A 288,358-nucleotide genomic window follows, 5' to 3' on the forward strand; every position below is an offset into this window, starting at 1 on the left:
TCCAAGTTCCTTTTAAACGTTGTTGATGTGCCTGCCTCAGTCGCTTCCTCTACTGTTTGTTCCATGTACTGACTACTTTCTGTGTTAAAAACATTGCCTTCAGGTTTCAATTAAATCCCCCCTCACCTTATTTTGTGCCCTCATGTACATGATTCCCCAACCCTAGGGGAAAGACTTTGCCGATTGACTCTACCTGGGCCCTTCATTATTTTACTCACTTCTATAAGATTATCACTCATTCTCCTATGTTCCAATGAATAAAATGCCAAGCTCCCAACTCCTCTCCAAAAACTCAGCCCCTGAGTCCGGGCAACATCCTCGTGAATCTCCTCTTCACTCTTTCCAGCTGAATGCCAACTTCCTATAGCAGGGTTACCAGAATTGAACAGAATATTTCAAATGCGGCCTCAGCAAATTTGCAGAACATCATGTAGGATTACAGAAATCAAAAGAACTAGAGGCGCTGAAAGTCTGCATTAATATGGAAAACAATGGAGGTGAAAGAGTTAAAATTTCAGTTTAAATACCATTTATGTGAATGTTCTTTTTGCACTGGGACTATGGCCATTTCCACAGCAGCTGCCCGATCTTCAGTGTTTCCAATATTTTCTGTTTTTGTATAGAAAAGTAGGGACCTTGTACATGGAAACTAGATAATTTCAATGCTCTTTAATGCAACTGATTTGATCTTGGGTCTTTAGAGCACAATTTACCAATCTGCGGATTCACAAAACTTAAAGGTGCAATAGGTGAAAGAAAAATGAAGGGCTAAGTGGGAAGGAAGGGTTAGATTGATCTTGGAGTAGGTTAAAAGGTCAGTAGAACATTGTGGGCCGAATAAAGTTCCCAGTGAGTGTACGTGTGTGGTCCTCTGCTGCTGTAACACATTCACATCAAGGTCCGATGTGTTGTGTGCCACTTACGGGATTTTTTTTTGTCTTTCTCAGCATTTTCTGTAAACTCTTGAGTTCATGTAGCATGGAAATGGGTCCTGTGGCGCCATAAGGCAGCCGATTAGAAGACCATAAGATATAGACCCAGAGGCCACTTTATTAGGCACACCCGTACACTGAACGTTAATGCACATATCTAATCAGTCAACCATATGACAGCAATGCATAACAGTGTGCCGAACATGGTCAGTTGTTGTTTAGACCAAACATCAGAATGGGGAAGAAATATGATCTAAATGATTTTGACTGTGATTGATTGTTGGTGCCACACGGGGTGTTTTGAGTATCTCAGAAACTGCTGATCTCCTAGGATTTTCATGCACAACAGTGTCTAGAGTTATAGAACAGCTCAGCACAGAAATAGGTCCTTTGACCCATCTAGTCCATAGAGCACTATTAATCTGCCCTGTCCCATCGACCTGCACCCAGACCATTGAATTTAAAGAATTTGGGTGTACAAGATGAGGAGAGGCATTGATCGTGTGGATAGTCAGAGGCTTTTTCCCAGGGCTGAAATGGCTAGCACGAGACGGCACAGTTTTAAGGTGCTTGAAAGTAGGTACAGAGGAGATGTCAGGGGTAAGTTTTTTCCGCAGAGAGTGGTGAGTTTGTGGAATGGGCTGCTGGCGGAGGTGGTGGAGGTGGAAACAATAGGGTCTTTTAAGAGACTCCTGGATAGGTACATGGAGCTTAGAAAAATAGAAGGCTATGGGTAAGCCTAGGTAGTTCTAAGGTAGGGACATGTTCGGCACAGCTTTGTGGGCCGAAGGGCCTGTATTGTGCTGTAGGTTTTCTATGTTTCTAAAGAATGATGAGAAAAACAAAAAAAATTAGTGAGCTGAAGTCTTGTGGGCAAAAATATCTTGTTAATGAGAGAGGTCAGAGGAGAAAGGCCAGACTTGTTCAGGAGGTACCTAATAAAATGGCCACTGAGTTTAGGAGCAGAATCTGGCCATTCAGTCCACCAAAGCTAACATATCCGCCTCATCAGTCAAGGAAGCCAGATCTGCAAACTGGTGGAGTTGGAGATGAAAGTCATGTCTTGATTAGGACTACGGACAGGATACAGGGACCCAGCACTGGCATTAAACCAATTGGCAGCCTCCATTTTGTAGTACTTTCATGGTCTCTTCAGTACTGCCCACTTTTTCCAAGACTTAGAATATATTCAGTGAACTTCTGTGGAGCTACAGATTAACAGTCTTTTTTGGGGGGAGGTTCTGTGTCTCCCAATTAGGAAGGGATTCTGGGAACGAAAGGGTTAACACATATGGATTATTTGATGGCTCTATGCCTGTAATCACTGACGTGAAGAAGAATGAAGGGTGCTCTCATTGAAACATATCAAATATTGAAAGGCCTAGGTGGAGTGGATATGGCAAAGATGTTTCGTATAGTGGGGGAGTCTTAGGATCAGAGGGCACAACCTCAGGAAAGAGGGACGCCCATTTGGAACGGAGATGAGGAATTTATTTCGCCAGTGAGAGTGGTTCCGTGGAATTCGTTGCTGCAGATGGCTGTAGAGGCTAGGTCATTGAGTACAGTATACTCAAAGCAGAGGTTGATGGATCAGAGTGTCAAACGTTACGGGTAGGACGTAGGAGAATGGCGCTGAGAGGGACAATCAATCAGCCACGTTGACACGGTAGCGTAGTGGTTAGCACAATGCTTCACAGTACCAGCGACCCGGGTTCAATGCCCGCTGCTGTCTCTAAGGAGTTTGTGCATTCTTCCCGTCCCTATGCCCATTTCCTCCCACCGACATCGAAAATTGTCCCGTGATTGGGCTAGAGTTAAATTGGGGGTTGCCGGATGATTCTTCTCGAAGAGCCTGTTCCGTGCTGTATCTCACTAAATAAAGAAAATGAATGAAGCAGACTCGATGGGCTGAATGGTTTAATTCTGTTCCTGTTGATTATGGTCTTACTTACCCTGGCCATGGCCATCACCTCTCACTTGCTTCTTGGATGAGATGCGGAGAATCGGCGCCTGAATGTATCAGGCGCGATGAGGATTTGTTCGGTAGAGGAGAAGCCGCTTTAAGAAGCGGGGTTGGTCGGAAAGAGCAGACAGCCGCTTTAAGGAGCTGAGGGGCGGGAGCTCTCCGCCGTTCTGGTGCTGAATTTCTCCGGAGCGCCAGCGACCAGCTGGTCCGGATCAGCTTCGGAAGGTGAGCGTGGAGTCGGAGTGGATCAGAGAACGCTCGGTGGGTCGGAGACCCGATGTGAAGCGGCGCTGGGTGGGAGATACTGGGTACAGATAACCAGATCCTGGAACGGTGTGGAGCTGCGACAGAAACTGAGCTTTGGAACGGGCCCAAACCGGGCCTAGTCCGGGCCAGCCCCGGACAGCTCGGGTCCAGAGCCGCAGCCCCCGGTCATTGAGCACAAGAACCCCTTTATCGGTCTTAACCAGGCGCAACTGCTCAAATTCGCTCAATATCAGCGTCTGTCTTTGTGGCTTGGGAGCAGAATGGATTCCGTCTGTGCTGGCGTGAGAATTCACCGATGATCCCGTTCGCACACAACCGGGACCACCCGGGTCTAACACAAGTCTGCATTGGGATCCCCCCTGTGCGACCGCTCTGTCGGAGGGACTCCGGCTTGGATCGATCTGCATCACGGGCTCGGACTTGGACCAATCTGGGTCAGGACGTTTCCGGGTCGGACCCGCCCGTTCTCGCGTTCCAGGTTGGACCCGGTTATCCCGAGATCCTGGTTGGATCCAGATCTAGATCTGGTTGTCACAGGGTCCTGGCTTGGATCCGACTGTCCCGGGAGCCCGGGTCAGGGCTTCTTCCGTTATTCATTGTTGGGTCACACCACACAGATGTTGCGCCAACTCCGGCTGAAGTGCCGCTGCCACATGTTGTTTAGCGACTTGAAGGTTTTGCCGTTCAGGCGACCTGCCCCTCCGCCTCCTGCGATGAACTACGACCAAATCTCACACCCGATCACCCATGGACTCCCGCCCACCAACAACACTATCGCGCCGGCTGTTAAAGAGACCAAGTGGCGGCCAGGCGGCTCGGCACCGGCCGAGGATCGCTGTCAGGAGCAGGATTCCAGCAGCTACGATCAGGCCACTGCTTTGGCGAGTTCTGCGGAAGAGGGGTATTTCCGAAGGAAAGGCGAAGACAGGGTATCCCTGAGCAGTAGCATCGCCAGCGGCTGCAGGTCCCCCCAGTGTCGGATCTGTTTCCAAGGCCCGGAGCAGGTGAGTGGTAACTACCCTTCCCACCTTTGAACAACAATCCACGTCGCTTCAGCTTCCCATACATTATCCACCGAGGAAGTGTTCACACCCGTGGCTGAAAAGGCGTGGAAATGATAATTAAGTTTGATTTGTTGATATCGTTTACTTCTAAGCATTTCTCGTAAGTAGTTCAGGAGGACATCGTCAGTGTCTAAGGTACATTGCACATTTCCCATTGAAAAGATATCGGTCAGCTCTAGGTAGAGCTGATACTCATGGTGAGAGACAGATCAAACCATGTCCACAGACACCAGAAACAAATGTTTGCAACTTAAGACTTGGGAGCAGAATTAGGCCATTCAGCCCATTCTATCATGGCTGATTTATTATCCATCTTAACCCCATTCTCCTGACTTCTCCCTGTAATTTTTGACACCCAGATTCTGCAAGAACCTATCAACCTCTGCTTTAAATGTACCCAATGACTTGGCCTCCATAGTTGTCTGTGGCAATGAATTCCACAAGATTCACTGCCCTCTGGCTAAGGAAATTTCTCATCTCTGCTCTAAATGGACATCCCTCTAATCTGATGCTGTGCCCTATGGTCCTAGACAATCATTAATAACCAGGTACAGTCAACATCCTTTTCCCAAAACAAAACTATCTCAAACACGAAACAGCTGGGAGGCACAGTGACCTGTAGAAGATGAGGGTGGATATGGACCAGCAGACCCTTTGGGTCCCACCTCTAAACACCATCAAGGCTGATCATCCATTTCAATATCCTGTTCCCAGTTTCTCCTAATAACTCCCTATCCCTTTAATGTTAAGCGATTGGCCTACTTTGAAGATAGGCAACACACACAAAATGCCGGAGGAGCTCAACAGGTCAACTTTTTGAGCCGAGACCCTTTATTATGGCTTAAAATGTAGGTTGTTTATTCCCCTCCAGCATTTTGTGTGTGTTGCTCTGGATTTTCAGCATCTGCAGAATCTCTTGTGTTTACTCAAGAAGGTTTCTGGGAAAGTATCAAGAGCTGGGAAAGAAGTTAAAAGCATGGAATTGTAGAAACAGGATTCAGAGACGATGGGAAATTTAAACAGTGTGAAACAACAAAGGGGAGCCAGCACAGAATTGTTGAGGATGATTATTATTTGAGTAAGTTGGTGGAGTTTTTTTTTGAAAATGTAACAGAAAGGGCATTGCATTTCATAGTATAAACATCAGTTTGGAAAATATCTGTAGGTTAAATACAGTGCCACCCACTGGTGAATGATGGAATTGGAGAATCTGGCAAATCGTTGTGTGGCAGGGGCTCCAGGAGTCAATTGGAAGGAGGGGGTGCTTTAGATCAGATAGAGGTAGAATTGGCCCATTCAACCCATTGAATATGTTCCACCATTCTATCATGGCTGATTTTTTTTTCTCAACCCCGATCATGTGTCTTCTCCCCACAAAGGGGAAATCAGGAGAACACACAGTAGCCCTCATTAGGGTCAATGGTGGAAAGGGCAGGTGGCTTCAAGTTCTTAGGTGTCAATATCTCAAGGGACCTATCCTGGCCCAACAGATTGTTTGCATCACAAACAAGTCAGCTGGCAGCTCTATGTTACAAGTTTGAGGAGATTTGGTATAGTGATAGTCATAGTCATACTTTATTGATCCCAGGGGAAATTGGTTTTCATTACAGTTGCACCATAAATAATAAATAGTAATAAAACCATAAATAGTTAAATAGTAATATGTAAATTATGTAAGGAAATAAGTCCAGGACCAGCCTATTGGCTCAGGGTGTCTGACCCTCCAAGGGAGGAGTTGTAAAGTTTGATGGCCACAGGCAGGAATGACTTCCTATGACGCTCTGTGTTGCATCTCCGTGGAATGAGTCTCTGGCTGAATGTACTCTTGTGCCCACCCAGTACATTATGTAGTGGATGGGAGACATTGTCCAAGATGGCATGCAACTTGGACAGCATCCTCTTTTCAGACACCACCATCAGAGAGTCCAGTTCCATCCCGACAACATCACTGGCCTTATGAATGAGTTTTTTGAGTCTGTTGGTGTCTGCTGCCCCAGCACACAACAGCAAACATGATCGCACTGGCCACCACAGACTCATAGAACATCCTCAGCATGTCCGGCAGATGTTAAAGGACCTCAGTCTCCTCAGGAAATAGAGACGGCTCTGACCCTTCTTGCAGACAGCCTCGGTGTTCTTTGACCAGTCCAGTTTATTGTCAATTCGTATCCCCAGGTATTTGTAATCCTCCACCATGTCCACACTGACTCCCTGGATAGAAACAGGGGTCACCGGTACTTTAGCTCTCCTCAGGTCTACCACCTGCTCCTTAGTCTTTTTCACATTAAGCTGCAGATAATTTTGCTCACACTATGTGACAAAGTTTCCTACAGTAGCCCTGTACTCACCCTCATCTCCTTTGCTGATACATCCAACTATGGCAGAGTCATCCGAAAACTTCTGAAGATGACAAGACTGTACAGTAGTTGAAGTCGGAGGTGTAAATGGTGAAGAGAAAGGGAGACAAGACAGTCCCCTGTGGAGCCCCAGTGCTGCTGATCACTCTGTCGGGGACACAGTGTTGCAAGCACACGTCACCAAAGGTGGCATTTGGTATGTTACACATGGACCTTGGAGAGCACTCTGTCTGGTTGCATGGCAGCCTGATATGGAGCCTCCAATGCACAAGATCACAAGAGGCATCAGAGGGTTGTCGGCTCAGCTAGTTCCATCTTGACCGGGTTAGGAGAAATGCCCAAGTGACCAGACCATCTTTGTCTTCATAGAGTTCTGCAGCAAAGAACTAGGACCTTCTGCCAATGTGTTGTTGACAACCAAGTAAAGATTAGCTTTACTTGCCACGTTGAAACATACAGTGAAGTGTATTGTTTATGTTCAACGACCAACACAGTCGGAGGATGTGCTGGGGACAGCCTGCCAGTGTTGCCATGCTTCTGGTGTCATCAGAGCTAACCACAACTTCCTAACCTGTGCATCTTTGGAAAGTGGTTGGAGACCACACATTCATGTGAAGAACATACAAACTCCTCACAGCGAGGGGCTGGCATTGAACCCCTGATTGCTGGCACTGTAAAGGGGTACACCGTGCTGCCATCTATATGTAATCCTATTTGTCTACATTACTGCCCTATCCTTCTACTCCTTGCTTAAAGCGCCTGTCTAAACTTCTCTTCAAGGTTGTGACTGTACCTGATTTCCCCCACCCCCTCTGGCAGTGCCCCTCCATGCAAAACATGTTCTCCTGAAATCCACTTGAAAATTGTTTCCTTATCTTAAACTTATGCCATTTTGTCTTAATGCCCTTACCATGCTAAAACAAAGGTTGTGACCATTTACCCTAATCATTTTAATAGTTTTATATACCTTTATCACACATCCCTCACCCTCTAGAAAATGAATCTCGGAGTAGTATATGGTGACATATATGTACTTTGATAATAAATTTACTTTGAACTTTGATTTTGACTCTCCTTTGCTCCAGGGAAGATAAGCCCAAGAACATAGGGTTAGATCCCCCTACCCTGTGTCAGCTCATCTTATCAATGCCCCACATGATGTTTTGTGCATCTATTAGGTTACTCTTTTGCTCTCAATATTCCTGTAGCCTAGTCCATTCTGGGTAAAGCCTGCCCCACCTCTGAGCAGATATACAAGGAGTGCTGTCGTAGCAAAGCAGCCTCCGTCATCATGGACCCCATGATCTGGACCAGGTTCTCTTCTCTACACTGCCCTCAGGAGCCTCAGGACCCATATGACCAGGTTCAGGATCAGTTATTACACCTCAACCATCAGTTTCCAGAACCAAAAAGGATAACTTGACTCAACTTCACTTGCCCCATCATTGAACAGTTCCAACAACTTATGGGCTCACTGTCAAGGACTTTTCATCTCATATTGTCGGTATTTATTGCTTATTTATTTATTATTTGTTATCTTTTGCATTTGCATAGTTTGTTGTCTTTTGAGCATTGCTTGTCTGTCCATCTTGTGTGTGGTTTTTCATGGATTCTATTGTGTTTCTTTGTATTTACTGTGAATGCCCACAAGAAAGTGAATCTCAGGTTTGTATATGGTAACATGGAGGTACTTTGGTAATAAATTTACTTTGAACTTTGATTTTGAGTCTCCTTTGCTCCAGTGAAAATAAGCCCAAGGACATAGGTTGACGTGTTCTTGATCAGTGAGGGTGTCAAAGGTTACAGGGAGAAGGCAGAATGGGGTTGAGAGAGATAATTCATCAGCCATTATGGAATGGCAGACCAGACTCAATGGGCAGAATGGCCTAATTCTGCACCTAAGATTTATGGTCTGATGGTCTATGATTGAGCTATAAGGAGAGGCTGGACAATCTGGGAGTTCTTTCCCTGGAGTATAGGAGGGTGAGGCATGACTTCATAGGGGTATATAAAATTATGAGGGGAGTAGATGAGGTAGATGGTCACAGTCTTTATCCCAAGTCTAAAACTCAAGGACGTAGCTTTACGATGACAGTAAAGACTTAATGGGGTCCTGAGGGGCAGCTTTTCACCGAGAGGGTAGAGGATGTGTGGAACGAGCTGTAGAGACGAGTGTAGTTACAATATGTAAAAGGCATTCAGCAAGTACTGCATAGAAATGGTTTAGAGGGATATGAGGCAAATGCCTGTATTAATAAGGATGTAGGAAAAGAGAAAGAAGAGAAGAAAGAGGATGATGCCTCAGAAGGACAAACCAAAAATTGAGAACGTTGGATAGATAGATAGATACTTTATTGATGCCAAAGGAAATTACAGTGTCACAGTAGCATTACAAGTGCACAGATATACAACTATTAGAAGAGAAGTAATAAAGAATAAAGAAATAAGTTACCTTAGAGATGTAAAAGATTTACAAGTCAAAGATTACAATATTTACAAGATTTCCATGTTCACACTGAAAAGATAGTGGTCAAGAATTACCATAATGTTATACAGTAATGGGTGCACATTCCCACCATCCAGATAAGAAGTGATGGTAATATTGCACAGTACTGCCTGATAACTGGGCGTGGTAAACAGAGTTTAAACAGAGCTCTGGTAAATAGAGGTTATTTACACTCTAACAGGAGGGGGTCATCATTTCCCCGGCTGTTGGTTGACTCATTATAGAGCCGAATGACCGAGGTTAAGAATGACCTCATACAGTGCTCTTCAGAGTAGCACAGTTGTCTTAGTCTATACTAAAAGTGCTCCTGTTCAGCCAAGGTAGTGTGCAGAGGGTGAGAAACATTGTCCAGAATTGTCAAGATTTTCCGGAGGGTCCTCCAGTGTGTCCACTTTGACTCTGATAACAGAGCCAGCCTTTCTAATCAGTTTATTGAGCCTGTTGACATCACCCATGTTGATGCCATTGCCCCAGCACACCACCGCATCGAAGATTGAATTAAATTGAAGGATCAGATGAAGAAGATAAAAAGAAAAAGGGTGACAAGAAGAAAAAGAAAATCAAGCAAAAATGCATTGATCAAAAGGATTGAACAAAACCCAAAGCAATTTGGACAAGGAATCCTGAAGATGCTACAAATGAAGATTGAAGGGTTTTGGAAGAGTCTGACTAATGACAGTAGCACGACACTGTTACAGCTCGGGGCATTGGGGTTCAGAGTTCAATTCCAGCGCCGTCTGTAAGGAGTTCCTTCCCTGTCAATGTGTGGGTTTCCTCCCACAATCCAAAGACGTACTGGTTTGTAAGTTAATTAATCCTTGTAAATTGTCCTGTGGTTAGGTGAGGGTTAAACAGGTGGGTTTCTGGGCAGTGTGGCTCGTTGGACTGGAAGGGCCTGTTCCACACTATCTCTCTAAATAAAAATAAATAAATAATGCAGGAAATTGAGATTAGTTCAGACAGACACCTTGTGGAGGATTTCTGTCCTCTTCTCCTTAGAGGGATGTCCTGTATCCCTCTAAACCTTTTCTATGTATGTACTGCCACAACACCAAACTCTTCTTCTGTTGCCCCCCGCCCCGCCCGGGTTTCAGAGAGTTCTGCACCCGACATGACACCGAGTTCTTCTTCCATCACCTCCATCTCTGAGCCCACTTCTTTGGCAAGAACTGCACACACCACCCTGGCGACCCCTTCTCCTGTCTCCAGCCTTACTCCTCTTCTTGGACACATCGCTCCGGTGCTCTGCCTGTTCTGGATCTTTTCATTTCAAATTATCAACAAGAAATCAATCGTCTCAACTTCAGTACTCCTCTCTCCTCCTCGAACTTTACTCCCTCTGAATGCACTGCCATCCACTCTCTCTGTACCAATCCCAACCTCACCATCCAACCCGCAGACAAAGATTTTGCTGTTGTAGTGTGGCAGACTGAGTGAGCGTACACCCTGGGGGGGGGTAGTGGAGGTAGGGGTGGGGGCAGGTCTGTCACTGTATAACTCTGGGTTTTAGATAGAGCTCTTAATGATAGTGGAGTCAAGGGATATGGGGAGAAGGCAGGAACGGGGTACTGATTGTGGATGATCAGCCATGATCACAGTGAATGGTGGTGCTGGCTTGAAGGGCCAAATGGCCTGATCCTGCACCTACTGTCTATTGACTGACCTCTACCTTGCTAAGGCCAGGTGGCAACTCTCAGACACCTCATCATACCTGTCCCTTGAAGCTGACCCCACTCTGGACCATCAGAAAACTGTCTCCTATGCCATCACTGACCTCATCAACTATGGAGAACTCCCACCCACTGCCACCAAGCTCATAGTTCCCTTAACCCACACTGCTCACTTCTATCTCCTACCCAAGATCCACAATCTGGACTATCCAGTTAGCCCATTGTCTCTGCTTGTGATGTGAACTATAGGTTGTGATGATGGGAGAAACACATTGCGATCAACCAGACCCATTTTTACCCCATTAGACTTCATTTAATTGTCAGCAAAGTGAAGGAAGGTGACATTAACATTACTGTCAAAGGCCAGTTAACAGTGACCTACTTACCCATCACTTTACCAGGACTGTGAGATGGATCCCTCGAGGTCAGTGATGACTTGCACAAATTGTTAATAGAAGAGCTATTTTACAGAGGCAAGTATTACAGGAAGGACATGGAAGCTTTAGAGAGGCTGTGGAGGATAGGATGCTGCCTGGATTAGAGAGCATGTCTGAAGGATAGGTTGAGTGAGCTAAAGCTTTTCTCTTTGCAGTGAAGGAGGATGAGAGGCAACTTGATGAGGCATAGATTGAGTGGACAGCTGGAGACTTTTCCCAGGGTAGAAATGGCTAATATGAGGAAACATAATTTTAAGGTGATTGGAGGAAAGTGTAGGGAGGATGTCGGAGTTAAGTTTTTTTACACAGAGAGTGGTCGGTGCATGGAATGCCCTTCTGGCAGTGGTGGTAGGGCAGATACATTGGGGGCATTAACAGACTCTGAGATAGGCAGATGGATTATAGGAAAATGGAGGACTATGTGGGAGGGAAGGGTTTGACTGATCTTAGGGTAGGTTGGCACAACATCATTATCCAAAGGGCCTGTACTGAGCTGTAGTGTTCATTGTCCTATGTTCTAAGATTTGAGTCAATGTCCTCAGCATTGAGAGAGCATTTTACCAAATGAAGAGCTGCTGGTGAAATCGAAGTGAACGGGAGTGGGGAGTAAACTCTGCAGTGATGAAAGGGTGTTGTGCCTCTGTTAAGCTGGTTATATTGTCATGCACTCCATTGCTGTCCTCTGGTTTCACCACCATTATGTGTCTTGCTCTATAGGGGGACCTGCTGAGCCCGTGTCGCTGTGCTGGTTCTGTGCGTTGTACCCACCAACCGTGCCTAATAAAATGGATAAGTGAGAGGGGATCCTGGAGTTGTGAGTTATGTTACTATAAATACCACGTCATCGCCATCAGTGCCAAGAACCCTCTCCAGGTAACAGACATCTTCATTATAATTTGCTTTTATTTTCCCCCTTTTTCACAAAATCCCTAACATTCTCAGATGAGCACAGGGAACTCTGGGTGCCCCTTTAAAAGGCGGGATGACCACATATAATGGGGCAGTGGATAGTGCTGCCACCTCGCGTCTCCAGAGACCTGCTTCGATTCTGACCTCTGGTGCTGTCTTGACCTTTCTGTGACCAAGTGGGTTTCGTCCGCGTGCTCGAATTTCTTCCCACATCCCATAAAGGGTTAATTGGCCACTGTGACTTGTCCCTTAGTGCAGGTTACTGGCCAAAAAAAAATCAGAAGATGTGAGATAATGTTATACTCTATAAAACTCGAGTTAGTCCACACTTGGAGCATTGTGTTCAGTTAGGACACAAAATAATCTGCAGATGCTGGGGTCAAAGCAACACTCACAACACGCTGGAGGAACTCAGCAGGTTGGGCACCATCCGTGGAAAAGATCGGTCAATGTTTTGGGCCGGAATCCTTCGTCAGGACTGTAGAGGGAAGGGGCAGAGGCCCTATAAAGAAGGTGGGGGGAGGGTGGGAAGGAGAAGGCTGGTAGGTTCCAGATGAAAAACCAGTAAGGGGAAAGATAAAGGGGTGGGGCAGAGGAGGCAGGGAGGTGATAGGCGGGAAAGGTGAAGAAGGAATAGGGGAAAACACAATGTGTAGTAGAAGGAGGCGGAACCATGAGGGAGGTGGTAGGCAGCTGGTTCATACCAAGGGGCTGGAGACTACCTAGATGGTATATGAGGTGTTGCTCCTCCAACCTGAGAATATCCCACTCCCATTCAGATATGTCCATACATGGCCTCTTCTACTGCCATGATGAGGCTAAGCTCAGGTTGGAGGAGCAACACCTCATATACCGTCTAGGTAGTCTCCAGCCCCTTGGTATGAACATAGAATTCTCCTACTTCCGGTAATTCCCTCCCCGTCCCTTCCTCTATCCCTATTTCACTCTGCCCCCTCCCCCAGCTGCCTATCACCTCCCTCATGGTTCCGCCTCCTTCTACTACCCATTGTGTTTTCCCCTATTCCTTCTTCACCTTTCCTGCCTATCCCCTCCCTGATTCCCCTCCCCCACCCCTTTATCTTTCCCCTGACTGGTTTTTCACCTGGAACCTACCAGCCTTCTCCTTCCCACCCTCCCCCCACCTTCTTTATAGGGCCTCTGCCCCTTCCCTCTACAGTCCTGACGAAGGGTTCCGGCCTGAAACGTCAACCGATCTTTTCCACGGATGTTCCCTGACCTGCTGAGTTCGTCCAGCGTGTTGTGCATGTTCACTTAGGGTCACTTCATTATAGGAAACATGTGGAGGCTTTAGAGAGGGTACAGAGCAGTTTACCAGGATTAGAGAGCGTGCCTTATGAGGACAGATTGAATGAGCTAGAGATTTTCTCTTTGGAGTGAAAGAGGATGAGTGATGACTTGATAGAGGTGTATCAGATGTTAAGAGGGCAAAGATAGAGTGGATTGCCAGAGTGTCTCCCCAGGGCAGAAATGGCTACTATGAATGGTACTAATTGGAGGAAAGTGTGGGGGGGGACATCAGAGGTAAGTTTTTAGAGGGAATGGTGGGCGTGTGGAACACCCTGCCAGGGGTGGTGTTAGAGGCAGATACATTAGGGGCATTTAAGAAGCACTTAGAGAGGCACTTGCTTTGTGGCCAAGTTTGCGGACAAATCAAAGATAGGTGAAGGGGCACGTAGTCTTGAGGAAGCAAAAGGTCTGCAGAATGACTTGAACAGATTAGGAGAATGGGCAAAGAAGTGGTAGATGGAATGTAGTGTAGGGAAGTGTACGGTCATGTACTTTGGTAGAACAAATAAAGGCATTCACTGTTTTTTAAACAAGGAAAAAAGTCAAAATTCAGAGATGCAGAGAGACTTGGGAGTCCTCATACAAGATCCCCTAAAGGTTAACTTGCAGGTTGAGCTGGTGGTAGTATTTATTTTCGGTCCAAGATGGCACCTGTGTACAACACTGTTTTGGTCGACATCTATCTGGATAGATCATGAAACCATATATTTTACTTTTTTAATGTCTTTTACGTTTGTTTTTCATCATAAATGTGATTCTGGAACTGTTGGAGCTTCTGATTTGCAGTTTGGAGATCGTTTGGGTGTTTTAGCGCTCTGCAGTCTCCGAGAGGATTCCGGGAGGCAGAGGCAGTGTGCACGAACCTCATGATGAGTAGGTTGCAGGACCGGGTGTGAGCCGATGTTTGACTCCATTTCGCCAATTGAAGCTTCCATTGTTCGCTGATTAAAATCACAAGGAAGATTGAAACATCGAGGCCAATGTGGAAGGTCACCACCAACTGCCTGCCTTTTGATCACTGGGGGATTGCTCTGCTGTCAGAGAGGAGAGACTGCCTTTTGATGGCCGATGGGATCACTCTGCTACAGGAGAGGGCAGACTGCCTTTTGATGGCCGATGGGATCACTCTGCTGCTGGAGAGGGGAGACTGCCTTTTGATCACTGGTGGGATCGGTCCGTTGCCAGAAAGGGGAGAGGCTGCCGCTGTGCTGGACAATGTCCCAGGTTTTCTACTTTTTGGATATGGACTTGGACTATACTATACTGTGTTTTTTTCAGCTGATCTTTCTCATTTTTCTGTGTGGGAAGAGGGAATTGTGGATTGATGGTCATGCTGTCGTTCTTTTCTTTCTTGGTTTTGTGGTTATCTGGAGAAGAGTTTTGGAATTGTATACTTTGATAATAAATGAACCTTTGAACCCTGTTTTGAATATTTCCAGAGGACTAGAATTTAAAAGCAGAGATATAATGTTGAGGCTTTATAAGGCATTGGTCAGATGGCCCTTGGAGTATTGTGAGCAGTTTTGGGCTCCTTATCTAAGAAAAGATGTACCGGCATTGGAGAGGGTCCACATAGCAGGTTCGTGGGAAAGAGTGTGGAAATGAAGGGGTTAACACATGGTAAGTGTTTGATTGCTCTGGCCTTGTACTCACTGGATTTTAGAAGAATGGGGCGAGGGATTTCATTGAAACCCATTATATACATATACTGAATTGAATTAAACAAGTCGTGCCAAATGAGGGCAAAAGTACTGAAGTTGTTTTATGTGTTGGTTCATTTTGCATTCACCGTTCAGAAATCTGATGGTGGACTGGAAGCATCTGTCCCTAAAATACACCCAGCCCACTGACCTTCATACACCTCCCATCTACACTTCTCTTAAATGTGGCATCGAACCCACATCCACCTCTTCCACTAGCAGCTCGTTCCACATTCTCACCACCCTCAGATCACCTTTCACCCTTAATGTATGACGTCTAGTTCTAGTCCCACTGAAATACAGTGGAAAAAGCCTGTTTGCATTTACCCTTAATAATTTTATATATCTCTATCAAATCTCTGCTCATTCTCCTATGCTCCAGGGCATAATGTCCTAATCTATTGAACCTATCCCTATAACTCAGGTCCTCAAGTCCCAGCAACATCCTTGCAAATTTTCTCTGTACTCTTCGATCTTATTAACAACTTTCCTGTATGCTCCTCCTCCTCCTTAACAAGGGCCTCAATATCTCTCGAAAACCAAGGTTTCCTAAATCTGTTATCCTTGCTTTTTATTCTAACGGAAATATACAAACTCTGTACTCACAATATATCACTTTTGAAGTCTTCCCACTTTCCAAGTATCCCTTTGCCTGAAAACAACCTGTCCCAATCTTCGCTTGCCAGATCCTTTCTGATACCATCAAAATTGGCCTTTCTCCGATTTAGAGTCTCATCCTGAGGACCAGACCCACCCTTTTCCACAATTATCTTGAAACTAATGGCATTATGATCACGAGATGCAAAGTGTTCCCCATCACAAATTTCTGTCTCATTCCCTTATGGGAGATTGAGTATCACACTCTCTCTAGTTGGGACCTCTATGTACTGATTAAGGGAATTTTCCTGGACACATTTAACAAACTCGACCCTACCTAGTCCTTTTACAGCATGGAAGTCCCAGTCAATATTTAGAAGGTTAAATCAGCTATTATCACAACCTTACAGTGCTTGCAACAGTCTGCAATCTCTCTATAGATTTGCTCCTCTAAATCCTGAGGACCGTTGGGTGGTCTAGAATATAATCCTTTACATGTGGTCAGTGCTTTCTTATTCCTCAGTCCCACCCATATAGTCTCAGTAGATGAGCTCTCCAATCTCTCCTGTTGTGACATTTTCCTCGATGAGTAATGGCACTTAACCAAGATACTGCTAACTCTGCCTTGGTTACTGCTTTTCAGACTTTCCCCACCACTGAAGCTAACTGATTGTCCTAAATTATAAATGAGGGTATAACATTTGCAAGTCTCCAATCCTCAGAAAGAACCTTGCCTCTTCAGATATAGTGGTCAATGATGCATCTCACCCAGACAGCAGATTAATGTACAGCTAACCTTTCCTGGACCCCTCTTTGTTAATGTTTATCCCATTCAGAGTCTCAACTTAATCTTTTTTTTTCATTAGACTACAACAGTATTTTCTTCCTTAGTAAAGTAATCAATTTATTTGGAACCTCACCAGCACTTCTGCCTCAGTGAATCTGTCTGCTTTTTGTCTCTGATTGGCCCCATCTCTCCTTTCAGAATCCTTTTCCTGTTTACAAGTCTGCATTCCCCATTATGTTTTGTTGCCAGTGTTATGTTCTCTGTTCTCTTGTTTGCATTTTCACTTCTCCTCTGAGCTTTGGGTAATCAGCCTGGCTCTGATCCATATGATCAACCTGCCATCTATTGTTTCATGGAGCTTTTACTGTCTGTCTGTTTGAGTGATGAGATTCAGCTACAAAAATACTGGGATTGTCACCTGAAAAAAGAATTGAAGCGACCAGAGAGTTACGGTGCAAGACCTGATGAAGGGTCTTAGCCCAAAATCATCCCAGTGATGCTGCCTGACTTGTGGAATTCCTCCAGCATTGTGTGTGTGTTGGGATGGATTTCCTGCATCTGCAGAACCTCTTGTGTTGAGAGAGTCACAGTGACTTGCAATCCCGGGACAGATGGAAAGGAACTCTTCTGTTGAGATGTTCAGCGCTAATCCAGAGTGGGACTGGTCCTGATGAATAAGATAACCAGGTTGTTAGTGAGGAACTGAAAGAAACATAGAAACATAGAAAATAGGTGCAGGAGTAGGCCATTCGGCCCTTCGAGCCTGCACCGCCATTTATTATGATCATGGCTGATCATCCAACTCAGAACCCCGCCCCAGCCTTCCCTCCATACCCCCTGACCCCCGTAGCCACAAGGGCCATATCTAACTCCCTCTTAAACATAGCCAATGAACTGGCCTCAACAGTTTCCTGTGGCAGAGAATTCCACAGATTCACCACTCTCTGTGTGAAGAAGTTTTTCCTAACCTTGGTCCTAAAAGGCTTCCCCTCTATCCTCAAACTGTGACCCCTCGTTCTGGACTTCCACAACATCGGGAACAATCTTCCTGCATCTAGCCTGTCCAATCCCTTTAGGATCTTATACGTTTCAATCAGATCCCCCCTCAATCTTCTAAATTCCAACGAGTACAAGCCCAGTTCATCCAGTCTTTCTTCATATGAAAGTCCTGCCATCCCAGGAATCAATCTGGTGAACCTTCTTTGTACTCCCTCTATGGCAAAGATGTCTTTCCTCAGAAAGAGGTAAAGGAGGTGGTCGCAGGGCTGGAAAAAAGGAAGGATGAAAGTACAGAGCCAAGTAACGGTTTGAGTAACGGCAGCAGAGGAGATATTAAGAGTAGCGTTTAATGGTAATATTGCATCAGTAAACAGAGCAAAGAGAAATGGTTAAAAAAGATAAAATTAACTATGTACAGTAACTACATGTGCAAAATATTTCATAAAAAGAAACAATACTATAATGACAACAAACATAATTATTAGAAGGTCATTCCTGCATTCAGTAGAATCATAGATTATCTTCACCTTGGCACTACCTTCCCGTAGTTACTCTAGATTATTTGATTCCTTTATTATTTGAAATATTACCTATTTAGCATGGTGGCATTAAAAAGGGCAGGACTGCTCAAAACATTTAAAAAGTCTTCAGATGAGCAGTTGAAGTCTCTTTGCAACTGCATCCTTGATTTCCTGACCTCCCAGGCCAAAATCAGTAAGGATAGACAGCAACACCCCCACGGCACTCTCTCTTCCACCACCCCCAATGGGCAAAAGATACAAAAACCTGAAAGCACATAGCACCAGGCTCAAGGGCAATTTTATCCCACTGTCGGACCACTGAATGTTTCGCTTGAATGATAAGATCGACTCTTGACCTCACCGTCTACCTTGTGACTTTGCATCTTCCTACACAATCCTTTCCCTGTAACTGTAGCCTTTTATTCTGCACTTTGTTATTGTTTTACCTTGTACTCCCTCAATCACTGGGTAATGATTTGATCTGTATGAACTACACCTCAGTACATGTGACGATAATAAACTAAATTCACCTGTTTTTAAATCCTCTGGCTTTGAACACTATATTACAGGGTTATTGTAGATCAATACTTGATGGCAGGCATTGAGCGGTGAATTAGAAGATCTGTTTTCAAAACATGATACTATGATCCCAAATGAATAGAGTCATAGAGCGCAGAAAAGGCCCTTCGGCCCATCTAATCCATGCCAAGGTCTTAATGAGACAATGTTATTTAGTTACGGGAAGATCATGTGTGATTAACCTAATGGAATGTTCTGAGCTACAACACGAAGGGCAGAATGTTTGAGGTCAAATTGAAAAGTGTTCACAACAGAAAGCAGAGTGCCAGTGAATGGATGTTTCTATGACTGGACTGCAGTCATGAGAGCTGCAGAAAGTTGCTGATTCAGCCAGCTCCACCGTGAGCACTAGCCTCCTCAGCATCAAGGACATCTTCAAAAGGCAAAGACGGCATCCATCACCAAGTCACCCAGGGCATGCCCTCATCTGATTGCTTCCGTCAAGGAGGTGGTACAGCAGCCTGAAGACTCACACTCAATGTCTCAGGAACAGATTCTTCCCCTCCGCCATCAGATTCCTGAATGCACAATGAACCAACCCGTTAACACTCCCTCATTACTTTTTGGCTCTCTCTTTGCAGTAGTTATTTAATTTAATTCATATTTCTTTTTGTTTTATTGTAATTTATATTTTCATGTGTTGCACCATACTGCTGCAATATAAATTTCATGACGTCTACCAATGATATTAAATCAGATTCTGGAAGGCTGTTTCCTTTTGGACTCCCTGTGACTCACTCCCTTGCATTAATGATTGAGATCAAAATGAAAAAAGGGATGATTAGGGAACTTACAAAGATATAAAATTGACTATGTGTTTTACAGTGATGAGGAAATGTTTATACTTTGGATGGGTTGCATCTAAACTGGAGAGGGATCGATAACCTTGGAAGGTTTAAGCTAAATTGGCTCAAGGACTGTGAAGCATTTTACCAAAGCAGCAGGTGGGGAGAGTAAGGCAGAGGATAAATTGTTAGTCCGTGTGCAGGGCAGACAAAGACAGGTTAGGGTACGGGGCAGACAAGGACAGGTTAGGGTACGGGGCAGACAAAGACAGGTTAGGGTACGGGGCAGACAGGGGCAGGTTAGGATACGGGGCAGACAGGGGCAGGTTAGGATACGGGGCAGACAAAGACAGGTTAGGGTACGGGGCAGACAGGGGCAGGTTAGGATACAGGGCAGACAAAGACAGGTTAGGATATGGGGCAGACAAAGACAGGTTAGGATACGGGGCAGACAGGGGCAGGTTAGGATACGGGGCATTCAGGGGCAGGTTAGGATACGGGGCAGAGAGGGGCAGGTTAGGATACGGGGCAGACAGGGGCAGGTTAGGATACAGGGACAGACAAAGACAGATTAGGGTACAGGGACAGACAAAGACAGGTTAGGATATGGGGCAGACAAAGACAGGTGAGGGCATGGGGCAGACAGGGGCAGGTGAGGGTATGGGGCAGACAGGGGCAGGTTAGGGTACGGGGCAGACTGAGGCAAGTTAGGATACGGGACGGACTAAGACAGACCAGAACATGGATAGGGAAAATTTAGACAGATATGGGCCAAATGTTTGCAAGTGGGACAAATATACTATAGGTAGGAATGTTTACAAATGGGACAAATATACTATAGGTAGGAACTTTATCAGCATGGGCTGACGATCCTGTTCCTGTTCTGTATTACAATGTAACCCTCAGTCGAAGAATGATCCTTATCGTTCATACACATTATCTTCAAGAAGCTGTTTCCCATTCTTTTTTGATAAAACATTTTGTCAGCCCAGTAAAGCTAATCTCCCAATTTAAATGTTTATACCTGTTTCTCTGGTGAATATTAGACAGGCAATATCGGACAGAACTAGACAACATGTCATAGGAGCAGCATTAGGCCATTCAGCCCATCAAGTCTCATCCTCCATTCGATCTCAACCAGATTCTCCTCACTTCTCCATGTAACCTTTGATGTCCTGACTAATCAGGAACCCATGAACCTTACTTTAAATATACCCAATGACTTGACCTCCACAGCCATCTGTGCATTGAATTCCACAGATTCACTACCCACTGGTTAAAGAAATTCCTCCTCAGCTCTGTTCTAAATGGACATCCCTCTATTCCGAGGCTGCTCCCTCTGGTCCTAGATTCCCCTGCTATAGGAAACATCCTTTCCACATCCACTCTATCTTGGCCTTTCAATATTTGATAGGTTTCATTGAGATCTCACGTCATTCTCATAAACTCCAGCGAGTACAGGCCCAGAGCCATCAAACGTTCCTCATACACTAACCCTTTCATTCCCAGAATCATTCTTGTAAACTTCCTGTTGACCCCCTTCAATGCCCCCACATCTTTTCTTAAATAAAAGTCCTAACACTGCTCATAATATTCTAAGTGTGGTCTGACCAGTACCTTGTAAAGCCTCAGCATTACATCCTTGTTTATATATTCTAGTCCTTTGGAAATGAACGTTAATATTGCGTTTGCCTTCCTTACCACTTACTCAAACTGCAAACTAACCTTTAGGGAATCCTGCGCGAGGACTTCCATGTCCCTTTGCACCTCTGATTTCTGAATTTCCTTCCCATTTAGAAAACAGTCTACATCTTTATTCCTTCTACAAACACTAAAGTGCATGATCATACACGTCATCAAGATGGTGCTGATAAGTGGCAACCCCTTATGTGCAACTCCAATGGGAACCATCAAATATTCCCATTTAAGACTGCTACACTGAAATCCACGGTCACAACCATGGGTACTTCAGTAGGCAACATCATTTTGAGATGTTAAGAAATCTAGCAATATTGCCAGAACCTGGCTGACACTCTCAGGTTGTGATTGCAGTTCCCCTTTAAGAAAACAGAAGTGGGGACCGGGCACTAGTCTGCAAGTACAATTGAAGCACAGAGGCTTTAGACTTCCACTCCCAACTGTCCTGCTGGCGAACGTACAGTCTCTGGAAAATAAAACTGAAGACCTCAGAGCAAGATTGCAGTACCAGAGGGACATCAGGAACTGCTGTGTGCTTAGCTTCATGGAAACGTGGCTCAATTCCATCATTTCTGACACAGCGCTGCAGCCCGATGGCTTCACCATTCACCATAAAGACAAGACAGCTCATCTTTTAAAGGTAGAGGAGGTGGAGTATGCATTATGATTAACTCATGGTGCAGAGACACGGCAATTCTGCCACAGTCCTGCTCACCCAACCTGGAACATCTCGTGGTCAAAGGTGATCCATTTAATCTGCAAGGGAGTTTTCTGCCATCATCCTGATAGTGGTGGATGCCTCACCTCAGGGCAACTTCATGCGGGCACTGGATCAGCTCAACATTCAACAAATCATACCTTCGGTTCTAATCAACAAGCTCCAAAACCTGGGCTTCTGTAGCTGTCTCTGCAGCAGGCTTGTTGACTTCTTCACTGGGAGACCCCAGACAGCGCAGATCAGAAATAACATCTCCTCATCGTTGACAATCAACGCTAGTGCACCTCAAGGATGCATGCGTAGCCCACTACTCTACTCTCTCTATACTCATGACTGTGTGGCTGATTTACTAATTACACAACTATTGTTGGCAGAATTTCAGTCGGCACAAAGAAGCATAAAGGAGTGAGATAGATCAGCTGGGTAAGTGGTGTCACAGCAACAACCTTGGACAAGATGGGCCGAAGGGCCTGTTTCTGTGCTCTATTGCTCCAGCACACTTAAATCTACCTCTGCTATTGAAGGAAGTACGGAGAGGGAGCAGATGGAATATAATATGGAAAGTCTGAAAAAAAATTTCTCAAGGTGTACAAATGGATCAGAAAGAGCTGGTTTACTGAAAGTAAAATGGCAAATATACCAGCAATTAGAATGTGAAATGAATACATTGGTTTTAATTGCAGAAGGATTAAAGTACTGCATAAAAATGTAAAATATTTGTCAGAATATCACTGAGATCTCAGCTGGATAACTAAAGAATGAGGTGCTTGTCTTGCAGCTGAGATTTAGTGGTTAGATGCCGAGGATGAGGGGAGACGGAATAAAACTGGTCTGTATTTGCTGGAGCTGGGAAGGATGAGAAACTGTCTCACTGAGGCACAGAAGATTCGGAGACACAAGAGGCTGCAGGGGCTGGAATCTGGAGCAAAATCTGCTGGAGGAACTCAGTGGGTCAGGCAGCATCTATGGAGGGGAATGGACAGTCTATATTTCGGGTCGAGGCCCTTCATCTGGTTTGGACTCCTGAGAGTAGTTGACATAGTGGATGCTGAGAAGATGATTCCCCAGAGGGAGCGTCTGAGAAGTTGGTACAGATTCTAATAAGAGCTGGATGTTTAGGATTGAGTTAAGGAGGAACCTCTGGGTGAAGAGGGTTATACATCTTTAGAATTCTCTGCCTCAGATGGTTATCGAGTATATTCAAAGCTGAGGTCAAATTTTGGACAGTGGGGAGATCAGAAGACTGGGGATTAGGCTTGAAAGTGGAGCTGAGTTACAGAACCAGTCACTATCTTACAGAATGATAGAGCAGGTAAGGCCCTCCCATTTCTGCTACTTAGTTATTAGGAACTCACTTACCACAAACTATGGATAGTTCTGATTCCTACCTGTAGTCCATATTAATCTCCTTTTGCCCAACTCTGGCTGTTGCTTAGGGCAGTAATCTTTTCCTCAGGAATTCCCTCCATAAGCATCTTCACCTCTGTCTCCTTTATCCTTACAAAAACCCTTCCGTATTTATCCTTCTCGGCCTATATTTTGTGAATCCATACTCCTCAGGGTTACAGTCATTATCACTGATTGCTAAATGTATGTTATGTTATGTAAGTGAATATTACATTAATGTATGTTATGTAAACAATCTGTCAACTGTACAATTGAATTAAGGCCCTTGAAACTCTGCATAGACTTTGATCTCTTTCTGCTCCCCCTTCAGTGGCAGGCAATCTCCCTGACAGTGATTGAGAGAGTGCAAATTGCAGCCGCAATCCTCGGCTCCTTGTTCCTCATCGCAAGTATTTCTTGGTTGGTCTGGTCAACAATCAGCCCTTCAGCAAAGTGGCAGAGACAGGACCTCCTCTTCCAGATCTGCTATGGAATGTATGGATTCATGGACATTATCTGCATTGGTAGGTCCTTCTCAATCCATCTCTTGAAACATACAAAATTCTTTTGGGAGTGCTCCAGCTGGGGTCTAGAATTTGGGGTCACAATAAGCACTCAGCCATTCATAACAGAGGCGAGAAGAATTTCCTCTTTGTCATTCTCTATGCAGGAGGGCCATGGTAGCATGGTTGATGGGCATTTTCTGTATTATGGTCTAGAGCAGAGGCTCCCGACTTTTCTTATGCCATTGACTAATACCATTAACCAAGGTGTCCGTGGATCCCAGGATGGGAACTCCTGATCCAGAGGGAAAACAGACCTGAGTTAAAAGCTCTGCCATGATCATATTGGACTCTGGGTTGGTGAATGAACATCCCTTCCGTACAATGTCTTACGTCCTGCATGTAATTCCAACGCTAGACTGCGTTCTGAGAATGAGATGCACTGGACAAGGGAATGTAGAACATAAAACAGTACAGCACAGTACAGGCCCTTCGGCCCACAATGTTGTGCTGACTTTTAACCTACTCTAAGATCATTTTAGGAGGATGAGCGGTGACTTGATAGAGATGTACAAGATGACAAGAGGCATAGATTGAGTGAACAGCCAGCACCTTTTCCCCAGGGTGGAAATGGCTAATACCAGAAGACATACCTTTAAAGTGATTGGTGCAAAGTCCAGGGGGGGATGTCAGAGGTAATTCTTTGACACAGGTGGGCATGTGGAACACACTGCCAGGGGTGGTGGTAGAGGCAGATACGTTAGGGTCATTTTAGAAACTCTCAAGTACCTCACAAACTACCCACCTGCCCATCCTGTCCAGCGATGCCTGCACCATTTGTGGAAGAAACTGCAGTTCCCCAGCTACTGCAGAATGGATAAAACTGCAGTGGAACAGGTCTACTGCCCCAGGAGAAAAAGAAGGGTAGACTAATCAAGTAAGAAGTGTCAAAATATCGTTTATAGAGTACCTGGCACAGCATTACTGAAAATATTGCAAGCATCCAAATGTCATTATCACAATTTGTTCTATGACTGACACACATAAATAATGTGATGGAAAGATTAAATTTGTGGAAGATTGAGGAAAAAGCAGAACATAATTTAAATGGCATGAGACTAACAAATGCTTGTGTTCAGAATATCCACATACGTAGAACAGAGAGAGACAGGATAATAACGAGGGAGACAAATCCAATTTTGGCCTGTGTTGTAAAGCAGATGGAGCAACAGATTGTCAGTAACAGAGTGATTAAAGAGTCGGGAGCGAAGGAGACAGACAGGAGATTCAATGGCCACAGGAAAGACGCCAGGATGGTGTGTTGTGTCCTGGGTGCCAGGGTCAAGGATGTCTCTGAGCAGCTGCAGAAAATTTTCAAGGGGGAAGGATGAACAGTCAGAGGTATGTTGATACAAACGAATCAGGTAGAATAAGCCTGAGGCAACACTTCACCTGAGAATCTGTTGGGGTCACCTATCACATCCAGAGTTCCTGATATGGCCTCCTCTGCATTAGTGATACCTGACGTGAACTGGGGGGGGGGCAGCTTTGTCGAGCACCTCCACTCCTTATACAAAAAGCGTAGTTTCCCAGTGACCAACTATTTTAATTCCCATCCCCATTCCTGTTCCTGTTCCTGTTCCAGCATGTCGATCCTTGGCCTCCTCTTCTGCCGCAATGAGGCCACTCTGGCTGGAGGAGCAACATCTCATATTCCCTCTAGGTCAGTGGTCCCCAACCACCGGGCCGCGAGGAAACGATATGAAACGACATGAGTCAGCTGCACCTTTCCTCATTCCCTGTCATGCACTGTTGAACTTGAACAGTGTCTTTTACCCTTTGCAAATATCAGCTCCCAGCTTCTTACTTCATGCCCCCTCCCTCGCCAGACCTGGCTTCACCGATCACCTTCTAGGTTGTCTTGCTTCCCCTACCCATTGGCTGGTCGTCAAGAATATTGTCAATATTAAACCGGTCCACGGTGCAAAAAAGGCTGGGGAGCCCTGCTCTAGGTAGTCTCCAACCTGACGGTATGAACATTGATTTCTCCAACATCTGGTAATTTTTCCCTCTCCCTCTTCTTCCATTCTCTACTCCGTCCTCCCCCTTACCTCTTGTCCTGACCTGCCTATCACCTCCCTCTGGTGCCCCTCCTCCTTCCCTTTCTTCCACGGTTGACTCTCCTTTTTTTCTTACCCGCCCTGATTTTCTTATCCAGCCCTATACCTCTTACATCTATCAGCTCCCAGCTTCTTACTTCATGCCCCCTCCCTCGCCAAACCTGGCTTCACCTATCACCTTCTAGCTCATCCTTCTTCCCCCCCCCCCACCCCCAACTTCTTATTCTGGAATCATTGCCATTTCTTTCCAGTCCTGATGAAGGGTCTCGACCCGAAACGCCGACTGTTTATTCATCTCCATAGATGCTGCCTGGCCTGCTGAGTTCCTCCAGCACTTTGTGCGTGTGCTCTGGATTCCCAGCGCCTGCAGAACCTCTTGTGTATGCAGGATACTTGCCTTCACTCTCTGGGAAAGCCCGTAAGAGCAGAGAGGTCATGGTGTAGGCTGTGTAAAACACGGTCCGGGTCACAGCAGGAGTGCGGTGTGCAAATAGGACAACCTGAGGTGGAGGACAGGAGGCCAAGGGGTGACCAGTGTAGAAAGTTGTGAGCCGGATCAGTGGGGTAGAAGGTTGGAATCCTTTCCCCATGATGTGGATATCTAAACAAGGCAAAGGTCCAAGGTGAGAGATGGGGGGTGGGGTTAGAGGGGATCTGAATCTCCTGGGGGAGGGGGAATGTCTGAAATATGGAATATGCTGCCTCGGAAGGTGGTGGAGGCAGAGACACTCAGGACATTTTAAGAAGCATCTGGAGGAGAACTTGAGAAGCCGTGGTTTTGTAGCTACAGATGGGGTGTTGGTAAACAGGACGACTACAGATGGGGAGGTGGAGGTCGCCAGGGACAAGGTGAACTGAAGGGCTTGTTTCTGCCTTGCCTGACTAAGGATAAATTGCTTCAAGGCGGCTGGAGTTCAGGTAGATCCTGGTGGCAGTGATAAGCTATGCTCCGACACGAATTCTGATCAGAAATGAACTGAAAGCAAAATAATTACGGGAACTGGAAATCTGAAACGAAACACACAAAAATGATCTGAGTTACTCCGCACACCCAGCAGCTCCTGGGAAGGCTCGGGATCAACATCTCAGCTCCGTGAGGTTCTGCTGAAATTCATCATTAACTCGTATTGATGACGTTCTGAGGAAAAATCTTCAGCCTGAAACTTTTTCCCAGGCGGCGGTGGGCAATACCTGAACATACCCATTTAAGGTGTTTAGAGGGAAGTACTTTGGGTTGGGGGGGGATGTCAGAGATAGATTTTTTAAAACACAGAATGTGGTAAGTGCTTGGAACGCTGGCAGGGATGTAAAAGAGGCTGATTTAAAACAAGCATTTTAAAATACTCTTAAACAGGCACATGGGTAAAAGAACAATGGAAAATTATGGGCTATGTTGGAAGGAAGGGTTGGATTCATCATGGAGTAGGTTTATTTAAAAAAAAGTATCCACCCCCCCTTGGAAGTTTTCATATTTTCTTGTTTTACATTGAATCACAGTGGGTTTAGTTTGGCTGTTTTCAACTCTTTCAGTGTGAAAGTGAAAACAGATCACAACAAAGTGATCTAAATTAATTACAAATATAAAACACAAAATAATTGATTGCATCAGTATATACCCCCTTCAAGTCAGTATTTAGTGGATGTACCTTTGGCAGCAATTACAGCCTTGTGTCTGTGTGGGTAGGTCTGTATTAACTTTGCACATCTGAACACTGCAATTTTTTCCTTATTCTTCTTTACAAAACTGCTCAAGCTCTATCAGATTGCATGGGGATTGTGAGTGAACAGCCCTTTTCAAGTCCAGCCACAAAATCTCAATTGGATTGAGGTCTGGACTCTGACATAGCCACTCCAGGACAATAACTTTGTTGTTTTTAAGCCATTCCTCTGTAGCTTTGGTTTTATGCTTGGGGTCATTGTCTTGCTGGAAAACAAATCTCCCAAGTCACAGTTCTCTTGCGGACTGCATCAGGTTTTCCTCCAGGAATTCCCTGTATTTTGCTGCATTCATTTTACTCTCTACCTTCACAATCCTTCCAGGACCTACTGCAGTGAAGCATCCCCACAGCGTGTTGCAGCCAGCACCATGCTTCATGGTAGGGATGGTATGTTTTTGATGATGTGCAGTGTTTGGCTTATGCCAAATGGCGTTTATTATGATGGCCAAAAAGCTCTGTTTTGGTTTTATTATATCATAGGATTTGACTTCAGAGTCTCCCACATGCTTTCTGGCAAATTCTATCTGAGATTTCATGTGAGTTTTTTTTCAAGCTGTGGCTTTCTCTTTGCTACTCTCCCACAAAGCTGGGAATAGTGAAGCACTCGGGCAACAGTTGTTGTATGTGCAGTCTCTCCCACCTCAACCACCGAAGTTTGTAACTCCTCCAGAGTTGTCATACGTCTCTTGGTGACCCCCTTACTAGACCCCTTCTTGCACGGTCACTCAGTTTTTGAGGATGGCCTGCTCTAGGCAGATTTACAGCTGTGCCATATTCTTTGATGATTGATTTAACTGTACTCCAAGGGATAGTCAGTGGCTTGGAAATTTTCTTGTATCCATCTCCTGACTTGTGCTTTCCAATAACCTTTTCACGGAGTTGCTTGAAGTGTTCTTTTTCCTTCACAATGCAGATTTTGCCAGGATACTGACTCACCAGCAGTTGGAGCTTCCAGATAAAGGTGTATTTTTACTACAATCAATTGAAACACTTTGACTGTACACAGGTCTCCAAAAACAGATCTCCATTTAACTAATTATGTGACTTCTAAAACCAATTGGCCGCACCAGTGATGATTTGGTGTGTCATATTGAAGGGAGAGTGGGTGAATACTTATCCAATCAATTATTTTGAGTTTTATATTTGTAATTAATTCAGACCACTTTGTAGAAATCTGTTTTCACTTGGATGCGAAAGAGTCATTTTCTGCTGATCTGTGTCAAAAAAGCCAATTTAAATCCACTGTGATCCACTGTTGTCAAACAATAAAACATGAAAACTTCCGGGGGAGGGGGTGAATACTTTTTATGCACTGTAGGTTTGCGTAATATCATGGCCCAAAGGGCTTGTAGTGTACTGTACTGTTCTGTTTCCTGATTTTTCAAAGATGTATCTTAAGACCAAAAGACTTAGGCCAGAATTAGGCCATTTGGCCCATCAAGTCTGCTTCATCATTCCAACAAGGCTGATTTATTATCCCTCTCAACCCTATTTTCCTGCATTCTCCCCGTAACCTTTGACATCCTGACGAATCAAGAACCTATCAACCTCTGCTTTAAATACACTAAATGACTTGGCCTCCACAGCAATGAATTCCATAGCTTCACCACCTTCTGGATAAAGAAGTTCTTCCAAGACCATAAGACATCTCAGTTATAAATGGATATCCCTCTATTCTGAGACTGTTCTCTCTGCCTAGACTCACCCACTAGAAGAAACATCCTCCCCACATCCGCTGTATCAGGGCCTTTCAATATCCAAAAGGTTTCAATGAATCTCCCCTCATTCACTAAACTCCAGCAAGCACAGGCCTAGGTTGCATCAAACGCTCCTCATACATTAACCATTTCATTCCTGGAATCATTCTTGCAACCAATACTGCTGACAATACTCCAAGTGTGGTCTGACCAATGCCTTATAATGCTTCATCCTTGCTCTTATATTCTAGTCATCTTAAAATGAATGCTAACATTGCATTTGGCTTCTGTACCACCAAATCAAACTGCAAGTTAACTCCCAAGTCCCTTTGCACCTCTGAATTTTGAATCTTCTCCCCCTTTAGAAAATAGTTCACACCTTTATTCCTTCCGCCACAATAGTCATAGTCATAGTCATACTTTATTGATCCCGGGGGAAATTGGTTTTTGTTACAGTTGCACCATAAATAATTATATAGCAATAAAACCATAAATAATTAAATAGTAATATGTAAATTACACCTGGAAATAAGTCCAGGACCAGCCTATTGGCTCAGGGTGTCTGACCTTCCAAGGGAGGAGTTGTAAAGTTTGATGGCCACAGGCAGGAATGACTTCCTATGACGCTCTGTGCTGCATCTTGGTGGAATGAGTCTCTGGCTGAATGTACTCCTGTGCCCAACCAGTACAATATGTAGTGGATGGGAGACATTGTCCAAGATGGCATGCAACTTGGACAGCATCCTCTTTTCAGACACCAATTCATGACTATATACTTCCCCAAGTCCCTTTGCACCTCTGATCTTTGAAATTTCTTCCTGATTAGAAAATACACTATGCCTTTATTCCTTCTACCAAAGTGCATGACCCCATACTGTATTCCATCTGCCACTTCTTTGCTCATTCTTCCAGTCTGTCTGATCCCTTCTGCGGGCACCCTGCTTCCTCAACACTGTATATTCCTCATCTTCGTATCATCTGCAAAATGGCCACAAAGCCATCAGTTCTGTCATCCACATCTTTAACATATTAACGTGAAAAGAAATGGTTCCAATACCGACCCCTACAGAACACCACTAGTCACCGTTAGCCAACCAGAAAAGGAAATAATTCAGAAAATGTGTAGCTCAGCTGTTTGATGGTTGGGTTGAGTTGTTCTCCAATCTTGGCAATTTACCTACAAATGTATTGTTACCATATGAGGAGGCTCCCTTTATTCCCACTGTTTCCCTCCTCCCAGTCAACTGATCTTCTATCCATGCTAGTATCTTTCCTGTATTATCACGTTTTCTTTTCTTGTTTAGCAGCACTTTGTCAAAGGCCTTCTGAAAGTAAATAATATCTACTGACTCTCCTTTGTCTATCCTGTCTGCTATTTCCTCAAAGATTTCCAACAGATTTGTCAGGCAAGACTTCCACTTAAGGAAACCATGTTGACTTTGCCTATTTTGTCATGTGCCTCCAAGTACCCCAAAACTTCATCGTTAATAATGGACCCCAACATCTTCCCAACCACTAGAGTCAGGCTAACTGGCCTATAATTTCCTTTCTTCTTCTGCCTCGCTCCCTTCTGAAAGAATGGAGTGACATTTTCAATTTTCCAGTCCTCAGGAACCATTCCAGAACCTAGTGATTCTTGAACGATCATTACTCATGCCCCACCATCTCTTCAGCCACCTCTTTTAGAACCCTGGGTCCAAGAGACTTATCTATCTTCAGACCTTTCATCTTCGCAAGCACCTTCTCCTTAGTAATAACAACTACACTCACTTCTGCCCCCGACACTCTTGAATTTCTGGCATACAGCTAGTGAAGACTGACGTTAAATATTTATTAAGTTTGTCCACCACTTTTTGACCCTATTATGAGCATCATTTTCTAGCAGTCCAATATCCACTCTCATCTCTCTTTTACTCTTTATGCAGTATATTTGAAAAAAAACCTTGTGGCCTCACCACCCACAGCCTTCGCACCACGTCACACGCTACCTTGACTAGGGAATACCTAATCTGAAATCCGCCCCCCCAGCAAAACTGAGGGAACACCTTCTCTAGTCCACTTCTCCGGGTCTGCAAATGCTGGCCCTGCCAGAAACAGACGGACACTGAAATCCAATAAAAAGGGTACTGGCTACAGCTCGTTCCAAACAGTAACACAGGTTGGGGTTCGGTTTGCTCTTTGCTAATACTGAATCAGTGAACAATTCGAATCGGAATCAGAGTAATGAAATTTGTTGTTTTGCAGCAGCAGTACAATGCAATACATAATAATAAAACTGTAAATTACAATAAGAAATATATAAATTAAATAAAAGGTGCAGAAAGAGACCAAAAGTAGGAAAAAGTAGTGAGGTAGCGTCCATGCAGAAATCTGATGGTGGAGAAGAAGCTGTTCCTGAAACAGTGAGTGTGTATCTTCAGGCTCCTGTCCCTCTCCCTGGTGGTATCAATGAGAAGAGGACATGTTCTGGACGATGGGGATCCTTAATGTTGGGGGCATTTGGACAGTGACATGGAGAGGAGGTGTTCAGAAGGATATGGACCAAACACAGGTAAACGGGACTGGGTTGGGTGATTAGCTCGGTTGTCCTGGATGCACTGGGCTGATGAGCCAGCCCAGCTCTCCATGCTGTATAACTCCAAGACCCTAATGATGAATTCGTCAGAACACAAAAGGGGACTGTCTGAAAGGAAAAAGCAGCAGGTTGCACTGCACCAGCCTTGGCCAAACCCTGCAAACGCCTTTCAGAGTATCAGATAGTCCTTTGGATCACTGTTGTGGGATCAGCCTCCACTATTACTCATTCCAGACCCTCCTGTGTAAAATATTTTTAGATTATGAGGACACGCAGTCCTCTTTTATTGTCATTTAGTAATGCATGCATTAAGAAATGATACAATCTTTCTCCAGAATGATATCACGGAAACACATGACAAACCGACTGAAAAACTGACAAAAACCACATAATTATAACATATCGTTACAACAGTGCAAAGCAATACTGTAATTTGATAAGAACAGACCACGGGCATGGTAAAAAGTCTCAAAGTCTCTCGAAAGTCCCATCATCTCACGCAGACGGTGAACATCCAGTGCCACCAACTTGCTGATGCAGCATACTTGGAGCATCCGACCACAGTCCGACTCCGAGTCCGTCCGAAAACTCCGAGCCTCCGACCAGCTCTGCGACACCGAGCACCATCTCTGCCGAGCGCTTTGACCCCGCCCCGGCAACAGGCAACAGGCAATAGGCAAAGCCAAGGATTTGGGGCCTTCCCCTCCCGAGATTCTCGATCACACAGTAGCAGCGGCAGCAAAGTGGGCATTTCAGAAGTTTCTCCAGGTGTTCCTCCGTGCTTCTCACGGCTGTCTCCATCAAATCCAGATTGTGCACGGCATCCTAGTAAACACATACGATATCACTTGGAACGGCCGCGCACGCTGTGTCGCGCTGCCATCTTCTCCTCCCTCCTATTTGTTCTTTAGTTACGAGAGCTCGCAACAGTGGCAAGAATTAAGTTGCCTTACGGAGATGCCCGTCATGCCATTTCACAACACACTGAGATGATCCTTGTACGGGCTACTCCTACACTCCTTTTACCCCCCTGCCATTGCCTGCTGACCAGACATGCCAGGGCAGTCTGCTTTACCATCCAGCGGTGGGGAAGGTCCTCAGTGGAAGTCTGTTTATGCAGGGGTCCTTTCTCTGTACATTAGGGACATGAGAAGGAAGGTACTGCGTAGGGCAGAGTCATGCAACAGATTTTTAAGCTAGTTCACCGTCCATTCTGTGGCTGGGAGGAGTCAGCATACCACGTGTATATGGATTGTGAGAGGTCGCAGCCCCTGTTTGCGTATCTGAAGAAGTTGCTCCTCAAGTACTGGCTGTCCTTCAGCCCCAAACTCCTGATATGGTCACCCAGTAAGTCGCTTTGGGAGAGCTACTCGTAGGCTTGCCCCTGTGCGTGCCTCTCTTCTGGGGTTATGTTCGTGCCCAAGTTGCTTTAGAAAGGGAGCATGTGGGGCCGGCTAGTGGCGCAATGACATCGGCGCCAGACTCTGCAACGGAGGTTCCCAGGTTCGAACCCAGTCGGGTCCACTCCCGAGTACGCTTTCCATCCGTGCCGGGTTGAGTGTCGAGATCGCAACTCGACCTCGTAAAATAAAGGGAAAAATACTGAGAAATGTCTGTGTGAGGAATGGCACGTCTGTCTGGCTGTCTGTCTCTCTCTCACCATCACACATGCACGGACGCACGCACGCAGACAGACGCACATGCACGCACGCACACGCCAAAAAAAGTGAAAGGGAGCATGTGGTAACTATGGGTACAGAGGGAGATTTCTGAGAATGGTGGGCCTTCTAAGGAATTAAGTGTAGTATAGATGATAGTAACTTTATATGAATTTGAAATTGTAAATAGTATTCTAAATCCCTGATCATTGTGTGTATTTTGTGTGTGAAGTTTTGTTTAAAAAAAGAATTAAGCTGGTTCGACTACTAATATAGCTATGTCTGAAACAGAAAATTAAAATGCTGGACACAGTAGGTCAGGCGGCCTCTGTGGAAAGACAAACAGCATTAACATTTCAGGTTGAAGTAATTTCTTCAGATCTAGAGTGTACTTCAGAGTTACAATGTCAGGAATAATTTGGTTTTCAGTGAGTAGGGCTAAAAGTGTGCTATATTCCAGAACCATCCTGGTTTACACTGACGACTCCAGTCCAGGATGGGCTGGCCTCCAGTAATGATGATAAAAGAACTGACTGGTCTTTTCTTGTACTTTTCAGGACTGATTATCCACGAGGGACCATCTGTTTATCGGATATTTAAGCGCTGGCAAGCTGTTAACCAGCAGTGGAAAGTTCTGAACTATGAAAAATCCAAGGACGTTGAGGATCAGAAAGACAACGCAAATGGGAACAGGACCTCAGGGACAGAGCACACTTCCAACACACAAAATACTGTCCAGGGCGATCGGCCAATGATATCTGTGCCCAGTCATTACTGCGCGTACACCATCCTGCACATCCTCAACCATCTAAGGCCTAATGAACAGAGGCACCAGACAAATACAGGCAGAGAACTGGTGATGAGGGTGACTACGGTGTGATGCCGGGAGCTGCATGATGAATCTTTGTTAATTTGGAATGACTTTGAGTGGAAGAACAAAGACTGAGATTTGGATGGTCGAGGATCATTATGAATGCCATGGTTGGCTGTGGAATTAGACTCAACTGGAACTGAATTGTTCAAAGGAAATTCTCCCATTTCTTAATTGACTGTCAGTAAATAACCTGAACACATGTGACACGAGATAAAATGGCCACAATTGGTTAAGCATTTCTCTGAACACTATGATTCCTTTAACTCTGGTTGCGAGTGATTTACCAGGTTTTACATACTGTAATACCACTGAAATGAGATTATTATCCATTAATATATTCGAGCTACATCATGCAGAGTCTGGAGAGAAGCAAATGTTTCTGATACATTTAAACTCTGATCATCTATAGAACACAGAACTGTACAACACAGAAACAGGCTCTTCAGTCCAGTTAGTAATCAAATATCCAATGAAACAATCCCTTCATCGTGCATGACATCCATGTCCTTCCATCTCACACACAGTCATGTGTCTGTCAAAGAGCCTCTTAAATGAATCTATTGTATTTGCCTTCACCACCACCCCTGGTAGCGCTTTCCAAGCACCCACCCATCTCCGTGTTAAAAAAAAAACTTGTCCTGCATACCTCCTTTGATCTTACCCCACTTTCGTCTTAAATTCATGCTCTTTGGTTTTAAAGATTTTGATCTTGGGAAAAAAGATGCTATTTGTCTGCTCTATGCCTCGCAGATCTCACCTCAGCCTCCGCCTCACCAGAGAAAATAACCCAAGTTTATCCATCCTCTTGTTATAGCACATGCCTTCTAATCCAGGCAACCTCTTTTGCACCCTCTCCAAAGCCTCAACATCTTTCCCATAATGGGTTGAGCAGAACTGTATGCTTGTGGCCTAACTAGAGTTTTATAAAGCTGCAACGTAATTTCCTGACTTTTGAACTCAATGCCTTGACCACTAAAGGCAAACATGCCATCTGCCTTCTCAACCACCCTATCAACCTGTGTAGCCACTTTCAGGGAGATATGGACTTGGACCCCAAAACCCTTCTGTCCATCAACTCAGTTAAGGGTCTTGCCATCAACATGTACCGTCTGTTTACATTTGATCTCCCAGAGTGTAATACTTCCCATTGGCCAGATTGAACTCTATCTGCCATTTCTCCACCCAATATCCATAACTGATCTTTATTCCGCTCTATCCTTTGCCAGTCTTCCACGCGATCCACGGCACACCGAATCATTGTATCTTCTACAAATGTACTGACCCACCTTGGTCTGTTTTCATCAAGTCATAGAGTACTGCAGCACAGAAACAGGCCATTCGGCCCATCTGTACCAAACTAGCATTTGGCCTGGACCACTGAATCACACCCAGACCACAGCCCTCCATACCCCCTATATCCATGTACCTATCCACAACTCTCTTAAATGTTACAATTGAACCCACATCCATGACCTCCGCTGACACGGCATACCATGCTCACGCCACCCTCTGAGCGAATTAAGTTACCCCTCAGGTTCCCCTTAAACAGCTCACCTTTCACCTTTAACTTATGACCTCTAGTTCGAGTTTCACCCATCCTTGGTGGAAAAAGCCTGCTTCATTTACCCCTCATAATTTTGTAGGCCTCTATCAAATCTTGCCTCATTTCTACACGCTAGGAAATAAAGTCCTAACCTATTCAGCCTTTCCCTATAACTCAGGCCCTCAGGTTGTGGCAACATTCAATCCAAGTTTAATTGTCACTTAACCATACATGAACACTCATGAATATAGCCAAATGAAACAGTGTTACTATGGAGTCAAGACGCAAAGACACATTACCAACAGTCCCACACAGGATCACAATCATACAATATGAGTCCTGATGCAACCCCCCCCACACTCACAATGCTATGGGTTGATGCATACAAGTCAACAAACCCATATAGAATATCACTAAAAATACAACAACACAGAAAATGCATATATATAATCCAGACCACCCCACCCCCCCAGCCCACCGATATCATCTGTCAACTGGCCCCCGATGTCTACTAGGCAACACTGTGGGTTTGAGGCACAGTCCTTGTAAATTTTCTCTGTATCTTTCAATCTTATTGCTACCTTCCTGTTGGGAAGGGATCAGAATTGCACACAATACTCCAAATTTGGCTTCACAAATGTCTGACACAAATTCGACATAACATTCCAACTCCTGTACTCAATATTTTGATGTATGAAGGCTAGTGGGCCTAAAGCTCTCTTTATGATCTTATGTGTCACCATTATCAACAAATTAAGGATCTGTATACCCAGCATTTGGTGGCTCTGGGTCTGTTGTCACTGCTGTTTAGAAGGGTAGAAACTTATAAGCTTCAGCATATAGACATTAAGAAAGAGGATGTGCTGGAGCTTTTGGAAAGCATCAAGTTGGATAAATCACTGGGACCGGACGATTTATCCTAACCCTAATGATTTACCCTAACCCTAACCCTAACCTTAGGCTACTGTGGAAGGTGAGGGAGGAGATTGCTAGCCTCTGGCAATGATCTTTGCATCATCAATAGGGATGGGAGATGTTCCGGAGGATTGGAGGGTTGCAGATGTTGTTTCTTTATTAAAGAAAGGGAGTAGAGATAACCCAGCAAATTAAAGATCGGTGAGTCTTACCTCAGTGGTTGGTAAGTTGATGGAGAAGATCCTGAGAGGCAGGATTTATGAACACTTGGAGAAGCATAATATGACTAGGAATAGTCAGCATGGCTTTGTCAAAGGCAGCTCATACCTTTTGAGCCTGATTGAATTTTTTGAGGATGTGACTAAACACATTGATGAAGGTAGAGCAATGGATGTAGTGTATATGGATTTCAGCAAGGCATTTGATAAGGCTTATTGAGAAAGTAAGGAGGCATGGGATCTAAGGGGACCTTGCTTTGTGGATCCAGAATTGGCTTGCCCACAGAAGGCAGAGTGGTTGTAGACAGGTCATATTCTGAATGGAGGTTGGTGACCAGTGGTGTGCCTCAGGGATCTGTTCTGGGACCCCTTCTCTTTGTGATTTTTATAAAAGACCTGGATGAGGAAGTGGAGGGATGGGTTAGTAAATTTGCTGATGACACAAAGGTTGGGGGTGTTGTGGATAGTGTGGAGGGCTGTCAGAAGTTCCAGTGGGACATTGATAGGATGAAAAACTGGGCTGAGAGGTGGCAGATGGAGTTCAACCCAAATAAGTGTGAGGTGATTCATTTTGGTACTTAAAATATGATGGCAGAATATAGTATTAATGGTAAGACTCTTGGCAGTGTGGAGGATCAAAGGGATCTTGGGGTTCGAGTCCATAGGACACTCAAAGCTGCTGCACAGGTTAACTCTGTGGTTAAGAAAGCATACGGTGCAACTGTGGGATTCAGTTTAGCAGCTGAGAGGTAATGTTAGGGCTTTATAGGACCCTGGTTAGACCCCACTTGGGGTACTGTGCTCAGTTCTGGTTACTTCACTACAGGAATGATGTGGAAGGGTGCGGAGGAGATTTACAAGCATGTTGCCTGGATTGGGGAGCATGCCTTATCAGAATAAGTTGAGTGAACTTGGCCTTTTCTCCTTGGAGCGGCAGAGGATGAGAGGTGACCTGATAAGATGATGAGAGGTATTGATCGTGTGGATAGTCAGAGGCTTTTTCCTAGGGCTGAAATGACTAACATGAGAGGGCACAGCTTTAAATCACTTGGAAGTAGGTTCAGAGGAGATGTCAGGGGTAAGTTTTTTTTACACAGAGAGTGGTGATTGCGTGGAATGGGCTGCCAGTGACGGTGGTGGAGGTGGATACAATAGAGTCTTTTAAGAGACTGTTGAATCGGTACATGGTCATAGAAAAATAGAGGGCTATGGATAACTCTAGGTAATTTCTAAAGTAAGTTCATGTTCGGCACAGCATTGTGGGCCGAAGGACCTGTATTGTGCTGTAGGTTTTCAATGTTTCTATGAATATTGAAAGGCCTAGACAGAGTGGACATTGTCAGGATGTTTCCAATAGTGGGGGAGTCTAGGCACAGCACAGCCTCAGAACGGAAGGACATCCATTTAGAACAGAGATGAGGAATTTCTTTGGTCAGAGGGTGGTGAATCTGTGGCATTCATTGTCACAGATGGCTGTAGAGGCCAAGTCATTGTGTATATTGAAAGCAGCGGTTGATAGGTTCTTGATTAGTAAGGATATCAGAGGTTACAGGGGGAAAGACAGGAGAATGGAGTTGAGAGGGATAATCAGTCAGCTATGATGGAATGGCAGCAGACCTGATGGGCCAAATGGTCCAATTCTATGTCTTAGGAATACTGAAATGTAGTCAATGAAGAGTATTCTGATGTATGCATCTTCAGTGTCCAGGTGTTTCAGATCTGAGTGAAGATCCAATGAAATTACATCTGTTGCTGACCTTCTGTAATGTTAGGGAACTTGGAGCAGGACCAGGTCATTCCTCAGGCAAGAGATGATATGCTTCATGACTAAATGCTTGAAGGATTTTGTCACAGTGGGTGTAAGTGTTGCTGGACGATAGTCATTCAGGCAGTTTACCACTTTCTTCTTGGGCACCGGTATGATTAATATCTGCTTGAAGCAGGTGGGTATCTCAGACTCAGTATTACTCTCCAAGCTTCTAAATCTGGGCCGCCCACCCTCCGCAAAAGGATCCTCAAATTCCTATCAGACCAGTTAGTATTGATTGGTGATAACGTTTCATTGCTAGTCAATCAATACCAGTCACCTCAAAGATGCATGCTCAGCCCACTGCTCTACTCTCTCTAGATGCAGGACTGAAAGCCTGGGCACAGCTCAAACTCCGTCTATAGATTTGCAGATGACACTACTGGTAAAATCTGATGGTGATGAGTAGGTGTACCAGGGTGAGATACATTGGCTAGTTGAGTGGTGTCACACAACAACCTTGAACTCAATGTCAGCAAGACCATGGAATTGACTGTGGATTTCAGGAAGGGGAATTTGGAAGAACACACACTAGTAAATATTGAGGAATCAGTGTGGAAAGAGTGAGTAGTTTCAAACTCCCGGTTTGAAGAGGATCTATCCTGGACCCAACACATTGATTCAATCATGAAGGCACACCAGTGACTATAGTTCATGAGGAGTTCAAGGAGATTTGGTATGTCACCAAGAATTCTTGCAAGTTCCTGTAGATATATGGCGGACAGCCCTCTGACTGTGGAGAGCATTCTGACAGAATCACTGCTTGGAATGAAGCCTCCAATGCAGAGGATCAGCAGGGATTGAAGAGTGTTGTAGATTCAGCCATCTCCATCATGGGTACCCGCCCACCCCACCTTCAAGGACATCAAGAGGCAATGCCTCGAGAAGGCGGCACCCATCATTAAGACCCTCACCATCTAGGACATACTCTCTTAGACCATAAAACTTAAAACCAGAATTATGCCATTCAGCCCATCTAGTCTGCTCTGCCATTCCCTCCTACCTTCTCCATATGACCTATCCTTTTTACTACCATCAGGGAGGAGGTACAGGACCCTGAAGACCTGGTCAATAGTTCACTTTCTTCCCCTATGCCATTAGACTTCTGAAGGATCTGTGAACATTACCTCATTATTTTTTGATGCACTAATTTATTTTTGCAAATCAGAGTGATCTTAATGTCTTTACACTGCGTTGCTGCCGTAAAACAACAAATTTCACATAAGACAACAATAATAAACCTTGTGATCCTCTGATTCTAATCACCCCCCACTGAGGGAAACATTATCTCTTCATCTACCCAGTGAAGCCCTGTAAATATTTTGCATAATTTAGTCACGCTCCCTGCTGCCAGAAGACGATCTTTTTAATCCATAATCAGCCCATCTTCCCTGTAAATATAATTTTATTAATTACCACTGAGAATTCTAACTGAAAAGCGATGGTGAGCAGGGACTGTAAATTGGCTGGAATGTCATAGGAAACACAACCAAAACACTCCATATTGTAACACTGGCCAGTGCATACTTCACTAGTGATCCGGAAAGCTGGTCTGCGACGTGATCCAAAGTCTCCGCACAAAGATAAAAATATGTAGTGAAACCTCATGAAGGGAAGGTTCACAGTATTGAGAAGCTCTTTCCGAAGGGGCGATTCACATTTAGGAAACTGCCTGAAAGGATGGTTTGCAACATTTAGGAAACACTGAATGCAAAGGGGTGGTTCACAGTATTTAGGAAGCTGCCCGAGTGGATGGTTCACATTTTGGAAGCCCCACCAGAAGGGACAGTTCACATTGGGGATGCTCTACCTGAAGGGATGGTTCACAAGCTCTTCCTGAAAAGGGCGTTCTACAGCATTTAGGAAGCTCTGGCTAAAGGGATGGTTTACATTTAGGAAGGTCTGGCTAAAGGGATGGTTTACATTTAGGAAGGTCTGCCTGAAGAAGTGGTTAACATTTAGATAGTTCTGCCAGAAGATGCGAGTTACAGGATTTAGAAGGCTCTGCCTGAAAGGGTGGCTCACGTATTTAGGAAGCTCTTCCTGAAGGGACGGATCGTATTTAGGTAGCTCTGTCTGAAGGGAAACACTGCCTGAAAGGGGGTGGTGGGGGGGTCCACAGCATTTAGGGAATATCGAGGCAAACACTTGAATTGAAAAGGTAAGCTAGTTCACTAACCCAATTACAGGAAGATAAGACTAGAGCAGATAGTACAATGGTTGTGATGAGCCAAGGCACCCACTTCTGTACAACTCTATGACCAAACACTTGTAAATGAGGTTAGGTATGAAAGGTATAGCTGTTATATACAGTTAGTATGAGAGGCCTAGACAGAGTGGATGTGGAGAGGATGTTTCCTGCAGTGGGGGAGTCTAGAACCAGAGGGTACATAAAGGCGTGTGTGTGCTGAACAACCTGTTCTGTTCTGTATGACTACGACTATACCTTTCCTTTCTAATTTGGTGCTTTTTGCTTCATATTTTCCCAGTCATTTTATGATTCCTTTTCTGCCCCCTTCAGACATTCACCATTGCACCATTTTGGTTTAATTCCTTTCGTTCAGCTGCCCACTACAGTTCCTCAGTGAATAAAAACAACAAGAAACAACGCAAACTATTTAAAATTAGGTTTATTTTCCATTATTGATCGACGGGCAACCATGCGAATACAAAGAATGTGTGACCTGTCTTTAGATGTGAAGATCTGTGGCTGAGGATATTGATACATTCTTGAACCATAATCATGATATTGTCTTCTTAGCTCTGTGATCCTCTGCTGCATTTCTAAAAGTCCTCCTTACATCATATCAAGCTATAAAAACATGAAAATAAGAGTAAACCAAACGAGTTAAAAACACTCAGCGCTGGATCCAGTTCTGGAACCTGATTGTCTCATCTTCTAAAATTATAACTTTCCTCACGTACACCTCAGTTGATTCTATTTTTTTTTAATGACAATCCATTTCCTTTTCTTACAATCAACTAATTCACTGAAAACTAGAATGGGAAATATCACCCAAATCAATGTGTGTGTGAATAAGGACATTTTAATAGTGGGCATGGTTGAAGTCAGCATTCACCATCCACAATTGCCCTAGATGGTTGCTGAAATGCTTTCTCGATGGACTACAATCTATGTGGTGAAGGGAGGGAGGTCCAAGATCTAGATGATGAATACTACGAATTGGAATAGCAATTTGGAGGGAACCTGCAAACGTTCTCAAAGCATCTGAATCCCTTGTTCCTTCTGATGAGAGGTAATGGATTTGGGAGTTGCTGTCACATGAGGCTGGATGACTAATTGTGGTACATTCTATTGGCAGTACACCCTACTGGAATAAATCTTTACACTGGATGGGTTACCAACCGCACAGGCTGCTTTGTCCTGGAAAGTATCAAGGTCATCAGGCAAATCCATCACTCAAACTCCTGATTGTGGCTTGGAGATGTCAGATCAGCACTGGGGTGTTTGGAAGTGATACCCAGTCTCTGACCTGATCTTTTAGCCATAATGTTACTGCAGTTTGTCAATGATGACCTCAGAGCGATTTCTGCCAAGTCATCGAAATTCTGTGGCAGCACATGGAGTTATTAGAAATGTTCCCAGTTTCACTAATACACAAACTAAAAGTGAAGTCACCACCACATCCAGAGTGCACTTTTAATCTTCATTTAACCAACCCCATTGTTATACACACATTAATATGAAGTATTAACAACCCCATTGTTATACACACATTAGTACACCAAAGTATTAACAACCCCATTGTTATACACACATTAGTACACCGAAGTATTAACATCAGGCATTATTGGAGTAGAACTTTAGTGGGTGATAAACTATCATGTAACAAATAGGATCTGAACTCTCTACCTTGGGAATGTGTGAAAAATAAATATCATGGTGTTAATCACAGCACTAACCAGATCATCGACATCTCCTTCATCCTGGGTCACCGCCAATTCTTCCACACCAGACATCTCCTCTGGTATCAGAAACTACAGATGAGACAGACACAACTCAGAACCACAGGAACATTTAATAAATGGAATATATTCTTATCTATTCATTTTTTGGATGTGACAAGGTTAATGGCAGGATTCTTAGCAGTGTGGAGGAACAGAGGGATCTTGGGGTCCAAGTCCTTAGACCCCACCCCCCCCCTCAAATTGCCCAATCTCTATCTTTGTTTCCTCCTTTGGGTGGATCAAAGGGAGACTGATACTTTAACTGCAGGTCTGCATATTCAGTTATGTCTCAACAGAGGTGTACCCAAATCCACAATGAACAGCAGTTGCAGTCCTGTAGAACCAACACACAAAAAATGCTGGAAGACCTCAGCATCTATAGAAAGGAATAAAGAGCAATAAAGGGGATTTCTATAGCTCCTGTAGAACCAAGCAACCATTGGACTGATAGGATACAAACCATCACAAATGACTAGTTTTACCTTTTTGGCTTCATCACTGGTCACTGTACATTCTGCATCTTCATCCTTGGTGATGAGAGAGATAGCATCTGTGTTTAGGGAAAGATTGTAAGGGTTACCCTTAGATAGCATGGCAGATTAACTACAAAAACACTAAAAGGTATAGAGGAGATGATTGTAGAAAATCTATTACCATTCTTCTCAATGCCAGCAATGAAACAGATGAGAAATGTAATTTAGTCACATCTGTTCCAGTATTATTCCCCTCTACTGGCCACAGTCTATTTCAACACAAAATGGCACACTGACGCAGTTAACAGATTTGTTGCTTCAACAAATCCAGCGATCCACGTTCAATACTGACCTTGGGTCTTGTCTGTGTGGAGTTTGCATGTTCTCCCTGTGACCACGTGGGGTCCCCCAGATACTGATTTCCATCCACATTCCAAAGATCGGCAGGTTAATGGGCCACTGTTAACTGCCCCAAACTTGTTGGTGAATGGTAGGAACTGGGAAGAGTTTATGGGAATGCAAAGAGAATGCAAATCCTTACAGTTTTATCCAGGCATGTGTAAGGATTTTTACTCAGGAAGCTCATATGAAGGAATAAAGTATACTGTTAATGGTGGACCACTTAATATCATTGTGCTACATTGAAATTTTGGGATCCAAGTCCATAGTCTACTGAAAGTGGCTAGGCAAGTGGATAAACAAGAGAAAATCTACAGATGCTGGAAAACCAAGCAACACACACAAAATGCTGGAGGAACTCAGCAGGTCAGGCAGCATCTATGGAAAAGAGTAAACAGTCGATGTTTCAGGCCAAGAACCTTCATGAAAGGATAAGGCGGTAAGTGCATCATATGGCAAGCTTGCCTTCATTGGTAGGGGTATGCAGTATAAGAATAAGGAAGTCTTACTGCAAGTTATAAAACTTTAATCTGACTGCATTTGGAGAATTGTGTGCAATTTGGGTTGCCTCTTTATAGGAAAAATGTGGAGACTGTGAGAAGGTGCAGAAGCGATTCACCAGGATGCTGCCTGGATTAGAGGGTTTGAGCTATAAGGAAAGGTTGGACAAACTTGGGTTGTTCTCTCTAGTGTGCCAGAGGCTGAGAGGAGACAGGACAGAAGTTTTCTTAATTATGAGAGGCAACAGATAGGGTATACAGTCAGAATCTTTTCCCCAAGCTGGAAATAACAAACACCAGAGGATATGCTTTTAAGGTTAGTGTGGTTGGGAGGGGCAGGAGTTCAGAGATTATATAAGCGGGTAGGCTTTTTTAGCACAGTGGTTGGTGCCCGGAATAGGTTACCAGGGGTAGTAGTGGGTTTAACAAATAGACAAATTGAGGTGGAGTTTAACAAATAGACTCATGGCTATGAAGGTTATGGACGATATACAGGAGGAGGACATTTAGTTTAAATTGGCTCAACACGGTGGGCTGAATGACCTGTTTGTGCTAGGGTCAGAATACTGCAGCAAAGAAACAGACCCTTTGTTCCATCTCATTAGAAGGTGATCACTGTACTATAACAGTCTCCAAGTCAACAAGAAATGGAGCAACAAATACAGAGGGAGTTACAAGAATAAAAGGTTTGTCATAGTTGGGCATTTTACCTTTCGTTATATAGACAGGAGTGCCATACTGTAAAGGGCTAAGATACTCATTAAATGCATTCTGGAAAATTAAGGTACGAACCTGGAGGAGGAAGTGGAGGGATGGGTTAGTAAATTTGCTGATGACACAAAGGTTGGGGGTGTAGTGGATAGTGTGGAGGGCTGTCAGAGGTTACAGCGGGACATCGATAGGATACAAAACTGGGCTGAGAAGTGGCAGATGAAGTTCAACCCAGATAAGTGTGAGGTGGTTCATTTTGGTTGGTCGAATACGATGGCAGAATATAGTATTAATGGTAAGACTCTTGGCAGTGTGGAGGATCAGAGGGATCTTGGGGTCCAAGTCCATAGGACACTCAAAGATGCTGTGCAAATTGACTCTGTCGTTAAGAAGACATATGGTGTATTGGCCTTCATCAACCGTGGGATTGAGTTTAAGAGCCTAGAGGTAATGTTACAGCTATATAGGACCCTGGTCAGACCCCACTTGGAGTACTGTGCTCAGTTCTGGTCATCTCACTACAGGAAGGATGTGGAAACTATAGAAAGGGTGCAGAGAAGATTTACAAGGATGTTGCCTGGATTGGGGAGCATGCCTTACGAGAATAGGTTGAGTGAACTTGGCCTTTTCTCCTTGGAGTGACAGAGGATGAGAGATGACCTGATAGAGGTGTATAAGATGATGACAGGCATTGATCACGTGGATAGTCAGAGGCTTTTCCCCAGGGTTGAAATGGCTAACACGAGAGGGAACAGTTTCAAGGTACTTGGAAGTAGGTACAGAGGAGATGTCAGGGGTAATTTATTTATTTATTTTTTTACACAGAGGGTGGTGAGTGCGTGTGATGGGCTGCACCGCGGTGACGGTGGTGGAGGGAGATACAATAGGGTCTTTTAAGAGACTCCTGGACAGGTACATGGAGCTTAGAGAAATAGAGGGCTATGGGTAACCCCAGTAATTTCTAAAGTAAGTACATGTTCGGCACAGCATTGTGGGCCAAAGGGCCTGTATTGTGCTGTAGGTTTTCTATGTTTCTATGAACACTCCGGCCCACAGTACTGTGCTGACCTATATAAACCCCTCCATGATCAATCTAATCCTTCCGTTCTGCACTGCTCATAACCTATTCTTCTTTCATCCACGTGCCTAGAGAGCTCACCAATGCTTAGGAGACGACAGAACATTTGGCATGTCACCATCAACCCTTACCAATTTTTAATGATGCACCATCGATAAGTGTCCTGTCTGGATTCATCATGACGTGGTACAGCAACTGCTCTGTCCACGACTGTAACAAACTATAGAGGGCTGTGGGCACTGCTCAGCACATCACATCACAGAAACCAGCCTCCCCTCCACGGACACTGTCTAAACTTCTTGCTGCCCTGGTAAAGCAGCCAGCACCATCAAAGACCCCACCCACCCACCCAATACCCTCTTTCATTAGGCAGAGGATACAACAGTCTGAAAGCAGGTACCACCAGGCTCAAGGACAGCTTCTACCCCACTGTTATAAGACCATTGAACAGCTTCCTAGTGTGATAAGATGGACTCTTGACCTCACAAGCTACCTTGTGATCTTGAATGTTAATGTTCATCTGCACTGCACTTTCTCTGTCGCTGTTCCATTTTATTCTCCATTCTGTTATTGTTTTCCTTTGTTCTACCTCAATACAATGTGTAATGAATTGATCTGTATGAACAGTATGCAAGACAAGTATCTCGGTACACATGTGACAATAATAAACCGGTACCAATTCCAAACAAAATCACAATCAAGTGTAAGAATATAGGACTGCAAATGGCCACTGGCCCTCGAGCCTGCTTGTTGTTCAACTGAACATGGCAACACAAATGGGTAGGACAGTAAAGGCGGCATACAACATGTCGCTTCGTTGCTGAAGGGGTTGTGTATAAAAATTGGGTAGTCACGTTACAGCTGTATAAAATTTTGGTTCAGTCACATATGGAGTATTATGTGATGATCTAGTTGCCGCATTACACAAAAGAGGTGGAAGCTTTGAAGAGGATGTACAAGTTGTTCACCAGAACATGTCAGATGCCAAGGTTGGTGGAGCAAGCAGATATAATAGTAATGGTTAAGAGGAATAAACTCTTCTCTGGCTTCCAGCCAGGTACAAGTATCGATTTTAACCGACGTTTCGATGACAAACTCTGCCACCTTCATCGGGGTTGATGCCTGGGCACGTCTAATCCGGTGGTATTTCTACCCCTATCATCCGTCTCTCCTAATTGGTTAGTCCTCATCCAATCAGGTTTCGGCTGTCCCACCTTGTTTACAAAGACATCTTCCCCAAGTTCGTGATGTTGCGCTACACAGTGGTTTCTCTGGCGGCAAAACGCATTCTACGATGAGCTAGCCAAGAGTTGATTAGGGAGCATATCTATTACATTAGATCCACTCTGGACATCAACGTGAACAGATTACTGTCTCTTCACCTGGAATTGTCAGCTCTCCTGTTTCCTAGTATTGGGGGTACATCCACAGGTGAAGAAATTGTAAACAAGGTGGGAAAGCGGAAACCTAATTGGATGAGGACTAACCAATCAGGAGGGACGGACAACAGGGGTATAAATACCACTGGACTAGACATGCCCAGGCATCATCCCTGATGAAGATGGCAGAGTCTGTCATTGAAATGTCAGTTAAAATTGATACCTGCACCCAGCTGGAAGCCCAGAAGAGTTTATTCATCATGTTCACCAGGAAAACAATAGATCCTTTTTCAATGTTTAAGAGGTTTGTAGTCAGGCACATGAACAGGCACCATGTTGAGGCCCCTGTGCAGTTCAAATTCTCATCAGGGTCTGTACAGACATTGTGGGCTAAAGGCCTGTTCCTTTCCCATTGCTGATCTGCCTTAGCAGCTCATCTTCTTTAGTGTCAGTTCCCCAAAGCCCTCATTTGCCTCATCTTCCAAAAAATTATTTCCTGTTTAAAACTCTCAATAATCTGCTGACCACAGCCTTCTGGGGAGAGAATTCCAGAGATTCACCAGCGTGACTGTTCCAGTCTTCAAAGATATCCTAATTCTGTAACTTCGTCCCTTTGTTCCAGTTTCTTCCATCAGAAGAAACATCAACTTGGTCTTGCCCACCAAGAACCTTGAAATCAGAATAACCTTCATTCTTCTGGACATTGTGTAGGTAGAAAAGAATAATTTATTTGGCCATGTGATTACTGATCTTTATTAGTTCGACACAGCATTGTGGGCTGAAGGACTCGTTCCTGTGTGCTATGTTCTGAATGGCAAAGAACATGGCGGCATGATAGTGTCACGGTTAGCATAACACTATTACAGCACCAGTGACTGGGTTCAATTCCCACTGCTGTTTGTAAGGAGTTAGTACGTTCTCATTGTAACCATGTGGGTTTCTCCCAGGTACCCCAGTTTCCTCCCATATTCCAAAGACATACATATGGGTCAGTAGGTTAACTGGCCACACGGGTGACTGAATTGATGGCTCTGTGGCTGTTAGCAGACGATACAAAGATCGTAGAGGGGCAGGTAGCATTATTTCTCAAGATGCTAAACATCAGAAATATCAAGATATTGTCTGCAATCCATGCTACATTTTTCCCTTGCAAATATCTGAACCAGAATGGTTCTTAGTCTTGGTGATACCTTTGAACCAGGCAGAACTCTCAACCCTCCCCCAACTCAATTAGAAGTACTAATTTCTATTGTTAGGTGATTGTCCCAGACTTGGGTTCTAAATCACCCATTCAGTCCTTTTAAGTTTCAACCCTACTTCCAATTGTTTCCTGTCTAAAGATATTTCACGATCCACCAATTCTAACCTCTTCTTTATATAGCTCTATCATTATTCGAAGTGCCTCTAATGCCCGGACCCAAACTCTGTAATCCATTACTCCTCTGTCATGCAAGATGTCTCTCAAAACAAGGCACACGTTAAAAAAATATTTCCTACCTTGTATGATCAGCTCCCAGAATTCTTGCAGCCCTTTTGACTCCACATTCTCTTTCAACGTTTTCAGTATTGTGTTGAAATGTTGGGATTCTCCCGCCTTGAAAGACAGAAGTACCAGGTTACAAATAATAACGATCACAATATGATCTAAATCTCTACAAACTGAGTTTGGAGTTAGAGGAAGTTCAGGTTGGGAAAAAGGAGAACAGCTTTTTGTTCATGTTTTATTTTTACACTTCAGTTCGAGGAATGGGAGACAAACGAACAGGAGAATGGCTGACAGGCAGGAGGCAGCAAGTGGGAATAAAAGGGGCCTTTTTCTGGTTGGCTGCTGGTGACTAGCGGTGTTCCTCAGGAGTCTGAAGAACACCACTACTTTTCACATTGTTTGCTAATGATTTAGGTAATGGAATTGATAGTTTTGTGGCAAAGTTTGCCAATGATACGAAGATAAGTGGAAGGGTTGGTAGTACTGAGGAAGCAATGTGATTACAGCAAGACTTAGACAAATAAGAAGAATGGGTAAAAAAGTGGCAGATGGAATACAGTGTTGGGAAAAGTATGATAATGCATTTTGGTAAAAGGAATAATACTGCAGACTATTATCTAAATGGAGAGAACATTCAAACATCAGATTTAGGAGCCCTCGTGCAAGACTCTCAGAAGGTTAATTTACAGCACGAGTCTGTGGTAAAGAGGGCAAATGAAATGTTGCATTTATTTCAAAGGGAAAAGAATAAAAAAAACAAGGAGATAATGCTGAGCTTTTATAAGACACTGGTCAGGCCGAACTTGGAAGTATTGTCAACAGTTTTGGGCCCCATATCTCAGAAAGGATGTATTGTCATTGCAGAGTCCAGAGGAAGTTCGTAAGAATGATTGTGGGAATGAAAGGGTTAACATATGATGAGTGTTGGCAGTTTTGGGCCCGTACTCACTGGAATTTAGAAGCATGCATGGAGATCTCATTGAAACCTACTGAATGTCGAAAGGACTAGATAAGGTGGATGTGGAGAGGATTTTCCTGTGGTGGGGTATCCAGAACTGGACCGCACAGCCTCGAAAGGCAACCTTTTGGACCAGAGGTAAGGAGGAACTTTTTTAGCCAGAAAGTAGTGAATCTTTGGAATGCTCTGCCACAGACTGTGGTGGAAGCCAAGTCCGTGGGTATATTTAAAGCGGAATTTGATAGTTTCCCGATTGGTTAGGGCATCAAAGGATATGGCAAGAAGGCAGGTGTATGGGGTTGAGTGGGATCCGGGATCAGCCATGACAGAATGGCAAAGCAGACTTGATGGGCTGAATGGCCTAATTCTGCTCCGACATTTTATGGTCTAAAACCGATGAACATCTCAGAATATGAAATAGTGGCTATTAATGAAAGATGGCTTGAGGATGGGTAGCATTGTGAACAAAAAGGCTTAGTTACTATAATTTATGTTTATTTGTCTTTCATGTGAATGCTGCTTTATCCAATGCTGTGTGACTGATGCTGCTGACACAAATTTTTCATTGCTAATGCTTGCATGTTCCTGTGCATATGACAATAAACTCAATTTTAACTTTGACTAATGCTTTCTAACTAGATAAAGAAGTTAAAAATGGGTGGAATTGTAGCATTATGTATCAAGTAAGCAATAGCTGCTATGAAGAACAATATTAAACACAAGAGATTCTGCAGATGCTAGAAACGAAGGATGTTGGCTTCATCAAACCTTGGTCTGCATGAGCACGATAGGCGATGTTCAGCGATCTCACTTCGCAGGGTGCAAGGATTTAGTGGCAGCTTCACTGAAAAGCTAAGAAGAACTTGCCAAAGATATGGTGTCGAGTTAAAAGTGAGGACACAATTTGACAAAAACTAAGCAAAGTGACACCTAGAAGACCTAAAGAACTCTTTCAGGGAGTTGTGTCTCCATACCTCAATCACCATGCTAAAAGGTATACAGTCATCCCTCCATATCCGAGAGGGATTGGTTCCGGGACCCCTCGCGGATGCTCAAGCCCCTTATTCAACCTTTCTAAATGCGGTGGACCTTAGGACCCAGCAGAACCCTGGACCTTATTTAACCTGTCTCAGTGCGGTGGACATTAGGACCTGGCAGCAGAGCTCTGAATCCCCAGTGTCTCTGTTCACGAAAATAATCACGATCACGATTGAAAATAAAGTGGAAATAATAAAGAGGTGAAACGCCATCGGTCATTGGAAAAGTGTTAGGCTACAGTCGGTCAACGATCGGAACATTTTTAAAAGATAAAGTGAGAAAATCCGTGCCCCGATTAAAGCTACAATTATTACTAAGCAACGCAGTGGTTTAATTATTGGGTTTTGGGTTTTTGAGCCTCTACATCAACCCAGCAGGGATGGAGAGCGCTCAGGAGCGGTCTGTCACTGGGTCGAACTCGGGAATTTCCGTTCCCGAGCCCGGCGCTGAAACATGCGTTTCTTAAGTATTTTATATGCATAGAAAGGTAAAATATATACTATATACTAAGACAAACATTTGACTAACTGACACTAAATAATACCGGATGTACCTGTTCCGACTTACTTAGTAAGAGAACTTCCGTTTTTTTCAGTCCCAATCCACGATAACCTATGCACATCCTCCCGTATACTTCAAATCATCTCTAGATTACTTATAATACCTAATACAATGTAAATGCTATGTAAAATAGTTGTTATACTGCATTGTTTAGGGAATAATGACAAGAAAAAAAAGTCTGTACATGTTCGAACAACAAGTGCTGGAAGAGCACTTCCAGGTTTTCTCGATTCGCGGTTGGTTGAATTTGCGCATGCGGAACTCGCAGATGAGGAGGGCCGACTGTATTTTGTTGAGACTGGAAGGCCATTGAAGACCAGGATAGCAGAACATAAAAGTGCTTTAAAAACTTGAAAGCAGAACGAAATGGGATCACTGAACACTGCCTATCATGCTCATGTAGACTAAGGTTTGATGAGGCCAATGTCCTTGGCAAGGAAGAGAATGCCTACAAGAGAAAGATTAGGAAATCACTGGAGATGGAGCACATGGGAAACCTAAATGTAGGTTCTAAAGTGTAGATATAGCTCCAGCCTGAGACCACACATTCCCAAAGAGGTTTCAGCCTAAAAAGATCAAACAATCAGAACAAGGCCAATTCAAACTAACCAGTCAGCAACAGGCAATTCAGATCCAGCCAATCAGATTGAGCAGCAAGTCCCATCCGTACCCTGCACAGTCGAGAGGGTATACAAGGAGGTGTCTCTAGGGGAACATCATTTGTCTAATGTGTCTGAGGAAGATGGTCGGGTTTACCACTGAAATGCTGCAAGTATGTGACTGTTAGGGCCAAAGGATAGTATGGATGATTTGATAACCAGTCACAAAGCTTCTGTAGTCCGTTACAATAAATATAATTGCATAAAATGGCTTACATAAATAGATTGATTGTATTTCTATAAAGTGAGGTGAGGCACAGGAACTGAATCAAAATTCAGCTACATAATGGACAAAGATAAAATAGGATTTCCACCATAGAGGCAAGGCTAATTTTACTCAACTGAGAAACAATTTAGTAATATGGTTGGGAAACTCTATGTGTAAATCAGACTAAGAAGAGTAGGCAGGCATATGGGTAGGAAGGATTTAGAGCAGGGGTTCCTAATCTTTCTAATGCCACTAACCCCAGGTTGGAACCTCTGACTTAGAGGGATATAGGCCAGACATAGGCAAATAGGAAGGTTCAGGTAGGCATCTTGTTTGTCATGAATGAAATGGGCCAAAATCCAATTTCCACGAATCATGAATCTTTTCTACTATAATTATCAACTGGACCTGAGAATCAGACACGCTGGATGTATTTTGTCTGCTGTCAACGTTGGGTTTAAAGATGTGAATTGTAGTCCAGTATTGCTAACTCCTTTTGCGAACCATCCCTCAAGCTGCTGACCAAAGATTAACATTAAAAGGAGTCTAGTTGAAGAGCATCACCATAGGCTATGGTTATCCAGTAGGCACAGTAACATCCTGCCCTGTAGCTACAGTGGTCAAAGATCAACAAAAAGTTGTAACTTCCTCTGCACAGTTCATTTCAGATCCTCTAAGTTATAAAACATTCACTCCACATCAAAGAGTCTTTTACTGAGATATGAAGCAGTAAATTAACTTCTCTGCTCACCTTGACAGCTTCCTTCCTGAAGACTTTTACACAATCCAAACTTTTCATGTAATATTGATGATTCTTGACTTCAAGAAACTGGTAGACACGATCCATCAGCTGCCTGGTCACTGTATGGAGACAGAAGTCTTAGCATTTCTATCCTTTACAAACCACATTTATTTCACTAGATACAGTTAGTACACCCATCATGCTAAAGTTTAGCACCTCCCTCAGGCCAGGAGATCTCAATCTATGATCACCCCTCTCTATATGACCAAAACTATTACCTTTATTCACTTTGTATCTGGAATTGCGAGCTTAGAGGTGAGACTAGGATATCTGACTTTTTGCAAACCCTTCCATGTTACCTTTCCCATTTCACAAATCCATATGGGTGCAAATTGGTTTCTACCTATTGAGTCCAAGAAAAAAAGGATGCTTTTCTGCAGCTACACAAGATTTTGGTGAGGCCCTGTATGGAGTTTTGATCTCATTAAATGACACAATTGCCACAGAGGGAAACAAACTAATGTTCAATAGATTGATTTCTGGGATGGCAGGACTAATGTACGAGGATAGTTTGGGTAAGTTTCGCCTACATTCACTGAGGTATGGAGGATCTAATAAAAACCCATGAACTGCCAACTGGCCTGAGTAGACTGCATATAGGAAGGATGTTCCCAGTGTTTGGAGAATCACTGATCATAGCCTAATGACAGGGCAAGATATTTAGATCAAGATCAGGAGAAATGTTCTTATTCAGAAGGTGATGAATCCATGGAGTTTTTAAACATGGAAGATAGTAGAGGCCAAGTCATTATTTAATTCAAGAGGGAGAAAGATAGATCTTAATTTCCAGAGGTTGAGGTATATGGGAAAAGACAGGAACAGTGAAGTACTGAACCAGTCATTTCCCTCCACACATGCTGCTTGACCTACTGAGTTCCTCCATCTGTTTGTGAGCTCCTCAATGGCCCAATGTTTAAAGTTTGTTCCTATTTTCTAGGTTTCTAATTCACAGGATTAATTTATAGCTGGGAAGGAGGCCATATGGCCCACTGCGACTGCCACAGTGCCAACGCTGCACACACTACTCCAAATTAGGCTTCACCAATGTCATTGGGACGATTTCTGAAAAAGGTAGGAGTTCTGCAGGGATGAAGTGTTGTTGGTGCTGTTTCTAATTTTCAAGGTTAATGTTATAACTGGAAAGAAGGCAATATGGCCCACTGGAAAGGCGTAAATCCTATGTAAACAAACTAGTTAGTCACGTTCCTCATAACCATACAATTTTTTTCCCCCTTTCAAGTAATTATTCAGCTCCCTTTGAATACCTTTGACTGTGTTGCCATGGACAGATGGGCCAAAACGCCTGTTACTGTGCTCTATTAATCTATGATAATGTGCTTAGCTCCCTGCTCCACTCACTTTATAACTATGATTGTGTGGATAAGTACAATTCCAAGGCCACGATCTGCTGATGTCGTTGGCTGAATCAAAGGTTGTATCAAATGGTCATATAGGAGGGAGACTGAAAATCTGGCTGAGTGGTGCCACAACAGCCTCTCACTCAACGTCAGCCAACCGAAAGAGCTGATTATTGACCTCAGGAGGAGGAAGCCGGAGGTTAATGAGCCAGTTTTTATTAGGGGGATTAGAGATGGAGAGGGTCAGTAACTTTAAATTCCTTGGTATTACCATATCAGATTACCTGTCATGGGACTAGTATGCAAATACCATCACAAGGAAGGCACAATGATGCTTCTACCTTTTTAAAAGTTTACACAGATTGAGCATGAGATCTAAAACTTTTGACAAACTTTTATAAACCTAATTATCACCTGGTATGGAAACACCAACACCCAGGAATGGAAAAGTTCTGTTAAAAATGGTGGATACAGCCAGTCCGTCACAGGCAAAGCCCTCCCCATCACTGAGCACATCTACATGGAGTGCAACGACATGAAAGTGGCATCCATCATCAACAACCCCCATCATCCAGGCCAAGCTCCCTTCTCATGATTACTATCAGGCTGGAGATATAGGAGTTTTACGTCCCACATTACCATGTTCAGGAACAGTTATTACCCTATAAACATCAGGCTTCTGAACCAGTGTGGATAACTTCACTCTGCTAAATGCTGAACTGACTCCACAACCTGTAAACTCACTTTCAAGGGCTTGACAACGCATTTTCTCCAAATTATGTATTTGCTTTTTAAAGTTCATTACTTGCATGATTTGTGCTCCTTTGCACATGGTCAGACTTCGTTATGTGTAGCTTAAATAAATTCTACTGTATTTATTTTCCTGTGGGAAAATTAATCTCAAGGTAGTACATGGTGACATATATGTACTTTGATAATTTACTTTAAACTTTGAAGAGGGCCTTAGAAAAGGTAAAACTTGTTATGAATATTTATACAGTTTTTCAGGATTTGCCCATCAGTAGCAAGGTTAAAGCTTATTGCTTTCTCAGTATTTCCCTTGTTCGGCCATTTGAGAACTAAGTATGTAGGTGGGTCTGGTGCCAGATATATGCTAGACCAGATATGGATGACAAATTGCCTTCCCAGAATGAGATTAGTGGCCAGATGAGTTTTTACTGGAAGCTGTTGGAAGGAGGAATGGAACCGGGAGAAGGGCTGTAACCAGGAGACCACATACATCCAAGGTAGTTGAAGAGAAATTATCATTTGTGAATTTTAGAAACACCAGTGTTTGGGATTCCTGCATTTTTGTCACCATTATGGTACAACTTGAATTCAGAGAGGGTCAAGGCCCACTTTGCCAGTGGCTATGTAAATGACCATGAAGAGAAATGCTTATATACCTGCTTCCCTTCAGACTGTTACTTGACACATTGGTAACTTCTAGCAGCTGAAAATAGACTGCCGTGGGAGGATATCAGTGAAACTTACTGCACTAATATAATTCCCTCTTTCCCGTGAGATATTTGCGGAGTAAACATGAGAGACAGTAACAACTATGAGGGCAACCATGGTGAAAGATGCCGTTGGCTTCCACCATATACACTATGGGTTCTACATATAGAACACAGAACAATACAGCACAGTACAGGACCTCTCTGAGATCAATCTAACCTTCTCCTCCTACATAACCCTCCATGTTTCTATCATCCATGTGCCCATATGAGAGGTTCTTAAATGTCCCCAATGTATCTGCTTCTAACACCACCTCTGCAAGGCGTTCCATGCATCCACTACTTTGTGCAAATGTAATGGCTTCATGCATTAGCCATTTCTGCCCTGGAAAAAATTCTCTGACTGTCCATGCATTCCATCATCTTGCACACTTCTATAAAATCACCTCTATCCTGCTTTGCTCCAAAGAGAAAACCCTAGCTTGCTTAACATTTTCTTGTGAGACAGGCTCTCTAATCCAGGCAAATTCTCCTCTTCACCTTCTCTAAAGCTTCCACATCCTTCCTATGATGAGGCGACTAGAAATATCATCTCAATACAGAGGTAGATGGAAAATACACTGATAGTAACCCACACTGCCCTGACTTCTCAGTCACTTCATTCCACTTACATACCTTCTCTGAAATTGGCATTCTTTTGCTGGACCAAAGCCTGGAAATCTTTTGCTGGATTGAGGCTGCCAACCTATGACCCAGAAACAGATCAATTTAATTTAATTTAATTTAATATAAATTGAAATGTATTGCACAGTAAAGTTTAGATAATATTATCTATGTGGAAATCGCAATAACTTAGCATCTGGTTTACCAAGGCTTCAGTTCCTCTGCTCCCTTTCAACTTCCCAGTGTCCTGCTTCCCTCACTCCCTTTAAACTTACTAAGTGCTATCCATTGGAAAATTTACGATATTGTGTAACGTAAAAGTTAAGTGATAATATTTTGGGGTATTTATAGGAATTACTTCCAATTGTTCAGAAAATCAGTCAGCCTGACATCTGCAAACCCCTGTGCATGATTACTGGAATCAGCCCCATGATTTTAAGTTCAAACGAGACGCAGTGTGCTAGCAATCTGCTCAGTGAAATATGCACTGTTAGCACAGGACTCACTATTCCTTTCACACAAACAGGTAGTGCAGCTGTCTCATCGGTTCAGGCTTGATCCTGAACTTTGGTGTGGTCGGAATGGAGTGTGGATGTTTTCCAAGTGATGTTTCACCTCCCATGTCATGAGATGTTGGTTATTACAAAATGGTGTAAAAGCAATAGGATTATTGTAGTGAGTGATTTCAACTTTCTCAGTATTAACTGGGATTATCTGAGTGCAAGTAACTTAAATGGCTGGACTTTATTAAATGTGTCGAAGACGTGAGGGGAAAAGTTTGAAGATGTACAAAGCAATTACTTTTAGACACAGGATGGAATTTGCCTGGAACTTACTAAGGTAAACAAGTCAACATTTTAGGCCGAGACGCTTCATCATGACGATGAAGGATTCGGCCTGAAACGTCGAATGTTAATTGATTTCCATACATGCTGCTTGACCCACTCAGTTCCTCCAGCATTTTGTGTGTTGCTTTGCATTTGAAGCATTTGCAGAATCTCTTATGCATATGAACAGGCAGCTCTGGGAATAGAGATGCAGATTATGTGCAGGCAGATGGGATTAGTTTAGATTGGCATCATGCTCAGCACAGACAGAAGGACTGAAATATCTGGCAAGTACAAGCCCTTTGAAAGGGAGCTGGCAAGAGTTCAGGGATACATGTCCTGGTAAGGACAAAAGGAAAAGATGGCAGGATGAGGGAACACTGGATGTCAAAGGGGTTTGAAGGCTTAATCAGGAAAAAAATGCAGCATATGACAGTTACAGGCAACTACAATCATGCAAGTTCTCTGAGGAATATGGAAGGTGTAGAATAGTTAAGAAGGAAATCAGGAGGGCATAAATATGTTATGAAATACCCTTGACACGTAAGATTAAGGAGAATCCTAATTCATTCTATAAGTATATTAAGAAGAAAGGGTAGCTAGGGAAAGTGGGTCCTGACGAAGGGTTCCGGCCCGAAACGTCGACTCATTGTTTCCACGGATGCTACCCGACCTGCTGAGTTCCTCCAGTGTGTTGTGAGTGTAGCTAGGGGAAAAAGTGAGTTCCTTGAGGTATCAGAGATGTAACTCGTGTGTGAAGCCAGGGGATGTGGTCTATTTCTATTCACATGGAAGAATCGCGTGATCAGGGAAGGGGACATTAATTACTTGGATCACATAGGTTTTAAGAAGGTAGAGATGTCAAATGTCTTGAGAGATATAACAGTGGATAAAACCCAAGGGCTGGATGAAATCTACCCCACAATGCAATTGAAAACAAGAAGATTGCTAGGGCCCCAGCAGGAAGTTTTGCATCTTCATTAGCCACGGGTAAACCATTTCTTTGTTGAAGAGTTAAGCCAGGTAATTATAGGCCAGCAGACTTTCATCAGTGATAGGGAAAGTATTGGAGACAGTTCTCTGGGAAAAGATTCGTATCAATTTGGAAAGACAAGGATTGATAAGGGAGAGTAAGCATGGCTTTGTATGAGAAAAGTCTTGTCTCTCTAACTTGATCCGAGCTTTTTTTGAGGTGATATCCAGCCAGCTCGAAGGGCAGTAGGTACTATCTGAATGGACTTTAGGAAGGCATTTGATAAAGTCTGGCTGGTTCAAATTGTCAAGGCTCGAGAGATTCAAGGCAAGCGAGCAAATATGGTCCAACATTGGTTCGATGATAGGGAACACAATGTGGTAGTGAAAGGCTGCTTTTCAAGTGGGGAGTATGTTACCAGTGGTGTACCACTGTTTGTGATATGTACTAATGACTCAGATGTCAATGTGGGAGGAATACACACACACAGTGGAACTCAGCAAGTCAGGCAGCATCTACAGAGGAGATTAAATAGTTACTGTTTTGGGCCAAGACCCTTCATCAGGACTGGAAAGGAAGGGGCAGAAAAAGATAGGGGGTGTGGAAGGAGTATAAGCTGGCTGATGATAGGAGAGACAGGTGAGGTGGTAGGTGGGTGAGTGTGGAAGGGGACTGAAGAAAGAAGCTGGTAGGCACAGGTGGAAGAGGTAAAGGGATCTAGAAGGAATCTAGTAAGAAAGGACAGTGGCCGATGGCAGAAAGAGACAGAGCAGGGGAACCAGAGGGAGATCACGGGCAGGTGAGAAGTAAAGGGATGAGAGGGGAGTCACAATGGGAAATAGAAAAAGAGAAGGGGGGGAAGATTACTATAAGTTAGCGAAATCAATTTTCAGACCATCAGGATGGAGGCTATCTGGACGAAATACAAAGTGTTGCTCCTCCAACCTGAACTTGGCCCCACTGTGGCAGAAAAGGTGGTCATGGACTGATGTCAGAATGGAAATGCCAAGTTGAATTGAAATGGGTAGCCACCAGGAGATCTTGCCTTTTATGGCAGATGGAGTGAAGGTGCTTGACAAAGCGGTTCTCCCAGTCTGCATTGGGTCTCACCAATGGAATCAAAATCAGAATCAGGTTTAATATCATTGGCATATATCGTGAAATTTGTTGTTTTGCAGCAGCAGTAAATAATAACAAAGACTATAAATTACAATAGGCAGAGTATATATATATATATATATAAAATGTATAATTAGTGCAAGAAAAAGCGAAAAATACTGAAGTAGTGTTCATCAATTCATTGCCCATTCAGAAATATGACTGCAGAAGGGAAGAAGCTGTTCCCTAAACGTTGAGAGAGAGAGAGAGAGTGTGTGTGTGTGTGTGTGTGTGTCTCTCTCTCTCCATGTTCCTGTACCACCTCCTTGATAGCAATGAGAAGAGGGCATGTCCTGGGTGATGGAGATCTTTAATGATGGATGCAGCTTTTTGATGCATTGCCTTTTGAAGGTGTCCTGAATGTTGGGGAGGCTAGTACCCGTGATGGAACTGGCTGAGTTTACAACTTTCTACAGCTTTTTCCAATCCTGTGCAGTGGCCTCTCCATACCAGATGATGATGAAACCAGTTATACTTTATAGTCGCCAAACAAGTGGTACTAGAACGTACAATCATCACAGCGATATTCGATTCTGCGCTTCATACTTCCTGGATTACAAATATTAAATATTAAAAATAGTTAAAATTAGTAAATATTAAAAATTTAAATTATAAATCATAAATAGAAAATAGAAAAATGGGAAGTAAGGTAGTGCAAAAAAAACCGAGAGGCAGGTCCAGATATTCGGAGGGTACGGCCCAGATCCGGGTCAGGATCCGTTCAGCAGTCTTATCACAGTTGGAAAGAAGCTGTTCCCAAATCTGGCTGTACGAGTCTTCAAGCTCCCGAACCTTCTCCCAGAGGGAAGAGGGACGAAAAGTGTGTTGGCTGGGTGGGTCGTGTCCTTGATTATCCTGGCAGCACTGCTCTGACAGTGTGCGGTGTAAAGTGAGTCCAAGGACGGAAGATTGGTTTGTGTGATGTGCTGCGCAGTGTTCACCATCTTCTGCAGCTTCTTCTGGTCTTGGACAGGACAACTTCCATATTAGGTTGTGATGCACCCTAGAAGAACGCTTTCTATGGTGCATCTATAAAAATTAGTGAGGGTTTTAGGGGACAGGCCAAATTTCTTTAGTTTTCTTAGGAAGTAAAGGCGCTGGTGGGCCTTCTTGGCAGTGAACTCTGCTTGGTTGGACCAAGTCAGGTCATTTGTGATATTGACCCCGAGGAACTTAAAAGCTGTTGACCTGTTTCACTTGCGCACCAGTGATGTAAATTGGGTTGTGTGGTCCGCTACTCCTTCTGAAGTCAACAACCAATTCCTTTGTCTTGCTGACGTTGAGGGATAGGTTATTGTCTTTGCACCATGCCACCAGGTTCTTAATTTCCTCTCCGTACTCAAACTCATCATTACCCGAGATGTGGCCTACAATTGTTGTGTCATCAGCAAATTTATATATTGAGTTTGATGGAAACTTGGCTACACAATCATGGGTGTACAGTGAGTACAGCAGGGGGGCTGAGTACACAGCCTTGTGGGGTACCAGTGCTCACAGTGATTGTAGAGGAGAGCTTGTTCCCTATTTTTACAGCCTGGATCCTGTCTGTGAGGAAGTTGAAGATCCAGCTGCAGATCTGAGTGCTAAAACCCAGGTTCTGGAGCTTAGAAATCAGTTTATTTGGAATGATGGTATTAAAGGCAGAGCTGTAGTCAATGAAAAGGAGCCTTACGTATGCATCTTTATTCTCCAGGTGTTCTAAGGAGGAATGTAGGGCCAGAGAGATGGTATCTGCCGTTGACCTGTTGCTCCGGTAGGCGAATTGCAAAGCGTCGAGGTTGACTGGTAGGCTGTGTTTGATGTGTGCCATAACCAATCTCTCGAAGCACTTCACAGCAATTGATGTCAGAGCCACAGGTCGATAGTCATTCAGGCATGCCACCTTGCTCTTCTTCGGCACTGGGATTATCGTTGCCTTCTTAAAACACGAGGGGATCTTAGACTGAACAAGGAGCAGTTGAAGATGTCAGCAAACACTCCAGCTAGCTTGCTTGCACAGGCCCAGAGAACCCCTCCTGGGACGCCATCTGGGCCCGTCGCCTTCGTTGGATTCATCTTCAGGAAGGCCCTTCTAACATCCTCCTCGGTGATGATGAATGTCGATGCCACCAGGTCCGGTTCATCCAGAGGGAGCGGGACGCTCCTCTTCTGTTCGAACCTTGTGTAGAATACGTTAAGTTCGTCAGGAAGAGAAGCGCCACAGTTAGAAAGTGACAGATTGAAGATGTATCAGGAAGTGTGTGGGAAATGGAAGGAATACAGGCGAGGACAGCCCTGTTCTTTAAAAAAGATGTTCTAGAATGTAAAGCCTCATCTGGAGTACAGATGTGGTGGAGACGGAGGAACTGAGAGAAGGGAATAGCATTTTTATAAGTGACAGTGTGGGAAGAGGTTTAGACAAGCTCACTGAGTCAGTACATTTTAAAAATATATCAGTGGATAATCAGCAGATACAGTGGATAACCTCGACAGACTCACAGGTGAAGTTTCGCCTCATATGAATGGACTGAATAGTGGTGAGGAAGGAGCTGTCGGGGCTGGTGTACCATTTGTGATGTTTATAGTGATAAATGGAAGGAGGGATATCAGAGAGGAGGGACTAGTGGACAAAGGAGTTGGGAGTAGAGTGACCCTTTCAGAAAGTGGGAGTGGGGTGGGAGGGAAAGATGAGCTTGGTGGTAGGATCCAGTTGGAGATAGTGGAAGTTATGGAGAAAGATGTGTTAGATAAGGAGGCTCAGGAGGTGGTAGGTGAGGACATGGAGAACCCCATCCCTGTAATGGCGACAGGAGAAAGGGGTGAGGGCAGATGTGTGAGAAGTGGAGGAGATCCAGGTGGGGGCAGCCCTGTTCTTTAATAGAAAACTCAGATGTTCTTTAATTTCTCACTACTGCAGTCAGAGATTCCTGCCTGCTTCAAAAAGGTGGTGATCAGTGCTCAACGACAATCGCTCAGAGGAACTCACATCTACTGTGATGAAGTGCTTCGAGAGTTGGGCCACGGCTAAAATCAATTCCTGCCTAAGCAAGGAACTGGACGCACTGCAATTTGCCGATCACCACAACAGGTCCACAGCAGATGCAATCTCACTGGCCTTGGATCACTTGGACAATAGTAGTACCTACGTCAGGCTGCTGTTTATTGATTAGAGCTCAGTATTCAACACAATCATATCCTCATTTCTAATCAACAAGATCCAAAACCTGGGCCTTTGTACCTCCATCTGCAACTGGATCCTTGACTGAGAGACCACAGTCTGTGTGGATTGGAGATGTGCCTAAGCACAGCTCTAACACCATCTATAAATTTGCTGATGACACAACTATTCTTGGCAGAATTTCAGATGGTGATGAAAAGGTGAGATAGACACTTGGCTGCAGCAACAACCTTGCACTCAGCCGCAGTAAGACCAAGGAATTGATTGTGTGCTTCAGGAAGAGTAAGTTGGGGGAACACACACCACCCCTCATCAAGGGATCAGAAGTAGAAAGGGTGAACAGCTTGAAGTTCCTAGGTGTCAACATATTGATGCAATTACAAGAAGGCACGACAGCAGCTATACGTCATGAGGAGTCTAAGGAGATTTGATATGTTACTAAAGACTCTCGCAAGTTTCTACAGATGTACTGGGGAGAGCACCCTAACTGGTATTATCACTGTCTGGTATAGAGGGGCCACTGTACAGGACCCAAAAAAGCTGCAAAAAGTTGTAAATTCAGTCATCTTCATTATGGACAATGGCCTCCCCAGCAGTGAAGACACCTTCAAAAGGCCATGACTCAAAATAGTAGCATCCATCATTAAGGAAATCGCCACCGAAGACATGACCTCTTCCCATAGCTACCATCAAGGAGGAGGTACAGGAGCCTGAAGATGCATGCTCAATGTTTCAGGAACAGCTTCTTCCTCTCTATCGTCAGCCATCAGGTTTCTGAATGGACATGTCCTCACTACTTTTTTTTCCCTCTCTTTTTGCAGTGTACGTGTAATCTATATATATATATATATATATGGATTCCGGTAAATTGGTTTATCATGGCAGCCATTTATTTGAAACAACTCTTAAAGAGCAAAAACTAAAATTGAGAAAGCTGCTGGGATTCCCTACATTTACTTAGGAAAATACGCCACTTAATGTGCCAAACAGTTTCTAACTAGCAACAGTCACATGCACTTCCATATCTGCTGAACACTACACTGTGCTTTAAGGTCACTAAACACTATAGTGTCAGTTGCGTGTGTTTTTGTTCAAAATGCAGAGTTCTTGTCACTGATAGTTGGCGGGAAAAAGCAGTAAGACAATACAGAACTTTTGCTCAACGCAGTTCCAAAGATTCAGGCTTGGAGATGCCAGAAATGGCCAGGAGTTAAAATGAAATGTCTTCATTACTTCAACAAGTTAGGAATTACGAAGGTACTGAATGCTACAATGAAAATGAAGATTTGGAGGATGAAGACAGCCCATAATCTGCACTAGCTGTCTGTCTGTGCTGATTTTGTTCAATTATAGTCAATCAAAAGAACACAGCAGATGAATTCCTTCACTGATAACTATTAGGAACTAACAAGCAATTTTATAGTACTGTAGAAGTAATATTCTAATTTGTTCTGTGTTTCATTTAAATACATAAATTGTTACTCAGTTAAATGGTAGTTTGTCTTTTTAATACCTTAACTATTTGCATGAAACTTCGGCTAATTAGGGCAGCCGCTAAATTGGGCCAAAATGTACTGATCTCGATGTGTCCCAATTAACCAGAATCCACTGTATATCTTACTGTAATTTATAGTTTTTATTATTGTGTGTTGCAAAGTTCTGCTGCTGCAAAACAACAAATTTCACAACAAATGCCAGTGATGTTGGACCTGATTCTGATTCTAGAATGAAAAGCCTCATCCTGAGAACAGATGTGGCGGAGATGGAGGAACTAAGAGAGGGAATAGTATTTTTACAAGTGGTAGGTGGGAAGAGGTTACAGAATATAGAATAGCTGAGTACAGAAACAGGCCCTTCGGGCCCACAATGTTGTGCTGGACTAATCAAATGGCCAACTAAACTGATTCCTTCTGCCTACACAATGTCCATATCCTTCTATTAGCCTCACATTCATGTGCCTAACTAGACGCCCCTTAAAAGTCCCTAATATATTCTACTACCAGCAGAGGCAGCATATTTCAGGCACCCATCGCTCTGTGTAAAGAAAAAGGGGGAAAAAAAACCACTCCTCATATTTTCTTTGAACTTAACCCCTGCAGCTTAGACACATGCCCTCTTGTATTAGACATTTTAGCTCTTGGAAACAGATACTGACTGTCTACTCTATCTACGCCTCTCATAATCTTATAAACCCCTATCAGATCTCCCCGTAGCTTCTGCTGCTCCAGAGAAAACAACCCAGGTTTGTACATCCTCTCACTATAGCACATGCCCTCTAATCCAGACAGCATTTTCGTACCCTCTCCGCCTTGACATTCTTCCTATAATGGGGCAACCAGACCTGTATATAATATTCCTGTTGTGGCCTAAATGGAGTTTTAAAAAGCTGCAACATAGCTTCCCGACCTCTGAATTCATTGCCTTGATTAATAAAGGCAAGTATGCCATCTGCCTTCTTCACCACCCTATTAGCCTATGTAGCCACCTTCAGGGAACTATGAACTTGGGACCTTAAGATCAGTCTGCTCATCAGCACTGTTAAGGGTCTTGCCCTAACAGTGTACTGCCTCTTTACATTTGACCTACCAAGGTGCAACTCCTCACATTTGGTCAGGTTAAACTCTATCTGCACCCATACCTGCAACCGAGTTATATCTTCTACACCATCGACAACACCACTAACCTATGTATCATCTGCAAACTTACTAACCCACTCATCTACATTCTCAATCATGTCATTTATATACATCACTAACAGCGGAGGACCCAGTACAGATCCCCATAGAACACCAGGAATCACAGGTCTCCAGCTGCAATAAGTCCCTGTCCCTACCTTCTGTCTTCTATGAGCAAGCCTGTTCTGAATCCAAATGGCCATTTCACCATGGACTTCATGGCTCTTAATCTTCCGGATGAGCCTCCCATGAGGGACTTTGTCAAAAGTCTTACTAAAATCCACGTAGACACCAGCCACAGCTCTACCTTCATCAATCACCCTCATCACCTCGTCAAAAAACTCAGTCAAGTTCGTAAGACACGACTTGTCCTGCACAAAGCCATTCTGGGTCTCCCTATCTGGCCACAGTTTTCCAAATGCTCATAAATCCTATCCAGTAACTTCCCTACTACCGAAGTGAGACTCGCTGATGTGAGTATAGTCTAGCTAACTGTGAAATTCAGCAACTTTATAAATGGTATCACTAGACAATCGGTCTCTAGAGATGGAGAAAGGAGAGAGAGGTGTCAGAGATGAACCAAGTAAATTTGAGAGCAGGACAGAAGTTGCAGGCAAAGCTGAAGAAATTGATGAACTTAACATGGTGCATGCAATCGCTAAGGTAGGGGAGAAAAAGTTGGGGACTGTTAAAAGTGGAAACTTGGAACATGGACTGTTCCACATAGCTGATGAAAAGACAGGCATAGCTCAGGTTCATGCTGGTGCCCACGGCTACACCTTTGGACTGAAGGGACAGAAAGGGACATTGTTGAGAGTGAGAACCAGTTCCACCAGTGAATCCACTATACTAGCTCCCCCTAGTTTCCATGGGGTCTAAACTTGCAGATATTCCTGCCATGTGGGACCTTTTCAAAGGACTTGCTAACGTTCAGATAGATAACATCCACTGCACTACGCTCATCTACCCATTCGGATACTTCTAAAGCTCTTAAACAGAACAACATTAACCATCTATGACGGCGACTTCAGATGTGATTAAGATATCTATACAAAGGTGTACTGTATAAAGAGTTCAAAATTAGGGGGCATAGATTGAGAATAAGAGGAGAAAGATTTAGTAATAAATACAGTGGAATGTAGATCAAATGAGTTGGTTGAGACAGGTATAATGTAATCATTTAATCCCCATTGGAGTGGAGGAGACTGAGGTTATATGAGCTGAACATATGAACTTGGGACGAGGTAGGTGGACAATGTGTTTGGCATGGGCTCAAGGGCTTGTAAGCTATGGACATTCCTCTGTTACTCTATACAGTGATGACAAATCCTGCAGTCTAAAGGATTCAGTCAGTACTCACCGCTGTCACAGTGCCTTCAGCCAATGTGACAATGTTGAAATCATCATCAGACCTTGCCCTCTTGACATCTGGTTCCTCTGGTTCACTATAGGAGAATCAAATACTTTCATTAGTTAAGCTGTGCATCCTACCAAGCCTTTTGGTGTGTGTCTGCAAGATTAGTTTAATTTATTTCGGGGCATGAAGGAAGATCAAACAAGAAAGGCAGTGGTATTAAGACAGTTGTCTCTCTAACAGCAGGCTTGTGACTAATAGTGTACCACAGTGATCAATGCTGGGTCTGTCGTTGTTTATCATCAATATTAAAGATTTAGAACACCTAAGCACAGAAACAGACCTTCAGCCCATCTAGTCCCTGCTGAACTGCTAATCTGCCGTATCCCATTGACCTGCACCCAGCCCACAGCCCTCCATACCTCTCTCATCCGTGTACTTACCCAAATTTCTTAAATGTTGAAATCAATCCTGCATTCACCATTTCTGTTTGCAGCTCATTCCACAATCTGAGTGAAGAAATTCCCCCTCATGTTCCCCTTAAACACTCTTAACCCATGACCTCCAGTTCTAGTCTCATCCAACCTCAGTGGAAAAAGCCTGCTTGCATTTACCCTATCTATACTCCTCATAATTTTGTATACCGCTATCAAATCTTCCCCCATTCTCATATGCACTAGGAAATAAGGTCCATACCTATTCAACCATTCCCTCAACTCAGGACCTCAAGTCCTGGCGACAGCATTATAGTTTTTCTCTGCACTCTTTCAATCTTACTGATATTTTTCCTTTAGGTAGGTGACCAGAACTGCACACAGTACTCCAAATTAGGCATCACCAATGTTTTACACAACTTCAATATAACCTCCCAACTCCTGTACTCAATACTTTTATTTATAAAGGCCAATGTGCCAAAAATTCACTTTGCAACCCCTTCTACTTGTGATGTCATATGCAAGGAATTACCCAAATCCCTCTGTTCTACCACACTCCTCAGCACGCTATCGCACACCGTGCAAGTCCTATCCTGGTTTGTCCTCCAACAGTGTAACACCTCGCACTTATCTCCATTAAACACCATCTGCCATTTTTCAGCCCATTTTTCCAGCTGGTCCAGATCCTGCTGCAAGGTCTCTATGTCCCCAATCTTCGTGTCATCTGCAACTTTGCTGATACAGTTAACCACATTTTCATCCAGATCATTGATATAAATGATAAAAAACAACAAACCCAGTCCCGATCCCCGTGGCACACCACTAGACACAGACCTCCAGTCAGAAAGGCAATCATCTACCACTCTCTGTCTTCTCCTGCAAAGCCAAATGTCTAATCCAATTTACTACCTCAACCTGAATGCCAAACGACTGAACCTTTATGACCCACATTAAGTCTGGCTTATAAATTCCAGCTTCTTTTTAGAGCCTTTCTTAAGCAATGGAACAACACTAGCTATCCTCCAATTCCTCAGCACCTCACTGAGGATATCTTAAGTATCTCTGCTAGGGACAATGTAAATTCTATACTAGCCACCCACCAGGTCCAAGGGAACACTCTGCCATGCTCTGCGGATTTATCCACTTTAACTTGCTACAAGACAACAAACATCTTCCTCCCTCAAAGTTGGGAACTGAATAGTTGAACGTGCTGGGCCTAATGTTCTGAGTTGTGTATATTTCAATGTAAGGAGTATTGTAAGAAAGGCAGATGAGTTTAGGGCATGGATCAGTATGTGGAATTATAATGTTGTAGCCATAGGTGAAACTTGGCTGCAGGAGAGGCAGAACTAGCAGCTCAATGCTCCGGGGTTCCATTGCTTTAAACATGATAGAATGGGAGGGATTACATGGGGGGAGCGTGGGTGGTAATACTTGTCACGTTAACTGTCATGGCAGTGCTCAGGACAGACTGGAGAGCTCATCTACTAAGTCTCTATCAGTGGAATTGAGGAATAAGAAAGGGAGGACCTCATTAATGAAATTATATTATACACACCCAACAATATGCCGGGTTTACAGGAGCAAATTTGTAGATCACAGACTGTTGCAACAAAAGTAAGGTTGTGATAGAAGGTGGTTTTAACTTCCTGTGTATTGACTGGGAGTCCCATACTGTAAAGGGCTGGATGGGATAGTTTGTCAACTGTATTCAAGGAAGTTTCCTTAATCAGTTAATAGAGGTCCCAGCTAGAGTGTGATACTAGCTTCCTTGTTAGGGGATGAGACAGGGCAGGTGACAGAAGATTGTGTAGGGGAACAGTTTACATCTAGTGATCATACTGCCATTAGTTTCAAGGTAATTATAGAAAAGGACAGGTTTGGGTGAGATTCAAAATGGGAGAAAGGCCATTTTCAATGGTATCAGAAAGAATCTGGCAAGTGTGGATTAGGACACGTTGGTTTTCTGGCAAAGATATATTTTGAGAATACAGAGTTTGTACGCTCCTGTCTGAATAAAAGGCAAGAATAACAGGTTTAGGGAACTAGATTATTGAGGCTCTGGTTAAGGAAAAGGAGGTGCATAGCAGGTATAGGCAGGCAGGAACAAATGAGGTACCTAAGGAGTGTAAGAAATGTAAGAGAGTACCCAAGAAGGAAATCAGGAGAGCTAGAAGAATGTTGCTCTAGCAGACAAGGTGAAGGAGAATCAAAAGGGCTTCTACAGATATATTAAGAGCAATAGGATAGCAAGGGACAAAAACTGGTCCTCTTGAAGATTAGATTGGTCATCTACGCATGGAGCCGATAAAGATGAGGAAGACCTTAAATAGATTTTTTCATCTCTATTTACTCGGGAGATGGACACAGAATCTGTAGAAGTGAGGCAAAGCAGTAAGGTCATGCACTGTATACATATTACAGAGGAGATGTCTGTGTCGAGGCAAATTAGGGCAAATGAATCTCCAGGGCCTGACAAGATGTTCTCTTGGATTCTTTGGGAGGCTAGTGCAGAAATTGCAGGGGCCCTAACAGAGATATTTAAAATGCCCTTAGCCACGGGTGAGATGATGGAGGATTGAAGGATGACTAATGTTGTTCAATTGTTTAAGAAAAGCTGTTAATGGGATTATATTATAGAACACCTAACAGTCCACAGGATTTAGAGGAGAACATTTGTAGAGAGATTGCAGATTGTTGCACGAAACATAATGTTGTGATTGTAGGTGATTTCAGCTTTCCACATACTGACTGGCTTCTACGGATATATTACGAGCATAAGGATAGCAAGGGACAAAATTGTTCCTATGGAAGATCACAATGGAAATCTATGCATGGAGCTAAAAAAGATGGGGTAAGATTTTAAATGAAATTTCTGCATCTGTATTTACTCAGGAGATGGACACATAGTCTATAGATGTGAGGAAATCAGCAGCATGGACCTTATACAGATTACAGAGAGGAGGTATTTGTGGTCTTGAGGCAAATTAGGGTGGATAAATCTCCAGGACCTGAGAAGCTGTTCCCTCGGACCCTGTAGGAGGTTAGTACAGAAACTGAGGGTGCTGGAGGACTTTAGGATAGCTAATATTATTCTGTTTAAGAAAGGCTCTAAGGATAAGCCAGGAAATTATAGGCCAGTGAGCCTGACATCAGAAGTGGGAAAGCTATTGGAAGGTATTCTAAGGGACTATATATTTGGATAGATAGGGACTGATTAGGGGTAGTCAACATGGCTTTGTGAGTGGTAAGGCACATTGATTCTATGGTAACTTGATAGACTGGATTGAGAATTGGCTTGGCCATGTTAGATGGAGGGTAGTGGAAGCTTGAGTGGAGGTCTGTGAGCAGTGGTGTTCTGCTGGGACCTCTTTTTGAGGTATACACATGCTTTGGATAAAATGCAGGTGGGCTGATGTGTATGTCTAAAGACAATGCAAAATTTATAGAGTTGTAATTAAAGAGGAAGCTTAATCCATACAAATAAGGGGTGTTGCACTTTGAGAGGAAAATATACAGGAAATAGGTCGACCCTTGTGACATTAGTCCACAGAGGGATCTTGGGCTGCAAGTCCTCAGCTCTCTGAAAGTGGTAAATTACACAGCCTTTATCAGTCAGGAAGTCACATTGCGGCTGTTTAAAACCTTAAACGTAGAACATCTGGAGCAATATTTGTAGTTCTGGTAGCTGCACACAAAAAGGATGCAGTGGCTTTGGAGGGGATGTGCTGCAGAAGAGCTTCACCAGGATGCTGTTTGGATTGGAGAGTATTAGCCACAAGTAGTGATTGGACAAAATTGGATAGTTTGCTTTAAGTGAGACACAAGACAACCAGTAGATGCTGGAAATCTGGAGCAATACACAAAATGTTGGAGGAACTTAGGCAGCATCTATAGAGGGAAGACAGCCAGTGCAGAATGTAGGGGGAAGGGGTGGAGTAAAAGCTGGCATGTGATAGGTGGATCCATGTGAGGGAGGTGATAGGCAGATGAGAGTGGCGGAGATTGATGTAAGAAGCTGGGAGGTGATAGGTAGAAATGATAGTGACATCCTCAATACATGGAAACTCTGTTGATTAGCTGAGTAAGAGGGCAGAGGAATGGCAAGTGGAGTTTAATATTGCTAAGTGTGAGACGTTGCATTTTGGGAAATCAAATCCAGGAAGGATTTTCACAGAGCTCTGGGGAGTTTTGCAGAACGGAGGAACCTTGGAATAAAAGTACATGGCTCAGTGAAATTAGATTCACAGGGTGGTGAAGACAGCTTTAGGCACACTGGCCTTCACAAGTCAGGACATTAAGTATAATTGTTGGAAGGTCATGGTGTGGATGTACCTGACACTGCTGAGGTCACATTATGTTCAGTTTTGGTCGTCCTGCTATAGGAAATACATTTATTAAACTAGAAAGATTTACAATAATGCTACTAGGACTTGAGGGACTGAGATAGAGACAGGCCAGGATTTTATTCCTTAGAGCACTGGAGACTGAGAGGTGATCTTACAGAGGTGTACACAATCATGAGGGGCATAGATAGGTGAATGCACTCAGTCTCTTTCCCTGAGTTTAGGTATCAGGAACTAGAGGACATAGGTTTAACATGAGATAAACGACTTATGAGGAACTTGAGGGCAATATTTTTTTACAGTAAGGTTGGTATCAATACAGTACTGTTCATACAGTATGGCATCGGCTGGTTGAGAGAGGTACAATAACAACTTTTAAAAGACTCTTGGGCAGGTACATTGGAAGATTTTGTAAGATTATGGACCAACTGCTGGCAAAATGAGACTAGCTTAGATGGGCCATCTTGGTTGGCATGAACCAGTTGGGCCGAAGGGCCTGTTTTCATACTGTATGACTCTAAGGCTCTACAATGGAAATACATTCCTCTCCTCCAAGGAAAATAGTGCATCACATTTCAGAAATAAATGGGAAACAAGATGAAATGGTAACCACTACTATGTTAGTTTATCAGCTGTTGTTGAAAAATTCTCATAAAATCCACTGGAATTCTAGCTCCACAGTGGATTTGTCCACACAGATTGAGTTCTACCTTGGGCATCTAAATATAAAAACTCAATTTTAAAGCTGTTTGCCTGAAATCCTGGTCTGTCATACTTGTCTTTGAAGATATGTTGTGCAATCTTCTGGTCTTTCCTCTTGCCTGAATCTTGCAGAGTGAAAAGTTTCTTTAACTGCTCCAAGGATGCCAGGCTGGAATCAGCCACCTCCTGAGGCTGGTTTAACATGTTTTTCATGTGCGGGTCTATGGGAGGCAGAGGCTCATCTTGCTGAAACGCTTTCCACTGAAGACACTGGAAGAAAGCAGACCAATAACTTAAAAATCGTCCGGTTATTGCGCTACTGAAGGAGTCATCAAGATAAAAGGAAGCATATGATAGGCAACTATCATCCAGTGAGTCCACTATGGAATACAGAAAGCGTAGGAGAGTACTTAAGAAGGAAATTAAGAGGGCAAAAAGTCTTCTTGGCAGGTAAAGTCAAGGAAAGTTCAAAATGGGCCCCAAGCACAAAATGCTGGAGGAACTCAGTAAGTTAGGTAGCATCTACGGAGAAGAATAAACAGTCGACTTTTTGGGCTGAGACCCTTCATCTGGATTGGAAGAAGCCAAATTAAGAAGGTGGAGGGAGGGGAAGGAGTACAAGCTGGCAAGTGATAGACAAGACCAGGAGAGGGGCAAGGTAGGTGGGTGGGGGAGGGGGGGTGAAGTCAGAAGTAGAGAGGTGAGAGATGCAAGTAGTAAAGGCTGAAAAAGGACAGGAGAGTGGACCATGGGAGAAAGGGAAGGAGGAGGGGCACCAGAGGATATTGATGGGCAGGTGAGGAGAAGGAGTGAGAAAGGAGGTAGAATCAGAATCAGGTTTATTATCACCAGCATGTGTGGTGAAATTTGTTAGCTATCAGCAGCAGTACAATGCAATAAGTGATAATATAGAAAGGAAAAAATGTAAATTGATTAAAGTATACTTATGCCTATTAAATAGATTAAAAATAGTGCAAAAACAGAAGAGAGATATATATATATATTCAAAAAATGTTCATGGATTCAATATCTCTTTAGGAATCAAATGGCAGAAGCTGTTCCTGAATTGCTGAGTGTGTGCCTTTAGACTTCCATACCTCCTTCCTGGCAGTAACAATGAGAAGAGGACATGCCCTGGGTGATGGGGGTCTTTAATAATGGACGTTGCCCTTCTGAGGCACCACTCCTTGAAGATGTCTTGGATAATAGAGGTCAGTACCAAGATGTAGCTGACTAATTTTACAATTTTCTGTAGCTTCTTTAAGTCTTGTGCAGAAGCCCGCCCATACCAGTCAGTGATGCAGCCTGTCAGAATGATCTCCATGGTACATATGTAGAAGTTTTTGAGTGTTTTAGGTGACAAACAGAACCTCTTCAAACTCCCAATGAAGTATAGCCACTGTCTTGCCTTCTTTATAGCTGCATCGATATGTTGGGACTAGGTTAGATCCTCAGAGATCTCGACACACAGGAATGGGGAAAGGAAAAAGACAGAAGGGGAAGGGGGAGAAATTACTGGAAGTTGGAGAAACTCCGACTTTATACTTATGACTGTGAAGTGAAGCACAGCTCTAATGCCATATTTAACTTCACTGATGACACTTTTGTCGTTGGCCAAGTAAAAGGTGTTGATAAATCTGCATATAGGAGCTGAGTGGTGCTACAACAACACCTCCCACTTAGTATCAGTTAGATCAATGAGCTGATTATTGACTTCAGGAGGAGGAAACCAGAGGTCCATGAGCCTGTCATTATTTGGGGGAAACAGAGGTGGAGAAGGTCAGAAACTTTAAATTCCTCGGTGTTATCATTTCAGAGGATCTGTCCTGGGCCCAGCACGTAAGTGGAATTATAAAGAAAGCATGGCAGCGCCTCTACTTCCTTAGAAGTTTGCAAAGATTTGGCATGACATCTAAAACTTTGACAAACTTCTATAGATGTGTGGAGAGTATACTGATTGCTTGCATCTTAGCCTGGTGCGGAAACATCAATGCCCATGAATGGAAAATCCTAATAAAAGTAGTGGATATAGCCCAGTCCATCACAGGTAACACCCCCCCCACCCCCACCACTGTTGCAGGAAAGCAGCATTCATCATCAAAAATCCCCACCACCCAGGCCATGATCTCTTCTCATTGCTGCCATCAGGAAGAAGGTACAGAAGCCTCAGGATTCACACCACCAAGTTCAGAAACAGTTATTACCTCTCAACTATTAGGCTCAACCAGTGGGTAGAACTTCACTTAACTTCCATAACCTATGAGCTCACTTTCAAAGGCACTTCATCTCATGTTCTCGTTATTATTTTGCTTGTCTGCTTGTTTATGTATCTATCCTTTTGCATTTGTACAATTTTTTTTGCACATTGGTTGTTTGTCTGTCTTGTTGGATGTGGCCTTTCATTGATTCCAATATGTTTCTTGGATTTAGACCACAAGACATAGGGGCAGAATTAGGCCATTTGACCATCTAGTCTGGTCTGCCATTCAATCATGGCTGATCCTTTCTCCCCCCCTCTCCTCAGCCCCACTCCCTGGCCTTCTCCCCATAACCTTTGATGCCATGGCCAATCAAGAACGTATCAATCTCTGCCTTAAATACACCCAACAACCTGGCTTCTACAGCTGCCTGTGTTAATAAATTCCATAAATTCACCATGCTCTGGCTAAAGAAATTTCTCTGCATATCTGTTCTAAATGGCCATCCCTCTATCCTGAAGCTGTGCCCTCTTGTCCTAGACTTCGCCACCATTGGAAACATCCTTTCTACATCTACCCTGTCTAGGCCTTTCAACATTTGAAAGCTTTCAATGAGACCCCACCCCCTCATCCTTCTAAATTCCAGTGGGTACAGGCGCTGAGCCAAACGTTCCTCCTAAGATAACTCTTTTATTTCTGGAATTATCCTCGTGCATCTCCTCTGAACACTCTCCAATGCCAGCACATCTTCTCTTAGATGAGGAGCCCAAAACTGTTCACAATACTCAAGGTGAGGCCTCACCAGTGCTTTATAAAGCCTCAGCATCACATACCTGCTTATAGCCTAGACTTCTTGAAACGAATGCTAACATTGCATTTGCCTTGCTCACCATTGACTCAATCTGCAAGTTAACCTTTCGGGTGTTCTGCACAAGGACTCCTAAGTCCCTTTGCATCTCAGATTTTTGGACTTTCTCCCTGTTTAGAAAACAGTCCGCACATTTATTTCTTCTACCAAAGTATATGACCATGCATTTTCCAACACTGTATTTAATTTGCCACTTTCCTGCCCACATTCTCCTAATCTGTCTGTCCTTCTGCAGCCCACCTGTTTCCTCAACACTACCTGCCCCTCCACCAATCTTTGTATCATCTGCAAACTTGGCAACAAAGTCATCTATTCCATCATCGAAATCATTGAAATAGAGCATAAAAAGCAGTCCCAACACTGAGCCCTGCAGAACACTGATAGTCACAGTAAGCTAACCAATAAAGAATCCTTTTATTCCCACGTGCTGCCTCCTGCCAATCAGCCAATGCTCTAACCATGCTTGTAACTTTCCTGTAATACCAAGGGGTCTTGACTTGGTAAGCAGCCTCACATGTGGCACCTTGTAAAAGGCCTTCTGAAAATCCAGATATACATCTACTGCATCCCCTTTATCTATTCTACTTGTAATCTCCACAAAGAATTCCAACAGCTTCATCAGGCAAGATTTTCCCATAAGGAAACCATGCTGACTTTGTACTATCTTGTCCTGTGTCACCAAGTACTCCCTAAGCTGAACAATTGACTCTAACATCTTCCCAAACACTGAGGTCAGGCTAACTAGTCTATACTTTCCTTTCTGCTGCCTCCCTCCTTTCTTAAAGAGTGTAGTAACATTTGCAATTTTCCAGTCCTCCGGAACCACGCCAGAGTCCAATGATCCTTGAAAGATCATTACGAAGGCCTCCACAATCTTTACCATTACCTCTTTCAGAACAATAGGGTGCGGTTCATCTGGTCCAGGTGACTTATGTATCCTTAGGTCTTTCAGCTTTTTGAGCACCTTCTCCCTTGTTATAGTAACTGCACTCACTTCTCTTCCCTCACACTGTTCACATCTGGCACACTGCTAGTGTCTTCCACAGTGAAGATTGATGCAAACTACTCATTTAGTTCATCTGCCATCTCCTTGTCCCCTGTTATTATTACCACACAAACAATTGTATTTCTTCTCATCAATACTGAGTACACCATTTAAACAATCAGTTTAGATTCAAAAACGTATGTCAATCTCTGGGGTTATATCTTCTACAAAAGGTATTTAGAGTCAGGTGTTCCAATCAATGAGATGAGATTGAAGGGGTGGGTTGTAGAGGAGCCCTGCCATATAAAAATGTCAGGTTACTGACAGAGCCTGCTCTTCTCAAGAAAGATCTGTTTCATGCCTCGCTCAAAACAACTTTCAGAGGACCTGAGAAGAAGAATTGTAGAGACGCATGAAGTTGGAAAAGGCTACAAAATAATTTCTAAAGATCGAAATGTTCACCAGTCCACAGTAAGAGAAATTGTCTCCGAATGGATGAAATTTAGTATTATTGCTACTCTCCCTTGGAGTGGGCATCATACTAACAGCACAACGTGCAATGTTGAAGGAAGTGAAAATGAACCCAAGGGTAACAGCAAAAGACCTGCAGAAATTTCTAGAACTTGTTAAAGTCTCTCCATGTGTCCACTGCAAGAAAAACACAAAACAAGAATGGTGTTCATGAAAGGACACCATGGATGAAACCACTGCTCTCCAAGAAAAACATTGCTGCACATCTCAAGTTTGCAAAAGACCACCTGGATGTTCAACAATGCTTCTGGGACAATGTTCTGTGGACAGGTGAGACAAAAGTTGAACCCTTTAGCTGAATGCACATTGCTATGTTTGGAGGTAAAAGGCACTGCACACCAACATCAAAATTTCATCCCAACTGTGAAGCACGGTGGAAGGAGCACCAGGGTTTGGGGCTGCTTTGCTGCATCAGGGCCTGGACAGCTTGCAATCATTGAGGGAACAATTTATTCAAAATTGTAGCAAGACATTTTACAGGAGAATGTCAAGGCAGCAGTCCGTCACCTGAAACTTAATAGAAAGTGGATAATGCAACAAGATAATGATACGAAAGACAAGAATAAATCAATAACAGAATGGTTTAAAAAGAAGAAAATTTGTGTTTTGGAATGGTCGAGTCATAGTCCTGACCTTAATTCTGTATTAATGTTGTGGAAGAACCTGAAGCAAGTAGTTCATGCAAAGAGGCCCACCAACATCCTAGAGTTGAAGCAGTTTTGTAAGGGTTAGGGACCTAAAATTCCTCCAAGCCGATGAACAGAACTAATCAATAGTTACTGGAAATGTATGGTTGAAGTTATTACTGTACAAGGCAGTCACACCAGTTACTGAAAGCAAAAGTTCACGAATTTTTTCCAACAAACACACGTAATATTGGATCATGTTTCTCTATAAATAAATAAATGAACAAGTATGAAGTTTTTTGTGTTATTTAATTGGGTTCTCTTTATCTAGCTTTAGGACTTGTGTGAAGATCTGATCACATTTTAAGTCACATTTATGCAGAAATAGAGAAAATTCTACAGGGTTCACAAATTTTCTGACACCACTGTATATCCACTACCCTCTCTCTTATTTTTTATATACTTGAAAAAGCTTTTTCTATCCACCTTAAAACTGTTTGCTATCTTGCTTTCATATTTCACCTTTTTCCTCCGAATGATTCTTCTAGTTGCTTTCTGTAGGTTTTTAAAAGCTTCCCAATTCTCTATCTTCCTACTCATTTTTGCTTTGTTCCATGCCCTCTCCTTTGCTTTTACATGAGCTTTTGACTTTCCTTGTCAGCCACTGTTGTACTATTTTACCAATTGAATATTACTTGTTTTTGGAATACATCCATCTTGCACCTTCTTCATTTTTCCCAGAAACTCAAGCCATCGCTGTACTATAAACCATAAGACCATAAGATATAGGAGCAGAAGGAGGCCATACGGCCCATCGAGCCTGCTCCGCCATTCAATCATGGGCCGATCCAATTCTTCCAGTCACCTCCTCCCCTGCTTTCACCCCATACCCTTTGATGCCCTGGCTAATCAAGGACCTATCTGTCTTTGCCTTAAATACACCCAATGATTTGGCCTCCGCAGCCACTTGTAGCAACAAATTCCACAGATTTACCACCCTCTGACTATAGTAATTTCTCTGTTCAAAAAGGACGTCCTTCAATCCTGAAGTCGTGCTCTCTTGTCCTAGAAACCCCTACCATGGAAAATAACTTCGCCATATCTAATCAGTTCATGCCTTTTAATATTCGGAACGTTCCTATGAGATCCCCCCCCCCCCATTCTCCTGAGCTCCAGGGAATAGAGCCCAAGAGTTTCCAGACGTTCTTCAGACGGTAACCCTTTCATTCCTGGAATCATTCCCGTGAATCTTCTCTGAACCCTCTCCAACGTCAGTATATCCTTTCTAAAATAAGCCCAAAACTGCACACAATACTCCAAGTGTGGTCTCATGAGTGACTTATAGAGCCTCAACATCACTTCCCTGCTCTTATATTCTATACCTCTAGAAATGAATGCTAACATTGCATTTGCCTTCTTCACAAGCGACTCAACCTGGAGGTTAACCTTCAGAGTATCTTGCACAAGGATTCCCAAGTCCCTTTGCATCTCTGCATTTTGAATTCTCTCCCCATCTAAATAATAGTCTGCCCGTTTACTTCTTCCACCAAAGTGCCAGACCATACACTTTCCAACATTGTATTTCATTTGTCACTTTTTTTGCCCATTCTCCTAAACTATCTGAGTCTCTCTGCTTACTCAACACTACCCGCTCCTCCACCTATCTTTGTATCATCGGCAAATTTAGCCACAAATCCATTAATACCGTAGTCCAAATCATTGACATACATCATAAAAAGAAGCGGTCCCAACGCCGACCCCCGTGGAACTCCACTGGCAACTGGCAGCCAGCGGCCAGCCAGAATAGGATCCCTTTATTCCCACTCTCTGTTTTCTCCTGACCAGCCAGTGCTCCATTCATGCCAGTAACTTCCCTGTAATTCCATGGGCTCTTATCTTGCTAAGCAGCCTCATGTGCAGCACCTTGTCAAAGGCCTTCTGAAAATCCAAGTACACCATGTCTACTGCATCTTCTTTGTCTACCCTGCTTGTAATTTCCTCAAAGAGTTGCAGTAGGTTTGTCAGGCAGGATTTCCCTTTCAGAAAACCATACTGGCTTTGGCCTATCTTGTCACGTGCCTCCAAGTACTCCATAATTTCATCCCTAACAATCAATTCCAACTACCTCCCAACCACTGATTTCAGGCTAACAGGTGTATAGTTTTCTTTCTGCTGCCTCCCACCCTTCTTAAATAGAGCAGCAACATTTGCAGTTTTCCAGTCATCCAGTACAATGCCAGAATCTATCGATTCTTGAAAGATCATTGTTAATGCTGTCATCCCTGACAGCATCTCCTTCCAATGTACCTTGGCCAGCTCCTCTCTCATACCAGTGTAATTTCCTTTACTCCACTGAAATACTGCTATGTCAGACTTTACTTTCTCCCTATTAAATTTCAAGTTGAACTCAATCATATAATAATCACTGCTTCCTAAAGGCTCCTTTACCTTAAGCTCCCTAATCGCCTCCAGTTCATTACATAACACCCAATCCAGTATAGCTTATCCCTAAGTAGGCTCAGCGATAAGCTGCTCTAAAAAGCCATCTCATGGGCAATCAACAAATTCACTCCCTTGAAATCCATTTCCAGCCTGATCTTCCCAATCTACCTGCATGTTAAAATCTCCCATGTCCATCATAACATTACCCTTTTGACATGCCTTTTCTATTTTCCATTGTAATCTGGAGTCCACATCCCAGCGTGTATATAACTACCATCAGAGTCCTTTTACCCTGCTCCTATGTCACATCATTTTAATGATTTGGTGCCATTCTTTACCAGCAGAGCCATGCCAGTCCCTCTGCCTACCTCCCTATCCTTCCAATACAACATGTATTAGACATTCAGCTCCCAACTATAACCACCCTTCAGCCATGATTCAGAGAGGGCCACAACATCATACTTGACAATCTGTAAAAGAACATCATACTTGACAATCTGTAAAAGAACAAGATCATCCACCTTATTTCTTATACTCCATACACTGAGACATAACACTTTGAGTCCTATATTTGCTGCCCTTTTTGATTTTGCACCCTTAATGCACTGATACTCACCCTGCTGGCTGCAATTTTGTCCTTTCATCAGCCTGCCCTCCTGACTGTCTGACTGCACGCTATCTTTTCTTTTTTACCATTTGTCCTATCCTGAGTCTCTTCACTCCAGTTCCCATTCCACGCCAAATTAGATTGAACTCTTCCCAAAAGCTCTAACAAACCTACCTGAGAGAATATTGGTCCCCCTTGGGTTCAGGTGCAATCCGCCCCTTTTGTGCAGGTCATACCTCCCCGAGAAGAGATCCCAACAATCAAAGAACCTGAAGCCCTGCCCCTGCACCAGCTTCTCAGCTATGCATTTACTTGCCAAATCATCTGTTTCTACCTTCACTGGGTAGAAACTGAGTATGCCTGCGAGAAAACAAATCTCAGGTTGTATATAGTGACATGTATGAACTCTGATAATACGTTTACTTTGAACTTTGAAATCAACGCTCATGCCATCAGGTTGGAGGCTACTCAAACGGAATATGAGGTGTTGCTCCTCCAACCCGAGAGTGGCATCATTGTGGCAACAGAGGGTGCCATGGACTGACATGCTGGAAACGGAATGGGTGGCCACTGGGAAAGCTTGCCTTTTGCGGTGGGCGAAGCAAAGGTGCTCAATGAAGTGATCCCCAAATCTACGTTGGGTCTCACTGATGTGAAACATTGGCTGGGCCTCTTTGAAACCAAAAGGGTTTTGTCTGGATTCTGTGGAGCTAGGGCATGTGGACAAGGTCCTAAGTTAGTATTTGCATCTGTATTCACCAAGGGGAAGAAAATGGAGGACAGTGAATTTAGGGAGAGCCATATCGATAGTCTGGAGATCAGAATCAAGGAGCACAGGCTTTAAGAATGGATAAATCCCCAGAGCCAGATGGGGTCATTCTAGCTTACTATGGGAAGCAACAAAGGAAATTGCTGGTGAATGAATGTAGATTACAGTCAGCAAGGGTACGTGCATGGAAAATTATTGACTTCATTGAGTTTACTGAGGAGGGCAATAAATCCACATCAGGAAAAATGAAATATAAAAATGCAGTATTGTGGTTTTCATTTAGGTCAACCAAATTCTGGTTTACTTCATACTTTACCTGAAACAGCCTCTGGAAGTAAGGATTGGGAATTTTGCTGACTTTGAAGAGATCCTCAAATTCTTCTCCATCATCCATCACTAAGCTCATCGAGTCAATCAGAGCATCCACAGCCGATAACTGCTCTTCTGTTGGAAATGAATATCCAAGGAGAGATAAAGCGATCTTGTTTTATTTAGAGTCACAGAGTAACACAGCATGGATACAGGGTCTTTGGCCCAATGAGTCCATGACGATCACAGTCCACTTAGCGAGTGCCAATTTCCTGCATTCACAAAGTCAGTCATACAGTACCACAGCAGAGAAACAAGCCCTTAGGCCCATCTAGTCTGTGCTGAACTACAGTAGCATTCTGCCAAGTCCTATCGACTGGACATGCACCATAGCCCTCCCATCCAAAACTTCTCAAATGTTGCAATTGAACCCACATCCACCATTTCCTCTAGCTGTGTGTTTCACACTCTCACCACCCCGAGTGACAAAGGTCCCTCCCCAAGTTCCCTTGATATTTTAGCTTTTACCCTCAACCTACGACCTCTAGTTCGAGTCCCACCCAACCTCAGTGGAAAAAGCCTGTTTGCACTTACTCTACCTATAACTCTCATAATTTTGTATACCTCTATCAAATCTCCCCTCATTCTCCTGTGCTCCAGGGAATGAAGTCCTAATCTATTGAACATTTTCCCATAACAAATCCTTAAGTGTCAGCATCATCCTTGTAAATTTTTTGTGTTGACTCCCAGGTCTTGGGAGTCTAGTGAAGAGGTTGCTTGGAAACATAGTACTGAAACCAAGATTATCATGCAGCTTCTTCCGCAACCTGTCTACCTGTGTGCTACATTCAGGGAAGGACAGACTTGTACACCCGGTCTTTCTATTCAACGGCATTCCTTAGGGCTTTGAGAAGGATAAAGGCAGAAACCTAATTTCCAGACCAAGAAAATATGCAGAGGTTGATAGCCAACAATAGGGATAGGAGAAGTAGCAGAGGATTGAAAGGTTGCAAATGTTGTTCCCTTGTTCAACAAAGGGAGTCAAGATAACCCACAAATTATAGACTGAGTCTTTCTTTAGTGGTGGGCAAGTTGTTGGAGAAGATGAGAGGCAGGAGTTATGAGCATTTGGAGAGACATCATCTGATTAGCGATAGTCAGCATGGCTTTGTCAAAGGAAGGTTGTGCCTTACGAGCCTGATTGAATTCTTTGAGGATGTGACAAAACACATTGATGAAGGTAAAGCAGTGGTTGTAGTGTATATGGATTTCAGTAAGGCATTTGATAAGGTTCCCCATGCAAAGCTCATTCAGAAAGTAAGGAGGCATGGGATCCAAGGAGCCTTTGCTTTGTGGATCCAGAATTGGCTTGTCCACAGAAAGCAAAGGTTGGTTGTAGATGGGTCATATTCTGCATGGAGGACGGTGACCAGTGGTGTTCTGCAGGGATCTGTTCTGGGACCCCTCCTCTTTGTGATTTTTATAAGTGACCTGGATGGGGAAGTAGAAGGGTGGGTTAGTAAGTTTGCTGATGACACAAAGGTTGGGTGTGTTGTGGATAGTCTGGAGGGTTGTCAGAGGTTACAGTGTGACTTCAATAGGATGCAGAGCTGGGCTCAGAAGTGGCAGATGGGAGTTCAACCTAGATAAGTGTGAAGTGGCTCATTTCTGTAGGTCAAATTTGAAGACAGAATATATTATTAATGGTAAGACTCTTGGCAATGTGGAGGATCAGCGAGACCTTGGGGTCTGTGTCCATAGGACACTCAAAGCTGCTGCGCAGGTTGACAGTGTTGTGATGGCCCTCATCAATCGTGGGATTGAGTTCAAGAACCGTGAGGTAATGGTACAGCTATATAAGACTTTGATCAGACCCCACTTGGAGTACTGTGTTCAGTTCTGGTCACCTCAGTATGGGAAGAATGTGGATACTATAGGGAGAGTGCAGAGGAGATTTACAAGGATGTTGCCTGGATTGGAGAGCATTCCTTACGAGAATAGACTGAGTGAACATGGCCTTTTCTCCTTGGAGTAACAGAGGATGAGAGGTGACTTAATAGAGATGTATAAGATGATGAGAGGCATTGATCATGTGGATAGCCAGAGGCTTTTTCCCAGGGCAGAAAAAGCTAATACAAGGGAGCATAGTTTTAAAGTGCTTAGAAGCAGGTACAAGGGGGATGTCAGGGGTAAGTTTTTCCACACAGAGAGTGGGGGGGGGGGGTGCGTGGAATGCACTGCCAACGACGGTGGTAGAAGCAGATACAATAGGGTCTTTTAATTTTTTTTACAAGAACTGTGCAAAAGCCTCAGCTGCCCTAGCTATATATGTGCCTAAAACCTTTGCACAGTACTGTACATATATGTCACCATATACAACCCTGAGCATTTTCTTGTGGGCATACTCAATAGATAACAAAATAGAATAATAGAATCAATGGAAGACAGCACTAACTTGGGCGGTTAACCAGTGTATGAAAGACATAAGCTGTGCAAATACAAAAAGAAAAGAATAATAAAAAATTAAAAAATAAGCAATAAATATCGAGAACATGAGTGAAACTATTGCCATTGATTCAAGAGCCTGATGGTTGAGGGGTACTAACTGTCTTTGAACCTGGTGGTGCGAGTCCTGAGACTTTTGTACCTGCTTCCTGATGGCAACAGGAGAAGTGAGCATGACCTGTGTGGATGGGGTCTCTGATGATGGAAACTGCTTTCCTGCGATAGCACGAGATGTGCTCAATGGTGGGAGGACCTTATTGATGATGGACTGGACAATATCCACTACTTTTTGTAGAATTTTCCATTCAAGGGATTGGTGCTTCTTTACTAGGTTGTGATGCAGCCAGGCAACGTTCTCTCCAGCACAGAACTATAGAAGTTTGTCAAAGTTTTAGATGTCATGCTGTATCTTTGTAAACTCCTAAGGAAGTAGAAGCACTGCCATGCTTTCTTCGTAATTGCACTTACGTTCTGAGCCCCAGACAAGTCCTCTGAAATGATAACACCAAGGCATTTAATGTTGCTGACCCTCTCCACTTCTGATCCTCCGTTAAGGACTGGCTCACGGACCTCTGCTTTCCTCCTGCTGAAGTCAATAACCAGCTCCTTGGTCTTGCTGACATTGAGTAAGAGATTGTTGCGACACCACTCAGCTAGATCTTTAATCCTCCTCCTATATGCTAATTCGTGACCACCTCTGATTCAGCCTACAACAGTGTTGTTATCAGCAAACTTGACGCATAGCCACATAATCATAAGTATAACATGAGTAGAGCAGGGGGCTAAGGACACAGCTTCGTGGTGCACCTGTGCTGATGGGGATTGTGGGGAGATGTTATTGCCAATTCAAACTGACTGGGGTCTGCAAGTGAGGAAATCAAGGATCCATTTGCACAAGGAAGTATTGAGGCCGTCTTGAAGCTTATTGATTAGTTTTGAAAGGATGATAGTATTGAATGCTGAGCTATAGTAGATAAAGAGTATCATGATAATTCATCTTTACTGTCCCGATGTTCCAGGGTTGAGTGAAGAGCCAGTGAGACGGCATCTGCTGCAACAGCGGGTAAATTGGAGCAGATTCAAGTCACATCTCAGGCAGGAACTAATATGCTTCTGTACCAATCTCTCAAAACACTTCATCACATTTGACGCAAGTGTTACTGGCCGATGGTAATTGAGGCAGATTACCACGCTCTTCTTAGGCACTGGTACGTGAAGCCTGCTTAAAGCAGGTCAGTACCTCAGACTGCTTAAGTGAGAGGTTACAGATCCAGTGAACACTCCAGCCAGTTTTTTTCAGTAACCTGGCCAGGTACTCCGCCTGGGCCGGATGCTTCTCGTGGGTTCACCCAATCAGAAGGCTGCTCACATGTCGGCCTCACAGACTGAAATATCTGGAGCTTTGGGGGCTGTGGGGGTTTGTGATGGATCCTCCATTTTTTGATAGTCAAAGCGAGCATAGGAGGCACTGAGCTCATTTGGAAGTGAAGCCCTGCTGCCGCCTACGTCGCTTGATTTTACTTTATAAGTGGTGATAGTATTCAAGCCCTGCCACAACTGTTGAGAATTCTTCATTGATTCAAATGTAATTGGGAATTGCCACTTTGCCCATGAATTGCTTTCCAGAGATTGTACCTGAACCTCTTGTAACTTTCTTTGTCACCAGACTTGAATGCCTCCGAACTGGCCCTCAGCAGATTGCATCCAGGGCTTCTGGTTGGTGAAGACTGAATGGTTTTGTGGGGACACACTTGTCTACGATGTTTTTTTTAACATAAAGTCTGTGGCAGTCAGTCAGCTCCTCAGATGAGTCTTTGAATGGGGCCCAATCCACTGACTTGAAGCAATCCCATAGCTGCTCCTCTGCCTACTGTGACCACCTCTTTGTTGTCCTAACCTCTGGAGTTTTGCTCTTTAGCTTCAGCTTGTATACAGGTAGGAGAAGGACAGCCAAGTGATCAGATTTCCCAAATTGGAGCCTGGGCATGGAACGGTAGGCTTTCCTTATCTTAATATTACAGTAGTCTAGTGTGTTGGCTCTTCTGGTGTTTCTTTGTATTTACTGTGAATGCTCCCAAGAAAATGAATCTTGGGGTAGTAATATGGTGACATATACAAACGTTGATAATAAATTTCCTTTGAACATAGCATCAGACAACACAATTATAACTTCACGTCAGCCCGGCTCCTAATCCAAAACCATTAACATCTGATTAGCCTGTTTTCTACTGCATGATGTTTGCTATACATTGTTGTTAAATTTTACTTCTATGTTTTTTTCCAAGGCCATGAAAATCATGAACCCTAATGTGTGAACTTCTCTCCACTATTGCCACCTACCAGAAGCTGCAGCTTTCTTGTTGTTCTTCAGAGAACTGAAAGTAAACTGTCGAAGATCCTCCATGAATGGGAGTTGGACGTAGATTAAACACTGAGGGGAGAAGAGCCATGACGGGAGATCAGATTCATTTAGTTTGGGGACTTCCGGTAGAGCTCATGGAGTGAAGTCGTGTTCTTGACTCGCTCCATTACCTCTGAGTTTTTCTTCTTATGATCAGCTATATTTTAATTAATCATTACGGCATCGACTTTTACAATATTTTGAAATAAATTGGGCTCTTTGATAATCGGATGCATTTAAGGTCTGCTATGTCTAAGAATGGAAAAAACGGGAAGGACGGCAAACCTCCGGTTAGACCAAAAGGTACCGATTTTCCTCCGACTGAACCACCGCTGACTTTGAAAGCTATATCGGAACTAATTCAAAGGGAAATCTCAACCTCTGTTACAGAGCTGATTCGTGCGGAAATTTCAATTAACTTCCAGAAAATTGCCAATTCAATCGATAAGATACAAACATCTATTACGGAACATCAGTCGGCTATATCTGATCTTCAAAAATCCACGCAACAAAGTGAGCTCAAGATGGAGAAAATCGAAGAAACAATTAATGTAATGAAGAAGAAACTTGACTTTCTGACCTTCAAAAACTCTGACTTAGAATCCAGAATGCGACGGCAAAATCTTCGAATGATTGGGGTGCGTGAAGCTGTTGAATCTGATAACCCTATGAAGTATTTTTCTCAACTTTTAAAAGATGCATTTCCTACTGTATTTCCTGACCAACCACCGTTATTGGATCTTGTTCACAGAGTTCCATCATACTCGTCTAAGTCAGATAAACCTCGACATGTTATATTACGTTTTCATTACTTTCAAGACAAGGAGAAACTGTTTCGTTTCATTCGATCTAAAGGTTACATTGATTTTTTGGATCTTAAGTTCCGATTCGTGGAGGATTTCAGTAAACCAATTCGGGATCAACGAGTTCATTACAGATCTGTGATGTTGGAACTCTACAAGATGGATTTAAAACCAGCGCTACTTTACCCTGCATGTCTAAGGATTCGTACGTCGGATGGAGCCCTCCGTTTTTTTGAATCTCCATCGGATGCCCAGAGTTATCTGGATCAATTTTCACCTTCAACATCTTAATCATAATTTTTAACTATCTCCGTTTGATCGGAGTTTTAATTTTTTTTTGCCTTATATGGGCAGAAAAGTTTATTTTTGATTAATTAATATGGTTGCTAAACTTTCTTTCTATCTGCGTCATTCCTTTCTTTTTCCCAGGGGATTCTGGGTGGTTATTCCCTCACCGTCATTTTACGTATTTCCCCTGAGGCCTTAAATTTTGTAGTTTTTAAATCTACTTTTTTGTAGGTTTTCATAACTAGTTTATGTTAATAATCTCATTTCTTTTTTTGTTTACTCATAGGGTCTGGGGTTTGTTGCGGTTTTTTTTATATATTTTCTGGCTTTTTCTCTGTTATATTAAGTGTTTGTTTTAATTGATTTACCTTTTTTAATTTTTTTACTGTTTTATAACTAGCTGATCTTTTTTATATTTACACTTTTTTTAGGGAGCGTGTACCGGAAGTCATGGGGGTAGTTTTAGTGCTTGCTTCTTTCTGGCTGGTCTGTGTTAGATTTAGCCTTGGGCTCATGGGGTGGGGGGTAGTGGGAGGAGCTTCACGTTTTAGATTCTTTTTTCTTGGGCTATGTACACTATTAAAGTATTGGTTGCGTTCTCCTTCCCGGTATCTCTTATTGGTTCTTTTCCCTTTCCGGGTTCATGGGTCGAGCCTATCGTCAATCCTCCTTGTTGCGGGTTGACTTTAGGGTTTATGGAGTCTATTATTAATTTTGTCTCCTGGAATACTAATGGTCTTAATCATCCTATTAAAAGGAAAAAAGTTTTTAAAGTGTTCCGGAGACTTAAAGCACAAATTTTATTTTTAAGAGACCCGTGTGCGGAGGGGGGACAGACTACGTTTTTTTAAATTCTGGAAGGGACAACAGTTTCATTCGAACTCCAACGCTAAGATTCGAGGCGTCTCTATTTTTATAGACTCCTCAGTTATTTTTATACAACATGATATTATTTCTGATCCGAATGGTAGATTTCTATTGTTTAGTGGTCTACTATTTAATAAAAAGGTAGTTTTGGTTAATGTTTATGCTCCTAATATGGACTGTCCGGAATTTTATAAATCATTATTCAATCAGTTCCCGAATTTGAATGAGTTTTCATTGATCTGGGGCGGAAATCTTAATACTTGTTTATCTCCAGCTTTGGACCGTTCGGCTCCTCTACGGACCTTACCTAATAAATCTGCAACGTTGATTAATTCATTCCTCTCTGATTCTGGGTCGACGGACATTTGGCATTTTTTGCATCCTCAGGGAAAAGATTTTTCTTTTTTTTCCACATGTTCACCATTCCTATTCAAGAATTGATTATTTCTTTATTGACTCTCGTCTTATTTCTTCAGTGATTAAATGTGATTATGACTCTACAACCATTTCGGATCATGCTCCACTTAAGCTTTCTATTAAAATTCAGGCCAATACACAAAATAATAGACAATGGTGTTTTAATTCGCTGTTGCTTCAGGACTCGGACTTTGTTAACTTTATGAATGAACAGATTGATCTTTTTTTTTACAATCAACTATACAGAGGATATTTCTGTGAACATTCTTTGGGATACTTTTAAAGCTTATATTCGTGGTCAGATTATCTCGTATTCTGCTGCTTTGAGGAAGAAGCTGAAGCAGGAGGAGCTGGTAATTGTGGACAAGATTAAGGAAATTGATAAGAAATATGTTACAGCTCCCTCTGAGGAGTTATATAAACAAAGAACTGAACTTCAAATGGAACACAGTTTATTACTTTCGTCCTCGATTGTAAACCAATTAAAGAGAACAAGAAGTGAATTTTATGTACACAGTGACAAAATTGGCAAACTGCTGGCTAATCAATTGAAGTCTAATTATGCTAAATCTCAAATTAATCAGATTTATAACCAAAATGACCGACTGATACTTGATCATGCGGGGATTAATCAAACCTTCTGTGATTTTTATTCTTCCTTATATCAATCAGAGTCTCCTCGAGACTCTAAATATATGAATGATTTTATAGATAACCTAGATTTCCCTGAGATTTCACAGGATATGTCTTCTATGCTAGATACTCCCATTACCACTGATGAGATTAAGAATGTTATTTCCTCTATGAATTTGGGGAAAGCTCCTGGCCCTGATGGGTTTACCGTAGAATTTTATAAATGTTTTGCACCTTCATTAATCCCTTGGTTCTGTAGGGTTTTTGAGGCTTCATTAAAACTTGGTAAACTTCCCGAATCTTTCAATAGAGCGTCAATTTCTCTAATATTAAAGAAGGATAAAGATCCTGCTCAATGTGCATCTTATAGACCAATATCTTTATTAAATGTTGATTCTAAAGTGTTTTCTAAGTTATTAGCAAACAGATTAGAAAAAGTACTTCCTTTTATTATTTTGGAAGACCAAACGGGTTTTATTAAAGGTTGTTACTCTTTTTATAACATTCGCACACTGTTAAATATTATTCATACCTCCTCACAAAATGTTCCTGAATGTGTTATCTCTTTAGATGCCGAGAAAGCTTTTGATAGAGTAGAATGGCCTTACTCATTTAAGGTGCTTGAAATGTTTAATTTTAGCTCGAAATTTATATCCTGGATCAAACTGTTATATCATTCTCCTGTGGCCTTGGTCCGTACTAACTCTCTAAGCTCACCTTTTTTCCCTCTTTTTCGAGGTACTCGACAAGGTTGTCCTCTTAGTCCTTTATTATTTGATATTGCATTAGAACCTCTTGCAATTGCCATTCGAGAATCTCCAAATATTACTGGGATAACTCGGGGCTTAAAGTCCCATAAAATATCACTCTATGCTGATGACTTACTTTTATATATTTCTAATCCTCAAAAATCCATCCCTGCTGTTTTAGAGTTATTAGCACAATTTAGTCTCTTTTCAGGTTATAAATTAAATCTTAGTAAGAGTGAACTTTTCCCGATTAATAAACAACTTCCCTTATATCATAACTTTCCATTTAAATTGATTAATAATTATTTTTCATATCTTGGGATTAAAATTACTTGTAAATACAAAGATTTATTTAAGATTAACTTTTTACCCTTAATTGACCATATTATTCAACTTTCATCTAAATGGTTTCCTTTATTTATTCCATATTAACTTTGATTGGTCGTATTAATGCAGTTAAGATTTTTTTTTTGCCAAAATTTCTATATATATTTCAGGCATTACCAATCTTTGTCCCAAAATCTTTTTTTGATAAAGTTGACTCAAAAATTTCTTCATTTATTTGGCAAAATAAAAACCCGAGGCTGGGTAAAATACATTTACAGAAAGCTAGGAGAGATGGAGGTTTAGCATTACCTAACTTTAGATTCTATTATTGGGCAATTAATATTCAACATATGAAATTTTGGTTACTTGACCAGGATATACTATCTATTCCTAAATGGGTAGCATTGGAATTACAATCTGTTCAGGGCTATACACTTGGCTCTATTTTAGGTTCCTCTCTTCCTTTTGATTTGAAACACCTCAAACAGGTATCTAACCCGATAGTTAAATATACCTTATGTATTTGGTTTCAATTCAGAAAATTTTTTGATCTTAACCAATTTGGGCTAGCGATTCCTATTTTAGTTAATATATTTTTTCCTCCCTCTTTTACGGATCGTGCTTTTCAAATTTGGAAGACTAACTAAGGGTATTTCACGGTTTTTGGATTTATTTTTAGATGGTTCCCTTATGTCTTTTGAACAATTATCTAATAAATATAATTTATCAAGAATACATTTTTTTAGATATCTACAAGTTAGAAATTTCCTAAGTACTATAGTTTCTTCTTTTCCTATGCTTCCTCCTACATACATTTTAGATACTATAATTAACCTTAATCCATGTCAGAAAGGTGCATCGGCTATGATTTATAATATTATTATGAAACTTAGGAAGCTCCATTTGATAAGATTAGGGTAGATTGGGAACAGGAATTGGGGTTTATCATTTCCGTGGATGACTGGGGGCAGATTTTACAATTAGTCAATACTTCCTCTATCTGTGCTAAACATTCCCTAATTCAATTTAAAGTTGTTCATGGAGCACATATGTCCAAAGATAAATTAGCTCGCTTTTATTCTCATATTAATCCTTTTTGTGATAGATGTCCAGGGCAGATAGCCTCTTTAACATATGTTTTGGTCTTGTCCTACTCTGGAAACTTTTTGGAGAGACATTTTTAATATTATCTCCAAGGTATTGAATATAGATATCTCTCCTCACCCTATTACTGCTATCTTTGGACTACCTAAAATTTCCAGTAATCTTTCTCCTTCAGCCCGTAGAATGATTGCATTTCTTACTTTAATGGCAAAAAGATGTATCTTACAACATTGGAAAGAGCTTAATGCTCCAACTACCTTTTTTTGGTTTTCTCAGACGATATTATGCTTGAATTTGGAGAAAATTAGAAGCAATCTTTATGATTCCTCACTTAAATTTGAACAGACCTGGAGATCTTTTATTCAATATTTTCATTTAATATAATTTTTTTTCTCCTCTTTTTTTTTGCTCCATATTTATATACCCTTCTTGTTTTTTTTACTGTTTTTAATGGAGGTCGGGATTGAGGACGTGATTTTAAGTTTTTTTAACTCTGCTTGGTTCCAAGTTAGCCCATTGCTTTGCTTTGCTTTTAGTTAGTTGCACGGTGGGTTTTTTTGGGTTTTTTTTTTTCTTTTTCTCTATTGATATATATATATATAAATTAGCATACTATTATGTTACCTTAGTATGTTATGTTTAAATTACATTGTTTGTATCATTTTTTTTGTATTAATATCTCGTGTAATATTATATTCTACCAGTGTATTAGTGCCTATATGGCTTACCTTTTTGTATACTTATTCAATAAAAAGATCTAAAAAGAAAGATTAATTTAGTTTGAAACCAATATAGTCTCAATTATAATTCTGTTACAGCAAAAACCGAAACATCCACTAGCCAGTGAAATGCAGCAAACTAGGATTCAGTCTAAGGCCTGATTCTCAAATGCATCATTTCATTTTACAAATACTGATGATCTTGGCATATTTACAGCATTTCTGCTGTAGCCTTAAAAATATTTCCACTTGTCTTAAATTTAATCATTTCCTCTTCACCTTCATGTCATCCCCATTTATGTCATGCCAGGCTCATTACCTCATATTTGTCTTTAATCAAAGGAAAGGCCACTCCAACTTGTGGGTGTGATCTCCGGTCATAAACATAACGAACTATTGCCACCATTTCCAGTTCTTCCAATGAATGAATCAGTGCTGACAAAGCCACTGCAGCGTGCTGGGGGAACAAAAACAAAGTGCACTCCAATGGTCAACACTACAGAATTCCAGGAATGCTAAATTGCTGTCATGTTTATTAAAGGAGAAGGGAAAGGCAGTTACAATAGTACAGTCAGCTTGGGATGGCAAACAATATTGAGAGAGACAGGTTAGTCAAAGAGACGTCAGCATGGCTTTGATAAGGACAAGCCTTGCGTGACTAACTTAAAAGGTTTCGGATGCAGCAAGTTCCGATAAGGACAGGGCATGATACAGGGTGCAAGGATTTTGATAACTGTTCAGTCACAGAAAGCAATACCCTTTTCCTTGATTTCCTTAATATCTAAAAGTCTACTGATCTGTTTTGAATGAACTGAATAACTGGGCTTCCAAAACACTCCACAGGAAGAAACTTCCAAAGGTTCTCCCTCCTCTGAGTGAAAACAAATTTCTTTGTTTCCAAGCTAAACAATTTTCCCTCTCCCATTTACAAACTACATTACCCCTTGTTCTGCAGTACTCAGTCCATGGGAAATCTAATTCCAGCAATTAATAAAACTCTACAGCAAATTACAGCCCCTTCGTCCCACAATGTTGTGCTGACCCTTTAACCTATCCAAGGTCAATCTAACCCTTGTAGGAAGGAAGGGTTAGTTTTATCTTAAAGTAGGTTAAAGGGCTGGTACAACATCATGGGCCAAAGGGCCTGTACAATGCTGCCATGTTTTACGTTCCCTCCCACACAGCAGTCCATTTCCATTCCATCTACATACCTATCTAAGAATCTCATAAATGCCCTTAATGTTCCTGCCTTTACCATCACCCCTGACATGTTCAACTGACCTACCACTCTCTGTGTAAAAATCTACCTCTGACATTTCCTGAACACTTTCCTTCAAACACCTTAAAATTATGTCCCCTCGTATTAGCCACTTCCAGCCTGAGGAAAAGTCTCTGGCCTCTAATCTCGATCTATGCCTCTTATCATCTTGTAAATCTCTATGAAGTCACCTCTCAAAGAGACAAGCCCCAGTTCACTCAAACTATCCTTATAAGGCATGCCCTCTAGTCCAGGCAGTATCCCAGTAAATCTCCTCTCCACCCTCTCCAAAGCTTCCACTTCCTTCTGATAATGAGATAACCAGAACTGAACACAATTCTCCAAGTTGAACTCAATCTCCCAATTAATGAAGGCCAACACATCATGTGCTTTCTTAATCATCCTAACAACTTGCACTGCAACTTTGAGGGATCTATTAACCCAAGGTCCTCCACACAGTTAAGAATGCTGCCATTAACCTTGTATTTTGCCTTTAAGTTCGACCTTTCAAAGTGAATCACTTCACACTTTTCCAGATTGAACTCCAACTCCCTCCTCTCAGTTCATCACTGCATCCAATCAATATCCCGTTGTAACCTACAACAACTTTCTACATTGTCCACAACACTACCAGCCTTTGTGTCATCTGCAAACTTACTAACAAACGCTTCCACTTTCTCATCCAAATCATTTATAAAAATCACAAACTGCACAGTTAGACTTTTCAGTAAGATGGACACAAAAGTTGGTGGTGTTGTGGATAGTGTAGAGGATTGTTGAAGATTGCAGAGAGACAGTGATAAGATGCAGAAGTGGGCTGAGAAGTGGCAGATGGAGTTCAACCCAGAGAAGTGTGAGGTGGTACACTTTGGAAGGACAAACTCCAAGGCAGAGTAAAAGTAAATGGCAGGATACTTGGAAGCATGGATAGAAGACTGGCTGACTGGCAGAAGGCAAAAAGTGGGAATAAAGGGGGCCTTTAGTTGCTGGCTGCCAGTGACTAGCGGTGTTCCGCTGAGTTTGGTGTTGGACCACTTTTTTCACGGTTTATGTCGATGATTTGGATGAAAGAATTCATGGCTTTATAGCGAAGCTTGCAGAGATATGAAGGTAGTTGGAGGAGCAGGTAGTGTTGAGGAAGCAGGGTGTCTGCAGAAGGACAAAGTGGCAGATGGAATATTGTGTAAGGAACTACACGGTCTTGCACTTTTGACAGGAAGAATAACTGTGAGGACTATTTTTTCAATGGAGAGACAATTCAAAAATCAGAGGTGCAAGGCACTTGTAAGTCCTTGTGCAGGATTCCCTAAAGGTTAATTTGCAGGTTGAGTTGGTGGTAAGGAAGACAAATGGTATGCTAACATTCATTCTGAGAGGACTAAAATATAGGAGCAAGGAGGCTTTATAAGGTGTTGGTCAGACTGCAATTGGAGAATAGTGAGCAGTTTTGGCCCCTTATCTAAGGAACGATGTGCTGGGATTGGAGAGGATCCAGAGGAGGTTCACGAGCACAAGTCCAGGAATTAAAGGGTTAATGTATGAGTACTGCTTGATGTCTCTGGGCCTGTACTCATTAGAATTTAGAAGAATGAGATGGGATCTCATTGAATCCTATCGAATATTGAAAGGCCTAGATAAAATGGATATGGAGAGGTTGTTTCCCATAGTGGGTGAGTCTAGGACCAGACGGTGCTGTCTCAAAGTGTAGGGATGTCCATTTAGAACACGGATGAGGAGGAAGTTATTTAGCTAGAGGGCAATGAATCTGTGAAATTCATTGCTACAGACAGCTGTGGAGGCCAAATCATTGGGTATATTTAATCTAAAGGTTCATAGGTTCTTGATTAGTCAGGGTGTCAAAGGTTATGGGGAGCAGATGGGAGAATGGTGTTGAGAGGAGTAATGTATCAGCTATGATGGAATAGCAGAGCAGACTCTATGGGCTGAATAGCATAATTCCGCTCCTATGGCTTATGGTTACACCCTACAATTACCTCATTCTCCTCTATGACCTTTGGTGAATACTGATGCAAAATACTACGCTAGTGCCTCGCCCGGATCCTCTGGCTTCAGGCATAAATGTCCCTTTTAGTCTAAAATGGTCCTATTCTCTCCCTAGCTACCCAACTTGGACTTCTGATCTCACATTCTACCTCTAAGGATCTTGCACTTTATTGGTCAACTACACTGTACTTTCTCTGTAGCTCTTACACTGTATTCTGCATTGTTATTATTTTATCTCAATGCACTTGTGCAATGATCTGATCTGTGTGGACAGTATGCAAGACAGTTTTTCTCTGTATCTCATACATGTGACAACAATAAGCCAATTTCAATTCCCATTCCAAGGTCAGTCCTGAATTCTGATCAGCTGGTCTTTGCATGGCAGTCATATGTCTGATGTGAGTTTTCCAATAATAGCTACCCCTCCACTCTGTCTTACCATTGGATCCTGATGGGAATTGGGAAGAGACAGTGAGACTTAAATCCAAATCATGTGCTAGTCTTGACACTATCATAATGGTGTCGAGGTCCTCATCGATGTCAACGATGGATGAACACACCCCTCAATCTATTCTCCCTAGCTGCTGCCTTCTCCCAGTTTAGCACTTTCCCCTGAGATTCAAATTTATCCTTATTCACAACTATCTTAATACCCAAGAAGCTGTAGTCATTGTTCTCTTTCTGAAAGCTAAATCACTTGGTTTCCCAATACAAGGACCAATATGGCCTCCCCTCTAGTTGGACAATCTACATACGAGAAATTCTCTTGGATGCAACAAATTGTGCCCTGTTTAAGCACTAAGGAAGTCCCAATATAGGGGAAGTTAAAGTTCTTATTGTTCTATCTTCCTTACTTCTATAATGAAACCATTCATTAGAAAGACTAATATACCATTTACTTTCTATTGTACCTGCATCTTGGCCTTCACTGAGCTGGGTGTACTGCAAGTACACCCAGATCCCTTTGAAAACTATCCGATTTCTAACCATTAAATAAATATTCTTCTCTTATGAGCATCAAAGTACAGGACTACACAACATTCTTTATTATATTCCATTTACTACGTTCTCTTCCACACAGCTTGTTTGTTTTTCCTCCTAAAGGCCCTTACATCAATCTTCAAACTCACAACCTGCCTAGTTTAGTGCTGTCAGCATACCTGTTCCTTCATATACAAGAGAAAATCTGCAGATGCTGGAAATCCAAGCAACACACACAAAATGTTGGAGGAACTCAGCAAGCCAGGCAGCATCTATGGAAAAGAGTACAGTCGATATTTCGGGCCAAGACCCTTCATCAGGACTGGAGAAAAAAAGATGAGGAGTAAGGAAGTGGTGGGAGGAAGGAAGAATCACAAGGTAATAGAGGAAACCGGGAGTGGGGGGAAGGGGTGAAGTAAAGAGCTGGAAATTTGATTGGTGAAAGAGATACAGGGCTGGAGAAATCTGATAGGAGAGGACAGAAGGCCGTGGAAGAAAGGGGGGCATTTTAATTCCACTTCCTATTCCGACATGTCAGTTCATGTCTACTGTCGTGTTGAGGCCATACTCAGGTTGGAGGAGCACCACCTTGTATTCTATCTGGGTAGCCTCCAACCTGATGGCATGAACATCGATTTCTCAAGCTTCTGGTAATGCCCTCCCCACCCCCATCATTCCCTATTCCCACTCTTACCTCATCTCCTTACTTGCCCATCACCTCCCTCTGGTACTCCTCCCCCTTTTCTTTCTTCCATGGCCTTCAGTCCTTTCCTATCAGGTTTCCCCTTCTCCAGCCCTGTATCTCTTTCACCAATCAACTTCCCAGCTCTTTACTTCACCCCTCCCCCTCCCTCCTGGTTTCATCCATCACCTTGTATTTCTTCCTCCCCACCCACCCACCCACCCTTTCCACTTTCTAACTCTGACTTCTCATCTTTTTTTTCTCCAGTCCTGATGAAGGATCTTGGTCTGAAACGTCAACTACCCTTTTTGCATAGATGCTGCCTGGTGTGCTGAGTTCCTCCAGCACTTTGTGTGTGATACCTGGTTCCTTGATTTCTCATGGTCATGAAGTCATAAAGCAGAAAAGTAGGCTGTTTGCCCCTCCACGTCAATGTCAACAATCTATTATTCATTTAATACTACTTTTTCTCTCTCTTTCTTGAAAAATTATTTGGTGTTTTCCAATCTACTGAAACTTACAAAGAATCTAGACAATTTTGCAATTTGGAACTCTGTGAAGTAGTATCAGTAAAATAAGAATGATATACAGCCACGGAAATTCTGGACAGTATCTCTCTAGCACCACTCCAACTGGGTACTATCATTCTGGCACCACTCTAAGTGGTTGCGATGCAGCTGGGTACTATCTCCCTGGCACCATACACCATTATGTATTTACTGCACCACTACAACTGGGTACTATCTCGCTGGTTACTAGCTTCCTAGCACCACTCCAAGTAGATACTATCCAATTAGGTACTATCATCCTGGCACAACTCCAACTGGGTGCTATCTCCCTGGCACCAATCCAACTAGGTACTATCTAGTTGGGTCCTATATACCTGACATCACTCCAACTGGGTTCTATCTCCCCGACACCACTAGCTGCGTTTACTGCATGACTCCAAGTGGGTACCATCTCCCTGGCACCACTCCAAATGCAATTACCGCAAAAAAAAAGAGCCAGGACATTCTAAAGTGGATTAAAAATGTTGGAAATTGGAAACAGAAACGCACTAAGTTCTGGAAATACACAGGAAGTCTGACATCATCTGTGAGAAGAGAAACGGCACCCACGTCAATGACCCCTCTTCAGAATATGTCATTCTCCCTGAATTGGTTGCTAGATGATTTAAAGAAAAAATGCAGCTTCCTCCTACCAAAGGTATTTTAATCAGATGAAAAGCACATCAGAGATCTTGGCACAAGAGGCATTACCAATCCCTAAAGATGTACCAAAAAGTGACTCCAAGACTAGGAGAAATATCATAGGACCATGCCCAAGAAAACAGATTGAAGCTGAGCTGCTAATTGCAATGACTTACGTGTTCCTCACCTCATCATCTTTTGCAGCAAAGACCTTCAGCGCCTGCCGTCCAACATAATAATTCTGCAAGACCTGTAATTCAAGGAAACACAGAACAGTGATATTCACCTAGTTAAGGCGTAACTGTTAGAAAGCAAACAACATCACAGGAAATTAAAATCAAATAATTTTCTGCCTGGGTGCAATAAAGCCTTTCTAATTATTCATCAAATTCTCTAACTTGAGATAAAATAAAATGCTTTCTAGAACATTAAAACCACAGCATAGTACAGGTCATTCTGCCCACTATGTTGTGCCAATCTTTTAACCTACTCCAAGATCAATTTAACACTTCACTACCAAGGCATTTGACAAAGTTCCTTATGGTAGGCCCAATCAGAAAGTCAGGAGGCATGAGATCTAGGTAAACTTGGCTGTGTGGATTCATAAATAGCTTGTCTATAGGAGGTACAGGGTGATAGCAGATGGAGCATACTCTGCCTGGAGGCCTGGGTGGCATCAGGGATTACACCTTAGTCAATTCTCAAGATGTAATGGGGTCAAGTGAGTAGCAGTGTTCCACTCTGGGACCCTTGCTCTTTATGAGTTTTATATATTTGAATGAGGAAATAGAAGGATGGGTTAGTAAGTCTGCAGGTGACAACAAGGTTGGTAGCATTGTGAATAGTATAGAAGGTTGTTGTCGGTTGAAACAGAACATTGATAAATATAGAGCTGGGCTGAGAAGTGACAGATGGAGCTCAATCGGAAAAGTGTAAAGTGATTCACTTTGGAAAGTTGAACTTGGAGGCAGAATACAGCGTTAATGGCAGGATATTTAGCAGTGTGGAGAAACAGAGAGATCTTGGAATCCGTGTCCATAGAACCCTCAAGTTGCTGCACAGGTTAATAGGATGTTTAAGGCGGCGTATAGTGTGTTGTTCTTGATTAGTCAGGGGACTGAGTTCAAGAGACAAAAAGTAATTTGCAGCTCTACGAAACTCTGGTTAGACCATACTTAGTCATAAATTCAGAGTCAAATAGCATCATAGCATCAAAACAGGCCCTTTGATCCTTTCAGTCTGAGCCGAACCATAATTCTGCCTAGTGCCATTGACATGGACCTGGACTATAGACCTCCTCACCCTTCCCATCCATGTACTCATCCAAAATTCTCATTTATGTTGCAAATGAACCAACAAACACCAGTTCCACTGGCAGCCTTTTCACACTCTTACCACCCTCTGAGTGAGGAAGTTTCCCCTCAGGTTCCCTTAAACATTCACCTTTCACTTTTAAACCATGACCTCCAATTGTAGTCTCACCCAATCTTAGTGATAAAAGCCTGCTTGCATTTCTCTATGCGCAATTTGACACAAAAATGATGTGACATCGAGGAAAGCTCCCTCTCTCCGATGAACAGGCACTCTGTCAGGCCACATCCAAGGTGGAGGATCCTAGCAGAGTAAACACATGCAAAGCTGTGGGGCTGGATGATCTAATCTGGAGCTACAACACCTCCTCATTAGTCAAGGCAGCACAGCAGCTTCTACACTTTCTGAGGAGATTGAGGTGGGCAAGGCTCCCCACCCCCTTGCCAACAACTTTCTTAAGCGACACCATCGAGAGTATCCTGTCTGGCCAAGTCTCACTGATCAAGTTCAACAGGGAGGAGGGGGACTCCAATGATCCTCTCAGTGGTTTTTACCTTCGTCTGTAGGATCTTGTGGTCCAATACTTTGCAGCTTCTGTATCGCATAATGAAGCAGCCAGACAGGACACTCTCGCAGTCCTCTGGTACAAGAAGGTAGACTTTTAATCTCACCATCTACATCTTTATGATTTGCACCTCACAGTCTACTGCACTGCACTTTCATTATGGTTTTTGTACTTCATTCTGCATTCTGTTATTGTTTTAGCTTGTTCTACCTCAATGATCTGTTTAATCATCTGATCTGTACAGATGGTATGCAAGACAAGCTTCTCACTGTATCTCAGTACATGTGACAATAATAAACCAATTCCAATTTGCTGTTGCAGAGGCTTTGCAAGACCAAGCACTTGCCAACTCATGGCTCTGAATGTAGAGGATATGAAAAGAACAGTGCCTTAAGAGGCAAGTCCCAGATCGGTTATGCTGAATACCGGGTGATTTTCTGTGCCCACAATAATGAGCTTGAGCGTAATTACAGTGCAGCATAACCAGTGGGCCACTGGGATTGCAAAAACCAGGTTACACAAACATTCAGAACAACACCTACTTGCACTGACTTGGTAAATCCAAGGACGCTGAAACATTTTCCATCGGTTTTGTACTTCATGTGCTCCTGATCCACTTGAGAGAATGGAATAATGTCACTACCATAACGGAACCCTGCAAAATAAAATAAAACTCTCAGCTGATCATCTTGACTGAATTTTCCCCAGGGGGAACAAAATGTATCGCCCTGCTGTTGTCAATCGATGTACTTACATGAACTTTAGAACCAAGAACACGGAAGAATATAGAACAGAATAGGCCCCTTGGCCTGCGATGACTGTGCCTACCATGATGTTAACGAATAATAACTAATATTCTGCTCATGTGCTCTAAATCCCTCAAGCCCTGCCTGCTCCTTTCAACAGCAGAGTCATGCAGTACAGAAACAGGCCACTTGGCCAGCCAGTCCATGCGAAACTAATATTCTGCATCGTCCCATCGAACTGCACCTGGACCGCAGTGCTCCATAAACTACCTATCCACATACTTATCCAAACTTCGCTTAAATGTTGCAATTGAACCCTCATCCTCAACTTCCACTGGCAGCTCGTTCCACACTCGCACCACCTCTGAGTTAAGAAACCCCCCCATGTTTCCCTTAAACATTTCATCCTTCACCCTTAACCCAATTAATCAGTCAGGGCACAGCAGACTCGATGGGCCGAATGTCCTAATTCTGCTTCAGTGACTTAATTGACATTACTTTCTCTGAGGCGGATTGGTAATGATTGCAAAGTCTAATTTGCAAAATTATGGCACAAAAATTTCCAAAGGAAATTTTACTCGAAAAGGCTGACAAGAGAAAGTAAAGATTGGTTTATCTGTAAGAAAAGGATTTATGCATTCGCCAAAAATAACAAAGGTCTGAAGAGACAGAACATTTTAGAGTAGAGGACCAAGTCCAGATAGAATGTATAATGGCATCAGAATTAAATGATTACTTTGCATCTGTCTTCACGAAAGATGATCTATAAAATCTGCCGGATATATATTAGAGAATCTGTAGTTTTGCAAGAATGAGGTACTGGCAATTTCAAAGGGTGGTATACAAGGCACTTGGCATGCTGCCTTTAATAATTAAGGGTTTGAATTCAAAGGTTAGGGAGTTAGTTTGCAGCTTTATAAAACTCTAGTTAAGCCACATCTGGAGTATTGCATTAAATTCTCGTCACCCAATTACAAGAAGGATGTGGAGTTTTTGGAGAAGGTGCAAAGGAGGTTTAGCAGGATGCTGCTAGATTAGAGCTAATGTGCTATAAGGAAAGTGTGGGCAAACTTGGGTTGTTTTCTCTAGAGCAGCAGAGTCTGAGGGGAGACCTGGTAGAAGTTTATAACATTATGAGTCAAGATAGGGTAGACAGCCAGATCTTTTCCCCAAGTTTGAAATGTCAACTGCTAGAAGGCTATGGGGGCCTGTACTTAAGCTGAGAGGGTTAAGTTCAAAGGAGGTGTGCAAAGCAAGTTTTTTTTTTAGAATTGTGGGTCCTTTAAGTGCCCTACCACAAGGGTAATGCAGGTGAATACAAAAGAGACATTTCAGAGGCTCTTAGAAAGATACATGAATGTGCAGAGACTGGAGGGATAAGGACATCGTATTAGCAGAAGGGATTACTTTGGTTAGGTGTTTAAGTGTGGACTGAAGTGACCGTCCTTGTGTTGTACTGTACTATGTTCTAACTGAAGGAGCTAAGTACTAGTCAAAAGGTACTTGATAAATTGGTAGGCAGAAAAGGACCTGAAGATTTGTATTCTGAATATTGTTGGGTGGATTTAGAACTGGTAGATGTTCTGCGATTGTCTTCTGAAGTAGTACCAATTCTGAAGTTAATTGGAGAGAACCAAAGAGACTACACAGAGAAAAGAAAAACAGAATTACCAACCTATTAATCTGATGCTGGAATCTGTAACAATCAGTTTAATAACAGAGCACCTTGAAAAGTATAATTGCATTGAGAAGAGCCAACATGAATTTCTAAACTGATTAATAAGAATCTGAAAACATTTTTTGTATATTAGAAGCAAAAAAGTAGCTAAAGAAAGAAGAATGATATGTTGCCTTTCGTCATCCAACCAAGACCTCAACAGTGGAACGGGTGGATGAAGGCTGCAACAAATCCATCAGCTCCAATCGTCGTGGTTTCCATGCCATTGGAATCAGTTGATTGATTTGTGAAGTATCGTGTGCTTCTTGGAGTGCAACCTCCGTTACACGTTAAACAAATATACGCACAGGCGTCTTCACTCTGTGGGCCACTTCTTCAGAATGAAGACCATCATCCTTGACCCCGAGGGATAGCCACGACGACGATGAATGTTGCAGCTCTACAAAACCCTGGTTAAACCACATTTGGAATATCATGTTTGTTTCTGGTTGTCTCATTACCAAAGGGATGTAGAAGGTTTAAAGAAGCGTGCAGCACAATTTAATGAGGATGCTGCTTGGTTTGGAGAGGAAGTTTTATGAGGATAAATTTCGCAAGCTAGGTTTTTTCTTTTTGGGTTGAAGGAAGATGAGAGATGATTTGATAGAAGTGTACAAGATAAGGAGGTATAGATCTAGTGGATATCCGGGGTGGAAATGATAATACCATGGCGCATAATTTGTAGGTGATTGGCAGAAAGTACAGGGTAAGTGCAGAGGTTAAGTGTTTTATACAAAGGTGAATGTGTGGAACACCTTGCCAGGGGCAGTGGTAGAGGCATTACGAGAACCTAACATTAAGAGAATTTTAGAAACACTTTGATGCATGGATGATAGAAAAATGGAGGGCTATGAAGGAAGGAAGAGTTAAACTGATCTTAGAGTAGATTATAAGGTTGGCACAACATCATCAGCTGAAGGGCCTGTATTGTGCTGTAGTGCTTTGCGTTCTATGTATCGTGGTACATGAGATAATAATAAACCAATGCCAATTCCAGGTTTCCCATCTCTCACCTTAAATCTATGCTGAAACAAGAGAAAACCTGAAGACGCTGGAAACCCAGGTAACACACACAAAATGCTGGAGGATTTCGGCAGGCCAGGGATCATCGGTGGAAAAGAGTACAGTCGATGTTTCGGACCAAAACCCTTCAGCAGGACCCAAAACGTCGACTGTACTCTTTTCCATAGATGCTGCGTGGCCTTCTGAGTTCCTCCAGCATTTTGTGTGTGCTGCTTAAATCTATGTTCTCTAGTTTTCAATTCCCTTTCCCTTTATAGAAAATAGTGCATTCACCATTTTGATGCTTCAACTAATTTTATACACCTCTACATGTTAACCCGTCTATTTCCTACATTCCACAGAATAAAGACCATAAGACATAGGAGCAGAACTATGTCATTCAGTCCATCGACTCTGATCTGCAATGAAGTCCTAGCTTGTCCAATCCCTTTCTGTAACTCAGACACTCAAGTCTTGGTAACATTCCTGTATATCTTCTTTGCATTCTTTCTATCTTAATAATGCCTTTCCTATAGCAGGGTAACCAAAACTGCAGTCTAGTTCTTTATTCCTTGGAGTGTAGGAGAATGAGGGGAGATTTGACAGGTACACAAAATAATGAGAGGGACAGATAGGGTAAATGCAAGCAGGCTTCTTCCACTGACTTTGGATGAGACTACAACTAAATATCATGAGTTAAGGGTGAAAGATGAAATGTTTAAGGGAACATGAGAGGGAGCTTCTTCACTCAGAGGCTGGTGAGAGTGTGGAACAAGATGTCAGTCGAAATGGTGGATATGGATTCAATTTCAACATTTAAGAGAAGTTTGGACAGGTACCTGGAAGGAGGCGTATGGAGTACTATGGTCCTGGTTCAGGTCAATGGAACTGGACAGATTAATAGATCAGCACGGACTAGATGTCGAAGGCATTTCTGTGCTATAGTGTTCTATGAATCTACCCTAAATTCTCCTTGGGGTTCCCAATCTAAGATCACTACCTGGGATGAGAATGCTTCTACTTTGATAAGTGTAACAATGCCTACAGCAAGGTCTTTCTGACTCTTACCTCATGATGTCTCTCACAATCCCCTGCTCCTTCAACCTCTTCCCTGCAGAGTTCCCTTATCCCAGAATAAAATTGTTTAGATGTAGCATCGGATTATTAATGAGCAGATTAGAGGTTGGAATCAAACAAAATTGACGAAGGAATTGTACAAAGTACCTTGAATAGTTTCTTCCCTAGTAACTTCAGTCTCATTGTCATCATTGAGGCAGTAAACAGTCTCTCTCCTCACATCCTCTTTGCGTAGAGATTTGGCATCAACAGATATCCAGGTCTTCTTCAACTTTTCCTCAGTTACCTGTTCAAAGAGTTTTAATTCTGAAGTTGTAAATGTGATAATTATATATTTTACAATGAGGGAGAAGGGCATGATTGCACTGCAGGTCCTTTGCACCTTCTCCAATGTAATTCACCAGTTAATAGACGGATAGAATGTAGAATGATTGGTAGAGGGATAACCAAGATCTAGTGAGTTTCACCAAAAGGAACAACAAGGATATAACCATGGAAATTATGTCTCTGGGCTTGTACTCGATGGAGTTCAAAGAATGGGGGATCTCATTAAAATCCTCAGGATACTGAAAGGCTTGGCTAGAGTGGACCTAGAGGTAATGCCTCTATTACATAGTACAGCATGGTACAGACCTTTTGGCCCACAATGTTGTGCCAATATCTAATCTACTCCAAGATAATGTAACCCTTCCCTCCTACATAGCTCTCCACTTTTCTTTCATCAATATGCCTATCTAAGAGTCTCTTAAATGCCCCTAATGTATCTGCCTCTACCACCATCTCTGCCAGGGATTTCCATGCACCCACTGCTCTGTGTAAAAAAAATCATACCTCTAACAACCCCTTCCCTATACTTTCCCCCAATCACTATGCTCTCTTGTACAAGTCATTGCTGCCTTGGGAAAAAAGGTGTTGTCCGTCCACTCTGTCTATGCCTCCTGTCATCTTATCCATCTGTAAGAAGTCACCTATTAACCACCTTTGATCCAAAGAGAAAAGCCCTACCTCGCTCAACCTTACTTCATAAGACATGTTTTCTCGTCCAGGCAGCATCCTGGTACACCTCTCCACACCTCACTAAAACTTCTACATTCTTGTTCCTACAATGAGTTGACTAAAAATGACTACTACACTCCAAGTGTGGTCTAACCAGAGTTCTTGAACTGCAACATAACCTCGCTCCTCTTGAACTCAATCTCCTGACTAATGAAGGCTACACAACATACAGCTTCTTCACCATCCTATCAACTTGCATGGCAACTTTGAGGAATCTATGGGTATAGACCTCAATATACCACTGTTCCTCCATACTGTTAAGGATCCTGCCATTAAACTTGTACTCCACTTTCAAGTTCAACCTTCCAAAGTGCCATCACTTCACATTTCTCAGCCCAGCTCTGCATCCTGTCAATGCCCTGTTGTAATCTATGACAACCTCGCACCTTTTCCACAGCACCACCAACCTTCGTGTCATCTGTGATTACTGACCCACCCTTCTACTTCCTCATCTGAATCATTTATGAAGATCATAAAGAGCAGTATTCCTGTGCTATACTGTTCTAAATGCTAATATTGGGAAGAGTGAGACTATGCACTTCAGTGCAAGGAATCAATGCAGACTCTCGTTTAGATGGAAAAAGATTTCATACAGGTGAAAACCAGAAGGATTTAAGTGTTCTTATGTACAAATCACAAAAGGTTATCAGTCAGGCGCAGCAAGTAGTCAGGAAAGCAAAGGCCATTATTGCAAAGGTGTTGGAATTCAGAAGTATTGCAAGAATTGTATAACATATGGTGAGAGCATAGTACTGTGCACAGCTTTAGGCCCTCTTATCTAAATAGGATACGCTGGCAATGGAAGCAGCTCAAAAGAAATTTGCTATAACAAATATCTCATCCCAGGAACTGGCCTATCACGACAGCTAAGGATGCTGAAGAATGAGAAATGATCTTGCTGAAATTTTTAAGATCCTGAGGGGCAGAACAGATGTCAATATGTTTCCAGTAGTGGGAGAAACACAAACTAGCGAATAAACTAACAAGATTAAACTAAGGTGCACAGGGATTTATTCTCAGTGGCTGGTCCATTTCTGAAATTCTCTCAAGAAGGCTGCGAAGGCGATATTATTGGGGGCATTTAAATAGAAGGTAGAAAATTGTTTTATAGATCAGGAAACAATAGGCTAGGGCAAACTTCCACAGAGGAGGTGATGATGCCTCTGGAACATGAGCTACGATTGTGATGAATGGGCTAAGGAACTGGGTAGTCTAATCCTCCTCATATTCTTATGTCCACGCAATCTTTTCAATCCCAATGCCCCACACTCTCTACTCCCACTGTAGCTATGGTGCTGCCCATCTTATCCTGAGGCTTTCTACTCATATTGCCCCTCACTCCCATTGCTCCCCAGATCAGCTCTTTGCCAAACCCTCGTTCTTATGAAATGTTTTACTCACTTGATATCAGGATAAAATTTACAACTTACTGCTTTGTATGCCACAATGTTAATGGTGATTCTGGAGCCAATGGTGAGTTGGCATGGCCATGCCATAGGCTTCCTTCCTATTTTCTTAAAAATGGACAATTGTTCAACACTTTCCCTAATACAAGAGAAAATAAACGTAAATTTAAATTAAAACTACATTATACAATAAATTCACAGATGAAGAACTGGACTTCAAATACAATTGTTTAGTGATACTTTGGCAATTTGGCTCGAAAGGTTATTAGATAGGATTCTTAATAGCAGAATAGATCTGCCTGCAGATCCTGGTACACTTGCACTGCATAGAACAGTTCAGCACAGGAACATGGCATTCAGCCCATGATGTCTAGGCCTATCACGACGCCAAATTAAACTGATCCCTTCTGCCTGCACATGATACTTATTCCTCTGTTCCCCATGTTCTCATGCTTAATGTAAAAGCCTCTTAAGCACCGTGATCATATTTGCTTCCATTTCGACTCCTGGCAATGCCTTGTGGGACACCTGTGGTCACTGACCCCTGGCAATACCTTGTGATACACCAATGGTCACAGGATTCCAGTGGAAAAAAGCAAAACTTCACAATCACCCTCTTTCTCCCGCTACCAAGCCAATTCTGGATCTAATTTGCTGGTTCTGGATGAGGTGGAGTTTGCACAAGCCAGACAGAACTGTTACAATATCCCCCACAGGAATTTGTTGATCCTTTTGGAGAGGGTCACATAATCAGGTCTATACTCAACCTACTCTGCAAATCCAGGTCTGGAAGAGCAAGGTGACCTGTCACAATGATGACCAGCCAGTAGAACTTGCATCCACTGTAACAAAATACTTTGAGAGACTGGTCATGTCTCAGATCAACTCCTGCCTCAGCAAGACCTGGACTTGCTTCAATTTCCCTGTTGCCACAATAGGTCTGCAGCAGATACCATCTTGCTGGCTCTCCGCTCTGCTGTGGGCCACCTGGACAATTGAAATGTGTTTCTCAGCTTGCTGTTCAACACCATCACCCCTTCAAGCTCATCATCAAGCTCCAGGGTCTGTAACTCCCTCAGCAACTGGATCCACCAGGAGGCCACAAATAGAAACCTCAACTCCCCCTCACTAAACATCAACACAGGTATATCTCAGAGCTGCATGGTTAGCTCCTTGATCTACTCTCTCTACACCTACGACTGTGTGGTTAAGCATAGCTCCAAAGCAATCTACAAATTCACCAAAGATTAGCTTTACTAAGATAAAAAGACTAAAGACAAACTTTGTCACATGTACACTGACACATACAATTAAATAGGTCACTTGTGTCAACAACCAACACAGTCAAAGGATGTGCTGGGGGAGTGGAGGGGCAGCTCACAAGTGCCACTACGCTTTCGGTGCCAACATGGCACACCCACAACTTACCATACGTCCCTAACCCATACATCCTTGCAATGTGGGAGGGAACATGAGCAGCCGGGGGAAACCCATGTGGTCATGAGGAAAACAGACAAACTCCAGGAACAGAACTCTGATCTCTGGCACTGTAATTCATCATGCTAGCTGCTGCACTACCATGCCACCAGTGACATTACCATTGTCAGCAGAATCACGCAGCTGGTCAAGTGGTGCAGTAACATCAACCTTGAACTCAACGTAAGCAAAACCCTCAATTTGCACTAATATCGTGTTTATTTTATCTTGTAGATATAATTCATGTTAATTTAAGTTTACATAATTTATGTTTATAAAGTACTGTGTTGTACATTACAACTAATTTTTATGGTATTTATAAGCTGGGTACTGTATGTACAGTATACCCATGACAATAAACTTGAACTCATAACCCAACTAGCTAAAACATCTACTCCACAATCTCCATCATTACAGGTGTACAACAAGGCTGTGTGCTCAGCCAGCTGATCTGCTCGTTTTATCCTTATGATTGTGAGGCTAAGTATAGCTCCGATGCCATATATCAGTCTGGTAATGACACCATTGTCATTGGCTGAATCAGCATATAGGAAGGAGACTTAAAATCTGGCTGAGTGGTGCTACAACAAAGTCTCACTCAGTGTCAGCAAGACCGAGAAGCTGATTATTGACTTCAGGAGGAGCAAACTGGAGCTCCATGAGCTAGTTCTTATCAGAGGATCAGAGATGGAGAGGGTCAGCAACTTTAAATTGTTCGGTATTATCATTTCAGAGGATCTGTCCTGAGTCCAGCATGCAAGTCCCATTACAAAGAGAGCACGACAGCACCGCTACTTCCTCAGAAGCTTCTGAAGATTCAGCATGACATCTAAAGATTTGACAAACTTCTTTAAATGTGTGGTGAAGAGTATATTGACTGGTTGCATCATAGCATAATACAGAAACACCAATGCCCTTCAACAGAAAACACTACAAAAAGTAGTGGTTACAGCCCAGTCCATCACGGTTAAAGCCTTCCCCATCATGGATTGTGTACTGAGGTAGTACAAGGGAAAACAATAATAAAATGCAGAATGAAGTGTTAACAGTATAGAGAAAGTGCAGTGCAGGTAGACAGGAAGATGGAAAGTCACAACAAGGTAGATTGTGAGGTAAAGAGTTCACCTTATTATACTGCGAAAATATTCAATAGTCTGGGAAGCTGTCCTTGAGTCTGGTGATATGTGCTTTTAGGCTTTTGTACCTTCTGCCTGATAGGACAGGGATAGAACAGACAATGTCTAGGATAAGTGGGAACTTCAATTATGTTGGGTGCTTTACTGAGGCAGCAAGTAGTACAGACAAGAGTACATGGAAGGGAAGCAACTGGTGATGTTCACTCAGGAACTTGAAACTCTCAACCCTCTCAACCTCAGCACTCTTAATGTAGACAGGAGCTTGTGCACTGCACGCCCCCCCCCCGCCTTCCCAAAGTCAATGACCAGGTATTGTGTTTTTCAGACATTGAGGGAAAAGTTGTTGTCATGACACCAAGTCACCAGCTTTTCTAACTCTTTTTTGCAGGCTGCAACCATTGTGAGAAGATGTTCGTTGGTGAGGCGGTACGCAGGTTTAAAAAGAGCTCGGAGTCTTTTGAAACTTTTCAGTGGGCTGCAATCCATAACTATAAAGTATGAGGTGATGTATTAGGAACATTTAATGGTTCTAAGCTTGTACTCCTTGGAGTTTAGAAGAATGGGAATCTAATTGAAACCTACGGAATATTGGAAGGAATATTGGAATACAGAGGATGTGACGAGGATGTTTTCTATAGTGGGAGAGTCTAGGACCAGAGAGCACAGCCTCTGAATACAAAGACTTCCCTTCAGAACACAAATGAGGAGGAATTTCTTTATCCAGAAGGTGGTGAATTTGTGAAATTCACTGTCACAGATGGCTGTGGAGGGCAAGTCATTTGGTATAATTAAAGTTGAGGTTGATAGGTTTTTGATTAGCAAGGGCATCAAAGGTTACAGAAAGAAGGTGGGAGAATGGGGTTGGGAGGGAAAATAAATCAGCCAAGATGCATAGCAGATGAGATCAGCTGAATGGCCTGATTCTGCTCCTAAGTCTTATAGTCTTATGGTCACATTCACCGTTAGAAACAAAGAATGGGTCATTCTACTAGGGTTTCATTTTAGACTCCCCAAGAGTCAGTAGGAACTTGACAGAGGAACTACTCATAGTTATATAAATACTAGAGTTGTATTAGTGGGAGGTTTTTAGTTCCCTGGTGTTGACTGGGCCATTCAGTGTATTAAGGGCCTATTTGGAATGGAATTTGTAAAAAGTGTCCAGGATAATTTCCTGAGCATACATACTCCGGACCCTACTCTGGACTAGGACTGGAGGTTCTCGGGTGAAAGGTGAAATATTTAAGGCTAATCTGATGGGAAACTTCACTCAGAGGGTGGAGCAAGTATAGAATGAGCTGCCAGTGGAAGTGGTAGATGTGGGTTCAATTGTAAGAGAAGTTTGGTTTAGTACACAGATGGAAGAGGTTTGGAGGGATATGCAGGTACACTAGACTGGGCAGAAGATCAGATCAGCATGGACTAGGCTGGCCAAATGGCCTGTTTCTGTGCTGTAGTGCTCTATGACCTGCTGAGTTTCCCCGAAATTGTATTTCTTCCATTCACAGTAACACAATCCCCCTTGTACCCTTTGTGCACCAGTCTTTTATGCAACACATTAATTACCTTCTGGAAATCTTAATACAGTTTCCCTCAATTAAAACTGCTGATGTTAATTTGGTTTGATTGCATTTAGCTTCTCTAAACAAGCTGTTTCTTGATTATAGCATCAGTCACCTTAATGCCCATATCCGAGATTCTCTCACCTGAATGTGAAGACTTCATCTAGTCCTCCTTCTTCGTCCAAGGACAGCATAACCCTCTTAACCATCTTTATTCCTTCCTTCTGCTCTGCAGTTAGAGCTTTCCCTCCTGAAATATTACTTCGTCGTTCTGCAGCATCACCACCCTCATCCATGTTGATAGCATCCAGTGCAAATGGCAAGCTGTAAATAGAGGTGTTAGAATGACTGTGTAATCAGAGCGACAACAGCATACAAGGCCATTCAACCTATTAAGTACTCAGTGGTTCACTAACCATAAGAAACAAGACTATAATATATAGTAGTAGAATTAGGCCATTTGGCCCATTCAGTCTGTTCCGCCATTTCATCATGGCTGATCCAATTTTCCTCTCAGCCCCAATTTCCTGCCTTCTCCCTGTATCCCTTCATGCCCTGACCATCCAAGAATCTACCAACCTCGGTCTTAAATATACATAAAGACTTGGCCTCCACAGCTGTCTCTGGCAAATAATTCTACAGATTCACGACCCTGGGTAAAGAAATTGCTTCTCATCTTCATTCTAAAAGGATGACCCTCCATTCTGAGGCTGTGCCCCCGGTCGTAGACTCTCCCACCAAAGAAAATATCCTCTCCACAGCCACTCTATCAATGCCTTTCACCATTCAATAGGTTTAAATGAGGTCACCTCCCATTCAACACAATCTACTAGCTCCAAGCTTAACTCTTCTCCACAGTATTGGATAATATTCCTAATCACATATTTAACAACATTTCACCTTGAAGGTGGCAATGAAACCTGCCTCCAGAACATCTGCAGACAGCCTTTTCCTGATTCCAACCAAAATTTGTGTCAATAAGTTAAGATTTTACTATTTTCAGTATTAATTTTCTTTCTCTTCACTTTAAACCTACGACCTTTAGTTCGTAACCCATTCACCAATAGGTACAGCTGCTACTATATATTCAGTCTCTTCCTTTCATCACTTAATATACCATCAGACCTATCTGAAGAAAACATCTCAGCTTCTCTAATTTATTTGGTAATTCCAGTCCCTCATTCCAGGAGCCACTCTCTAAATCTGTTCTGAACACTCCATTTACTTCAATCCTTCCAATAACATAATAACCAGAATTGAAGATATTTACTTCAGCTGAACCCAGATCAGCTACAATGCCCTGCCTTTTAAATTCTATGCTTCTGATAAAGCCCAAAGTAATGTATGCCTTATTAACCATGTTCACAACCTGCCCCGTCATTTGCAGTGTATCCATAACCCACAGGCACTCCAGCATGTGAACAATAAAGACACTTACAGTTCTAGTATAATTCTAAGCAAACTCACCTCCTGACTCCTAGACCCAGGATTCGACACCTCCTTTTGCAACTGGTGTCATAACAACATTTCCCTCAGTGTTAACAAAATAAAAGAGATGGTCATTGACTTCAGGAAGGGGAGCAATGCAAATGCTCCTGTTTATATCAATGATGTTGAGGTCGAGGAGGTTCAGAGTTTCAAGTTCCTAGGAGGAGACAACACCTATCTTGGTCCAACCACATTGATACTACAGCCAAGAAAACTCACTATTGCCTCTACTTCCTCAGGAGGCTAAAGTATGTTGGCAATGTTCCCTATAACTCTCAACCCCTCCCCCACTTTGCTCCATCTGTTGTTTTTATCTCTCATCTATCTGACTGTCTGGACGGGTCCATTGTTTCTGCCTGCTCCAATGAATATCTCGACTCAATTTTGTCCTCCTTGGTTCAGTCCCTTCCCATCTACATCCCTGACACCTCACATGCTCTCAATCTCTTCAATCACTATTTTCCCTGACTGAACCTGATTGGCTCATTTTCACTATGGATATTCCGTCTCTATACAATTCTATCCCCCATCCGGGAAACTTCAAAGCTCTCTGGTTATTTTTAGACAATCGATTGCTAGAAGCCAGTGGAATGTGCATAGATGAAGCAAGATTTCAAAAGGAAAGCGCTGCCAGTCGGAACACTTTGCGTGCCACAGATCATGGGTCAATTAAGCACTTGGCAAAGCCCAATAAAAAGAAGTTAGGTTTAAGCAGCCATAACGTGAGTGGACCAGAGTTGGAGTGGAGAGTTGAGGCTTTTGCTCAGAGGCTTCAGCAAGGAGAGGCGGAGGGTTTAGAAAGATTTTTTGGGTAGCTTTCTTTCTTTCCTTTATTTACTTGCACAGTTAGAGCTGTGGGAATGCCAAGCAAGATAATAGAATGCTCCTTTTGTTGGATGTGGGAAGACAGGGAGACCTCGAGTGTCCAATGACTACACCTGCACGAAGTACATCCAGCTACAGCTTCTTACAGACCGTGTTAGGAAACTGGAGTTAGGGCTGGATGAACTCCGGATATTTCATGAGGCAGGTATTGATTGACAGGCAATACAGGGAGCTGGCTGCACCTAAGGTGCAAGGCAGAGGTAACTGGGTGACCATCAGGAGGGGGAAAGAGAATAGGCAGCCAGTGCAAGGTACCCCTATGGTCATTCCCATCGATAAAAAGTATACCATTTCAAATACTGTTGGGATGGATGATCTAGCAGAGGGAAGCCACAGTGGTCAGGTTTCTAACACTGAGTTTGGTTCTGTGGCTCAGAATGGAATGCGGAAGAAGAGGCAAGCTGTAGTGACGGGGATTCATAAGTTAAGGCAAAAGTTAGGGAGGCTCTTTGGGCAAGAATGAGATACCTGGATGGTATGTTACCTTCCAGGTGAAAGGGTCCATGGCTTAGCCTCCACAATTCCACAGATTCATCACCCTCTGGACAAAGTTTTCTCCTCATCTCTGTTCTAAAGGGATTTTATTGTATTGAGGCTGTGCCTTCTGTTTCTGGATGTTATCACCACAGGAAACATTCTCCACATCCACTCTATCTAGGCCTTTCAATAGGTTTCCATGAGATCTTGGCTATTCTTCTAAGCTCCGGTGAGTACAGGCCAGAAGTGTCAAGTGTTCCTCATACATTAACCCTTTCATTCCTAGAATCATACTCATGAACCTTCCCTGGACCCTCTCCAATACCAGCACATCCCTTCTTAGATGAGGGGCCCAAATCTGCTCACCATATTTCAAGTGCGGTCCCAACACTGACCTCTGCTGAACACTAGCAGTCAAACAGAAAAAGCCCCCTTTATTCCCTCTTTGTCACCTGTCAGTAAGCCAATCTCCCATCCATGCTCATATCTTTCCTGTAATACCATTGGCTCTTGGACATCTCATATTGAGTCTGTAGCATTCTTAAGTGGGAGGGTGAGCAGCCAGAGGTCATGACTCATGTTGGTACCAATGACATATGTAAGAGGGGAGATAATGTCCAGCAAAGTGAGTTCATGAACCTCTGGGGTTGTGATCTCAGGGTTACTGCCCATACCACATGCTAGTGAGGCCAGAAGTAGGAAGCTAATGCAGTTTAACTGATGTTTAAAGAGATGGTGCAGGAGGTGGGGGGGGGGGGCTTTAGATTGTTGGATCATTCGGCTGTCTTTCAGGGAAGGTGGGACCTGTACAGACGGGACAGTTTGCACCTGTACTGGAGGGGAACCAATATCCTTGGAGCTAGTGCTGCTTTGGGATGGTTTAAAGTAGAGTTGCAGGGGGATGGGAACCAGAGTGACAGGGAAGGGTAGTGGAGTATTTGTAGGGAAAGATATTGTCAAGACTAGATATCAAGACTGGAATTGAAAGGTTGAGCGTGGTGGGAATAATACTCTCAGTAGCTTCTATTTCAATACTGCAAGGAGTATTGTAGGTAAGGTGAATGAGTTTAGAGCTTGGATCCACTCATGGAATTATGATATTGTAGCCATTAATGAGACATGATTGAGGAGCGGCAGGGCTGGCAGTTCAATCTTCCAGGGTTAGGTTGTTTTTGACGTGATGGAGCGAAAGGGATGCCATTACAAGTTAGGAAAAATATCAAGACAGGGGTCAGACTTAGGGGCCGGCTGGTGGTGCAATGACATCGGCGCCAGACCCAGGAGCGGAGGTTCCCGGGTTCGAAACCAGTTGGGTCCGCTCTCGAGTATGCTTTCCATTTGTGCTGGGTTGAGTATCAAGATCGCAATTCGACCTTGTAAAATAAAGGGAAAAATTCTGCAAAAATGTCTGTGTGAGGAATGGCGCACCACACAGTCTCTCTCTCACTCTGCGCCTTGTAATAGCCATGAAAAAGACATCATCATGGACGCACGCACACGCACATGCACGCAGACGCACACATGCAGACTCGCACGCACACGCCAAAAAAAAAAAAAGACGGGTCAGACAGGACAGACTGGAGAGCTTGTTGGCCGATTTGAAATATAGAAGGAAATGTAAAACTCGAATGGGTCAAGAACAGTGGAAGCAGACAGATCAATTGTCTTTGTTCTTGCCATGTGCTTGGAGATGGAGGCTGCCATTTTGTGGAGCTGTTTTACGCCCTCCATTTTGTGAGGTGAAGTTGCTTGGCTTTTACTGTTTTAAAGTAGACACAATGATGCTTCAGGTAATCTACTGGACTAGAGATAACTTCCAAAGAGTAAATTATTTGTGAGGCATTGTGAGATATAATATAGCATGCAGGTTTCTGAATGTTAGGGTTGGTGCTTGCCTGGAGTGAGTCGAGCTTGTTACTTAAAAGAACACAGCGCCAAAAATTTGCAATTCTCACTTGCTGGGAAGAGGGCAAAAAATGGATGCTGGCCTGGAGCAGAGCCAATAAAAAAAAGTGTTAAAAGCCAATGACACTAGAACTCAATATTTTAATTGGTAAGAAACAAATATAGAAGTGGACACTTCGATTGCACTATCAGCGATAACTCTCTCAAGAGACTCACTATCGCAAGGAAGAACCCCCATGCAAAGGGCTGGGAGATGAAAGGATCAATCAGCTAGCCAACAGAGATCCCCTACTTCAGTGCCATAAATTGGAATAGTGATCTGAGTGAGCATTGGTACAGAGGGAACAGTAGTACTCTTGGCCCGAGTCAACATAGTTACGTTGTTGTTAGTGCAGAGACAATAAAGACAATTGAGCTTCGATTAATTACGAGCTGCGTATTGAATTTCCAAACCTAGTTCTATTGATGAATGGTCAACAAGCTTGTCTACTGAAGCTACATGGGTGGAAAAGAGGAATAAGAAAATGGCTGACCACGTTAATGGAATTATATTATAGACCGACCAATAGTCAGTGGGATTTAGGGGAGCAAATTTGTAGAGAGATCACAGATAGTTGCAAGAAACACAAGGTTGTGATAATAGGTGATTTTAACTTTCCACATATTGACTGGCACTCCATGCTGGAAAAGGACTGAATAGGCCGGAGTTTGTCAAATGTGTTTGGGAAATTTCCTTAATACTTTGAGGTCCCAACTAGAGAGTGTGAGATACTGGATTACCTACTAGGAAATGAAACAAGTAAGGTGACAGAAGGGTTTCTACAAGATCTAGTGATCATAATTCCATTAACATTGAGATGATTATGGAGAACAATAGGTCTGGTCCTCGTACTATGATTCTAAATTGGAGAAAGGCCAATTTTGATGGCATCAGAAAGGATTTGCAAATGTGAATTGGTTGCTTTCTGGCAAGGACTTGGGAGCCCTTCAAAAGTGAAACTTTGAGAGTACAGAGTTCATATGTTTCTGTCAGAATACAAGGCAAGGATAAACATAATAAATTTGAAGTGTGTCTATTTCAATGCTAGGAGTATTACGGGTAAAAGTGATGAACTTTGAACATGAATCTGCGCATGGAACTACAAACGTATGATGTTGTGGACATTGTAGAGACCTGGTTGAAAGGGGAACGGGAATGTGTACTTGATGTCCCAGGGTCTATAAGGGTAGAATTCAAAAATAGGAATGGTGCAATCACTTTCACGGGATCGTACAACAGATTCATAGCCACTGGGACATTGAGGAACAGATATGCAGTTAGATTAAGGAAGGTGTTAGGGAGGGTTTAAACTAATTTGGCAGGGGGATGGGATCCGGACTGATAGGGCTGAGGAAGGGGAAGACAGAAATAAATCAAAGGTAGCATGCAACAGAAAGTACAGGCAGGAGATGAGGCATAATCACAGCCAATGGGATGATTTACAGGGTAACAGAGGCGTGGTGCAGTTAAAACAAAAAGCAACAAATACTGGACTGAAAGTGTTATATTTGAATGTACGCAGCATAAGAAATAAAATGGACGATCTTGGCAAGTACAACATCGTTGCCATCTCTGAAACTTGGCTAAAGGATGACTATCATTGAAAGCTGAACATCCAAGGATATACGGTGTATCGGAAAGATAGGTTAGTAGGCAAAGGGGGTGGTGTGGCCCTGTGTATAAGAAATAATATTAAATCACTAGAAAGGGATGACATAGGATCGGAAGGTGTAGAGTCTCTATGGGTTGAATTAAGAAATGGCAAGGGTAAAAGGACTCTGACGGCAGTTGTATACAGGCCTCCAAACAGAAGCCAGAATATGGATTACAAGTTACAGCAGGAGACTGAAAAGGCGCGTCAGAAGTACGAAGTCATGATAATCGTTGGGGATTTTAAAATGAAAGTGGATTGGGAAAACCAGGCCAGTACTGGACTTCAAGAGAGAGAATTTGTAGAATATCCAAGGGATGGCTTTTTAGAACAGCTTGTTGTTGAGCCCTCTAGGGGATCGGCTGTGCTGGATTGGGTATTGTGCAATGATCCGGAGGTGATAAAACAGCTTATGTTAAGGAACCCTGAGGGAACAGTGATCACAATATGATCGAGTTCACTTTGAAATTTGAGAAGCAGAATCTAAATTCCAATGTGCCGGTATTTCAGTGAAATAAAGGAAATTACAATAGCATGAGAGGGGAACCAGCCAAAGTTGATTGGAAAGGGACACTAACAGGAAGTACAGCAGAGCAGCAATGGCTGGAGTTTCTGCAAAAAATGAGGGCAGTGCAAGACAGATATATTCCAAATAAGAAGAAATTTTTGAATGGAAGAAGGACAGTACCGTGGCTGACAAGTGGAGTCAGAGCCAATGTAAAAGCAGGGCATACAGGGAAGCCAAAGCTAGTGGGAAGACAGAGGATTGGGAAACTTTTAAACACTTGCAGAAGGAAACTAAGATGGTCATTAGGAAGGAAAAGATGAATTATGAAAGGAAGCTGGCGACTAATATCAAAGAAGATACTAAAAGCTTTTTTAAGTATAGAAAGCATAAGAGTGTTGAGGGTAGATATAGGACCAATAGAAAATGACGCTGGATATATTGTAATGAGAGACGCAGTGATGGCAGAGGAACTGAATGCGTATTTTGCAGCAGTCTTTACAGTGGAAGACATCTGCAGTATACCGGACATTCAAGAGTGTCAGGGAAGTGAAGTATGTGCAGTGAAAATTACGATTGAGGAGGTGCTCAGGAAGCTTAATGGTATGAGAGTGGATAAATCTCCTGGAACTGATGGAATGCACCCCCCCGGTTCTGAAGGAAGTAGCTGGAGAGATTACGGAGGCATTAACGATGATCTTTCAAAAATCGATAGATTCTGGCATTGTTCTTGCAAATGTTACTCCGCTATTTAAGAAGGGTGGGAGGCAGCAGAAAGGAAACTATAGACCTGTTAGCCTGACATCAGTGGTTGGGAAGTTGTTGGAATTGATTGTTAGGGATGAGATTACGGAGAACCTGGAGGTACATGACAAGATGAAAGGAAAATCCTGCCTGACTAACCTACTGCAATTTTTTGAGGAAATTACAAGCAGGGTAGACAAAGGAGATGCAGTAGATGTGGTGTACTTGGATTTTCAGAAGGCCTTTGGCATGGTGCCACACATAAGGCTGCTTAGCAAGATAAGAGCCCATAGAATTACAGGGAAGTTACTAGCGTGAGTGGAGCATTGGCTGGTTGGCAGAAAGCAGAGAGTGGGAATAAAGGGATCCTATTCTGGCTGGCTGCCGGTTACCAGTGGAGTTCCACAGGGGTCAGTGTTGGGACCACTGCTTTTTATGATGTATGTCAATGATTTGGACTATGGGATTAATGGATTTGTGGCTAAATTTGCCGATGATACAAAGATTTATGGAGGAGCGAGTAGTGTTGACTAATCAAGAACCCATCAACCTCTGCCTTAAATATACCCAACGACTTGGCCTCCACAGCCACCTGTGGCAATGAAATCCACAGATTTACCGCTCTCCGGCTAAAAAAATTCCTCCTCATCTCTGTTCTAAATGGACATCCCTCTTTTCTGAGGCTGTGCCCTCTGGTACAAAACTCCCCCATCATAGTAAATATCCTCTCCACGTACACTCTATCCAGGCCTTTCAACATTCAATGTTCAATGAGATCTCCCCTCATTCTTCTGAATTTCAGTGATTACAGGGTTAGAGCCGCCAATCTGGCCACATTACCCTTTTATTCCCAGAATCATTCTCAAGAACCTCCTCTGAACCTTCTCTACTATCGACACATGCTTTGTTAGATAAGGGAGGGGCCCAAAACTGCTCACAATACTCCAAATGAGGCCTTACCAGTGCCTTATAAACCCTCAACATTACATCCTTGCTTTTATATTCTAGTCCTCTCAAAATGAATGCTAATATTGCATTAACCTTCCTCACCATAGACTCAACCTGCAAATTAACCTTTAGGAAATCTTGCATGAGGATACTGAGCCCCTTCGCACCTCATATTTTTGAATTTTCTCTCTACTTAGAACATAGTTGCTTTCATTTCTTCTACCGAAGTGCATGACCAAACACTTCCTGACACTGTATTCCATCTGCCACTTCTTTGCCAATTATCCTTATCTAAGTCTTTCTGCAGCATCCCTGCTTCCTCAAACTACCTGCCCCTCCACCTACCTTCATATCCTCTGCAAACCTGAGCACCAAGCCATGAATTCCATCATCCAAATCATTGACATGTAACATTAAAAGTGGTCCCAAAACAGACCCCAGTTAAACACCACCAGTCAATAGCAGCCAACCAGAAAAGACTCCCTTTATTCCCAGTCTTTGCCTCATGCCAATCAGCGAATCTTCCATCCACGCTAGTATCTTTTCTGTATTACCATGGACTCTTAACTTGTTAAGTAGCCTCATGTGTGGCACCTTGTCAAAGGCTTTCTGAAAATTCAAGTACACAACATCCAACAATTCTCCTTTGTCTGTCCTGCTTGTTATTTCTTCAAGGAATTCCAACAGAATTGTCAGGCAAGATTTTCCCTTAAGGAAACTATGATGACTTACAGCCTATTTTATCATGTGCCTCCAAGTACCCTGAAACCACATCCTTAACAATCGATTCAAACATCTTCCCAACCACTGAAGTCTGACTAACCAGCCTATAATTTCCTTTCTTCTGCCCTTCTCCTTTCTTGAGTTCAGCGACATCTGGAATTTTCCAGTCCTCTGGAAACATGCCAAAATCTATTACTTCTTGAAAGATCATTACTAATGCCTCCACAATCTCTACAGCCACCTTTTTCAGAAACTTGGGGGGTAGTCCATCTCATCCAGGCGATATATTTATCTTCGGACCTTTCAATTTCCCAAGAATTTTCTCCCTACTCGTGTGGCGCGTGGCCAAGTGGTTAAGGCGTTGGACTAGCGCTCTGAAAGTCATGAGTTCAAGCCCCAGCCGAGGTAGCGTGTTGTGTCCTTGAGTAAGGCACTTAACCACACAATGCTCCAGTTCACCCAGCTGAAAATGGGTAGTGGCAAAATGCCAGGGGTTAACCTTGTGATAGACTGGTGTCCTATCTAGAGTGGGGAGTTTTGTATCCTCATTGGCTTCACGCCACGGAAACCAGCATAAGCACCAGCCTGATGAGCCTATAAGGCTCGGGACAGACTTTAACTAACTTTTTCTCCCTAGTAATGGCACCTTCATTCATTTCTGCCCCCTGACACCCTTGAACTTCCCGGCATACTGCTAGTGTCTTCCACAGTGAATAGTGATACAAACTACATATTCAGTTCATCTGCCATTTCTTTGTCCCCCATTACTACCTCTCGAACATCATTTGCCAGCAGTCTGATATCTACTCTTGCCTCCCTTTTACTGTTTATATATCTGAAGAAAATTTTGGTCTCCTCTTTAATATTATTGGCTAGCTTACCTTCGTATTCCATCTCTTCCAAATTTATGACTTTTTAGTTGCTTTCTGTTAGTCTTTAAAAGCTTCCCAATCCTCTAACTTTCCAGTAACTTTTGCTCTATTATATCCCCTCTCTTTGGATTTTATGCTGTCTTTGACTGCCCTTGTCAGCCACGGTTATGTCATCCTGCCTTTAGAATACTATTACTTCTTTGGGATGCATCTATCCTGTGACTTCTTAATTGTTCACAGATATTCAAGCCATGGTGGTTCTACTGTCATCCCTGCTAGCGTCCCCTTCCAACCAACTTTGGTCAGCCCCTCTCTCATGTCTCTGTAATTCCCTTTACTCCACTAATGTATTGATACATCTGACCAGCTTCTCCCTCTCAAATTGCAGGGCGAATTCTATCATATTATGATCACTGTGCTCTAAGGGTACCTTTTCCTTAAGGTTTCTAATCAATTCCACTTAATTGCACAACGCCCAGTCAGAATAGCTGATCCCCTAGTAGGCTCAACCATGCACTACTCTAAAAAGCCACCTTCTCCAAATTCCCTATCTAGGCATATGACCATAAATACTAGGTTTACAGAGTCATAGAGAAGTACAGCACAGAAGCAGGCCCTTCAGCCCATCCAGTTCATGCCGAGCTATTTAAACTGCCTACTCCCATTAACCTGCACCACGACCATAGGCCCCCATACCTCTACTATCCATGTATCTATCCAAACTTCTCTTAAACGTTGAAATCAAACTCACATGCAGCACTTGTGCTGGTAGCTCTTTCCACACTTGCACAAACCTCTGATGAAAAAGTATCCCCTCATGTTCTCCTTAAACTTTTCACTTTTCATCCTTAACCCATGACCTCTCGCTGTAGTCCCACCCAGCCTCAGCAGAAAAAGCCTGCATGGAAAAACCCTATCTATACCTCTCATAATTTTGTACACCTCTATCAAATTACCTTTCAATCTTCTACATGCCAAGGAAAAAAGTCCAATCTTTCCATATATCTCGGGTGCTCTAGACCCGGCAAGGAAGACTATCAAAGCTTGCAGCGGGATCTAGACAGCTGGAAAAATGGGCTGAAAAATGGCAAACAGAATTTAATGCAGACAACTGTGAGGTGTTGCACTTTGTTAGGACCAATCAGGCTAGGTCTTACACAGTGAATGGTATGACACTGAGGAGTGTGGTGGAACAAAGGGACCTGGGAACACAGGTCCATAATCATTGAATGTGGCTTCACAGATTGACAAAGTCATAAGCATTGGCTTTTAAAGTAGTGAGTACAGGACTGCCAACTTCAACTGTCTGTTGAAGTTGTACATGATATTGGTGAGGGCTAATTAGGGGTATTGTTTTGGTCACCTACAGACCGGAAAGATGTAAATAAGGTTGAAAGCGTAGAGAGAGAATTTACAAGGATGTTGTAGGGTCTGGAGGACCTGAGTAGACAATATCCACTGCCTTGCCTTCAACAACTTTCCTGGTAACTTCCTCGAAAAACTCTGTAAGATTGGTTAGACATGACCTAACACACATAAAGTCACGCAGATTATCCTTAATCAGTCCATGTCTATCCAAATACTCATATATCAGGTCCCTTAGAATACCTTCCAATAACTTTTCCACTACTGATGTCAAGCTCACTGGTCTATACTTTCCCAGTTTATTTTTAAAGCCTTTCTTAAACAGCAGAACAACATTGGCTATCCTCCGATCCTCTGGTACCCCACCTGTCACTAAAGGTGACTTAAATATCTCTGCTAGGGCCCCGGCAATTTCTGCACTTGCCTCCTGTAGGGCCCGAGGGACAAGTTTGTTAGACCCTCACGATTTAGCCACCCTAATTTGCCTCAAGACAGCAAACACCTCCTCCTCTGTAATCTGTATAGGGGCCATGAAGTCGATGCCATTTTGTAAGCGGAACAAGTGCTACACATACCCTTACACTTCCTCCCTTACCACCATTCAGTCCTTCCAGGTGAGGCGACACTTCACCAGTGAGTCGGCTGGGGTGATCCTGCGTCCGGTGCTCCCGATGTGGCCTTCTATATATTGGCGAGACCCGACACAGACTGGGAGACCGCTTTGCTGAACACCTACGCTCTGTCCGCCAGAGAAAGCAGGATCTCCCAGTGGCCACACATTTTAATTCCACATCCCATTCCCATTCTGACATGTCTATCCATGGCCTCCTCTACTGTAAAGATGAAGCCACACTCAGGTTGGAGGAACAACACCTTATATTCCGTCTGGGTAGCCTCCAACCTGATGGCATGAACATTGACGTCTCTAACTTCCGCTAATGCCCCACCTCCCCCTCGTACCCCCTCCGTTATTTATTTATGTACACACATTCTTTCTCTCACTCTCCTTTTTCTCCCTCTGTCCCTCTGACTATACCCCTTGCCCATCCTCTGGGTTCCCCCCCCCCCGTCTTTCTCCCCGGATCTCCTGTCCTATGATCTTCTCATATCCCCTTTGCCAATCACCTGTCCAGCTCTTGGCTCCATCCCTCCCCCTCCTGTCTTCTCCTATCATTTTGGATCTCCCCCTCCCCCTTTCAAATCTCTTACTAACTCTTCCTTCAGTTAGTCCTGACGAAGGGTCTCGGCCTGAAACGTTGGCTGTACCTCTTCCTAGAGATGCTGCCTGGCCTGCTGCGTTCACCAGCAACTTTGATGTGCGTTGCTTGTCTCACTTCTATAGACTCAGTGTCTGTCTCCTAAGTAATACAATTGCAAAAAATCCATTGAAGATCTCCCGTCTCTTTTGCCTCCACACATGAACTACCATTCTGATCCTCCAGCGGACCAATTTTATCACTTGCAATCCTTTTGCTCTTAACATATCTGTAGAATCCCTTAGGATTCTCCTTCACCTTGTGTGCTAAGGCAACATCATGTCTTCTTTTAGCCCTCCTGATTTCTTTCTTAACTGTTCTCTTGCATTTCTTGTACTCCATAAACACCTCATTTGTTCCTGTTTGCCTATACCTGCAACGCACCTTTTTTTTTTCTTAACCAAGGCCTCAATATCTCTTGAAAACCAAGGCTCCCTACACCTGTTATCTTTAACTTTTACTTTGACAGGCACATACACAAGCTTTGTATTCTCAAAATTTCACTTTTGGAGTCCTCCCACTTAGTAAGTATACCTTTGCCAGAAAACAGCCTGTCTCAATCCACACACCATTGGTTCCTACTTGGACCATGACCTCTGGCTGTTCACCCTCCCACTTAAGAATGCTCAGGACTCGGTCCAAGATATCATGGGCCCTGGCACCAGGGAGACAACATATCATCTAGGAATCTCGTCTTCATCCACAGAATCTCCTTGTTGTTCACCTATCTAATGAATCCCCTATCACCAGAGCTCACCACATCTCCCCACTTTCCTTCTGAGTCACAGAGCCAGACTCAGTGCCAGAGACCTGATCACAGTGATTGTCCTCTGCCAGGTCATACCCCAACAGTATCTGAAGTGATATACCTGTTGTTGAGGGAGATGGCCACAGGGGTACTCTGCACTGGCTGTTTAATCCAATTCCCCTTTCTGCCTGTCACTCAGTTTCCTGTGTCCTGCACCTTGGGTGTAACTACCTGTATATGTGTCCTATCTATCATTCCCTCGCGAATGATCCAGAGTTCATCCAGTTCCATCTCCAACTCTTTAATGGGGATTGCTAGAAGCTGCAGCTGGATACACTTCTTGCAGGTGTAGCTGACAGGGATACTGGAGGTCTCCCTGCCATCAACATCCTACAAGAGGAGCATTCCACTATCCTGCCTGGCATATCTACCGTTCCAAACTGAGCAACTATGAAGGAAGAACAATGAACAGTGCGGGAGAAAAATAAAACTCTACCTACAACTTTTTTTTGTCTTCTCTGACTGAAGCCTCTCCTTGTGGAAGCCTTAAAGAGCTTGACCACCCTGACGACGGCTGCACCGAGAAATGGCAGCTCTGCTTGTCCCTGTCTTACTTTCATTTGTTCTTGTGCCAATCCCTTATGCTAATTGGTCGCTGCTCAAAGCTCCAAACTGTTGTGAGTCGCTGCCTTTTCTACTCCATTGATGAACTTGAGTGGGCTACGTCTCCTCACGCTATTGATCCTCAATGCTGGATGTTTGCAAATATCAAGGATTTTGCCTTTCACTTTTTGTTAAGTTCTAGACTAGTCTTGCCAAGGATCAAGCGTACCCCAGAGAGCTGAAGTGAATGGAGATTGGCACTCACAAGAACTGCAGCGTGATTCCAGCTCTCTTCATGTTGTCTGTAATGATATCCAACTGGTCGGAACTGAAGGGACTGCTCAGATCAGTGAACACTGCAATGTGTAATTTCTCAAACTTCTTCCCCCTGAAAGGCAAAGTGATATTAAACTGATAAAGTGCATTTTTCTTGGGTAAGCTACAGTGATATTATTTCAGAGCCAGAGGTGGGAGAATTAAAATTCCAAACATAAATTAAATTCTGCATATACAGTCCACAAATTAAATACCGTAGCTCTTAGTGGCTGAAAACATTGACACCACTGAGAACGTCACAATAGGAGCTGAAGTAGGTATTTGAGTACATCCTATTGTTCATCTAGACATAACTCATATAACAGTGTAGCACAGCAAGCCCTTCAGCCCATCTTGATTTGGACTAATTAAGCTCATGACACCTTATTACACCTATCATTCCTACCCACACATGGTCCATTTCCCTTCATCTCTGCATATTCATGTGCTAATCCAAGAACTCCTTTAATTAGCAGGGATTGATAGATTGTTGCATGTTAAATGAATCAAGTGAATTGCAATAGTGCAGTTAAGTGCATTAAGGTTGATGGTGTTTAACTGAGACTCCATATCTGCATATGTTAAGTAATTACCAATATTCACCATAATTTGCATTAAAAAAATTCTCTTTGTTCAATCCTAAATGGCGTACAGCTTATTCTGAGACTGGAGCTCCAAGTTCTGGTCTACTTACCAGAAGAACTATCCTCCTCACCTCCAATCAGCTGAACATTTTAAGAATTTTTAAAAGTTTCCATGACATCACGCTTCTAAACCCAAGGGAATTCAGAAGGGGCTGGTCAAATCAGTGAATGCAGTAACATACGATTTTTCATACTTCATTCCCCTGTTTCACTCTATCTCCTCACACAGCAAACCTTGCATCCTTGCAATCTGTTCTGTGAATTACTGCTCTCATCTCAACCTCTATTTTTTTATGCTTTCTCTCTCAGATTACAATATTCAGCCTTACACTCAGAGTTAATCTCCTGAGAAACACCTTTCTCTTCTTTCATTATCTTCATCTCCTTTTTGAATGTTTTTGAGTTCTTTATTTCAGAAGTTTACTGAAGTTCTGTGACTTATATGTAAAATAGGTGGTTCCACCTGCACTTCTTGTGCCTCAGTAAAGCAGCCAGCATAATCAGAAGACCCCACCCATCCTGAACATTCACTCTCCTTCTGTCTCCCAGCAGACAGAATATACAAAAGCCTGAAAGCATGTATCACCTGACTTAAGTGCATTTTCCATCCCACTGTTTAAAGACCATTAAATGGTCCCCTAATAGGATGAGATGGACTCTTGACCTCAAACAGTTTATTATAGATGAGCACCCTTATCGCCTATCCGCTCTGTAACTGTATCAGTTCATTCTACACTGTGTTATTGTTTTACTTTGTACCACATCAATGGACTGTTAAAATGAATTATCTGTATGAACAGCATACAAGACAAGTTTTTCACTGCCCTTCGGTATATGTGATCATAATAAACCAAGTTACTAATGTACAATTTATCAAAAAGATTTTTGGACACCAAGAGAATCAGCTGTGCTGACCAAGCTAGAATGTGGATGAGTAACAATATTGGTTTTAACATTGTGAAATGTGGAGCAGGTTCAAGAGACCATATAGCCTTATCATTTTCTGTTCCTACAGCAACAATATGCTGGAGGAACTCAGCAGGTCGTGCAGCACGTTGGAGGAAATAAATTGGCGCCGTTTTGGGTCAAAGTCCCACTTCAGGACTGGGAGTGGGAAGTTGAGATAGCCAAAGGGAGAACTGAGAAAGAATCTGACTGAATACCAGTTAGTTGAATACTTACAGGGTCTGTTTCTGAAGCAAGTCCATGCAAACAACCAGGGCATCTAGAACTTTAGAAGAGTTAAGGTTCAAGCATTAACAAAAATAAATTCAGTTTTGTATTAGTAACCGTATCTTATCATAGACAATAATTTAAATCCACCCAGAAATGAGATAAACTAAGGATTGTCAGAACAGCTTCATTAAAGGAAGATCCTGTCTGATTCAGGTTCCAAGGGAGACCAATATCCTTGCGAGCAGGTTTGCAAAAGCTGTTCAGGAGGGTGTAAACTAATTTGGCAGGGGAATGGGAACCAGAATGTTGGGGCTGATGATGGGGTAGTTGGTTTAAACAGTGCCAGTGTGTCTTAAGACCGCTAGCCAGGAGAGGCTGTTGATTGGGCAAAATTGCAGTCAACAGGATTAGCTGCAATGTAAAAGGGGATCATAATTAAAAAGATGATGAATACAGGGCCAAAGGTTCTATGAATACACATAGTATATGGAATAGGTAGATCAACTTGTAGCACACTTACAAATTGACATGAATGACATTGTGGGCATCAGTGTGTCATGGCTGTAAGATTATAGCTGGGAGCTTAATGTTCAAGGATACACATAGTAGCAAAAGGACAGACAGATAGGCTGAGGGGGTGGAGTGCCTCCATTGGTAAAAAAATGAAATTAAATCATTAGAAAGAGGTGACAAAGGATTGGAAGGTGTGGAATCATTGTGGGTAGGGCTAAGAAACTGCAAGGGTAAAAAAAAAGTCTGATGAGAGTTATATACAGACCTCCAAACAGCACGAAAGAATGGGTCTACAAATTACAACAGGATATAGAAAATGTACGCCATTTGGATATGGAGGATATATATAACAGGATATTGGGATGTTACGATAGTCAAAAGGGATTTCAATATGTAGGTTGGGAAAATCAAATTGGTGCTCGATCCCAAGAGGGGACATTTGTGAAATGCCTATGAGATGGCTTTTTAGAGCAATTCATGGTTGATTGGCTATTTTGGATTGGGTGTTGTGCAATGAACCGGAATTGATTAGAGGTTAAGGTAAAGGTACCCTTAGAGGCCAGTGATCATATGACAGAATTTTCCCTGAATTTGAGGAGAACCTAAAGTCAGATGTATCAGTAATACAGTGGAGTTAAGAGAAATACAGAAGCATGAGAGAAGCTGGCCAAAATTGATTGGAAGGGAATACTAGCTGGGATGACAGTAGAATGGCAGTGGCTGGAACTTCTGGGAGCAATTCAGAAGGTGCAGGATAGATACATCCCAAAGAAGAATACCTCCTTGTGCAACTGGATCCTGGATTTCCTCACTTGCAGACCCCAGTCAGTTTGGATCAGCAAAAACATCTCCTCCACAATCTTCATCAGCACTGGTGCACCACAAGGCTCTGTGCTTAGCCCCCTGCTCTACTTATTTCACACTTATGACTGTGTGGCTAAGCATAACTTCAATGCTATATTTAAATTTGCTGATGACACCACTGTTGTAAGCCAAATCAATAGTGGTGATGAATCAGCATATAAGGTAGAGACTGAAAAACTGGCTGAGTGGTGCCACAAGAACAATCTCTTACTCGATGTCAACAAGACCAAGGAGATAATTATTGGCTTCAGAGGAGGAAACCAGAAGTCCATGAGCCAGTGCTCCTCAGGGGATCGGAGGTGGAAAGGGTCAGCAACTTTAAATTCCTCAGTATTCTCATTTCGAAGGACCTGTCCTGGTCCTAGTACATAAATGCACTTACAAAGAAAGAACAGAAGTTTGTGAAGATCTGGCTTAACATCTAGAACTTTTACAAACTTCAATTGTTGTGTGGCGGAGAGTATATTGACTGGATTCATCACAACCTGGGATGAAAACACCAATACCCTTGTGGAAATGTACTTTACTTGGAGTAACAAAATAGCAGTTTTGTCTGCAACAAAATGGAACCTGTATTGTACCAGAGTGCTTTGCTAATGGTATTTGTGCAACATTATGTCAATGGAAACTTGAGTATAGGTGACAAATTTCTGAAAGCAGATGCGTTACTGGAAGAATGCCAAGTACACTGATTCAGCAGGCAAAAAGAACATACCCTGACCTTGAACTGACACACAGTAGCTAACATTTGGGTATAAAGGAGTTATTATGCTGTCTGTTTTATCAAAGCTATTACTAGCTCTGTGAGGTGATGGTCTTCCCTTGCAGCAAGCAAAATAAACGTACTTATGATTGATCCACTCTGAGTTAACTGTTGTTTGTTATAAGACCTAGTGAAAAGTGCTCGACAGACCTTGCAAGTCCAAGATTGGATGTTTAGGTATTGGAGTGGATCAAGGGTGACTGCCTGCTCTCAGGGAAACTCCGACAGAGGAGCGATCACCAAAAAGTAAGTTTGTTTTTTTGATCTGTGTGTTTTTTCCAGACAATATCACATACAGGGTTCTATTGTACTTCAAAGCTTTCAAAGGTACATTTAATGTCAGAGAAATGTATACCATATACATCCTGAAATGCTTTTTCTGCACATACGTTCTATACATTGGAATCTGAGTGGATTGAGTGGTTCAGCTTCTCTCTCCGTGATTCCAATGCTGACCAGAAACATATGGGTATCAGTGATTAGATTTGACCAGAAAGAGTGTCAGGGACACACCAGGTTTGACCGGTAAGACTGTCAGGGGTACCTAAGATTTGGCGTCAGGGACATACCGGCACCGGCAAAAAGAGTAAGAGTGGGATTTGTGGAAACTGAGGTCATAAGTTTAATCCCTAGAGGATGCTGTAGTGAACAAAAGAAAGAGAAAATACAGTAAGTAGGGTGAGAAAGAGTAGACCAGAAATTGGTAATAATAGGACAACGGGTGTCCTTCCCTGTCCCAAATAAGATGATGGCAGCATTGAATATTACAGGTCACAGTAGAAGAACTGCCCGACCTGGGGACAGGTTTGGAATAAGCTATTCAGAAACTTGAAACTATTGTTTTATGTCACGAACCAAGTATTATGGATTTGGAAGCCTTAACGAGGGAATGGTTAGCCCTCACATTCGAATTTTATGAGGTCAAATTTCAGGACTTTCAAGAATACCAGGCCAGGAACCATGCGAAATGAAGAGTTTTATAAAAATATGTATGATGCATTTCCTAAAAATGCTAATTGGCATAAGGTTATGAAGGCACAACCAAGCTGAAGTGAATAATATATACAGAATATAGTATAGAATACAGAACAGTATTCAGGACTGCTGAAAGAGCAGGTACGGGACCTACAATTAGTATCACTGCAAATGGTCTTTAGCCTGAATTGCATTCTGTCCTTCCCCAACAGAGGACAGTTTATTAATGTCCCAAATCAGACCTGGTAGAATTTTGCATAGAAGACCAGGATTTATATTATACCTTTCACCTTTCTCCGGATGTACTTGTAAACTTGTGTAAAATGTGAGCTACTATTTCCTGCTCTTCTGTGGGACTTAATATGTGCATACCAGAGAGCCATTGCGAACTATACTATTTCAGAAAGTCAATCTATTTTGTGTAAGTGGCAGTTACTCAATACACTTATCAAGGAGTTTGGAACATTTTTACAAGAGTGCCTTGAAAGCCTCCAGCAAATTCTCTAGATTCTGTTTAGATTTACAACTCGGTAAGTGGCACTGTTACCTTCACGCTACAGCTTATTATAACTCGGCTGGAAATCTTTCCCCAGAGGCTAAAGAGGGGATTGATAGATCATACAAATCAAACATGGTATGCCCCAGGTTTATCACAAGCTGTAAATCAAGTTTGCGAACAATATAGGATATGTATTTTACAAAATCCAGGGAAACCAGTGAAGGTTGAATGATTTCATAAACCACCCACTGTTGGACCACTCATGCACTTACAGATGGATTTTGTACAATTACTTCCATGTGAAGGATGTAAATATGTACTGGTTATTATTGATTTTTTTTTCACGATAGGTTGAAGCACTTCCTTGTGGAAAGAATGATGCAGTTACAGCAGCTAAGTGTTTACTGAAGGAAGTCATCCTGAGGTTTAAGATCGCTTGGAAACTGTCTAGCAATAATGGTACCCACTTTACTGGGAAGGTAAAAAAAAAGTATGCAAGGCCTTACAGATTGACTACATTGTAGCTACCATCCTCAGTTGGCAGGCCTAGCAGAAAAGATGACTAGAATGATTAAAATAAAAAAACATAGTAAAATGTGTGAGTGATTGAAAATTAGTGAGGCGAGTAGTCTTTTACTAATTGAAAGCAACACCGAACATGCGATAAACTGCAGCATGATAGAAACAATGAAAAGTTGAAAGAGCAAATCTTTGCATTAACTGAATGAGCAAAAGTACACTGTAGTTCAATTGATATGAAGCTCCAAAGAGAACTAAAAACATTAAAGCACAGCTGTGACTTCAAGTGGGTGATCCGGCTAGTGATGCAACTGCTGGTGATCTGCCCAGGGAAACAACTACTTCTGAAACGCGGCCCAAGGAATTGCAGCTCACATAAAACAGTCTCCCTGAATAGCGCCACCATCAGAACTCAAGGAGAATTACCGGACTCTGGGAAGAGCAATGCCATCTGAACTCCGAAAAATTACGGGATGGCTATGGCATGGACTCTACAGCACCCCCTGGCAACTCATGTGAGAATGACAGTGATGAACAAAAAGATTGACAGGAATTTCAGACAAAATTATTGCTAATTAATGTATTGACAAGCTAGTGGCAACTATTGCTCAGCTGCTTAATGATCTGCTGAAGGACAAGTGTGCAGATGACCCAGTGCCTCTTAATGAAGAACAACTGAATGGTGTTTTATATTTTAAAGGAGACATTGTGTACTGCACCTGCATTAAGAATCCCTGAAACAGCTGGACAATTCACCCTGTATGTCAACGAGAAACACATGATAGCAGTCTTAATTCAAGAACATGGAGACCGACAGCATCCTGTTGGGTTACTACTCTGCTGAAGGTTTGATTCCATACCAGGCGTTCCCATGGAGCCTTTGGTTAATGCTAGGGGTCCATGGAATAACAAATTTGGGAACTCCTGTTCTATACAGTGATGTCTCTTCAAAGATTAAGAGAAGGATTCAAGTGGTTGTTTCTGGACCTAAAGTAATATCAGGTAACATGCCACTACAACTAGAAGAGCTGCAGCCCATTCCTATTCGGGAAAGGAATGGATACTCATTGAAGTGGATGGATGAAAAGGGAATTTTGGGGTTGGGATTTGAAACTGCATAATTGCTTTATATACATATACATGCATATTTCAATTACTGTATTTGGTGAAATGTAGTGTTGTCATGAGACGACAAAAAGGAGGGAATATGAAGATGTACTTTGCTTGTGGTAACAAAATAGAAACTGTATCATGCCAGAGTGTTTTGCTAATAGTGTTCATGCAAAATTATGCTGAAGGAAATTTGAGTATATGACAAACTGCAGGAAGACAAGCAAATACGTTAGTGGAAGAATACCAGTACACTGATTTAGCAGGTGATCGGAATGCACCCTGACCTTGAACTGACACACAGTAGCTAACACTTAGGTATACAGGAGTGACTATGCTATCTGTTTTAACAAAGCTATCAATGGCTCTTGTGTGGTGATGGTCTTTCCTTGCAGCAAGTAACATTAAGCAGGCTTATGATTGATCCACTGAGTTAATTGTTGTTTGTTATTAAGTCCTAGTGAAAAGGCGCACATTCACACAGAGCAGTGTCACAAGAAAGCAGCATCCATCGTCAGGGACCCCCACCACCCAGGTCATTCTCCCTTCTCCTTGCTACCATCAGGAGGGTACAGGAGCCTCAGGACTCACATCATCAGGTTCAGGGACAGTTAGTAACCCTCAACCAACAGGGTCTTGAACCCGTGGGGATAACTTCACTTCTCTTTACTTGCCCCATCACTGAACTGTTCCCACAACCTATGGACTCACTTTCCAGGACCTTTTATCTTATATTCCCAATACTTATTGCTTATTTGTTTATTATTATTAGTATTGTTTCTTTTTGTATTTGCACATTTTATTGTCTTTTGCCCACTAGTTGTCCACCCTGTTGGTGCAGTCTTTCACTGATTCTATAATGGTTATTGGATTTATTGATTATGCCCACAAGAAAATGAATCTCAGGTTCATATATGTTGACATACTTTGATAATGTACTTTGATAATAAATTTGCTTTGAACTTAAAATCACTGAATACAGAATAAACAGTCTTCTAATTACACAAGTTAATCTTCTGATCAGTGGTGGATATCTTGGCAATGATGACATCTTTGAATATAATGAGGTAATGAGGTGATTAGAGTTTGGTTGGATTTGGTCATCACGTGGTACTTGTATAGTACAAATATAATTTGCCACTTAACCCAAGCCTGACTATTACCTTGATTTTGCTATAATCATGGACTGAATTTTATTATCTGAGATATTATGAATGGAATTGAACACTTATTCCAGTAACTATAATGCTCTTGAACTGGGAGGACTAAGTGCCAGTTTTGTGTTGGACTCATGAAGGGGTAAGAATCCTAAATTCACATTGAAAACTCCACTGCCATTTCTCCTTACCATTATAATGCAAATCACTAATGATTAATATTCTATGGTTTTTATCACTTCATAGATTTGTTAAAATCTTGCTCTTTCCACTGATGACTAATGCCCGTGTAACAGTAACTCCTACACAGAATTATGCCTTTATATTCACTTTCTTCATACAAACATTGGATAAAAGGATACAGTCAGCTTGATTGTCACTTGCCATTTTGTTACTTTGAACATCTTCTAAGAGATCAAAGTCAGGGATCATTAGGTCTCTGTGCACAGTAATATGCTGGTATTGGTCTGATGTAGCAAGAGGATTAGAGGTTCCATCAGTTCCAAACAGGACTAAAGCTGTCTCATCTCTACTCTCAGCAAAAACCTAGAGCCAAACAAACAAAAAGAGTCAAACTTCACACCATGCAGAAGCTAAGCAAGTTTTATCAGTATTAATTTTTCATGAACTTCTCCAAGTTTACCCAGGATTCTGTCAAACAAGTCAATTGAAAAATGATTGACATGTTGAACTCTCTCCTGGAATGGCATAACTGACAGACTTAAAAGACAACTGGATAATCTGATAGAGAGGACTTGAGGGACATGGGCCAAACGTCGCAAAACACGCGAGTTTGGTGGGCACCTTATTCATCCATCCATCTGCCCCCACATTGTAGTTGTCTCATCCCCCATCACTCCCCTACACTCATCTGCCACCACACTGCCATTGTCTCACCCCCCCCAACCACCTCTCCCACCCCCACACTGACACTGGCTCACATCCCACATTGTCATTGTCTCATCCCCCATCACTCCCCTACACTCATCTGCCCCCACACTGTCATTGTCTCATCCTCCATCACTCCCCTACACTCATCTGCCCCCACACTGTCATTGTCTCATCTCCATCACTCCCCTACACTCATCTGCCCCCACACTGTCATTGTCTCATCTCCATCACTCCCCTACACTCATCTGCCTCACACTGCCATTGTCTCACCCCCCTAACCACCTCTCCCGCCCCACACTGACACTGGCTCACACCCCACATTGTCATTGTCTCATCCTTCATCACTCCCCTACACTCATCTGCCCACACTGTCATTGTCTCATCTCCATCACTCCCCTACACTCATCTGCCCACACTGTCATTGTCTCATCCTCCATCACTCCCCTACACTCATCTCCCCACACTGTCATTGTCTCATCTCCATCACTCCCCTACACTCATCTCCCCACACTGTCATTGTCTCATCTCCATCACTCCCCTACACTCATCTGCCCCCACACTGTCATTGTCTCAACCCCCTAACCACCTCTCCCTCCCCACAATGACATTAGCTCACACCCCCACACTGTCATTGTCTCACCCCCATCTTTCCCCATATTTTAATTGTCTCATCCCCCCTAACTACCCATCTCTCCCCACACTGTCATTGTCTTAACTTCTCCCTCCATCCTAAGTCACCTTCTCTTCTTCCAGGTCCTGATCAGGGCCTCAGTTCTGAAATGTGAATTACTTCTCTCTCCACAGATGCAAACTAATCTACTTAGTGCTTTCAGGAAATTCTGTCTTCAGATTTACAGCATCTAGTATTTTCAATTTTCAAGAAATAATCAGCATCTGATTTATTTTGGAAGAATTGACTGACGTGGAGGATAGTTTATTGAAAGAGCACTATGGAACCATCAGCATATTCAGAAAAGTTATGGAAAAGACACTGAAATCTGGCACTGACATTAAATCACAGAATCATACAGCATAAAACAGACTATTTCAACCCAATTGGCAAATGCCTATCTATGCTTCTCCAACTTGTCTGCGTTAAGCACATCTCCCTCTACACCTTTTGTATCCAAGTACCTTGCCAAACACCTTTCAATGTTACACCCATTTTGCTCCACATCTTTCCTATCCAAGTACGTGCTCAAACACCTTTCAGACATTAAAAGTGAATTATCTCAACTCTCCTCTATCCTTCCTTCAATTATCTTAACGCAATACCCCCAGTAAATGATACTGGAAATAAATCTGCCAGACCATTATCCTTCATTTTAATCCTATTTGCCAGTTCCCTTTGGATTTCAAAGGCTTTTAATTTCCTAATCAAACGGCCATATGAAATGACTTGCTAAAGCCTCCAAAAATTGTATCAAATGTGCTGCACTGCTAGCAGTTAGGCACATACCACCAGGTTCAACGACAGCTTCTGCCCTACTGAAATTAGTCTATTGAGTGGTTCTCTGGTACAATAAGATGGAGTCTTGACCTCGCAATCTACCTCCTTTTGATCTTGCACCTTATTACTTAACTGCACTACACTTTCCCTGTGACTGTAACACTTTATTCTGGATATTTACTATCTTACCTTGTTTTACCTGAAAGCACCATTTAATGATTTGATCTGTGTGACCAGTTTGCAAGACAAGTTTTTCACTGCATCTCAATATATTTGAGAATATAAAGCGATTTCAGTTTCAGCAGCCATACGGAGCAGTAAAATGATAACCAGAGCCTATGCTTTATCTTCATCTGTTCCTTTGAAGAACATGGGATAGGTTTTATCGATGTTATCTGACCTACAGATTTGTCCACCTTTAACGTTGTCCTTACAGACTTTAACATGTCCTTTCTCATTTTGCTTGTCTTTCTGATACTTCAATGGAGAATGGCAGACATAGTAAGAAACAGTATACCAGTACAGTAGCCACAATGACAACCTCCCCTACTATCCTTCCCACTGAAAACTTCTCTCTCTCTTTCCCTCCCATTTCAGATGAAGAGTCACAGTCTGAAAACATCGATTTCCCACAAACGCTGACTGACCCGCTGAGTTTTTCCAGCAATTTGTGTTTTTGTTTCAGAATTCCAGCACATGTAATTTTTATTTTAATTTTGATCTACTAAATAACTCAATGGAATCATTTGCCTAGACCCAAAACATTGAAGCTAACTAGGCAAATGCAACCACTGAAATTGTATTTAATTACTTACTACTCGTTATTTGGTTCCTTAAGGTTGTTATAGCCCAGAGGGTGGTCATGGGGGACAAGCTCCCACTATCTATTACACACTCCCAATGACGTGCACTTCAAATATCCTCTGACAATCAAGTCCAGCTACTGGCCTTCACGTGTAGTTTGGCTACTAAGACCAATGGAATTGTTTCTACTGACAGGAGAAGGGGCATAGGCTGGTTACTGGCACCTTAAAACCATTTGCTTTGGGCAGATGGTGCTCGTCAGCTGTGGTTGGCTGAAGGAATACCCTAGGAGAAGGAATACTCTGACCTCAAACCTCCGCTGCCTTGCAGCTATACCCGCTCATGGGGAAGGCTTCTAGAGCAGACCCCGAGCGAAAACGGAGCTGGAGTCCCTAATGCAGTCCAACACTGAGTTCAACACTGACTGGCAACTCCTGAGAGGCTGTTGGTGCCCAAATGTAGCAGTCTCTGCGTTCCTTTGGATTAATCAGATGCGTGGAGAGGGGGAGCTTGCTTCAAAGGCAACGGTTTGCTCTCCATATTGTACTGCCAGACTTGTGTATCTAGACAGCTAGGACGAAAAATCCATGGCCAACCTTGACCGATGGAGGCCTCAGTCGCTTACCTTTGGAGTACAGGGAGATGCTTCCTCCTACTCTCCTTTGCAAATTTGCATGTGCTGAATAAAGACTCATTACATCTTGAGCTCTTAGCTCCAAATGGCTCATTGAATCCATTCTTCCCTCAATGTCAACATCTGAATGTTTGCATCAGCACCTCTTTTGAAGACCTGGATTGTTACGTAGGCCAAGTTTCAATCCAGGCAACATCTCCGTCTTTGGGCAAGAATTAGGAATAATCTGGACTCGTCTTAACTTTACCATAAATGAGAATCTAAGAAAACTGGAAAAGAATATGCATAGAAAAATTGTTTACTTGTCGTTGGAGGAACAGCAGCACAATTTTCTTTGCTTGTTCAAATGATGATTCTTCCCCTGGTGGCGCCATGGTCATGGTATGTCCCACATCCCAGCACAGAACCACAGCACTCTGCAAAACACAAAATATTGCCCTTTTAAAAGCAAAATTACTTTTTAACAACACAGAAGCGTAGCATTCAAATCATTAACCCATGATGACCATAAACAGAGCATCCCTCTCATTATTTCTCTGAAGCTTATTCTCTCTAACGTGCTCCATGAATTCTCTTGTCAAATATCTGCACAAAGAGATCATCGACAGTGGATAGTTAACCTGCTAATCAGCATGTACTGGCATCTGGAAGGGAACGATTCTTAAACTAGCATGGCAGAGAAGGTGGAGAGCATGGAACGCCCTGCCAGGGGTGACGCAAGAGGCAGATACATACAGACATTTAAGGAACTCTACAGAGACATGTGGATGATGAAAAAAATAGAAGACTATGTAGGAGGGAAGTATTAGATTGATCTCAGAGTAGTTTAAAAGGCTGGCACAACATCGTGGTCCGAAGGGTTTGTACTGTGCTGTGATTTTCTATGTTCTAAATGTGATAAGTGTAAACTTTTTTTTATGCCCTGGACCAATACGTGGAAGAAGCGGCACTGGCAAAGCTCAGTCCAAGGCCAAATCTCGCTCGTCTCGGGCTGGACTGCAGTTCCCGGTCGGCCGGGTTCACAGACTCCTTAGGAAGGGCAACTATGCTGAGCGGGTGGGTGCCGGAGCCCCGGTCTATCTGGCTGCTGTGCTCGGGTATCTGACAGCCGAAATTCACGAATTGGCCGGCAATGCGGCCCGGGACAATAAGACCCGCATCATCCCCCGACGCCTCCAGCTGACCGACCGCAATGACGAGGAACTGAACAAGCTGCTGGGAGGGGTGACTATCGCTCAGGGGGGTGTGTTACCCAATATCCAGGCCATGCTGTTGCCCAAGAAAACCGGTGGTGCCAGTAAGTGAAGCGACGTAAGCTGAACCATTTACAAGTGGTCTGTGGACCCCAGGGTGGGAAACCCTGGTGTAGATAAATAAAATGGTCAGAATGGACATAGTGGACTGAGGGTCCCACTATGATAAATCACTATGAAACCAGTCATGAAAGCAAAGTGGTCACAGGAACAACATGCAAACTCTACACAGCCAACACCCAAGGTCAGAATCAAACTATGATCTCTGGTGCAGAGACAACAGCACTAACTCCTGTACTGTGCTGCCACTTTCCATATCATCAAGCACCTGTATTTTATAAACAAAGTACCACAGAAAAATAGGTCATAGATACTTCAGATAAAGAGTTCCACATATGCAGAATCTATATATCTATAAGTTACATGTATATTGTTAAATCTCATATGTTAAAAACATCACAGACTCTACACTCCCACAGAAAGTGTGTAAAGGACGTTAGGTGGGGCTGGCATTATACAGTCCCTCACCATAGGATCATGCAACAGACCCAACCTGTTCAGCCTTTTGAAAACAGGGCTGTACTCTGGAGCTGAGAAGAAGACTTACTTACTACAAGCAACACACATGAAAGTTGCTGGTGAACGCAGCAGGCCAGGCAGCACCTCTAGGAAGAGGCACAGTTGACGTTTCAGGCCGAGATCCCTCGTCAGGACTAACTGCTGCTGTTTATGCCGCTGGCAGACAGATATGGAAGGATTCTTCATTGCTGTTTCTGTAGCAATTTGTTTTAACCACTCAGGGTTGTTAGTCCTGTTAGAGGAATGAGGGTGACCCTAAACAGTGTTCATGAGCAGAAAGATATTGAGTTCATAGGAACTGGAATGGATTTATTATTGGCATGTGTACTGAGTGAAATGCCCTCCATACTGTTCATTCATATCAGATCATTACACAGTGCATCGAGGCAGTAGAATGGGCCCTCCCGACATTTTAACCTATTTCACAATCAATCTAACCCTTCTCTCCTAACAGACCAAAACTCTCAATTTTTTCTTTCATCCACTTGCCTATCTAAGAATCTCTTAAATATCCCCGTTGAGTCCACCTCTAACCCCACCATGGCAGGGCATTCCAGGCATCATATTCCTCCTCAACTATGCTATCAACTTACACAGCAAGTTTGAGGGATCTATGGACTTGGACCCCAAGATCCCTCTGTTCTTCCACACTGCTAAGAATCCTACCATTAACCCTGTACTCTATCTTGAAGTTCATTTTTCAAAAAAAAGTGTATTGTTTTACACTTCTTCAGATTGAAGTCCATCTGCCACTTCACAGTCCAGATCCGCATCCTATGTCCCATTGTAACCTTCAAGAACCTACATCATCCACACCACCAACTTTCATGTTATCTGCAAACTTCCTCATCTAATCATTTATATAAAAAAAATCACAAAGTATATATAAGTCCCAGAATACATCCCTGCATCTTCTTGTGCGCATGCGCTAGTCGTGCATGCAGTCTGTTACAGCCGTTCCGATCAGTATTCTTACTTTTTTCTTCTTACTTTTTAACTTACGTTATTTTTAAAATTTTTTTTTCACGGTAACACATCCAAGTTGCACCCTCTCTAACATGCTGGTAGAGAGAGTTTTATTTGGGTTTTTAACGCTGGAAATAGTTACATTCCGACACGTCTCATTAGTGTGGCAGCAGTATGGTCGCATTGTTTATTCCAGAGACCAGCTGCTTGCACTTATGCCGGCCGGTTTAGCGAGCAGAGCGGCGGACACCCCTGCTGAAATCTAGAGGAAAACACACAGAGGATGCAGAGGGGGATCACAAAGTCAAGGAAAGAGGACAAGGTCGAGACAACAGAGACTTATGGAGAAGAGGTGTTCGGTGGGTAATAAAATGGACGAGATCACGGCGCTAGCCAGGCGTCAGAGCACATTTTGGGAGTGCAGTGTTATGTGTTATACTGGAACGAGGCTGCACTAGGACATACCCGATCAAAACTTTTCCATGGACGGCTTCCAGACCGTTCGGGCTGACCGGAAGTGCACTGAGAGCAGTAAGCGTAAAGGAGTTGGGTGCTTACCGTTCTGGTTAACAACAGATGATGCAATTTGGGTCATATTACGATCGAGGAACGTGTTTGTAGACCAGATATTGAACTTTTTACTGATGGACTTCAGCCATATTCCACAGAGATACAACACTGGGCGGCACGGGAGGTCGTTCCTGCCTGTGGCCATCGAACTTGCAGCTCCTCCTATGGAGGGTCAGACACCCTGAGCCAATAGACTGGTCCTGGACTTACTTTCCATCTCGCATAGTTTGCATTTTGTTGTTTGATTGTTTGTGGTTTTTGTATTGCTATATTTATGCTCTATTCTTGGTTGGTGTGGCTGTAACGAAACCCAATTTCCCTCGGGATCAATAAAGTATATCTATCTATCTAACACCACTGAACACTGACCTCCAGGCAAAAATCACTCCATTTACAACCATCCTCTCCCTCTATGGGTATGCGAATTCTGAATCCACACAGCCAAGTTTCCATGGATCCTATGCCTCATGACTTTGAAGATTAGCCTTCCATGGAGAAACTTGTCAAATGCCTGACTAAAATCCACATACACCACATGCACCACTTTATATTCTCCAATTTGTTTCATCACTTCCTCACAAAACTTAATCAGGCTTCTGAGGCAGGCCCTGCTCCTCACAAAGTCATGTTGACTATCTGTAATCAGACTACGCTTCCCCAAATGCTCATAAGTCCTGTCTGTAAGAATCTTCTCCAATAATTTGCCCACCTCTGAAGTAAGACTCACAGGTCTATAATTCCCAGGATTATTGCTGTTACCTTGATTGAATAAGGGATTAACATTTGCCACCCCCCCTAGTCCTCTGGTACCACTCCTGTGGCCAGGGAAGATGCAAAAAGCATCGTCAAAGGCAAATCAATGTCAGAATAGAACACTACAGCACCACAGAATGCAGAATAAAGTGCAAAAGTCACAGAGAGAGTGCAGTGCAGATAAGCAATGTGGTGCAAGACCATAACAAGGTACATTGTGAGGTTACGGCTCTATCAATTGTAGTAGAGTACTATTCTACTACAGGTTTCCCCCACCATCCGAAGGTAGAGCGTTCTTATGAAACGGTTCGTAAGCCGAAATGTCGTAAAGCGAAGAAGCAATTACCATTTTTTTATATGGGAAAATTTTGTGAGCGTTTACAGACCCAAAAATAACCTACCAAATCATGCCAAATAACACATAAAACCTAAAATAACAGTAACATATAGTAAAAGCAGGAATGATATGATAAATACACAGCCTATATAAAGTAGAAATACTTTTCCACAATCATTACTGAACTGTTCTCCGGAGCGAAAATCTCACGCAAGTGCTGTCGGCAGAAAATCTCACGCAAGTGCTGTTGGCAAAAACATGGTACAAGCGCTCTCCAGTAATCTTTAAGCTATGAAGCTGCCAAATCATACCAAATAACACATAAAAATACACAGCCGATATAAAGTAGGAATAATGTATGTACAGTGTAGTATCACTTACCGGAATTGGTTCAGCACCGAGCACACTGCTGATGGTGTGTTAGACTGAGTCATCGGAGTTTGGGTGGTGCAGTGGCCCCCCACCCTCCTGGCCGCTGAGCGATACATTGCCGCGAAGAACGCAGGGGTCCAGCGGTAGCCAGGAGGTACACAGCACATCTTTAAGAAAAAGCCGAAACAAACATGCTAATTAATTAGGTGCCGCCCGTAATTGTCGGCCCAGATCAGTGCCGATTTCCGATTGCATCGTCTCTGATCTGGGCCGACGATTACGTGTCGGCAGCACCTAATTAATTAGCATGTTTATTTCGGCTTTTTTCTTAAAGATGTGCTGTGTGCCTCCTGGCTACCTTTGCATTCTCCGCGAATCGGTATCTGTTCGTGGTGTGGGGGTTGGGGTGGTGGGACACTGGGGTGTCATCTCGTCACCTGTTTCCATTAGAGCAGGCATCTCATCTTCTCCTATGACTGCCCGCCTCGATGTCGAAGGTCGAGGTTCGTCGTCTGCTGTGGCTGATGTGGAAGGCTTGCTTGACTGCTGAGCCTAGTGTATTTTTCTATCACACAGTTCTTTAATAAGGACTCAAACCATCCTGCAAATATCCCCTAAACCGACGTACCCTTTCAAAATTAAAGTCGTACTTTATCATTACTCATTCGGTTTCGATTGTTATCCTTTTTTCTTCCAATTGCATCAGCTCTTCATCTGTCAGTTCTTGGTGATGGGATGCCAAAACCTCTTCAACATCATCTTCGTCAACTTCCACAAGCCAAACTCACGTTGTCCTTACTTCGTTCACCACGATCAAAACGCTTAATTATGTCTAGTTTTACCGTAAGTGTAACACCCTTACGAGCTCTTTCAGGCTTTTCCGATACCATAGAACTCATCTTGCAAACAGCTGCTCACAGGCTCGTGTTTAAGCAATGCCGGTGAGAATCCGGGGGAGAGCGGCTGCTCGGGGCGCGCTGCCCTTTATCGCGCGCTGAATTTTTTTTTCGTAACAGTGAAAACACCTTCTGAAAGCGAAAATAGGGTACTAATGTAGGTCTTTTGTAACAATGAGGTTTCGTAAAGTGAACGTTCGAAAAGCGGGGGACACCTGTATATTGTACTTGAATATTGTACTATTCAATAGTTTTATAACAGTGAGTTAGAAGCTGTCCTGGAACTTGGTGGTACATGTTTTTAGACTTTTGTACCTTGCAAGTAACTAGTTTGATAGAATGCTAAAGAAGACATAGCATGCTTGCCTTTATTAGTTGATGAAGTGAGTTCAAGAGTCAGAAGGTGACATATAGCAGGTTTATAAAAAACATTCTAGTTTGGTTGTATCTGGCATAATACATTCAGTCCAGGTTGAGCCATTATAGGGAGGATATCGATGCTTTAGAAAGAGTGTTGCCTGGATAAATCACCTGCCATTTCTATCTGTAATTGATCATTATCCTGCTGTCTTCTTTGCCAATCTTCTACGCTATCCACAACACCACCAATCCTCATATCATCTCCAAACTTACAAACCCACCCATCTACATTTCATCCAGGTTAGCTGTATACAGCAGAAGTCCCAGCACAGACCCTGTGGAATACCAGTAATAACAGACGTCCAGCTTGAATAAGTCCCTTTGATAATTAACTTCTGTCTTCTATGTGCAAGCCAGTTCTGAAACTAAACAGCCAATTCACCATTGATCCTAACCATCTTAATCTTCTGGATGTGCCTCCCATGAGGGACCTTGTCAAACACCTTACAAAAATCCATGTAGACAACATCCAGAGCTCCACCTTCATTGATCACCCTCATCACCTTGTCAAAAAAATTCAATCAAGCTAGTAAGACATGGCTTGTCCCATACAAGGCCATGCTGGCTCTCCCTAATTAGGCCAAGGTTTTCCAAAAGCCCATAAATCCTATCTTTAAGGATTCTCTCCAGTAACTTCCCTACCACTGACGTGAGATTCATCAATCTATAGTTTCCAGGATTATTCCTGGTTTCCTTCTTGAATATCCAACAACGCTAGCTACTTGCCAGTCCTCCAGGACCATCAGTGGCTAGAGAGGCCACAAAGGCCCCAGCAATCCCACCTCTTGACTCTCTCAATAACCTGGGGTGTAGTCCATCAAGCCCCAAGGTTAATGCTCTTTAAGCAACCCAGCACTGCCACTTCCTTCACTTCATAATGCCCTAGCACTTCAATACACTCAGCACTGAACTACCTGTCCTCCACATCCTTCTCCTTGGTACATAAGTATATAAAGTACTCATTAAGGACTTCACCCACATCCTCTGCATCTAAATGAATGCTACCACCCCAATTTTATCCTTCAGTGATCCTACCCTCTCCCTATTTTTACTCCTGCTCTGATGCATGTATACAATGCTTTGGGATTCTCTTTAATCCTACTTTTCATGGACCCTCCTGGCTTTCCTAATTCCCTTCTTCAGTTCTTTTCTGGCTTCTTTATAATCCTAAAGGGCTCTGTTTGATTCTAGCTTTCCTACACTTTACATACTTCTGCTTTTCCTTCTTGACTAAATTCATCACCTCTCTCGCCATCCTCCACAGTTCTCTTAACTTGCCATCCTTGTCCTTCCTTCTAACTGGAACATGCCTATCCTTTAGTCTGTGCAGTTGGACTTTAAACACTCCACATGTTGGATGTGGACTTGTTCAAAAACAGCTAGATTGATCTTAGTGTAGGTTAAAAGTTTGGAAGAACATTGTGAGCTGAAGGGCCTGTACTGTCCCTTAAATAAATAAATAAAGGCACCCGTTAGTCTTGCGAGACCATGGATCTGCACCTGGAAAGTCTTCACTCTCCAGGACGCAGGCCTGGGCAAGGTTGTATGGGAGACTAGCAGTTGCCCATGCTGCAAGTTTCCCCTCTCCACAACACCAATGTTGTCCAAGGGAAGGGCATTAGGACCCATAGAGCTTGGCACCGGTATCCTAAAGGTACTGTTCTTTATTGTTCTATATTCACCCTTAATCTATAACCTCTAGTTTCAGTTTCGCCGATCATCAGTGGAAAAAGCCTGCTTGCATTTATCTTATCTATACCTCTCATAATTCTGTTTACCTCTATCAAATCTCCCCTCATTCTCCAAAGCTTCAGGGAAGTCCTAACCTATTCAACCTTTCCCTGTAACTCAGGTCTTCAAGACCCAGCAACATCCTTGTAAATTTTCTCTGCACTCTTTCAATCTTATCTATATCTCTCCTGTAGGTAGGTGACCAGAACTGCACTCAACACTTCAAATTAGACTTCATCAACGTCTAATAAAATTTCAACATAACATTCCATCTCCTGTACTCAATATATTGATTTATGAAGGCCAGTGAGCCACAGGTATCCCTATATACCTGTGATGCCACTTTTAAGGAATTATAAATCTGTATTCCCAGATCCCTCTGTCCTACCGTACTCCTCAGTGCCCTACTGAGGATGTCCCACCATGGATTATCATCCCAAAGTGCAACACGCTTGTCTACATTAAATTCTATCTGACCTTATTCAGCCCATTTTTCCATCTGGTCCGGATCCCGCTGCAAATTTTGGTAGTCTTCCTTGCTGCCCACTACATCCCCAAACTTGGTGTCATCCACACATTTTCTGATCCAGTTTACCACATTATCATCTATATCATTGATATAGATGACAAACAACAACCCAGCTGGAACCAATCCCTGTGGCACTTCATTAGTCACAAGCCTCCAGCCAAAGAGACAGACATCTACTACTACTCTCTGGCTTCTCCCACGAAACCAATGTCCAATCCAATTTACATACAAAATGCTGGAGCAACTCAGCAGGTCAGGCAGTATCTATAGAAAAGAGCAGACAGTCAACGTTTAGGACCGAGACCCTTCACTAGGACTGGAAAAAAAGATGAGAAGTTAAGAGCAAGAAGGTGAGGGGAGGGGAGGAAGAAGTACAAGGTGGCAGGTGATAGGTGAAACTTGCTGCTGCTTTGCCTCACTTCTATAGACTTTGTGTCCATCTCCAGAGTAAATGCAGCTGCAAGAAATCCATTTAAGATCTTCCCCATCTGTTTTCTCTCCATGCAAAGATTACCATTCTGATCTTCCAGCGAACCAATTTTGTCCCTTGCAATCCTTCTGCTCTTAACACATCTGTAGAAGCCCTTAGAATTCTCCTTCACCTTGTCTGCTAGAGCAACCTCATGTTTTATTTTATCCCTCCTGATTTCTTTAAGCGCTCTCTCGCATTTCTTATACTCCATAAGTACTTCATTTGTTCCTACCTGCCTATTCCTGCTATGTACCTCCTTTTCTCCCCCTTAAAGGCCAAAGCCCCTTAAAGGAAGATCCTGCCTTACTAACCTACTGTAATTTTTTGAGGAAGTTACAAGCAGGGTAGACAAAGGAGATGAAGTGGATGTGGTGTACTTGGATTTTCAGAAGGCCTTTGACAAGGTACCGCACAGGAGGCTGCTTAGTAAGATAAGAGCCCATGGAATTACAGGGGAGTTACTAGCATGGGTGGAGTATTCGTTGCTCGGCAGAAAACAGAGAGAGGGAATAAAGGGATCCTATTCTGGCTGGCTGCCAGTTACCACTGGAGTTCCACAGGGGTCAGTGTTGGGACCACTGCTTTTTATGATGTATGTCAGCGATTGGATTATGGGATTAATGGATTTGTGGCTAAATTTGCTGAAGATACAAAGATAGGTGGAGGAGCGGGTAGTGTTGAGGAAACAGAGAGCCTGCAGAGAGACTTAGATAGTTTAGGGGAATGGGCAAAGAACTGGGCAAATGAAATACAATGTTGGAAAGTGTATGGTCATGCACTCTGGTGGAAGAAATAAACAGGCAGACTATTATTTAGATGGGGAGAAAATTCAAAATGCAGAGATGCAAAGGGACTTGGGCGTCCTTGTGCAGGATACCCTAAAGGTTAAGCTCCAGGTTGAGTCTGTGGTGCAGAAGGCGAATGCAATGTTGGCACTTTTTTCGAGAGGTATAGAATATAAGAGCAGGGATGTGATGTTGAAGCTCTACAAGGCATTTGTAAGACCACACTTGGAGTATTGTGTGCAGTTTTGGGCTCCTTATTTTAGAAAGGATATAGTGTCATTGGAGAGGGTTCAGAGAAGATTCACGAGAATGATTCTAAGAATGAAAGGGTTACCGTAAGAGGACCGTCTGGCAGCTCCTGGGCTGTATTCCTTGGAGTTCAGGAGAACGAGGGGGGGGGATTTCACAGAAACATTCCGAATGTTAAAAGGCCTGAACAGATTAGATATAGCAAAGTTATTTCCCATGGTGGGGGAATTCTAGGACAAGAGGACACGACTTCAGGATTGAAGGACGTCCATTTAGAACAGAGATGCAGAGAAACTACTTTAGTCAGAGGGTGGTAAATCTGTGGAATTTGTTGCCATGAACAGCTGTGGAGGTCAAATTATTGGGTGTATTTAAGGCAGAGATAGATAAGTTCTTGATTAGCCAGTGCATCAAAGGGTGTGGGGAGAAGGCAGGGGAGTTGGGATGACTGAAAGAATTGAAATCAACCATGATTGAATGGCAGAGCAGACTCAAACGGCCAAATGGCCTACTTCTGCTCCTATATCTTATGGTCTTAGAAACATAGAAAACATACAGCACAATACAGGCCCTTCAGCCCACAAAGCTGTGCCAAACAGGTCCCTACCTGAGAACTACCAAGGCTTTACCCATAGCCCTCTATTTTTCTAAGCTCCATGTACACATCCAGGAGTCTCTTAAAAGAACCTATCGTTCCTGCTTCCACCGCCGCTGCCGGCAGCCCATTCCATACACTCACCACTCTCTGCGTAAAAAACTTACCCCTGATATCTCTTCTCTACCTACTTCCAAGCACCTTAAAACTATGCCCTCTCATGCTAGCCATTTCAGCCCTGGGGAAAAGCCTCTGACTATCCACATGATCAATGCCTCTCATTATTTTGTACACCTCTATCAAGTCACCTCTCATCCTCCGTCGCTCCAAGGAGAAAAGGCCGAGTTCACTCAACCTATTCTCATAAGGCATGCTCCCCAATCCAGGAACATTCTTGTAAATCTCCTCTGCACCCTTTCTATGGTTTCTAGGTCCTTCCTATAGTGAGGGGACCAGAATTGAGCACAGTACTCCAAGTGGGGTCTGACCAGGGTCCTATATACTGTAGCTGCAACATTACCTCTCGGCTCTTAAACTCAATCCCATGATTGATGAAGGCCAATACACCGTATGCCTTCTCAACCACAGAGTCAACCTGCATAGCAGCTTTGAGTGTCCTATGGACTCGGACCCCAAGATCCCTCTGATCCTCCACACTGCCAAGAGTCTTACCATTAATACCATATTCTGCCATCATATTTGATCTACCAAAATGAACCACCTCACACTTATCTGGGTTGAACTCCATCTGCCACTTCTCTGCCCAGTTTTGCATCCAATCAATGTCCCGTTGTAACCTCTCACAGGCCTCAACACTACCCACAACAACCCCAACCTTTGTGTCATCAGCAAGTTTACGAACCCATCCCTCCACTTCCTCATCCAGGTCAGTTATAAAAATCACAAAGAGTAGGGGTCCCAGAACAGATCCCTGAGGCACACCACTGGTCACCGGCCTCCGTGCAGAATATGACCCGTCTACAACCACACTTTGCCTTCTATGGGCAAGCCAGTTCTGGATCCCCTTGGATCCCATGCCTCCTTACTTTCTCAATAAGCCTCGCACGAGGTACCTTATCAAATGCCTTGCTGAAATCCATATACACTACATCTACTGCTCTTCCTTCATCAATGTGCTCAGTCACATCCTCAAAAAATTCAATCAGGCTCGTAAGGCACGAGCAACACACACACAATGCTGGTGGAACGTAGCAGGCCAGGCAGCATCTGTAGGAAGAAGTACAGTCGACGTTTCGGGTCAAGACCCTTCATCAGGACTAACGGAAAAAAGAGAGATAATAAGAGATATGAAAGTGGGAGGGGGAAGGGGGAAACCCGAAATGATAGGAAAAGACAGGAGGGGGAGGGATGAAGCCAAGAGCTGGAAAGCTGATTGGCAAAAGGGATACAAGGCTGAAGAAGGGGGAGTATCATAGGACAGAAGGCATTGGAAGAAAGAAAGGGGGAGGGGAACACCAGAGGAAGATGGAGAACAGGCAAAAAGTTATTGTGAAAGGGAAAGAGTGAAAAATAAATAAATAAATAGGGATGGGGTAAGAAGGGGAGAGGGGCATTAACCGAAGTTAGAGAAATCTATGTTCATGTCATCAGTATGGAGGCTACCCAGATGGAATACAAGGTGTTGTTTCTCCAACCGGAGTCTGGCTTCATCACGACAGTAGAGGAGGCCATGGGTTGACATATTGGAATGGGAATAGGACGTGGAATTAAAATGTGTGGCCCCACTGGGAGATCCTGCTTCCTCTGGCGGACAGAGTGTAGGTGTTCAGCGAAATGGTCTCCCAAACTGCGTCGGGTCTCACCAATATATACAGCCCCGCTGGGAGCACTGGACACAGTATATCACACCAGCAGACTCACAGGTGAAGTGTCGCCTCACCTGGAAGGATTGTCTGGGGCCCTGAATGGTGGTGAGGGAGGAAGTGCAAGGGCAGCTGTAGCACTTGTTCCACTTACAAGGATAAGTGCCAGGAGGGAGATCGGTGGGAAGGGATGGGGGGGGGGGGGAACGAATGGACAAGGGAGTCGCGTAGGGAGCGATCCCTACGGAAAGTAGAAAGTTGGGGGGGGGGAGGGAAAGATGTGCTTGGTGGTGGGATCCTGTTGGAGATGGCGGTAGTTACGGAGAACCATATGCTGGACACAGAGGCTGGTGGGGTGGAAGGTGAGGACAAGAGGAACCCTATCCCTAGTGGGGTGGCGGGAGGATGGGGTGAGAGCAATGTGCGTGAAATGGGAGAGATGCATTTGAGGGCAGAGTTGATGGTGGAGGAAGGGAAGCCCCTTTCTTTAAAAAAGGAAGACAGCTCCTTCGTCCTGGAATGAATAGCCTCATTCTAAGAGCAGATGCAGCAGAGACGGAGAAATTGAGAGAAGGGGATGACATTTTTACAAGTAACAGGGTGGGAAGAGGAATAGTCCAGGTAGCTGTGAGAGTCCGTGGGTTTATAGTAGATATCAGTAGATAAGCTGTCTCCAGAGATAGAGAGATCAAGGAAGGGGAGGAAGGTGTCGGAAATGGACCAGGTAAATTTGAGGGCATGGTGGAAGTTGGAGGCAAAGTTGATGAAGTAATGAGCTCAGCATGCATGCAGGAAGCAGCGCCAATGCAGTCGTCGATGTAGCGAAGGAGAAGTGGGGGACAGATACCAGTATAGGCTTGGAACATGGACTGTTCTACATAGCCAACAAAAAGGCAGGCATAGCTGGGACCCATACGGGTGTCCATAGCTACACCTTTAGTTTGAAGGAAGTGGGAGGAGCCAAAGGAGAAACTATTAAGAGTAAGGACCAATTCCGCTAGACGGAGCAGAGTGATGGTAGAGGGGAGCTGGTTGGGTCTGGAATCCAAAAAGAAACGGAGAGCTTTGAGACCTTCCTGGTGGGGGATGGAGGTATATAGGGACTGGACATACATGGTGAAAATAAGATGATGGGGGCCAGGGAACTTGAAATCATTGAAAAGATTCAGAGCTTGAGAAGTGTCACGAATATAGGTGGGAAGGGATTGAAGAAGGGGGGATAAAACCGTGTCGAGGTATGCAGAAATGAGTTTCGTGGGGCAGGACAAACTGAGACAATGGGTCTACCTGGAAGGCAGGTTTGTGGATCTTGGGTAGGAGGTAGAAACAGAAAGTGCAGGGTAAGGCACGACTTGCCTTTGACAAAGCCATGCTGACTATTCCTAATCATATTATGCCTCTCCAAATGTTCATAAATCCTGCCTCTCAGGATCTTCTCCATTAACTTACCAACCACTGAAGTAAGACTCACTGGCCTATAATTTCCTGGGCTATCCCTACTCCCTTTCTTGAATAAGGGAACAACATCCGCAACCCTCCAATCCTCCGGAACCTCTCCCGTCCTCATTGATGGTTCAAATATCATTGCCAGAGGCTCAGCAATCTCCTCCTTCGCTTCCCACAGTAGCCTGGGGTACATCCTGTCCAGTCTTGGTGACTTATCCAACTTGATGTTTTCCAAAAGTTCCAGCACATCCTCTTTCTTAATATCTACATTCTCAAGCTTTTCAGTCTACTGCAAGTCATCCCTACAATCGCCAAGATCCTTTTCCGTAGTGAATACTGAAGCAAAGTATTAAGTACCTCAGCTTTCTTCCATACCTACTTTTCCACAGTCACTCTTGATTGGTCCTATTCTCTCACATCTTGTCCTCTTGCTCTTCACATACTTGTAGAATGCCTTGGGGTTTTCTTTAATCCTGCTCGCCAAGGCCTTCTCATCGCCCCTTCTGGTTCTCCTAATTTCATTCTTAAGCTCCTTCCTACCAGCCTTGTAATCTTCTAGATTCATATCATTACCGAATTTTTTGAACCTTTCGTAAGCTCTTCTTTTCTTCTTGACTAGGTTTACAACAGCCTTTGTGCACCACGGATCTTGTACCCTACCATCCTTTCCATGTCTCATTGGAATGTACCTATGCAGAACCCCACGCAAATATTCCCTGAACATTTGCCACATTTCTTCCGTACATTTCCCTGAGAAAATCTGTTTCCAATTTATGCTTCCAAGTTCCTGCCTGATAGCCTCATAGTTCCCCTTATTCCAATTAAACGTTTCCCTAACTTGTCTGTTCCCATCCATCTCCAATGCTATAGTAAGGGAGATAAAATTGTGATCACTATCTCCAAAATGCTCTCCCACTGAGAGACCTGACACCTGACCAGGTTCATTTCCCAATACTAGATCAAGTACAGCCTCTCCTCTTGTAGGCTTATCTACATATTGTGTTAAGAAACCCAACAAACTCTACCCCATCTAAACCCCTCACTCTAGGGAGATGCCAATCAATATTTGAGAAATTAAAATCTCCCACCACAACAACCCTGTTATTATTACTCCTTTCCAGAATATGTCTCCCTATCTGCTCCTCGATGTCCCTGTTACTAATGGGTGGTCTATAAAAAACTCCCAGTACAGTTACTGACCCCTTCCTATTCCTAACTTCCACCCACAGAGACTCTGTAGACAACCCCCCTATGACTTCCTTTTCTGCAGCCGTGACACTATCTCTGATCAACAGTGCCACGCCCCCACCTCTTTTGCCTCCCTCCCTATCCTTTCAGAAACATCTAAAGCCTGGCACTTGAAGTAACCATTCCTGCCCCTGCATCATCTGTAATGGCCACAACATCATAGCTCCAAGTGCTGATCCAAGCTCTAAGCTCATCTGCTTTATTCATGATATTCCTCACATTAAACTAGACACATCTCAAACCATCGGACTGAGTGCATCCCTTCTCTATCACCTGGCTATCCTCCCTTTCACACTGTCTCCAAACTTTCTCTAATTGTGAGCCAACCTCCCTTTCCTCCGTCACTTCAGTTCGGTTCCCACCCCGCAGCATTTCTGGTTTAAACTCTCCCCAACAGCCTTAGCAAACCTTCCCGCCAGGATGTTGGCCCCCCTCGGATTCAAGTGCAACCCGTCCTTTTTGTATAGGTCACGCCTGCCCCAGACGAGGTCCCAATGATCCTACCTATGTCATTGGTACCAATATGTACCACAACCTCTGGCTGTTCTCCTTCCCACTTCAAGATACTGAGGACACGATGAGAAACATCCCGGATCCTGGCAGCCGGGAGGCAAACTACCATCCTCGATCCTTTTCTATCTGCCTATCTGACCCCCTAACAATAGAGTCTCCTATCACTGCTGCCATCCTCTTCCTTTCTCTACTCTTCTGAGCCACAGGGCTAGACTCTGCGCCAGAGGCGCAACCACTGTTGCTTCCCCCAGGGAACCAGGGCCTCACTGTCTCTCAAAAACAGGTTCCCTAAACATGTTATCTTTGCCTTTTATTCTGACAGGCACATACAAGCTTTGCACTCTCAAAATTTCACTTCTGAAGGCCTCTTACTTACCAAGTATACCTTCACTAGAGAACAGCCTGTCCCAATCAGTCCACACTTGTCCAATCCTTTCTGAAAGCCTCAAATTGGCCTTTCTCCAATTTAGAATCGAAACCCGAGAACCAGAGGATCCTTTTCCATAATTACATTGAAACTAATGCCATTATGATCACCAGGTGCAAAGCGTTCCCTTACACAAACTTCCGTCACCTGCCCTGTCTATTCCCTAATAGGAGATAAGTATCGCACACTCTCTCACTGGGACTTCTAGGTACTGGTGTCCCCCGCTTTTTGAACGTTCACTTTACAAAACCTCGCTGTTACAAAAGACCTATATTAGTTACCTGTTTTCGCTAACAGAAGGTGTTTTCACTGTTACGAGAAAAGGCAGCGCGCACGCGCCCTGAGCAGCCAAGCTCCTCCCCTGGAACAGCATTCTAGCCAGCATTGCTTAAACACGTGCCTGTGAGCAGCCATTAGCAAGGTGAGTTCTAAGGTATCTGAAAAACCTGAAAGAGCTCGTTAGGGTGTTACATTTAGCGTAAAACTAGACATAATTAAGTGTTTCAAGATAGAAGAAGATGACCTGCCTGCCCTGATGGAAACAGACGACGAGGAGATGACACCCCAGTGTCCCACCACCCCAACCCCCGGGCCATGGACCGATGCATTGCCACGGAGAATGCGATTGCATCGCCTCTAATCTGGGCCGACATTTACATGCTGGGCGGCACCTAATTAATTAGCTTGCTTATTTCGGCTTTTTTTCTTAAAGATGTGCTGGGTGCGCCCCGGCTACCGCTGCATTCTCCGCGGATCGGTATCGGTTTGTTGCCCGGAGGGTGGGGACTACTGCACCACCCCATCCTCCGACGACTCAGCCTAACACACCATCATCAATGTGCTTGGCGCTGTCTTCCCGATTCCCGTAAGTGATACTACACTGTACATACATTATTTCTACTTTATATATACTGTTTATTTTTATGTGTTATTTGGTACGATTTGGCAGCTTCATAGCCTAACGGTTACTGGAGAGAGTGTTTCTGCCGAGAGCGCTTGCGTGAGATTTTTGCTACGGAGAACAGTGCGACAATGATTGTAGAAAAGTATTTCTACTTTATATAGGCTGTGTATTTATTATATCATTCCTGCTTTTACTCTGTGTTACTGTTATTTTAGGTTTTGTGTGTTTTTTGGCATAATTTGGTAGGTTATTTTTTGGGTCTGTGAATGCTCACAAATTTTTCCCATATAAATAAATGGTAATTGCTTCTTCACTTTACAACATTCCGGCTTACGAAATGTTTCATAGGAACGCTCTACCTTCGGATGGCAGGGGAAACCTGTATTGATTAATGAAACTTCCCTGCACACATTTGACAAACTCTATCTCATCTAGTCCTTTTACAATATGAGAGTTCCAGTCAATGTGTGGGAAGTTAAAATCACCTGCTATCATAGACATATGTTTCTTGCAACATATGTGATCTCTCTACAAATTTGTTCCTCTAAATCCTGTGGACTGTTGAGTGGTCTACAATAAAGCCTCATTTACATGGCCATACCTTTCTTATTCCACCCATAAAGCCTCACTAGACAGATTCTCCAGTCTGTCCTGACTGAGCAGTGCAGTGGCAATTTCCCTGACTAGTAATGCCACCTCTCCCCCTTTAATTTCTCCTTCTCTAGAACATCCAAAACAACAGAACCCCAGAATACTGAGCTGCCAATTCTGCCCCTTCTGCAACCAAGTCTCACTAATGGCTACAATATCATGATTTCATGCCCTGAGCTCATCTGCCTTTCCTACAATACTTCTTGCATTGAAATATGCACAATTCAGAATATTAGTCCCACCACGCTCAACCTTTTGCTTCCTAATTTTGCCTAGGTAAACATCATCTGGCTCCACAACCTCTCCAATGTTCTGGCACTCTGGTTCCCATTCCCCTACAACTCTAGTTTAAATCCCCAGCAAACCTTCCTGCTAGGGTATTAGTCCCCCTCCAGATTAGGTGCAAACTGTCTCTTCTGTACAGGTCTCAACTTCCCTGGAAGAGAGACCAATGATCCAAAAATCTGAAGCCCTCCCTCTTACACCAACTCCTTAGCCACACGTTAAACTGTATGCCTTTCCTATTTCTGGTCGCACTAGTGCATGGAATGAGTAGCAATCCTGAGATCACAATCCTGGAAATCCTGTCCTTTAACTTAGAACCTAACTCCCTGAACTCACTTTGCAGAACCTCATCCCTCTTCCTACGTCATTGGTATCTATATGGACCACGACCTCTGGCTGTTCACCCTCCTATTTTATAATGCTGAGGACTTGACCAGAAATTTACTGGTCCCTGGAACAAGAAGGAGGAGGAGGCATGAGAGGCGAGTGTTGTCCCCTTGTTCAAAAAAGGTAGTTGGGATAGTCCGGGTAATTATAGACCAGTGAGCCTTATGTCTGTGGTGGGAAAGCTGTTGGAAAAGATTCTTAGAGGTAGGATCTATGGGCATTTAGAGAATCATGGTCTGATCAGGGGCAGTCAGCATGGCTTTGTGAAGGGCAGATCATGTCTAACAAACTTGATAGAGTTCTTTGAGAAGGTGACCAGGCATATAGATGAAGGTAGTGCAGTGGATGCGATCTACATGGATTTTAGTAAGGCATTTGACAAGGTTCCACACAGTAGGCTTATTCAGAAAGTCAGAAGGTATGGGATCCAGGGAAGTTTGGCCAGGTGGATTCAGAATTGGCTTGCCTGCAGAAGGTAGAGGGTCGTGGTGGAGGGAGTACATTCGGATTGGAGGGTTGTGACTAGTGGTGTCCCACAAGGATTGGTTCTGGGACCTCTACTTTTTGTGATTTTTATTAACGACCTGGATCTGGGGGTAGAAGGGTGGGTTGTGTTTGCAGACGACACAAAAGTTGGTGGTGTTGTGGGTAGTGTAGAGGATTGTAGCAGATTGCAGAGAGACATTGATAAGATGCAGAATTGGGCTAAGAAGTGGCAGATGGAGTTCAACCCAGAGAAGTGTGAGGTGGTACACTTTGGAAGGACAAACTCCAAGGCAGAGTACAAAGTAAATGGCAGGATACTTGGAAGTGTGAAGGAGCAGAGGGATCAGGGGGTACATGTAGACAGATCCCTGAAAGTTGCCTCACAGGTAGATAGGGTAGTTAAGAAAGCTTATGAAGTGTTAGCTTTCATAAGTCAAGGGTTAGAGTTTAAGAGACGCGGGGTAATGATGCAGCTTTATAAGACTCTGGTTAGGCCACACTTGGAGTACTGTGTCCAGTTCTGGTCGCCTCACTATAGGAAGGATGTGGAAGCATTGGAAAGGGTACAGAGGAGATTTACCAGGATGCTGCCTGGTTTAGAGAGTATGCATTATAATCAGAGATTAAGGGAGCTAGAGCTTTACTCTCTGGAGAGAAGGAGAATGAGAATGAGAGGAGACATGAAAGAGGTATACAAGATATTAAGAGGAATAGATAGTGGACAGCCAGCGCCTCTTCCCCAGGGCACCACTACTCAATACAAGTGGACATGGCTTTAAGGTAAGGGGTGGGAAGTTCAAGGGGGATATTAGAGGAAGGTTTTTTACTCAGGGAGTGGTTGGTGTGTAGAATGCACTGCCTGAGTCAGATACACTAGTGAAATTTGAAAGACTATTAGACAGGTATATGGAGGAATTTAAGGTGGGGGGGGTATATGGGAAGCAGGTTTAAGGGTTGGCAGAACATTGTGGGCCAAAGGGCCTGTACTGTGCTGTACTGTTCTATGTTCTATGTAACCAGTGAGGCAACATCTCAGAATCTCGTCCTTGTCCACAGAACCTCCTTTCCATTTCCCTAACTAATGAATCCTCTATTACTTCTTCTCCCCCCTTCCCTTCAGAACCACAGAGCCAGACTCAGTGCCAGAGACCTGACTGCTGCGATTTTCCTCTGCTAGGTCATTCCCCACCCAACAATATTTAAACTGGTATACCTGTATATACTGGCATAACCACAGGGTTACTCCGCACTGGCTGTTTAACCCATTCACTCCCCTGACTGTCACCAAATTTCCTGTGTCCTGCACCTTAGTTAACAACCACCTCTCTCTGTCCTGTTTATCATCCCCTCAGCCTCGCAAATGAACCAGAGTTCATCCGCTTTCAGCTCCAACTCCTTCACATGGAGTGTTAGAAGCTGCAGTTGGATGCACTTCTTGCAGGTGAAGTCGTCAGGGATTCTGGAGATCTCTCTGCCTTCCCACATCCTGCAAGAGGAGTATTCAGCTATTGTGCTTGGCATCCCTACTGCTCTACCTGAGCAAATATTAAATAAACTAAAAAGTATGTATACAACAGGAATTCTGCAGATGCTGGAAGTTCAAGCAACGTACATCAAAGTTGCTGGTGAACGCAGCAGGCCAGGCAGCATCTATAGGAAGAGGTGCAGTCGACGTTTTAGGCCGAGACCCTTCGTCAGGACTAACTGAAGGAAGAGTGAGTAAGGGATTTGAAAGCTGGAGGGGGAGGGGGAGATGCAAAATGATAGGAGAAGACAGGAGGGGGAGGGATAGAGCCAAGAGCTGGACAGGTGATAGGCAAAGGGGGTACGAGAGGATCATGGGACAGGAGGCCTAGGGAGAAAGACGGGGGGGGGGTGACCCAGAGGATGGGCAAGAGGTATATTCAGAGGGACAGAGGGAGAAAAAGGAGAGTGAGAGAAAGAATGTGTGCATAAAAATGAGTAACAGCTGGGGTACGAGGGGGAGGTGGGGCCTAGCGGAAGTTAGAGAAGTCAATGTTCATGCCATCAGGTTGGAGGCTACCCAGACGGAATATAAGGTGTTGTTCCTCCAACCTGAGTGTGGCTTCATCTTTACAGTAGAGGAGGCCGTGGATAGACATGTCAGAATGGGAATGGGATGTGGAATTAAAATGTGTGGCCACTGGGAGATCCTGCTTTCTCTGGCGGACAGAGCGTAGATGTTCAGCAAAGCGGTCTGCTTTCTCTGGCGGACAGAGCGGAACAAGTGCTACACATGCCTTTACACTTCCTCCCTTACCACCATTCAGGGCCCCAAACAGTCCTTCCAGGTGAGGCATCACTTCACCTGTGAGTCGACTGGGGTGATATACTGCGTCCGGTGCTCCCGATGTGGCCTTTTATATATGGGTGAGACCCGACGCAGACTGGGAGACCGCTTTGCTGAACATCTACGCTCTGTCCGCCAGAGAAAGCAGGATCTCCCAGTGGCCACACATTTTAATTCCACATCCCATTCCCATTCTGACATGTCTATCCACGGCCTCCTCTACTGTAAAGATGAAGCCACACTCAGGTTGGAGGAACAACATCTTGTATTCCGTCTGGGTAGCCTCCAACCTGATGGCATGAACATTGACTTCTCTAACTTCCGCTAGGCCCCACCTCCCCCTCGTACCCCAGCTGTTACTCATTTTTATGCACACATTCTTTCTCTCACTCTCCTTTTTCTCCCTCTGCCCCTCTGAATATACCTCTTGCCCATCCTCTGGGTCACCCCCCCCGTCTTTCTCCCTAGGCCTCCTGTCCCATGATCCTCTCGTACCCCCTTTGCCTACCACCTGTCCAGCTCTCGGCTCTATCCCTCCCCCTCCTGTCTTCTCCTATCATTTTGCATCTCCCCCTCCCCCTCCAGCTTTCAAATCCCTTACTCACTCTTCCTTCAGTTAGTCCTGACGAAGGGTCTCGGCCTGAAACGTCGACTGCACCTCTTCCTATAGATGCTGCCTGGCCTGCTGCGTTCACCAGCAACTTTGATGTATGTTGCTTAAAAAGTATGTATCTACAGTTTTTTCACCTTCTCTCACTCAAGCCTCTCCTTGCTGAAGCCTTGAACAGCTAAAGTCTCAAATTCCACACTCTAACACTGTCCACTCCAACAAAGGCCACTCTACTTGTCCCTTCCTCATTTTAATTTGCAGCTACTAATGAATCCCAATTTCAGATTGGCCACTGTTCAAACTCCAAAACTCCTGCGAAGCACTCTTTTTTTTAAATGCACATTGGGGTTAGGGTTAGGGCTGACCTGAGTGAGCCATTTCCACAAGTGTTCTCATTTGTTCTGTATTTTATTTAAATACGCAATTTGTTATTCAGTTAAACAGTAGTTAGCTTTTTGTTATACTTTGAACTATTTCCACGAAACTTTGGCTAATTAGGACAGCTCCTTAATTGGGACAAAATGTACTTGTCCCAATATGTCCCAATTAACTTGAATACACTGTACTAATATATCCAGTCCCTTGGAATCCCTATCAATAATTTACCCACTACTGACATCAGGCTCTCCAGCCTATAATTTCCCAGCTACTGAGAGTCTTTCTTGACAACAAAATTTACAATAAATTACAGTGAGAAAGATAAAAATAAATAAATAGTGCGAAAAGGAGAGCAAAATAGTCTTCATGGGTTCATGGACCATTCAGAAATATGATGTGGAGCGGAAGAAGCCGTTCCTAAAAATTTGAGTGCATGCTTCAGGCTCCTATACCCCTCATGGTAGTAATGAGAAGAGGGCATGACTTGGGCTGTGGGGGGTCTTTAATGATGGATGCCACCTTCTTGAAGTATTGCCTTTTGAATATATCCATGACAGCGGAGAGGCTAGTGTCCACGATGGAGCTGGCTGAGTTTACAACCCTCTATAGCTTTTCCAATCCTGTGCATTAGCACTCCAAAGTAAATCTGTTATCAAAGTACATTTGTGTCACCATATACAACCCTGAGAATCATTTTCTTGCAGGCATACTCAATAAATCCAGAATAGAATAATAACCATAATAGAATCAATGAAAGACTGCACCAACTTGGATGCTAAACCAGTGTGCAAAAGATAAAGAATTGTGTAAATACAAAGAAATAATGATAATAAACAGTAAATATTGAGAAAATGAGATGAAGCATTTCAACCATGGGGCAAGTGACATCTAAAACTTCGACGAGCTTTTATAGCTGCATTAGAGCCTGGTATGGAAACACCAATGCCCTTGAACGAAAAATCATCACGGTGGAAACCCTCTGCACGATTGAGCACATCTACAAGAAGAAAACAACATCCAACATCAGGTACTTGCTCTCTTCTCACTGCTGCCATCAGGAAGGTAGTACAGAGCCTTAGGACTCACACCACCAGGTTCAGAAACAGTTATTACACCTCAACCATCAAGCTCTTGAACTAGAGGGATAACTTCACTTGCCCATCACTGAACTGTTTCTGCAACCTGTGGACTCACTTTCAAGGGCTCTTCACCTCATGTTCTCAAAATTTACTGCTTATTTATTATTATTATCTTTCTGTACTTGCAGTTTATTGTCTTCTGCATACTGGGTGTCCCCTCCGTTGGTGATTCAATTAAGGTTATTGGATTTATTGAGTATGCACGCAAGGAAATATACTGTATCTCAGGGTTGTATATGGTATATGGGTACTTTGATAATAAATTTACTTCGAACTTTGAACAGCATGTAAAAGATGTTTTCACTGTACTTCGGTACGTGTAACAAAAATAAACCAATTCCTCTCACCAAATCACCACCCACATCTCCATAACCCCCCCACAGATACCCACCTCTGCGCAGACCCATCACTTCAACTCTCAAGTAAATCCCTCAGCCAAACTCCATGCTCATTCGCCTCTTGCATCTTCCCTCTCCCCATTACCCCAAACCCTCGCTCACCTTGGCTGCCCGCGCCATGCTGTCTTGCTGCGGCAGACACAGGATCCGGCGCTGGGGGTACGATGCAGGTCCGGTCCTGGGGAGGGGGGATTCAGAATCCGGCTCTTCTATTAGGTTCACGACTGGGATCCAGATCAAGCGATGTGGGGTTAGGATCCAGATTCCGGGATGATCAGCAGGCGGGAACTGCCTACCGGATGTGACGTAGCAGCGAGTCCGCGATGCTGCGGCCCTGCTGCAGCTGAGGGCGATGGACGGTGACTGAGGTGCAGAAGCAGTAACTAGTAAGTGAAGTGCGGTTGAAAGTGTGAGAGTGGAAGGTGTCGGATAGGGTGGGTGCGGGTTGGGGTGGAGGGTGTCGGGCGGGGTGGGTGCGGGTTGGGGTGGAGGGTGGAGGGTGGAGGGTGTCGGGCGGGGTGGGTGCGGGTTGGGGTGGAGGGTGGAGGGTGTCGGGCGGGGTGGGTGCGGGTTGGGGTGGAGGGTGGAGGGTGTCGGGCGGGGTGGGTGCGGGTTGGGGTGGAGGGTGTCGGGCGGGGTGGGTGCGGGTTGGAGTGGAGGGTGCCGGGCGGGGTAGGTGGGTAGAAATGGAGGGTGCCGGGTGGGGTGGGTCGAAGTGGAGGATGGGTGGGCGTGTATTGGAGTAGAGGGGAGCTGAGGGAGTGGTGTTGGAGCAGAAGGTGTGGGATAGGGTGGTATAGGAGCAGAGGGGTGGTGTTGGAATGTTGTGTGTGAGTGTGGGGGATCATGTGGGGTTGGAGTAGGGGGTGCCGGGAGAGAAGTCGTTGGAGTAGTGGGAGCGGAAGGTGGGATCAGGTGGTGGTGTCATGTCGGGTGGGATGGCGTGGGAGTGGATGGTGGTGCAGGGTGTTGGAATGGAGAGTGGGGTGGCAGTGGGAGCTGTGTGGGAGGTTTGGGAGTGGCAGGGGCGTGGGAAAGGAAGATAAAAGGCATAGAATCATAAGGAGGCAATCTGTCATTGAACAAAACAGAACATTTGCTTCAGCCCATTGTGGTCAGGGTGACTTGAAAGCACCTATCTATATAAACCTTGTTGTATTAAATACCAACCTGTCATTCACCACAGCCCCACTTTCCAGTACTAAAGTTATTAGACCATAAACATAGCAGAATCAGACCATTTGGCCCATCTAGTCTGCTCCACCATTCGATCTTCGCTGATTTGTTATCCATCTCAACCCCATTCTTCTGCTTTCTTTTCATAACCTTTAATGCCCTGACTAATTGAGAACCTATCATCACTGACTTTATTATACGCAATGATTTGGCCTCCACAGCTGACTGTGGCACTAAAATGCACAGATTCACCACCCTCTGGACGAAGAAATTCCTTCTCTGTTCTAAAGGGATGTTCTTCTTTAGAGGCTGTGTCTGAGATTCGTCCATTATTGGAAACATAATCTCCACATTCATTTTGTCTAGGCCAGTCAATATTCAATAGGATTCAATGAGGTCCCACCTCATTCTTTTAAACTCCAGCGAGTATAGGCCCAGAGACATCAAATGCTCTCGTACATTAACCCTTTAATTTCTAGGATCATGCTAGTCCACTTTAATTTTCAGAAGTCCTTTGACAACATGCCACCCATGAGGCTACTTAACAAGATAAGAGCCCATGGAATTACAGGAAAGTTACATACGTGGATAGAGCGTTGACTGATTGGCAGGAAACAGAGAGTGGGAATAAAAGGATCTTATTTTGGTTGGCTGCCGGTTACCAGTGGTGTTCCACAGGGGTCCGTGTTGGGGCCGCTTCTTTTTAAGTTGTACATCAACAATTTGGATTATGGAATAGATGGCTTTGTGGCTAAGTTTGCTGATGATACGAAGATAGGTGGAGGGGCCAGTAGTGCTGAGGAAACAGAGAGTCTGCAGAGAGATTTGGATAGGTTGGAAGAATGGGCAAAGAAGTTGCAAATGAAATACAATATTGGAAAGTGTATGGTTGTGCACTTTGGCAGAAGAAATAAACATGCAGACTATTACTTAAATAGGGAGAGAATTCAAAGTTCTGAGATGCAGTGGGACTTGGGAGTCCTTGTGCAGGATACCCTTAAGGTTAACCTCCAGGTTGAGTTGGTGGTGAAGAAGGCGAATGCACTGTTGGCATTCATTTCTAGAGGAGTAGAGTATAGGAGCAGGGATGTGATGTTGAGGCTCTATAAGGCGCTGGAGAGACCTCACTTGGAGCACTGTGGGCAGTTTTGGTCTCCTTATTTAAGAAAGGATGTGCTGACGTTGGAGAGGGTACAGAGAAGATTCACTAGAATGACTCCGAGAATGAGATGGTTAACATATGAGGAACGTTTGTCCGCTCTTGGACTGTATTCCTTGGAGTTTAGAAGAATGAGGGGGGACCTCATAGAAACATTTCGAATGTTGAAAGGCATGGACAGAGTGGATGTCCATGATGGGGGAGTCTAGTACGAGAGGGCATGACTTAAGGATTGAAGTGCGCCCATTCAGAACAGAGATGTGAAGACATTTTTTTAGCCAGAGGGTGGTGAATCTATGGAATTTGTTGCCACGAGCAGCAGTGGAGGCAAGTCATTGGGTGTATTTAAGGCAGAGATTGATAGGTATCTGAGTAGCCAGGGCATCAAAGGTTATGGTGAGAAGGCGGGGGAGTGGGACTAAATGGGAGAATGGATCAGCTCATGATAAAATAGTGGAGCAGACTAGGTGGGCCGAATGGCCGACTTCTGCTCCTTTGTCTTATGGTCTAGTCAACCTCATCTGGACCCTCTCCAATGTCAGCACATCTATTCCTTGATAAAGGGCCCAAATATTCCATGTGTGGATTGACCAATGCCTTATAAAGCCTGAACATTACATTTGTTTACATTCTAGTCCTTTTGAAATGAATGCCTAGTCCTTTTGAAATGAACGCTAACGTTGCATTTGCCTTCCTTACCATTGACTCAACCTGCAAGTAACCTTTAGGGAATCCTTCAGGAGGACTCTCAAGTCAGTTTGAGCTTATGATTTCTGAATTTGCTCCCAGTAGGCTCTTACATTTAGGAGTCTCGTGTAGCACCTTGTCAAAGGCTTCTAAAAATCCAAGTAAACAACATCCACTGACTCTTCTTTGTCTATCCTGCCTGTTATTTCCTTTGAAGAATTCCAACAGATTTGTCAGGTAAGATCTCCCCATGTGCCTCCAAGTACCCTGAAACCTCATTCTTAATAATGGATTCCAAAGTCTTCCCAGCTGTTGAAGTCAGGCTAACTAGCTTATAATTTCCTGTCTTTTCCTTCCCTCCCTTCTTAAAGAGAGGAGTGACATTTGCAATTTTTCAGGCCTCCAGAACTACTTCAAAATCTAGTGATTCATGAAAGATCATTACTAATGCCTCCACAATCTCTTCAGCTACCCCCTTTACAAACCTGGGATATAATTCATCTGACCCAAGTGACTTATCTACCTTCAGACCTTTCAGCTTTCCCAGGCATTTTCTCCTGAGTGGTAGCAGCTACACTCACTTCTGTTCTTTGACACTCCGAATTTTGGCATACTGCTGGTGTTTTCCATAGAGAAGTTTCAAAAAAAACCTTAATAAGTTCATCTGCCATTTCTTTGTCCCCATTCCAACCTCTCCAGTGTCATTTTCCAGCTGTCTGATATCCACTGTAACCTCGCTTTGACTCTCCATATATCTGAAAAAACTTCTGGTATCCTCTTATTTTTGTCTGGCGAACCCTCATGTTTCATCTTTTCTCTCCTTATTTTTTAGTTGCTTTCTGTTGGTTTTTAAAAGTTTCCCAATCCTCTAGCTTCCTTCTAATTTTTGCTATATTATTGTGTGGAATTGCTTCCAGAATCTTCAGCCATTGCTGTTCTGCCATCATTTCTGCTAATGTTAGCTTTTGTATATATTTAAAAAAAGCTCCTCCTTAAGTTTCTATAAATCTTTCTTTTCTGTGTCCTCCAGTACTTCACTCTGTATCCCTAGGGGCAAAACTGAGTGTATTCATGTGTCTTTATTTAGGTTTCCAGTATCTGCAGTTTTAATTTTTATTTACTATAGCAGTCTGACTGATTGCATCTTCCAGTAATTCACATGCTGCCACATCCCTTTCAAATAACAATCATGAGGAAATGTTGGCTGTGTGGCAGGAAGGCATCTTCTATTCACAGCTTCACCACCTCAGTGAAGATTGTCTTGCGCTCAGTATGAGTTTATATACTGCTATAAGATCATCTTCTAAATCTCCTATTTCTAAGGGCTGAAACACTTCCTAGGGCTCTGCTGTTCACTGTGAAAGTCCAGTCTAGATTTGACTTTCCAAAATACAACACCTCACTTAACTGATTTAAACTCCATGTGCTATTCCTTGGCCCACTACCTCAGCTGATTGAGATCCTCCTGCCCACTCTACCCCCTAATTTAGTGTCATCAGCAAGCTTACTAACCATGAAAAAGGATCTAGTGTTTTACTATTCATGCTTTGTACATTCATCCAAATCATTGACATTGATGACAAACAACAGTGGGCCCAGCACACCACTAGCCATGGTCCTCCAGCTGGAGAAGCAAGCTTCTACCATCATATTCTACTTTCTACCATAAAGTCATTTGTGAATCTAATTTGCCAGCTCTCCCTGGACCCATGCAATCTAACCTACCATGTGAAACTTTATCAAAGATAATGCTAAAGTCCACATAAATCACAGCTATTACCCTGCCCTCATCAACTTTCTGGGTCACATCATCAAAAAGTTTGCAGGACATGATCTCCCATGCATAAAGCTATGCCAACTACCCCAATCAACCTTTCTAGTTGTACGTTTATCTAATTCCAGAAGCTAAACTTACTGTCCTATAGTTCCCAGATGTTCCTTTTCTGTCCTTGAAAGCACACCCATGGCTGACATAGATCATAGACCAGTACTGCATAGGGATAGGAATAAGCCCTTTGGCCCATAATGTTGTGCTGAACCAATTAAATTAGTAAACACATGGCCAGCTGAACTAACTAAACACTGCTACCTATAGGGAGTTTGTAAAGTCTGCCTGTGACTGTGAGTTTTCTCCTGGTACTCCAGTTTCCTCCCACAGTCCAAAGACATACTGGCTGGTAGGTTAATTGTTTATTGTAAGTTGTCCCATGATTAGGCTAGGATTAAATGGGGGGAGAGATTGCTGGGTGGTGTTGCTCGAAGAGCTGGAAGGGCCTATTCAGTACTGTATCCCGATAAATAAATAATCTCTTCTGCCGACACCATGTTCATATCCTTCCATTTTCCTCACATTCATGAGCCTATCTAAATTTAAAGGCATCCGTTAGTCTTGTGAGGCCATGGATCTGCGCCTGTAAAGTCTTCACTCTCCAGGGCATAGGCCTGGGCAAGGTTGTGTGGAAGACCAGCAGTTGCCCATGCTGCAAGTCTCCCCTCTCCACAACACCGATGTTGTCCAAGGGAAGGGCAAGGGCCAATACAGCTTGGCACCAGTGTCGTCGCAGAACACTGTGTGGTTAAGTGCCTTGTTCAAGGACACAACACGCTGCCTCGGCTGGGGCTCAAACTCACGACCTTCAGATTGCTAGTCGAACGCCTTAACCACTTGGCCACTTGCCCACGAGCCTATCTAAACGATGCTTAAATGTCCCTAATGTATATACCTCTACCTCCACCCTAGGCATCCTCACATCTCCTTTGAAATTAACCCCTCTCACTTTAAGTACATGTCCTCTGGTATTAGACATTTCAGCCCTGGGAAAAAGATACTGTCTGTGTAATCTGTCTATGTCTCTCATAATCTGATAAATCTCTATCAGATCTCCATTCGGCCAACGCCTATCCAGAGAAAACAACCCAAGTTTGTCCAATCTCTTGTTATAGCACTTGCCCTCTAATCCAGGCAGCATCCTGGTAGCCTCTTGTGCACCTTCTCCAAAGCCTCGACATCCTTCCTATAATGGGCAACCAGAACTGTGTGCAGTACTCTAGATGCAGTCTAACTTGAGTCTATAAAGCTGCAATATAACTTCCTGACTTTTGAACTCAATGCTTCGACTAATAGAGGTAAGCATGCCATCTGCCTCCTTAACCACCCTATCAGACTGTGTAGCCACTTTCAGGGAGATATGAACTTGGACCCCAAGATCCCTCTGCTCATCAACACTTGAGGATATTGTCCTTAACAGTGTATTGTCTCTATACATTTGACCTACCAACGTGCAACACATTATATTTGGCGAGGTTAAGCTCCATCTGCCATTTCTACGCACATATTGCAGCTGATTAATATCCCATTCTATTGTTTCCCAATCATCTAAGCTATCCACATCTTCAATCTCCATATCATCTGTAAACTTGGTAACCCACCCATCCAGACTTTGATGCAGGTCATGTATATACATTACATACAACAGAGGTCCCAGAATACATCCCTGCAGACCACCGCTAATCACAGACCTCCAGCTAGAATAAGACCCTTCAACCTTTACCCTCTGTCTTCTATGGGCAAGCCAGTTCTGAATCAAAACAGCCAATACACCAAGGATCCCATGCATTTTAATCTTCTGAATAAGTCTTCCATGAGGGATCTTGTCAAATGCCTTATTAGAATCCATGTAGACCAGGGGTCCCCAAAATTTGCACTGCAGTCCGGTTTACTATTGACAATATTCTTGCGGACTGGCTGACCGGGGTGGGGAGGGGTGTTCAAGTAGGATTAAACTCACCTCAACATGTCTTTTGCAGTTAGGGTTACCAACTTTCTCACTCCCAAATATGGGACAAAAGTAGCAGTCAAGTCCCGGGACACTTCACCCCAGAAAAGACTACCATGACCATGAAGCCTTGTGCGGGCACCTGTGTGTGCATGCATGACGTGTGCGTAGATGTGCGCATGTGCGTACGTGCTGATTTTTTTCCCCACACATCGGTTTTGCCTTCATCTTCCCGACTACACTGTACATACATTACTGCTACTTTATATAGGCTGTGTATTTATCATATCATTCCTGCTTTCACTATATGTTAGGGTTATTTTTGGTTTTATGTGTTATTTGGTATAATTTGGTAGGTTATTTTTTGGGTCTGGGAATGCTGAAAAATTTTTCCCATATAAATTAATGGTAATTGCTTCTTTGCGTCGCGCCATTTCGGCAGGAAAGGTTTCATAGGAACGTTGTACCTTAGTGGGGGAAATACAGGACAAGGGTGGTCCCGTATGGGACTAACCGACTTAGTCCAATGTATGGGCTGTCCCAGCAAATACGGGACAGTTGGCAACTCTATGTTCAAGTTCAACAGTGCATGACAGGGAATGAGGAAGGTGCAGCTGACTCATATCATTTCCTCGTGACCCGGTAGCACATGCTTTTGGCCCGGTACCGGTCCGCAGCCCGGTGGTTGGGGACCGTTGATGTAGACAATATCAATCAGCCTTGTAACCTCATCAAAAACTGAATCGTTGGTAAGATACAACTTGCCCGGCCCAAAGCTATGCTGACTCTCTGTAATTAGGCCATGGTTTTCCAAATTCTCATTAATCCTATCCCTAAGAACTCTGTCCAGTAACTTCCCTACCAATGACGTGAGAGTCACCCAATCTGTAGTTTCCAAGATTATCTCTAGTTCCCCTCTGGAATAATAGAACAGCATTAGCTACTCATAGGTGCTCTGGGTCCTCTCCTGTGGCTACAGAGGACGTGAAGGTATTGGTCAAGGCCCCAGAAATCTCTTGTGTTGCCACTGTCAATAACCTGGGATGTATCCCATTGGGCACTGGGGAGTAATGCTCCTTAATGCTTTTTAAGAGTCCTATAACTACCTCCTTCTTTAACTCAAAATGCCCTAGTATATCAATATACTTAGCACTGATCTCCTAATCCTCCACATATTCTCCTTGGTAAATACTGATGTAAAGTATTCACTAACCTCTAAATCCAAGCAAATGTTCCCCATTTTATCCTTGAGTGGTCCTACCCTCTCCTGAGTGATCCTCTTGCTCTTGCTGTATTTATAGAATGCCTCTTTAATCGTATTTGCCAATGACTTTTCATGGCCCCTTCTGACTTTCCCAATTACCTGTCCTTAACTCCTGCCTAATGTTCTTGTAATTTGCCCTACTCCGATTTGATACTCTCCTGCAAGGTCCATACTTACCCCTATCTATAGTTATCTTAAAACTTAAGCAGCTGTGATCATTCTTCCCTAACTGCTTACCCACTGAGAAGTCAGTCACCTGGCCAGGCTCATTACCCAACACCAATTCTAGTACAGCACCTCTTCTTGTTGGACTAAACACATATTGATCTCAGAAACACTTCTGGGTGCATCTAACAGATTCTGCCATCTAAATCTCTTGCACTCAGGAGGTCCCAGTTTACATTAGGGAAGCTGAAGTCCCCTGTGAGAAACATAAAAAACCTACAGCACAATACAGGCACTTCGGCCCACGATGCTGTGCCCAGCATGTACTTACTTTAGAAATTACCTAGGGTTACCCATAGCCCTATTTTTTTAAGCTCCATGTACTTATCCAGGAATGTCTTAAAAGACCTTATCGTATCCACCTCCACCACCATTGCCGGCAGCCAATTCCATGCACTCACTATTCACTGTGCAATAAATTTACCTCTGACGTCTCCTCTGTACCTGCTTCCAAGCGCCTTAAAACTGCCCTCTCGTGATAGCCATTTCAGCCCTGGGAAAAAGCCTCTGACTATCCACACAATCAATGCCTGTCATCATCATCATATACACCTCTATCAGGTCACCTCTCAACCTCCATCGCTCCAGGAAGAAAGGCCAAGTTCACTTGACCTATTCTCGTAAGGCATGCTCCCCAATCCAGGCAACATCCTTGTAAATCTCCTCTGTACCCTTTCTATAGTTTTCACATCCTTCCTGTAGTGACGTGACCAGAACTGAGCACAGTGCTCCAAGTGGGGTTTGACCAAGGTCCTATATAGCTGTAACATTACCTCTCGCCTCCTAAACTCAATCCCACAGTTGATGAAGGCCAATGCATCATGTGCTTTCTTAACCACAGAGTCAACCTGCGCACAGATGGACTCGGACCCCAAGATCCCTCTGATACTCCACACTGCCAAGAGTCTTACCATTAATACTATATTCTGCCATCATATTTGACCTACCAAAATGAACCACCTCACACTTATTTGGGTTGAACTCCATCTGTCACTTTTCGGCCCAGTTTTGCATCCTATCATTTCTTGCTGTAACCTCTGACAGCCCTCCACACTATCCACAACACCTCCAACCTTGTGTCGTCAAATTTACAAAGCCATCCCTCCACTTCCTCATCCAGGTCATTTATAAAAATCGCAAGAGATGGGGTCCCAGAACAGATCCCTGAAGCACACCACTGGTCACTGACCTCCATGCAGAATATGACCCGTCAACAACCATTCTTTGCGTTCTGTGGGCAAGCCAATTCTGGATCCACAAAGCAATGTCCCCTTGGTTTCCCTATCTTGTTACTTTCTCAATAAACCTTGCATGGAGTACCTTATCAAATGCTTTGCTGAAATCCATATACACTACATCTACTGCTCTACTTTCATCAATATGTTTAGTCACATTCTCAAAAAATTCAATCAGGCTCGTAAGGCACGACCTGCCTTTGACAAAGCCATGCTTACTAATTCTAATCATATTATGCCTCTTCAAATGTTCATATATCCTGCCTCTCAGGATCTTTTCCATCAACTTACCAACCACTGAAGTAAGACTCACTGATCTATAATTTCCTGGGCTGTCTCTACTCTCTTTCTTGAATAAGGGAACAACATCTGCAACCCTCCAATCCTCCAGAACCTCTGCTGTCACCATCGATGATGCAAAGATCATTGACAGAGGCTCAGCAGTCTCCTCCCTTGCCTTCCACAGTAGCCTGGGATACATCTCGTCTGGTCCCGGAGACATATCCAACTTGATGCTTTCCAAAAGCTCCAGCACATCCTCTTTTTTTAATGTCTTTATGCTCAAGCTTTTCAATCTGCTAAAAGTTATCCCTATGGTCGCCAAGATCCTTTTCAGTAGTGAATACTGAAGGAAAGTATTTATTAAGTATCTCAGCTATCTCCTTAGGTTCCATACACACTTTTCCACTGTCACGCTTGCTTGGTCCTATTCTCTCACACCTTATCCTCTTGCTCTTCACATACTTGCAGAATGCCTTGGAGTTTTCTTTAATCCTGCTCACCAAGGCCTTCTCATGGCCCCTTCTGGCTCTCTTAATTTCATTCTTAAGCTCCTTCCCACCGCCTTATAATCTACTAGATCCCTATCATTGCCTAGTTTTTTGAACCTTTTGTAAGCTCTTCTTTTCTTCTTGACTAGGTTTTCAACAGCCTTTGTACACCACAGTTCCTGTACCCTACCTTCCTTTTCCTGTCTCATTGGAACGTACTTATTCAGAACACCATGCAAATATCCCCTGAACATTAGCCACATTTCTGCTGTACATTTCCCTGAGAACATCTGTTCCCAAATTATGCTTCCAAGTTCCTGCCTGATAACTTCATATTTCCCCTTACTCCAATTAAATGTTTTCCTAACTTGTCTGTTCCTGTCCCTCTCCAATGCTATGGTAAAGGAGATAGAATATGATCACTATCTCCAAAATGCTCTCCCACTGAGAAACCTGACCCCTGACCAGGTTCATTTCCCAATACCAGATCAAGTACAGCCTCTCCTCTAGCTGGCTTATCTACATATTGTGTCAGGAAACCTTCCTGAACACACCTAACAAACTCCACCCCATCTAAACCCCTTGCTTTAGGGAGATGCCAATCAATATTTGGGAAATTAAAACCCTGTTATTATTACCCCTTTCTGGATTTGTCTCCCTATCTGCTCTTTGATGTCCCTGTTACTATTGGGTGGTCTATAAAAAAACACCCAGTAGTGTTACTGACCTCTTCCTGTTTCTAATTTCCACCCACAGAGACTCAGTAAACAGTCCCACCATGGCCTTCTCCTTTTCTGCAGCCGTTACACTATCTCTGATCAGCAGTGCCATGCCCCCACCTCTTTTGCCTCCCTCCCTGTCCTTTCTGAAACATCTAAAGCCTGGCACTCCAACCATTCCTGCCCCTGAGCCATCCAAGTCTCTGTAATGGCCAGAACATCATAGCTCCAAGCACTGATCCACGCTCTAAGCTCATCCGCTTTGTTCATGATGCTTCTTGCATTAAAATAGACACATCTCAAACCATTGGTCTGAGTGTATCCCTTCTCTCTCACCTGCTTATCCTCCCTCTCGCACAGTCTCCAAGCTTTCTCTATCTGTGAGCCAACTGCCCCTTCCTCCGTCTCTTCATTTCCGTTCCCCCCAAAGCAATTCTAGTTTAAACTCTCCCCAATAGCTTTAGCAAACCTTCCTGCCAGGATATTGGTCCCCCTCGGGACCAATACACGTCCTTTTTATACAGGTCACACCTGCCCCAAAAGAGGTCCCAATGATCCAGAAATCTGAATCCCTGTTCCCTGCTCCAATCTCTCAGCCACTCATTTATCCTCCACCTCACTATTCCTATACTCACTGTCGCGTGGCACAGGCAGTAATCCTGAGATTACTACCTTTGAGGTCCTGCTTCTCAGATTCCTTCCTAACTCCCTATAGTCTGTTTTCAGGACCTCCTCCCTTTTCCTACCTATGTCGTTGGTACCAATATGTACCACGACCTCTGGCTGTTCACCTTCCCACTGCAGGATATCGTGGACGCAATCAGAAACATCCCAGACTCTGGCACTTGGGAGCAAACTACCATCCAAGTTTCTTTCCTGCGTCCACAGGTTCACCTGTCTGACCCCCTAACTATAAGAGTCCCCTATTACTGCTGCCTTCTTCCTATCCCTACCCTTCTGAGCTACAGGGCCAGACTCTGTGCTAAAGGCACGACCACTGTTGCTTCTTCCGGGTAGGCTGTTTCCCTCTCTCCCCCTGCCCCCCCCACAACAGAAATAAAACAGGAGTACTTATTGTTAAGGGGTCAGCCACAGGGGTACTCTCTAGTATCTGACTCCTGCCCTTCCCTCTCCTGACTGTTTACTCACTTACCTGTCTTCTGAGGCCCAGGTGGAATAACCATATTGTTTTTACACCTTTCCTTAATCTGCCTGCATATCTTTTCCTCAATGTCCCAGTGGCTTTCGGGAGGTCTGTAGTAGAATTCCATCAGAGTGATTGCACCTTTCCTGTTTTTGAGATCTGCCCATACAGACTCGGTGGACGAGCCCTCTGAAATGTCCCATCTGCGTGCAGCTGTGATAGTCCCTGATTAATAGTGCAACTCCCCCACCCCACACGTTTTTCTCCATCTCTATCTTTTCTAAAATAGTAAAATCTGGGACATTAAGCACCCATTTTTGTCTCTCTCTTTACCAAGTCTCTGTAATAGCCACAGCTTCATAGTTCCATGTACTGATCCATGCTCTAAGTTCATCTCTTTTACCCATAATACTACTTACATTAAAATATGCACACTACAGACTATCCATCCCATTGTATCCATTACTTTGCTCCTGCCTGTTTTTACTGGCCCTGACATCTACCTTCCTCTCCATCCCTCCACTTTCTGACCTGGTGCTCTGGTTCCCATCCCCTGCTAAACTAGTTTAAACCTTCCTGAGTAGCACTTGCAACCCTCCTGGCTAGGATATTGCTACCTCTCCAGTTTAGGTACAACCTGTCCCTCTTGTACAGGTCACACCTGTCTCAGAAGAGGTGGCCATAATCAAGCACCTAAAACCTTGACCTCTATGCCAGTTCCTCAGCCACTCATTCACCTGTAATATTATCCTATTCCTGCCCTGACTAGCTTGTGGCACCAGGAGTAATCCAGAGATAATTACCTTGGAGGACTCGCTCTTCAGCCTCCTCCCTAATGCCCAACGCTCTCTGCACTGAACCTCTTCTCCCTTTCTACCCATGTCCTTGGTGCCCATCTGCACTATGGCTGTTCACTCTCATCCTTCAGAATATTGTGCAGCCACTCTGAGACATCCCAGACTGTAGCACCCGGGAGGCAACACACCTTCCTGTTGTTTCTTTCACAGCCACAGAACCTCGTGTCCTTTCCCAAACTGTCAAGTCTCATATCACTATCGCTCTGCCTGCCTTTACCCTTCCCTGCTGAGCCTCAGAGCAGCCACAGTACCCCTGCCCTGGCTGCTCCTGCTCCTGTTGTGCCCCGATAATTCATTCCCCCCTCCCCCCCAAAGCACTACCTAAAGGAATACTCCCTTACTCACCTATCTACTATCTGAAGTCAGCATTCTGTGTGTGCCCACCTCAGTAAAAGTCTTTTCTATGAAGTTTTCAGCTTCCCGATGGGTCCTGAGTACAACCAGCTCCAGTTCCTTGACCTGGTCAGTGAGGAGCTGAAGTCGGATGTATTTCCCACATATGTTAGTCATTGGGGACGCTGTTAGGTACCTTGAATTCCCAAGTTTTACAGGAGGGGCATTCCACTGCCTTTACTAACATCCTGCCTGCACTGAATTAGGGACTAAGGACTTACAGACAACAAAATAAAGCTCACGTGTTCCCACCTGTGCCTTCTCTTTGAAACCTTTGAGTTTCACACTCACCCAGTTCACTTACTCAGCCTCTTCTTACCTAGCTTGTTATTCCTTTGGCTCTAACTTCTCAAGCTTAAACTCTACAATCAATTAAATGATTGCAAATGATTCAACACCCTTAGACTCTGCCTGTTCTTTCCGAAGCCCGTTGAGCCAAAACCACAGACTCTGACCATGGCCTGCTCCCACAATCGCCATTCTGCTTACACCTTACTGCTTCTTATTAGCCCTTGCTAAGTTACTAATAACCCAAGCAATCTCTTGCCCTGCAGATCAATTCTGACAGGCCTGGCTCGTTTTTAAACTTGGTGTGTAAAGTCCACAACTGTCTCTAGCTGTCTCTGTGATCTCCTGCTCTGCGACGAGTCAAGTCCCAATGATGATGCAACTATCTCAACCAGAGCTCCTGCAATTTCTTCTCTAGCTTTCCACAGTGCTCTTCCATTGACATGGTTAGGCCTTGAAGATTTGTCTATATTTATCACCTTTACTGTAAATGTGGACTATCCTGAAGAGTTCTCCATTTACTTTTCCTAGATCTCTTTGCCCACAGACAGCCTAATCCAATCTGTGCGAGAATCTATACTGTTAAAATTCACCTTTCCCCAATTTGACCTTGAACCTAGGAATTTTTCCTGAACGCACGAACTAATTCCGCCCTCGTCTGAACCCTTGACAGTATGTAGTCCCAGCCTATGATAGGAAAGTTAACCCTAACCCTAACCCTATTATTTTTACAACTTTCTGCAATCTCTGCCTATTTGTTATTCTAATTCCTGTTGTCTGTTTGGGGGCTTGTAGTACAGCCTTATCGAGGTGATCATACTGTTCCTCTTAGCTCCATCTATAAATCCTCACCGGATGATTCTTAAGTAATTTCATCTCTGACTACTGCTTTGACATTCCCATAATTAAAATTGCAACTAACTGACTCAGGTCAAATCTATCTAAGCCCATTGCAGTAGGATGGTCCCAGTCTACGTTGGGAAAGCTAAAATCCCTACTATAACAACACTTTTATTTTTGCAACTCTTCACAATCTCCCCACATATTTGTTCCTCTAATTCCCATTGAATATTTGGAGGCCTAAAGTACAATCACAGAAAAAATGTAATTTATGCATCCTCTTCTTATTGTTCTGCTCCACCCACAAAGCCTCACTTCAGTCATGTCACTTCTGTGACATTCCTCTTAATTAAAAACGCAGCTTCTACTCTTCTCTTTCATGCACCTCTATCCCACTTCAATGCACCTGTACCCTGAAACATTGAGCTGCCAGTAGTGTCCCTCCCTTAGCTGTGTTTCTGCAATGTCTAATAATATCCCAGTGCCACATAGCTATCCAAGCCCTGCGTTCATCCACCATACCCGCCTCACCCATTGCATTGAAATAAATGCAATTTACTCCAACAGACTTTCCTTGATCCCTGCAACTCCCTGCCTGTTAAATTTGCTGTCACTAACTTCTGCATCACTTTCCAGCCTTTCATTTGCCTCCCTGCTGCTTGAGATCCCACCTCCTGCCACACTATTGGAACTCTCACATCTACCTGCCATGATATTAGTTCGCCCACTACCTTTGTCACCCTCTGCTTGAGTTTAAATTATAAAGTACAGTACGGGTCCTTCAGCCCACTATGTTGTGCCGACTATTTAATCTACTCCAAGATCAGTGTACACTTCCCTTCTGCATAGCGCTCCATTTTACTTTTGTACATGTGTGTAAGAATCTTTTAAATGTGCTTAATGTATCTGCCTCTACTACCACCCATGGCAGTGTATTCCATACACCCACCGTTCTGTGTAAAAAGAAAAACGCACCTCTGACATCCTCTGTGTTTCCTTCAGTCACCTACAAATTATGTCCCTCGTATTTGTAATTTCTGCTCTTGGAAAAAGTCTCAGGCTATCCACTTGCCAGTTATCATCTTGCACACCGCTATCAAACACCTCTCAATCTCCTTTGCTGTAAGGAGAAAAGCCCTAGCTCGCTCAACCTTTCCTTGTAAGATAAGTTTTCCAATCCAAGTAGTACCCTGATTAATTTCTGCACCCTGTTTAAAGCTTCCAAATTCTATAATGAAGCAATCAGAACTGAATACAATACTACACACTGTGGTTGAGTATAATCTAACATTCCACTCCCCCCAACCCTTTCACTATCTAACCCCAGTCTACCACTACTTTCCTCTAATAGGTTTCTTCTGCCCATCACCTCACCCCAATCTGATCTCACCTCTCTCACTTCTCTCTTATATTTTGGCTGTCTTCCCTCTGCATAGACATCCTGATGAAGGATCTTGAGCTGACGCATTGACAATGCCTTGACAATACAATGTGTCCATGTGTATGTGCTTGTAATGGGGTGAGGTAGAGGGAGTCTAGAGACTAGTGTGGGCAGATGCTGCTTGATGTGCTGAGTACTTACAGCAGTTTGTTCTTTACTCCAGATTACAACATCTGCAGTCTTCGCATCCTTCTCCCTGGTGAATACAAATGAGAAGGGTTCATTTAGGAAATGGCACCTGATTTCAAGTATTTTCTATAACTCAATAAGTGAAAGGGTTTGGAACTCTGCCTGATAGGATGGTGATGACCAAAGACTTCACCATATTTAAATAGTATTGAGGTAAGCATTTGACAATTATAACTGAGACGGTGGACCACATACAGGGGAATGGGATTCACTTCTTCAATTTTTGACCAAGTAGCTGTATTCAGTGCTTATAAATTTCACTGATTCTATGACTTTGTGACTGAGCTTGTGTTGTTCTGAGTTTAGATGAATAAGTTAATATTAGTGAAGCCCAGAATTTTTCATGGGTTCAGAGCGTAGATGACGGGAGAATGTTTATTGGATCAAAACTGGAAGATGAAGCTGTTCCCAGAATCTGGAAACTGGAGGTAGAGACTCATTTGGGGTAACGTGTCCATGTGTATGTGCTTGTAATGGGGTGGGGTAGAGGGAGTCTAGAGATTAGTGTGGGCAGGCCTTGGTTAGGAGGTCAGCAACTATTAGGAAGGAAAATGGTAACCTTAATAAACGATCAGTGGAGATTTCAGGGGTCAACAGGCCAATTACATCTGCCTCTGCGGCCCGTTGGCCTGATTTGTCCACACTGACCAAGATATCCATCAATACTAATCCCTTTTTTTTTTGCATTTGTCTATTTCCTTCTATTCCTGTCTTATCTATATTATCATCATCATCATCATCAGGTGCCGAGCCCACTTTGAGCTTTGACTGCCATGGCCCGCACACTCCTGTTTCAGGTCAAATGGATCAATTCACTGGTATTCATTTCCAGTTCTCTGGCTGCTGTCTCCATCATCATTTGTCTTTGTCTTTCTCTTGCTTTCTTCCCTTCAATCTTTCCCATAATTACCGTGCATTCTAACTCCTCTTTCCTAATTACATGTCCAATGAAGTTACGTTGTCTTTTCATGATCTCATACATTATTTCTCTTTTCGTGTTTGCTCTGTTCATGACATCCTCGTTAGATATTCGTTTTGTCCATGATATTCTTTCCATCCTCCTCAAAAGCCACATCTCTGCTGCTTCAATTCGTTTCCTCATGTTACTAGATATTGTCCAACATTCTGAGCCATATAACGTAACTGGATAAATGTAACATTTCAGTACTTTGAGGCGAGTTGTCATGCCTAGTTTAGTATTGGTCAGTATTCTCTTCATCCTCGTAAAGGTGTCTTTTGCCATTCCTATTCTTCTTTTGATGTCCATGTCGCACTTGCCATCTGATGTCACCCAGCTTCCTAAGTAGCAAAAGTTCTGTACTTGTTTTATGTCTTCCCCGTTTATTCTCAGCCTGCAGACAGGATTCTCCTTCTTTTTGGATATCACCATACATTCTGTCTTTTTGCAATTGATAGGTAGACTCATTTTTGCACTTTCTTCGACCATATCTACATACTCTATCCAAATGCTTTTCAAACATTGCTATTGTGCCTGCCTCTATCACCACCTTGGTCAGCTTGTTCTATATATATCCACCACCCTCTTTATAGAAAAAATTTCCCGTAAATCTCCTGTAAATAACTCCCCTCTCACCTTAAACCTTTGTCCTTTAGTGGAAGTCTCCCCTGTCCTTGGGGAAGAAAAAGACTGGCTATCTACTGATTGTGCCACTTATAAATTTATAAACCTCAATGAGGCAACCCCTCAGCCTACTGCATTCCAGTGAGAACAATCACAGTTTTTCTTGTACGTTTGTAAATATGAGATCTTAAAGGAAAGGTACGAGACTGTTAGCACCTTGGAGACTGTACACCCAGAGGCTGCCTTCATCATTGCCGGAGACTTTTAACAGAGTGTCGCTGTCTAAAGACTCTGAAGTTTTGTCAACACATCCAGGTGAGCACACGGGGAGATAGTACCCTTGAACACTGCTCCTCTCCTTTCTGCAACGCTTACAAAGTGCTCCTCCATCCGACATTTGGGAAGTTGGATCACTCCTCCATCTTGCTTCTGCCGATGTACAGGCAGAAGCTGAAACAAGATGTGACCATCGTTAAAAGTGTCCATTGTTGGTCCGACCAATCGGTCTCCATGCTACAAGACTGCTTTGATGACACCTATCATGATGAGGATGTCTCCATGTGCATGGATGAGGCCACGAGATTCATCGGGAAGTGCATCGAGGATGTTGTTCCCCCAAAAATTGGTCAGGGTCTATTGAACCAGAAACCCTGGATCGACAGTTCCATGCGTGCTGCACTAACCGTGCGATACGGAGCTTACGTTGCCGGTGACCAACAGGAACTCAAGAAATGTAGCTATGATCTATGCAAGGTCATCGAGGCAGTGAAACGACAATACAGTGACAGGATCCAGACACAACTCTCCACAAACGACACACACAGCTTATGGCAAGGTCCGCACACCATTGCAGACTTCATAGCTAAGCGCAGTGGTGCTGCCAACATTGCTGCTTTTCTCCCAGATCAGCTAGATCTTTTTTACGCTTTGTTTGATGCCGCCAACACTGAGCCCCTAAGGAGAGCCGCTGAAGTGACCTGCACCTTGGTCATCTCGGAGGCTGGAGTATGCGGGTGTTTCCAACAAGTGGATAGTCGCAAAGCTGCAGCACTGGACGGCATCCCAAGGCGGGTATTCAGGATGTGCAGGGCACAACACGCAGGTGTGTTTACAGACAATTTTAATATCTCTCTCTCCCATTGTAGAGTGTCCTTCTGCTTCAAAACATCCACCATTGTTCCTGTACCTAAAAAGACAGGTAAATGTCTGAATGACTGGCGTCCTGTCGCACTCACCTCAATAATAAGCAAATGCTTTGAGAGGCTGGTCAAGGACTACATCTGCAGCATGCTGCCACCCACACTGGACCCCTTACAATTCACCTACCGACACAACCATCGACAGATGGCGCAATACCCACAACTCTACACACCATCCTTACACATCTGGAGAAGAAGAATGTTTATGGGAGAATTCTGTTCTTGGACTACAGTTCAGCATTCAACACCATAATTCCCTCCAGGCTTGACAAGAAGCTCAGAGACTTCGGCCTTCACCCTGCCTTGTGCAGCTGGATCTTGGACTTCCTGTCAGATCGCTGGCAGGTGGTAAGAGTGAGCACCTTCACCTCTGCCCCTCTGACCCTTAACACAGAAGGCTCTCAGGGCTCTGTCCCAAGCCCCCTCCTTTACTCTCTGTATACCCATGACTGTATTACCACCCACAGCTCATATCTGCTAATTAAATTTGCTGACGATACTACACTGATTGGCCTTATCTCAAATAACAGTGAGGCAGCATACTGAGAGGAAATTATCAACCTGACTCAGTGCTGTCAAGAGAACGACCTCTCCCTCAATGCCGCAAAATCAAAGGAGCTGGTTGTGGACTACAGGAGGAATGGAGACAGGGTAACCCCTATTGACATCAATAGATCTGGCGCTGAGAGGGTGAACAGCTTTAAGTTCCTCGGTATACACATCACCAAGGATCTAATGTGGTCTATACATACCAGCTATGTGGTGAAAAAAGCACAGCAGCACCTCTTTCACCTCAGACGGTTGAAGAAGTTTGGCATGAGTCCCCAGATCCTAAGGACTTTCTACAGGGGCACAGTTGAGAGCATCTTGACTGGCTGCATCACTGCCTCGTATGGGAACTGTAATTCCCTCAATCTCAGACTCTGCAGAGAGTGTTGTGGACAGCCCAGTGCATCTGTAGATGTGAACTTCCCACTATTCAGGATATTTACAGAGACAGATGTGTAAAAAGGGCCTGAAGGACCATTGGGGACCTGAGTCGCCCCAACCACAAACTGTTCCAGCTGCTACCATCTGGGAAACGGTTCCACAGCATTAAAGCCAGGACCAACAGGCTTCAGGACAACCTCTTCCACAAGGCCATCAGACTTATTAATTCACGATAATACAATTGTGTTGATAATATATATTGACTGTCCTATTGTACATACTATTTATTACAAATTATTATAAATTGAACATTTAAACGGAGACGTAATGTAAAGATTTTTAATCCTTGTGTATGTGAAGGATCTAAGAAATAAAGTCAATTCAATTCAATACTATGAGTTTCATCTATTCCCCAGAGACCCACCATACACTATAAGTTCTATCCTGCTTTGACTTCCCAAAATGCAACACTTCACACTTAGCTGAATTCAAAATTCAAAGTAAATTTTAATACCAAAGTACATATATATCACCGTATACAACTCTGAGATTCATTTTCTTGTGGGCATACTCAGGAAATCTATAAAATAGTAACTATAACAGGATCAATGAAAGATCAACCAGAGTTCAAAAGACAACAAATTGTGCAACTGCAAATATAAATGGCAATAAATAATGAGAACATGAGATAATGAGATAAAGAGTCCTTAAAGTGAGACCATTGGTTGTAGGAACATTTCAATGATGAGGCAAGCGAGTGTAGTTATCCCCTTTTATTCAACAGCCTGATGGTTTAGGAGTAGTAACTGTTCTTGAAGCTGGTGGTGCAAGTTCTGAGGCTCTTGTACCTCCTACCTGATGGCAACAGCAAAAAAAAAAAATTTGCCAGTGTTGGGGCCCAATTACCAAGGTGATCAGGACCCCCCCCCCGCCCTGTAGTTTTTGATAACTTTCTTCACGGTTTATGATTACATCTGTTTTAGTATCATCCACCAATTTACTAACCATGCCTTATACACATACATCAAAATCGTTTCTATATGTAATGAAGAGCAAAGGTCCCAGCACTGATCCCTGTGGCACACCACTAGTCACAGGCCTCCAGTCCAAGAAGCTACCTTTGACCAACACCCTCTGCTTCCTGCCATCGAGCTAAATGAATCCAATTAGCTGTCTCTTCCCAGACTGCGGCACTTTATCAAATGCCTTACTAAAGTTCATAATGACAATGTCCATTACCTGACACTATCGCATAGCAAAATTCCTAGTGAATTATCAGACATGATTGCCCCCACATAAAACTGTGCTGACTATCCCAAATTACACATTGCCTATCCCAATATTGATAGATCCTGTCCCTCAGAATCTCCTGTGTTAATTTGCCCACCACTGATGTCACACTCACTGGCCTTTAATTCCCTAGCTTGTTTTTGCTTCCTTCCAGTCTTCCAGAGCTTCACTTCTAGTTAGAAGTGAAGTAAATACCTCTGTAAGAATCTTTACATTTGCTTACCTAGCTTCCCACAAAGTCTGAACATACACATGGTCAGTCCCTGGGATGTATCTGCTTAATTGAGCTTTAAGGCCACTAATATTTCCTCCCTTGTAATTTGTATGTGGTCCAAGACATTACATTCTCATTTCTTGAGCCTTTTTCAGTTGTGTCAAAGTAAAAAAAAAAGAAAAACATTCATTAAACATCTTGCCCATCCATGTATTAGATAGCCTTGCTGATCTTAAAGGAAATCTATTATCTCCCTACCCACCCTTTTTCTATACCTATAGAGTTTCTTGGTATTTTCCTTAACCCTGCTTTCCATATCCTTTTTGCACTCCTGATGTCTAAATTGCTCTCCTGATTTTCCATTGTTCCAAACTATCTGTGTATACCACCTCTAACTCTCCATTCTCCTTGTCCTTCTTGCTGAATATTGATGCAAAGTATTTGTTCAGGATACCACATTTTTCCCCTTTCCCCACACAAAAACACGATCATACAGTAGGTTCCCGCAGTTGACCTATTCTTCATGAGCATCTTGCTTCAATCATAATTCATAAAAGGTTTTGGAATTCTTTTTAATTCTGTTGGCCAAGGCTATTTCTTGTCCCCTTTTTGACTCCTAACTGCTTTCTTCTATAAACTTCAAAGGACTCACTTGATAATTATTTCCCATACCTGATAAACATTTCCTTTCTCCTGATCAAACCCTCAATTTCCCTTGTTAACCAAGGTTCACGAATCATCATCTTTGCTTGTCACCCTTACAGATACATACTGACACTGAACCCTTTGGCTTTTAAGTAACTTCCACTTACAGGATGTTGTTTTCTCCCCTCTAGCAATTGGGCCTAATTCTACTTTACCTAGGTGTTATAGCCTGCCCTTAGTTTAAGACTTCAACTCTAGGTCCCTTCTCATATTCCTTCCAGGTCCCTTATTCCTTTCCATGACTACTGAATTGTGGTTGCATTCCTTCCCAGACATTTGCAGCACTTGCCCATCCTGATTCCCTAAAATAAGATTCATCATTAGGTCTGTATCCTTCCCGGTCATTGAGGAAGGAGAAAAGCCCCCTCTTTTTCTGCCTCATTCCTAGGTCACCAGTGCTAGATGGCATCTGCTGATGAATGACGCTGATAGTTGAGCGAGGGCGGCTGAGAAGTGATGCTGTGGCTGAGTGAGGATAAATGAATGAGGAATGAGCCTCTGCTGAGGAATAATGCTGATAGAGCTGGGTGAGGATAGCAGTTGATTCTTAACAATTTTTTTGAAATTCATCTTGGAATTTAAGGCTTGTACATGATTCAACCTTCATAAAAGTTAACTGTGCTAAGAGAAAGGGAAGAACTTCAAGCTGTTGTTTATATATTGTTATTTTTATTCCAGAATTTAATTATTGTTTTGTGTGTTTGGTGTTTCAGTAACAGGCAAGTGCAGAGGAGATTCTGGCTGAACTGACAGAAGCAAACACAACTCGGCATAACGTGACCGTTGTTTAACAAATACTCACCAAATGCCCCAAAACAACATTGGCATGGAGCAGGCTGCTCAGGTAACACATCAAGGCTCCCCACACAAAACTGGCGTTTTTGAGAAAGATGGTGAATTTACCATGGAGCGGAAAAAGAAGAGAAAAAAGGAGCCAAGGCCAGAGTCAATTATAATCTACCGCACTGGAAGTGAGAAGGTTGAAGAAGATCAGCAAGATCCAGATTCTACAGTCAAGAGCACTGAAGAAAGGACAAACTTTCTGTGTCCTCCAGATGTAGAAGGTACAAGAGATAAATGATAACCACAAGATGGCGCTTGGCTCTAAACTTAAAACTGATTACTATTTCATTACTTTCTGTTCCTGTTATTTTCTTGTGGTATTTGATGAGATGATCACAACAAAATTCACTCTACCCAGTGGCTGTGTATCATGTTCCTCTCTGAGTGTTACAGCTAAATTCAAATCTCTGCCTGCCTAGCTAAAAACAAGTTGTTGAGATAGATCTCAATTTAGTAGATTTAGTATTCCAAGTCAAAGTTATGGATTTAAACTTAAATATGCTGTAGGCAAACTATTTGCTAATGATGAAATGTGGATTGTCCAAACAGATCCACCTTTTGAGGATCTGAGTTATAGAGAAAGTGTGAATAGGTTAGGACTTTGTTCCCTAGAGCATAGGAGATTGAGAGGAGATTTGATAGAAGCATATAAAATGGAGGGGTATAGACAGAGTAAATGTAAACTGGCATTTTCCACTGAGGTAGAGTGAGACTAGAACTACAGGTCATGGGTTAATGGTGAAAAGTGAATTATTTAAGGGGAATGAGGGAAAACTTTTTCACTCAGAAGGCAGTGAGTGTGGAGCAAGTTGCCAGCAGAAGTGATGGATGCAAGTCTGATTTCAGCATTTAAGATAAATTTCGATAGGTACGTGGATGGGAGGTATATGGAGGGCTATTTGGTCCAGGGTCCAGTCGATGGGACTAGGCAGAATAATAGTTTGGCATGGACTAGATGGGCCAAAGGGCCTGTTTCTGTGCTGCATTGCTGTCTGACTCTATGGTTGTATTTTGATCAGATCTCAAACTAAAGGGTTCATTCATCTTCCTGTAGAAGAGATAAAGGGTTCCTTCAAGCTTAAAGTGTGGTACTAGTGTTTCCAATATCTCCATACTCACTCTACTTTTCATTTTCTTCTGTACATGTTATATAGTTGCTGGTAAAAGTAGCAGGCCTAATAATTGGGAGCAGTTTAAACATCAGCAAAAGAGAAGCAAGTGTTTGATCATGAGAAGAGAAGTATAGAGTTTGAAATTAAACTTGGAACATAAGCATACAGTAAAAGGTTTCAGCAATGATATGAAAAAGAAAAATATTAGTGGAAAACAAATTTAGGTCCTGGAAGAATTTACAGGAACAAAGAAATAATAGACTACTCAAATACTTCAGTTCTGTTTTTAGGGAGGTGTAATTAGAAAAGGAACCAAAGACAAGTGCAGGAGAAATTAATACCAGTGGAAGCTAATAATGTACAATTTCATATTTTCTCACAATAATCTTTACCCATTAAGCTTACCTTTGTAGTATCCTTATAACCTCTTTTCTACTTACTCTATGATCGGTCTTTGCATCACGTCTGAGCTCTAGTGTGCTACAGCTCAGAAAAAGGCCCTTCAACCCATTGAGCCAACACAATCTCTAAACCTATGGAAAAACTTGCCTTGTTGATAACATTGCAATTTATGCACAAGCACTCCCAAGTCTCTCTGCACAAAAACATGCTGCAGTCTTGCACCATTTAAATAATAATCTGATCTTCTATTTTTCCTTCTAAAGTGGATGACTTCGCATTTACCAACAGTGTACTCCATCTGGCAGACTTCATCCACTCACCTAACCTATCCAAATCTCTCTGCATCCTCTACACAACTTGTGTTTCTATTCAATTTTGTGTCATTAGCTAACAGATATGCTGCACTCTGTTTTCTCTTCCAAGTCGTTAATATACAGTATGTCGTGAACAATTGCAGGTCCGGCACTGACCCCTGTGGCACTCTGTTGACCATTGACTGCCAACTAGAGAAACACCCATTGATCCCAATTCTTTGCCTTCTATTGGTTAACCAATCCTCTACCCATGCAAATACATATCCCCAACTCCATCCATCCTCATGGGACACTCTATTGAACCCCCTTTGGAAATCCAAACATCTACCTATTCCCCTCTATCCATTGTGTTCATTGTATCCTCAAAGAACTCCAGTAAGTTTGTCAAACAGGAACTGCCCTTCATGAATCCACGCCGTGTTTTCCTGATAGAACCAGGTTAAGGGAGTTGCATCTTAAGCTGAGGGGTGAAATATTTAAAGAGCAAGTTTTCTTATACACAGGGTCATGTGCATACGGAACAAACTGGTAGATGAAGTGGTAGAGGTGGGTACTATTGCAATGTTTAAAAGTCACGTTTAAGCACTTGTATGCATTATAAAGGAATAGAGGGCTAAGGACCAAATGCAGATAATTGTGCTGAGGTTGGCACCTTGATTGGCTGGGACTAGTTGGTTGAATGGTCAGTTTCTGGACCGTATAATTGATAACTTTGATTGTAAATTTTCACCTATTGGCATGCAGGCCATTGCCATCTGAGGTTCAAAACGAGAGATATGTAAATGTTTATTTTATATGACTGATTTTATATAACCTTACTTTCCTGGATAGGTAACTGGAACTTGCCTGCTGACAGCAGATATGTGACCCTAACTGGCACAATTACTCGGGGAAAGAAGAAAGGACAGATGGTGGATATTCACGTGACACTGACAGAGAAGGAGCTCCAGGAACTAGCCAAGTCCAAGGAGACCCCACAGCAGCAGGAAGACAGGAAGAAACAACCATGTCAGATTGGACTTTACTCTGGTCCTCATGTTGTCTTCTGGAGTCTGCTATGCACTCCAGTGGTCTTTCTGTTGTCTTTCGTCGTCTCTTTTTACTACGGAACCATCACCTGGTATAACATTTTCTTGGTTTACAATGAAGAACGTACCTTCTGGCATAAAATTACAGTTTGCCCCTTTCTAATTGTTTTTTATCCAGTCCTGATTGTGGCAATTTCATTGTCCATCAGTATATACACAGCTGTAACACAGATTTCCTGGTCATTTGCTGAGTGGTGGCTATCAGTAAGGGACCTGGAGAAAGGTTTCTGTGGCTGGCTCTCTGGAAAACTTGGACTGGAGGATTGCTCCCCATATAGCATTGTGGAGCTATTGGAGTCGGACAATGTGTCAGGTAGCCTATCGGGGAAACCAGTACCAGCAGAACAAACCTCTGCTGTGTAACCAGGAAGAAGCTGCCCAAGATTATGAGAGGAAACAAAAAGTGAATGCTGTATAATCTCTTCATTTCTGATTTTCCTTGAGGTTATCTTTAGAATACATGCATGTGACTAATACTTGTTTTAAAATTTGATCTATTTATACATATAGAAGATTCATCCTGACGAATCACAGTGAGCCCGGTACCTGTATGTAATTTCCCTCTAATAAGATCAATGAAACAACCTGATTTCCCCCATTCACAACTGCACCTTTCTGACAAGTAGCTCCTTCACTACGTCAGGAAGATAAAATGATGGTTCGAGTCAGATTGAAAATACCAGGCATTGAACACTATTTATTTATTTATTTTAACACTGATAACCTGTATGATAAGCTGAGTGCTTACCTTTTTTCTTAATATAGTTTAGGGTATTTTTTGTACTCACTGACACTTAAAGTAAAATATAAATGAGCAATGTTTACTGTATAATTGATAAAACCTTCACTCGATGTTGCATTAAAGATGTACATCTGTGTTTTTGGTACATACTCTGAAGGAGACTGAGCACCTGTAGCACCATCATTTTATTTTGTGTTGAGCTGCATATATCAGCAGAATGAAAATGTATGTGTCTAGTACTGTAATAGATTTTGTATGATTTTTCCAAATGTAAAAGGTAAGGAATTGCCATACCATTCATATGCAGCCTCAAAGCCTTGAACATTCAAACTTTGGCTCTAGGCATTTTGGATCATTTTTATACATTAAAAGCATTATATACTGTATGTATTAACTTTAATTCTATTCATGTTATTGCATAATCATGGAGCAAAGATAACAGAAAGTACATAGAAAAACTCATCCATGCACTGAAAACTTGATTTGGATTTAATTTGGTAATATATCAGAGAAATTAAAGTCTAGCATTGTTACCTTTCACCACACAAGTTGTGTGATTTTGTAAAGATATGCTACTTATTGCTTGCTAATGTACAGAGACATGGAAACAGGAGGTGTCTCTCTAACTAGGGAGTTTGATAAATACACAGATTTAAGGTAATTTGTAAAATATTTAAAGGACTCAAATTCATTCACACGCTGTGAGTGGTGAGTATCTGAAACTCACAGGCTGAAAGAGTGGTGGTGGCAGAACCTCATCATGTGTAACACATTCCTAGATGAACAGTTGGAGAAACGTGGACTGAGAATTTAAAAATGAGAGTAACCTAACTATCCCTAACGCTGGTCAGCATGAATCTGATGTGCTGCTTAACCTAATCTACTGTTTAATTTTTATTCACTTTTGTGATACGGGTGTAACTGGCAAGGTCACCATTTGGTCCCCATCCCGAACTGCCATTGAGAAGGTGATGGAGAATTGCTACATTGAACTGCTGCATTCCTCCTGGCACTTGCAGAGTGTTGAGAGGTTTTATATGGTGCTATTGGATCTGAAACATGCCCACACAGGTCCGGCAAAAAGCTTTAAAAAAGCAGCAAGTTTTTTGACGGAAGTGGTTGACTGGAGTACTTCGCAGACGCAACAGAGGCATTCCTTCATGTCTGGCGAAGAGCTTTAAAATCCCAGTCTCTATGAAAGAGTGGTACAGTCTAGCAGAGCGGTCATCATCGGAGAAATCTGAGTCAGACTAGTAAGGCTTTGGCGAGAACAGGTGAAGGGAAGGTTAGCTAGTGAGTTCATTATTGCTTATTTCTCTTTAATAAATTAACTCGAGAAAATAAGGGGTATGTCTACACAGCCAGTGTTCTGTCCTGCGAGTCAAATGTGGAATTTCCAGGAGACTTCCAGCCTCCCTGATAGTCACATCTACGCCAGGTGCATCAAGATGCAGCTCCTTGTAGACTGTTAGGGAACTGGAGCTGCATCTCGATGACCTTCGCCTTGTTAGGGAAAGTGAAGTGATGATAGACAGGTGCTACACAGAGGTAGTCACCCCAAGGCTACAGGAGACAGATAGTAGCTAAGGTGTGGGGTTGAGACTGCAAGGGGAGTTGGAAAAGGTATGTAATAAGGGTAATGAAACAATTGTAATGGGGGACTTCAATATGCAAGGCAATTGAGAAAGTCAGGTTGTTGTCGGATCGTAAGAGGGAATTTGTTGAATGTCTACGAGATTGCCTTTTAGAACAGCTTGTGCTTGAGTTTACTTGGGGAAAGGCTATCTTATATTAGATGTTGTGTAATAACCCAAATCTTACTAGGGAACTTAACGTAAAGGAACTCTTAGGAGTCAATGACATTAACATGAATGAATTTATACTGCAAATTGAGAGGGAGAAGCAGAAGTCATATGTATCAGTATTACAATGGAATAAAGGGAATTACAGAGGCATGAGAGAGGAGTTTGCCCAGGTGGATTGGAGGACGATATTGGTGGGAACAACAACAGAGCAGAAATGGCTGAAGTTTCTGGGAATAGTTTACATGGCGCAGGATAGATATGTCCTACAGAAGAAGTTGTTCTCAAATGGCAACTGTGGCTGACAATGGAATTTAAGGACTGCACTAAAGCCAAGGAAAGGACATACAAGGTAACAAAAGTGAGTGGGAAGTTGGCTGATTGGAAACTTTTAAAATTCAAGAAGGGCAACTAAAAAAAAGCTATAAGGAGGGGAAAAAATGAAATACGAGGGTAGACTGGCGAATAATATAAAGCAGGATACCAAAAGTTGGAAAATTATGCTGGGGACATAGTAATGGAGACAAAGATACGGCAGATGGACTTAAAGGGTACTTTGCATCTGTCTTCACTATGGAAGACACTAGCAATGTGCCAGTGGTCCATGAGTGTCAGGGAGCAGGAGTAAGTGCCATTGCTATTCCAAAGGAAAAAATTGCTAGGCAAGCTCAAAGGTCTTAAGCTGGATACGTCACCTGGACCAGATGGACTACATCCCAGAGTCCTGAGAGAGGTTGCTGAAGAGATAACCGACACATTGATCATGATTAAGGATGAGGTTAAGGGGCACTTAGAGACTAATGATAAAATGTCAAGGTCAGCATGGTTTCTGTAAAGGGAAATCTTGCCTGACAAATCTGTTAGATTTCTTCAAGAAAGTAACAAGCAGGGTGGACAAAGGAGAGGCAGTGGATGTCATTTACTTGGATGTTCAGAAGGCATTGGATAAGGTCCCACACGAGGCTGCTTAACAAGATAAAATCCAATGGTGTTACAGGAAAGATACTGACATGGATAGAAGAATGACAGCCAGGAGGCAGTGAGTGGGAATAAATGGGTTATTTTCTGGTTGGCTGCCAGTGACTAGTGGTGTTCCTCAGTATTGTGACCACTACTTTTCACATTGTTTGTCAATGATTTTGATAATAGAATTGATGGCTTTGTGGCAAAGTTTGTGGATGATACGAAGATAGATGGACAGGCAGCTAGTGCTGAGAAAGCAATGCGATTGCAGCAAGATTTGACAAATTGGAAGAATGGACAAAAATGTGGCAGATGGAATACAGTGTTGGGAAATTATGATAATACATTTTGGTAAAAGGAACAATAGTGTGGACTATTATCTAAAAGGGGAGAAGGTTCAAACATCAGAGGTGCAGAGAGACTTGGGAGTCCTTGTGCAAGACCCCTAGAAGGTTAATTTACAGGTTGAGTCTGTCGTAAAGAAGGCAAATGCAATGTTGGCATTTCAAGGGGAATAGAATATAAAAGCAAGGAAATAATGCTGAGGCTTTATAAGTCACTAGTAAGGTTGCACTTGGAGTATTGTCAAGTTTTGGGCCCCATATCTCAGAAAGGAGGTGTTCTCATTGGAGAGAGTCCAGAGGAGGTTTACGATGGTTCTGGAAATGAAGGGGTTAACAGATGAGTGTTTGGCAGTTTGGGGTCTGTACTCTCTGGAATTTGGAAGAACGCTGGGGGATCTCAATGTTGAAAGGACTAGATAGATTGGATGTGGAGAAGATGTTTCCTCTCGTGGGGGTATCCAGAACTTGAGGGCACAGCCTCAAAATGGAGGGGTGACCTTTTAGAACAGAGGTAAGGTGGAATTTTTTTAGCCAGAGAGTAGTGAATCTGTGGAATGCTTTGTCACTGGAGGTCAAGTCCTGGGTATACTTAAGGTGGAAGTTGATAAGTTTCCTGATTCGTCAGGGTATCAAAGGATATGGCGAGAAGGCAGGTGTATGAAGTTGAGAGGGATCTGGGATCAGCCATGATGGAATGGGGGAGCAGCTTGGGCTGAATGGCCTAATTTTGCTCCTATGTCTTATGGTCTTATCTTGGTATAGCACGCAAGGCCACAATTTGGTCCCCATTCTGAATTACCATTGTCAAGGTGACGGGGAATTTCTACGTCAAACTGCTGCATTCCTGTTGGCATTTGCACAGTGTTCTTGCAACAGGAACTCTAGGATTCAGACCCAGCAGCAAAATGGTAAATTGGTTTACTATTGTCACAGGTACCAAGGGATAGTGAAAAACTTGTCTTGCATACTGTTCATACAGATCAACTTACTATTGATCTCGGACAAGGTAAAACAATAACAGAGTACAGAATAAAGTGATGCAGTGCAGCTAGATGATAAAGTGCAAGAAGACAACAAAGTAGATTGTGAGGTTATCATATTCCCCCTTATCATACTGGGGAAACATTGAATAGTCTTATAACAGCAAGGTAGAAACAGTCCTCAAGGCTGGTGGTATGTGTTTTCGGGCTTTTGTGCCTTCTGCCCACTGAAGGAGGGAGAAGGGAGAATGTCACGGGTAGTTGGAGTCTTTGATTATGCAACAGCGTTTCTGAGGCAAATAAAAGTATAGACGGTATCCATCGTGGGGAGGCTGGTTTCTGTGATTCACTGAGCTGTGTCCATAACTTTAGAGTTCCTTGTTGTCATGGCAGAGCAATCTGATGGGAAGCTTTGGAGCTGCTCAGACATGGAAATTCTAATTTGAAAGGGGAATACAACTAAATATATTTCTAATATGTATTCTTTACTCCAGGACCAAAGCCCAAAGCTTGGTATATACAGATCGAGGGAGAGATGGGAGTCAGATCTGGGCATTGTAATTGATCATCAATGTTGGTCACATCTATGTTTGGATAGTGTTACCACTCTTATCAACTCTAGATACATTTTAATTTTTTTTTTTACATCAGTTGTATCTCACACCTGAAAAAATACATAAAAATAAACCAGAAATTTCTGACAAGTGTTTCAGGTGTGGCATAGATGTTGGTACCTTTTTGCATTCCACCTGGCTATGCACGAAACTCAGATCTTTTTGGATAGACCTGAGGGAGGTACTGGGGAAGATTCTGCGGATGAATTTCCCCCTAGACCCAGAATTGTTTCTTCTGGGGAACTTAGCAGTTTTGAAAGTTAACCTCACCAGGAATAAATCCAAATTTATTATAATTGTGTTGTCAGTGGCCAGGAAATGCATAGTGGTAACATGGAAATCCGATTCCCTTGTACATATTGATTGTTGGAATAAAGAAATGCAAAGTTGTATACCCCTTGAGAAGATTACTTAGACCCTTAGGAATGGATACACTATGTTCATTGAGATTTGGCAACCATATTTGGATTACTTAAATGCCCGATTGTTTAATTTATTTATTTCAATAGACAATAGGTGCAGAAGTAGACCATTCGGCCCTTTGAGCCTGCACTGCCATTCTGAGATCATGGCTGATCATCTACTATCAATACCCAGTTCCTGCCTTGTCCCCATAACCCTCGATTCCCCTATCCATAAGATACCTATCTAGCTCCTTCTTGAAAGCATCCAGAGAATTGGCCTCCACTGCCTTCTGAGGCAGCGCGTTCCACACCTCCACAACTCTCTGGGAGAAGTAGTTCCTCCTCAACTCTGTCCTCAATGACCTACCCCTTATTCTTAAACCATGCCCTCTGGTACTGGACTCTTCCAGCATCTGGAACATATTTCCTGCCTCTATCTTGTCCAATCCCTTAATAATCCTATATGTCTCAATCAGATCCCCCCTCAATCTCAATTTTTAAAAATTAATATATCCCTTATTTTAAGCTAGTTTCTTTAATTTGTATTTTAAACTGAGAGTTGGATGCCTACTCTTTTTTTTCTCTTTTCTTTTTTCTTCTCTCCTTTCTTTCCTCTGTCTTATGTTTTTTTCCCTCCCTTTTTTCTAAATGCGGGGAGATGGTGTTGGGATAGGTGTTCTTTTTCTCTCGGACTTATTAGTGTATTTGAATTAATTTTTTTTCAATATGTATTAATTTTTGTATTAATTGAGTCCTTATATTTCTTCTTAAAAAATTAGATGAAATATTTTAATGTTGTCGGACTCAGACAGGATATCTAGGTTATTTCTCAAGTCTGCCCCACCTTTCCATCATGGCTGATGTATTTTCCCTCTCAACCTCATTTTCCTGCCTTCTTCCTGTAACCTTTGACACGCTGACTAATCAAGAATCTACCAACTTCCACTTTAAATATACTCAAAGACTTGGTCTCCACTGTCATCTGTGGCAATGAATTCCACAGATTCACCACCCATGGGCTGAAGAAATTCGTGTTCATCTCTGCTTTAAAGCAAAGTTCTTGTATTTTGAAGCTGTGCCCTCTGGTCCTAGATGCTCCCACTACTGGAAATATATTCTCCACATATATTATAGCTCTCCAAGTATTTGATATATTTCATTCTTCTAAACTCCAACAAGTACAGGCCCAGGGCCATCAAACACATCTCATATATTAACCCCTTCATTTCTGGGATCATTCATAAACATCAGTATGCTCTTCAATACCAGTACATCGTTTGTTAGAAATGGGACTCAAAACTCCTTGCAATATTCCAAATGCAGTCTGAACAATGCCTTATAAAGCTTTAGCATTTATTACATTCTTGTTTTTGTATTCTAGTCCTCTTGAAATGAATGTTAAAATTGCATTTGCCTTTCTTACTCAACCTGTAAGTTAACCTTCAGGGAATCCTGAACAAGAACTGCTAAGTCCCTTTGCAAATCTGATTCCTGAATTTTCTATCCATTTAGAAAATAGTTTACATGTTTACTCCTTCTACCAAAGTGCATGACCATAAAATTCCTTGCACTGTATTCCATCAGCCTCTTCTTTGCCTATTCCCTAATCTGCTTAAGTTCAGCAGACTCCCTGATTCCTCAACTCAGTGTCCCTCTACCTATCTTTGTATCATCTGCAAACTTGGCCACAAAGCTCAATTCTAAATCATTAACATAGAATATGAAAAGTAGCAAAACTAACACCGACCATTCCAGAACATCACTTGTCACTAGCAGCCAAAAGGTTCTCTTTAATTTCACTCTCTGCCTTTGCCAATATTCTATCCATGTTAGTATCTTTCCAGTGACACCATGGACTTTAACTTGCTTAGCAATATCACGTATGGCACCTTGTCAATGGCCTTCTGAAAATCCAAGTAAACTGTATCCATTGTCTATCCTGCCTGTTATTTCTTTAAAGAATTCCAACAGATTTGACAGGCAAGATTTCCCCTTAAGGAAACATGCTGACTTCCACCTATTTTATTATGTGCCCCAAAAGTCATCCTTGATAATGGAAACTAACATCTTGCCAACCACTGAAGTCAGGCTAACTGGCCTATGATTTCCAGTCTTCTTCCTCCCTCCCTTCTTAAAGAGTTAGTGAAGTTACTCATGTTCTCAATATTATTTATTTATAACAATGTGTCCTCTTTTGCACATTGGATCTTTGTTTATGCATAGTTTTTCATCAATTCTATTGTATTTTATATATTCCTGTAAATGCCTACGAGAAATGAATCACAGGATAGTTTATGGTGACATACATGTACTTTTGTCTTTAACTGGAATGACATTTGCTATTTTCCATTTCTCCAGAACCATTCCAGAATCTAGTGATTCTTAAAAGATGACAGCTAATGCCTCCACAATCTCTTCAAAGGTTTCAAAGATACACGTCAGAGAATTGTATACAATATACATCCTAAAATTCTTTTTTTTTGCCACCATCCATGAAAACAGAGGAGTGCCCCAAAGTATAAATGACAGTTAAATGTTAGAACCCATGCGTAAGCAGTAACAAAGCAATGATCTCCCCTCTCACACCAGCAAAAAAAAGCATCAGCACCCCCCACTGAGCACTCAAGTGTGTAGCAAAGCATCAATAAAGACACAGACTTGCAGTACCCCAAAGACTACTCGTTCACCTGAGAATTCAACATACCACAGGCTCTCTCTATCCCTAATTTAATGTTCAAAGTTCAAAATAAATTTATAATCAATGTACTTGCATGTCACCATATACTTGAGATATATTTTCTTGCTGACATTTACAATAAATACAAAGAAACAGTAGAATCAAGGAAAAACTAAGCACAGAGACAGACGATCAATGTACAAGGCAACAAATTGTGCAAAGACAAAAAGAAAACAATCAAAGTAATAGATCAATAAGTAATAAATAATACTGAGAGCATGTGTTGAAGATACTTGAAGAGGGAGTCCATAGGTTGTGGAATTAGTTCAGTGTTGGGGTGAGTAGTTCCTTAATGTTGTTATAGCTGGGGTGGGGGTGGGGAGGGGTGGTAGTGGGTTAAGCTCTGACTACTTATTAAATGCCTCCAATGCTGTGCATCTCAGCCTCTAACAACCAAGTCCAGCTCCTGGCCTTCACATGTGGCTTAGATACTAAGCCAGGCAGAACTGTTTCTTCTGACAGGGAAGGGGCAAAGGTGGGTTACTGCCACCTTAAAACCAATCACTTCAGACAGATAGGTTTTGCCATTGTTGTTGGCAGCTCATTTGGGAGAAGGAAAGCTCACACCTTCGCTGCTTTTTGGCTATACACTCTCAGGGAGAGGGCTTTAGGGATAAACTCTAAGGACAATCTGAAGCTCTACTTCTTCAGGAGTTTGCGGAGGTTTGGCCTGTCATCAAACACCTTGGCAAGCTTCTATAGATGTGTGGTGGAAGGTGTGCTGACCGGCTGCATTATAGACTGGCATGGGAACGGCAATGCCTTTGAGCGGAAAATCCTACAAAAGGTAGTCAATTCGGCCCCCAGTACATCATGGGCAAAACCCTCTATACCACTGAGCACATCTACATGAAGCACTGCCATAGAAAAGCAGCATCAATCATCAAAGATCCTCACCACCCAGACCATGCCGTTTTCTTGCTGCTGCCATCAGGCAGAAGGTACAGGAGCCTCAGGACTCAAACCACCAGGTTCAAGAACAGTTACTACTCCTCAACCGTCAGGCTCTTGAAGGGGATAACTGCACTCAATTAAGGAACCTGTTATATTGTTATTAGATGCCTGTTATTTATTGCTATTTATTTATATCTGCATTTGCAGTTTGTTTACAGTTAACAGTTCCCGATGTTTACAGTTTACAGCTACGATTCTATAGATTTGCTAAGTATACCTGCAGAAAAACACCCAGGATTGTATGTGCTGACATGTATGTACTCTAATAATAAAACTTGCTTTGAAGATTGAGTCCCTAAGGCAGTCCTATGTTGAGTTCAATGCTAACTAGCAACTCCTGTGACACTAAACTGTATTGGTCTCTGCTGTTCATTTGGATTCATTAGCTATGTAGAGAGGAGGAGCCTCCTGCATGGGCAACAACTTGTTCTCCATGTTGTACTATCCTAGCTTGCTTATCACAGACAGCTGGGACGCAACATCCAAGGTTGACCCTGACTAATGGACGACCTCATCTGGGGTGAGTGAAGATATGCACTGTTTCAGGAGCCTGATGATTGAGTGGTAATAACCCTTCCTGAACCTGATGGTATGCGATACAAGGCTCCTGATAGCAGCAGCAAGAAGACAACATGCACTGGATGGTGGTGGTCCTTAATGATGAAAGCTGCTTTCCTGTAACACCATTCCTTGTAATTGTGCTCAGTGGTAGGGAGGGCTTTACCTGTGATGGACTGGGCTATATTCACCATCTTTTGTAGGGTTTTCTATTCAAGGACATTGGTGTTTCCATACCAGGCCATGATGCAACCAGTTAGTATACTCACCACTGTGTATCTATAGAAATTTGTCAAAGCTTTAGATGACATGCCAAAACTTAGCAAACTCCTAAGAAAATAGAGGTGCCTTCTTTGTAATGGCACTTGCATGCTGGACCCAGGATAGATCCTTAGAAATTATAATGCTGACTGATGTCTCCACCTCTGATCCCCTGATGAATACAGTCTCATGAACCTCCAGTTTCCTTCTACTGTAGTCTATAACCGACTCTTCGATGTTGAATGAAAAGTTGTTGTGCCACCATTCAGCCAGATTTTCAGTCTTCCTCCTATATACTAATTTGTCGCCACCTTTGATTTGTCCAAGGACCGTGTGTCATCAGCAAGCTTGAACGTGGTATTGGAGGTGTGTGTAACCTCATAGTCATGTATAAAATGGGTATAGCAGGGGGCTAAGCACACCACCTTGTGGTGCACCTGTGGTGTTGGTGATTGTGGAGGAGGTGCTAATGCCAATCTGAACTGACTGGGGTATTCAGCTACCTCTTTCAGAACCCTGGGGTGCAGTCTATCTGGTCCAGGTGACTTATTTACCTTCAGACCTTTCAGCTTCCCAAGTAATAGTGACCACACTCAGTACTGCCCCCTGTCACTCAAATTTCTGGTATTGTTGTTTTCTGTTGGTTTTTAAAAGCTTCCCAATATGGCAGGGGGTTGGGGCCTGGAGTGAAGGGACTCACGGCAGGACGGATGGTGAAAAAGCAAAGGTAGCATTCAGTCAGACTCACAGGAAGGGCAGACAGATGATAGGACAAAATTGCAGCTGACAGGGTGAGTATCAGTGCATTAGGGATGCAAAATCAAAGTGGTGAATACAGTACTCAATGTGTTGTATGGCAATGCACAGAGTATAAGAAATAAGGTGGAGATCTTGTTGCACTGTACAGATTGTCGGGTATGATATTGTGGTTGAAGGATGGTTGTAGTTGGGGGCTAAATGTCCAAAGTTACACATTGTATCAGAGGGATAGCATTGTAGGCAAAGGGGGCTCTGCTGGTAAAGAATGGTATCATATCATTAGAAAGATGTGACATAGGATTGGAAGATGTTGGATCCTTTTCGGTTGAGTTAAGAATCTGCAAGGGTAAAAGGATCCTGAGGAGAGTTTTATTAAGGCCTCCAAACAGCAGCTAGGATGTGGACTACAAAGTAAAATGGGAAATAGAAAAGGCATGTCAAAAGGGCAATGATATGATAATTATGGGAGATTTCAACATGCAAGTTGATTGGGAAAATCATATTGGTAATGGATCTCAAGATAGTGAATTTGGTGAATGCCTACAAGATTGCTTTTTAGAGCAGTTTGTCCTTGAGTCTACTAGGGTATCAGCTATGCTAAATTGGGTGTTACATAATGAACCAGAGGTGATTAAGGAGCTCAAGGTAAAGGAACCCTTAGGAGGCAGTGATCAAAATACGATTGAGTTCAATTTGAAATTTGAGAGGGAGAAAGTAAAGCACTTTACTTTGGAGTCAATGGAATAAAGGAAGTTACAGTTTGAGATTCTGGGGAAAATGAGGAAGGTGCAGGCTAGAAGTATTCCAAAAACAAAGAAATACTTAAATGGCAAAATAGTACAGCTGTGGCTGATAAGGGAAGTCAAAGCTAATGCAAAAGCAAAAGAAGGCATACAACAAAGCAAAAATTAGTGGGAAGACAGGATTGGGAAGATTTGAAAATCTACAGAAACTAAAAGAATCATTAGGAGAGAAAAGATGAAATATGAAAGCAAACTAGCAAACAGCATCAAGGTGGATAGAAAAAGCTTTTTCAAGTATATAAGAGATAAAAGAGATGAGAATGGATATAGGACCTCTAGAAAATGCAGCTGGAGAAATAATAACAAGGGACAAGGAGATGGCAGATGAACTAAATGAATATTTTGTATCAGTCTTCACTGTGGAAGACACTAGCAGTGTGCCAGGTGTTTAAGGGTGTGAGAGAAGAGAAGTGAGTGCAGTTACTATTACAAGGGAGAAGGTGCTCAAAAAGCTGAAAGACCTAAAGGTGCATAAGTCACCTAGGTGAACTGCACCCTAGCTACTGAAAGAGACCATAAGATCATTGGACATTGGAACAGAATTAGGCCATTTGGTCCATCGAGTCTGGTCCACCATTCAATCATGGCTAATCCTTTTTCTTTCCCTTCCTCAGCCCCGGTCTTCGATCTTTGATGCCATGGCCAATCAAGGACCTATCAATCTCCATCTTAAATACACCCAGCAACCTGGCTTCCACAGCTGCCTGTGGTAACAAACTCCACAAATTCACCACCCTCTGGCTGAAGAAATTTCTCCACATCTCTTTTTTAAATGGATGCCCCTCTAACCTTCTTGTCCCAGACCATCCCACCAGGGGTAACATTATTTCCACATCTACCTTGTCTGGTCCTTTCAACATTTGAAACGTTTCAGTGAGATCCCCCTCATCCTTCTAAATTCCAGCAAATACAGGCCAGCAAATGTCCCTCGTATGATAAACCTTTCATTCTCTGAATCATCTTTGTGAACCTCTTCTGAACACTCTCCAATGCCAGTACATCTTTTCTTAGATAAGCAGCCCATAACTGTTCACAATATTCAAGGTGAGGTCTCACCAGTGTCTTATAAAGCCTCAACAGTACATCCCTGCTCTTATATTCTAGACCTCTTGAAATGTATGCCAACATTGCATTTGCTTTCCTCACCACCAACTCAACCTGCAATTTAACCTTTAGCGTTTCTGCATAAGGACTCCAAGTCCCTTTGTACCTCAGACTTTTGTATTTTCACTCTATTTAGAGAATAGTCTCATCATTTATTTCTTCTAGCTAAGTGCATGACCATGCATTTTCCATCCTTTGTATCTCATTTGGCACTTCGTTATCCATTCTCCTAATCCAGCAGTCCCCAACCACCGGGCCGCGGACCGGTACCGGGCCACAAAGCATGTGCTGCCGGGCCGTGAGGGAACGGTATGAGTCAGCTGCACCTTTCCTCATTCCCTGTCACGCACTGTTAAACTTGAACATAGGGTTGCCAACTGTCCCGTATTTGCCGGGACATCCCGTATATTGGGCTAAATTGGTTTGTCCCCTATTTCTCCCGCTAAGGTACAGCATTCCTATGAAACCTTTCATGCCGAAATGGCGTGAAGCGAAGTAGCAATTACTATTAATTTTTATGGGAAAAATTTTTTAGCGTTCCCAGACTCAGAAAATAACCTGACAAGTCATACCAAATAACACATAAAACCAAAAATAAATAACACTAATGTATAGTAAAAGCAGGAATGATGTGATAAATGCACAGCCTATATAAAGTAGAAATAATGTATGTACAGTATAGTCAGGAAGATGAAGGCAAAACCAATTTGTGGGGAAAACAAAAATCGGCACGTACGCGCAAGTGCACATCACGCATGCGCACACAGGTGCCTGCTCAAGGCTTCATGGTCATGGTAGATTTTTTTGGGGTAAAGTATCCCGGGAGTTGACTGCTACCTTCGTCCCTTATTTGGGAGTGAGAAAGTTGGCAACCCTAACTGTAAAAGACATGTTGAGGTGAGTTTAATCCTACTTGAACACCCCCCCTCACTCCCAGTCGGCCGGTCTGCAAGAATATTGTCAATATTAAACCGGTCCGCAGTGCAAAAAAGGTTGGGGACCCCTGTCCTAATCTGTCTAAGACTTTCTGTAGGCTTCCTGTTCCCTCAACACTACCAGTCACTCTACCAATTTTTGTATCATCTGCGAACCTGGCAACAAAGCCATTTATTCCATTATCTAAATGATTGATATACAGCATAAGTAGAAGTGGTCCCAACACCGAGCCCCTGTGGGATGCCACTAGGTGCTGGCAGAAAACCAGAAAAGGATCATTTTATTCCCACTCGCTGCTTCCTACCAATGAGCTAATGCTTTTACTAAGCAAGTAGCTTTCCTGTAATACCATGGGGCTCTTAACCTGGTAAACAACCTCATATGTGACACCTTGTCAAAGACTTCCCGAAAATTCAAATACACAACATCCACTGCATCCCTTTATGTATCCTACTTGTAATCTCTTCAAAGAATTCCAACAGGTTTATCAGGCAAGATTAGCTTTGATTTCCCTTGTCAGCCAAAAGTAGCAGCAGCAGCGTTTGTGGAGGCATTAGTAATGATCTTCCAAGAATCATTGGTCTCTGGCATGGTTCCGGAGGACTGCAAAATTGCAAATGTCACTCTACTCTTTGAGAAAGGAGGGAGGCAGCTGAAAGGAAATTATAGACATCTGTGTTTGGGAAGATGTTCAAGTCAATTGTTAAGGATGAGGTTATGGCATACATGGTGACACAGGACAAGGTGGGACAAAGTCAACATGATTTCCTTAAGGGAAAATCTTGCCTGATGAACACAAATGGCTTGATGGTAGGAAGCAGAGGGTGATGGTGGGTGGTTGTTTTTCCACAATGGAGGCCTGTGACTAGTGGCCTGCCTTGGGGGTTGGTACTGGGCACATTGTTATTTGTTGTCTATATCAACAGTTTAGATAAGACTACAAGAGATAATTAATGAATTTGCAGAAGACACTAAAATAGGTGGCATGGAGAATTAAAGCTATTAAAGTTTCTGAGTGATATTCATCAGCTGACTAAAATGAGCCAATGACTGGCAAATGGAGATTAATTCAGATAAACACTGGATCTTGGAAAGTCAAATTCAGGTAGGGCTTTCACTGTGAACTGCAGAGCCTTGAAGACCAGAAGACCAGAGGCACCTTGGAGTTAGAGTACATGGTTCCTTGAAAGTGGAGTCATAAATGGCCAGGGCGGTGAAGAAAGCTTTTGGTACATTGGCTTTCATTGGTTGGGACATTGACTTTAGGATTCGTGAGACTATGGTGTTTGTGCATATTACTGGTGAGGGTACACTAGCAGCAGTATGTTCAGTTTTGGTCTCCCTCCTGCAGGAAAAAAATATTATAATAGAAAGACCATAGAACCTTCTTCCAGCTGACTTCAGAGTTTCCCACGTGCCTCTGGTAAACTCTAGTTGAGATTTTATGTGCGTTTTTTTTCCCCAACTGTGGCTTTCTCTTTACCACGCTCCCATAAAGCTGTGACTGGTGAAGTACCTGGGCAACAGTTGTATGTGCAGTCTCTCCCATCTCTGCCACTGAAGCTTGTAACTCCTCCAGAGTTGTTATAGGTTTCTTGGTGGCCTCCTTCACTAGTCCCTTTCTTGCACAGTCACTCAGTTTTTGAGGACAGCCTGCTCTAGGCAGATTTACTATTCTTTTCATTTCTTGATGATTGACTTAACTGTATTTCAAGGGATATTCAGTGACTTGGAAGTTTTCTTGTATCCATCTCCTGGTTTGTGGTTTCCAATAACCTTTTTGCAGAGTTGCTTGGAGTGTTCTTTTGACTTCATGGTATAGTTTTTGCCAGGATACTGACTCACCAGTAGTTGGACCTTCCAGATACAGGTGTATTTTTACTAAAGTCAGTTGAAACACCTTGACTGCACACAGGATGCCAAAAATAGATCTCTATATAACTGATTATGTGACTTCTAAAGCCAATTGGCTGCACCAGTGAAGATTTGGTGTGTCATATTGAAGAGGACGAATACTTATGCAATCAATTATTTTGTGTTTTATATTTGTAATTAATTAGATCACTTTGTAGAAATCTGTTTTCTGTTGATCTGTGTCAAAAAGTGAAATTAAACCCACTATGATTTAATGTTGTAAAACTATAAAACATGAGAACTTCTGGGGGTGCATGAATACTGAGTGAAAGAGAGAGATTTAGTTAAAGATTCTGAAGGTAGAGGATAAAATGAATGCAACAAAATATAAGGAAATTCTGGAGGAAAACCTGATGCAGTCTGCGAGAGAACTGCAACTTGGGAGAAGTTTTGTTTTCCAGCAAGACAATGACCCCAAGCATAAAGCCAAAGCTATACAGGAATGGCTTAAAAATAACTGAGTTAATGTCCTGGAGTGGCCAAGTCAGAGTGCAGACCCCAACTCAATGGAGAATTTGTGGCTGAGCTTGAAAATTGTTGTTTACTCATGATCCCCATGCAATCTGACAGAGCTTGAGCAGTTTTATAAAGAAGAATGGGGAAAACTTGCAGTGTCCAGATGCGCAAAAGCCGATAGAGACCTATCCACACAGACTCAAGGCTGCCAAAAGTGCATCTACTAAATACTGATTTGAAGGGGACAAATACTTATACAATCAATTATTTTGTGTTTTATATTTGTAATTAATTTAGATCACTTTGTAGAGAACTGCTTTCACTTTGACATGAAAGAGTCTTTCTGTTGATCAGTGCAAAAAAAGCCAAATTAAATAAACCGAGATTCAATACTGTAAAACAATCAAACATGAAAACTTCCAAGGGGGTGAATACTTTTTATAGGCACAGTATGTGTGTTTGAATAGTATACAATATAATGCAAATACTATATAGAGATCCACAGCAAAGTAAATTTTGAATTGTCCAATTCTGGCCTAAAGATTTAATCATTGTGGAGGATTTCTTACTCTTGTGGGATAATGTTTTTGCTGACAAGGGGAGGGAGGGGGTCACACTGCTTGGAAGGAGAGACTTGTAGCTATGAAATAATCTCGGGTTCTGGGACCTCCTCTGGTGGTTGTAAGACTTGACTCTGAGACTGCCGGAAGTGGTTCTGACAGCTTTGGCCACCTTTCTTCTCTAACAATCGCCTCTGCTCTTCTCAGCTGATTGATGTGTCATCTCCAGATGGCATCAGGCACAATTTCCACTATGCAGGGGAGTGATCCAGTTCTGTCCATATTCATTCCAAGTACCCACTTTTGATCACCATTGTTGTCTGTCGACTGCTTAACCAGGAGTAAGACATTGAACTTCCTTGTTTAAGGAGCCCTTAATTTGTCTCAGCTGTTTGTCCTGCATACTCCGAGATTGGGTTTGAGGAGAACTAAGCGTGAATGCAAGGGGTGATCCAGGAGCTGCATAGCTGGTGAGTTGTTGGTTGAGTGTGGTGCATTGCAATATGCCAGGAGGAAATTGACAAACTTCTGATTCAGTGTGAGTGTAGTGTGTTCTGCTGACATTGCTCACAGTGCATTCTCTAGACTCTGGACAAACCTTTCCACCAAGCCTTTGTAGTTGGGTGGTACAGTGTAGAAGCAATATGTCTTATTCCATTAATTTTCAGGAATGACTGGACCTGTTCTGCAACAGACTGTGGTCCATTGTCACTGACTGTGTTCTGGAACCCCAGTCCTTGCGAAGAGGCTTCTCAACACATCGACAGTGTGTGAGGCTGTACTGAAGACTATTGGGAACACTTCTAACCACTTGTAGCTGCATCCATTACTACTGTGAGATTTGTGCCGTGAACAGTCTGGCAAAATCCACACGAATCCTCAGCCAGGACAATGCAAGCCATTTCCAGTGATGGAGAGGCAGGGTTCTTGACTTCTTCACAATGTGTTAGCATCCTAACAGTGAGCTGCTTGATCTATCCCATGCCACCAGATGAAGCTTTGAACCAACAGTTTCATTTTTGACCATACCTAGATTAGCCAGGGCTTCAAAGGGTATGCAGTGAAGGTAGGGGAGTGGGGATGACTGGAAGAATTGGATCAGCCCATGGTTGAATAGCAGAGCATACTCAATGGGCTGAATGGCCTACTTCTGCTCCAATATCTTATGGTCTGATGATTTATGGTCCTTGGCAAGTCGAAAAGTGACTGGTCATGAGGCCCTGACAGCGGGTTCCATTTCCACAAAGTACCGAAGTCAGCATGCAACTCCAGGTCAGGGTCTTCAAAAGAACCTTGAAAAGGAGAAAAGAGATATCAAGGATGGAAATAAAGCTGTTTCCAAAGATGCAAGCGAAGGAGTCACCGTTAGGTGCTATCATCCTCCTAAGCTTTGGAAGCTGAAAGACATGGTGATGCATAATCACTTAGACCAGATGTGGACTACACCCTGGAGTCCCACAAGAGGTAGCTGAAGAGACTGTGGAGGTATTTGTAGTGATCTTCCAATAATCACTGGAGTCAGGGAAGGTCTGAGTTTGTAAGCTCCTTTTGGAACAGCTGGCTGTCCTTGTTCACAGTATTGCATGACCTTGCTGCAGACTTGGTCCTTTTTTAATTTGGTGCAAATTTCGTCCAGTTTACTCCATGATGCAGGAACACTTTTACACACCTGAGCTAAGTAGATGTTGGTATCTTCCATGAGGGTGGAGTTAACTTCCATCCACAAACTTTTGCATGACATCCTCAACAGAGTGCCTGGTGTGGTGAAAGATTTACTAGGGATATGTTCAATGTCATAACCATATCGCATAAGCCTCCTTCTGAATCTTTACAGACGTGGAGGTAAGTCGTCTAAGTGTTTTGAGCTGATGAGGCTGACAAGAGGCTCGGAGCCTGTTTCAAGTAGGAATTTAGTGCTTATCAAGTAGCAGCTGAAGTGTTCATAAACCCACACGAGGGCCATTGTCTCCTTTTTGATTTGGGCATACAGTAATGCTATTCAATAGGAATCAGTACTCTTGATGCATATGCTACAGGTTTCCATACACCACTGCATTTTTGCATGAGCACTCCCCCAGCACCAAATGTCTCTGCTTAGACCTTGATTGCTCTGTTCAGATCAAAGAATACCAATGTTGGTGGAGTGATAAGCTCCGCTTTAAGTGATGAGAATGACTTACGTGGTTCACCCCAGGTCCAAATGTTCCTGTGAGAGAGAAGGACATGTAGTGGCTTTGTTTTCTCTACCAAATCTGGAACAAACTTTCCCAACTTGTTTACCATGCCAAGGAAACTACCGATTCCTGATGCAGTGGTAGGTTGTTCCGTGGTCAGAGAGTAGGGCATCACTCCTGGCCTCAGTTGGATAAGGCACTCTTCTTTCCGTATTCCCAGGCCTGAGAATAACTCTGGGTACTTCTGCTGCTGGACATTGTTTAGTGAATCAACCTTGCAATGAGGTTGTTTCTCTATGGCATGTCATCCCAGCAGTGGTGAGAAGATATTCTGAACATAGTCATCTTTTAACTGTTTTGCATTTTTATGGATGGAAGTAATAAACATTCCTTTCACGCTGAGTTTGTTTCCCTGGCCCCATGAGTGCTTCCTTTGTTGGGTTTAGTGTAAATTCTTGCTTGTTGGGGATCTCCTTTGGTCTGTAGCCCAAATTCAATGATGATCAACCACCTCTGACACCATGTTGTGTTCGATGTTGAGGGATTGTGCCGAGAATACCAATTCGCAAGCATGCAGGATATTCAACTGAACTTTATTGATAACTCTGCTTGTCAGATATGTGAACTCCTGCCATGTGGGAGCGACTAAATTAGTGACTTAGGAATAACCCTATTAACTACCACGACAGTGGCTAGCACAACACTTTACAGTATCAGTAACTCCTGTCGCTGTCCTTAAAGAGTTTGTATGTTCTTTCCATGGCCATGTAGGTTTCCTCTGGGTTCTCTGGTTTCCTCCCACAGCCCAAAGAAATACTGGGTGGTAGGTTAACTGATCTTTGCAAGTTGTTCTGCGCTGTATCTCAGTAAATAAGTGCTCCTCATATGTTAACCCTTTCATTCCTGGGATTATTCTCGTGACCTTCTTCTAGACCATCACCAATGCCAGCACATCCTTTCTTAGATAAGGGGCTCAAAATCGTGGTCTGATGAAGGCCTTATAAAGCCTCAGCATTGCATCCTTGCTTTTATATTTGAATCTTTTCAAAATTTATGCTGATATTCCATTTTCCTTCCTTATCAATGACTCAATCTACAACTTGACCTTTAGAGAATCCTGCACGAGGACTCCCATTTCTCCTTGCGCCTCTGATTTCTGAATTCACTCCCTGTTTAGAAAATAGTCTATGCCTTTATTCCTTCTACTAAAGTGCATGATCACACACTTCCCAGCACTATATTTCATCTGCCACTTCTTTGCCTATTCTCTGAATTTGTCTATGTCCTTCTACAGACTCCCTGCTTCCTCAACACTACCTGCTCCTCCACCTACCTTTGTATAGTCTGCAAACTTGGCCACAAAGGCATCAATTCTGTCATTCAAATCATTGCCATATAATGTGAAAAGAAGTCCCCAACACTGACCCCTGCAGAACACCACTAGTCATGGGCAGCCAACCAGAAGAGGCCCCTTTATTCCTACTCCTTGCCACCTGTGGTCTGCCAATCTTCTATCTATGCTAGTATTTTTTCTGTAATACCATGGGCTCTTACCTTGTTTAGCAGCCTCATGTATGGCACCCTGTCAAAGGCCTTCTGAAAGAAAACTACATCCACCAATTCTCCTTTGTCTATCCTGTCTGTTATTTCCTTGAAGTCCAACAGATTTGAAAGGCAAGATTTTCCCTTAAGGAACCCATGCTATCTTTGGCCTATTTTATCATGTGCCTCCAAGTACCACACTACCTGAATAATGGACTCCAACATCTTCCAACCACTGAAATCAGACTGATTTCCTATCTTTTGCCTCCCTCCCTTCTTAAAGAGTGGGGTGACATTAGCAATTTTCCAGTCCTCCAGAACAATTCCAGAATCTAGTAATTCTTGAAAGATCGCTACTAATGCCTCCACAATCTCTTTAGCTACCTCTTTCAGAACACTTGGGGTGCAGTCTATCTGGTCCAGGTGTCCAATCTGCTTTCAGACCTTTCTCCTTCGTAATAGCAACTGCACTTCTGCCCCCAGCACTCTCAAATTTCTGGCACAGTTCTGGTGTTTTCCACAGTGAAGTCTAATGCAAAATACCATTCACCAATTCTTTGTCCCCCATTGTTACCTCTCCAGTGTCATTTTCCAGCAAGCGAATATCCACTCTCTCCTCTCTTTTACTCTTTAATATAGCTGAAAAACTCTTGGTATCCTCTTTTATATTCTTGGCTAGCTTACCTTCATATTTCATCTTTTCTTTCCTTACGTCTTTTTTAGTTGCCTTCTTTTTGGATTTTAAACGCTTTACAACCCACTAACGTTTTACTATTTTTTATTGTATTATATCCCTCTCTTTTGCTTTCATGCTGTCTTTCACTTTCTTCTCCAGCCACTATTGCCTCATCCTCCCTTTAGAACACTACTTCTTCTTTGGATTCTGTCTATCCTGCACCAAGTTCTTTTTAAACATGGCAACGTCTCACTAACAAGTGAGTGCTCGTGATGATCGAAGCCAGCTGATCAGACAGCACTACAGCAAAGAAACAGGCCCTTTGGCCCATCTAGTCCATGCCAAAGTATTATTCTGCCTAGTCCCATCGACTGGACCCTGGATCAAATAGCCCTCCATATACCTCCCATCCACATACCTATCCAAATTTATCTTAAATGTTGAAATCAAACTTGTATCCCCCACTTCTGCTGGCAACTTGCTCCACACTCACTATCCTCTGAGTGAAAAAGTTTCCCCTCATTCTCCTTAAATAATTCACCTTTCACCATTAACCCATGACCTGTAGTTCTAGTCTCACCCTACCTCAGTGGAAAATGCCAGCTTACACTTACTCTGTCTATACCCCTCCATTTTATATGCCTCTATCAAATCTCCTCTCAATTTCCTATGCTCTAGGGCAGGGGTCCCCAACCTTTTTTGCACCGCGGACCGGTTTGATGTTGACAATATTCTTGTGGACCGGCCGACGGGGGGTGGTGGGGGGGGTAGGGTTGCCAACTTTCTCGCTGTGTTTACCCCGAGAAAGACTACCATGACCATGAAGCCTTGCGCGGGCACCTGTGTGCGCATGCATGTCGTGCGCATATATTCCGTGTGCGTGTGTGTACGTGCCGATTTTTTTTCTACAAGTCGTTTTTGGCAATTCTGCGCAGTGAAGCTACACTGTACATACATTATTTCTACTTTATATAGGCTGTGAATTTATCGTATCATTCCTGCTTTTACTATATGTTAGCGTTATTTTAGGTTTTATGTGTTACTTGGTATGATTTGATAGGTTATCTTTTGGGATTGGGAACGCTCAGAAATTTTTCCCATATAAATTAATGATAATTGCTTCTTTGCTATGGTATAAGGTTCTAAACTATTCAACCATTCTCTATAACTCAGTTCCTCAAAAGGTGGATCGGTTTGGACAATCCACATTTTATCATTAGCAAATAGTTTGCCTACAGCATATTTAAGTTTAAATCCATAACTTTGACTTGGAATACTAAATCTACTAAATTGAGACCTATCTCAACAACTTGTTTTTAGCTAGGCAAGAAGAGATTTGAATTTAGCTGTAATACTCAGAGGAACGTGATACACAGCCATTGGGTAGAGTGAATTTTGTTGTGATAATCTCATTAAATACCACAAGAAAATAACAGGATCAGAAAGTAATGAAATAGTAATCAGTTTAGAGTTTGGAGCCAGGTGCCATCTCGCGGTTATCAATTATCCTGATGATAATAATATGTTTGAAGGCACTGATGGATGAAGGCATTGTGATCAAGTTTGCAGATAGTATCAAGATAGTTGGAGAAACAAGTGTTGTGGTGGACCCAGGGACTCTGAAGAAGGATTTGGGTGATGAAGTGACAGGTAGAATATAGTGTAAGGAAGTGTGAGGGCTATACACCTTTGAGGAAGAATAAAGGCATAAACTATTTTTAAACATGGGGAGAGAATTGAAATGTCAGAGGTGTAAAGGGACTTTGGATTCCCTATTGGTATTCTTGCAGATTGAGTCAGTGATGAGGTAGGCAAATGCAATGTTAGCATTTATTTTGAGAGGACCTGAATATAAACACAAGAATGTAATGCTGAGGCTTTATAAGATATTGGCCAGATCACATTTAGGATAATGCGTACAATTTTGCACCCCATATCTATGGAAGGATGTGCTGCATTGGAGTGGGTCCAGAGGAGGGGCACCAGAAGGATCCAGGAATGAAAGGCTTCGCGTACAGCATGAGGAGTGTTTGAAGTCCTTGGGCCAGTACTTGATGGAGATCAGAAGGAGGACTGGGAAATCTCACTGAAAACTAACAGATACTGAAATAGAGGATGTTAAGAGTCTGGAATCCACAGGCACACCCTGTAAAGGGATGTCCCTTTAAAATAGAGATGAGGAGAAATTTCTTAAGCCAAGGGTGGTGAATCTGTGGGTTTCATTATCACAGAGGGCAGTGGAGGCCAGGAATTGAGTGTATTTAAGGTAGAGAATGATAGGTTCTTGACTGGAAAGGAGATTAAGAATTACAGGCAGAAGACAGGAGGAAGAAACGGGGGAGGCAGAAGAGAGAGTGCAATATTCAGGATTATGGGGGGTGGGGGGAGAAGGCAGAAGGGAAAAGGCAGGGTTAAGGATTACCAGGGAGAATGGGGTTGAGAAAATGTAATTAGCCATATACCTAATATCCTGTGTGCAAAAGGCATGCCCCTGTGGCCTTTCCCCTCCCACTTTAAACCTATGCACTCCAATTTTAGACTCCCCTACCTTGGGAAGGAGAGTATTCACTTCTTATATGCCCCACCATGATTTCATAAACCTCTGTAAGGGTCACCCCTCAGCTTCATTTACTTCAGGGAAAATGTTCGCAGCCTTATAACTCATGCTCTCCAGTCTCTGCAACAGCCTTGTGAAACTTTCCTGTGCCCTCTTCAGCTTAATCACATTATTCCTGTAGTGTGGTGACCAGAACCACCCAATATTCCAGGTTTGGTGTACAGGTGCACCTTGAGTCCGAACTCTTGTACTCAGTGCCCCATCTGATGAAGGCAAGCATTCACTGCACCTTCTTTACCATCATCACCAGTGCCAGGGAACTATGTACTGTACCCATATGTACCCTGAGGTATCCCTGTTTTACTTTCCCGAAGAACCTTTCATTTACCATGCAAGTCCTGCTCTGCTTTCACTTTCCAAAATGCATCATATCACACTTTGAGTTTAATTCCATCTGCTATTCCATTGGCTATTTTTTTCCCCCATTGAACTAGATCCTGTTGTAATTTTAGACAATCTCCTTCATAGAAACATAGAAATCTACAGCATATCACAGGCCCTTTAGCCCACAATGTTCTGCCGACCATGTAACCTACTCTAGAAGCTGCCTAGAATTCCCCTACCACCTAGTCCTCTATTTTTCTGAGCTCCCTGTAACTATCTAAGAATTTCCTAAAAGACCATATTGTATCCTCCTCTACCATCTTCGTTGGTGGTGCATTCCACGCATCCCCCACTCTCCGTGTGAAAAACTTACCCCTTATATCCCCTTGTAGCTATTTCCAAGCACTTTAAAACTATGCCCTTCATGTTAACCATTTCAGCCCTGGGAAAAAGCCTCTAGCTATCCACATGATCAATGCCTCTCATCATCTTATACATCTCTATCAGGTCACCTCTCATCTTCCGTCATTCCAAGGAGAAAAGGCCAAGTTCGCTCAGCCTGTTCTCAAAAAGCATGCTCTCCAATCCAGGCAACATCCTTGTCAATCTCCTCTGCAGTCTCTCTATAGTATCCACATCCTTCCTGTAATGAGGTGACTGGAACTGAACACTGTACTCCAAGTGGGGCCTAACTAAGGTCTTATATAGCTGTAACATTACCTCACAGCTCTTGAGCTCAGTCCCACAGTTGATGAAGACCAACACACCAAATAACTTCTTAACAACCCTGTGAACATGCACAGCAGCTTTGAGTGTCCTTTGGACACGAATCTCAAGATCTCGCTGATCCTCCACACTACCAAGTGTCTTACCATTAATATTATATTCTGTCTTCAAATTTAACTTGCCGAAATGAACCACTTCACACTTATCTGGGTTGAACTCCATCTGCCACCAGTCAGCCCAGTTCTACATCCTATAGATGACATGCTGTAACCTCAGTCAACCGTCCAGACTATCTACAACACCCCCAACCTTTGTCATCATCAAACCTACTAACCCACACTTCTACTTCCCCATCCAGCTCACAGGAGGGGTGATTGATAAGTTCGTGGCCTAAGGTAGAAGGAGTCAATTTTAGAAAACCTAGCACACTTACTTTTCAACATAGTCCCCTCCTACATTTACACACTTAGTCCAGTGGTCGTGGAGCATACGGATCTTGGACCTCCAGAAAGTGTCCACAGCAGGGGAGATTGATAAGTTCGTGGCCTACGGTAGAATGAGATGAATTATACAGCTCTCTTGACATACACATGTTCACCTTTGAAAGGGGTTTGTCCGCCTTTGGTCCCCACCTGGCACTCAGCTCTCACCTGTGGCTCCCCGTAGCTGTTTGCATGTGACAGTGGCCACACCCCGGGCAACGGCTTTGACAAGCTGGCTAAACCAGGTGGGGGTAGCTGATGGGTCCCAAACCCTTGGTGAGATAGGGAGTTGTCTATCCCAGCATGTGAAGACAGACTTCGGCAGATTCAGCAGACGAGACCAATGGAAGGTCCAACGGTCAAGAAGGCAGTCTCTGCAAGCGTCGTGGAAAGTTATAGAGCAGGACAAGATACAGAAGATGTCCTGGTCATCCGCGGCGCCTAGTCCCATCTCCAGCCATCTCGACTCTTGTCTTGCCACTGGATCCAGATGGGAATTGGGAAGAGAGAGCGAGGCTGATGCTACGCAACACCCCCTCACTTAAATCCAAATCAAGTGCTAGTCTTGACACCATCAAGCCGGCTGGTGACGCAGTGACATCAGCGCCGGACTCCGGGAGTGAAGGTTCCCGAGTTCGAATCCAGTAGAGCCGCTCCCAGGCACGCTTTCCATGCCGGGTTGAGTGTTGAGCTAGCAACTCGACCTCGTAAAAAAAAGGTACTAATGGTGTCGAGGTCTTCATCAATGACGATGGATGAACCTACATGCACATGCAGTTTAACTCTAAGTGATTATGCAGAAAGTTTGTAGTTAATAACTCATCAGGGGTGATTGACAAGTTTGTGGCCTATGGTAGAAGGAGATGAGTTATTAACTTCACACTTTCTGCATAATCACACAAAGAGTTGACCTGCATGTACATTTAACGAGAGCTGTATAACTCTTTTCCTCCTACCTTAGACCACAAGCTTATCAATCACCCATCTGTGGACACTTTCTGGAAGTCCAAGATCTGTATGCTTCACGACCACTGGAGTAAGTGTGTAAATGTAGGAGGGGACTATGTTGAAAAATAAATGTGCTAGGTTTTCTAAAATTGACTCCTTCTACTTTAGACCATGAACATATCAATCACTCCTCGTATATAAAAATCACAAAGAGGAGGGGTCCCAGAACAGATCCCTATGGGACACCACTGGTCACCGTCTTCCATGCAGAATACGAATCATTCACAACCACCCTTTGCCTTCTGAGGGACAAGCCAATTCTGGATCCACAAAGCAAGGTCTCCTTGGATCCCATGCCTCAATTCTATCTGCATGAGTTTTGCATGGGGAATCTTATCAAATGCCTTATTGAAATCCATATACACTACATCCACTGCTCTACCTTCATCAATGTGTTTTGCTACATCCTCAAAGAATTCAATTAGGTTTGTAAGGCATGACCTGCCCTTGATAAATCCATGCTGACTATTTGTAATCAGGTTATGTCTCTCCAAATGCTCATAAATCTTCCTTTCAGGATCTTCTCCAAAAACTTGCCCACCACTGAAGTTATACTCACTGGTCTATAATTTCCTGTGTTATCTCTACTCCCTTTCGTGAAAAAGCGAACAATGTTTGCAAGCTTCCAATCCTCTCCCGTCCTTATTGATGATGCAAAGATCATCGCAAGAGGCTCAACAATCTCCTCTCTCGCTTCCCACAGTATCCTTGTCATGGTCCGGATCGGGGTCCCTTTAAATTTACTTTGTTTATGTTACGATCCGGACCGTTGACTCCCTGTTTCCCTTTGGTTCCCTGTTTTCTTGTGTCTGTCGGCTTTGGTGATTGGAGGCAATTTACTCTTGAGTGAACCGATAGTTTATAGTCTCTGGTTTTCAGCCCTTCGGCGCGAGAGTGTCTGCAAAGTCACCAAAGTCACGGCGTGCCAATGTCATCTGGCCGGAGCAAGCCTTGTCTCCGCCCGAAGCGAGTGCCGGTAATTTGCCTTTCCTCACCGGAGCAACCCTGTCAAAGCAAGCCTGCAAAGTTTCCTCACTGAGGTCAGTTAACCCGCCGGAGGGAATCAAGAACCGCTTTCTACTGTTCCTGGGCCGAGTCGAGAGCTTGCCACTACCTGGCGGCACCCTAGTTCTGAGTCAAGTCCTGGCCCTGGCGGCACCCTAGTTCCGAGTCAAGTCCTGACCCTGGCGGCACCCTAGTTCCGAGTCAAGTACCGAGTTAAGTTCCGAGTCAAGTCCTGGCCCTGGCGGTCTGTGATTCCTGTCCTACTCCCTTGTCTGAATCCCTTCTCTGCCCCTCTCACCTCTAGCCCTCGTCTGCAGCCCTTGCCTGCACTTTGGTCTAGTTCTATCGCTGGAGCCAGATAGGTACTGTCTGGTCTTCATTCATGTTGGTCTTGTCTGGTCCTCGCCTCTGTGGGGTAAGTCTAGCCGTTGCCCCGCGGGGGGGTCATGTCTTGTCTTGTCCTGTCCTCGCCTCTGTGGGGTAAGTCAGGCCGTCTTGCCGTTGCCCCGCCGGGGGTCATGAGTCCCAGCCCTATGTCCTGTACCCAAGGAGGGGTCCTGGCTCTCTGTTCTGTGTGAGAGTCTCGGCCCTATGTCCTGTACCCAAGGAGGGATCCCGACTCTGTGTTCTGTGTATGTGTCCATGGTTCCATGTACCTGCTCTCCCGAGACCGAGGCTGTTTTTCCATGTTCCTCCTCTCCCTAGCCCATGTCATGTCCATGCCTGGTTCTGGGGTCCGAGCCTGAGGCAAGACCCACGTACTGGGTCCTTGCCCAGTCCCTGGCTCGGAGTCCATACCGTAGCCTCTTCACGTCGCCTCTAGTTCTGGGAGCCGATTCCAAGTCCAAGCCCAGACCCTTGTCCCGGCCTAGTCGTAGTCCTGAGTCCCTGTCCAGTTCGTTACTCCTGCTCCTGCCTTGCTCTCCTGGTATCGAACAATAAACTAAATCTAATTAACCTCACAAGATGTGTCTTGCATTTGGGTCCACCCTTGCTCCGAATATCCCACCATTGTGACAATCCTGGGGTATATCTCGTCCAGTTCCGGTGACTTATCTAACTTAATACTCTTCCAAAGCTCCAGCACATCCTCTTTCTTAATGTCTATACACTCAAGCATTTCAGTCTGCTGTAAGTCATCCCCACAATTGCCAATGTCCTGTTCAATGGTGAACACTGAAGCAAAGTATTCAGTAAGTACCTCCGCTACCTCCTCCAGTTCCTTGCACATGTTTCCACTCTTGCTCCTGATTTGTCCTATTCTCACACGGCTTATCCTCTTGCTCTTCACATATTTGCAGAATGCCTTGGGGTTTTCCATAATCCTGCTCACCAAGACCTACTCAAGGCCCCTTTTAGCTCTCCTAATTTCATTCTTGAGCTCCTTCCTGGCACCCTTGTAATTTTCTACAGCTCTAACAGTACCTAGCTTCTTGAACCTTTCATAAGCTTTTCTTCTTAACTAGATTTTCAACATCTTTTGTACACCATGATTCTTTAACCCTACCATCCTTTCCTTGCCTCAATGGAACATACCTATGCAGAATGCCATGTAAGTATTCCCTGAACATTTGCCGCATTTCTGCTGTGCATTTCCCTAAGTACATCTTCCAGTTTGTGTTCCCAAGTTCCTGCCTAATTGCATCATATTTCCACCTACCCCAATTAAATGTTTTCCCAAATTGTCTATTCCAATCCCTCTCCAGTGCTATGATAAAGAATATAGAGTTGTGATCACTACCTCCAAAATGCTCTCCCACTGAGAGATCTGACACCTGGCCAGGTTCATTTACCAATACCACATCAAGTACTGCATCTCCCCTAGTTGGCTTATCTCCATATTGTGTCAGAAAACCTTCCTGAACTGTTCTAACAAATTCTACCCCATCTAAACCCCTTGCCAGTCAATATTAGGAAAGTTAAAATCACCCATCATGACAACCCTATTATCATTGCACTGTCAACAACAGGAATTCTGCAGATGCTGGAAATTCAAGCAACACACGTAAAAGTTGCTGGTGAACGCAGCAGGCCAGGCAGCATCTCTAGGAAGAGATGCAGTTGACGTTTCAGGCTGAGACCCTTCGTCAGGACTAACTGAAGGAAGAGTGAGTAAGGGATTTGAAAGTTGGAGGGGGAGGGGGAGATCCAAAATGATAGGAGAAGACAGGAGGGGGAGGGATGGAGCCAAGAGCTGGACAGGTGATAGGCAAAAGAGATACGAGAGGAACGTGGGACAGGAGGTCCGGGAAGAAAGACAAGTGGGGGGGGGGACCCAGAGGATGGGCAAGGGGTATATTCAGAGGGACAGAGGGAGAAAAAGGAGAGTGAGAGAAAGAATGTGTGTATAAAAATAAGTAACAGATGGGGTACGAGGGGGAGGTGGGGCATTAGCGGAAGTTAGAGAAGTCGATGTTCATGCCATCAGGTTGGAGGCTACCCAGACGGAATATAAGGTGTTGTTCCTCCAACCTGAGTGTGGCTTCATCTTTACAGTAGAGGAGGCCGTGGATAGACATGTCAGAATGGGAATGGGGTGTGGAATTAAAATGTGTGACCACTGGGAGATCCTGCTTTCTCTGGCAGACAGAGTGTAGGTGTTCAGCAAAGTGGTCTCCCACTCTGCGTCGGGTCTCGCCAATATATAAAAGGCCACATCGGGAGCACTGGACACAGTACATCACCCCAGCCGACTCACAGGTGAAGTGTTGCCTCACCTGGAAGGACTGTTTGGGGCCCTGAATGGTGGTAAGGGAGGAAGTGTAAGGGCATGTGTAGCGCTTGTTCCGCTTACATGGATAAGTGCCAGGAGGGAGATCAGTGGGGAGGGATGGGGGGGACGAATGGACAAGGGAGTCACGAAGGGAGCGATCCCTGTGGAATGCAGAGAGAGGGGGGAAGGGAAAGATGTGCTTAGTGGTGGGATCCCGTTGGAGGTGGCGGAAGTTACGGAGAATATGTTTGACCCAGAGGCTGGTGGGGTGGTAGGTGAGGACCAGGGGAACCCTATTCCTAGTGGAGTGGCGGGAGGATGGAGTGAGAGCAGATGTATGTGAAATGGGGGAGATGTGTTTAAGAAGGAGTTAAGTGGAGGAAGGGAAGCCACTTTCTTTAAAAAAAGACATCTCCCTTGTCCTAGAATGAAAAGCCTCATCCTGAGAGCAGATGCGGTGGAGACGGAGGAATTGCGAGAAAGGGATGGCCCCCCCCCACTTGTCTTTCTTCCTGGACCTCCTGTCCCATGATCCTCTTGTATCCCTTTTGCCTATCACCTGTCCAGCTCTTGGCTCCATCCCTCCCCCTCCTGTCTTCTCCTATCATTTTGGATCTCCCCCTCCCCCTCCAACTTTCAAATCCCTTACTCACTCTTCCTTCAGTTAGTCCTGATGAAGGGTCTCGGCCTGAAACATCGACTGCACCTCTTCCTAGAGATGCTGCCTGGCCTGCTGCGTTCACCAGCAACTTTTGTGTGTGTTGCTATCATTGCACTGTTCCAGGATTGGCCTCCCTGTCTGCTCCTCGATGTCTTCAATGTCTGTAATGCCACTAATTTAGGTGTTATCTGAAAATTTACTTTTTCAGTACTTTCCTTGGTACCTGGAGTCAGAGTAGAACAGCATAGAAGCATATCCATTGGTCCATCTCATCCATGCTGGCTATGGTACCCAGTAATCCAGTCCATATGCCTGCATTTGGCCCATATCCCTCCAAACCCTTCCTATTCATGTCTTGAATGCTATTATTATCCCTGTCTCAACCACTTTCTCTGACCACTCATTCCAGACACATATACCGTCTTTTGTGAACAAGTTCTCCCTCAAGTCCCAAATCTTCTATCACTTACTTTAGTTTTAAGTTCCCCTTCCCTGGGAAAAAGACCATATGTGTTCAAACCTAATCTATTCCCCTCATGATTTTAGACACTGCTATAAGGTCAACCCTTAATCGCTTATACTTCAGTGTATAAAGTCCTAGTCTGCCCAACCTCACCCAAATCTCATGCCCTCGAGTCCTGGCAGCAGCCTAGTATATATTCTCTGTACTCTTTTCAATTTATTTATCTCTTTCTTATAACAGGGCAATCGAACTGTACACAAAACTCCAAGTGTGATCTCACAAGAAGGCCTGTGCAATTTCTTTCCTGACTTCCCACAAGTTCTGAGAATACGCTCAGTCAGGCCCTGGAGATTTAACCACATTAATGTGCTTTAAGGGCTGCAATACCTCCTCCATTGTAATTCACATGTGATCCTAGACATCATTGCTCACTTCCCTCATTTCTCATCACCACCAGATGATAAGAGTGTGATGGGGTCCTGAATTACCCCTATGAACCGTGCTTTTGAAGAGACAGAGAGACAGAGAGACAGAGAGACAGAGAGACAGAGAGACAGAGAGACAGAGAGACAGAGAGACAGAGAGACAGAGAGACAACTTTGGATGATGTTATGGGTTTTCTGCAGCGTGTTTACATTTCTACAAGGATGCTGCCTGCTTGGAAATTTTTACAGACAGAAGGGAGGAGTTGTTTGAGTGACAGTTGGTATTCAGCATGGTGAGATAAATAGAAGGTCAGATGATGAACAGAGACACACATGGTTTTGGACACTGAATGAGCTTTGTTGTGCCCACAGAAAAAGTGGGTTTTGGAGAATCAATCAGGCGGATCGATCAGTGGCTCTCGCAGTGTGAAAAGGGAGTGACCGGTGGGGAGTTGTTTGTGTGTCCACCCACGCTTAGGTTAATAATTCTACCACAGAAGAACGGTCCCCTTTGTTTTGGTCACAGTCGGTGACTTCTAAAGGATTTCGGAGCACAAGGGGAAGATCGACGGCGTCAGCTCACCTGAAGACTCAAAGCTCTTCCTCTCTCTCTCCATCCCTACTCAACTCAAAACTACGAACTGAACTTTACTCATCATCGTAAGACTATCTATTTACCCCTAGACTTGAAGCTTGATTTTCATATATTTACACACATATATATTCATTGCTAACCTGTTTGATTTATCTGCATTTATATTACTGTATTGCGTAGTTACTAATAAATACTATTAGTTAATAGCAATACTGGACTCCAAAGTATTTTCTATGTCTGGTGGTTCTTTAACCTGTCACTGGGTACGTGACAAAATTGGGGCCTGCATCTGTGATATGAACAAATTGTGTGGGAGGTTTGTTTGAATCAATTGGGGGAAATCCCTTTTGATTTGGTTATGTGGAAAAAAACAGCAGCAATGGGTGTTAGGAAATTTATGGCATCAGTAAACCCTATGGTCTTGAAGAGAGCTAAAAAGGATGAGTTGCGGACAATTGTTGAGGAATTGGAACTTAAGATGGTAAAGAAGGGTATGACTAAGATAGAAATTCAAAGAAAAATAGTTGAATATTATATTTCGACAAAGCAATTTACTGGGAATGTGTTGAAAATGTTTGCTGAAGGTAAAGTACTTAGGCTGAGCTGCAGCTTAAGTTGGAAAAATTAAGAATGGAGCATGAGTTGCAACTGAAACAGTTCGGGGCTAGAGAGGCAGACAAACAGAGAGAAGATGCAGAAAGATAGAGACAGTTTGAGAGGGAGATGTGGCAGCTGAGAGGTTTAGTGTCGGACTCTGATGATTTTTACAGCTGGGAAGAGTTTGTTTTGTTTGATGAATTTAAAAGTTGTGTCCCCTATGATGTAAGGGGATACCTAGATGAAGAGGATGCTGCCACCCTGTGGGGGTCTGCTAAGAAAGCAGACGAAGTTGTTTTAACCCACGAGGTTGAGTTTACTCCAGATGAGAGTTACCCAGAGAGTAGCTGGGAGGTTTGGGGTGACTTTGAATTTGAAAATATGGACAAGTGATGACAGCCCAGAAGAGGCAGCTGTCCCAATTGCCTGTATTCAGGTTGTTGAAGTACCTGTGGATTCACAGGGTACTGAACCTTGTGTTGAAACTCAGTTAAGGTCTGAGGTGTCTGACTTGGTTGGAAAGAAATGCAGTTCTTTAGTGTCAGATGGTTTTGGTTCAGTGAATAAGGGGTTAACCTTGGTACCAGTGGAAATTGAAAATTCTCAGTCACTTGTATTAGACAGCATTTTAAAGGTTAGTAATGAGGTAAAAATTAGTGAGGTAAATGTTACTGAAGGTATTGGGAAAAGTGTTGTTTCTGGACTTTTGAATACAGTACTTGTGAGGGTTGGATTGGTTTCGTGACCTTTGTCCCTGCTTGCAGGACAAGGGCCTGCTGAGGAAGTAAGAGGCACTCTGTTGAATTTTGTTTTGACATTTGGAGGTAAACACTTTAAAGGTTATGATGTTATTCACGATGATGTTGTGGAGAAGGAGGATTGTTATGGTTTTGGGGAGACATCACTGGTGGAATTTGTTATGGAGACAAGTCGAAGTAAAGGTCGTAGAAATGAGATAAATTGATTGTTTGGCCTCTTCCACAATGTACACATGGTTTTTATAAGTCTGGTGATGGTGCTAAGTTTAGTAAACAATGTGGGGAGGTTGACCCCTCTCCAAGGTAAGGTGATTTAACAATTCAACTGATGAGCAAAGCTGTTGCTAATGAACCACACAGAAAGACTGATGTTTATCCCACATGCGCAGTTACTCAAAGCATGTTTAGGAAGTCTGCTGAGGCCCATGATAGCAAAAGCAGAGGTTTAAAGTATGATGATGTGTCACAGACTTCTCTACCTTCCATGTTACAACAGGATTTGGAGAGTAAGGTGTATGAGAAAGGTTTGTCCTTATCGAGGAAGGAATTTATAGAGCAACAGAATAAAGATTCTGAAATGTTGGCTTTAAAGGAGACAGCCCTCACAGAAGAGGAGGTTCAGAGAGAGCCAGTAGGATATTATCTTAAAGATGGGGTGTTAATGAGGAAGTGGAGACCAGCCACTGTGCCTGCAAATGAGGATTGGGCTATTGTGCATCAGGTAGTGGTTTCAAAGGTTTACAGGGCTGATATTTTAAACCTGGCCCACAAGATGCCTTTAGGTGGACATTTTGGAATGAGAAAGACAGTGAACAGAATTTTGAAGGAATTCTACTGGCCTTATTTAAGAGGGGGTGTTGTGAGTTTTTGCAGGACTTGCCATACCTGCCAGGTGGAGGGGAAACTTAATCAGGTTATTCAAGTAAGACCACTTAACTGATACCTGCTTTTGGTGAACCTTTTTCTAGGGTCATAGTGGATTGTGTAGACCCATTGCTAAAGACTGCAGCTGGTCATCAGTATCTTTTAACAATTATGTGTGCTGTGTCTAGGATCCCTGAAGCCGTGGCTCTTGGAATCATCAAGGCAAAGACTGTGGTAAAAGCATTCAGTAAGTTTTTCACACTGATAGGTCTGCCCAAAGAAATTCAATTTGACCAGGGTAGTAACTTTACTTTAAGAACATTCCAGGGGATAGTTGGAGAACTGGGAGCTAGGCACATTGTGTAATCTGCATATGACACAGAATCCAAGGGAGCCTTGGAATGGTTCTACTCAACTCTTAATACCATGATTAAATATATTGTGTGAAAAATGGGAAAAACTGGGATGAGGGGGTTCCGCTACTCTTATTTGCTGTTGGAGATACGATTCAAAAATCATTGGAGGGTAATCTGTTTGAACCTGTGTTCGGTCACAGGCCAGAAGGACCTTTGACCCTACTCAGAGAACTGTGGTCTGATGTGGAAATATGGGTCAATGTGCGGAAAAGATTGAATAAGGTTTGAGACCTTGCAAAAGAAAGTTTGCAGAATGTTCAAGTTAAAATAAAACACTTGTTTGATAGGATGGCACCTGTGGGTACTGTTATGAAAACAAATAGATTCATGGAGGATGAAAATGAGATGAAAAATCATTTTAACCCGCTGAATCTAGTATCAACAAGATTTAAGTATTCCATTGTTTTGAAAAATATTACTGAGAAGGTCCATCAGTTGGAACCTACACCGCAAAAACAAGTGAAGGAGTTAATTAGCAAGCATGAAGATTTATTCCCTGACATTCTAAGATGGTGTACAGCTGAAGGGCATGACATCATTGTAAATTCAGCCCAGCACATCAGAGAGCATCCTTACAGAATGAATTTAGAGGAAAGTAAAATGGTTGAACAAGAAATTGGAAACAAGAAGGAACAAAAAAAGAGAGTGGATGACTGTATTGATAGAGTAGGAAAGGCTAAGTACCTCACAAAAATTGACTTCTTAAAAGGATATTGTGGTGTTCCTTTAACAGAGAGGGCTAAAGAGATATCAGCATTTGTGACACCATCGGGACTGTGTGAGTACAATGTATTATTCTTCCAGATGAAAAATGCTCCGGGGACATTTCAAAGAATGATCAATTCTGTGATTAGAGGTTTAGAAAACACAAGGGCTTATATCAATGATTTAGTAGTCTGGAATGACATGCAGGAAGAGTATATTGCAGCGGTGGGAAAACTGTTTGAAAGACAGTTTCAAGGCCAATCTTACTGTGAACCTCGCTAAAAGTGAGTTTGGTCATGCCTCAGTTACATATCTGGGCTATGTAGTAGGCCAGAGCCAACTGGCTCCTGTATAGGCCAAGGTTCAAGCTATTCCTGAGGTACCCGTTCCAACGGGCAAGAAAGCGTTAAGAAGGTCTTTGGGAATGGTTGGGTATTATCATAAGTTTTGCAAGAACTTTGCTGACATCGCTCTCCCCTTAACAAAAATTCTGGGGAAGAGTGAAAGATTTATATGGAGTGATTTTTGCCAGGAGGCATTTGAACGCCTGAAAAACATCCTGTGTTATCATTCTGTGCTCAAGGCACTTGATTTTTCCAAGCCATTTTCTATAGCAACAGATGCTAGTGGTGAAGCTGCTGGGGCAGTACTGTTACAGAAGGGAGTGGATGACATTGCACACCCAGTAGCCTATTTCTCAAAGAAATTTAATGAGCACCAGAAAAATTATTCCACTGTTTAAAAGGAATGGTTAGCACTTATTTTAGCTTTACAAAATTTTGAAGTCTATGTTTGTCCTGCCCAGAGACCACTTTTTGGTTTTCACAGATCACAATACATTAGTGTTTCTAACTAAGATGAAGTATAATAGAATGGTCATTAAATTGGAATCTAATATTGCAAGAATATGACCTGACAATCAAACATGTGAAAGGTACTGACAATATTATAGCTGATTGTTTATCCAGATGTTAAGTTGGAAATCATACACGTTTTTGCTCTGTCATCTGATGATTATACATGTATTGTTTCCAGTGAAACAAAAATTTTGCCTACATCAAAAAATTTTTTTTTGAAGGAAGGGGTGTGATGGGGTCCTGAATGACCCCTATGAACTGTGTTGGGGAGAGACAGAGAGACAGAGAGACAGAGAGACAGAGAGACAGAGAGACAGAGAGACAGAGAGACAGAGAGAGCACGCTTTGGATGATGTTATGGGTTGTCTGCAGCATGTTTACATTTCTACAAGGATGCTGCCTGCCTGGAAATTCTTACAGAGAAGGGGGGAGCTGTTTGAGTGACAGTTAGTATTCGGCATGGTGAGATAAATAGAAGGTCAGATGATAAACGGACAGACACATGGTTTTGGACACTGAATGAGCTTTGTTGTGCCCACAGAAAAAGTGGGTTTTGGAGGATCGATCAGGTGGATTGATCAGTGGCTCTCGCAGTGTGAAAAGGGAGTGACTGGTGGGGAGTTTGTGTGACCACCTTCACCTGGGATGATAATTCCACCACAGAAGAACAGTCCACTTTGTTTTGGTCACAGTTGGTGACTTCAAAAGGATTTCGGAGGACAACGGGACAATCGGCGCCGTCAGCTCACCTGAAGACTCAAAGCTCTCCCTCTCCCTCTCTCCATCACTACTCAACTCAATACCACGAACTGAAATGAACTTTACTCATCATCTTAAGACTATCTATTTACCCCTAGACTTTAAGCAGCTTAATTTTCATACATTTCCACACACACACACATACATGTACACTTTGTGTGTGCACGTGTATGTGTGTAATATATATATATATATATACATATATACATACACACGTACACACACACATTGCTAACCTGTTTGATTTATCTGCATTTATATTATAGTATTTATTAATAACTACACAATACAGTTAGTTAATAGCAATACTGGACTCCAAAGTGTTTTCCATTTCTGCTGGCTCTTTAACCCATCAAAGGGTACGTGACAACAGTGAAACAGATGAAAACATATTCACTACAGTTGCTGCCCATCTTCCATGGCTCCTCAGAATAGGCATGCTGATTTTTTAAGGGGACTTCTCCCTTGCCACCCTTTTACTCTTAATATACTATAGAATCTCTTTGGATTTTCCTTAACTCTACCTGCCAGATCCATCCAGCTCTCTTTCGGCCCTCCTGATTTCCATCTTGTGTATTCCTACACTTTCTACAGTCACTGAGTGATTTGTTTATTCCTAATTGCTTCTTCCCAGTTTATGTGTCCTTTTTCTTGACCAGAGCCTCAGTATCGCTCATCAACCAGCTTTCTAGCCATCAGAGCAGGAACATGCTGGACTCTTGATATCACACTTTTATAAACATCCCCCTTGCTCTTCATCCCTTTATCTGCAAACACTTAATCAACTTCTGTAAGATCCCATCCAATATCCCCATAACTTGTCCTTCCCCGATTTAGAGCCTTGACCTATGGTCCTGTTTCATCTTTCACCACTGGATCTAAAGTGCTGGCCCAATGGGACAACAGTTACTTGCCCTAACTCGCTCCCCAAGAGCATTAACAGCGGACCATTCGATTCGCAGAGAGAGAAGAGAGCGACCTTCGCACAGGTTGGGGAGAATGGTTTAAAAAAAGTGTTTTGGAGGGAGTTTAGTGCATTAGTGGTGGACTAATCGATATATACATATATATATATATATATATATATACACATATATATACATACATATACATACATATATATACATACATATATACATACATATATATACACATATATATATATATATATATATATATATATATATATATATATAGAGAGAGAGAGAGAGAGAGAGAGAGACAGAGAGAGAGAGAGACAGAGAGAGAGAGAGACAGAGAGAGATTCACACAGGTTGGGGAGAAGAGTTTAAAAAATAAGCATTTTGCAGGGCTCAGCACACTAGCAGTGGACTGATTGATTTGCAATTCATTAGCAGGAGCAAATAACAGTAAAGCAGGGTCAAAGCAGAGCGGCCATTGTGTGAGTGGACCAGTGTTGGAGTGGGAACTTTAGGCTTTGGTTCAAGAGGCTTCAGCGAGGAGGCACAGGTAAGGCTTTTTGTAGTGGTTGAATAAAAAGCCACTAAATTACATTTAATTAAATAAAGGGATGAGGCAGGATCAGGTGATGTGCTGTAGCTGCATGATGTGGGTGTTGGTGGACCCCATTGTAATTCCTGGTGACCACATCTGCAGCAAGTGTTGGCTGCTCGAGGAACTCAGGCTCGAAGTTGGTGACTGGAATCTGAGCTTCAAAAACTGCAGCATATCAGGGAGGGGGTGAGTTACCAGGATTCTCTGTTTCAGGAGGTAGTCACACCCGTTAGATTAGCTGCTTCAAATTCAGGCTGTGGTCAGGGACAAGAGGGTTGTGACTGCAAGTGAGTGCAGGTGGAGCCTCAGCCCTTGAGCTTGTTCATCATGTCTGAGATTCTTCCTCCCTCTGTGGATGACAGTGGGGGCTGTAGGAAGGATGTGTCACCTTAGTTTAGGGAGCCATTCCGGAGGGGGAGAGAAGAGAAATGTAGTGGTAATTGGGGATAGTATAGTCAGAAGAATAGATAGAGTTCTCTGTCGTGAGGATAGGTGTCCCAAAGGCTGTGTTGCCTGCCTTGTGCCTGAGTTTGGAACATCTTATCTGACCTGCAGAGGAATTTGCAGTGGGAGGGGAAAGATCCAGTTGGCATGGGTATAAAACGACATAGGTAGAATGAGGAAAGAGGTTCTGCCGAGGGAATTTGAGCAGCTAGGGACTAAGTTAAGATTAAAAAGCAGACCCGAAAAGGTAGTAATACTTGGATTACTACCTGAGCCACTTGCAGATTGGCACAGGGTGAAGAAGATTAGAGAATTAAATGCGTGACTCAAGGATTGGTGTGAAAGAAGTGGGTTTGGATTCATGAGAAAGTGGCACCAGTAGTGGGGAAGGAGCAAGCTGTACCAACCTGAACCGTGACGGGACCTGGATCCTAGAAAATTGCATAAGCAGGGCTGTGGATAGGGCTTTAAACTAAATAGCAGGGGGTTCAACAGATTGGAGAAGTATGAATAAAGTAAAAAAAAAGTGTGGATAAAGATAAAGAAAAAGCAAAAAATAAAAAAAGGAAAAGTAAGAGTGGAGTGAAAAAACGTCAGGTGCAAAAGAGTAAAAGATCACAAGATTTTAAAAGCACAATGAGTGTAAGGGCACTTTATCTGAATGCCCATAGTATTCGAAACAAGGTCAGTGAACTTGTGGCACAAATCAATACAAAGGTGTATGATTTAGTGGCCATTATAGAGATGTGGTTGTAGGGTGGAGAGGATTGGGAATTAAATATCCAAGGAGATCAGGTAATACAGAAGGATAGGCAGGAAGGTAAGTGAGGTTCTTAATTAAAGATGAGATCGGGCGATAGTGAGAGACGATACAAGACCCAAGGAGCAGAACGTTGAATCCATCCACGTAGAGATTAGGAATTGTAAAGGGAAATTATCATCGGTGGGAGTTGTCTATTGGCCACCAAATTAAAACATTACTGCGGAACAGGCAACAAAACAGAAAAATATCTGAGGTATGTAAGAATGGAACAGCAGTTATTACAGAGGACTTTAATTTGTACATAGATTGGGTGAATCAAGTTGGTCGAGGCAGTCTTGAGGAGGACTTCATGGAATGCATGCATAATAGCTTTCTTGAACAGCATGTTACTGAACCTACAACGGAGCATGCTATCTTAGATCTGGCCCTGTGCAATGAGACAGGTAACATTTGTGATCTTGTGGCTGGGGATCCTCTTGGAAAGAATGATCACAGTATGAATGAGTTTCTCATACAAATGGAGGGTGCACTAGTTCAATCTAAAACCAGTGTATTATGCCTAAATAATGGAGACTACAATGGGGTGAGGGAGGATTTAAATAGTGTAGACTGGAAACACAGGCTATATGGTGGGATAGATTAGATTAGATTAGATTAGATGGTTGAAGAACAGAGGAAGACCTTCAAAGAGCTCAACAAAACTATATTGTAATTAAAAGTAAGTACAATAAGGGTGGGGAGAGCCAGCTTTGGATAACTAAGGGACTAAAAGAAGGCATCAAGCTAAAAGCTCATGCATACAAAGATGCCAAGAGTAGTGGGAAACTGGAGACTGGAAAACTTTAAAAAGCAACAAAGAACCACTAAGTGAGGAATAAACAAAGAGAAGCTAGATTATGAAAATAAACTAGCTCAAAATATAAAAACAGAAAGAAAAAGTTTTTATAATTATATAAAGTGGAAAGGGTGACTAAAGTGAATGTAGGTCCAATGGAGGATGAGAAGGGAGAATTGATATTGGGTAATGAGGAAATGGCAGAGGCTTTGAATGACTATTTTGAGTCAGTCTTCATGGTGGAGGACATGTCTAACATGCCAAAAAGAGATGTTATGGATGCGATGAGAGGTGAGGACCTTGATACAATAGGTATCACTGAAGAGGTAGTGCTGAGCAAACTTGTGGGCCTGAAGATAGACAAGCCCCCTGATCCTGATGGAATGCATCCCAGGGTACGGAAAGAAATGGCAGAGGTTATAGCAGAGGCTTTGGTGATAATTTACCAAAATTCTCTGGGCTCTGGGCAGGTCCCAGCAGATTGGAAGATAGTGAATGTCATGCCACTGTTTAAAAAACGATGTAGGCAAAATACAGGTAACTATAGGCCAGTAAGTTTAACATCTGTAGTCGGAAAAATGTTTGAAGCCATCATTAAAGACGACATAGTAAAACATCTGGAAAGAAATTGATCCATCCAGCAGATACAGCAAGGATTCAGCAAAAGCCAATCCTGTTTGACAAACTTACTGGAGTTCTTTGAGGATATAATGAGCGCAGTGGATAGAGGGGAACAGATGAATTTCCAGAAGGCATTTGATAAGGTGCTGCATAAGAGATTTAGCCATATGATAAGGATGCATAGAGTTAGGGGTCATGTATTAACGTGGATAGAAGATTGGTTAACTCCTAGAAAGCCGAGAGTTGAGATAAATAGGTGTTACTCTGGTTGGCAATCAGTTGTGAGCGGTGTGTCACAGGGGTCGGTACTAGGCCACAACTGCTCATGATATACATTAACAATCTGGAAGAGGGGACCGAGAGTAGTGTATCCAATTTTGCTGATAATGCTAAATTGAGTGGAAAGGCAAATTATGCAGAAGATACAGAGAGTCTGCAGAGAGATATCGATAGGTTAAGTGAGTGAGCAAGGGTCTAGCAGATGGAATACAATGTGGTAAATGCGAGATCATTCACTTTGGAAGGGAAAATGAAAGAGCAGATTATTTTTTAAATAGTAAAAATTGCAGCATGCTACTGTGCAGAGGGACTTGGGAGTGCTTGTGCATGAATCACAAAAGGTTGGTTTGCAAGTGCAGCAGGTTATCAAGAAAGAAATGGAATGTTGGCCTTCATTGCTAGAGGGATTGAATTTAAGAGCAGGGAGGTTATGCTGCAACTGTACAGGGTATTGGTGAGGCCGCACATGGAGTACTGTGTGCAGTTCTGGTTTCCCTACTTGAGGAAGGATATACTGGCTTTGGAGGTGATGCTCAGGAGTTTCATCAGGTTGATCCCAGAGACTATGAGGAGAGATTGAGTTGCCTGGGACTGCAGCCACTGGAATTTGGAAGAATGAGAGGAGATCTTGTAGAAACATATAACATTATGAAAGGGATAGATAAGATAGAAGCATGAAAGTTGTTTCCACTGGTAGTTGAGACTAGAACTAGGGGACATAGCCTCAAGATTCTGGGGAGTAGATTTAGAATGGAGATGAGGAGGAACTTCTTTTCCCAGAGTGGTGAATCTGTGGAATTCTCTGCCCAGTGAAGCAGTGGAGGCTACCTCAGCAAATATACCAAGACAAAGTTGGATAGATTTTCGCATAAAAGGGGATTAAGGGTTATGGGAAAAAGGCAGGTAGGTGGAGCTAAGTCCATGACCTGGTTAACCATGATCAAATTGATGGCCTATTCCTGCTCCTGTTTCTTATGTTCTTAAGTAAGAGATCCTGTGTTGTGCCACTCCAGTAGGACTCTCTATATGTTGATTAAGTCAGTGGTTCCCAACCACTGGGCCACAAAGGATGTGCTACCGGGCCGTGAGGAAACGATATGAGTCAGCTGCACCTTTCCTCATTCCCTGTCATGCACCGTTGAACTTGAACATAGGGTTGCCAACTGTCCCATATTAGCCGCGACATCTCATATATTGGGCTAAATTGGTTTGTTTCATACGGGACCGCCCTTGTCCTGTATTTCCCCCACTAACGTGGAGCATTCCTATGAAACCTTTCATGCCAAATGGCGTAAAGCGAAGAAGCAATTACCATTAATTTATATGGGAAAAATTTCTGGGCGTTCCCAGACTCCAAAAAATAACCTAACAAATCATATCACATAAAACCAAAAATAAATAACACTAACATATAGTAAAAGCAGGAATGATATGATAAGTACACAGCCTATATAAAGCAGAAACAACATATGCACAGTACAGTTGGGAAGATGAAGGCAAAATCGATTTGTGGGGGGGGGGGAATCAGCAAGTACGCGCATGCGCACACAGATGCCTGCGCGAGGCTTCATGGTTATGGTAGTCTTTCCTGGGGCAAAGTGTCCCGGGACTTGACTGCTACTTTTGTCCCTTATTTGGGAGTGAGAAAGTTGGCAACTCTAACTGTAAAAGACATGTTGAGGTGAGTTTAACCCTACTTGAACACCCCACCCCCCCGGGTCGGCCGGTCCGCAAGAATATTGTCAATATTAAACCGGTCCGTGGTGCAAAAAAGGTTGGGGATCCTTGGATTAAGTGATTAAGGAATCTTTCTGGGACATGTTTAACAAATTCCATGCTGTCCAAACCTTTTGTACTATAGATAGCCTAGTTAATATTAGGGAGGTAAAAATCTCCCACAAACACTACTCTAGTATTCTTGCAATTATGGGAGGGAGGAGAAGATGGTGACATGAAGCAGTGCGCGCGGCCGTTCCGAATTGATATCGATATGTGTTAACTAGGGGGCCGTGCACAATCTGGATTTGATGGAGACAGCTGTGATAAGCGCAGAGGAACATCTGGAGAAACTTCTGAAATGCCTGCTTTGCTGCCACTGCTACTGTGCAATTGAAAATCTCCGGAGACGAAGGTCCCAAATCCTTGGCTTTGCGTATCGCCTGTTGCCGGGGCCAGGGTCAAAGCGCTAGGCAGAGATGGTGCTCAGTGTTGAAGAGGTGGGTCGGAGGCTCAGAGTTTTTCAGATAGACTCGGAGTTGGACTGTGGTCAGATGCTTCCAGTACGCTGCACCGGCAAGTTGGCAGCGCTGGAGGTTTACCGTCTGCGTGAGATGATGGGACTTTCGAGAGACTTTGAGACTTTTACTGTGCCATGGTCTGTTCTTATCAAATTACGGTACAGTATTGCTTTGCACTGTTGTAACTATAAGTTATAATTGTGGTTTTTGTTAGTTTTTAAGTCGGTTTGTCATGTGTTTTCGTGATATCATTCTGGAAAAACATTTTATCATTTCTTAATGCATGCATTACTAAATGACAATAAAAGGGGACTGCATGTCCTCAGTCATAAATAAATCATAAATCATAGATTATGTGCAACCTCCCCACATCTTCGCCTCTACTTCCTCCTGACTATTGGAGGGTGGGGTTGTCTATAATACAATTCCAGAGTGATCATCCTCTTAAGTTATACCCTCATTGAGTGATCCCCCAGGAATTTCTTCTCTGTTATTATGCCCTCCCTCATCACAAAGGCAATTTCCCCTGCACTCTTAACTGCACCTCTGTCACAGAGACAACATCTGTAGCCTGGAACATTGAGTTACCAGTTCTGCCCTTCTCTCAGCCATATTTCTGCAATAATATCCCAATCCCAATGCCAATCCATGCCTGGAGTTCATCCACTTTACCCATTAAGCCTCTTGTACTGAAATAAGTACAATTTATATCAGCAGTTTCATCTCTCCCATTAGTGTACATCTCACTATACTGCTGTTCCAACCCAGCGGTAGACAGTTCCTTATCTTGACACAGCAAGGCTCTGGTCTCACTCACAGCAAGGTTGCAGGCAAGGTTCCAGAAGGAAGGGGAAAGGGAAGGGAACAGTCCAGCCTCAGGGTAACAGCAAAGATGGTCTGGCTTACCCAACAGAGGCAAGGACCAGGAAGGGACAGATCCAACCGCAGGGTAACGGCAAAGACGGCCTGACTTACCTCACGGAGGAGAGGATGGAATACTGACGAGATGAACCAGCAACCACACTCGAACGCAGGGCCTCTTATATTCCCAGCCCCAAGACGAGCATCAGGTGCCTATGATCAAGCCCAACTGAAACAAGGGACTGCCGGAAGACCCGGAGTCCGGATAACACGGACTGGACCGTGAGCCGGAACATGGACTTCACGGACCTGATCATGACACCAAGAGGTGTGTTCTGCCCAACTGCTTGGGTTCCACGGCAACCAGCGAGCGGGTCGGCGAAGGCCCTGTCGGAGGAAATGGTAAGGTTGGTGGAGAGTGAGGGAGGTAGGATAGAAGCTGCGGAACTGCTGACGCCGCTCTCGACTCCGTTCTGACGGACGGATTTCCAGACGAATGGCTAAATCGATTAGCGCATTACGACCCAGTAAAGGATCGTTAACTACCAGTTCATCTTTAAGATTGTCGTCGAGCCCTTTGTAGACTATGGCCACCAGAACTTCGCCGTAGCACCCACTCTCCAGAGCCAAAGTTGTGAATTCCATTGAATAGTCCGCCACGCCCCACAACCGCTGTCTTATGCGCAGAAGTCTCGCAGCCGCCTGCTGCCGACCGATGGGGTGAGTAGACATTCTCTTTATGGCGCCTAGAAATGTATCAATAAAGAAACATTCGGGATCCACTCTTTCCCACTTAACTGTTGCTCATTCCAGACACTTACCGGAGAGCGGGGAACTAACATTAGCCATTTTCCTTCGGTCGGTTGGAAACTTCTTTGGCATCCGTTCGATCAGCAGAAGACGCTGGGCTTTAAACTCGCGGCACGTCTTGGAACTTCCATCAAACGCTCCGACCAGGCATATTTAGGGTGCTATCTGCACTTTCCTACCGAGGTTGTGGTGTACCTTATTCTTTAGATTTTCCTTGATGGCAGAGAGAGTCGTGGCTATTTCCGGCAGCTGATGCTTATGCCTACTGACCGCGGCCCACGGCTTTCCAGATCTGATCGGACGCCGATTCCTTTCGAGTCTATTTTTCTGGCCCCTTCGTACTGTCGGGGTTCCTAGCGAACTGAAGTGCAAGAACCAGAGAAACTTCGGCATTTCAAACAAAGGGGGTTTATTTCAGAAATCAACCAGCAAAACTAACAAGAACTCAAACTATACAGAATCTTGCAGAACTGAAATCACCCACGATACACAGAAGAACACAAGTAGAGTTTCACCAGACGAGAATCCCCAACGATCGAGCAGAGGGGTTGTCATGCACCCCGCCGCCGCCGCCGCCTCCGAAATACATCCTGGGAGCACATAGGTGTTTAGGACCAATCAGACAACCTAGGTGCCCAGACTAAGTAATACTCCCCAAAGACAACAGCTACAATGCAAGCCATTGAAAATCCCGTGGTTATTTAATTATCCCAGATTGAATAAAAGGTGATAGATACATAGCGAAGGTTACAGTCCTCATGATCCCAAATGAGACAGCTGCAAAAGCAAATGAAAAGCAGAGCTAGTCCAAACTGAAACAATTAGACATTAAAGGTAAATAATCCAAGGAAATAGTGACACTGGGAAAGTACATCCACATACTAACTAAAAAAAAACATTGATTTTTCTTTTAAAAACGACCCTTAGTTGTGACAGTTACTAAATGTTTAGTGTCGTAGTTTCTGTAACTTAGGGCGACTTAGATGTTTAGTTAATTGTTTTTCTGGCTGTCTCTAAATAAATGGCTAGTGTGCTGATTCGTAAGCAGTGTCTTCTGTCTCAGTTATCAAACCCCTGAACTTGCTTTCTCGCAACGACACGTAAGACAATGTCTCCGAAGCCAATGTCAAATCCGGCGGACTACCTCATCCGGAATGCCAAGCGACTGAATCTTCTTGACCAGCTTCCCACGCGGGAATTTGTCAACGGCCTTGCTAAAGTCCATGTCGACAATGTTTACTGCTCTTCTTTTATCGGCTTCCCTCGTAGCATTCTAAAATACTATAGGATTGGGTAGACATGGCCAACAACCACAAGCGCTGTGTATCTGAGTAATATTATATCCTGTCCTGAGCCAATAGGCTAGTCCTGGACTTACTTCCATCTGGCATAATTCACATATTATTATTTAATTATTTATGGTTTTATATTGCTATACTTATACTCTATTCTTGGTTGGTGCAACTGTAGCGAAACCCAATTTCCCTCGGAATCAATAAAGTATGTCTATCTATCTATCTATCTAAAATATCTTCCAATAATTTACTCTCTAACGACATCAATTGGTGGCAGGTGGAGACACCTCTCTGTCAAAGGAGGTGCAAGACGCTTCTTCCCTCTGCTAGCCTACAAGTCACCCTTAGGCAAGGCGTGGGACCTGCTTAGCCTCCCGATTAGGGATGTGAAGCCACGAGAGCAGGGGGTGGATGGTCGTATGAGCAGCTGGTGCATATCATGAGTCCTAGTCATGCGACGACTGGCACCAGGCGGACAGTCTCTGAAGAGTGTTGATAAAGGCTGGTGTGACCTGTCTTGTAAAAACATGGCCCAGAGAAAGGCAATGGCAAACTTCTTCTGGAGAAAAGTTTTCCAAAAACAATCATGGTTATGGAAAGTCAATGATCGCCTAAGTCATACGACACGACACATGACGTCAGGCTCAACGATCTTAAATTTCCCCGCGGGTACTTAGAACTTTTCTTGGGCAACGGAACATCATTAGCTTTTCTACAGTCCTCCAGCACCACAGCAATGACTCAGGATGTTTTAAATATCTCTGCCAGGGCCCGAGGTGTCAGGCCCTGTCGATTTATCCACCCTAATATGCTTCAAGACAGCAAGAACATCTTTTTCTGTGACCCTTACATGTTACAAGGCCCGATCGCTCTTCTGCCGTAGTTTTGTAGACTTTGTGTCCATGTTCCAAGAAAATGCAGATGCAAAGCGTATCAGTTTAAGATCTCTGCATCTCTTTCGGCTCCATGTGCAGATGAGCACGCTGATTGTCAAGTGGACCTATTTAGTCTCTTGCTATCGTATTATTTTGATTATATCTGTATATTCTCTTTTAACCTGTGTGCTAGAGCAACTTCCTTCTAGTCATCTTGATTTCCCTCTTGCGTTCTCTTGCATTTCATGTACTCCTCGAGTGCCTCATTATCTCCTTCCTGTCTGATCCTGCTTTGCACCTCCTTTTTTAATTAGGGCCTCAACATCCCTCAAAAACCAAGGTCACTAAATCTATCAGCTTTGTTTTTTATTGCAACAGGAACAAACGACCTCTGCTATACTCAATATTTTGCTTCTCAAGGGCTCCCACTTACCAAGCATCCCTTAGCCAGAAATCAATTGATCCCAGTCAACACTTGCAGGATCCTTTCCAATACCACGAAACCACCCCGCCCTTTCATTTAGAGTCTCATCCCGAGAAGCACTCCCGTCCTTTTGCATAATTATCTCGAATTTAGTGGAATTTTTTAGGATCACTGGATCCAAAGCTTTCCCTACACACACCTCTGTCACTGGCCCTTTCTCCTTCCCAAATAGGGAATCAAGTATCGCAGTCTATCAAAATGAGGTATCTGTATACTGATTCAGGAAACTTGCGTGAGGCAGTCCACGGACGCTATTACATCCTGTCCTTTTAAACTATGTGAGCTCCAGTCAATATGTGATAAGTTAAAACCACGTACTATTACAGACTTTCTTTTTCTGGCAACTGCCAGTTATCTCTCGAGAAATTTGCTGCAATAAGTCCCGCTGACTACTGAGTGCTTTGTAATATAATCGCTCTAACGCGGTCATCCCTTTCTTTTTTTCCGGAATTCTACCCACATAGCCTCAGTGGGCCAGCCTTCTAGTCTACTGAGCAATAAAGTGATATCTTCCATGACTATTAATGTCACCTTCCCCCTTTAACCACCCACCACATCATGTATAAAACAACGGATCCACGCCGCACTCACCTGCCAGTCCTGATTCTCCTGAAACCAAATGTCATAATTGGCTACAGTGAGGTAGTTTCTAAGCTTATCCGCCTTACCTATAATACTCCTTGCATTGAAGTACACACAACTCAGAACAGGCTTAACATCATCTGCCCCGAAAACCACTTCACTATCTGCCCTGGCCCTCTGGTTCTCACTTGGAACCCCCGGAGAAGAAATAGCATACTTTCCTGTAGGGATAATGAATCCCCAGCAGTTCAGGTGCAAACCGTTTGTTCAAGCCCCTCCTTTCCTGGAAGATAGTGAAATTGGCCAAACCCGTGAAACCCTCCCTTCTAAACCACTGCTTTACCCACCTGTTACACTGCATTATATTTCTTATTTCTGGCTTTACTAGCACCTGACCCGGATGGAAATCCTCACAACCATAGACGACCTGTCCTTTAACTTAGTACCTAACTCCCTGAACTCATCTTGTAGGAACTTGTCACCATTCTTTCCTATGTCATTGGTGCCGACACGGACTACACTTGCGGCTGTTCACCCTCCCTCTTAAAAAGTGATGTATTCGTTCCGGGATGTCACTGAGCCTCGCACCTTAGAGGTAACATATCATCCGGGATCACTTGATCATTGTGATGGGGTCCTGAATTACCCGTATGAACTGTGCTCGATTATCCCTATGAACTGTGCTTTTGAAAAAAGAGAGAAAGTTATTTAACACCGACATCTTGTTTTTAAGAGAGAGAGAGAGACGAAGACTGCTCACAGTTTGCTTATACTTTCCCAAGGACATCGCCCGCTTGTACGTTCTTTCAGACAGAGAAGGGAGAAGCTGTTTGAATGACAGTTGGTACTCAGTACGGGAGATAAATAGAAGGTCAGATGATAGACCTGGGACACATGGGTTTGGACACTGAATGAACTTTGTTGTCCCCACAGAAAAAGTGGGTTTTGGAGGATCGATCAGGTGGATTGATCAGTGAATCTTGCAGTGTGAACAGGGCGTGACCGGTGGGGAGTTATTTGTGTTTCCAGCCCTCGCCTGGGTTGATAGCTCCACCACAGAAGAATGGTCCCCTTTGTTGTGGTCACGGTCGGTGACTTCTAAAGGATTTCGGAGGACAACGGGAAGATCGACGGCGTCAGCTCACCTGAAGACTCAAATCTCCCCCCCCTTTCTTCTCTCCATCACTACTCAACTCAATACCACGAACTGAACTGAACTTTACTCATCATCGTAAGTTTATCTATTCACCCCTGGACTTGAAGAAGCTTGGTTTTCATACATTTCCACTCTTACTGATATACTTACTTATATATAATTATTGCTAATCTGTTTGATTTATCTGCATTTATATTACTGTATTGCGCAGTCTAATAAATATAATTAGTTAGTAGCAATACTGGACTCCAGGGTGTTTCCTATTTCTGCTGGTTCTTTAACCCATCACGGGGTACGTGACAACCGTCCACAGAATACTTTGTCTATTTCCTTAACCAATGAATCCCAATCATCATTGCCGGACACCTCTCCCCATTACCCTCTGAATTACAGAAGCAGACTGGATGCCAGAGACTTCTAGTTGCTGTGGCTTCTAGTCCGCCTTCCCCATTAACAGTATGCAAAATGGTGTTCCTGTTATTGAGAGGTACGGCCACGTGTGCCATGCACTGGCTGTTTACCGCTTTTCCTTTTCTGACGATCACCTAGTTACATGTGTCCTGCACCGTAGGTGTAACTACCTCGCTCCAATTCCTGCCGATTAACCACCCGGTTCTCCCAGCCTTCCGAATGGTATGAATGGTAGACAAGCATTTCACTGTACCCGGTACATGTGTGAGTAAGAAACCAATTTAGTAATGTACCACACTTAACTAGTCACATCTGTCCACACATAATCCATAACCTCCCACCCATTTCCAGCCTGTTTAGGTGTCCATGTGACCCTTTAAAAGCTGCCATCGTATCCGCTTCCCCTCTTCCTCTGGCAGCAGGCTCCAGACATCTACCACTATATAAAAACAGTCTGCTGCGTGAATCTCCTTTCAGCGTTACCCCTCTCATACTGAAACATACACTTGCAGTCCTCAATGCCTGAATTTAGTTGCTGGCAAGATCCTTCGAATGGTTTCGTTTGAATGCTGAAGCACAAAAGTTTTTAAAATTTGAAGGCTAACTGCTTAGTCTGTTTATTCATGAAGATATAAGATTAAATGTTTAATGTCTTTCTGTATGAATAATTGTATCTTTTATTTTTGGTAAACCTTTGTAACTAATTTCCTTTTGTATTTTTAATACTGTAGTTTTGATATACGAGAATTGAATTTCTTGTTTGGATATTGTTTAGGCTAGGTTGGAATATAAATAACCTTGAAACTAATTGGAGCGACCACCAGGTATTTTGGGGGTTGTCCGTAGTTTTAGATGCCGACTTTCTATTGGTTGGTTTTCTTTCTTTGGGAGGTGGGCGGGGATATGGTTTTTTCCTTCAGAAGATGTTTTCGAATTTTTAGTCAACTTGTTGCTTGGTTACCATTTCTCAAGATTTATGGGTTGGTTTTAACTTACATTTTAATCCTTCCTTTAAATGATATTAAAAATGGACCAAACTGTTAATTTATCTAGTTTTAACGTGAAAGGGTTAAATCACCTTGTTAAACGTAATAAGATTTTTGCTTATATTAGGAAATTTAAGGTCCTTATTATTTTCTTACAACAAACTCACATACGCAAATGTGATAATATACGTTTTTCTAGCTGTTGGAACGGACTTTGTTTTCATTCTTCTTTTCAGGCCAAATCTAGAGGAGTTTCGATTTTTATAGATAATATACTCTTCTTTGTCCAACATAAAGTAGTGTCTGATATTAATGGACGTTTTGTTATAGTTTCAGGAAAACTAGATAATAAATTAATAGTATTTGCCAATGTGTATGACCCAAATGTAGATGATCCAGGATTCTTTGAGAGTTTTTTTTTGTTTTTACCAGATCTGAATCTTTATTCTTTGGTGATGGGGGGAGATTTTAACTGTTGGCTAGACCCAATTTTAGACCAATCATCTTCTAAACCAGCGTTTCTTAATAAATCAGCTTTGTTTATTCAATCTTTTTTTTTATTGAAGTGTGGTATTGTTGATGTTTGGCGTTTATTATATCCTTTAGATAGGGAATACAGTAGTTGTTTTTTCCTATGTTCATCATACGTATTCCAGGATTGATTTTTTTTTATCGATAGTCAAATGATTTCATCAGTTCGTTCCTGTGAATATAAAGAGATTGCTGTCTCAGATCATGCTCCTGTATTTCTATCTTCAAAGCTCCCTGGTCTTCCTCAAACAAACAGATTTTGGCGTTGTAGTACATTTGTTATCTGATAAGGAATTTTAAAAATTTCTAGAGAGGCATATTACTTTGTTTTTTGAAGAGAATAAAAAGGAAGAGACTTCTAATCTTATTGAATGGGATACTTTCAAGGCCTATATTAGAGGACAAATTAGTTCTTATACTGCCAGTGTTAAAAATAAAGCTAATAAAGAATTGAATTAACCAACCAATTGAAACAATTAGATTAAAGATATGCTATAGCCTCAGATCCTGTTTTATATAAAAGACGTGTTGAAGTTAAAACTAAATATGATCTACTGTTAACATATCCAATTGAAACTCAGCTTCTTAAAGATAAAACTCAATTTAACATTCCTGGAGATAAATCAGACAAAGTATTGGCCAACCAATTAAAAACTTTTGTAGTTAAATGACAAATTAAAGAAATTTGCAAAACTAATGGTGATAGGACAACTGGTCACTCTGAAATAAATGATACCTTTAGAGAATTCTATTCTAAATTTTATAGTTCTGATTCCCCTAAAGATAATATTGTAATGAATAATTTTCTAGATCAATTAAATATCCCTGCACTTTCTGCACATAATTGCAAACAGATCTATCAACCCATTTCTTATGAGGAAATCGCCAAAGCTATACATTCATTACACTCGGAGAAGGCTCCGGGTCCAGATGGATTTTCTGGAGAATTTTATAAGGCTTTTTCTTCATTAATTATACCGCAGTTACAGTTAGTCTTTTTGGATTCTTTCAAATTGGGTAGTTTGCCTCAATCTTTTTGTGAAGCTTCTTTTCACTTATCCTAAAAAAGAACAAGGATCCAACTGAATGCTCTTCATATAGGCCAATTTCATTACTCAGTGTTGATACTAAAATACTTTCTAAAGTTCTGGCTCGTAGATTTGAAAATAATTTACCTTCTATTATCTCTGATGATCAGACTGGATTTATTAAAAACTGACATTCCCATTTTAATATACGCCATGTAGTAAATGTTATTTACTCTCCTTCTCAGGAGATATCAGAATGTGTGATATCCTTAGATTCTGAGAAGGCCGTTGATCAGGTTGAATGGAATTATTTATTTAAAACCTTAGAAAAATTTAATTTTGGACCTGATTTTATTCAATGGATTAAATTACTTCATCTATCTCCTTCTGCTCGGCTTCTTACTAATTTTCAAAATTCCAAACCATTTAAACTTCACCACAGAACTAGACAAGGCTGTCCGTTGAGTTCTTTGCTTTTCGATTTAGCTTTGGAACCCCTTGCCATTGCTTTTCGAGAATCTAATGATATCTGTGGTATTTTAAGGAGAAGTATCACCCACAAAATCTCACTTTACGCTGATGATATATTGCTTTTGAACTCTAATGTTGAGACCTCGTTACCTTGCGTACTTTCTTTACTCTCCCGTTTTAGTCAGTTTTCAGGATATAAATTGAACCTAAATAAGAGTGAATTATTTCCTTTAAATAATTTGTTATGAATTAGTACCAATCTCCCTTTTAAAATTGTAGAGAATCAATTTACTTATTTGGGTGCAACAGTCACTAAGAATCACAAACACCTGTTTAAAGAAAACTTCCTTACTTTATTGAACCATGTAAGAAGGATATCATTAAATTGGCCACCTCTTTCAATATCATTGATTGGACGAATTAATTCTATTAAAATGAATATTCTACCTAAATTTATGTATCTTTTTCAGGCTTTACCCGTTTTTATTCCTAAATCCTTTTTTTGACTCTCTTGATTCTATTTTATCCTCCTATACATGGAAAAATAAACGTCCTCATTTAAATAAAGTCCATCTTCATAAATCTAAGAAGTCCGGAGGTTTAGCCTGACCTAATTTTAGAGTTTATTACTGGGCAGTTAATATTCGATATCTTACATTTTGGCTATATTATATTAATCGTGTAGACTGTTTGGTATGGGTTTCTTTAGAAGCTAACTCTGTTAATAATTTTTCTATTATTTCTCTTCTTGGATCCCCACTTCCTTTATTTGTAAGTAAACTAACTGATAATTTAATAGTTAAACATACTCTGCGGATCTGGATACAATTTACAAAACATTTTGGTTTATTGAGATTTTCCCTTTCAAGTCCCACTTATTCAAATTTTTTTAAAACCCTCCATGACTGATTTAGTTTTTAAAGAATGGGACAGGTTGGGTATTAAATGTTTTTGGGATCTGTTTGTTGGAGGAAATCTTTTTTCATTTGAGCAATTGTCAGCTAAATATAGCTTACCCAAAAATCACTTTTTTTAGATATCTACAAATTAGAGACTTTCTAAGATCTGAATTATGCACATTTCCTATAAGCTCAGATGAGAACTTACTAGACGTAATTTTTAACGACACCTTTTCATAATGGTTCACTATCTAATATTTATGGTATGTTACTGGAGACGAGGAATGTTTCTTCACACAAAATTAAGAATCTCTGGGAACAAGATTTACAGACATAAATATCTGAGGAAACTTGGAATGAAATTTTAAAACGGGTTAAGACTTCATCGTTATGTGCTCGCCATTCTCTCAAACAATTTAAGGTGGTACATACAGCTCATATGACTAAGGATAAGCTATCTCGTTTTTATTCGGATATATTTCCTTACTGTGACAGATGTAATAATGGAGAAGCTTCATTAATTCATATGTTTTGGACTTGTCTGAGTCTTGAAAAATACTGGAAGGAAGTTTTTAAAACTCTTTGTTTACTTTTCAAAGTCAATTTTAAGCCTAACCCTCTGACGGCCCTTTTTGGTATTGTTACAGGACAAGATATCAAGCTGAAGACATCTGATTTGCATATTTTGGCCTTTAGTTCTCTTATAGCTAGGAGGGCACTTTTGTTTAAATGGAAAGATGTTTCTCCTCCTACTCATGTTCAATAGTTATGCGATGTTATGTCATGCTTCGATTTAGGGAAGATTTGTTGTTCAATTTCTGAATCTCGTCAAGACTTTTAAACATTGTGGGGAACTTTTCTGAATTATTTTCAAAACTTTCAAAACCTTCAATTCAATGTTTAAATTTAGATATTGGTTAATATAAATTTTTATTATATGAGAAAGTATTTTACCCTTTTTCTCCTTAATAAACAGCTTCAGTCTTGGTAGGGGTTAGACATTTTTTTGTAATAAATTAGTATATATCAATATAGCTACTGATTAACTTACATGAATACGGGGTAAGGAGATTGTTATAATGAATAGTTATTATGTAATCGGTTATTTGTAAAAATCTTTTTGGACCTTTTATATATACTTTCTTGTACTCTGTATTCTTCTATGTAGAAATTAATAAAAGTATTGGAAAAAAGATGTTAGAGTCTATTATCAACGATGAGGTTTCGGTCACATAGTAAAATGAGCCGAAATCAGCATGGTTTACTGCCAAATCTGCCTGACCAATCAACTGGAATTCTTTGGGGATTTAACATGCAGGAAAGACGAAGGAGAGTCAGTGGATGCTGTTTACTTTGATTTTCAGATTTTTTTGGACTAAGTGTTTCACATGAGGCTGATGAATCGCAGTATGATTTGAGTATTCGGCCTGATTCGGTAAGATCAATAAATTAGAAACATAGAAATATAAAAAACCTACAGTACAATACAGGCCCTTCAACCCACAAAGCTGTGTCGAACATGTCCTTACCTTAGAAATTACCGAGGCTTACCCATAGCCCTCTATTTTTCTAAGCTCCTTGTACCTGTCCAGGTGTCTTTTAAAAGACCCTATCGTTTCCGACTCTACCATCGCCACCGGCAGCCCATTCCACGCACTCACCACCTTCTGCATAAAAAACTTACCCCTGACATCTCCTCTGTACCTATTTCCAAGCACCTTAAAACTGTGCCCTCTCGTGCCAGCCATTTCAGCCCTGGGAAAAAGCCTCTGGCTATCCACACGATCAATGCCTCTCATCATCTTATACACCTCTATCAGGTCACCTCTCATCCTCCGTCGCTCCAAGGCAAAAAGGCCGAGTTCACGCAACCTATTCTCATAAGACATGCTCCCCAATCCAGGAACATTCTTGTAAATCTCCTCTGCACCCTTTCTATGGTTTCCACATCCTTCCTGTAGTGAAGTGACCAGAACTGAGCACAGTACTCCAAGTGGGGTCTGACCAGGGTCCTATATCACTGCAACATTACCTCTCGGCTTGTAAATTCAAATCCAGGATTGATGAAGGCCAATACTCCGTGTACTTTCTTAACCACAGAATCAACCTGCGTAGCAGCTTTGAGTGTCCTATGGACTCAGACCCGAAGATCCTTCTGATCCTCCACACTACCAAGAATCTTACCATTAATAATATATTCTGCCATCATATTTGACCTAACAAAATGAACCACCTCACGCTTACCTGGGTTGAACTCCATTGCCACTTCTCAGCCCAGTTTTGCATCTTGTCAATGTCCAGTTATGACCTCTGACAGCCATCCACACTATCCACAACACCCCCAACTTTTGTGTCATCAGCAACCTTACTAAACCATCTCTCGACTTCCTCATCCAGGTCATTTATAAAAATCACGAAGAGTAGCGGTCCCAGAACAGATTCCTGAGGCACACCACTGGTCACCGACCTCCATGCAGAATTTGACCCGTCTACAACCACCCATGCCGCCTTACTTTCTCAATAAGACTTGCATGGGGTACCTTATCAAATACCTTTGTCAATACCTCCAGTTGAACTCTGTCTTTTTGTGTGTTTCCCCCTAGCCGTCAGTCTGTAGTTTTGTATTGTCATGTGCTCCTGTCCCCACTCCTGCTATACTCCGGCCCCTGTATCACTGAGTAACATAGAAACATAGAAACATAGAAAATAGGTGCAGGAGTAGGCCATTCGGCCCTTCGAGCCTGCACCGCCATTTATTATGATCATGGCTGATCATCCAACTCAGACCCCCGCCCCAGCCTTCCCTCCATACCCCCTGACCCCTGTAGCCACAAGGGCCATATCTGACTCGCTCTTAAACATAGCCAATGAACTGGCCTCAACAGTTTCCTGTGGCAGAGAATTCCACAGATTCACCACTCTCTGTGTGAAGAAGATTTTCCTAATCTCGGTCCTAAAAGGCTTCCCCTCTATCCTCAAACTGTGATCCCTCGTTCTGGACTTCCCCAACATCGGGAACAATCTTCCTGCATCTAGCCTGTCCAATCCCTTAGGATCTGATACGTTTCAATCAGATCCCCCCTCAATCTTCTAAATTCCAACGAGCACAAGCCCAGTTCATCCAGTCTTTCTTCATATGAAAGTCCTGCCATCCCAAGAATCAATCTGGTGAACCTTCTTTGTACTCCCTCTATGGCAAAGATGTCTTTCCTCAGATTAGGGGACCAAAACTGCACACAATACTCCAGGTGTGGTGTCACCAAGGCCTTGTACAACTGCAGTAGTACCTCCCTGTTCCTGTACTCGAATCCTCTCGCTATAAATGCCAGCATACCATTCACCTTTTCACCGCCTGCTGTACCTGCGTGCCCACTTTCAATGACTGGTGTATAATGACACCCAGGTCTCGTTGCACCTCCCCTTTTCCTAATCGGCCACCATTCAGATAATAATCTGTTTTCCTATTTTTGCCACCAAAGTGGATAACTTCACATTTATCCACATTAAATTGCATCTGCCATGAGTTTGCCCACTCACCCAACCTATCCAAGTCACCCTGCATCCTCTTAGCATCCTCCTCACTGCTAACATTGCCACCCAGCTTCGTGTCATCCGCAAACTTGGAGATGCTGCATTTAATTCCCTCATCCAAGTTATTAATATATATTGTAAACAACTGGGATCCCAGCACTGAGCCTTGCGGTACCCCAGTAGTCACCGCCTGCCATTCTGAAAAGGTCCCGTTTATTCCCACCGTTTCTCATCTGTTTCTCTTTATTACCTGTATTGCTGCCACTTGTATCTCATTGTGCTCCACCTATCATCTGCCTCTCTGTTTATTGCTCAGTGTATTTCAGTCCTGTGTTTTCAGCTGTTTGTTGCCAGATTGTGTCAGTGAATTTTCCTGAGCCTTTCCAGCATTCCTGTCCTCATTCTATCCTTCTGGAAATCGACTCTGCCTGTTTCCCGATTCTGGGTTTTGGATTTCTCTGGATGTTTTGATCTCTGCCTGAACTTTGACGCCGACTTTGTTTGCACCTCGGGATTTGTTACTCAATTAATATCACTGTATGCACAGTACTGGGTCTGCGATTGGATCCCTGCTCCAGCGCCCTGACAGCATTGCTGAAATCCATATACACTACATCTACAGCTCTACTTTCATCAATGTAGTTAGACATATCCTCAAAAAATTCAGTCAGGCTCGTAAGGCACGACCTGTCTTTGACCAAGCCATGCTGACTATTTCTAATCATATTATGCCTCTCCAAATGTTCATAAATCCTGTCTCTCAGGATATTCTCCATCAACTTACCAACCACTGTAGCAAGACTGTCTGGTCTATAATTTCCTGGGCTATCTCTACTCCCTTTCTTGAATAAGGGAACAAAATCCGCGATCCTCCAATCCTCTGGGACCTCTCCCATCCTCATCGATGATGCAAAGATCATCACCAGAGGCTCAGCCATCTCCTCCCTCGCTTCCCACAGTAGTCTGTGGTACATCCCGTCCGGTCCTGCTGACTTATCCAACTTGATTCTTTCCAAAAGTTTCAGCATATCCTCTTCATTAATATCTACATGCTCAATCTTTTCAGTCACCCCTGCAATGGCCAACATTCTTTTCCGTAGTGAATACTGAAGAAAAGTATTCATTATGTACCTCTGCTGTCACCTCCTGTTCCATACACACTTTTCCACTGTCACACTTGATTGGTCCTATTCTCTCACGTTTTATCTGGCTCTTCACATACTTGCGGAATGTCTTGGGGCTTTCCTTAATCCTGTTTGCCAAGGCCTTCTCACGGCGCCTTCTGGCTCTCCTAATTTCATTCCTAAACTCATGCCTGCTAGCATTTTAATCTTCTAGATCTCTATAATTACCTAGTGTTTTGAACCTTTCGTAAGCTCTTCTTTTCTTCTTGACAAGATTTCGACAGCTTTGTACACCGCGGTTCTCGTACCGTACCATCCTTTCCGTCTCATTGGAACGCACCTGCGCAGAACCCCACGCAAATATCCCCTGAACATTTGCCACATTAATTCCGTACGTTTTCCTGAGAACATCTGTTTCCAATTTATGCCGCCAAGTTCCTGCCTGCTAGTTTCATATTTCCCCCTACTCCAATTAAATTCTTTCCTAATTTGTCTGTTCCTGTCTCTCTCCAATGCTATGATAAAGGAGATAGAACTGTGATCAACTACGTATTTCCAAAATGCTCTCCCACAGACAGACCTGACACCTGACCAGGTTCATTTCCCAGTACCAGATCAAGTACAGCCTCTCCTCTGGTAGGCTTATCTACATATTGTGTCAAGAAACCTTCCTGAACACACCTAACAAACTCCACCCCATCTAAAACCCTCACACTCGGGAGATGCCAATCAATATTTGGGAAATTAAAATCTTCCACTACAACAACCCTGTTATTATTACTTCTTTCCAAAATCTGTCTCCCTATCTGCTCTTCAATGTCCCTGTTACTATTGGGTGGTCTATAAAAACACCCAGTAGAGTTATTGACCCCTTTCTATTCCTGACTTCCACCCACAGAGACTCCGTAGACAATCCCTCCATGACTTCCTCCTTTTCTGCAGCCGTGACACTATCTATGATCAACAGTGCCACGCCCCCACCTCTTTTGCCTCCCTCCCTGTCCTTTCTGAAACATCTAGTGCCTGACATTTGAAGTAGCTATTCCTGCCCTTGCACCATCCAAGTCTCACCGAAGTGCGAGACCGAGGTGGAAAAGCCCTAGGAGCACACATATATGAGACTGTTGACTTAACGTCAAATAAGATAAACTTCCCAACGAGAAATCTGAAAGGACATGGGAAGTATGGAGGAGGGACTAGATAGGGAACAGAGGAACGGGAATGACGAAGTGAACAAGATATATGTCGCTGATGAACGAGAGGTATTTACTGTACGTGAAATCAAGGCAGTAGATTCTGTTTCGTTGTTGGTAAAATGTGTTGCTGATTGGACTTTGGTATGAAGAGACAGTTTCTCAGAAGGAGCTAGGTGGTGGAGGCGGGTAAGCGTAGGTAGTTCTAAGGTAAGGACATGTTCGGCACATCTTTGTGGGCCGAAGGGCCTGTATTGTGCTGTAGGTTTTCTATGTTTCTATGTTTCTAATCGTGGAAGGGCTGTACAAGCTGACGGTAGGCTGTTCTATTTTTGACTTATGGCAAACTAATTGCGCTAAAAATTCAGTCAGACCCATATGGTCTCGTTTTCTTTTTATCCTTCTAGGACAAGGCGGATATCCTTGCACGCAACAGGAATAACGTATTCCATAATCAATTCAGGAATGCTAATTATTTCCTCACCTTTCTCTTCTTGGTCATGTGACTGCGACAGATTAGATACTTACATGTTGATCAAAACAGGTAAATGATCTTCCACATCAGGCATGTCCTTACATTACAATCAGTGCATTTCAGCCTGGAACTAATTGCTTTCGTCATCACAGCATCTCTGTTCTCCCTCCTGCAGAGACTGGGTCCCCTTCATCGTACTGACTGATAGTGCAACCAGAATCATCATGGCACGTGCAATTTGTGGAGGTCACCGAAAGCCTCTTGTGTAGGATATAGATGGAGCAAATGGTGCAGAATTGGGGTTATTTGATGTGAATGTAGGCAAAATAAAATTTGCTTGGTGCAGGGCGAAGATAAATTGAATATTGATAGCCTGTATTTGGAAGGACATAACTACCTACTGCATATATCTAAGAACAGCATTGAACCTTGTGGAAAGATGAGACCTGAAAAATTTCAATCAAGTTCAGCGGACAGGCAGGCGGGAATACAAGTTTGCGCCCCCCTGCATTTAAAATGGGAACAACTGGAACAGAAAATATTTCGGTAATAAAGTGATTGCAGATATGTTTTCATGCACGAGATAGATCTATCTGTGAGGTTAAAACATTTCACTTGTGCTTCTCTAAGAACTAATTTCAATTGACAGTTTGTTCCTCTCCAGAATCTAGGTTTTAAATCGGTTCCGAACAAGCATGGAGAGAAATGGTACGCTTGTGTCGGTTTCTCGATGAGATGTTGAGCTGAAATGATCTCATGAGACAGTTAGTGATGGAAAATGTTATCTTGTAGCAAGCCTTGACTTTTTCTATATCGTTAATATCACAGATCGAAGAATGGAATGCATTCTGCCAGAGGCAATGTCGATAGCAGAGATAATTCCTTTGATGAGATCTTCTAGGTCCCTTTGTAAATGGAGTCTGTGTAAAGAAATATACAGAAATAAGAGGGTTATTCCACTGCGCCATTGAACGTGGAACAGACGTGGGGTGACTTTAATATTCAGCCCCACACTGTGAAGGTAACGATGCTTAACTAAGCAAGAAGTTAGTGATATGAAGATTCAAGCTTTGTCTTAAGTTGTAGATAACCACAACAGACTGGTCAGTTGAGACGGAAAATTAAAGGAAACTAGAGTCTTGAGTGCGCATGAGGATAATTGGAGATAATTTGTCTCTCCGTGGTACCTCAACACATTTCCAATGCTGTGTGAATTTCACCATGCAACCACGTCACGATGACTTCAGAATATTATGCAACACATACACAATATATTAAAGGGAATTAATTAAAGAAACTTGCTCCACCTTTGTGATCAGCACCAGACCAATAAGACCCTTTGCCCCACGGGAGGGATTCCGTTTTTTTTGCTATTTAAACTGGCTTCTTTTTTAAACGCCATTCTACATACAGGTTGAACATTGTCGACGACGACAAGAAGAATTAGAGACTGCCCTGTTACATAGAGATGATTTCTGAGTGGAAGATATTTGCAGCCATTCGTATGATTCAGAAGATATATTACCCTACTTTGGCTGTTCTTGGAGTTCCCGGTAAGTCGGCAGAGCCGTCGTTTAATTTGCAGCATGAAAAATGTATAATAGCTAAATCTGCATGCAGTTTTAGCTCCTTTATGGGCGTGTTGACTCGTTGTGATTTCTTACTGGGATCGTAATATATACCCGTTGCTACGGGAGGGCACATAGAACAGAAATCCGCACCTCCGCTATTCACAATGGGAATTTCACTGGTCAGCATGAAATACTGTACGTTTGTTTATTTTGCTTCCCTCATGTCCAATTATTGATCCTGAAGTAAAGACGGAAAGGGAAAGAAGACGAACACCCTGAGAATAATAGATATATCAAACAGAGACTGAAAAAATCTGAGCTACTTGGCATGTCAGATAGCCGCTTTGATGTGTCGGAAGTTCCAGATCTTTTTCTTTGTGCGAGGGACTGTGTTTACAGGTGCAAAGGACTTGTGTTAGAGAATTGCGCAGCCGTGCTAAACTATAAAAAAGGGACAAAACACTGAATATGGATACTTAATAATGTCCAACATGATTATGTCCTTGATTGCGCCAGTTAATGTTGTATGAATTACTGTATAATTACAATTTACATTCAAGAATCGATAAGTGTTTGCACAGTTTTGTTCAACTGATTTATTTCCAATTGCTCCTTAGAAGACTACAGTCCGACACACGGAGAAAGAGTGAGTTTCCCTTCCCGCGATTATGCAACGGGCTCTGTTCCATCTGCGTGTACTTCAATTGAGTGAATGTGCGATAATGTCAGAATTCACATTCCCTGTCATTTGTCAATGAGCGGCACAGCCCCGTTCAAGACCTATGGTCCAACACGCCCTGGAGAGCCCAGCAAGCTATCGACAATTTCATGTTCACATCTCCCCACATAAGCCACGCCCTCCAACTGCCTCTCCAAGTACTTAATCAATGACATCATTGTACTGCGGTTCCCTCTCACCTTGTACCTATGGTCCCCCCCATTGTAATGTTTTGCCCTCCCCTGGTGAACAGTCAGCGATCATACGCATCGTCTATGTCTTTCATGATGTTATAAATCCCCTTGAGTACATACCTCATTCCACTGTGGCCCACCTCTCCGGAAAAGACAGATTGACTGGAGTCCAGGCAAAATCCTTTCACTCTTAGTTAACACGTCTGCCGGGAAACAGTATGACGAAGACCGCACAGAGAGCTCCAAGTGTGGACCCGGCAAGAAGTTGTTCAACTACACTGGTAATGTATTCGCTTTGTTCTCCTCGCAGTTAACCTGGCGACGGTTGTTGTCCTGTCTCAGGGAAAATGTGGTCTCTCCAGTTGCGTTACCCGTTACCTGCTGGCCATGGCGGCGGCCGATCTGCTGGTCGTTATCTTTGATGTAATACTGAGGCAGATTCCCATTGTTCATGAGATGCGATTTGTGTTTAGCTTCCCCGTGTGCAATATTCACGCCGTCTTTCTTCACGCAGTCACGGACTGTTCTGTATGGTTCACGGTCACGTTCACGTTTGATCGATTTATTGCCATTTGTAGCCATAAGCTGAAAGCCTGGTATTGCACAGAGAAAACCGCGACTACTGTTCTGGGAACGGTGATTGTACTGAGCGGTCTGAAAAATGTGTTCTGGTATTTCATGTACGAACCTCAGTACAGATTGGAAAATACTCCTTGGTTTTGTTACATCGATGTCCGTGTTATGATTTCAGTAACCTGGACAATAATTGAGTTCCTTCACTATATTCTCAACCCCTGTATCCCATTTGTTGTGATTTTACTGCTCAATGCTTTAACAGTCAGACACATTTTCGTGGCCAGTCGAGCCCGCAGGAGACTCCGGAGTCAGAAAAGCGAAAAGAACCTCAGAGATCCCGAGATCGAGAGCCGGAGGAAATCCATAGTGTTGTTATTATTTATCTCCGGTAACTTCATTGTGTTATGGGCGGTATTTACTTTGTATTCAATGTGGATGCGAATGTTTATATTGGGATTTAATTCGTTGTATCTTCCTACTTTTGCATTGGAACTAGGATTCATGCTCCAACTTCTCAGTTGTTGCACAAACACCTGCATTTATGCTGTGACACAAACCAGGTTCAGGGAGCAGTTGAGGACCTTGTGTACTTATCCATTTACTCGACTGATAAAATCAATAAAACACTGATGACTGTCAGCGCATTGACAGCATCAGAACTCAGAATTAAGATCAGCTTTATTATTGCTGATTTATTTGTCGTGAGTTTTTGTTATGCGACAGCAGTACAGCGCAAGACGATGACATTAGACTCAAATGGGAAATAAATAATATTGTAAAATGAATAAGGAACTAGTGTTCACTGGTCCATGGTCAGTCCTGAATCACTCTGTGTGAGTCTTCAGGCACCCGCAGCTCTACCCGGATGGTAGTAAAGGACGTGCGTATGCCTCGGATGGTAAGGCTCCTTCGCGTACTGTCTCTTGAAAGGGTGCCCGAGGTAGGCCCCTTGACCCCTGAGTACGTGCCGACTATTAGCCATCTATTCACATTGCTCCAACTTTGAAGTTACCAAAGGTGGATTGAATAAAATTCAAAATTCGAGAAAAATCGGTTTGTTGGTTTATTACTGTCACTTAACGAGATTCCGTGAATATCTTTTGTTTGCATGACATCTGGAGAGAAAAATTCATTGGATCATAGAATCGTAGAGCACTACAACACAGAAACAGGTCCTTCAGTTCACATAGTCCTTGCCGAATTGCTATTGTACCGAGTCCCATCGATCTGCACCTGAATTACTGCACAGCCCTGCCATCCCTGTATTTACCGAAGTATCTCTTAACTGTTGTAATCGAACCCACATCCATCACTTTTGATTGCAGCTTAGTCCACACTTCCACACTTTGCGAGTGAAGAAGTTTCCCCTCAGGGTCCCTCTAAATGTTTCATTTTCGCCTTTACATAATAGCCTCCAGTTCTACTCTCACCCCAAATCTTTGGATGAAGCCTGCTTGCCTGTAGGGCGCAGGGACTGTGACAAGGACAGGGACAGGGGCAGAGACACAGGCAGAGACAGAAAGAGACAAAGATACAGAGACTCAGAACCAAGTAGAGAGAGAGAGAGAGAGAGACGCACAGCCACAGACAGGGAGACAGTGGAGTAATACTTGCCCATAATTCCCTATTTTTCCGGGCCTCTCCGTGAAATCCCCACTTAATTAACCATTCTTTCTGTTGCTCTCCAATAACTTGCCATTTATTGTTGCTTTCCCATAATTCCTAATTTCGTGGCGCCATAGCGCAATTTACCGCTCACTGGATCTGTACCATAAACAATCCTTTTTTAGTCATTACCCATTTGGTTAGTCTACATTCCCCGTGTATCGCACCCCTTCTCCAAGATTATTGGACCACCAATTTCCGTTTTACCGTGACCCTTCTTCTATTCCCCCATTGGTGGAGGGCCTCTCGCAGTTTCATGTTAATTGCCGTACGTCGGTATGGCCATGAGATCCACGTGTAGGATTAAAAGTGGTTGAACAGGCAGTGAATCAATGGGGAGGAGATTTCCAAAATTCACTGGAATATGACCAGATAGAACTGTCACAGGTCTTTCCATGAACATCTGGTAAAGCTTTTAAAATCATGTACCACATAACCTTGAAATATTGAAGGACATGGCCTGAAAGTTACATTGATAACGATGGTACAGAGATAGCCAAAGGACAACACTTTTCCCTCCACAAATGGGAGGGGCAGCAGTGTTCCCGAGTTTTGGGTATTTACAGTTTCTCCTCTGAGTAGTTGTGTTACTGACATACAAATGGAAATGCAAAACAGAATTTGAAATTTTTCGATTTGTGCAGAGCCTGTTTTCTCAATCGGAACTGAGAAAGAGAGAAAAAAACTACCTCTGAGTAACAGAACAGTATTGACGCCCCAGTGCACAGCAGAGCGGCCAGTCTTTTACTTTGTATAAAAAAGCAGCATCGGTGTTAATTAGGGAAATCGAGGTGCCCGACAGCAGATGCAGCAATATTATGGGCGATGATTATTGGAGAGCTCCAATTGCATCTGGAAGAACGTCGACATATTTGGGGATCGTCAACATGCATTTGTGGGTACATTTCACGTCTCAGAAACTAGACTGAGATTTTGAGGAGTTGACGAAGATGATTGATGAGCGGATGTTTAGAAAAATTTCCACAAGGTGCCAAAGCACAGGCTATTCGAGAATCTAAAGTGGTGGAGGGGTGTTGTTCTGACTGGAAGTGTTTGGCGAATTGTGCAAGGCAAACTTAAATTAGTTGGAACAGAATGCAGGCGTACTGATTAGTAACACAGTCCTCCCTCCCCTAATCTGGGATGTCCTCTCCCCTTCCTCCATCCTCCCTATTCTGGGACGCTCCCTTTGAAGTCCGTCTCCGGAACGAAGCTTTCCTCCTGTCTTTGGGACGCCCTTCTTCCACCTCTCGTCCTCTACCCCTATCAATCGACGCTCGTTATCCACCTGCCCAGGTCCACTTCCTCCATCTCACCGATACCCCTCTCTGGGCGGCCTCTGCCACTGTATCTGAGACGCCCACTTGTCACACACCTCTTCACTTCCGCTTCAGGGACGTCCCCTTGTCTGACTACACCCGAACCCTAGGAGCACCGACATGCCCAACTCCCATGTCTCTGCGCGCCCCCCCCCCACAGTACACAATCAACTTCCCATATCTATGGCATGCCCCCCACCACCCCGCCATACGCACACGAGCACAGAACTTCCATGGGTGCTACGGTCACTAGCGAACTCAAGTGCAGGAATCACAGGGAATTCGGCAATTCAAGCAAAAAAAAAAAACACCCATCATCTAAGTTAACGAGCAAAGTTAACAGGAACTCACAGGAAAAAAATCCACAACGGCCGAGGAAACGGATCTAGGCATGAGCCCCTGAAATACACAGGTCGCCCCTGAAGCACATATGAATTCAGGACCAATAAGATAACCCAAGTGCCAAGACGAACCAGTGACACTCAAAGAAAACAACGACAATGGAAGACATTGCTAATTTAATTACTCCAAATTGTATAAACGTGATAGATATAAACAGAGCTTAAATGTCACCATGATACCGAATGAGACACCTGCAAAACAAAGTGCAAAAGCAGAGATAGTCCAAACAGAAACAATCAGATATAAAACCTATAAAGTCCAAGGAACAAGAGAAAATCTGCAGATGCTGGAACTGCAAGCAATGCACGCAAAATGCTGGAGAATCTCAGGACTGGAGAAAAAATAGGATGAGGAGTCAGAGTTAGAAGGTGGGAGGTGGGGGTGGGGGCGGAGGAAGAATCACAATGTGATAGGTGAAACCGAGACGGGGGAAGGGTGAAGTAAAGAACCGGATTAGTTGAATGATGAAAGAGACACGAGGCTGGAGGAGGAGGAATCCGATAGGAGAGGGCAGAAGGCCATGAAGGAAAGAAAAGGGGAGGAGCACCAGAGAGAGGTGATGGGCATGTAAGGAGTTAAAGTAAGAGATGGAAATGGGATTGGTGAATGGTGAAGGGCGGGGTGGGCGTTACAGAAAAATCGAAAAATCGACGCTCATTCCATCAGTTTGGGGGGTACCCAGACGAATATAAGGTGTTACTTCTGCAGCCTGAGTGTGGCCTCATTGCGACAGCAGAGGAGGCCATGGACTGACGTGTCGGAATGGGAATGGGAATGGGAATGGGAATGGGAAGTGGAATGAAAATTGGTGGCCACTGGGAGGTTACGCTTTTTCTAAGCGTTGTTGAGGAATTCGTCCAATCTACATCGCGTCTCATCGACATACATGAGGCCACACCGGGAGCACCAGGTACAGTAGATGATCCCAACAATCTCAAAGGAGAATTATCAGCTCACCCGAAAGGACTGTTTGGGGCCCTGAATGATAATAAGGGAGGAGGTGTAGGAGCAGGTACAGCTCTTGTTCTGCCTGTAAGGATAAGTGTCCGGAGTGATATTAATGGGGAGGGATGAATGGACAAGGAAGTGGCGTCAAGAGCGATCACTGCAGAAAGCAGAAAGTGGGGCGGGGGGAGGGGGGCGGCATGGCGGAAGATGTGCTTGGTGGTGGGATCCTGTTGGAGATGGTGGAAGTTACGGAGAATTACCTGCTGGGTGCGGAGGCTCGTGTGGTGTTAGGTAAGAAAAAGAGGAATCCTGTCCGTAGTGGGGTGGTTGTGGATGGGGTCAGGGCAGACGTGGGGAAAATGGAAGAAATGCGTTTGAAGGCAACGTTGATGGTGGAAGAAGGGAAGCCCCTTTCTTTGAAGAAGGAAGACATCTCTTTCGTTCTGGAATGAAAAGCCTCATCTTGAGAGCAGATGCAGCGGAGACGGAGGAATTGAGAGAGGGGGATGGCAATTTTACTTGTTACAGGGTGTGAAAGGTAGAGTGCAGGTATCTGTAAGAGTCAGTAGGTTTCTAATAGATATTAGTAGATCAGTTGTCTGCAGATATAGAGATAGAGAGATCGAAAAAGGCGAGAGAGCTGTTGGAAATGGACCAGGTAAATTTGAGGGGAGGGTGGAAGTTGGAGTCAATGTTGGATGAAACCATGAGCTCCGCAGTATCAATGAGTCGTCAATATAGCGTAGGAAATGTTGGGTGTGACACCAGTGTAGGCTTGGAACATAGCCACTTCCACATAGCTGATAAAAAGGCAGACGGAGCTTGCACCTATGTAAGTAACCATGGCTGTGTCACGGTCTGGTGTATCGACTCCTCATTTTCTTTTAATTCCCTTTTCCCCGTCTTCTACCAGGCTCCTTGATTAGGGCACCTGATTCTCATTCGTACTGGCAGCATAAAAACTCCGGCTTACATCTACTCAGGACTGGACCGGCCCACCTGAGACATTCTGGGCCGTCGAGAATGGTGGATTCTAAGTTGCTTCGGTGCCTGGGGCTGCTTCAGGAATTCTGTCTCTTCTTATCCAGCTAAGTGATTGCCGGCCGCCTGTCGCTTCATGTGCTACTCCGAATCAACGTACGAATTGCCTGCTGTTTACTGCGCTATACTGTGTCGAGATAAGTATTCCCGACCGTTTGCCTCTTCAGGTGCTACTTCGTGTCCAGATAAGAGTTGCCTGCTGTTTGTTTGCGCTATTCTGTGTCGAGATAAGGATTGCCAGCCATTTACCTTTCCAGTTAATGGTCCATGGTAAGAGGAGTGTTGCCTGCCGCCTGTCCCTAGTTAGAGGTCCAGCTCCACCAATGCCCGGGGTCAAGAAGAGTTTGGCCTGCCTACCGCTCCTCTGTCCATCCGCGTTGTTTGCCTGTGTTTACGCTGTCTCTCGACCGCTGAGTGCTCTATATTCTAAGTTCCGTTCCCGCGTCGGTTGCCTATGTTAATTTTCCTTGTTAGTAGGAGTAGGGTATTCCGCCCTCTGGTCTTTCCCGGCCACGCTCATCCCCTGGTCCACATCCCTGCTCCGCCCAAGTCCCGCCACTGATTGCCAGAGTCTTGTTGTAGTGACCCGGGTTCGATCCCCGGTCCACCTTCGCTCACTCCTTGGCTCCCCTCAGCCTAATCCTCGCTCCCCGGCCTTCCTTGCAACTATTAATAAACACACTTCTGTTAATGCTTCCTACATGTCAGTGTACTGCACTTGGGTTCGTTTCTAACCCCCAATGTAACAGGCTGCACTTGTTTAAAGGAAGTGGAAGGAGCCAAAGGAGAAATTATTGAGAGTGAGGACAAGTTCCACCTGACAGAGGTGAGTGGTGGTGGAAGGAAACTGGTTGTCCAGAAAGAAACGGGGAGCTTTGAGGCCTTCCTAGTGGGTGATGGAGGTGCATATGGACTGGACATCCATGGTGAAAGTAAGATGCTCGGGGCATGGAACTAGAAATCATTCAAACAATCAAGAGTGTGTGAAGAGTCATGAATGTAAGTAGGAAAGGATTGAACCAGGGTGAATGAAATAGAGTCAAGGTATACAGATATGTTCAACGGGGCAGGAAGAAGCAGAAAAAAATGGGTCTAACTGGACAGACAGGTAGTTGGATATTGGGTAGGAGGTGCGGGAACTATGGGGTTGGTGACAGCGGATGGAAGAACCCCAGAGTTAACAAGTTCAGTGATGGTGTGGCAGACATTAGCCTGGTTCTCCTTCATGGGATCCTGTTGGTGGGGTAATAGAAGGAGGTGTCTTAGAATCGATGCCGGGCCACAGCAATGTAAAGGTCGGTCCGCCAGAACACTGCAGGACCCCATCTTATCTGTGGGTTTGATGATGAGGTTAGCATTAGCATGGAGGAAAGCATTAGCACAGAGTGTTCGGAAAGAGTGAGGTTGGAATTGGAGCGAGGAGTGGTGAAGTATAGAAAACCTACAGCACAGTAGAGGCCTTTTGGCCCACAATGTTGTGCCGACCCTCAAACCCTGCCTCCCATATAAGCCCCCACCTTAGATTCCTCCATATACCTGTCTAGTAGTCTCTTAAACTTCACTAGTGTATCTGCCTCCACTGACTCAGTTCCCTCTCATTGGTGAAAACTGAAGAGAAGTATTCATTCAGGATCTCGCTCACATCCACAGCCTCCAGGCACATCTTCCCACCTTTATCTCTAATCGGTCCTGCCTTCGCTCCTGTCATCCTATTTTTCTTCACATATTTGAAGAATGCCTTGGGGTTTTCCTTTACCCTACTCGCCAAGGCCTTCTCATGCCCCCTTCTTGCTCTTCTCAGCCCCTTCTTAAGCTCCCTTCTTGATTCCCTATATTCCTCAATAGACCCATCTGATTCTTGCTTCCTAAACCTCACGTATGCTGCCTTCTTCCACCTGACTAGATTTTCCATCTCACTTGTCACCCATGGTTCCTTCACCCTACCATTCTTTATCTTCCTCACCGGGACAAATTTATCCCTTACATCCCACAAGAGATCTCTAAACATCAACCACATGTCCATAGTACATTTCCCTGCAAAAACATCACCTCAATTCACACCCGCAAGTTCTAGCCTTATGGCCTCATAATTTGCCTTTCCTCAATTAAAATTTTTCCTGTCCTCTTTGATTCGATCCTTTTCCATGATAATTATAAAGGCCAGGGAGCGGTGGTCACTGTCCCCCAGATGCTCACCTACTGAGAGATCTGTGACCTGACCTGGTTCATTACCTAGTACTAGATCTAGTATGGCATTCCCCCTGGTCGGCCTGTCCACATACTGTGACAGGAATCCATCCTGGACACACTTAACAAATGCTGTGCCGAGCATGTCCTTACCTTAGAAATGACATAGGCCTGTTCTATTTCGACCTCACCCTGATCAAGGTCCTTTTCACTTGTGAATACTGAAGTAAAATATTCATTTAGGACCTCCCCAACCTCCTCTGCCTCCAGGCATATGTTGCCTTCTTTATCCTTTAGCGGCTCAACCTTCATTCTTGTCATCCTTCTGTTCTTCAAATACGCATAGAACGCGTTGGCGTTCTCCTTAATCCTACATGCCAAGGCCTTCTCATGCCCCCTTCGAGCTCTCCTAACTCCTTTCTTAATCTCCGTCCTGGCTACCCTATATTTCTCATGAGCCCCTTCTGTTTCCTGCTTCTTATATCTAACATATGCTTCCTTCTTCCTCTTGACGAGTTGCCTCAGTTGTTTCGTCAGCCACTGTTCCCTTTTCCTACTATATTTTCCTTGTCTCAGTGGGACAAACCTATCCTGAACCCAGCACAAGTGGTCCATAAAACTTCTGCCACATTACTTCTGTGCTTTCACCCTTGAACATCTGTTTCCAATTTACTCTCGCTAGTTCCTGCCTCATCCCTTCATAGTTAGCCCTTCCCCAGTTAAGCACTTTCCCATTTTGTCTGTTTTTATCCTTTTCCATAGCTATGCTGAAGCTAAGGGAGTTGTGGTCACTCTCACCAAAATGCTCCCCCACCAAGAGGTCTGCCACCTGACCAGGTTCATTACCCAGAACTAGATCCAGTATGGCCTCTCCTCTCATCGGTCGGTCCACATACTGTGTCAGGAATCCTTCTTGAACACACATGGCAAATTCAGCCCCATCTATCCCCCTTGCAGTCAGGAGGTGCCAGTCAATATGAGGGAAATTGAAGCCAGCTATAACTACAACCCTGTATTTCCTGCAGCATTCTAAAATCGGCCTGCTTATCTGCTCCTCAGTGTCCCGAGGGCTATTTGGTGGCCTATAGACTGCTCCCAGCACAGTGATTGATCCCTTCCTATTTCTGACTTTCACCCACACCGACTCAGTGGACACTCCCTTCCTATAGCCATGATGTTTTCCTTGTTCCTAATGCTACTCCACACCCCCCCCCCACACATTTTTTCTACCTTCCATCCTATTCTTTTAAGACACCTAAACCCCGGTACCTGCATCAGCCAATCCTACCCTTCCTCCAGCCAAGTTTCAGTAATGGCCACAACATCGTAGTTCCATGTACTGATCAATGCTCTAAGTTCATCCCTTTATTCCTAATACTCCTAGCGTTGAAATAGACACACTTCAACCCCTCTAACTGGCTACATTTATGTTTTGTCCCCTGCCATCCTCACCAACTCAGAACACATATTTTCATGCCCTTGTCCTTCTGCCCTAATCTCTGCACTCACATTCTGATTCCCACCACCCTGCCAAACTAGGAGATAGGAGAGAACAGAATTGAAGAAATGAAAGGGGGATGAGCACCACAGGGAGGTCATGGGAAGGTAAGGAGATAAAGCGAGAGAAGGGAATGGGAATGGGGACTGGTGAAGGAGTAGTGGGGAGTGCAATCTCTGGAAGTTTGAGAAATCGATGTTCATGCCATCAGGCTGGAGGCTACCCAGACTGTATATAAGGTGTTGCTCCTCCAACCTGAGTGTGGCCTTATCGTGGGAGTAGAGGAGGCCATGGACTATCATGTCAGAATGGGAATGGGAAGCAGAATTGAAATGGGCAGCCTGCGGAGGAACCTGATTTTCCTGGCAAACCCGTCTCCAATCCGCATTGGGTCTGACCAGTAGGCAAGAGGCAACACTAGGAGCATGGGATGCTGTAGATGGCCCAACAGATTCTTGGGTGAAGCGTCAGTCACCTGAAGCCCTGAATGGTAGCGAGGGAGGAGGTGTAGGGAAGGTGTGGCACTTGTTCCACTTGCAAGGACAAGTGCCAGGGAAGAAGATCAATAGGGAGGGATGGATGGACAATGGAGTCACCTAGGGAGAAATTCCTATGGACAGTGGAGGGGATGGAAAGGTGTGACATCATACCTGACAATTTCTAACTGTGTTATAAGATTGTTGACATTATTCCTTCAGTGTGAGCATTCAAAAATAACACTTTCAGTGCTGTATTCATCACCTTTTTCAATTTTGCACCCATGTTACTATCAGTTTAAATTTAAATCCCTTTCTGAGCTTCGTGTCCTTTTATGCACTCTCCTCCCTTTTCAAATGTTCATTCATTATCAAAGCATATCTGAAACCCTGAAATTTGTCTTCTGCAGATTGCCACAAAACAAAGAAAGAAAATGGAAGTCATTCAGAAAGAAACATCATTCCAATCCCCGTACAAAAAAAAAGAACAGCATCCCGATCATCAATCCCCAAAACACAAATATCGACTCCCATAAAACAACCACTCCCCTCCACTAACAGAAAAGTAACAGTACAGAAAGAACAGCATCGTGATAAACCGAGTTAGGGAACTGGAGCTGGAGCTGGATGAACTTGGGATCATTCGTGAGGCAGAGGCAGAAATAGACAGGAGTTTCAGGGAGATAGTCACCACTAAAAGTCAGGAGGCAGGTAGCTGGGTGACTGTCAGGAGAGGGAAGAGGAATAGACAGATAGAGCAAAGCACCCCTGCCGTTCCCATCAACAATAAGTGTACCGTTTTGGGTACTGTTGGTAGGGACGACCAACCAGGGACAAGTTGTAGTGGTCGTGTGTCTGGCATCAGGACAGGACATTCAGCTCAGAAAGGAAGGAGGGAAAAGAGGAGACCAGTAGTGATAGGGGATTCGATATTTAGGGGGCAGATAAGAGGTTCTGTGGGAGAGATCGGGAATTCCAGATGGTCTGTTGCCTCCCTGGTGCCAGAATTCGCGATTTCTCGGATCACGTTCTCGGTATTCTCAGGAGGGACGGTGAGCAGCCAGATGTCGTGGTCCATTTAGGGACTAATGATGTGGATAGGAAGGAGGAAGAGGTCCTGTAAAGGGTGTTTAGGTAGTTCGGTGCCAAGGTGAAGGACAGGACCTCCAGGGTTGCAGTCTCAGGATTGCTACCCGTTCCACATGCTAGTGAGGTTGGAAAAAGGAAGATAATGCAGCTAGATACTTGGCTCAGGAAATGTTGCAGGAGGGAGGGTTTCATGTTCCTGGTTAATTGGGCTTTGTTCCAGGGAAGATGGGACCTGTTCGGATGGAATAGTTTGAACCTGAAGCGGAGGGGGACTAACATCCTTCTGGGAAGGTTTGTTATTGCTGCTCCGGTGGGCGGGGGGGGGGGGGCGGTGACCAGTGTGTTAGAGAAGATAGTGAGGTGGAAGAGGTTAAAGGTTATGAGACAACTGCATGTACAGACAGAAATCAAAGGTTTGTAAGTGATGGAAATGTTCTCAGGTGCATCTATTTCAATGCAAGGAGTATTGTAGGTAAGGCAGATGAGCTTAGGGTGTGGATTGGCACATAGGATTATGACATTATTGCTATTCGTGAGACTTGGTTGCAGGAAGGGCAGGACTGGCAGCTTAATGTTCCGGGTTTCCAGTGTTTCAGACGTGATAGAGGGGGACTAGTTAAAACCCTTCCCAACAGCTCTAGCAAACCTGCCCACCAGGATATTGGTCCCTTTCCAGTTCAGATACAGCCCGTCCTTTTTATACAGGTCAGAGCTTCACCAGAAGAGACCCCAATGATCCAGAAATCTGAGCACTTGCCCCCTGCACCAACTCTTCAGCCGCGCATTCATCTGCCATAACTTCCTGTTCCTACCCTCTGTGTCTCGTAGCACAGATAGCAATCCCTAGATTACCACCCGTGAGGTTCTGCTTTTGAACTTCATTCCTAACTCCCTACATTCCTTCTTCAGGACATCAACACTACTCCTATCGATGTCATTGGTCCCCACGTGGACCAGGACATCTGGCTGCTCACCCTCTCTCCTCAGAATACCGAGAACTTGATCCGAGATATCGCGGACCCTGGCACCAGGGAGGCAACAGTCCTTCCGAACTCTCGATCTCCCCCACAGAAACTCTTATCTGTCCCCCTAAATATCTAATCCTCTATCACTACTGCTCCCTTCTTTTCCTTCCTTCCTTTCTGAGCTGAGGGTCCAGTCTCGGTGCCAGAGACGCGACCACTACAACATCTCCCTGGTAGGTTGTCCCCACCAACAGCATGCAAAACTTATTGTTGATGGAAACGGCTACAGGGGTGCTCTGCTCTTTCTATCTATTCCCTTTCACTCTCCTGACAGTCACCCAGTTACCTGTCTCCTGACTCTTAGGGGTGACTGTCTCCCTGAAACTCCGATCTATTATTGCCTCTGCCTCCCGAATGATCCGATGTTCATTCAGCTGCAACTGCAGTTCCCTAACTCGGTTTAACTGGAGCTGCAGCTGGATGCACCTTTTGTAGGTGTAGTCCTCAGAGACAATTGTACTGTCCCTGACTTCCCACATCTTACAATCGGAGCACTGGACAGCCCTATTCTACTGCCTCCATTACCAACTCCTAAGTCAATTAATTTAATTAAAGAAACTTACCTGGCCTTACCTCATTGGGAACAAGCTGGTCTTCAGCCTCCCGAGCCAAAGCCTCATAGTTCAACTGCTTCACTGGCCCACTCACTCATTGGCCGCTCTGCTTGAGTTACCCCTCTTTTTATTTGTTTGAGCTTTTCAATTTTCGATTGCCCTCAACCTACTTCGCTCTTTTAGGATTCGTTATCGGATGTTCACTTCTAAGTTTTCAAGCTCTTTACAAAACGGAATTTCCGTACCTCCGCTGCTAGGCCTCACTGGGGCGCCCTCATATGACGCCCATCTTTCACACGTCTCTGGGACACCTTCTACCACTGTTTATGACACGACCATTTCTAACCCATCTGCTCACATCCGTCTCTGGGACGTCCTGTTCCCTGCCCTCACTCCGTCCCTGACAAGCACCCTGCCACATCTCTGGCTTGTCTACCCGACACCCCCATCCCCCGTGTTTGGAACATCATGTTGACACCTCTCCCTTGCTCTCTTCAATATCACTCACTCTGCAACGCTCCTTCTGTCCCTATTTCTCCCCACCTCATCTCTGCAATTCCCCTTCACCCACCTCTCACAGACATCTCAGTGTTACTCCACTTTGACCTCCGTATGGCGCTCTCCCGTCAAGGCAACACTCTTTTTCCCTCATGCATCTGACGCTTTTGTCCTTCCATCTTGAGTACCGCCTGAATAAGACTGAACCTACTCGGATGTCGGTAGCGTATACCTCAACAAGAAAGGGCAGATTATAGTTTGACTGTACGCAATATCTGAGCAGTGAGAAAAGCATTCTTAAGGTCATTAAAGCCCACTCCTCCTCCGCATTAAAATTGCCATTTTATATCAAGAAATACAAATTGAATAAAAACGATTAATACAAGTTGAGCTTAAAATCGCAATGACACCAACCGAGACAGCTGCAAATCAAAGTAGAAAACCAGAGCTGCGCCAAAACAAACAATAAGGCATAAAGGGCAAACAATCCACGGAGCACGGCATACCCACAATCCACATGCTAACTGGAAAAACAAGAACCTTTTAAAACAGTTAAGAATGAACTCCCACTTGAAAAGTAGATTCCTGGCAACTGAGGCGTGAAGCAGATGAAAATCAGCAATGAGGTCGGAATCCAAAAGACCCCGGACCAGAACCCAACTCCATTCCTCCGGTCTATACCCCTCCCAATCGAGTAAATACTGAACTGCGCCTTAACTCGCCTGGAGTGAAGCAATCTGCGGACGGTGCAAACATTCTCCGTCTATGATTCTGGGAGTAGGGGGAAGCTTGGGAGGAGACTGTGTAGGATTCCTGAGGAAAGAGTTAGAGTTCGGGAACTCGGTCAGAGTTTCAGCAGACAAGGATCCATAACGTCATTGACTGGAAAGTTGGAATGGATTCGGAAAGATATGGTGAATTGTAATCGATAAATTGGAGGATTGATTGTCTTAACAATTCTAAAGGGCCCAATGAAGCGAGGAACTTGGATCCGGGATTCAATTTTCAGGGGACGTCTTGGGTAGAGAGACAAACCAGCGGACCACACAAACAAGGGCCCAGTCGTCTCCTCCAATTGTCATGGAATTGGTGCTTCGCCGAAGTAAGTATCAAAGTTCTCTTGACTGCAAGCCATCACTGCTCAGAGCGCTTGACAAACTATTTGGCAGACGGAACACTGACTTTCACTCTCTTCCTATGAAAGAGAGGAGGCATAAACCCAATTTGGAATTTGGAAGAAGACATGCTAAACGAAGAATGCTGAAGGGTGTTATGAGCTATGTCCGCCCAATTGAAATGTAAACTGGAAGAGGATTGGTCACCAGTAAGTAGGCAACGAAGAATGGTGCGTCCCCAATCTTGGTTAGTCTTCGCAGTCTGACCATCCGTATGTGGAGGGAAACCCGGAAGAAATGTTTGTGGTTGCTCTAATAAGTTTGCAAAATGTTTACAAAACTTGTAAGGAAACTGTGGACTACTGACAGAGACAACATCGGAAGGAAACCCATGTGAACTAAAGAATCAGCTGTAATTACTGTCCGGAGTTTCATGGGATGCGTGCTCCCATTTGGGAACCTTCGCCCTTACTTCTGGTGGCACAAAAGGGCGACCTGGAGAGACATTAGTGGGAAGTAGACTACTTTTCTCGTGTTTGTTTCTGCCTTGAGAATAAACAGCTTATACAATAGGCAAATGTTTATTCAGTGAAAGTATCGATATCGATTTAACTATCGAATCAGGCGGGGTGGGTGGTGGGGAGGTGCTTGAAAATGTCTCGATTGGGTGTCAGGTTTTGTGTACTCCGAACCCGAACGATAGGTAATTACAAAACTAAAATGTTTAAAATAAATGTCTCGCGGGCTTGTCGTGAATTAATGCTTTTTGCATTGTGGATATCAGCTGAGATCTTATTATCCGTCCATACGACAAACCGTTACTCATCCATCCAATCAGTGCCATTCTTTAAAGGAGAGTTTAACAACCAACAATTGCCGGTTACCTCTATCGTAATTGGACTGGGTTTGCGACAACAGTTTCCAAAGGTAAACGCAGGGATGCAGCTTTTATCGGAGGTGGCGCGGGGAACAAGACGGTCCCACTCCGATGTCGGAAGCTTGTACCTCACCAACAAAGGCAAATCAAAACGATTCTTAAGGTCATTATAGACAGACTCCTGCTCTGCCGTTGAAAGGAGATGACCCGGCTTTTTCTGGTGAGATTAATCAGGGGAGCAACCAGATTCTTAATAAATCTCCTTTAAAAGCTAGGAAACCGCACGAATCTCTGAATCTCGCTGACAGAGGTGGGAGTGGACCAGTTCTGAACGCCACGTGATTCATCTGGATCCATTAATAGGTTTCATGGGAAATAACAAATTCTATAAAAGGAGACTTTAAGAACACGAAGTTCTCACTGCTCTCGTTTGACAATGTTAGTAGGTAATAAACATCGATTTCCCTAACTGTTATGGAGACATTTCCTGATAAGAAGAAAAAACATTCAATATCATGTAGGTACAGGAAAACCAACTTGTTCAACATCTTCCTCAAGACATCATTTATGAATGACAGGAAAAGCTGCTCGCGTGTTAATGAGCCCAGAGGACATAGCTATGTATTCATAATGCCCGGTCAGAGTATTGAATACCGCCTTCCATGCATCACCCTGACAAATCCGAATTAAATTGTCGGCATATATGCGATCCAATATAGAGAAAATATTGGCCGTTTGCAGAATCGCAAAGTTGAGTTCATTGAGGGAAAGGGATAAACCTGGAGCACGTAGGAATTCAGGACCAATCAGACAACCAAGCTGCTCAGAAGAGGCAATAATCCCCAAAGACAATAACTACAATGCTAGAAATCACAGCGTTAATTAAATTATCCTAAATTGAACAAAAGTATTAAATTCAAACAGAGCTTAAAATCACCATGACATCAAATGGACACCTGTAGAACTAGTCGAAAGACAAACTATTGGACAGAGAAGGGAACCAATCCTTGGAATACTGCTTATCCACGAGTGACGCAGAGAAAGTACAATACACACAGTAACTGAAAAATAAAACTTCATTCTCTTTTAAAAACGACCCATAGTTGTGACAGTTACTGAACGTTTACTGTTGTAGTTTCTGTTACCGAGAGTGGCTAAGATATCTAAGTGAGAGTTTTCCTGTTTGTCTGTAAATATATTGTTAATGTGCTTATTCGTAACCAGTTTGGCGGTCCCTTGAGCTTCTCCCATAACTTCTTCCTCGGTCCATAATGCCTATTGGCAAGATGATAGGCTCCATTATCAACGATGAGGTTTCGGGCACATGGTATAATGAGGCGAAGTCAGCATGGTTTCCTTAACGGGAATCTTGAATGACAAATCTGTTGGAATTCTATGAGGAAATAACGGGCAAAAAAGGCAAACAAGAATCAGTAGATTTTATTGTTGGATTTACAGAAAGCCTTGACAAGGTGTCACACATGCGGCTGCTAGACCGCAATATGATTCGAATCTTCGGCCTAATTTGCTCATATCAATAAATTGTTTGGGTCTCTTTCACCAAGAGTGCGAGACCGAAGTGGAAAAGCTATCGGAGCACACACAGGAGACTGATGCCTCATGTTGACACAAGAAAAACTGTGGAACTGGAAATCTGAAAGCGCACGAGGAGATTATTTGGGGGTATGGATAGATTTGAATGGAAGAGAACAATATTGGTGTCGGGTTCAAAAAAGGAATCTCGCTGATGAACCAGAATGAATAATTGAACGTTATATCTAACTAGCAGGTTCTATTCCTTCTTTGGTGTCACGTGCGGCTGTTTGGACTTTAATATGAAGTGGCAGCACTTTAGGAAAAATAACTAGGAATGGTACGAAGGTTGACCAAGTTGACTGTTGTCTATTTGATCATTGCCATCCACCAAGCGAGTTGGGCTGCAAATTCAGTCTGACCATATAGTTTCGTTCCTTTATCTTTCTGGGTCGTGGTGGATATCCTCGCTCGCATCATGAATAACATACTCCATAACCAATCCTGAAATGCTACTTCTTTCCTCATTTTCCACTTCCTTATTCATGTGACTGCGACAGAGCAGATACTTAAATGTCGATCAAAACTGGTATTTGATGTTCCACACCGGGCACAGTCCTTTCGTTACAATCAGTGCGGTGCAGCCTAGAATTCATTGCTTTCGCCATCACCCCAACTCTATTCTCTTATTGCTCTGACTGAATTCCCTTCATTGTCCTGTCTGATAGTAGAACCAGGATCATCATGGTACGCGCAATTTGTGGAAGTCACTCGAAGCGAGTTTCATTCACTTTGGTGCTATCTCGGATACAGTTGGAACAAATGGTGTAGAATTTGGGTTATTTAATGCCAACATGGGGAGAATAAAACTTGGTTAGTGCAGAACGAACTTAAGTAGAATATGTGGAAGAACCTCGGTACTTACTGAATATATTTAAGAACAGCATTGAACGTTGTGGAAAAATTTCAAACCAGTTTTGTAGACTGGTACATAGGAATACAAATTGGTGCCCCAGCATTTGAAGTGAGGGACCGTCGTGCGATTGAACTAGATTGGGAACCCAGGAAGCGAGACTATTATGGTAATACATGATAACGATTATATTTTCGTACACGGACTGATTTAGACGTGAGGCTGAAAATGATCACATTTCACTCGTGTTTTATTCTGAACTGATTTAACTGACAATTTCTTCTTCCACACAATCCAGGTTATACCTCGGTTGCGAATGTCCATGGAGAAGAATGTAATGTTTGTGTCAATTTCTCGATGGCATGTTGAGCTGAAGTAATCTCGGGGGTTAGTCAGTGATGGAAATCGTTTTCTTTTAGTGACTTTTTGCAAGCCGTTAACAACGCAGATCGATGAACGCCAGATGCCATGTCTTTACTAGAGATAAAACATTGATGTGGTATTCAAAGTTCCTTTAAAAATGGAGTCTGCGTGCAGAAATATTAGGACATTAACGGGGTTACTGCACTGCACCATTGAACGTGGAATAGGCGTTGAGTGACTTCAATATTCAGATATACGGTGAAGGTAACGATGCTTAACAAAGCAAGAAGTTAGTGACTGAAAAATTCAAGCTCTGTCTTAAGTTGCAGATAATCACAATAGACTGGTCAGCTATTTATAGAATCATAGAAACATAGAACATTGCAGCACAGAAACAGGCCTTTTGCCCTTTCTTGCCTGTGCCGAACCATTTCTCTGCCACTGACCTGCACCTGGATCATATCCCTCCATATCTCATCCATGTACCTGTCCAAGTTTTTCTTAAATGTTAAAGTGAACCCGCATTTACACTTCATCTGGAAGCTCATTCCACACGCCCACCACTCTCTGTCTGAAGAAGCTCCCTTAATGTTCCCTTTAAACTTTTTCCCTTTCACCCTTAACCCATGTCCTCTGGTTTTTTCTCCCCTAGCCTCAGTGGAAAAAGCCTGCTTGCATTCACTCTACCTATACCCATCATAATATTATATACCTCTATCAAATCTCCCCTCATTCTTCTATGCTCCAGGGAATAAAGTCCTATCCTACAACCTTTCTCTGTAACTCAGTTTCTCAAGTCCCGGCAATATCCTTGTAAACCTTCTATGCACTAATTCAACCTTATTAATATCCTTCCTGTAATTTGGTGACCAAAACTACACACAATATTCCAAATTCGGCCTCTCCAATGCCTTATATAAACTCATCATAATATTCCAATTCTAATCCTCAATACTTTGATTTATGAAGGGCAATGTACCAAAAGCTCTCTTTACGACCCTATCTACCTGTGACGCCACTGAAGGGGAATTTTGTATCTGTATTCCCAGATCCCTCTGTTCCACTGCACTCCTCAGTGCCTTACCATTTACCCTGTATGTTCTACCTTGGTTTGTCCTTCCAAAGTGCAATACCTCACAATTGTCTGTATTAAACTCCATCTGCTATTTTTCAGTCCATTTTTCCAGTTGGTCCAAATCCCTCTGCAAGCTTTGAAAACCTTCCTCACTGTCCACTATACCTCCAATCTTTGTATCATCAGCAAATTTGCTGATCCAATTTACCACATTATCATCCAGATCACTGATATAGATGACAAATAACAATGGACCCAGCACTGATCCCTGTGGCACACCACTAGTCACAGGCCTCCACTCAGAGAAGCAATCCTCCACTACCACTCTCTGGCTTCTTCCATTGAGCCAATGTCTAATCCAATTTACTACTTTTCCGTGTATACCTAGCGACTGAATCTTCCTATCTAACCTCTCATGCGGGATCTTGTACAAGGCCTTACTGAAGTCCATGTAGACAACATCTACTGCCTTCCCTTCATCCACTTTCCTGGTAACCTCCTCGAAAAAAACTGTAATAGATTGGTTAAAGATGATCTACCATGCACAAAGCCATGTTGGCTCTTCCCAATAAGTCCCTGTCTATCCAAATACTTGTGGATCCTATCTCTTAGTACTCCTCCCAATAATTTACCTACTACCGACGTCAAATTTACCGGCCTATAATTTCCCGGATTACTTTCAGAGCCTTTTTTAAACAACGAAACATCATGAGCCACTCTCCAATCCTCCGGCACCTCACCCGTAGATACCGGCATTTTAAATATATCTGCCTGGGCCCCTACAATTTCAACACCAGTCTCCTTCAAGGTCCGAGGGAATACCCTGTTAGGTCCTGGGGATTTAACTACTCTGATTTTCCTCAAGACAGCAAGCACCTCCTGCTCTTCAATCTGTATAGGTTCCATGACCTCACTACTTGTTTGCCTTATTTCCATAGGCTCCATGTCAGTTTCCTTAGTAAATACAGACGCAAAAACATTTAAGATCTCCCCCATTTCTTTTGATTCCATACATAGCCGACCACTCTGAACTTCAAGAGGACCAATTTTATCTCTTACTATCCTTTTGCTCTTAATATACCTGTAGAAGCTCTTTGGATTATCCTTCACCTGGACTGCCAAAGCAAATTCATGTCTCCTTTTAGCCCTCCTGATTTCTTTGTTAAGTATTTTTTGCATTTTTGATACTCCTCAAGCACCTTATTTGCTCCCTGTTTCCTATATTTGTCATACATCTCTCTCTTCTTCTGTATTAAAATTCCGATATCCCTTGAGAACCAAGGTTCCCTATTCTTATTCACTTTGCCTTTAATCCTGACAGGAATATACAAACTCTGCACTCTCAAAATTTCTCCTTTGAAGGCCTCCCACTTACCAATCACATCCTTGCCAGAGAATAACCTGTCCCAATCTACGCTTTTTAGATCCTTTCTCAATTCTTCAAATTTGGCTTTTTTTCCCAGTTTAGAACCTCAACCCGAGGACCAGATCTACCTTTATCCATGATCAAGTTGAAACTAATGGTGTTGTGATCACTGGAATCAAAGTGTTCTCCTACACACACTTCCGTCCCCTGTCCTAGCTCGTTCCCTAATAGGAGATCTAATATTGCATTCCTTCTAGTTGGTACCTCTATATATTGATTTAGAAAACATTTCTGAACACATTTTACAAACTCTAACCTGTCTAGATCTTTAACAGTATGGGAGTCCCAATCAATATTTGGAAAATTAAAATTCCCTACTCTCACAACTTTATGTTTCCTGCAGTCGTCTGCTATCTCTCTGCAGATTTGCTCCTCCAATTCTCGCTGAATATTGGGTGGTCTGTAATACAACCCCATTAATGTGGTTGTTCCTTTCCTGTTTCTCAGCTCCACCCATATGGACACAGAAGACAAGCCCTTTAATCTTTCCTGCTTGAGCACTGCTGTAACATTTTTCCTGACTAGCAATGCCAACCCCCCCCACCCTTCATTCATCTGCCTCTATCACGCCTGAAACATCGGAACCCTGGAACATTAAGCTGCCAGTCCTGCCCCTCCTGCAGCCAAGTTTCACTAATGGCTATAATGTCGTAATTCCATGTGCCAATCCACGCCCTCAGCTCGTCTGCCTTCCCCAGAATAATTGCATTGAAATAGACACACCTCAGAAGATTATTACCACCACACGCAACCCTTCTATTTGTGACTTTGCATGAACTTTTAACATCATTTATTTTCATCCCCGCTCCACTACCTGCTCTGGCACTCTGGTTCCCATCCCCCTGCAGATCTAGTTTAAACCCTCCCCAAGAGAAGGGAAATCTGAAAGAAACTAGATGATGTCTTGTGCGATCATGCGGATGAGTGGAGATAATTTGTCTCTCAGTGGCGCATCAACAGTCTTCCAGCGCTCTATGAGTTTCACCATACATCCACGTCATGATCACTTCAGAATATTATGCAACACATGCGCAATATGCTGAATGGAATTAATTATGGGATTGTGATCAGTACCAGACCTTTAAGACCCTTTGGCCCCACGGTAAGGGTTCTTCATTTTTTTGCTTTATTTATTTAAGTGGGGTTCTTTTTAAAATGCCATTCTCCATTCAGGTAGACCATTGTCGACTACCACATGTATACCTAGAGAAACCCGTTATATAGAGATGATTTTTGAGCGGAGGATATTTACGGTTATTCGTATGACCCAGAAGGTATATTATCCAACTTTGGCTGTTCTTGGAGTTCCCGATATGCCGGCAGAACCAACGTTTAATTTGCATCGTAAAATATTAATTACAGATAAATATGCATCTAATTTTAGCTGTTGTATCGGTGTTGACGCATTGTGATTTGTTACTGGTATGGGTCATATATATTAACTGCTGCTACGGCTGAAAACAGAAGAAAAATCCGCACTTCTCCATTCTCAATGTGATTTTCACTGGTTGGTATCAAATACTGTACGTTTATATGTTTTGCGTCCCTTACGTCCAAATAATGATCCTGAAGGAAAGACTGAAAATAAAAGACAAACACACTGAGAATAATGGATTTATTAAACAGAGATTGAGAGCGACGGAGCCACTCAGCATGTTAGCCAGCAGCTTTGATAGGGTGGAAGTTCCAGGTCATTTTCTTTGTGTGAGGGACCGTGTTTACAGCAGCAAATTACTTGTGTTAGAGATTTGTGAAGCCGTGTAAAACTATAAAAAAAAGGGAGAGAGGACCGAATGTGGACAGTGAAATATGCCCAGCATTATCTTGTCGAAGACGCTATGGCCCCTTGATTACGCCAGTTAAGCTATGAATTGCTGTATAATAACAATTTGCATTCAAGAATTGGTGAAGTGTTTGCATGGATTTGATCAACTGATTTATTTCCATTTACATCTTGAAGAGAACAGTCCGCCACACGAGGAGACAGTGAGTTATCTTTCCTGAGCTAATGCAACGGCTCTATTCCATCTGCGTATACTCTTCCTGTTAATTCAATTGACTGAATGTGCGATCGTTACATAACAGACATTTACTGTCATTTGGTCAGTGAGTGACACAGCCCCGATATAAGCCCCTGAGTTCAAGTAAGTCCTTGTCGACCAGAGTGCCCAACAATCTAGCCCCAATGCATGACATCTGGGAGAAAATTCATTGGACCATAGAATCGTAGAGCACTACAACACAGAAACAGATCCTTCAGTCCAGAAACCCTTGTCAAATTGCTATTGTACCGAGTCCCATCGATCTGCACCTGCATTATTGCATAGCCCTGCCATCCCTGTATTTATGGCAATAACTCTTAACTGTTGCAATCGAACCCACGTCCATCACTTTTGATTGCAGCTTTGTCCACACTTCCACACTTTGCGAGTGAAGAAGTTTCCCCTCAGGGTCCCTCTAAATATTTCATTTTCACCTTTACGTAATAGCCTCCAGTTCTACTCTCACCCCAGATCTTTGGATGAAGCCTGCTTGCCTGTTGGGGGCAGGGACTGTGACAAGGACAGAGACAGGGGCAGAGACACAGGCAGAGACAGAAAGAGACAGAGATGCAGAGACTCAGAACCAAATAGAGAGACAGATGGATACATACAGATTAAGGGGCGGGGAGAGAGAGAGGGAGAGGGAGGGAGCAGAGAGAAAGGGAGAAGAGAGAGAGAGAGAGAGAGAGAGAGAGAGAGAGAGAGAGAGAGAGAGAGAGAGAGAGAGTGAGAGAGAGAGACGCACAACAACAGACACAGAAGTAGTGGGGAAATACTCACCCATATTTCCCTCTTTTCCGAGCCTCTCCGCGAAATCCCCACTTAATTAACACTTCTGTTTGTTGCTCTCAAATAATTCGAAATTTATTGTTGCTTTCCCATAATTTCTAATTTCGTGGCGCCATAGCACAATTTACCACTCACTGGTTCTGCACCATAAACAATCCCTTTTCAGTCATCTCCCTTTATTACCCATTTGGTTAGTCTACACTCCCCGTATATCGCACTCCTTCTCCATGATTCTTGGAGCCCGAATTTCCGATTCACCGGAAGCTTTCTTCTATTCCCGCATTAGTGGAGGGACTCTCTCAGTTTCTCGTTAACTGCCGTACGTCGACACGGCAATGAGATCCATGTGAAGGATTAAAAGCGGTTGAACAGGCAGTGAACCGATTGGGAGGAGATTTCCAAAATTCACTGCAATATGACCAGGTAGAACGGGCACAGACCTTTCCGTGAACATCTGGTATAACTTTTAAAATCATATGCCACATAACTTCAAAATACTGAAGGAAATGGCTTAAAAGTTATATTGACAACGATGTTACGGAGATAACCGAAGAACAATTCTTTTCCCTCCACAGAGGGGGAAGGGTAGTAGTGCTGCCCAATTTTGGGTATTTACGGTTTCTCCTCTAAGTAGTTGTATTACTGACCTACAAATAGAAATGCAAAACAGAATATGATAATTTGCAGTTAATGCTGAGCCTGTTTTCTCAATCGGAACTGAGAAAGAGAGAAAAAAACTAACTCTAAGTAACAGAACAGTATTGACGCCCCAGTGCACAGCAGAGCGGCCAGTCTTTTACTTTGTATAAAAAAGCAGCATCGGTGTTAATTAGGGAAATCGAGGTGCCCGACAGAAGATGCAGCAATATTATGGGCGATGATTATTGCAGAGCTCCAATTGCATCTGGAAGAACGTCGACATATTTGGGGATCGTCAACATGCATTTGTGGGTGCATTTCACGTCTCAGAAACTAGATTGAGATTTTGAGGAGTTGACGAAGATGATTGATGAGCGGATGTTTAGAAAAATTTCCACAGGGTGCCAAAGCACAGGCTATTCGAGAATCTGAAGTGGTGGAGGAGTGTTGTTCTGACTGGAAATGTTTGGCGAATTGTGTAAGGCAAACTTAAATTAGTTGGAACAGAATGCAGGCGGACTGATTAGTAACACAGTCCTCCCTCCCCTAATCTGGGATGTCCTCTCCCCTTCCCCCATCCTCCCTATTCTGGGACGCTCCCTTTGAATATAAATTGTTACTTCTCCAACCTGAGTGTGGTGTCAATGCAACAGTAGAAGTGGCCGTGGACTGACATGTCGAAATGGGGATGGGAAGTGGAATTAAAGTGGGCGGCCACTGGGAGATCTCACTTTTTCTAAGCGTTATCGAGGCATTCGCCCAATCGACGTCGAGTCGCATCGACATACATGAGGTCACACCGGGAGCACTGGGGTTGCAGTAGATAATCCCAACAGACTCAGAGGAGGAGTATTAACTCACCCGGAAGGACTGTTTGGGGCCCTGAATGATAATGAGGCAGGAGGTGTAAGAACAGGAATAGCTCTTGTTCCGCTTGTAAGGATAAGTGCCAAGGGTGATATTAGTGGGGAGGGACGAATGGACAAGGGAGCCGCGTCGGTAGCGATCACTGCAGAAAGGGCGAGGGGCGCGGGGTGGGGGAAGATATGCTTGGTGGTGGTATCCTGTTGGAGATGGCGGAAGTGACTGAGAATTACTTGCTGGACGCTGAGACTGTCAGTTGAGAAAAAGACAAACTGCTTAACAGCGACTTTCACTTCCTGCTCAGGAAAGGGAGGAGGCTTATAACCCAAAATGACTTTCGAAAGGAGCCGTGTTAAGCGAAGAATAGTGATATCTCCGCCCATGTCAAACGGTCACTCCAAGAGGACTGGATACCAGAAAGAAGACAACGAAGAATGCGTTGCAAATTTAGGGTAGTCCTTCCTGTCTGACCATTCACCTATGGCTAAAAAGCGCAAGAAACGTTTCAGTTGCTCCAAAAAGTTTACACGATACTTTACAGAACCTGGAAATAAATTGCGGACACGAGGAAATCTGCAGATACTGGAAATACAAGTAACACACACACACAAAATGCTGGTGGAACACAGCAGGCCAGGCAGCATCTATAGGAAGAGGTACAGTCAACGTTTCGGTCCGGGACCCTTCGTCAGAACTAAAGAAGAGATATTAAAAGATTTGAAAGTAGGAGAGGGAAGGGGAGATCGGAAATGATAGGAGAACACAGGAGGGGAGGGGTGGATCTAAGAGCTGGAAAGTTGATTGGCAAAAGGGATACCAGACGGAGAAGGGAGAGGATCATGGGACGGGAAGACTGGGGAGAGAGATAAGCGGGGAGGGGAGCCCGGAGGGTGGAGAGGAGGCAAGGAGTTATAGTGAGAGGGACAGAGGGAGAAAAAAAGAGGGAGAGAGAGAAAAGGGGGGGGGATTTAAAATACATTAAATAAATAAATAAGGGATGGGATGTGAGGGGGAGGAGGGGCAATAACGAAAGTTAGAGAATCAATATTCACGCCATCAGGTTGGAGGCTACCCAGACAGAATATAAGGTGTTGTTCCTCCAACCTGAGTGTGGCTTCATCTTTACAGTAGAGGAGGCCGTGGATAGACATATCAGAATGGGAATGGGACGTGCAATTAAAATGTGTGGCCACTGGGAGATCTTGTTTTCTCTGGCGGACAGAGCGTAGGTGTTCAGCGGAACGATCTCCCAGCCTGCGTCGGGTCTCGCCAATATATAGAAGGCGTCCATTTGATGTCATGGTGATTTTAAGCTCTGCTTGAATTTAGTACTTTTATTCAATTTAGGATAATTTATTTAGCACTGTGATTTCAAGGTCCAGCATCGTAGTTATTGTCTTTGGGGATTATTGCCTCTTCTGAGCAGCTTGGTTGTCTGATTGGTCCTGAATTCCTACGTGCCCCAGGGTTTATTTCAGGGGCGCAGGCCAATGTCGGTGTGAATCCTTGTCTCGTGAAACTCAGACAGAGTAAGGGAAGTATGTGGCTGTCCCTGGGGCTTCTCCCATAAGTTCTTCTTTTTTGATATGGAATCAAAAGGTGTCTCACATTCGGGCATTTGTTAACTCGGGGTCATGGTGTAAACTTTTAGATTTAGAGGTGCCACAACAATTGAGTGGCCCCGACTCTAAGGCTGATGATCCCCATCCATCCGTTGCCCTGGATGGTAGCTTCATGACTCTTGTAACGTTGAGCTACATTTCCGGACCGTTAGGTTTCCCGATTGGGAATTACTATGAAACAGTAAAGATCCACGTGTTCATTTCTACAGAGATCCCTTTTATTTTTGGGCATCTCTGGTTTTTTCGGTGTGTCCCTGTGCTTGACAGGGGAGAGACATTTAGTACTGGTTGGTCTCCTGTTATCGGAATAGTTGTTTACATCGGTTTCCCAGAGTCATGAATCTGTTCCCCGAGTGTCCGAGTTCAAAACCCAGATCCCCGAACACGTGCCCGGACTTCCTGACTGAGAAAATATTAATGAGATTACAAGAGTTCCTTCTGAATATTCACATCTTCTCTCAGTTTTGAGGAAGAAAAAGGCTAACTCGCTTCCACCCCAACGTAATTATCATTGCACCGTTTGGTTACTGCCTGGTTCCCGCCCTTCTTGTGGGTGGCTGCTCTCCATTTCTGGTCGTCAGAGACGGCTTATGAACGATTACATTAAAGAGGCGTTGCCATCAGTGTTCATCATGCCCTCGACTTCCCCGCCAGGGGCGGTGTTCTTCTTTGTCACAAGGTAGGATAACATCCGGAGAGCCTGTATTCAGAGTCGGGATCTGAACGAGATTACCATTACAAATCGTTATCCCTTTCCCTCAATGAACTCAACTTTGCGATACTGCAAACGGCCAGTATTTTCTCTATATTGGATCGTAGAAATGCCGACAATTTAATTCGGATTTTTCAGGGTGATGCATGGAAGGCGGTATTCAATACTCCGACCGGGCATTATGAATACATAGCTATGTCCTCTGGGCTCATTAACACACGAGCAGCTTTTCCTGTCATTCATAAATGATGTCTTGAGGAAGATGTTGAACAGGTTGGTTTTCCTGTACCTACATGATATTGAATGTTTTTTCTTCTTATCAGTAACATGTCTCCAATAACAGTTAGGGAAATCGATGTTTATTACCTACTAACATTTGTCAAACGAGAGCAGTGAGAACTTCGTTTTCTTAAAGTCTCCTTTTATAGAATTTGTCAATTCCCATGAAACCTATTAATGGATCCAGATGAAACTCGTGGCGTTCGGGACTGGTCCCCTCCCACTTCTGTCAGCGAGATTCAGAGATTCGTGCGGCTTCCTAACTTTTATAGGAGATTTTTAAAGAATCTGGCTGCTCCCCTGATTAATCTCACCAGAAAAAGCAGGGTCATCTCCTTTCTACGGCAGAGCAGGAGTCTGTCTATAATGACCTTAAGAATCGTTTTGATCTGCCTTTGTTGGTGAGGTACAGGCTTTCGATATCGGAGTGGAGCCTGTCTTGTTCCCCGCGCCACCTCCGATAAAAAGCTGCATCCCTGCGTTTACCTATGGAAACTGTCGTCGCAAACCCAGTCCAATTACGATAAAGGTAACCGGCAATTGTTGGCTGTTAAACTTTCCATAAAAGAATGGCGGCACTGGTTGGATGGACTTGAGCATCGGTTAGTCGTATGGACGGATAATAAGATCTCAGCTGATATCCACAATGCAAAAAAAAATAATTCACGACAAGCCCGCGAGACATTTATTTTAAACATTTTAGTTTTGTCATTACCTATCGTTCGGGTTCGGAGTACACAAAACCTGACACCCAATCGAGGCATTTTCAACCACCACCCCACCACCCACACCGCACCCCGCCTGATTCGATAGATAAGTCGATGTCGATACTTTCGGTGAATAAACATTTGCCTATTGAATAAACTGTTTATTCTCAAGTCAGAAGCAAACAGGAGAAAAGTAGTCTACTCCCCACTAATGTCCCTCTAGGTCGCCCTTTTGTACCACCAAAGTAAGGGCGAAAGTTCCCAAATGGGAGCACGCATCCCGTGAAACTCCGGACTTTATTTATAGCTGATTCTTTAGGGCATATGGGTTGCCTTCCGATGTTGTCTCTGTCAGGAATCCACAGTTTCCTTACAAGTTTTGTAAACAGTTTGCAAACTTATTAGAAACAACCACAAACATTTCTTCCGGCTTTCCTCCACATACGGATGGTCAGACTGCGAAGACTAACGAAGATTGGGGACGCACCATTCTTCGTTGCCTTCTTACTGGTGACCAATCTTCTTGCAGTGAACATTTCATTTGGGCGGACATAGCTCATAACACCCTTCAGCATTCTTCGCTTAGCATGTCTTCTTCCGAATTCCAGATTGGGTTTATGCCTCCTCTCTTTCATAGGAAGGAAGTGAAAGTCCCTGTTCCGTCTGCCAAATAGTTTGTCAAGCGCTCTGAGCAGTGATGGCTTGCAGCCAGGAGGACTTTGATAGTTACTTCGGCGAAGCACCAATTCCATGACAATTGGAGGAGACGACTGGGCCCTTTTTTGTGTGTGTGGTCAGCGGATTTACCTCTCTACCCAAGACGTCCCGTGAAAATTGAATCCCGGATGCAAGTTCCTCGCTTCATTGGGCCCTTTGGAATTGTTAAGACAATCAATCCTCCAATTTATCGATTAGAGTTTACCATATCTTTCCGAATGCATTCCACCTCTCCAGTCAATGACGTTATGGATCCTTGTCTGCTGAAACTCTGACCGAGTTCCCGAACCCTAACTCTCTCCTCAGGAATCCTTCACAGTCTCCTCCCAAGCTTCCCCCTACTCCCAGAATCATAGACGGAGAATGTTTGCACTGTCCGCAGATTGCTTCACTCCCGGCGAGTTAAGGCGCAGTTCAGTATTTACTCGATTGGGAGGGGTATAGACCGGAGGAATGGAGTTGGGTTCTGGTCCGGGGTCGTTTGCATTCCGACCACATTGCTGATTTTCATCTGCTTCACGCCTCAGTTGCCAGGAGTCCAGTTTTGTAGTGGGAGTACATTCTAAACCAGGGGTCGTTTTTAAAGGTTCTTGGTTTTTCCAGTTAGCATGTACATTGTGGGTATGCCGTGCTCCGTGGATTGTTTGCCCCTTATGTCTTATTGTTTGCCTTTGGCGTAGCTCTGGGCTGTCTCATTTGGTGTCATTACGATTTATGCCCAATTTGTATTAATTGTTTTTATTCAATTTGTAATTCTTGAAATACAACGGCAATTTGAACGCAGAGGAGGCGTCGGCCTTTAACGACTTTAAGAATGCTTTTCTCACTGCTCACATATTGCGTCCAGTCAACTATAAACTGCCCTTTCTTGTTGAGGTATACGCTACCGACATCGGAGTAGGTTCAGTCTTATTCAGGCGGTACTCAAGGTGGAAGGACAGAAGCGTCAGATAGATGAGAGCGAAAGAGTGTTGCCTTGACGGGAGAGCGTCATACGCAGGTGGAAATGGAGTAACACTGAGATGTCTGTGAGAGGTGGGTGAAGGGGAATTGCAGAAATGAGGTGGGGAGAAATCGGGACAGAAGGAGCGTTGCAGAGTGAGTGGTATTGAAGAGAGCAAGGGGGTGGTGTCAATATGTTGTTACAAACACGGGGGATGGGGGTGGCGGGTCGACAAGCCAGAGATGTGGCAGCGTGCTTGTCAGCGACGGAGTGAGGGCAGGGAACAGGACGTCCCAGAGACGGATATGAACAGATGGGTTAGAAGTGTTCGTGTCATGAACAGTGGTTAAAGGTGTCCCAGAGACGGATGTGAGCAGATGGGTTAGAAATGGTCGTGTCATAAGCAGTGGTAGAAGGTGTCCCAGAGACGTGTGAAAGATGGGCGTCATATGAGGGCGCCCCAGTGAGGCCTAGTAGCGGAGGTACGGAAATTCCGTTTTGTAAATAGCTTGAAAACTTAGAAGTGAACATCGGATAACGAATCCTAAAAGAGCGAAGTAGGTTGAGGGCAATCGAAAATGGAGAAGCTCAAACAAATAAAAAGAGGGGTAACTCAAGCAGAGCGGCCAATGAGTGAGTGGGCCAGTGAAGCAGTTGAACTATGAGGCTTTGGCTCGGGAGGCTGAAGACCAGCTTGTTCCCAATGAGGTAAGGCCAGGTAAGTTTCTTTAATTAAATTAATTGACTTAGGAGTTGGTAATGGAGGCAGTAGATAGGGCTGTCCAGTGCTCCGATTGTAAGATGTGAGAAGTCAGGGACAGTACAATTGTCTCTGAGGACTACACCTACAAAAGGTGCATCCAGCTGCAGCTCCGGTTAAACCGAGTTAGGGAACTGCAGTTGCAGCTGGATGAACATCGGATCATTCGGGAGGCAGAGGCAATAATAGATCGGAGTTTCAGGGAGACAGTCACCGCTAAGAGTCAGGAGACAGGTAACTGGGTGACTGTCAGGAGAGTGAAAGGGAATAGATAGAAAGAGCAGAGCACCCCTGTAGCCGTTTCCATCAACAATAAGTTTTGCATGCTTTTGGTGGGGACAACCTACCAGGGAGATGTTGTAGTGGCCGCGTCTCTGGCACCGAGACTGGACCCTCAGCTCAGAAAGGAAGGAAGGAAAAGCAGAGAGCAGTAGTGATAGAGGATTAGATATTTCGGGGGAGAGATAAGAGTTTCTGTGGGGGAGATCGAGAATTCGGAAGGACTGTTGCCTCCCTGGTGCCAGGGTCTGCGATATCTCGGATCAAGTTCTCGGTATTCTGAGGAGAGAGGGTGAGCAGCCAGATGTCATGGTCCACGTGGGGACCAATGACATCGATAGGAGTAGTGTTGATGCCCTGAAGAAGGAATGTAGTGAGTTAGGAATGAAGTTAAAAAGCAGGACCTAAAGGATGGTAATCTCGGGATTGCTGTCTGTGCCACAAGACAGAGAGTGTAGGAACAGGAAGTTATGGCAGATGAATGCGTGGCTGAAGAGTTGGTGCAGGGGGCAAAGGTTCAGATTTCTGGATCATTGGGATCTCTTCTGGGGAAGGTCTGACCTGTATAAAAAGGACGGGCTGCATCTGAACTGGAAAGGGACCAATATCCTGGCGGGCAGGTTTGCTAGAGCTGTTGGGGAGGGTTTAAACTAGTTTGGCAGTCGGGTGGTGATCAGAATGTGAGTGCAGAGATTAGGGTAGAAGGACAAGGGCATGAAAATATGTGTTCTGAGTTGGTGAGGAAGTACAGGCAGGGGACAAAACATAAATGGAGCCAGTTACAGGGGTTGAAATGTGTCTATTCAACGCTAGGAGTATTAGGAATAAAGGGGATGAACTTAGAGCATTGATCAGTACATGGAACTACGATGTTGTGGCCGTTACTGAAACTTGGCTGGAGGAAGGGCAGGATTGGCTGATGCAGGTACCGGGTTAATGTGTTTTAAAACATTAGGATGGGAGGTAGAAAAAGTCTGTGTATATGTGTGTGTGGGGGGGGGGAGGGGTGGGGTGGCGTGGAGTAGCATTACGATCAGGGATAACATCACGGCTATAGAAAGGGAGGACGCTGCAGAGGGAGTGTCCACTGAGTCGGTGTAGGTGGAAGTCAGAAATAGGAAGGGATCAATCACTGTGCTGGGAGTAGTCTATAGTGCCCCAAAAATCCCTCGGGACAGCGAGGAGCAGGTAAGCAGGCAAATTTTAGAATAGTGCAGGAAATACAAGGTTGTTGTTATGGGTGACTTCAATTTCCCTCATACTGACTGGCACCTCCTGACTGCAAGGGGGTGGGGTGGGTTAGATGGGGCTGAATTTGTCAGGTGTGTTCAAGAAGGACCGACCGATGAGAGGAGAGGCCATACTGGATCTAGTTCTATGTAATGAACCTGGTCAGGTGGCAGACCTCTTGGTGGGGGAGCATTTTGGTGAGAGTGACCACAACTCCCTTAGCTTCAGCATAGCAATGGAAAAGGATAAAAACAGATAATATGGAAAAGTGCTTAACTGGGGAAGGGCTAACTATGAAGGGATGAGGCAGGAACTAGCGAGAGTAAATTGGAAACAGATGTTCAAGGGTGAAAGCACAGAAGTAATGTGGAGGAAGTTTAGGGGCCACTTGTGCTGGGTTCAGGATAGGTTTGTCCAACTGAGACAAGGACAAAATGGTAGGAAAAGGGAACAGTGGCTGACGAAACACGTGAGGCAACTCGTCAAGAGGAAGAAGGAAGCATATGTTAGATATAAGAAGCAGGAAACAGGAGGGGCTCATGAGAAATATAGGGTAGCCAGGACGAAACTTAAGAAAGGAGTTAGGAGAGCTCGAAGGGGGCATGAGAAGGCCTTGGCTTTTAGGATTAAGGAGAACCCCAAGACATTCTATGCGTATGTGAAGAACAGAAGGATGACAAGAATGAAGGTGGGACCGCTAAAGGATTAAGAAGGCAACATGTGCCTGGAGGCGGAGGAAATTGGGGAGGTCCTAATGAACACTTTGATTCGGTATTCACAAGTGAGAAGGACCTTGATCAGGGTGAGACCGAAATAGAACAGGCCTGTGCGCTGGACAATGTGGAGATTAAGGAAGAAGAAGTGTTGGATCTTCTTAAAAACATCAAGATTGGTAAATCCCCAGGGCCAGACGTGATATACCCCAGGTGGCTGTGGGAAGTGAGAGAGGAGATCGCTGGAGCAGTAGCTATGAACTTTGAATCCTCTTTGGCTGCAGGGGAGGTGCCGGAGGATTGGAGAATGGCAAATGTACTTCCCTTGTTTTATAAAAAAGGTCATAGGGAGAACCCTGGGAAATATAGACCGGTGAGTCTTACGTTGGTGGTCTGCAAACTATTGGAAAGGATTCTTAAGGATAGGATCTATGAGCATTTGGAGAAGTACAGTCACCTCAAGGATAGTCAACATGGCTTTGTGAAGGGAAGGTCGTGCCTCATGAGCCTAGTTGAATTTTTTGAAAGGATAACAAAAAAATTGATGAGCGTAAGGCGCTGGATGTGGTTTATATGATTTTAGCAAGGCATTTGACCAGGTCCCCCACGAAAGACTCATCCAGAAAATCATAAGGCATGGGATCAGTGAAACCTTGTCTGTTGGATAAAAAATTGGCTTACAGGAAGAAAGCAGAGGACAGTAGTGGAAGGAAAGTATTCTGCCTGGAGGTCGGTGACTAGTGGAGTGCCGCAAGGAGCTGTCCTGGGATCCTTGCTCTTTGTGATTTTTATAAATGACCTGGATGAAGAGGCGGAAGGATGGGTGAGTAAAGTTGCGGATGACACGAAGATTGAAGGAGTTGTGGATGGAGCTCTAGGTTGTCGAAGTTTACAAGAGAATATAGACAGGATGCATAGTTGGGCAGAAAACTGGCAGATGGAGTTCAATCCGGATAAGTGTGAGGTGCTGCATTTTGGAAGGACAAACCAGAAGGCTGAGTACAGGGTTAATGGTCGGTTACTTAAGACTGTGGATTATCAGAGGGACCTTGGAGTTCAAATCCATACATCCCTCAAGGTCGCTGCACAGGTTGATAGGATAGTTAAGATGGCCTATGGGATGCTAGGCTTCATTAATAGGGGGATTGAGTTCAAGAGCAGAGAGGTCATGTTGCAACTCTACAAATCTCTGGTGAGACCACACTTAGAGTATTGTGCTCAGTTCTGGTCACCTCATTATAGGAAGGATGTGGAAGCTGTGAAGAGGGTGCAGAGGAGATTTACAAGGATGTTGCCTGGACTGGAAATAATAGTCTTATGAGGCAAGGCTCGCAGAGCTGGGACTTATCCCTTTGGAGAGTAGAAGGATGAGAGGTGACTTGATAGAGGTCTACAAGATTATGAGAGGCATAGATAAGGTGGGTAGCCAGTACCTGTTTCCCAGGGCATGAATAGCAAACACCAGCGGGCATATGTACAAAGTTAAGGGAGGGAAGTTTAGGGGAAACATCAGGGGTAAGTTTTTTACACAGAGGGTTGTGGGTGCCTGGAGTGATTTGCCAGGGAGGTTAAAATATTAGGGGTCTTTAAGAGCCTCTTGGACAAGCACATGGATGAAAAAAAAATAGAGGGTTACAGAGTAGTGTGGGTTTAGTACTTTTTAAAGGAATATATGGGTCGGCACAACATCGAGGGCCGAAGGGCCTGTACTGTGCTGTAGTATTCTAGTGTCTAATATCTACTGTCTATATTCAAAGAAGAGATAGTAAGAGATTTGAAAGATGGAGGGGGAGGGGAAGATTCGAAATGATAGGGGAAGACGGGGGGGGGGGGGGGGGGGGGGGCGGTGGCGGATGAAGCTACGAGTGGAAAGTTGATTGGCGAAAGGGATAGAGAGCTGGAGAAGGGGGAGGATTATGGGACGGGAGGCCTAGGGATAATAATCTCCACGCTGTAGGAAGAAACAGCTGATCTGTTTTTATTGCCGTATCGACATAGGGCCTGCAGTCAATGTGACATTGTGGAGTCCCTCAGCTAACGGGAGAATAGAAGAATCATGATGGTGAATTCGGAAACTGGAGTTCCCAAAGCGGAGAAGGGACGCGATAAACGGTGAAGTGTAGACTAAGTGAATGGGTAATAAAGGGAAATTATCCATAAGGTATTGTTGATGACAGGACACCAGCATTCGTAAATAGCGCTGTGGCGCCACGAAATAAAGAATTATGGGAATGCAGCAATATATGAGGAAATAGTTGAAATGTAAATGGGTTAATTACGCGGGGATTTCTCATACAGGCCCGAAATATAGGGAGTTATGTTTGTATCTTTTCTCTCTCTCTGTCTCTCTCTGTTCTGTCAATCGCTGTATCTATCTGTCACCGAGTCTCCCTCTATCTCTGTCTCCTATGTCTCTGCCCCTGTCCCTACCGTTATCCCCCTACTTGTCCCATTCCATGTCCTTGTAAATGCAAACAGGCTTTATCCAAAGATATTACGTAGGGTATTACTGGAGGTCATGCGATAAAGGTGAAAAGTGAAATATTTAGAGGGTCTCCAGGAGGAAACTTCATTATTCGGAACGTGTGGGACTGTGGAACAGGTTACCAGCGACGGTGAGGGATTCCAGTTCTGTTGCAACATTTAAGAAATAGTTCGCTAAATAGATGCACGGCAGGGGTCTGGACAGCTATGGTGCAGGTGCGGGTCGGTGGGGCAAGGTATAATATCAGGTCGGCACGGATTATGTGAGGTGAAGGACCTGTATGTGTTGCAGAGCCCTACGATGCCATGACTCCAATAAATTTTCCCTCCAGATGTCACGCAGACAAAAATATTCTCTGAATCTCGTTATGTGACAATAATAACCAACACACGATTTATCTCGAATTTTGAATTGTATTCAATGCACTTTTGGAAACGAACAACACCAACGAATGAGCAGCGGGAAGGAGCCAAACTTCCCATGTTTCTACCGCAGACAATAATGAAGGGTGTGAATGAAATCCACTGGAAGTTGTGCGGATTGGTGATGCTGGATTTTGAGCCGCTGCTTCGGGGTTTCAGAGACCCATCAGTACTCTCTGTGCTGACCTTTCCTGTCCTTCGTGTGAGTGTTTGGGTTTTCCTCAGCAGCGTCAGTTACCTGCGACATCTGAAAGGGCCTGGATGTTACTCTTCTACTGTACCTTCCCATGAGGGTCAATGGCAGAACGTGGGGAGAATTGGATTTATGGAGGATGAGTGTGATTGGGTGGCTGTTCGTCGACAGGGGCTCATGGGGCCAAGAGTCCCGCTGCCGGGACATTTTCAAGAGGCGTGCCTGTAGAAGGCAGCCTTCATCACAAAGGAGCCTCACGATCCGAGACGTGCCCACTTCCTTTACCACCATCTGGAGGAGACACAGGCTCCTGAAGACCCACACACGGTGAATAAGGAATGACAAATATACCGTGAATACTAGCTCCTTATTTATTTTACGCTATTTATTCATTTTGCATTTCAACTTAATTTTAGGCTTTTGAACTGTACTAGTGTCGCATAACAAATCTCGGGTCATATTGCTCAGTGATAATAAAGCTGATCTTAATTCTGAGGTCGAATACCGTAAACGCGCGAACAGTCATCAGTGTTTTATTGATTTGATCAGTCGAGTAAAGGGATGAGTAAACACGGCCCTCAACTGCTCCCTGAACCTGGTTTGTGTCACAGCGTAAATGCAGGTGTTTGTGCAACAACTGAGAAGTTGGAGCATGAATCCTATTTCCGATACAAAGACAGGAAGGTGTAAGGAATAGTATCCCACATTATACATTCGACTCCATATTGAATAGAAGGCAAATACCACCCATAACACAATGAAGTTACCGGAGATAAATAATAACAACACTGTGGATTTCCTCCTGCTCTCGATCTCAGGATCTCTGGGGTTCTTTTTGCTTTTCTGACTCCGGAGTCTCCTGCGGGCTCGACTGGCCACGAAAATGTGTCTGACTGTTAAAGCATTGAGTAGTGAAATCACAACAAATGGGATACAGGGGTTAAGAATATAATGAAGGAACACAGTTATTGTCCAGGTTAATGAAACCATAACACGGACACCCATGCAACAAAACCAAGGAGTATTTTCCAATCTGTACTGAGGTTCGTACATGAAATACCAGAACACATTCTTCAGACCGCTCAGTACAATCACCGTTCCCAGAACAGTAGTCGCGGTGTTCTCTCTGCAATACCTGACTTTCAGCCTTTGGCCGCAAATGGCAATAAATCGGTCAAAGGTGAAGGTGACCGTGAACCATACAGAACAGTCCGTGATAGCGTGAAGAACGACGGCGTGAATATTGCACACGGTGAATCTAAATACAAATCGCAACTCATGAACAATGGGAATCTGCCTCAGTATTACATCAAAGATAACGACCAGCAGATCGGCCGCCGCCATGGCCAGCAGGTAGCGGTAACGGAACTGGAGAGACCGTATTTTCCCCGAGACAGGACAACAATCGTCAGCAGGTTAACTGTGAGGATAACGAATGCGAATACATTACCGTGTTAGTTGAATAACTTCTTCCCGAGACCGCACTTGGAGTTCTATGTACAGTTACGTTATACTGTTTTCGGAAAGACCTTGTTAACTTGAAAGCGAATAGAATTCTTCAGGACTGCAGTCCGTCTGTCTTGACACGAGAGGTGGGCCATAGTGGAATAAGGGGTAATACACATAAAAGTTGCTGGTGAACGCAGCAGGTCAGGCAGCATCTCGAGGAAGAGGAGCAGTCGACGTTTCAGGCCGAGACCCTTCGTCAGGATCCCTTACTCACTCTTCCTTCAGTTAGTCTTGACGAAGGGTCTCGGCCTGAAACGTTGACTGCACCTCTTCCTAGAGATGCTGCCTGGCCTGCTGCGTTCACCAGCAACTTTTATGTGTGTTGTTTGAATTTCCAGCATCTGCAGAATTCCTGTTGTTTGTGGAATAAGGGGTGATCGTACCGGTGTTTATA

At 43.3% G+C, this 288,358-nt stretch overlaps 3 protein-coding genes across 4 annotated transcripts; 2 read left to right on the plus strand and 1 right to left on the minus strand.

Moving 5' to 3' along the window:
- The first annotated feature begins 3,782 nt into the window (after positions 1-3,782).
- Positions 3,783-34,518, plus strand: LOC134348314 (E3 ubiquitin-protein ligase MARCHF4-like). The gene is made up of 4 exons (XM_063051491.1): positions 3,783-4,169; positions 11,917-12,072; positions 23,518-23,710; positions 34,015-34,518. The coding sequence occupies exons 1-4, from the start codon at positions 3,783-3,785 to the stop codon at positions 34,335-34,337; spliced, it is 1,059 nt and encodes a 352-aa protein (XP_062907561.1). The 3' UTR covers positions 34,338-34,518.
- A 6,930-nt stretch (positions 34,519-41,448) lies between these two features.
- Positions 41,449-161,725, minus strand: xrcc5 (X-ray repair complementing defective repair in Chinese hamster cells 5). The gene is made up of 21 exons (XM_063051492.1): positions 161,593-161,725; positions 138,280-138,393; positions 134,561-134,744; positions 127,805-127,853; positions 125,929-126,051; positions 111,598-111,777; positions 107,307-107,421; positions 104,968-105,106; positions 100,821-100,933; positions 98,590-98,652; positions 92,607-92,744; positions 86,320-86,410; positions 81,482-81,609; positions 72,213-72,409; positions 66,664-66,748; positions 56,526-56,595; positions 52,985-53,094; positions 48,821-48,917; positions 43,266-43,333; positions 42,739-42,813; positions 41,449-41,626 (listed from the first exon to the last, which is right to left on the minus strand). Exons 1-21 carry the CDS (start codon positions 161,608-161,610, stop codon positions 41,612-41,614), a joined length of 2,172 nt encoding a protein of 723 aa, XP_062907562.1. The 5' UTR covers positions 161,611-161,725; the 3' UTR covers positions 41,449-41,611.
- Positions 161,726-161,776: 51 nt separating this feature from the next.
- tmem169b (transmembrane protein 169b) lies at positions 161,777-188,609 on the plus strand. 2 transcript variants are annotated; one of them, XM_063051493.1, is made up of 4 exons: positions 161,777-161,876; positions 177,628-177,806; positions 184,287-184,637; positions 187,076-188,609. In XM_063051493.1, exons 3-4 carry the CDS (start codon positions 184,379-184,381, stop codon positions 187,693-187,695), a joined length of 879 nt encoding a protein of 292 aa, XP_062907563.1. In that variant the 5' UTR covers positions 161,777-161,876; positions 177,628-177,806; positions 184,287-184,378; the 3' UTR covers positions 187,696-188,609. The 2 variants fall into 2 exon arrangements, with proteins under 2 accessions (XP_062907563.1, XP_062907564.1); XM_063051494.1 differs by lacking the exon at positions 177,628-177,806 and having other exon boundaries at positions 161,811-161,876.
- The last annotated feature ends 99,749 nt before the right edge of the window (positions 188,610-288,358 follow it).

This window comes from Mobula hypostoma, chromosome 6 (genome assembly GCF_963921235.1).
Source record: "Mobula hypostoma chromosome 6, sMobHyp1.1, whole genome shotgun sequence".
NCBI classification, from domain to species: domain Eukaryota; kingdom Metazoa; phylum Chordata; class Chondrichthyes; order Myliobatiformes; family Myliobatidae; genus Mobula; species Mobula hypostoma.

Bases quoted from the DNA above. Each gene is read 5' to 3' on its own strand.
- tmem169b (XM_063051493.1), top strand. From the start codon at position 184,379: ATGCCCCAAAACAACATTGGCATGGAGCAGGCTGCTCAGGTAACACAT. The intron at 184,638-187,075 runs GTACAAGAGATA...TTTCCTGGATAG, and splicing joins GTGTCCTCCAGATGTAGAAG to GTAACTGGAACTTGCCTGCT.
- xrcc5 (XM_063051492.1), bottom strand. The intron at 107,422-111,597 runs GTGAGAGAATCT...CTCTTGTATTAG, and splicing joins GATGAAGTCTTCACATTCAG to GGAAAGTGTTGAACAATTGT. The intron at 72,410-81,481 runs GTAAAGTATGAA...GCTTTCTTCCAG, and splicing joins ACTTCCAGAGGCTGTTTCAG to TGTCTTCAGTGGAAAGCGTT.
- LOC134348314 (XM_063051491.1), top strand. From the start codon at position 3,783: ATGTTGCGCCAACTCCGGCTGAAGTGCCGCTGCCACATGTTGTTTAGC. The intron at 12,073-23,517 runs GTAACAGACATC...CTCCCCCTTCAG, and splicing joins GTGCCAAGAACCCTCTCCAG to TGGCAGGCAATCTCCCTGAC. The intron at 23,711-34,014 runs GTAGGTCCTTCT...TGTACTTTTCAG, and splicing joins CATGGACATTATCTGCATTG to GACTGATTATCCACGAGGGA.